We start from the raw sequence: 273,323 nt of genomic DNA, 5'->3' as shown, positions 1-273,323 counted from the left end.
TTTTCTAACCCCCTTTAAAGAAGCGAGTTTGGATTTGGAAACTGCAAAGATAACAACGCTGTGACGTGTGCTGCCGTGGTACAAGAGTCTGTTACATCATTGTGAACCAATAGACAGTGACAACGAGGTGAGAACACTTTCTATAGGTTACGGTCCTTTATACAACTGTTGAATTATCAGAGTGCAGTTATGTATATTGGGTTTCCTTTTCAGCTCATGGCGAAAATAAAAAGGAGAGCAGCATACTTCATCACAGAGAAGTGCAAAATTGAGTCTATCCATTATGTTGCCACGGTTCTGTGGCCATCACGGTGTCATTTGATGAAACTCACAGCAGACGAAAAGCAAACCGCGTATGCTGAAGTTCGACGATTGTACTTGGAACTGCCCGTAAATGGTAAGGTTCATTCACTGAAACCAATTAGTAAACGAATGTTTGTTTGTCTAATCTGCCATCTTTCGTTAGATCAACATTTATTACGTCTACAATGTGATATTTGGGAAAGGTTTCGCCGCTTAAACATTCCACAATGCGTTTTAATATAATTTGTGCGATATATATATATAAAATGTCACCGTAAATATAGTCGTTTAGTAACAAGTAATTCTAACTATGGTGTATACATATTTGAAGGTGACAGGAATATCTTATGGATGTTTTCATTCATGTTTAGAGTCCATTCAAGCAAACAGTGACCAAGTTCTTCCAATGATAAAGTCCAGGATGGACTGGAGTTCGGATGAGGACGACGAAGATGGACACACAGTTACTACCAATGAACTCGACAGGTACTTTCGCTCTCCAAATCCGACTGTAGCTGTGCCGAAGGACAAATTTTGCAGTGGTGGAAAACGCACGCAGGGTTATTTCCAAGGCTGTCGGTAGTAGCCAGAAGAGTTCTCTGCATTCCTGCCACCAGTGCTACCAGCGAGAGAAATTTTAGCCAGGCCGGTCACCTGCTGTCCAGTAAAAGATCGTGCCTGGTATCAGACAAGGTGTATGATCTCTTATTGATCCATCCCAATTACGTAAGTATTCACAACATGCCACGTAATCACAAGGAAGGAAACATTCCTCAAACACTATAAATCTATGGTTCCACTTTCGTTGACTTCACAGGAAGAAGTTCAAACCGCCAGCTGTAGTAATAGCTCCAGGAACACAAATGACGCCTGTGTATCAGGGAGCACCACCAATGACGAAAAACGAATTGTATAGTCATTATTCACTTGTAACGTTTTTACAGGTCATAATTTGTTCAGAAATTAACGTTTGTGCAACAAAATTTCGTGAGTATTACTTTTAACTCCGTCATTCCCTCCCGATCCTGCATTCAATATTAGTACAACGTATACGTGGCCGAGTTTGGAGATAGGCTACACATAGTCGATGATTAGACTACTGTGTTTCCGTTTGTGTACCGAACGGAACAAAATACTAAATACAGACATTACTGTTTTTAACGTTACAATTACTGGAATACATGATAACCTCAAAGGCGAAACTCCAGTAGTCTGCAACATATTAACAAACATCTAAATAATACACTTGTATATGTTACATTTGGTCATAGAACTGGTAGTAAACAACGAAAGACATTTGTAAAAGAAATAAGTGAGTGGTTAATGTGAAGCGGTGGCCTCTGATCTCCAGGAGTGTGACGAAGCGCCGCTCGCTGGCAATGAGTCCACCGGTTACTGGCGACCGGCCGAGCGTTTGCCGCACTCGGCCGAGCGCTGGCGATCGGCTGCCCACAGCCGGAGGAAGAGGACGCTCGGCCGCATACTCCCGAGAGCCAGAGGGGCGAGCGGGACTCGCCGGTAAAAATCGGAGATAATGCAGACCTCTAGTGTCCAGTTCTTGTGTGTGTAAGCTGAGTGTTGTGAGAACGCTTGCTGTTGCAAAGAGAGCGTTTTTAGTGGAAGACATTTTTCGTGCAGGAGGAAATTTTACGAAGCATATGAGGCGGCAATTTAGACTACATTTTCCTGCTTTGAGGAGTCCACATCGTAATACTCTACGTAAACTCGCAAATTCTAAACAGTTGAGCTCCTGATGCAAAAAAAAAAAAAAAAAAAAAAAGGATCAAATGGCTCTGAGCACTATGGGACTTAACAGCTGTGGTCATCATTCCCCTAGAACTTAGAACTACTTAAACCTAACTAACCTAAGGACATCACACACATCCATGCCCGAGGCAGGATTCGAACCTGCGACTGTAGCGATCGCGCGGTTCCAGACTAGTCCCCTAGAAGTTAGAGCTACTTAAACCTAACTAACATAAGGACATAACACACATCCATGCTCGAGGCAGGATTCGAACCTGCGACCGTAGCGATCGCGCGGTTCCAGACGGAAGCGCCTAGAACCGCTCGGCCACCAGCGGTCGGCAACAGAATGTTGATTGACTTTCGGACTTCATGTTGTGGAGTGCAAAAAATCAGTACGGTGATTATAGTAAGAGGCTGAAGTCTCTCGTGCGACAGCTCACAAGGCTGTAATGAAAGTAGTGGGGATGTGTCAGTATAAAATTACTGCTGTGCAATAATTACACTGTATGGATCAGGTGAAACGAATGGGGTATTGTGAATGGGTTCAGCGATTCATCAACCGACACTAAGTTGGTGTTTAAGATCGATCCTTTTTCACTATAAGGCTTGCTTTTACCCATCTGGCTACATTAATTCTCAAAATTCAGGAATTGGTCATCAGAAAATCCACATATCATAAGAGAATGGCATTGCACGCAGAGAAAATCGGAGTGTGGCTTGCCATAATGCGAGCGTGAATATAGGGCCCGTTTTCTTTATGCCACCGTCGCTTCCGATGGCAGTTGTCCCCAGGTAATTTATCCGTTTATTGCCCTTCTGAATGAAAATTAGATCAATCATTCATGTCTCCAACAACACAACGATACCGCTCATACGGCACACCTGTCTCTGCGACGTTTAGATGAAATCTCTGGAGACATAGTAATAACGGAGGGCCTCTGGCCGCCGCGCTCACCCACCCTATCCGTCTCCGTCCGACTATTTGCTTTTAGAGTGCGGCTGACACATTTGTGTTTCAAAACAACCCAAAGACAATAGATGAACCTTTTTTTGAGTAATCAGACTGATTTGACGAGGCCTGCCACGAATTCCTCTCCTGTGCCAACCTCTTCATCTCAGAGTAGTACTTTCAACCTACGTCCTCTAATTATTTGCTGGATGTATTCCCATCTCTCTCTTTCTTCCTCTACAGTTTTTGCCCTAGCCCCATCTAGTACCATGTGAATCGTTCCCTGATCTCTTAACAGATGTCCTATCAGCCTCCCCTTCTCCTTGTCGTGTTTTCCACATGTTCCTTTCCTCTCATATTCTGCGCAAAACCTCCTCATTTCTCACCTCATCATTCCACCTAATTTTCAACATTCCTCTATAGCACCACATCTCAAATGCTTCGATTCTCTTCTATTCTGGTTTTCCCACAGTCCACTTTTCACTAAGATACAATGCTGTGCTCCAAATGCACATTCCCAGAAATTTCTTCTTCGAATTTAGGCTTATGTTCGAAACTAGTGGAATTCTCTTCAGCCAGCCCTCGTCTGCCTTTGATGTCCTCCTTGCTCCCCCCGTCATTGGTTATTTTCCTACCTAGGTAGCAGAATTCCTTAACTTCATCTCCTTCGTGACCATCAATCGTAATATTATATTTCTCGCTGTTCTCCTCATTTCTGCTACTTCTCATTACTTTCGTCTTTCTTCGATTCACTCCTAGTCCATATTCTGTACTCATTCGAGTGTTCATTCCATTTAGTAGATCATAATTATTCTTCACTTTCACACAGGATAGCAATATCATCAGCGGATCGTATCATTGATATCCTTTCATCTTGAATTTTAGTTCCACTCCTGAACTTGAAACACCGATAATTGATTATCTATATTCGAATATATCTAAAACATTGGTACAGCCGTTCGCAAATAAATGTAAACATGAAACTTCCTGGCAGATTAAAACTGTGTGCCGGACCGAGACTCGAACTCGGGACCTTTGCCTTTCGCGGGCAAGTGCTCTACCAACTGAGCTACCCAAGCAGGAGTCACGCCCTGTCCTCACAGCTCTACTTCTGCCAGTACCTCGCCTCCTACCTTCCAAACTTAACAGAAGCGCTCCTGCGAATTGTACCTTCATGTAAACATGCTGAACTGTACCTTCAAGAAAGAGGAAATCATTTCCAGGAGGTACTGTGTACTGGTGGGTACAGGGTATTTAATTGTAATTAATATAATTAATTAATTTCATTGTTTCAATTGTAATAATGTTGAATCCCATCTCCCAACGTAACTGCAGCCACTAGCAGTGAATCCCGGTCCCTTCCTTATACAGCGACATGAATGCGCTGCCAGCTGTGCACACGATGCCGTGCGGGACAAGCGTAGCTCGCCGCTGCGGAGACACTTTGCGGACGCACGGTATTTCTACTGCCTTTGTCGATCTATCCACATAATAAATTCATCTGCATTTCTCACGCAGAAAAACAGTTTTTAATGTTCTACTCCATTACAGTCCTTTAAACTGACTTCTTTTATAGTTTTTAGTTCAGATAAATTCCTTCTTTTTCATTTTTGTAACAGTAAAGTCGACATGCTACATTGTAACAGGTTGTGTATTGATTTTGTTCTTCAGTAACAAGTCTCCATGTTATTTTTGTATTTCCATTGTTGTAATCTTTAACTAAATCGAAGAACATTTGTAGTCTTTTAGGTATTCGTACTTCGTATATGTTTCAACTTGATGTCTATGACGATCACGTAGTACCGGTACCTTTGAGAGTTATAACGTGTCAGTTATTAAGTGTGAGGTGCATTACCTTAATTCTGTCAAGGCAGACCCCGTTTTCATGGCTGTGATAGTCAGACTATTATGGCAGTTATACGAGGGTGAGTCAAATGAAAACATTAAATATATTTTTAAATATTATTTAGTGTGCAGAAGTGGCTCAAAGCTGTACCACTTTTCAACACAATCTCTCCTACGCTCAATGCAAGTCCTCCAGCGCTTACAAAATGCATAAATTCCTTTAGAAAATTTCTTTTGGTAGTCCGCGCAACCACTCACGTACAGCGTGGCGTACCTCTTCATCAGAACGGAACTTCTTTCTTCCCATTGCGTCTTTGAGTGGTCCAGACATATGGAAATCACTTGGGGCAAGGTCTGGTGAGTATGGTGGATGAGGAAGACACTCAAAATGAGGTCTGTGACTGTTGCAACTGTTGTACGGGCAGTAAGGGGCTTTGCATTATCATGTTGCATAAGGACACCTGCTGACAGCAATCCACGTCGCTTTGATTTGATTGCAGGCCGCAGATGATTTTTTAGAAGGTCTGTGTATGATGCACTGGTTACAGTGGTCCTCTGGGCATATAATGCTCCAAAATGACGCCTCTTTCGTCCCAAAAGAGAGTCAGCTTAACCTTCCCTGCTGATGGTTCTGTTCGAAACTACTTTGGTTTTGGTGATGAGGAATGGCGTCATTCCTTGCTCGCTCTCTTCGTTTCCGGTTGGTGGAAGTGAACCCAGGTTTCGTCCCCAGTAACGATTCTTGCAAGGAAGCCATCACCTTCTCGTTCAAAGCGCCGAAGAAGTTCTTCACAAGCATCGACACGTCGTTCTCTCATTTCAGGAGTCAGCTGCCGTGGCGCCCAACTTGCAGACACCTGGTGAAACTGGAGCACATCATGCAAAATGTGGTGTGGTGACCCATGACTAATCTGTAAACATGCTGCAATGTCATTCAGTGTCACTCGGTGGTTTTCCTTCACGATGACTTCAACTGCTGCAATGTTCTGTGGTGTCACAACTCGTTGTGCCTGACCTGGACGAGGAGCATATTCCACTGAAGTCGCACAATTTGCGAACTTCCTACTCCATTCGTAGGCTTGCTACTGTTTCAGACATGCGTCACCGTACTGAACCTTCAATCGTCGATGAATTTCAATAGGTTTCACACCTTCACTGCGCAAAAACGGAATAACCGAACGCTGTTCTTCCATTGTGGAAGTCGCAAGCGGGGCGGCAATCTTTATACTGATACTGCGACGGTATGTGTGCATGTGCACTATGCTGCCACCTACAGGTTATTCTGCACGCTGTTTGTAGCACGCTTACCAACTTAACGGCGTGAAATTTCGATTTGTTGTTAGAAATTTAACTTTTTCATTTGACTCACCCTCGTATATACACTCCTGGAAATTGAAATAAGAACACCGTGAATTCATTGTCCCAGGAAGGGGAAACTTTATTGACACATTCCTGGGGTCAGATACATCACATGATCACACTGACAGAACCACAGGCACATAGACACAGGCAACAGAGCATGCACAATGTCGGCACTAGTACAGTGTATATCCACCTTTCGCAGCAATGCAGGCTGCTATTCTCCCATGGAGACGATCGTAGAGATGCTGGATGTAGTCCTGTGGAACGGCTTGCCATGCCATTTCCACCTGGCGCCTCAGTTGGACCAGCGTTCATGCTGGACGTGCAGACCGCGTGAGACGACGCTTCATCCAGTCCCAAACATGCTCAATGGGGGACAGATCCGGAGATCTTGCTGGCCAGGGTAGTTGACTTACACCTTCTAGAGCATGCGGACGTGCATTGTCCTGTTGGAACAGCACGTTCCCTTGCCGGTCTAGGAATGGTAGAACGATGGGTTCGATGACGGTTTGGATGTACCGTGCACTATTCAGAGTCCCGTCGACGACCACCAGTGGTGTACGGCCAGTGTAGGAGATCGCTCCCCACACCATGATGCCGGGTGTTGGCCCTGTGTGCCTCGGTTGTATGCAGTCCTGATTGTGGCGCTCACCTGCACGGCGCCAAACACGCATACGACCATCATTGGCACCAAGGCAGAAGCGACTCTCATCGCTGAAGACGACACGTCTCCATTCGTCCCTCCATTCACGCCTGTCGCGACACCACTGGAGGCGGGCTGCACGATGTTGGGGCGTGAGAGGAAGACGGCCTAACGGTGTGCGGGCCCGTAGCCCAGCTTCATGGAGACGGTTGCGAATGGTCCTCGCCGATACCCCAGGAGCAACAGTGTCCCTAAATTGCTGGGAAGTGGCGGTGCGGTCCCCTACGGCACTGCGTAGGATCCTACGGTCTTGGCGTGCATCCGTGCGTCGCTGCGGTCCGATCCCAGGTCGACGGGCACGTGCACCTTCCGCCGACCACTGGCGACAACATCGATGTACTGTGGAGACCTCACGCCCCACGTGTTGAGCAATTCGGCGGTACGTCCACCCGGCCTCCCGCATGCCCACTATACGCCCTCGCTCCAAGTCCGTCAACTGCACATACGGTTCACGTCCACGCTGTCGCGGCATGCTACCAGTGTTAAAGACTGCGATGGAGCTCCGTATGCCACGGCAAACTGGCTGACACTGACGGCGGCGGTGCACAAATGCTGCGCAGCTAGCGCCATTCGACGGCCAACACCGCGGTTCCTGGTGTGTCCGCTGTGCCGTGCGTGTGATCATTGCTTGTACAGCCCTCTCGCAGTGTCCGGAGCAAGTATGGTGGGTCTGACACACCGGTGTCAATGTGTTCTTTTTTCCATTTCCAGGAGTGTATTATAAATTTGGTTGGGTTCTTTTTGACGAAAATATATATTATATTTGTTCCATTGGTGAACACTGTGCAGAAGAATTTTCCCAACAGTGCCCAAACATGACACAGAAGGAAAACACTACTAAAAGAAGAAAAAAAGAAAAAAAAACACGTAAAAGACTGCGTCCGACACGCTTGAAGATGCTGACACTTCTTCATAGCAGCCTCGTGAAACAAGGCAGAAATTTATTTTCGATTCCCCACTGATGCAGTCTAGTGTTGCGTCTCAACGAAAAAGGGGCTGAAATAATGGTGAACACCTGAAGCAACGTTCAGCTGCAGATTCCTCCACGAGCACTGCCAATGAAGCGACTGTGGTAACTGGAACTAAAACCCGTGTCATAACATCTGCTCCAAACAATTGTCCTGCTTAATTGCGCAAGACACTGCTGTGGTTAATAGCGTAGCAAAGCTGACAGAGCTCCTTCAGCAGCAAATTAATGCTGCAGTGATATCAGCTATGCAAGCAGCCACCGGACCCCGGCCACAACACTAATGGGCAGAGAGTAGCAGCAGGGGACGCCGATAACGGTCACACTCAAGCTGGCGAAGTACGCCAGTTTCTTCTTCAAGACAACGTTATCGATTTTAAATGCGAACATGTTAGGTTAGGCTTTACCGTGACTGTTACTGACATTAAATGAAACAATAAGTTTACTGTTACCGGTCACCGTTTTATTTATTTCCACGACGCGTTTTAAAGGTTTAAACCTCCATCATAGGGTGGATTTACGTTAGTTAGTATGACATTTGTGTGTGTGTTGTTTTACGATTTTTCGAGGAACTTGTGGCAGTGCCTACTGTAGAAACAAGACACTATTTCAGAACATGGTTTTGGATTTCTTCTGACAAAAAATTAAACTGATATCTAATGGCAAACATAAAATAAGTAAAGTAGAGTACCTCCAGTGGTCACAGGCTCCTTTCGCTGTCGTAAAACATCACATGTACACTGTCACATTTGTAAACAAATATGGGGTCTGGAATCTGCTGGTATAGCAGAAGAGAAGACATAATCGAAAAGTACAAAGAATATACATCGTAACAACATTATTACAGAATAATTAATTATTTAAAGTGTTTGTGTTACTCTGTACTAATGTTGTTACGATGTATATTCTTTGTACTTTGCGATTATGTCTTCTCTTCTGCTATACGAACCTTGCACCCAGCAGATTCCAGACGCTAAATGTGACAGTATACATGTGAAGTGTTACGACAGCGAAAGGAACCTGTGACCACTGGAGGTACTCTACTTTATTTATTTTATGTTTACCCTTAGATATCAGTTTAATTTTTTGTCAGAAGAAATCCAGAACCATGTTCTGAAATAGTGTCTTGTTTCTCCACTAGGCAGTGCCACAAGTTCCTCCAAAAATCGTAACACAACACACACACAAATGTCATACTAACTAATGTAAATCCACCCGATGATGGAGGTTTAAACCTTTGAAACGCGTCGTGGAAATAAATAAAACGGTGTCTGGTAACAGTAAACTTGTTGTTTCATTTAACGCTATCGATATTTGTCTGATGTGTGAAACTGAAAGGGTCAGAGTACATGTCAGCAAGACATCTACCTTGGTCTTGGGCCACAATTCAAGTTGCTGGCGCTAGCTAAGTTGTGCTTTTTACCCTCTCCTTGTTCCCTCAAATATTCCCTTCTGCTGTCAGTTTCAGGGTAATATTGAAATGAAATGGCCACTTACAATGTAGCTTTGAAATTATGTAAGATTCATTGAAAATGCGTAAAAATTGTGCCACGGTCAAAGAGATGCAGTATTTCCGAAACAATTACGTAGGCTTCACTTAAATTGGGATCATGTTGAAAGATATTTGCGAAAATTTCGTCATGTTCAAAGATATTTGACTCTGAACAGCGAAAATCGGAGCAATCACACACCACACACACACACACACACACACACACACACACACACACACACACACACACACACGCACACGTACATGCACACACACACACACACACACACACACACACACACACACACACACACAGCTGAGACACGTACATTTCTCTCTCAGCACATAATGCTGTTGTCGCAGTTCTGCTCCTGCAGAGACAGAAGCTAGGGCAAATATAAACGCTCTCTTTTACAAAGTAATCGAAGAATATCATGTTTTATCAAAACCCTGATATCTCATGAAGGCTTCATTTCCTTTTGTCTGTATGGTTATGTGTAACTATATATGTGGATGTATACCTCATTTCTTGGAGTTCTGTGCTGCACAAACCTCCGGCTTCAGTCTTGGAGCTGAGAAGATAGTTAGTTGGTTTTCTGAACTGCTCGAATTTTGAATGCTTCGAAAGGTCAGTTGGAGGAGCAGACATTCCCCAACATTGTCTCGGGTTTCCTAATTATAACTAAAGCACCGGCTTTGACTTGAAGTCTTCGTGAATCAATAATCTTGATCTTATTATACACAGTGGACAATAGATTGTTATCTTTTATACCAACTAGTCTCATATTACGAACTTCAGCATGCTGCAATAGCTGTGGATCAGCAACTTCTGTTAATCAGTACAGCAAAAAACAACCCCAAGGTTGCAAATTTGACTTCTTTTATACATTTGATGACTAGTTTCGGACTGAGACCCAGTTTCAAGTCCTCGTAACATAGTCAAAAATAGTATTTAAGAAGATGTAAAAACCATGACACTCTCTTTTACAAAGTAATGGAAGAATAGTATGTTCTATCAACATGCTGCTATTTCATGAAAGACTTACTTTCTTTTTTCTGTATGATTTTTCGACTATGTGTGTGGATGGATACATGGCTTTTTCAAAAAATGGTTCAAATGGCTCTGAGCACTATGGGACTCAACTGCTGTGGTCATCAGTCCCCTAGAACTTAGAACTACTTAAACCTAAGTAACCTAAGGACAGCACACAACACCCAGCCATCACGAGGCAGAGAAAATCCCTCACCCCGCCGGGAATCGAACCCGGGAACCCGGGCGTGGGAAGCGAGAACGCTACCGCACGACCACGAGATGCGGGCATGGGTTTTTGGAGCCGTGTGATGTATAAACGTGGTTTTCACATCTTCGGAAATGTCATTCTCGACTATGTTAGGATTATTTGAACGTGAGTCTCGGCCGGAACTAACTCATCGAGTGAATAAAAAAAGTAAAAATTGCAACTTTGGACTGGTTTTACGTTGTACTGAAGCCTCATGTCACCTGTTCTACGTTCCGTGCATTGTACCAACTTGCTAGATCTTGTACCATATCATTCCATGGAAAGAATCTTTTGCAGTGAAACGTTCAAACAATTTCCATTTAAGGGTCCCAATGTCTCGTTAGACAACTGAAGCTTTCAACATTGAAACTGATGAGTAGTCACTAATCTTAATGAATATTGTAATATTTCTTATCTAAATCTGATTGTAAATGATTTGGAATCCAGTTATTTCTTCCGCAGATTTTTCTAAGGACATGTTCAATATCAGTACCAATTCTCGTCTTTAGAATAGTGACCCAATGCATGTATGGAGTCACATCAATTACAATTTAAATATGTTTATAAACTGAATTGTATTTGGAAATTCAATTAGTTCAAATAAATCAGCTTTATAAGGTCATCAGTCCCTGTCATAACAACCACTCTCCTCGGTAAAACTTTCCATGTTAATTAATTTAGCTTTTATACTGCTTACAGTGAAATCATTAATAAAAGCAAGATTTCATCAGAATGATGCATCAGCAATAAAATAGTACTATATACATGTTAAGGAGGTAGATGGGAAAAATGTGTTATAAAAAAACGTTACATTTCTTTCATTGTTTCGCTTGTTGCCATCAAAAAACAATACATTTCTGTTATTGATCGACGACAACATCCAATGTGTTCGTTGGTAACAAATCAGAAATCTTCCATGTGACAGTCCCGCCACCAAACTTCGCATTTAATTCAGGAGTAACTAGTTAATATTTGTCAACACATATTTTCGATCGAAGTGCAGGAACTGAGGGACATACTTTGCTCTCAATATTTAGCATGTCATGTTCTGGCAACAAGTCTTAAATCCATTCAGTGTCATCAAATCCTACAGTGTCTTACTCAACTCAAATGCTTCAAATGGCTCTGAGCACTATGGGACTCAACTGCTGTGGTCATAAGTCCCCTAGAACTTAGAACTACTTAAACCTAACTAACCTAAGGACAGCACACAACACCCAGCCATCACGAGGCAGAGAAAATCCCTCACCCCGCCGGGAATCGAACCCGGGAACCCGGGCGTGGGAAGCGAGAACGCTACCGCACGACCACGAGATGCGGGCTACTCAACTCATCCGGCATAGTTACACATATATCATTTTGCGACGTCTCCGGTGACACACCACCTTATCCATCACCTCCTTGGTGGTTATTTTCCATTAACCACTTTGATGAAGTAGTATCCAGCTGATCGTGGTGTGTTCTCCACTGTAGAACAAAGCCAGCCAAAGCAACTACACTACTGCATGCACCATCCAACTTATAACATGCAAGCTCCTTCATAACAAAGTGAATTTCTTTGGTGCTGAATCCTTGACAAACACAGAGGACAGCGTACGTGGTTCTGAAAAAAAAAAAAAAAAAAAAAAAAAACCACATAGAAATGCGCACTCTCACGATAGCAGAAAATAAAAATTTATCCTAAGCAAGCGAGAAAGTTCCTTATACCTTGAGTAAGACATCTGCCTCCTGCAATGTGCACACAACCAGAATCACGAACTCACTCACGAATTACATAGGATGTTACGAGTGTAAGTGAAGCTACTGTGATCATCGGTGTCTTCAGCGTGTTAAGGCGCGTGTCCACTGGCAAGCAAACTTCCGCAAGTTGCTCGCAGAAGCTACTTCTGCAAGTTATTTGCGTGTGGGAACACCAGCAGCATGTTGACTTCGGTAAGTTTCGTCAACTTGGAGAAGTAGCTTGCGCAAACTAGTGTAAATGGTTCTCCGTATCTTGCTGCAATTACTTGCTGGACTTCCCAGTTGCGGGAAGTTTTTTCTGAAATTGCAGGAGTGTTTATAGTACGAAATATCAGTCTTGAAGTTCGTGTGGGCGAGTGGAAAAACACAATGCTTATTCAGCGAGTGGAGTGTTTTCCCGTGTTGTGGGACACAGAACACATGGACTTTAAAAATCGGTTTAAAAAGCAAGACGCATTGGAAATTATTGCGTCACAATTCGACACTACAGAGCCAGAAATTCGGGAAAAAATCCACAGTTTGCGTACGCAGTATAATTAATAACTAAACAAATCGAAAAATGAAAAAGTGGACAAAGTTCAGACAACTTATATAAAAATGAATGGGAATTCATTTAGTCCATGAAGTGTATGTTTCGTTCCTACACACCAAAAGAAACCGAAGATAATATGGTAAGTGAAACAAATTTAATATTCAGCATATAGTATTTATTACTCTTATTACAGATGTATTTATTTATACACTCTCATAAGAAATCAATTGGAATTTAAAGGCGTCTGTATTGCAAGGGTACTTCCCCTTCTGGTGAAACAACGTTGTTTGTGACTTCTGTTCTGACTTCCTTGGCCATCTATGGGCAATATATATGTTTATTGATTCCAGCGGTATATTCGTTTCTGTCCACATGTCTCTGCACCATTCTCCTTGCGTCTGTAAATCTTGAGAATCAAATGTGCCAGGTGGGGCATAAACGGAATTTCTACTCTCTTCTGTCAGTAAAAAGCTGTGAAGAGCACAAATCGCATTGACAATTTGCCTCGATTTCTCTGGGTTTAGAAGAATTTGCGTTCGTAATAATCGAAAACGTATGCACATAAGCCCAAAAAAGTTTTCAGACACATTTCTTGCTCTTGAGAGCAAATAGTTAATACACGATTTTGCACTGGTTGGGCTCTGAAATGGTAGGGGTTCATAATATAATTTTTTTTAGAGCAAATGTATCATCAGCAACAATGGCATAAAGTATCCGCACAGTCCTACCACGTAAATTTCGAGGAACTGGTACCTTCGAAGAATTAGACTCAAGACTTTCGGACAGTCTACAATCGTCAAAAATGTCACCATCAGATATTCTACCATTACTGCCCACATCTAAGTATACAGGGTGTTACAAAAAGGTACGGCCAAACTTTCAGGAAACATTCCTCACACACAAAGAAAGAAAATATGTTATGTGCACATGTGACCGGAAACGCTTACTTTCCATGTTAGAGCTCATTTTGTTACTTCTCTTCAAATCACATTTATCATGGAATGAATCCCTCCGCTAGCGAGGATACATGCATCAACCCTCTGTCGCATAGAATCCCTGATGCGCTGATGTAGCCCTGGAGAATGGCGTATTGTATCACAGCCGTCCACAATACGAGAACGAAGAGTGTCTACATTTGGTACCGCGGTTGCGTAGACAAGAGCTTTCAAATGCCCCCATAAATGAAAGTCAAGAGGGTTGAGGTCAGGAGAGCGTGGAGTCCATGGAATTGGTCCGCCTCTACCAATCCATCGGTCACCGAATCTGTTGTTGAGAAGCGAACGAACACTTCGACTGAAATGTGCAGGAGCTCCATCGTGCATGAACCACATGTTGTGTCGTACTTGTAAAGGCACATGTCCTAAGAGTATCCCGTATCATGATAACGTGCTCCATTGAGCGTAGGTGGAAGAAACTAAAATGAGCTCTAACATGGAAATTAAGCGTTTCCGGACACATGTCCACATAACATCTTTTCTTTATTTGTGTGTGAGGAATGTTTCCTGAATGTTTGGCCGTACCTTTTTGTAACACCCTGTATAACTCTGTAGTCAGGTTTAATCAGTGCCAATAGCACAATACTGTGGTTCCTTTTATAATTAAAGTACAAACTGTCTTCTTTCTTGGGAGCCTGTGTGACAATATGGTTTCCATCCATAGCGCCAATACAGTTTGGAAAATCCCATCTATTCTCAAAACCAGTAGCGATTTGTAACCATTCTTCTTCTGTTGAAGGTACCTAAAATTATAGAAAACAGAATTGTATCTGAAACTTTCTCTTTGAAGATAAATATTTCATTACAATGTTTATTTTAGGTATCACAAAGCGCCAGGGAAGATAATGAGTGTGGGACAGATATAGTCCAGGAAAAAGCACAGGAAAGAAGAATTTTGAAAAGAAAAAAAAACGAGGAAAATTCAGACACTATTCTAAACAAGGCAATAGAGGCGGTGCACAAACCTCTTGATGAACATCAGGTGTTTGGAGACCATGTTGCACCAGAATTAAGGTTATTAACAGAAATGTCAAGTCGAAAAAAATTGAGGAGGATAATACAAAAGGCAATACTCGAAGTATCTGAGGAAGATGAAACTATAACTAATTCTTGGATGACATGAGAAAGCAGTATCATCTGCACACCATCAGAGAAAGTAATTATTATTTCTGATGCTGCCCAAGTTAATCATCCACATGGTAACTGTCTCGTAAATTTTCTTATTAAGCGTATTATATGTGTGAGTTATGAAATATCTAAACACTGACCTTCAAATATTCTCTTTTCAGACATTCATATAGCGCCACACAGCAGTCCGTAATAACTCGGGAGATTGTGCAAATGGGTATTCGGAAAGGGTACATCAAAGAGTTAAAACTATCGCCTAAAAATTAAAAAGAAGTAATTCAGTGAAATAAATATAAATGTACGACTATTGACAACAAATATTTATTTGAGTTTACGTGTTTTATTCTCTTACCTGTGGCTAAAAATCGAAGAGTAATTAAAAGACCATCTCTTGGTGATACAGCTTGTCGCATATTTGTATCCTATTTCCGAGTATTTAATTCTACAATTGACAAGAGGTGTTAAAAACTTGCAAAAGACATTCTCAGAAAGTTTGTAATCTGAGCAAAGTCCTCTGATTTCAGTTCATTCAGTAGTATTTCTTGGAAACTTAAGCATGAACGCCTCTGTATCCATTTCTTTACTCAAACACTTCTCTTTTTCTTAACTTTTCGTTTTTCGTCACGCTTTTTCTTTAACAATAACAATACAGCAACATTGGCGGCTGCTCTGGTTTGTACACACGATATTGTAATTTACAACTTGCCTGTCTCACAACGCGAACTGTAGTGGATACACTTCCGCAAATACTTGCAGAAAGTTCGTGAAATTAACTTACCGAAGCGACTTGCAGAAGTCAGCTTGCCCAAGTTTTCGTACTAACTGTCTTCCAGCAAGCGTGTCACGTGCCTCATGTTTTCTTCTCGATCGTAGCTGCACCATTAACTGGACTACACCTGTCAGTATATACGAACTAACCGTCTGAGAAAAGTATCTGTATCGTGTGAAATTTGGCAGTTGACCCTAAATAAAGAAAAGTGTGAGGTCATCCGTTAAACTTCGGTTTTACGGTAAATCAGTCACATCTGAAGGCCGTAATGCCGGCCGGGGTGGCCGAGCGGTTCTAGGCGCTGCAGTCTGGAACCGCGCGACCGCTACGGTCGCAGGTTCGCATCCTGCCTCGGGCATGGATGTGTGTGATGTCCTTAGGTTAGTTAGGTTTAAGTAGCTCTAAGTTCTAGGGGACTGATGACCACAGCAGTTAAGTCCCATAGTGCTCAGAGCCATTTGAACCATTTTTTAAGGCCGTAAACCGGGGTGTACTGCCACCGAAATATCGGTGGTCGCTGTACAGATTACCTGGCTGAATTCCCTTAAGTTTTTTGAACGTTTTCTATGTGTTCCTATCAATTTAAGTTGATCGTAATTGTAATTATAAGATATTTAGTTAAATTTTTGCCTTGAAAATGGCGGGGTGTACTCCTTCCGAAATATTGGCGGTCGCTGTAAATATAACCTGGCTTAATTCCCGTAAGTTGTTTGAAAATTGTATACGCCAGAAGAAACTCAGGTCTCATAGAAAATGTTCTGGGGAAGGCTAACCAAAGACTGCGTTTTATTGGCAGGACACTCAGAAAATGTAACAGATCTACTAAGGAGACTGCCTACACTAAGCTTGTTCGTTCTCTTTTAGAATACTGCTGCGCGGTGTGGGATCCTTACCAAAAAAAATGACTCTAAGCACTATGGGACTTAACATCTGAGGTCATCAGTCCCCTAGACTTAGAACTACTTAAACCTAACTAACCTAAGGATATCACACACATCCAGGCCCAAGGCAGGATTCGAACCTGCAACCGTAGCAGCCGCATGGTTCCGGACTGAAGCGCCTAGAACCGCTCGACCACAGCGGCCAGCAGGATCCTTACCAGATAGGATTGACGGAGTACGTCTAAAAAGCTCAAAGAAAGGCAGCACGTTTTGTACTATCGCAAAATAGGAGAGAGAGTGTCACTGAAATGATACAGGATTTGTGGTGGACATCATTAACACAAGAGCGTTTTTCGTTGCGTCGGAAGCTTCTAACGAAATTCCAATCACCAACTTTCTCCTCCGAATGCGAAAATATTTTTTTGACACCGACCTACTTAGGGAGAAACGATCACTATGATAAAATAACGGAAATCAGAGCTCGTACGGAAAGATGTAGGTGTTCGTTCTTCCCGCGCTATATGAGACTGGAATAAGAGAGAATTGTGTAGGTGGTTTGATGAACCCTCTGCCAGGCACTTAAATGTGATTTACAGAGTATGCATGTAGATGTAAATGTAGAGCGTTTTGCGTCCTCAATACTCAACCTACTTCCCAGGGGAAAATAAGTAGTAATAGCTTGCTCTTACCACATGTTGTTGAGCTACCAACTATTCCAAAAACATACTACTCTCAATATCTATGATCATTACTTGACAAATCAAGTAAAGACTGAAGTAGTGTTGTTCAGTACACTGTCCTCATTCACCAATAAAATATTTGCACATACCCTCTTGACACCGTGTGTAGAGCTTCCAGAAGCGTCTACGATCGAGAAACACGTTATCTGCGTACTTGTCTGAAGACAGAAAGGTTTACTAGAAGGAAGATAACACAGCAGTGAGACATGTCATGCAAAATCAAACGCCATTCGTAACCGTTAGGGATGTGGCTTTTATCCCATGTCCGACAGATTGCTGGTCAGTTGTGACTACCAAAGCTTGCTATACACCCGAAAGATCGAAGATGGCCGCATTTCTGATCACATGATCATGACGCCACTCAAAGTTGAGAAATCAGGACCTTTGTCTCATACGTACAGTATTAAATCTCCGTTATACGAGTACGCTTGATATTCAGTTTGCTGAAGGAGTCGCATCTACTACAGAAATCGCCAACAACCAGGCAGTGCGCCATAATATTTTTTGAGAGCCGTTTTTATGCTTGCATTTCAATTCTCACATCAATGACATACGATTTCATAATTTCTTCATCTTGACGTGAAAAATCGATGAAATGCATGAGACACTTCCGGAATTCTGTACGACACATAACAACATAGCAGATGTTTCTTTAGTCCTCGCTCTCTGCGTAACACAGCGTCTGAAAATTTCTGTTCATTTCAAATACCTGCACAGTATGCTTTCTGGTATCAATTCAACAATTCTCTTCAGGAGATACACCTTCAACTCTGTTATGTATCTTACTTCGAATAAGTTGCAGTCACTAACAAATTCCTGTTCGAAAACTAAAATATTACATCAAGGTGTTTGGAGCGATCTATCGAATTCAACCTTCCATGTCCATGTGCTAATTTCTGATACAACACATTACATTAAATTCAAGTGACAGATTCCTAGAGTCGGGCTCCTAAGATGTACGTAATGATATTCTTTCTTCCTTGGACACTCGTGTTTTTGGCAATTCCAGTTAATTTTACGACCACAATTTTCGACCTGAAGTCTGCATTATATGAGACAATACATTGGGTGCCTTCTCTGAAGCGATTCAGTAGATGTACAAGGCGAGTGTTTAAAATAATATTGCCCGGGTTCCCGGGTTCGATTCCCGGCGAGGTCAGGGATTTTCTCTGCCTCGTGATGACTGGGTGTTGTGTGATGTCCTTAGGTTAGTTAGGTTTAAGTAGTTCTAAGTTCTAGGGGACTGATGACCATACATGTTAAGTCCCATAGTGCTCACAAGGGAACCTCCCCATCGCACCCCCCTCAGATTTAGTTATAAGTTGGCACAGTGGATAGGCCTTGATAAACTGAACACAGATCAATTGAGAAAACAGGAAGAAGTTGCGTGGAACTGTGAAAAAATAAGCAAAATATACAAACTGAGTAGTCCATGGGCCACATAGGCAACATCATGGACAATGTGAGTTCAGGAGCGCCGTGGTCTCGTGGTAGCGTGAGCACCTGCAGAACAAAAGGTTCTTGGTTCAATTCTTCCCTCCAGTGAGAATTTTACTTTCTTTATTTTTACATCGTTATTATCTGTCCGTTCATTCATTGACGTCTCTGTTCACTGTAATAAGTTTAGTGTCTGTGTCTTGCGACCGCATCGCAAAACCGTGCGATTAGTAGACGAAAGGACGTGCCTCTCCAATGGGAACCGAAAACATTTGATCGCAAGGTCATAGGTCAACCGATTCCTCCACAGGAAAACACATCTGATATATTCTATACGACACTGGTAACGGAATGTGCGTCACATGACAGGAATATGTTGTCAACCCACCTAACTTGTACACTTGGCGAATGGGTAAAAAGATTCTTCTACCTTGCCCGATTTAGGTTTTCTTGTGGATGTGATAATCACTCCCAAAAAGTGATGAAAACACAATAGTTTGTCACATAAACTGAAAATAAAAAAATTAAACTTTTCACTCGATGGAGGATTTGAACCAACGACCTCTCGTTCCGCAGCTGCTCACGTTACCACGAGACCATTTTTTTTTTCAAAGCCAAACTCAAATTTCTTTTTCCTTTAAGAACAAATTGTGAGGAATAAATAAGGAAATGTTTTTTTTTTCAAAAGAAAACAAAGACTCCAATTATACTGGTTTCTCCTTCCAGTAAACAAAAATGTGTCTCCTTCGTCTTGTTGGCGAAGAAGCAATCTTTTGGAACAAAAAAAAGTTTCTCAAAGCTAAAATCAAATTTCTTTTTCCTTTAAGAACGAATTATGAGGAATAAATAAGGAAAAGCTTTTTACGTCGTCGTGCGACTTGTAGTTAAAGTCCAGTTCTTACAGGAGCTCTTGAAGTGTATCCGCCTACAGCATGCCAGCTCGTCCAAACGTGTCTTCTCCTGGCGTAGGCGTGGGTTCTGGGTAGCAGATCTATTCAGTTCGGTTCGGTTTATACAGTTTTCAGCTTCTCAGGGCTTGGACGTTCCAGCTACTAGGTGGGTCATCGAAAGTGCTCCGTAAGAAATTGGAAAAATATTGTTTATAGCGTGGGTTGCGTATCAGGACGCAGTGTCGTTCGTTGAGATAAGTCCAATATCCTAGCGTAGACTTGTCGCCAGAAGTAAAAAGATAGCGGATCGTGTGGCCACAGATCCAATTCACAGAGTTAGTTTTGGCGGAGGGGTAGAAAGTCTTATCGGGGTACAAAAGCATGTGGACGTCGATCTGAGCCGGTGTCTGGCGAGTAAGAAACGCCAAAATTCGCCGCGCAAGTGTCCAGACGTCTAGCGCTGTGCCACAATGGAACCGGTGGACATTCGTGTCATCCACCCCACAGTGGGTGCAGAGGGAGGAATCGGCGAGATGGATGCGGTGCAGACGATCTCGGTTAACTTGTTTGTCATTCACGGTGATGTACCACGCTTATTGAACGTCTGATTCAAGAAAACGCGCATGGATCGCCTTCCATATGTGTCGCCACACGGACTGTGGATACTTACGTTCGATGGGGTTGGACGGGCGGCACTGTTGTAACAATTCGGAGACTGTTTTCGTGAGGCACAAACGGGTAAGTGGTAAGGATCGGTAGATATAACTGAACTCCAGGAAAAATCGTTGGATGTAATAAAAGGGTGTTGGAATGGTCGATACCAGTACCGGGGCGGACAAGGAGGCCGGTGCAAAATTTTTTTCAAAATGGTTCAAATGGCTCTGGGCACTATGGGACTCAACTGCTGAGGTCATTAGTCCCCTAGAACTTAGAACTAGTTAAACCTAACTAACCTAAGGACATCACAAACATCCATGCCCGAGGCAGGATTCGAACCTGCGACCGTAGCGGTCTTGCGGTTCCAGACTGCAGCGCCTTTAACCGCACGGCCACTTCGGCCGGCAAAATTTTTTTTTTTTTTTCAGTAGAAGGAAGACTTGAACCAAGGACCTCTCGCTCCGCAGCTGCTCACGCTAACCACGGGACCACGGCGCTCCTAATATTTTTTTTTTATTTTTACATCGTTATTATCTGTCCGTTCATTCATTGACGTCTCTGTTCACTGTAATAAGTTTAGTGTCTGTGTCTTGCGACCGCATCGCAAAACCGTGCGATTAGTAGACGAAAGGACGTGCCTCTCCAATGGGAACCGAAAACATTTGATCGCAAGGTCATAGGTCAACCGATTCCTCCACAGGAAAACACATCTGATATATTCTATACGACACTGGTAACGGAATGTGCGTCACATGACAGGAATATGTTGTCAACCCACCTAACTTGTACACTTGGCGAATGGGTAAAAAGATTCTTCTACCTTGCCCGATTTAGGTTTTCTTGTGGATGTGATAATCACTCCCAAAAAGTGATGAAAACACAATAGTTTGTCACATAAACTGAAAATAAAAAAATTAAACTTTTCACTTGATGGAGGATTTGAACCAACGACCTCTCGTTCCGCAGTTGCTCACGTTACCACGAGACCACGGCGCTCCTGTGTTCTTACAGTCCTTGATGTCGCCTATCTTCCCATGAACTACTCAGTTTGTATATTTTGCTTATTTTTTCACAGTTCCATACAACTTCTTCCTGTTTTCTCAATTGATCTGTGTTCAGTTTTTCGAGGCCTATCCACTGTGCCTACTTATAACTAAATCTGAGGGGGGTGCGATGGGGAGGTTTCCTTGTCAGAGCCATTTGAACCATTTTGAAAATAATATTCCTGCAATACTCTGCGAACCAAGTTACTATGCTTAGTGTGATACAGAAACCGAATCGTCTATCACCAGCAAATAATTCCTTTAGTTCGTTTCTGGTTCCCCACTCAGGACTCTGAAATGTGATTACATCAGTTGGCTTAAAAGATGTATTCCTTTTCATCAGCATTGCAACTTCAACATGGTACATATGATAAATAATTTCGCTATTCGAACGATACTGAATTTACGGAACCAAATTAACTGAGCAATTTAAGTCAGTGTCACCAGTTTCCTGCTACCTGATTGGTATGCAAGTCTGCCTTCACTATACAGACGACTCTTGGATCGAAATAGTTAAGGGTCTCCATTTTGTTTCACAGTCGGTATGGATTCGCGAGCGGACACTGTTTGACCAAATGGTTTACGCTTATGATACTGGAAGCGAGTAACAGTCTCGTCAACGAAAAATTTTTCTGTCTCATTCAGTCAGGAATTCATCATCATCGTCGTCATAATCATCTTTTTCTTCACTCATTGCAATGTTGAAAGAGGGGTCGCAGAGAATGATGTTGGTATTTAAAGCACAGCGCAACTCCTCACATGCCACCGACAGAAAAGGGGCGTTAAACTGTGGCAATCTGGCAACACTGTAACCACATGTATAGTAACTAGCTCTGTCTACACATTATGCTTGTTCGGTACAGTTGGTGTAGTGGAAAGAGGGTAGCATGCAGGAGGTCGAGGGTTCGATCCTTGGTTCAAGCCGTAATTTTCTGCCGGATATACTCGCCAGACGAGATTTCGTGAGATACATTTTTTTATTGCTGGCATGTGACGAGTCGCGCTGCGAAACCCGAGTGCGCGAATTTCGCTTAACCCTGTATAACGCCATGGTCATTGCAATTTTTTTCTAGTTGTGAGGGGCAATGTATATTAGTTTTCGTTTTTAACAGTTTCCTTTTAACGTCTGTAGAGATCAGTTGTTCACCAAGTCCTCTTGTTCACTGAGAAAGTGGTGTGGTGAGTTGCATTTGTGGATGTGAATTTCAAGCTCTGCAAGAAGCTCTCTGTGTAGTATCTACAAGTTACCTTTCATGGCTGTGGCTGAGTGTGTTCTTTCAGATGTGTTGCAAAAGGGGAGTAATTCAAGTTGTTTAGTCACAAGACATCCATGTGTTTTGGATACCTTACAGTGAAACTCTTTCCTTTCTGACCTATTTAGAGCTGTGAGCAATTGTCACATGAAAGATTTTAAATACCTTATTTGCTGTGACATTGGCTCTTTGTCTTGCTGGAGTGAATAATGTGTTGTTGTAGCTTATTGTTAGTGCTGAAGGATATTTGAATACCACTGTTACGAAAAAAGTTAGCAACTCGGCGTGAGATTTTTCCTATAAAAGGAATGAAACTGTTCTGTTGAATCCATCTTAGTCGATGTCCATTGACATAGAAACTCGGCAAATTACACTTAAGTACCTGGCAGCGGGTTCCTCGAACCACCTTCACAACAAATCTCTTTTATTCCTATCTCCAACAGCCTGTGGAAACTACCAACATCTGTCTCTTTCTGTGCGAACTCTGATTACCCTTATTTTATTATGATGATAGTTTCTCCGTGTGTATGTCGTTGCTAACGAAATATTTTCACATTCGGAGGAGAAAGTTGCTGAATCGTGAGAAGATTCCGCCGCAACGAGAAACGCCTTTGTTTTAATGACTGCGCGCCAAATCCCGTATCATGTCAGTGTAACTCTCTCTCCTATTTCTCGATAAAACAAAACGTGCTGCTCTTCATTGAATTTTCTCGATGCACTCCGTTAACCGTATATGGTAAGGTTCCCATACCACGCAGAAGTACTCCAAAAGAGGACGGACATGCTGTAATGGGAAATGGGATTCTATTTAATGTTGTTTTGGTGGTGTATATGTGTTATTGTAAAACGTATGAAAATGTAGCAGCTAGAATAACAGTATTATCTGAAAGAAATAATCTGGGATAATTCTTATTTATGTGCTGCTGAGCCCGACTATAACAAGTTTCAATAATTCTTTAATTGACATTAAAATGTATGCACCAAAAAATTAATATATCACACCACGACCTCCACCAATAACAAAAGTGGTGTCGTAAATATTTTTATTTAAAGACAATGATAAATTATTCTGAGAAAAATTAATCTTACGCAGCAGCCATACAATTATTTCATTTACGTAAAGTCTAAGATTGTTCTATTGAATGTTTTTTTCACTGTTAGAATAGAAAAATAATAAATTCATGTGGGTGGTTGTCCTCGGAGTTCAAATTTTGTAATAAAGATCGAAAGAATTAGTGTCTGATTATTTCTGCAGTTTTAAATTGCCACTCCATACGCTCATGTAACAAAGCACAGTCTGGACTGCTGCGGACAAAAAATTTAAAACAATCATAGTTAGTTGTACAGAAACCAGATGGCAGTTATAAGAGTCGAGGGGCGTGAAAGGGAAGCAGTGGTCGGGAAGGGAGTGAGACAGTGTTGTAGCCTATCCCCGATGTTATTCAATCTGTATATTGAGCAAGCACTAAAGGAAACAAAAGAAAAATTCGGAGTAGGAATTAAAATCCATGGAGAAGAAATAAAAACTTTGACGTTCGCCGATGACATTGTAATTCTATCAGGGACAGCAAAGGACCTGGAAGAGCAGCTGAACGGAATGGACAGTGTCTTGAAAGGAGGATATAAGATGAACATCAACAAAAGCAAAACGAGGATAATGGAAAGCAGTCGAATTAAATCGGGTGATGCTGCGGGAATTAGATTGGGAAATGAGACACTTAAAGTAGTAAATGAGTTTTGCTATTTGGGGAGCAATATAACTCACGATGGTCGAAGTAGAGAGGATATAAAATGTAGACTGACAATGGCAAGGAAAGCGTTTGTGAAGAAGAGAAATTTGTTAACATCGAGTATAAATTTAAGTGTCAGGAAATCCTTTCTGAAATTATTTGTGTGGAGGGTAGACATGTATGGAAGTGAAACGTGGACGATAATTAGTTTAGACAAGGAGAGAATAGAAGCTTTCGAAATGTGGTGCTACAGAAGAATGCAGAAGATTAGATGGATAGATCACTTAACTATGGAGGAGGTACTGAACAGAATTGGGGAGAAGAGAAATTTGTGGCACAACTTGACTAGGGATCGGTTGGTAGGACATATTCTGAGGCATCAAGGGGTCACCAACTTAGTATTGGAGGGCAGCGTGGAGGGTAAAAATCGTAGAGGGAGACCAAGAGATGAACACAATAAACAGATTCAGAAGGATGTAGGTTGCAGTAGGTACTGGGAGATGTAGAAGCTCGCACAGGATAGAGTAGCATGGAGAGCTGCATCGAACCAGTCTCTGGACTGAAGACCACAACAACAACTACATAGTTGGTTATGTAGTTACAAATAAAAGTCCGTAAACTAGAATTACATTTAGTAAATTGTTCGTTGTATTTTTCTTTTGATCTCGTATGTCTACCTTTTACTATATTTAAAAGAACAGACCTTAGCTTATCTTCGATCTCATCCGCTTCGTACATCACAGAGAAGAAGAACAGAAGAAGGAAGATTTCATAGACAATACAATGCCAATACATTCTTTTAGTGGTATTATCTTTCGTTATATGATTATTCCTTGCACAAAACTGGTAACAAAAGTAATAAAACATTCTTCTGTTGTACATTTCACGATATAATAATAAGTCACAACATAATTACAAGTATTTTCTGAGTTATCACCTATAGGCTTGAAAGTAATTTCTGGAAATCTCGAGCACTCTCTCATAGAGTGGTAACACAAAATACTGGCGTTGAGATTACAAAGCGCAGTGTAGGCTGTCTCTTCAGTAGGTCCGTTGCATCGTCTAAATGTTCTGCCAATAAATCGCAGTCTTTGGTTCGCCTTCCCCACGATATTTTCTGTGTGTTCTTTACAATTTAAGTAGTAGAATTTACGGCCTTTAGATTTTACTGAGTTATCATGTAACCGTAGTTCAACGAATTCCTTTTAGCACTCATATGGATGACGTCACATTTTCCATTAAATATTGGGTCAATTGTCAATTTTCGAACCATACAGATAACTTTCCTAAATCTTTTTGCAATTTGTGTTGATCTTCTCATGAATTTACTAGACGACAAACAACAGCATCATCTGCAAACCACGTATGACGTCTCCTTTCGTTTGTATAGATAAGGATCACCAGAGGGCCTAAACACTACCTTAGGGAACTCTAGAAATTACTTCCGTTTTACTCGATGACTTACAGTCAGTTACTATGATTTGTAACCTCTGTGACAGCAAATCACGAATCCAGTCACACAGCTGAGACGATATTTCATAAGCACGCAATCTGACTGCAAGCCGCATGTGAGGGGCAGTGTCAAAAGCTTTACGGAAATCTAGAAATACGGAATCTATTTGAAATCACTTGTCAATAGCACTCAAAACTTTGTGTGAGTAAAGAGTTAGCTGTGTTTCAAGAAACAATGTTTTCTAAATCTATGTTGACTGTGGGTCTATAGACCGCTCTCTTCGAGGCAATTCATGATTTTCGAACACAAGATGTGTTCCAAAAACCTGCCCCATTTTGACGTTAATGATATGGGTCTGTAATTTAGTGGATTACTTCTATTGCCTTTCTTGAATATTGGTGTGACCTGTGCAAATTTCCAGGCTTTGGGTACGGATTTTTCGTCGAGTGAGCAGTCGTATATGACTGCTAAGTATGGAGCTATTGCATCGGCATACACAGAAAGGAACGTAATTGGTACACAGTCTGCTTTTATTAAGTGATTTAAGTTGTTTCACTACTCTGAGGATACCTACTTCTATGTTACTAGTGTTGGCAGCTGTTATTGATTAGAATTCTGGAATACTTACTTCGTTTCCTTTGGTGAAGGAATTTCGTAAGGCTGTGTTTAGTAAATCTGCTTTGGCAGCACTGTCATCGATAGTATCTCCATTGCTATCGCGCAGAGAAGGCATTATGTCTTGTCGCTAGCGTACTTTACATTCGACCAGAATCTCTTTGGATTTTCTGCTAGCTTTTGAGACAAAGTTTCGTTCTGGAAACTACTATAAGCATCTCGCATTGAGGTCCACGCTAAATTTAGCGCTTCTGTGAAAGACTGCTGATCTTGGAGATTTTACGTTGATTTAAATTTGGCATGCATTTTTTCAATGTTTCTGAAGCAGTGTTCCGACCCGTTTTGTGCACCAATGGAGATCAGCTCTGTCATTTGTTAATTTATTTGATATACATCTCTCAGTTGCTGTCGATAATATTTCTTTGAATTCAGTCCACCTCTGGCCTACACTTACCGGTACGTACATTGTTAATGTGGAAGGAGTGGAGATTGTCTCCCAGGAAGGCGTCAAGTGGTTTTTTATCTGATTTTTGGATAGGCATATTTTTCGTTTCTGTTTGGAGAATTTGGGATTCACAGTTTTCAGTCTCGTCACGACAGTACTTTGTTGTACCCATTCCTGTGTGCAGTTCTTTTGATAATATTAATTTCTTTTGGTTCATCAGTGGTACTGAGTGGGACTATGTGTATACGATAAAGCATAGAGGGCAAGAATGCCATTTTGTGTTGTGTTTGGAGACAGGAAAAGTTGTTTACGTCAACATCACTGGTGCTGAGTTTTCGGTCAACTTTTAAGTCTTGTTTGTCATTTAAATTACATTGTAACATAACGAAAATTCATTCCTTTATCTATTTGAGGTTCAACAGCGAAGTTAATGTTGTTATGTATTCCCCTGACAATATCTGCAAATTTTTCAGTCTCCTCTGTTGTACCATTTAGGGAATAATGATATCATCAACACACAATCCGATGTTCTTGCTTGTAAATTTTGTTGTTAAAAGAGAAATAATTGTGTGACAGGATTAGTTCTAGCGCTTCAATGATTTAACATGTCTTAGATTTGGATAACTTCTCTGTGTTTTAATAGATCCTTTTTAATTATTTGGATTGTGTCCTGAAAAGGTATGTTGGTGTGAAGGTTTTCTATGTTAATTGAAGCAAATTCGGCACCTGCTATTATTGGTATATCTTTGCTACCTTCTATAAGATCACAGCTATTCTTCATTTAGAAATTCTTCTCATAAGTGTAAGACAGCCTGGAGATACTATACACTGTCAGCAAAGCCAAGAAAACTAACCTTCTTGAAGAGCTTGGCATTTACATTCGCAACTCCAACTCACCACACCTGCGTAACGTTGTAATCATCGCAATTTTTTCTAGCCGCGCGGGGGGGGGGCAATGAGTAACAGTTTTCCATTTTTCCCAAAACAGCTGTATTTCATGGTTTGTTGTTCGTCTGTGTCACCCTTGTTGGACAAATAATATTTTCTTTAAAACAGTCCGTGAAAACTTCTACAGACATGACGACATGAGCATCTGTACGTCTATAAACTAATAATACTTTATGAGTTTGTAACTGTATCTACTTCCCAATTGTACTCCATTAAATGGATGTGGATGTACTTGGTAACGCTGATACTGCGCGTTTATTCATACTACCGTAAATGCAATAAGTGCATTAAAATTATTTTAATGTCCAGTCTATCCTGCTCACTACCTACTCTTACATCAAATGTTCGATCAAATATAGCTATATTCTTATTTGTTATAGGAATGATTTATTGTAGCTCCTCTGGAAAGTCTCTTCAGCGCTTGATGAGGATTTAATAACGTTGAACTAAGTTGCCCATGAATAGCGTGTTGTATTACTTCATGCAAAGTTTCGACCTCGATTCTTGCGTCGTCGGATGTATCTGCTAAAGATCGTAATGATGTAGCTATTAACACTTTTTCATTTAGGCTGCTTTAGCGGGTATGTATTTTTGCTAGATCACTATTCAAGACATTCCTGGTGTTACGCATCTATTGTTCTAATTCTGTTGTTAAGTTTCCTATTATTTTAGTAAAACTGAGTATTCCTTGCTCCATGTTCCCTATAAGTGTGTGTACCAATTTACGTTTGCTTTTATATCTGCTGTAAACTCTTATACCTTTCCAATTGTGCTGTTTAAATTCTTGATATCCTCGTTATCAGCTGCTCCAAACACAATTTTTAACTGTTTCTCTCCTGCATCTAACCAACCATGTTAATCACGTATTAATGGTTCTCTCACAATTTCTGTATCTGCTCATAATGCAGCAAATACTACAATCTATTTCTGGGGTGGGTGTTATCTGCTATCTGCACAGCTATTTTTCTATTGGAGCCATTTGTGAAGCAATTTCACGAGATATTCTCACAGCTGCTAAAAAGTTGCTGGTTGCCTTCACACACTTTATACTTCAAACGGTTTTAATTATTCTGTTGATTACATTCTTTGTATCATTCTTCTTCTTCTTCGTCATATCTTTGTTAATTTTACTTTCGCTGTCATTGCATCATACACTGCTTAAATAACTACTTTTTCGGTGATTTTAATGTCTCTTGCTTTCCGTCTACCTAAGGACATCACACACATCCATGCCCGAGGCGGGATTCGAACCTACGACAGTAGCGGTTGCGCGGTTCCAGACTGTAGCGCCTAGAACTGCTCCGTCACAGCGGCCGGCTATGCTACGTGCTTTCATCCAGAATACAGTCTGCTCGGTATCTGTCTGGAAAGTCATCTGGGTGCACTGCATTAGCGATACCATGTTCCTTACACACTACATCTAATTGACATCGCATCACCTCTGTTTAGGTGTTCCATCAAATGTTTTTTTTTTGTTCCTGGTGCACAATATCTGTATCCGGGTATAAGAAGTTCTAAAGGTAAGTTGTTAATAAGATGATTAAGAAGGGATCCTACTTGCTTCTTACTCTTCTCCTTCTTGTTGTTGGTCATTACTTATATTGCAGTTCACGAGTGGCATACAAGAATCAAGACGATGCACTTATAAGTACATATTGATTGCTAAAGACAGAAGAATGTTTCATGTATTTGAAGATGGGAATCAAGCCGCAAGTATTTCGATTTCTCATCAGTTGTTTTACGGATGAAAGTCTGTTACAACAATATCATCGCAAATGATGGTAATCTATGGATATAATTAGATCCATTACATCTTTTCAACTGTAGTGAAACGGATGTCATCATTAACCTTCTCCTCATGAAAATCATATCAAATTTGAAAAGAATATACCGGATGGCCCTCCTAAAAGCTGTCAGACGCATTTTCTCTCATGTTTCGGCAGATATCTGCCATTTCGTTCTTGCAATGTGTAGCAGGAGTCTGTCCAAAACGTCTGCTCATAACACCTTTTATGCCATGCCTATTGTCCACATAAAGTGTCGGTTTATTTTCTATTACAAACAATGTGATTTTTAAAGCTAAATTTTATATGCCCACTTGATAGAGCTGTCCCAAAATTAGTCTAGTGCGACATTTGTTCTATCGATATGGTTTGACAACGACAGGAAAACACGAAAAACATCCATCAATCCAGCAGTGACTCAGGAGCACTGCTGCACAGCTTTAACAGTCAGAGTGCAGTAGGGCAGTACTGTCACTTGTGGAGTACTGGTTCGTGTTCCACTGTCTTTGTTAATACATATCGATAAAACGAATATCGCACTACACTAATATGGGACTGTTCTACCGAGTGAACACGTAAAATCTAGCTTTGTTTGTAAGGGGGAAGAAAGACCATTCTTTCGCGTTGAAATGTCGCATGAAGGATGTTATGAGCAGCACTTTTTATTGACTGACGCCATTATGGTGTAGATACCATTTATCTATGTCAAACATACAGTAAAATTCCGAAACAATATATTGGAGCAAATATTATGTATTTATCCTACTGTTTTAAACAAGACAAATGCGTGTGAATCACGTATTCAACGATTTTGTTAACCCAGATATGACTTTTAATGAATCCCTCGAAATTTATAAATAATCAATGACTGAGAATGTATACAATTTTATGGGTATAAGCAAAGGCGATGATTTTACACTCCTGGAAATGGAAAAAAGAACACATTGACACCGGTGTGTCACACCCACCATACATGCTCCGGACACTGCGAGAGGGCTGTACAAGCAATGATCACACGCACGGCACAGCGGACACACCAGGAACCGCGGTGTTGGCCGTCAAATGGCGCTAGCTGCGCAGCATTTGTGCACCGCCGCCGTCAGTGTCAGCCGGTTTGCCGTGGCATACGGAGCTCCATCGCAGTCTTTAACACTGGTAGCATGCCGCGACAGCGTGGACGTGAACCGTATGTGCAGTTGACGGAGGGCGTATAGTGGGCATGCGGGAGGCCGAGTGGACGTACCGCCGAATTGCTCAACACGTGGGGCGTGAGGTCTCCACAGTACATCGATGTTGTCGCCAGTGGTCGACGGAAGGTGCACGTGCCCGTCGACCTGGGACCGGACCGCAGCGACGCACGGATGCACGCCAAGACCGTAGGATCCTACGCAGTGCCGTAGGGGACCGCACCGCCACTTCCCAGCAAATTAGGGACACTGTTGCTCCTGGGGTATCGGCGAGGACCATTCGCAACCGTCTCCATGAAGCTGGGCTACGGTCCCGCACACCGTTAGGCCGTCTTCCGCTCACGCCCCAACATGGTGCAGCCCGCCTCCAGTGGTGTCGCGACAGGCGTGAATGGAGGGACGAATGGAGACGTGTCGTCTTCAGCGATGAGAGTCGCTTCTGCCTTGGTGCCAATGATGGTCGTATGCGTGTTTGGCGCCGTGCAGGTGAGCGCCACAATCAGGACTGCATACGACCGAGGCACACAGGGCCAACACCCGGCATCATGGTGTGGGGAGCGATCTCCTACACTGGCCGTACACCACTGGTGATCGTCGAGGGGACACTGAATAGTGCACGGTACATCCAAACCGTCATCGAACCCATCGTTCTACCATTCCTAGACCGGCAAGGGAACTTGCTGTTCCAACAGGACAATGCACGTCCGCATGTATCCCGTGCCACCCAACGTGCTCTAGAAGGTGTAAGTCAACTACCCTGGCCAGCAAGATCTCCGGATCTGTCCCCCATTGAGCATGTTTGGGACTGGATGAAGCGTCGTCTCACGCGGTCTGCACGTCCAGCACGAACGCTGGTCCAACTGAGGCGCCAGGTGGAAATGGCATGGCAAGCCGTTCCACAGGACTACATCCAGCATCTCTACGATCGTCTCCATGGGAGAATAGCAGCCTGCATTGCTGCGAAAGGTGGATATACACTGTACTAGTGCCGACATTGTGCATGCTCTGTTGCCTGTGTCTATGTGCCTGTGGTTCTGTCAGTGTGATCATGTGATGTATCTGACCCCAGGAATGTGTCAATAAAGTTTCCCCTTCCTGGGACAATGAATTCACGGTGTTCTTATTTCAATTTCCAGGAGTGTAGTAACAGGAGTTATCGAATTAATTTCGATTACTATTTCTTCATTTGATATCATCTGCTTCATATGAGCGGTGGTAAGAAGGGAAACGTTTGATTATCGTGAGTTCAGATAGTGAGGTAACGGGTGAGTTGTGGCGCCCTGGAAATATTCTAAGTTCGGAGTTGGCGTGGCCGCACAGGTGCCTCTCGGCGGGCCGCGGCCCGGCAGCAACCACGTGGTGTCGAACGTTAGCTGAGCATGAGGGGTAGCCCCAGCACGTGGTCCAGCCGCGTGGCTGGGAATTCCGTGGTGACGTTGTGTCGATGAAGCAGACACGCCGGGAGTGCCGAAGATGGCGGACTTTGTGAAACCTTAATGGCAGACATTTCACAGTTCGTATAGAAATCAACAGTAGCCTGATGAATCATGATACCTCAAAAAGTAACATGTACATTACCGTTATTTGCACGACGATTCTCATGGTGAAATCAGATTTTCAGTATCTTTACTAGTTTAAAGTTTAGTATCTGACTGTAAATTATACAAGTAACACCCAACAACGAATTTCCAAAGTCTAAACGGTTCATCTGATTGCGTCGGTCGACGTGTATTTACAAATCAATTAGTGTAAACCTAAATTGGTATAAATTACAGGCATGTAACGTGAATAGTACATGAGTTATTGGAGGTCAAAGTGGCCGATTACTACCGATCGCGTCAGAACATAAGTACTCCACAGTTACACGAAAAACCGGTAGCAGCATGCTTATAAATATATTTGTTCATCTATGTCTTTGTTTATATCCGATATATACTATTCATGAAGAAATTGGTCAAATATTTACTATGTTTTGGAAAGCACAGAGACATTAGGTTACAGGCCTACTTTTGCTTGCTGTTCCTTTTCTATATGTTTATTTAATTTGTTTATGTACTTATTAATGTATGTTAGAGCGTGTTTATGGTCCAGCCATAGGAATATTTATTTAACTTCAAGTTATTTAAATGTAAATCCAATATTTCGAATGTGTTTCATTATGTTTGTGAATGGGCGTTGGCTTCAAGATATGGTAGGAGCACTCTAGCCAATCACAGCGCTCGTGAATGGGGAGACTGGATGGAAATGAGAGAATACTACGGGAGAGGACAGAGGGGAGTCTGGGACAGTACGGCACAAGGGACGCACGGTCGCAAGAGAGACTTGGAATGTGGAGCGGTTTGCGCGTGGTCGCAAGAGATAGAAATACTTCGGAGTGCGGGCTAGTGAACTTGTGAGATTTCCGAGGTTTCTACAGTGATGACGTAGTATGCATTTAGAAGTGAATATTTCGCGAGCTATGTTGTCGTTCATAACTAATTACTTGCTGTTGGAATCAATTGTTTCCCTGTTATTCAACCTATATTTTGTTTAATTACTGGACCATCGACACCAATAAGTGTTTTGCAGAAATATACCACATTGTCAAAAGTACTTCTATTATAGTACTCATCATTTAAAATCATTAAGATGGTACCTGCAGATATTATTTATTTTATTTATAAATTTTTTATTTTATTTTTTATTTTTTAATTTTTTTATTTTTATTTTATTTATAAATTTCTACTTTACATTCGCTATTGCCAAGTGATAGGAACCTTCGACCATTCGATTCATGTGTATATTCATATTGTATACTGTGGGCTCAGCTGTATTTGGCTTGTAATGCGGCAACTACGTACCCCAGTCCCTAGACAACGAAACCAGCCAGAACTTTTAATATTTCATCTCTGAGTCGGAGGGTATGTAGGGCCACATTGTTTATTTGAAAGCCCGCAAGAGTATTGCGGTTGTCAGCATACAGGGTGATAATTATTAATGAACTATATGAAATAAAATCGTCATTAGTTCTTAACGGTTTACGTTACGACGTTCAAACTGCACGCTTGGCCGCAGAACATGATAGGAATTGGTACGCAAGTGCGCACGTGCCTTGTTGTTGTCGGCCATTTGCACGTGAGAATGTCATGCTATAGCGTGCCTTACCGTATAGCGCTTGTGAACGTCCACTATGCGGCCAATAACAGCCCAACTGCGGTTCAAAGGAAGTTTGCGACCGAGCTGAAGCTGAAGACAAACGGTCGAAGTGTGCTAACAATCAAGAAGTTGGTTCAGATGGCTCTGAGCACTACGGGACTTAACATCGGAGGTCATCAGTCCCCTAGAACTTAGAACTACTTAAGCCTAACTAACCTAAGGACATCACACACATCCATGCCTGAGGCAGGATTCGAACCTGCGACCGTAGCAGTCGAGCGGTTCCGGACTGAAGCGCCTAGAATCAAGGACTTGATTCGCAAGTTTGAGAGAAGGGGTAGTGATCGTGATGACAGTGTTGACAATGTTGGTGGTCCAAAAATGGTGAAGCCACCTGCAAAAATTGCTCTCTTCGAGTGCCAGAACAGACTGGTCCATAAGGGACTTTGTGGAAGCCTTAGACCCGCTTAGTGGTTTTACATACGACCAGAATTTTCTCTAGTTCTCTGCCAGATCTTTTGCTAAGGTGTGACGATGGTAATTGTATACTGCACACAGATCTCTTCACAGACGCACTAGTCTCTACTAACCTTCACTTGTCATCGTTTGAGCGTCCCCTTCCGAACCTAGAGTGCAGTAGGCTCTGCTTCCTCAGCATCTGCCGCATTTCATTATTAAACCATGGTGGGTCTTTTCCATCCTTTTCCACTCACCAGGCACGTAACTGTGCAGACCACAATTTACAATCTGCTTAAACTTTGTCCATAATTCCTCTACATCGGTCTTACTGGCACTAAGTGACGCCAATTCAAAATCTAAGTAAGATGATAAAAGCTGATTATCTGCTGTATCTAGCAGAAACACTCTCCTAGCCTTCTTTACTGATTTATTAACTTTCGGAATCATAGTTGCTATAATGATATCCTGATCGATTATCCCCCCCCCCCGTAATGTAATGAATCCATAGGCATCCCAGGCAGGTTAAAGTCGCCTCCAACTAGTATTGCATGATGTGAGAATGTACGTGCTATTGACCATAGATTTTCTTTGAATGACTTTAGAACTGCCACAGTGGAATCGATGGCCAGTAACAATATCTAACAATTAACTTAATTTCACCTACACCTGTTGTACGCGACCAGACGACTTAACTGTCACACTCAACTTCGACGTCAATAAAGATAATATTTTTTTGAACTGCAATGGAATCTCCTCCTCCTATGGCCTATAATCTGTCTTTCCGATTTACGTTCCACGACTCGCTCAATATCTCAGAGCTTTCCACTTTGGGTTTCAGCCAGCTCTCAGTCCCAGGAATAACTTGAGCACGAGAGCTTTACTGGAAGGCAGTAAATTCGGGAACTTTATTACGAATACTTCGACACTTTACTGATACAATAATTGTTACAGTCGAATTGTCTATATTCTTAACTCCGGATTTCCCTTGCTGTGAATCGACTGGTGAGTGTTCATCAGAACACCTCAAACTACTGCCTGCCTGAACACGCCCTACATCGATGACCCACGTATGACCGACCACGTACAGATCGCGCTATACGCCGATTTTACAGTTTTCTATAGTAGCAGCATGAATATCAACAGCCCCAGCATCGTCTGCAGTTCGCTTCTGACAACCAGCAAGCCTGAGCCGTTAAGTGGCGCTACACAGTGCTTGGTAGCTACTCGAGGCGCCATTTCTTCAGCGCTGCCACCTATAAACATCACAGGCAGACCTTTTCCACGAAGTGATACGGATCATCGCGTCACGCTAGACGGTTGTGTTATGTGGCTCCAGCACGTCCGTGATTCAGGAACAAAGCCATCGGCAGGCTCAGCAATGTGTACCCATTGCTGATCCATCTTTCACCTTACCTCCGTAACTAGGTTTCACATTGTAATGGTGCTGCACCGCTCCGAAGAGGAATACGCTGCCGTAGTGTGAGATCAAGCCGCGTAATCCCACCTACAGACGCTAAAAAGACTGCAGAACCCCTTCAAATCCCAAGGACCCCTCTGACGGCTCAGCAGCACAAAATGGCTGAGATTCCATTTCTAAGGAACCGATCTGAGGCTGGTGGCCGCATTTTCTACGAATACATACCGTGGCAACACAACACGGTAATGCATGCGCCAGGCCAAAAACCGCACATCAAGGCGGCCGCAACATCTAGCGGCACCGACAGCTGCTACTGACTCGAAACAGGCTAGATTAATAAGAAGACAATCGTAGACGGCTTACATTAAAAACTGGTACGGTTCCTGCGACATATTGATTGCTCAAGAGTTGGAGGAGTTGCACCCAAATGAAGATTAATCGTCAATCGTAAGGCGTATAACACAATATATTTGAAACTACGTAACAAGATTGAAATGTTGTTGTTGTTGTTGTTGTGGTCTTCAGTCCAGAGACTGGTTTGATGCAGCTGTCCATGCTACTCTATCCTGTGCAAGCTTCTCCGTCTCCCAGTACCTAATGCAACCTACATCCTTCTGAATCAATTTAGTATATTCATCTCTTGGTCTCCCTCTACGATTTTTACTCTCCGCTCTGTCCTCCAATACTAAATTGGTGATCCCTTGATGCCTCAGAATATGCCCCACCAACCGATCCCTTCTCCTAGTCAAGTTGTGCCACAAACTTCTCTTCTCTCCAATTCTATTCAATACCTCCTCATTAGTTAGGTGATGTACCCATCTAACCTTCAGCATTCTTCTGTAGCACCACATTTTGAGAGCTTCTATTCTCTTCTTGTCTAAACTATTTATCGTCCACGTTTCACTTCCATTCATCGCTACAGTCCATACAAATACTTTCAGAGACGACTTCCTGACACTTAAATCTATACTCGATGTTAACAAATTTCTCTCCTTCAGAAACGCTTTCCTTGTCATTGCCAGTCTACATTTTATATGTTCTCTAATTCGAACATCATCAGTTATTTTGCTACCGAAATAGCAAAACTCCTCTACTACTTTAAGTGTCTCATTTCCTAATCTAATTCCCTCAGCATCACCCGACTTAATTCTACTACATTCGATTATCCTCGTTGAAATGTTATCTTCACAGAATATTTAAAGCAGTTTTAGTAGTGATAATAATGTTTCCATTAATACAGAACAAGAGTCTCTAGGTTTCGTTAGAGCTTTGAAATAATAATTGAACAAATATTCTGAAGTGCTAATGGCAGACCAACGGTCAAAATGACTGCAATTCAACTAGAATTTAAAGCAGTGTTTAGACATACAGGAATGATAATTAACTTTACTAATTGGAAAACCAAAAAGGGGAAAAGTCAAGTGCTCCAAGCGCTGTACCAAAGTTAAAATAAAATTTTACCAACAAGAACAGTAAAAGAATAACAGCGGTATATTAATACAGCAACAGCAGACTCCCACGCGGGAGTGTACTACAACGTCCGGCCCCGACTGGCCAATCGACCCGCCGCACTGACCTTTAGGTTAAGCACAGCAGCAGAAAATAACACACCAAAATACTCCCTTGGAAATACACATAACAATTTAAAGCTATTCAAGGCTCCGAGTGCAATAGCAGGTGTGAGTTTAGCTTAGAACAGCTAGATGAAACAAAATCTTCAGGTGAGGACCTAAGAAGCAGTGAATAATTAGTGTTAAGGTGTTATCTGCCTCTCCTTTCCCCACAGTTGTAAACGACTCGGGAAGAGTTCCAGAAACAGGTCGGGTTAGACTAATGACCAAAAGAGGGCAGGAGGAACCAGAAAATTTAAGTAGGCTCGCTTACATTTCTTTTACAACTGAACAAGCACATACCAGGACAAATGTGGCTGGTTTACACTTTAATCTTCCCGCGAAAAGTAAGCAAGTTACGGAACAGAGACGCCGCAAGCAAGCAGGCCCGCTAGGTTTCACAATTTAATGTACAGAAATACAGCAGTAAAATCAGTATCCACAGAAAGTAATCATCAGCGTTAACACGACGGGGACCCGCAGGTTAACGGCCATATTGGCACTGGCATTATCTGTCATACATAGAATACCTGAGAGTGGGTACAAGTATCGCTAATCCGGGAACACTTACAATGCAGGGAGACTGAACAGAACCACTGTATAGAACTTGGTCAGATATGGGCAACCGACAGTACGACTAGCGGTCGTTATGATACTGGCGGGAACCGTTACGGCGGTGCCATGAACTAGCCGTCAATTTAACCTCCATCGACCACCACCGAAGTGCAGCACAGGAACTGAATCGTAATTCGAATAATTCCACAGCAAGTATGTTCTCACCGGCGCTGAAGACAGTTTATTTGGGTGGCGGCGATAGGAAAGTCAGCGGACGTAATTCCAGCAAGTCACACTTCAACAGCCGATCCTACTGCCGACAGACCAGACCCTTTTGACAGCTGTATTCCGTTCCAACCAGCCGCCTCAACCAGGGTAACACTCCGCACGCACTCAGCTCCCTCCAGCTCGCCTCGCCGTACTGCAAAATCTCACTTTTCCAGCGCATGCCTACCCTATCGCTGACCCGTTTCTCACACGACAATGTTTGCCTCAAAGAAGTGCTACGATTCATCGATAGGTCGTGGCCTGGTTGAAAAGCCAACAAAGAATACGAGAAAAACATATACATGGTGGCAACCATTCAAGGAATATTTTAGGGAATTGGTTTAAAAAATTTATTTCAAAGGCCCAGTCGAATTTTTACAAGTTTACTCCTAGAGCAACTTACGCTGTGCCTACATTAAACAAGCTGCCTGTCTTTCAAAACCGAGGCAGTTGTGTCCAGTTAAAGTTGCTGACAAGAGACCCCTTGAGCCCTCTGCTGAAACTGCTAGCGAATTCAAGCCATCGGTTTTATCCAATAGCGTGCGTGGTTACATTTTAAATAATCTTGTCTCCTAATCCGAGCACCGTAGAACGAATAATTTGGCTCAGGTGAACAACCTCGTTTTTTTCTGTATCTTTTTCTTGCGTTCATCCTGTATCATCTACACGGGGTCGGCATGTCAATCTGGATTTGGCACTGTTAGTGGGATAGGGTGCCATTTCTTGTCGAAGTTAACGTCCAAGGTGGGAAAAGTTCTAGTGGTCTTGCTGGCTAGTAGAATACCTCAACATCACGCAGATAGTTCATAGAAGCACGTTCCATGTGAGAACAAATATTGTCCCGTAAAAAATTGCACCATCATAGAGCTGTACGATAACACATGAGGATACCTGACGAATATGACGTTCCCTTGTGCCTTGAGACTTGCCTCAGTCACTACCAACCATGACCTGAAGACGTAACTGACGTAATGGAAGTATAAAGGCCCAGGTAAAAGAGAAAACTTGTTTGTCAAATTCGTCCTTCCGTAGATACGGATTTATCAAACAAGGCCTTACACGTACAAAACAAAGTTTGTCAGTTTAACCTCGCTTCGAAGCAGACGCTATTCGTGTTCGTGAGTATCCTGACAGTAGTGAGAGCGGCCACAAATGCAGGAAAAGCATTTCTAACATTGACTGTGGCGCTGTGTTTAAAGGAAAATAAGAAAACAAGACGCAGGTCCTGGAGATGGTTTAAAATATGAGAGAAATACATACAAAAAAAAAAAAACGCACCACGAAGGAATTATCCCAGTGGGACGGAAATCGGTAGATACCATTTTCATGTACAGCAAACCAACGGTTAGAGTTTCAAGGAAGTTTGGATGATTTATTCAAGAGAAAGAATTTCACAAACGGAGAAGGTCAATTACCCGTTGGTCGATGTCTGGCCTTTGTGCAAGCAGTTATTCGGCTGCGCATTGACTGATGATGTTGTTGGATGCCCTCCTGAGTGTCATAGTGAATTCTGTCCAATTGGAGCATCAGATAGTCAAAATCCCGATGTGGTTGGAGGAATTCACCCATAATGGTCCAAACGTTCTTAACTGGGAAGAAATCCGGCGACCTGGCTGGCAAAGTTAAGGTGTGACAAGCATAAAGACAAGCAGTAGAAACTCTCAGCGTCTGAGAGTGAGAATTACCTTGTTGATATGCAAGGGCAACAAAACGTGATGTAGAATATCGTAGACATACCGCTGTGCTGTGAGGGTTCAGTGGATGACAACCAAAGGTGTCCCGCTATGAAAAGTAGTGGCACCCAGACCATCACGCTTGGTTGTCAGGCCGTCTTCGCTGGTCAGAATTCTTCGCTGGTCATAATTTGGCATGATATCAGTCAGGAGGACATCCAGCAATCAGTCTCAAGCCTGTTAACTGTTGTGCAAATATGTTGAACATACATTGCTTGTTTAAGACACGTATGTTTTGTGTACACAATGTAAATTCATATTTGTTATTGTATTTTCATCAGATCATCTGAAGATGCGTTGAGACCGAAACGCGTGAAGCGGAATAAAATAAACGGGTCTAAATCATCTAGTACAGGTTTTTCCGCGATCATCCAGAGTTTTTGAACTACGTATAACTTTTGTGAATAACTGCTTACAAAAGGGCCAGAAGTGGACCAACAGGTTATAGACTTGCTCAATTTTTGAAACTATTTCTCTCGATAAATCATCCAATTTTACTGAATCTGTAATCATTTGTTCGTCTGTTCGTCTATATAACATCCAGTTATTTGCGTCCCATTCTAATAGTTCCTTCGTGGTGTGTCGTTTTTTGTCTTTGAGTATAAGTAACTGAAGACCTATTAAAGGAAATGTTATACTCGGAACCTTAAGTTTACTTCAACTTTTTGCGGATTGATATTGAAACGGTTACTTAATTGTTTAGATTTACTTATACCGCACGCTCAAAAAGAAGACACAAATATGTGAAAATTTATTCTCTTCTACCTGGTCCTTTAACGCCAGTTCCTTAAAATATCACAACTAGGGAACATATAGCCTACACCGTCCATGGAAGAACCAGAGAACTTCGATTTTTTAAAATTTTATTTCATTGCACTCCCGCTTTTATGTTACTTGTGGAATATTGAGTTACTTCTTAACCTCGTCCAGCATTATATAAGGAGTGATTCTTATATACAGGGTGATTCTTATTAACTATATATACATATATATATATATATATATATATATATATATATATATATATATATATATAGAGAGAGAGAGAGAGAGAGAGAGAGAGAGAGAGAAGATGAAATGGGTGATATGAAGAGTTTGACAGAGCACTGAAGGACCTGAGTCGAAACAAAGCCCCGGGAGTAGACAACATTCCATTAGAAATACTGACAGCCTTGGGAGAGCCAGTCCTGAGAAAACTCTACCATCTGGTGAGCAAGGTGTATGAGACAGGCGAAATACCCTCAGACTTCAAGAAGAATATAATAATTCCATCCCAAAGAAAGCAGGTGTTGACAGATGTGAAAATTACCGAACAATCAGTTAAATAAGTCACAGCTGCAAAATACTAACGCGAATTCTTTACAAACGAATGGAAAAACTAGGAGAAGCCGACCTCGTGGAAGACCAAACTGGTTTCCGTAGAAATAGAACACGTGAGGCAATACTGACCCTACGACTTATCTTACAAGCTAGATTAAGGAAAGGCAAACCTACGTTTTTAGCATTTGTAGACTTAGAGAAAGCTTTTAACAATGTTGACTGGAATACTCTCTTTCAGATTCTGAAGGTGGCAGGGGTAAAATACAGGGAGCGAAAGGCTATTTACAACAAAACCAGATGGCAGTTATAAGAGTTGAAGGACACGAAAGGGAAGCAGTGGTTGGGAAGGGAGTGAGACAGGGTTGTAGCCTTTCCCCGATGTTGTTCAATCTGTATATTGAGCAAGCAGTGAAGGAAACAAAAGAAAAATTCGGAGTAGGTATTAAAATCCATGGAGATGAAATAAAAACTTTGAGGTTTGCTGATGACATTGTAATTCTGTCAGAGACAGCAAAAGACTTGGAAGAGCAGTTGAACGGAATGGATGATGTCTTGAAAGGAGGATATAAGATTAACATCAACAGAAGCAAAACGAGGATAATGGAATCTAGTCGAATTAAGTCGGCTGATGCTGAGGGAATTAGATTAGGAAATGAGACACTTAAAGTAGTAAAGGAATTTTGCTATTTGGGGAGCAAAATAACTGATGATGGTCGAAGTAGAGAGGATATAAAATGTAGACTGGCAATGGCAAGGTAAGCCTTGCTGAAGAAGAGAAATTTTTTAACATCGAATATAGATTTAGGTGTCAGGAAGTCATTTCTGAAAGTATTTGTATGGAATGTAGCCATGTATGGAAGTGAATCATGGACAATAAATAGTTTGGACAAGAAGAGAATAGAAGCTTTAGAAATGTGGTGCTACAGGAGAATGCTGAAGATTAAATGGGTATATCACATAACTAATGAGGAGGTATTGAATAGAACTGGGGGAAGAGAAGTTTGTGGCACAACTTGACTAGAAGAAGGGATCAGTTGGTAGGACATGTTCTGAGGCATCAAGGGATCACGAATTTAGTATTGGAGGGCAGCGTGGAAGAGAGACCAAGATATGAATACACTAAGCAGATTCAGAAGGATGTAGGTTGCAGTAGGTACTGGGAGATGAAGAAGCTTGCACAGGATAGAGTAGCATGGAGAGCTGCATCAAACCAGTCCCAGGACTGAAGACCACAACAACAAAAACAACAATATATATAAGTCCTCGATGGCTCAGATGGATAGAGTGTCTGCCATATAAGCAGGAGATCCCGGCTTCGAGTCCCGGTCGGGGCACACACTTTCAACTGTCCCCGTTGACTTATTTCAACACCTGTATGCAGCTAGGAATATTCATTTCGTTGTAATTCTTATTAACGTTTGAAACCCCACAAAGCGGCGTAGACGGGGCTGAGAGAGTAATTTAATATGGCTAAAGGGTCGCAAATGTCAGGAGATACCCTAAAAGTGGATGACAAATGATGAATGTGTGGCATCACCAGATGATGAACACTCGACAGCACAAAAAGCGTGACTTACCTGAATTCCAGTATGTAGGACGTATTTGACTGTATGCAACCAACACAGCACAGCTGTGTCGCAGGTCCTCTAACCCTCTGCAGTACAGTAGTTTAACTATTCAAATTGAGTACCACGAGAGACTACGAGAGACCACTGTTCTTCGTGGCAGTCACTCCAAATATAACACATTCTGCGATACAACAAATATTAGAAAACGTCCTACATGACGACTGGTTCGTGAACTAAAGTAACATTGTGGTGGAAGAAAGCTTACTAGAGACACGAGTTCTGCAAACAGCGACCTCCGCCTCTGACAGCCAAAACTAATCTAACTCTGGTCCAATAAGAATCGAATGGACATTTTTAATGTTGATTTGAAACCACTTCACAGTCCTACGTTACTGCAGGTGAGAAGGGTATGTTTGTGGCTGTTAGAAACAAGTACCCTTTGCGGGATTCGAACCCACACCTTAGAAAGTACAAACTCACCTCAGTTCAACCAACCACCGAATTTGACATGTGTTAGCATCGTATTTTTGTCATAATGGTGTGCGGAGCGCCCTGTGAGAGAAGTGTTGACTTCCACTTGAGCTGGTGTTGTGAATAACCTATTCGTGGTCTAGTAGTCAATGTCACACAGCACAGACTCATCTATTTCCCTTCTTTTTCAAGCCGTAATCTCACCTGTCTACTTGTAGAAGGTCTGAGAAAAGTTCAGAGACAGTTCATTTTGTAACCGGTTGGTAATAGAAAAACCTTGTGGAAACATCTTTGTGAATGGGCTCGTTGGAGTCTGTCATTGTAAGACCAGTTTCTGCACCATCAGCCTGCGACCACTTGATACAGACCGGGGTCCACTCAAGAGATCGCCAAGAATCGGGAATATAGCCTATGATCTCCAGCGGACTTTCCTGAACTCTGATTAGTAACGATAACATTATATAATGTTGAGTGTGATATGATACTACGTTTCAGCATGTTCCATGCCGATTTTGTAAGACATGTTGCAGTAAGCAACTGTGCTCGTATTTTGTTCAAGTTTATAGAGTAGTTCGTGCCATGACTACTTGAATATTAATCCTGTTTGACGTTATGAGGAGCGTCATATATACACTCCTGGAAATGGAAAAAAGAACACATTGACACCGGTGTGTCAGACCCACCATACTTGCTCCGGACACTGCGAGAGGGCTGTACAAGCAATGATCACACGCACGGCACAGCGGACACACCAGGAACCGCGGTGTTGGCCGTCGAATGGCGCTAGCTGCGCAGCATTTGTGCACCGCCGCCGTCAGTGTCAGCCAGTTTGCCGTGGCATACGGAGCTCCATCGCAGTCTTTAACACTGGTAGCATGCCGCGACAGCGTGGACGTGAACCGTATGTGCAGTTGACGGACTTTGAGCGAGGGCGTATAGTGGGCATGCGGGAGGCCGGGTGGACGTACCGCCGAATTGCTCAACACGTGGGGCGTGAGGTCTCCACAGTACATCGATGTTGTCGCCAGTGGTCGGCGGAAGGTGCACGTGCCCGTCGACCTGGGACCGGACCGCAGCGACGCACGGATGCACGCCAAGACCGTAGGATCCTACGCAGTGCCGTAGGGGACCGCATCGCCACTTCCCAGCAAATTAGGGACACTGTTGCTCCTGGGGTATCGGCGAGGACCATTCGCAACCGTCTCCATGAAGCTGGGCTACGGTCCCGCACACCGTTAGGCCGTCTTCCGCTCACGCCCCAACATCGTGCAGCCCGCCTCCAGTGGTGTCGCGACAGGCGTGAATGGAGGGACGAATGGAGACGTGTCGTCTTCAGCGATGAGAGTCGCTTCTGCCTTGGTGCCAATGATGGTCGTATGCGTGTTTGGCGCCGTGCAGGTGAGCGCCATAATCAGGACTGCATACGACCGAGGCACACAGGGCCAACACCCGGCATCGTGGTGTGGGGAGCGATCTCCTACACTGGCCGTACACCACTGGTGATCGTCGAGGGGACACTGAATAGTGCACGGTACATCCAAACCGTCATCGAACCCATCGTTCTACCATTCCTAGACCGGCAAGGGAACTTGCTGTTCCAACAGGACAATGCACGTCCGCATGTATCCCGTGCCACCCAACGTGCTCTAGAAGGTGTAAGTCAACTACCCTGGCCAGCAAGATCTCCGGATCTGTCCCCCATTGAGCATGTTTGGGACTGGATGAAGCGTCGTCCCACGCGGTCTGCACGTCCAGCACGAACGCTGGTCCAACTGAGGCGCCAGGTGGAAATGGCATGGCAAGCCGTTCCATAGGACTACATCCAGCAACTCTACGATCGTCTCCATGGGAGAATAGCAGCCTGCATTGCTGCGAAAGGTGGATATACACTGTACTAGTGCCGACATTGTGCATGCTCTGTTGCCTGTGTCTATGTGCCTGTGGTTCTGTCAGTGTGATCATGTGATGTATCTGACCCCAGGAATGTGTCAATAAAGTTTCCCCTTCCTGGGACAATGAATTCACGGTGTTCTTATTTCAATTTCCAGGAGTGTAGATTAGAAAACGGAGTCTAAAACGAAGTAAAATCTAAAATTTATGACATTGTTTTCTGTTTGTGTTTAATAAAATAGGTGAAACCAGTGCATGCAATGGAGTGAGTGCTATCGAGGAAGTCAAGTTGTATCATTTCATGTACGATTGTTTGGAGATAAACCAATTACCACCTTCAGGAAGGTAAAGAAGCGTTGATAAATGACGTTTCTGGTCAATGACAGTGTATCTGATAAATGGCAAGTGTGACGACCAGTTAACCTTTGTACGAGACTTGTCTTCAGTATTCGTATTTAGGTTAAAGGAAAGGAAGGATGATTACGGTACAACGGCTCGTCAAAGTCGAGATTCGATGTGAAGGAGAATCTCGAACAGGGAAGGGTGGGGAAGGAAGTCGCCTGTACTCATTCGAACGGTTGATCTTGTCATTTGCCTTAATAGATTTATGGAGGTCACCGTAAAACTAAATCACTGCTGCCAGATGGCAAATGTGAATTACCGTATGATAATTCCGTAACGAGGAAGTACTGAGTATGCCATAACAAACATTATTTCATCTGATGGCCTTTATACGTCCACAAAATTTATTGTTATACATCTGGTGGCAAAAAGAAGGTGTTTTGTGTTACAAATTGCTTCACAGGGATGCGTTCTTCCCAGTTGATATTTGTTGCCAAGAAATGAGGTAACTTGCGGTCACAGAGTAACAAATGTGACCTGAATGATAGCATGAAGGAGCTTGGTTGGCAAACACGCATATGGCTTCTAAACTTTCACCCGCATGTGTTTACCTTTCTTGTCCCTTATCGTTCGACCACCATTTACAATTCTCTTTATTCTTCTGAGGGGTTCACTAGACGGCAGAATTGCCTGCCAAAAATCTAAGAGAAATGTTCTTATTGTCTACGAAATAGTTGTTTCTGTGCATTGGAAATAACAAAAGGTCTACATCACTTTACTTGCAGGATCACACTCATCATTCCATTTCATTAGTTAACGTTCCATAAGTTACCGCGAACTGTGTGATCTTTGAGAGAGGAAATAACGAATCTAGTCGCACAACTGAGACGATAGTCCATAGGAAGGAAACATGTTTGCAAGCCGCTTATGAAGAATGATATCAAATGCCTTTTTGTAACTCTATGAAAACGGAACCTATTGGGGAGTCCCTCTATGCAGAACATCTTGCGCATTGTGCATAAAGTGCCAGCTGTGTCTCCCAAGAGTGATGCTTTCCAAATTCATTCTGGTCTGATGTCAATAAGTAATAAATTTTGGAGCTTCTCGTAACGGTGGAACGAAGTATTTGTTCACACATCCTGCTACATGTCGATGTCAGTTAGATTGATCAGTGGCCAAGGTTTTTTTTTCGTTCGTCTGTATTGCGAAGATCTGTGCAACTTGCCATTCTTCTCCCTCACCATAAATACTAGGATGCTTCTCATGACATCGTAGGAAAAGTAATTAAGCTGCTGCACCTACGAAGCACAGGATGCACTCCTAATTTGTTAGCCTGTTCAAAAAGTACGTTGCCTGTATAAACATAATCGACCCACTACGACTATGCAGGGGCCATGACAACATATTGTAACATGTCTGGTAATGCTGTGATAGTTTTGTTATTTCGTGGAATGACAGAGAACTATCTAGCTAGATTCATTTGATATTTTCGTGGTATGCCAATCAAATATTCTGAACGAATTCCACTTTGGTGAGTGATCGACTTATCAACTATGTATTTGCAGACAGGTAAGATTACTTTCACGCAGATACTCAACTAATCTCTTTGTCTACTTGCGAATTATTTGTATCAGCCATCACAAGGGCACTGAGGAAACATGAACGCTGTAGTTGGGCGTTTGCTCCATGAAAATGTCGGTGCGCTCTAAAGAGTAAGATATTTTTAAAAATTTTGTCATCATAAGACTTCTCGCTCCGCTCAGTAATAAGTAGATCTAGAAGTAAGAAATATAAAATACTTCCGAACCGTTACTGAAAATAAACAAATCTGTTACTGAGACTGTATCACAGAATACTGTGTTAACTGTGTTTCATTCAGCAACTACTCTCACGGTCACATTGTCTTATTTACGTTATAGCCTGGTAAAGCTACTTGAGTATCATAAAAGGCTTCTCGTTTAACTAAGATAGCCATTCGTTGTACGGTATTGTGGTGAGACAACAGTTATATTAGTTTAGTGCATGTTAATAGCGTTTCCAGTTAGGTTATTGAACAAAATAATTGTGGACACACAAAGTAAGTTCCGTTTGGTTATATAAAACAAAGGTGTACAGATACAGAAAAAATATTTATTGTACAAAAATCTTCAACTGTTAAACTACTTTTCTACATAACTTCCGAAATTTTGTAGGCACTTGTCATAGCGTGGCACAAGTTTTTGTATGCCTTCTTCGTAGAAGGCTGCCGCCTGTGTACTCAACCATGTGGTAACATGTCCTTTCAGCGTGTCATCATCGTTGAATTGTTGACCACCAAGGACAGATTTTAGGTGTAAGAGATGAAAGTTTCTAGTAGCGCGGTCCGGGCTTAAGGTTGTGCTTAATCTCCTCTTCAACTGTGTGAACCATTTCATCAGTAACCACAGACGGTCGTCCACTTCGTTCTTCATCATGCACTTGATCACGTCCTTCATTGAACAGTCTGACCCATCTTCTAACCATTGAGGCATTTTGTCCGTAAACCTCGCACATTTTACGACGAATTTCCTTTGGTTTAACTTTCTTTGTATTTAGAAAGCGAAGTACAGATCTGATGCCACACGCGGCAACATTTTCAATTACGGCTGACATTATAAAGAAGCACTAAAAAGCACAGGTCGGCTGCAGCGATCTAAAATGGCGTACATGTCTTCTCCTTGAGTCAGATTGACTGCGATCGTAGCGCTGCCGCGGATAAAAATAGAAACGGAACTTACTTTGTGGACGACCCTCGTAGGCGCAAATATCAGAGAAATAGTCAACAATATATACCACCTCGTTATCGAATACTGTCTGAAGATGTGCATGCAGTTTTTCGATCACACGCGTGTTGCGACTTGGTGATTCTGAGTTAAGCCACGTTTAAATCGCAATCGCCAAAACAAAACAACCAATGGCAAACAAAAGAAATCAAAAATTGTCTTTCTTGGTGGTTGGTCGCTAAGGGGCAAGAAAGGTAAGGCGATGCGAGTGCCAGATTAGATGTGCAGTATGTGTGTTTGCCAACCAAGATTCTGGGCGCTGTCGCCCAGGTAGCATCTGTTACTCTGCGACAGCAAGGCATCTCATTTGTTGGCAACAAATGTCAACTGCGAAGGACACATCCCTATAAAGGACACACCCCTGTGGACGTGTATTGGCCATCACTTGAGATAATGTTTGTTATGGCTTACCCACTACTTCCTCCTTATGAAGTTACCATACAGTACTTAAAATCGCCATCAGACCGAGTTTACGGCAAACGACAGTATCAACCCTTTGAATGAGTACAGACGACTCTCTTCCCCATCCCTCCCACCTCCAGATTCTACTTTACATCGAATCTCGACTTCGACGAGACGCTGTACCATAATCCTCCTTCCTTTCTTGTAAGTTCTACATTACTATTGAACGCAAGTCGCACAAAGATTTATTAGTCGTCACACTTGCCAATTGTCAGATACACTGTCATTGACCAGAAACGCCCTTCATCAACGCCTGTTTGTCTTCCTGGACGTGGTGATTATTTATCTCAAAATAATCGTATTTTAAATGATACAACTTGACTTTCTCGGTAGCACTCACTCCATTGTCTCCACTGCATTCATCCTTTTATTTATCAGAAACAGAACACAATGCCATAAATTTTAGATTTTACTCCGTTTTAGACTCCATTTTGTAATGAGTAGATAACGCTCCTCATAACGTCAACGTGAGAAATATTCAAGTTGTCATTGCGCGAGCTATTCTATAAAATGAACAAAATAAGACCGTAGGTAAATTCGCTTGCGGAACTTGCCGTACAAAATCGCCATGGAGCGTTCTGTAACGTAGTGTTATATCGTACTCAACGCTCCATAATGTTATCATTACTAATTAGAGCTGGGAAATGGCCGATCGAGATCATAGGCTATATTCCATATGCGTAGCATCACTTATCAGTTGGCCGGACGGCGGTCTGTATCAAGTAGCCGCTGGGTGATGATGCTGAAATTGGTCTTACCATGACAGACACCCACTAGCACTCTCACAAACATGTTTCCGCAAGATTTTTTGATTACTGGCTGGTTACAAAATGAACTATCTCTGACCTTCTCTTCGACTGATGCTCTTAGCAGACAGAAGGATTAGGGCTTAAAAAAGAAAGGAAAAAGATAGGTCTGATATTATATCTTTCCGTTCGCAATGCGTGACATTAATCATTAGACAACGAATAGGTTATTCGCAACAACAGTTCAAGTGGAAGTTAAAACTTCTCGAACTATGTGATCCGTACCCACTTATTCAATTATTACAAAAACACGATGCTAACACACGTCAAATTCGCTCATTCTTTGGACTGAGGTTAACTTGTAATAGCTGAGGTGTTGGTTCGAACTCCGCTAGGGGAACCAGTTTCTAATAGCCACAAACATATCCTCCTACAGTAACGTCAAGTAAAGCACGTAGGACTGTGCAGTGGTTCCAGATCAACATTAAAGACGTCCATTCGCTATTGATTGGACAAGGTAGGATTAGTTTTTATTGTCAGAGGGGGAAGTCACTGTTTGTAGAACTCTGCCTCTAGTAAGCTTCCTTCCACTAGTAATTTACAGTCGTCATTGAACTCAGATTCCAATCTTTCACTGAATTTGAAACCTTCGAGATTATAATGTCGCATTATTTCGTTGCTTCCTTACGATGCCAAACTCCTCCAGGTTTCTAGGAGCGGCGCTATTCTAACTACTAGTGAAAGGGAATTTGATAGTTGCCACCTCTTCGTATGGGATCAACAACGATGATATGCGTGATGTTGGAGTCACAGCCTGCAGAGAACTATCCGTTGTGTTAACTCTAGCCGAATATGTGTACATCTCGTTACTGGTGAAGAAACAATAAGTACTTCGTGTCTCTTTATAAGTCGAAGACAATAGCGAAAGGTGCTGAGTTCAAATCCCTGCCAGGAAAAACCATTTATATCGTCGTTTCAGGCTCCAAAACCACGCTATTGGTGAATATACGAGTACATAAAATCTGAAATGCGCAGTTAACAATTAATATAGGTACTGGGTTTTACTCCCCATCCATCACCACATCTTTACTTCATGGCATTTCACACTTGCGCATTACGCGTTATTACGTATCATTTGTGATTACTTCTCAGGTATAATATAAGTTTCGGGGGCCTCCCAGTGCAGCGCTAGCCGGCCGCGGTGGTCTAGCGGTTCAGGCGCTCAGTCCGGAACCGCGCGACTGCTATGGTCGCAGGTTCGAATCCTGCCTCGGGCATGGATGTGTGTGATGTCCTTAGGTTAGTTAGGTTTAAGTAGTTGTAGGTTCTAGGGGACTGATGACCACAGATGTTAAGTCCCATAGTGCTCAGAACCATTTGAACCATTTTTTGAGTGCAGCGCTAAATGTATCGTTGTTTATGTCCATGTTCATACATTGGGTCTTGTAAACTGATACTGGTGAACACTTCGATATTTTTCATCTCTTTATGCCTAGGTGAGTCTCGATAAGACACACGATTTTTGTTTGGTTAACAGTGTGTTCAGATTTGGATCACGTACAACAACTCGTCGATTCATTTGATCAGTGTGATAAGACCCCTGAAGTGTCACTTATTGTACTGAAGTTACATTTACAAGCGTTAGAGACTGTCTCATCTCTAATAACCTGTTTTCTAATACTTAGCGTATCGCAGTATTTATTTACATCTACACTGACTGACATAATGAGGAGTGTCCTCTAGTGATCTCTTGTGGGAACCACTGTGTTTAGTGAAACGACTCTTAACCCACAAGACTTCAGCGCTTAGAGGACGTTCGACACAGTTACGTTATGTTGGTTGGATGCAACAGTGGCCTACTTTTTTTTTGCTGTCAAGTGTACCTCGCCACACTTGCAGCGGGGGAAGGGGGGGGGGGGGGCAGGTCGATCCTATCCTCGCCAGCAGGTGGGCGGTACTACAAAAAAAAAATGGTTCAAATGGCTCTGAGCACTATGGGACTTAACATCTGTGTTCATCAGTCGCCTAGAACTTAGAACTACTTAAACCTAACTAGCCTAAGGACATCACACACATCCATGGCCGAGGCAGGATTCGAACCTGCGACCGTAGCGGTCACGCAGTTCCAGACTGAAGCGCCTAGAACTGCACGGCCACACCGGCCGGCCCGGTGCTACACATTGCTCCGCTAGGCTACTCTGTTTTCGTAAATGTAAACCGGCTCAGCGTACTATTTGATTACCACTACCACGAGCACTATCATATTGCATCGGGTAGGATCGACAGGCTCAGCCGCTGTGAGTGCGGTGAGGTACATCATCTAGTGACTTTAATATTTGTTATCCACTTTCGGGGTATTTCCGTACATTTGCGACTCCATGTGTCTGATATCAAACTACTTGTCTCAGTGTCACCTACGTCACTTCGAGGTTTTTAAAATTTAGTAAGAATCACTCTGTATAGTTGTGAATGATGTAACACAGCTACCATCTTGTTAATTGCCAGTGCTACCTTACTTTTATTCTTGATTGTAATGTCTATAGATGTGGGAACTGACGATACAGTGACGTAAATTGTAATAAAGCTATTTTCAATAAACATTTGCGGCGAAACATCTATACAAATAACGTCCAACATCTTGCCAGATTTTCCACAAATCTAGATTTCCAGCACACTCGTTGAATACGCTGTTTGACAAACATGCCAAACAGCGCTTTACACAGTCAAATATTTAGCACCAGAGGCCTAAACACCGATATGCCTCTTCAAAACATTGGAAGAATGGGCTGCCTTTCCAGGTCGCCACCATAGTTACAAACGAGCGGCATCCAGGGTAGTACAGAGCCACAGTTTATCACTTAACACAGTGCGATGCCAACCGTCAGCAGTCCTTGCTGCGACATTATGGCACCATTGTCCGCCCCTGGTAGCTGAGTGGTCAGCGCGACGGAGTGTCGTACCTAACGGCCCGGGTTCGATTCCCGGCTGGGTCGGAGATTTTCTCCACTCAGGGACTGGGTATTGTGTTGTCCTTATCATCATCATTTCATCCCCATCGACACTCAAGTCGCCGAAGTGGTGTCAATTCGAAAGACTTGCACAAGGCGAACGGTCTACCCGGCGGGTGGCCCTGGCCACACGGCATTTCCATGGCACCATTCTAAGCATAGTCATTTGTGTTGCGGTGTTACTGGCAGGTCGGGCATGGGGTGGCAATATCTTGTCTGGTTGCTACTAGTCTCTGAGCAACGGCACGGGATGACACATGCTGCAGAGAACGCGTTACTTTTTCTGTTATGGCAGGCACAGATGTGCTTGGTTTTAGAGGAGGCTTTTGTACGTCGTCTCATTGACCCCGCTCATTTGAAAGCTCCTATGGTATGGGACTATAATAGGGAAGTAAGATTTTAAATCGATTACAAACATAAGCTATGTGAATATTTTATTTTAAGAAAGAGTGGTGCAAACCGCATCATGATCTGGGCTTTTGATCACAAGATACAGTAGTGAACAACAGTATAAAGGTATGATTCCTACGACAATAACAGTACATTGTCTGTAGCATAATGTCTCAAATTTGTTGTGAAAGTATTAGATACACTTAAGACATAAAGAATGATAAGGGAATTGCAGAGTTTCTTTCATAACACGAGTAACAAAACAAGCCGTTTTCATTTCCTGGGCGGAAATCGGTATAAGGACACTGACTGCCCTGTTGAGTCATTGCATTGTTAGTACTTTGCGCAACCACTATTATTCCTAATTACATAAAAAATTCTCCAAGGTATTGATTTTGTTAGGGTTTGTAGTTCTTGCAATGAAATTGCCGCCCATTCTTCTCATATCGGACGTTTCAGCTCACATGCGGCATCGAATTGCCTTCCATAATGATAAACACACCTTACAAGTTTTCCCCAAAGTTTTTCTCACAGGTTCCAATCCTGGCTATCTGTAGTCCAGGGCAAGTCATCGATATCTTTATCTCCAAACCAATTTTTGGTTGCAGCAGAAATATGTACAGATGCATGATCTTGTCGGAACAGTAGACTTTGTTTCCCTAGATCTTCTTACATTCTAACCAATTCAGTCTCTAGCATCTCAGTACATATGTTAGAGTTGATTGTAGTTTTCAGCCAAGCAATGCGTGATTTATCTATAGCGCAGAAGCCTGTCCAAATCACCACCAAACTTTTTTCTCCATCTTACCTGCTGCTCTGATCTCAGATAATGGTCATCTAAACTAAACCTCTTCTCATCACTGAAGGTCACTTTGTCCCATTCTGAAATTTTCAAACCTGTTTATTTTTGGGTGTTAGAGCAGGTTTCTGCAGTCGTTTCTTGAATGAAAGATTTTCATCACTTGATAAAAATTTGTCGTATACGTCTGACAGCTACTGACAACTGTGAATCAGCATCAAGTTGAGAAGAATAACGATTTGTGCCCATTGCTTTGCTCAAAATGAAACGTTTCGATGCCTAGGACAATTTTCTACTTTGCTCAAATTTTACGTTCTGTCCATATTGTACGACAAATTTAACGAAATTATCGATCTCCGTACATGAACAGTTCAACTTCTTGGCGATTTGAAGATTAGAGAGGTTCATTCGCATGCACGCAGCGATTTTTGCTTTTTCATCTGACGCTAACAATTTTTCGCTTGGTACTGCACAATAGCGGTTTGTATACCCAACATGCACTAATCGTGTCTGTTTACGATCTGCTGCAGATGCACATACGCACAAACAAACACCACAAAGAGCCGACTGCCGATGTAGTGAGCTCCACCCTCTACCACATTAATCGTTGATGTCTTATTATGTACTGTAGTACTGACATCAAATATGATACAATGTGACTGCATTTGTCAGTTTAGCGGCTCTCGTACTACTGCATATACACTGTCCAAAACTATTCCAGCCGACAATGTTTCCGTCTCTAATGACCTCGATGTTGACGGGACGTTAAACCCAATATTCCTTCTTTCCTTTCGACAGTATTAATTTTCCTGCAAATACCCACGCGTTTACGCAGATTTCCAGTGCTGTATTTTAATTTTGATTCGTAGTATCGGGCGACGGCGGCAAGCAGCCATTGTAGCGTGGTGGGGCGACGTAGTGCCCGAAAATGGGAAGTCATCGTGGCGGGGGTTAGGTTCGCAACATCCGAAAGACTGGAGCACTGGCGTAAGAATAGAAAGGGAGCAAAACCTAAAAGTTCGATGTAGTTTGCAGGGACAGATACTTGTTGGCGACGAAAAGAATCTGTGCGGCTCAGTGCCGAACAAGTTACAATCTTATATGTTTGTTCTTCTGATCAATTGTGATACTTGAGGTCATGTGAAAAATCTTTTAGAGAACTTCGTTGAGCCGTGCTGCGGTTCGCGTTGGTGCTGTTTGTAGGTTTCCGTACTCTGTTGCAGGCCAGACGGTATCGTTCAGTTGGCATGGTTGCAGTTGTTTGTCTTCTTCTCGTGTTGACTGATGCCACCCCGGTTTCGCAAGCATGGTTCAAATGGTTCAAATGGCTCTGAGCACTATGGCACTTAACATCTATGGTCATCAGTCCCCTAGAACTTAGAACTACTTACACCTAACTAACCTAAGGACGTCACACAACACCCAGCCATCACGAGGCAGAGAAAATCCCTGACCCCGCCGGGAATCGAACCCGCAAGCATGGCCTGTGCACTAGTGGCAGCAGCGGCGGTTATCCATATCTAGTATCTGATCTGGGCAGAAGGCCTTACACGCGAGGAATGACAATAAATTAAGAACTGTTTAAAACTCGCTGCAACTTACAAAATACAGGTATTGAAATATTAATGGCAATTGGCCACAAGCACAGCAGACGGCATCAGACGCCAGGAATGGCAGTAAATAAGGTTTTAAAGGCTTACTGCGTAAATACAAATACCAAATTAGAATTTTAAGACAAGCGACCACAATCACTTCTGAAGGCCTTACACGCCAAGAATGGCAATAAATTAAGAATTGTTTATGAACTCGCTGCAATTTATAACTTACACATATTGAAATATTAAGGTAAGTTGTGACAAACACAGCAGAAGGCATCGGACGCCAGGAATGGCAGTATAAGGTTTAAAGGGTTACTGCTAAAATACAAATACCAAATTAGAATTTTAAGGCAAATGACCACAATCACGGCTGAAGGCCTTACACGCCAGGAACGGCAGTAATATAAAAAATTTTGAAACCTGCTATAAAACAGCATATACAACAGCAAATGTTAATTAAGGAACAAGCAACTGATCCAGACGGTGCTCCAGGAATCGACCTCTGAGTTGGTCCGGCAACAAACACTTTCGAGAGCGATGAGACAGGCAGCCAAGAGTTACATTCACTTCACAAGATGGTAACCCAGACTAGTGGTGGTCTAACGAATGACTAATGATAAGCTTGCTGAAGCTACCTGACGTCCGATAAACCAAATGCAACGATGGAACAATACGCGAAAGCCGGAACCGGCGGTCTGCACTACGTCTCCAGAATACTTTTAGAGCGCCCGGAACGAGAAAGGAACCACTACCACCAGAGTAGAAGAACCACCAACCGGCCTACAACCAAGAAAGCTGTCAAAACTACACGCCTTATTGGACAGCAGCGACAAGTCGAGGAAACGCACACTGCCGTTACATACACTAACCCCCAGGGCAGGTAACTGGGGCGTTAGCGGCCACCAGGCAAGAACAATTACTGCTGCTTGAACTTAAAAAATTGTAAAAAGTTGAACGCAGTAAATAAACTCCTGGAAATGGAAAAAAGAACACATTGACACCGGTGTGTCAGACCCACCATACTTGCTCCGGACACTGCGAGAGGGCTGTACAAGCAATGATCACACGCACGGCACAGCGGACACACCAGGAACCGCGGTGTTGGCCGTCGAATGGCGCTAGCTGCGCGGCATTTGTGCACCGCCGCCGTCAGTGTCAGCCAGTTTGCCGTGGCATACGGAGCTCCATCGCAGTCTTTAACACTGGTAGCATGCCGCGACAGCGTGGACGTGAACCGTATGTGCAGTTGACGGACTTTGAGCGAGGGCGTATAGTGGGCATGCGGGAGGCCGGGTGGACGTACCGCCGAATTGCTCAACACGTGGGGCGTGAGGTCTCCACAGTACATCGATGTTGTCGCCAGTGGTCGGGGGAAGGTGCACGTGCCCGTCGACCTGGGACCGGACCGCAGCGACGCACGGATGCACGCCAAGACCGTAGGATCCTACGCAGTGCCGTAGGGGACCGCACCGCCACTTCCCAGCAAATTAGGGACACTGTTGCTCCTGGGGTATCGGCGAGGACCATTCGCAACCGTCTCCATGAAGCTGGGCTACGGTCCCGCACACCGTTAGGCCGTCTTCCGCTCACGCCCCAACATCGTGCAGCCCGCCTCCAGTGGTGTCGCGACAGGCGTGAATGGAGGGACGAATGGAGACGTGTCGTCTTCAGCGATGAGAGTCGCTTCTGCCTTGGTGCCAATGATGGTCGTATGCGTGTTTGGCGCCGTGCAGGTGAGCGCCACAATCAGGACTGCATACGACCGAGGCGCACAGGGCCAACACCCGGCATCATGGTGTGGGGAGCGATCTCCTACACTGGCCGTACACCACTGGTGATCGTCGAGGGGACACTGAATAGTGCACGGTACATCCAAACCGTCATCGAACCCATCGTTCTACCATTCCTAGACCGGCAAGGGAACTTGCTGTTCCAACAGGACAATGCACGTCCGCATGTATCCCGTGCCACCCAACGTGCTCTAGAAGGTGTAAGTCAACTACCCTGGCCAGCAAGATCTCCGGATCTGTCCCCCATTGAGCATGTTTGGGACTGGATGAAGCGTCGTCTCACGCGGTCTGCACGTCCAGCACGAACGCTGGTCCAACTGAGGCGCCAGGTGGAAATGGCATGGCAAGCCGTTCCACAGGACTACATCCAGCATCTCTACGATCGTCTCCATGGGAGAATAGCAGCCTACATTGCTGCGAAAGGTGGATATACACTGTACTAGTGCCGACATTGTGCATGCTCTGTTGCCTGTGTCTATGTGTCTGTGGTTCTGTCAGTGTGATCATGTGATGTATCTGACCCCAGGAATGTGTCAATAAAGTTTCCCCTTCCTGGGACAATGAATTCACGGTGTTCTTATTTCAATTTCCAGGAGTGTATTTTCAAGGAACGTGGTCATCGTAATCAAGTGCATTTAAAATTTATTTATGTCATGAATGGTGCCCAAGCGCTTTGTTACAGTAACACATCGACGAAGTACTGATTTCTATTTCATTTGGCAACTCCTGACATGTCCCAGACTGTATGAGCAGAGACGACAGTTCTTGTGACGAGGTCCACTTTTCACTCGGAGACAAACGAGCTTCTTAATATGTCTGCAGAGGAAGAAGTCCAGAATTATGAGACTAGGAAACCCAGATGACAGAATGACAGACTATCACCTTATTTGGGCCAAACCATCAGTTTCCGAACACTGCAGTCAGCTTATACCTAAAAGAAGTGCTGAAGTGAGATTGCGTCCCATCGTAATGGAGAAACATTTTATCCGAATGTGCACCATCCAGCAACCTCTCGTGAAACAGCCCGCTTTTTTCAGCTTTTGCATCTGCAATCATACGTTCCCCTTCCAAATGTTACAGTCTTAGTGGCCTTTGTTGCATGTATGAAAGTATGAATAGTTTTACAAAATCTTATGTATCGTGAAGTGAAATAGCGCTATAATAGCTTTAATTACATTTGCTCCAGAGAAGGAAGGGATCATTTCCTCTGCATGTATGAGTTATTATTCGCAACTGAGAGAATAAGTTTACTCTTATTTACCAGGATGTGCAAACTATAGAGTCTAGTAACACCGATCGTAGAGAAAGGGCCAAACAGTACCCACAGAAATTCGGTGTTGATATGGCCGGTTTGCTGACTGTCCGGGGCCCTTAGTCTGTAGTTACCATTTACAGATACCATTTTTCATTATTCGCTCTGTCGATATCTTCCCGATAGTTCGATATCTTCCCGATAGTTGATTCAAATGTGTTAGGGGGAATAAATAGATATAACAGGATGGGATTGCACTAACTTCAACTTCTGTAAAAAAAAAAAAATATTGATGTAGTGGGTATCTGCAGGTCCAGTGCGACAGCGCATTGACAAGCTGTTCAACTACTACTAAATAAAATTCAAATGTGTCACTTGTTTACGGACTGGAGATGCGATAAATGGTACCTACAGAAATAGCTTCTCTCGTTTAGTCTTAATTTATTCCATCATTCTGGCAGAACTTACAGTTTACAACAATTAGTAGTGACAATTACTATTTACGGATAGCAGATTTCCTTCCTTGTAGCGTCATATATGCTACATGATTTCATTATTGTCAAACTGACGCTACTGGTTGAGGTAATTTGTTGCTGTAAAACAATGCACTGGAAGCATAGCTGTCCACATGCTCCGTCTTTTGTCAACTTGGCAAATTTTTCTGGATGTTCTATAAATGTTCTAATTCCCGTAAGTGTCAGTCTGATTCAAAGATTTCTTTTTCAGACATTAGGCGAAAACTTGCATGTTAACAGGAATGTTGAACTGCACGATATAAAGTATCTTCGGTGTTAGTGGGCGTCTACGGCAACAAAAGAAGTTTTCCAGATTGACAGCTGCGTTCACATGTAGGTCAGTTGCGTGGAGAGTAGGCTGAAGTTTGAGATTGGTGAGAAAAATCAGTACGGAAACTAAGGAATGAAGAGTTACGCTTTATAGGCAGTTCAATCAAAGAAGGACGGCTATCTATAAGAAGGGCAATCACAGAAGTTCGAGAGAAAACATAGGTACAAAGAAGGTAATTACGAGGAAACCATGGGTAACAGAAGAAATTCTACAGTTGATCACGAAAGAAGCAACAACAAAAATTCAAGGAAATTCTGGTGTATAGAAATACAGGTCCCTTAGGAATGCAATAAACAGGAACTAGTGAAGCTAAGGCGAAATGGCTGCATGAAAAATCTGAAGAACTCGCAACAGAAATTATTGTCAGAAGGACTGACTCAGCGTATAGGAAATTCGAAACAACCTTTGTTGAAAATAAAAGCAAAAATGGTAACATGAAGACTGTAGTGTGAATTCCACAATTAAATGCCGAGAAGAGAGTGGATAGGTAGAAAGAGCATAGTGAAGGCCTCTGTGAATGGTAGTGCATGCCTAATGACAAGGGGTCGACAAGAAAGACATAGGCGATCTAATATTCGAAACAGTATTTAAAAGAGCTTTGAAAGACTTCAGATCAAATAAAGCAGAAGGAATAGGTATTATTCCACGAAAATTTCTAAAATCATTGAGGGAAGATGTAACAAACTGACTATTTTCTTTGGTAAAGTGAGAGAACTATCGCACCATCAGCTTAACATCGCGTGCATCAAAGTTTCTGACAATAATAATATAAAGAAAAATGGAAAGGAAATTGAGGATTTCTTAGATGACGATCCGCACATCCTTTGGGGATAAAGGCACCAGAAAGGCAATTCTGACGCTGCAGTTGATAATGGAAGCAAGACTGAAGCAAAATTATGACACGTGCATAGGATCTGTCGATCTGGAAAATCCGTTTATGTACAAGGATAAAGATAGAACAGTAAGACTGGAAGACAAAGAACGATGTTTTCGGATTACAATGGGTGTAAGATAGCAACGTAGTCTTACACCACTACTGTTCAATCTAAACATCGAAGAAAGAATGCCGTAAATAAACGAAAGGTTTATGATTGGGATTAAAATTCAAGGTGAAAGGTTATCAATGAGAAGATTCACTGATGAAATTCGTATCCTCAGAGAAAGTTAAGGATTTGTTGAATGGAATGGTCTGATGCGATCAGAATATGTATTAATAGTAAATCTAAGAAAGACGAAAATAATGAGAATTAGCAGAAGTGAGAAACAACGAGAAACTCAGTATCAGAACAGGGGATGACGAAGCATATGAATTCGAGGAATTTTGCTATTTTGGAAGAAAAAACCCACACGGACCACGCAAGGAGGACATAAAAAGCGTACTAGGACCGGCAAAGAGGGCATTTCTGGCCAAGAGAAGTCTACTGGTACCAAACATAGGCCTTAACTTGAGGAAGAGGTTTCTGAGAGTGTACGTCTGGAGCACAGCACTGGTAATGAAAAATGGACTGTGGAAAAACAAGAAAAGGAGAATATAAACAGTTGAGATGTAAAGTTACAGAAGAATTTTGAAAATAAGGTGGATTGATAAGATAAGGAATAGGAAGTTCTCTGCAGAATCGGCGAAGAAGGGAACGTAACGAAACTACTGGCGAGAAGATGTTATATCAAAGAATAACCTGTATGGTTCTAAGAGTCAACGAGGAAAGTCCGCAGCTCGTGGTCGTGCGGTAGCGTTCTCGCTTCCATCGCCCGGGTTCGCGGGTTCGATTCCCGGCGGGGTCAGGGATTTTCTCTGCCTCGTGATCACTGGGTGTTGTGTGATGTGCTTAGGTTAGGGGACTGATGACCATATGATGTGTCGGCAGCTGGGCCAACACCTTGTAGATCGAAGTGGCTGAAAGTGCACGCTAAACTAACGCAGACGGGCGTGAAGTACTGGAACATGAGACTTATTAATGAATAAGAAGAAAAGTACGTAGCTGGAATAATATACTTAACTTTATTCTCTTGTTGGAATACATCTCTTGAATAGTAGTAAGCTATAAGCACTGATACAAATGGCGCCTTGCTAGGTAGTAGCTATGGAATAAGCTGAAGGCTATTCTATCAGTCTCTCGGCAAATGAGAGGAAGACTTGGTAGGTCTGGTCGCAAGCTATGTCGTCCGTACAACTGGGGCGAGGTCTAGTCCGTGTCTTGTGACCTGCCATGTGGTGGCGCTAGGTTTGCGATTACACAGTGGCGACACGCGGGTCCGACATGTACTACAGGACCGCGGCCGATTTAAGTTACCACCTAGCAAGTGTGGTGTCTAGCGGTGACACCACACCATAGATGTTAAGTTCCATAGTGCTCAGAGCCATTTTTTCAACGAGCAAAGGAATATAAGGTAAACACTGACACACGAAGGGGCACGATCATATGACATCTGTTAACATAAACTGCATGGTGCTAGTGGGAGCTGCAGAGGATTAAAACTGTAGAGAAAGACAGAGGTTGGAATACATCAAAATTCTTCTGTAGGACCATATGTTCAATTCTCTTCTTTTGTGGTTTTCCATAGTCCATGTTCCACTACCATACAGTGCTGTATTCGAGGCTATATAGTTGGCTGTCACTGTTGGACGTAACACTGTCTGTTGCGACTGCGATTAACATGAGCAAGTTTCGGGTTGCGTGATTGTAAACCCGTTCAAAATACGGGAATCATAACAAATGGCCATTTCCGATGTATTTAATAAATGCTCTGTATAAAAATGCGTAAATATCTGTCCCATTCATTCTCATCTTCGATCTATATTACTTGCATCTATGGCATGTTTTAAAAACTTGAATCTTTACAGTCAGGTAAACACTAGATTATCACATCGGTGAAGAAGCGTAAATTTGCGTACAGTCCAGACGTAGGCTGTTAAAAAATGTTCAAATTTGTGTGAAATCTTATGGTCCTTAACTGCGAAGGTCATCAGTCCCTCAGCTTACACACTACGTAACCTAAATTACCGTAAGGACAAACACACACACCCATGCCCAAGGGAGGACTCGAACCTCCACCGGGACCAGCCACACAGTCCATGACTGCAGTGCCTGAGACCGGTCGACTAATCCCGCGCGGCGTAGGCTGTTAACTATGTTATATTTCATTTAGAAAATTCAGTAATAGTTTGCATGATGTTGCGGTTACCAGATGCACTGAATTTCAGCTCACTATATTTCGCTGTAACACTCCAGTACACAAGAATTATGATTAAGGATTCTGTTGCAGTGATTAGATTCTTATCTTTGACTAATCTAATGTAGGCTTCCGATTGGATCAAGTAAGGAGGACTTGTTAAAGGGTTAAAGAACTCAATAACAATATTAGAAGATTAAAACTGCATTGATGAATTATTCTAGGTGGTGACGTGACAAGTTGAATGGGTGAGACATCTGGATATTGTGAGTAATCAATACATCAAATAGTACTTGTCAGACAGGAAACTACGATTTTGTGAGAGACCAATAACCTCTTTCACACAAGTAAAGTGACATGGATGTCAAATGGGATGCATTCATGCATATATTCTGGTTTATGCAATCTGAAGTCCCTCTCGCAAAACTCAGACATGCGATGTGGCTAGTATTTGAATGGCGATACCAGAAGAAGTACATTGGTTCAGCCACCGTTCAGTTACGTCCTGCTGCTGTTCAGTTAATATTTAGCCTCCGATCAGTTTCAGTTCAGCCATTATCCACATACCGTACAGCCGCTTCCAAACACTGTTCAGCCACTTTCCAGTTACTGTTCAACCACTCTTAGTGTCCAGCCATTGTTCAGTTAGCGTTCAGCCACTGTTCAGTTGCTGATCAGTACTGTTCAGCGAATGTCTGGCCGCTGTTTAGAAACTGTGTAGCCGTGTAACCGCGGCAATAGCAGCCCCGAGAACCACGAGTAAAGGACTGGCCAGGCGCAGTGCTGCAGCGTTCAGTCCCTCCCTGAGGGTCACGGTGAACTCTTTCTCGAACTGCTCCTCAGCCCGGAACGGCCAGTCAATGCGCAGGAACTCCTGTCTCTCCGGCGTGTATGACTTCCACATGGGGACGTTGTCTACTTTGCTCTTGTTGGATGATGGGTCCCTGCGGAAAGAAACGAAATTTATATAGGTGAAAACATGTCATATTATTTGTGTATTTATGTTATATACTACAGAACCCAGCAATGCTTCACAATTGCTGAATAACTTGGGACTTGCGTATCCTAATCTCCTCCCCCCTATCTTGACTCATCTCCCCCTCTTCCCCTTCTCTTTGTCCATCTCTCCCTCTTCCCCTTCTCTTTGTCCATCTTCTCCTCCTTCCCCTCTCATTGGCCACCTACCCCTCTCCCACCCAAATCCCTCACCATCCCCTCCTCACTCCTCTCTCTGTCTGTCTCCGCCTTGAACATTTCTCTGTCAATTTTCTACGTCTTTCCCATCTCAGTCCGTCTCCTCTTCCCATCTTTCTCTGAGCTTTGTTTATTGTTACTGCCAACGAAACCTTGATTAGAAACTAATATCGCTTAAAATGCGTGGGTAAATCAAAGGAGGTCGTTAATACAAGGGGTACAGGAGAGACCTCTCCACCTGCTAGATTTGTGAGGATAGTAGCTCCAATGACAATATTTCTTATAGTTTTAACGTGTGAAGGGGTAGGACTGAAAAGTGTCGGGTGATTCAGATTCCATAGTAGCATTCTAATCATAAGTTTATAAGCCATAAATAAATCTTTCATCTTCCCTCTGAAAACCGACTCGAGAGATAACAAAACAGCACGCTGTTGCGTATACAATTTGCGTATAAGGAGAAAGAATATGAGTGGAAGAAACAATTTGCCTAATGATGTAAAGACCCAGATATCTAAGTTAAAACTGACTGCAGAAAAGAAAACGAAACCACACATTCTACCACCACAGCGTTGTTTTTTCTCACATTCGGTTTAAAAAGACAACTTTTACATTCTTTTGTAAAAATATATAGCCTATGCTCGTCTGAATATTAGTAATCACACAAAATTTGAAGCAAAACGGTCAATAATTTGTAGAGATTTTGTCCCACTTATATACTGAACATATATAATTATTTATTCCACATATTTACGAAATATACAGCCAGTGTCTGTATGAATGTTTATTAGTGCCTTGTGCAAAATTTTGAAATAAATTGTTCTAGAATTCTTTGATATTTTTACTATGCTCCACTGGACAATTTGAGGCAGAGAAACTACGCTCGGAGAAACCAGCTCAGGGACATAACAGGAAAAAATCACAATATTGTGTAGTCTTTTAGTTACATTACTTAACTGCGAATACGAGGGCGGTTCAGAAAGTAACCTCCGATTGGTCACAGTGCGGGGTGTGGGGGGAGTAGCGACGCCATCTGTGCGTTCACGCACTCAACAGGTCAGTCGGCATCAAGCCGTGGTCGAGTGAACGTCGTACCTGCGCTAGTTTAGTTTTTGTGGCAGTTTGAAACGTGTGCTGCAATAGAAAACCCCGCCAAATGTGAAGTGTGTGCTGTCATAAAGTTTTTTACAGCCAAAGGATATTCTGCAGCAGCTATTCATCGTGAGCTTTGTGCCGTGTACGGACCAAGAGTTATGAGTGAAGGAGTTGTCCGTGAATGGGTACGTTTATTTAAAAGTGGACGAGAAAACGTTCATGATGAAGAGAGGAGTGGTAGACCATCATTGGTGACTGACGAACTCGTTCAGACAGTTGATGCAAAAGTTCGTGAAAATCGACGTTTCTCAATGTCGGAGTTGTCTACTGGTTTTCCACAGATTTCTAAGACTCTCTTGTACGAGATAGTGACAGCAAGATTGGGTTACCGTAAGTTCTGTGCACGATGGGTGCCCAAAATTCTTACCGACCACCACAAAACTCAAAGAATGGCCTCTGCATTAGACTTTCTGTCACGTTATGAGGACGAAGGAGAACCATTGTTAAACAGAATCGTGACCGGTGACGAAACCTGGATTAAGTACGTGAACCCTGAGACAAAAGAACAATCAAAGATGTGGGCACATTCAAATTCGCCTACCAAACCAAGAAAAGCCTTGCAAGATTTTTCTGCCAGAAAACTGATGGCAACGGTGTTTTGGGATGCCAAAGGGGTGTTGTTGGTTGAATTCATGGAACGTGGTATGACCATTAATCAAGACGTGTACTGTGAAACAATAAAAAAGTTACGACGGGCTATACAGAACAAACGCCGTGGTATGCTGACTTCCGGTATCGCTTTTTTGCACGATAACGCCCGTCCTCACTCTGCTCGCAGAACAACGGCCCTTCTTGAGTCCTTCAAGTGGAACGTTATCAACCATCCACCTTACAGCCCAGACCTGGCGCCAAGTGATTATCACCTCTTCATGCATTTGAAGAAATGGCTCGGGTCACAGCGGTATGATGACGACGAAGAGCTCAAAGATGCGGTCACAGGCTGGCTCCAGGCACAAGCGGGTGATTTTTATGCAGAAGGAATTTCAAAGCTTGTGAAGAGATACGATAAGTGCCTCAATCGCGATGGAGACTATGTAGAAAAATAGTGCAAAGATGTAGTTGTAAGATGTATATATTAAAATATTTTTATTTAACTTGGTGTATTTTTTAAAATCAACCGGAGGTTACTTTCTGAACGGCCCTCGTACTGTCATTGACACAATGAACGGGTCATTTGTACTGTATCTTACAAAATCTGCTGAAGCTTACGGCCATCAACATCAATGCTAGCAAGACATCGGCGTACAAGATCCTGACGCTCCATGAGAAACATGCCTTTTGTGTTTGGAATCACATCACAGGCAGCTACAATTATGGCAGCTAATTCCATCCCCGTAACCCCTGAGGTCTCATACAAAAGAGACTTAGATATCCCCATAGCTAACAGTCAAACGGATTCAGGTCTGGAGACCCCGCAGAACATGGAATAGGACCTCCCCTTCCAATATAGCGACCAGGAAACGCTGTACCGCTACTACTCCATCGTATTGTAGTGTATATCTCTGAGTAGCACTGAGTAATGAATGGCCCCGTCGCTGATTCATAGCACGTTCTGTCACTGGACAACGTAAATACGATACAACAGAGCCACCTTATGGACAAGTAAAATAAACAAAACATGCATCATGACTTCCTGGTAATCAGGCTCGAATTCCTTGTTTCCTTACAGGAAATAAAGAATGTATATGCAAATAAACAGCATAGTAAGTGTAAACTCGTATGGACGTTAGTTGTAAATAAGATGGAAAACAATAAAGCTAGACGTAGCGATCCCAGGTTCCCCGTCTCAGATTGTTCAGTGGAGCATTCTCTATGTCATGTTACATTTTTGTTGCACGCTCTTACGGTAACACCTTCAGTATACACAGGGTGTATCGAAAAGAATCATCCTATTTTTAAAAAATCTTAGCTGTTACGTTATTTCAGATATGTGCGTGAACAACGTGCAGTTGAAGAAAGGTTTGCATGGTTCCCGCTAGGTAGCAGCAGTGTGCCCCCACTTCAGTTCTAGTAAAAATGGTGTCGGGACAACGGAAAGCGTTTAGTTTCTACGTTTCGCGCAGTGCTGGTCAGTACTAACTGTTCAGCGTGACTTTAATACTAGATACGGTGTGGATCCTCCTGCAGCACGGAGCATAAGGCGGTGACATGAACAATCCCGAGAAACAGGCTGTCTGTGTAAAAGCAAATCACCGGCCCGTCCCCGAATGTCTAGCACAGATGTCGAACGCATCCGCCATGGTTTCACAAGGAGTCCGCAGAAATCCGTTCGCCGTGCAGCTCGACAGCTCAACATGCCCACGATGTCCGTCTGGCGTGTGTTGCGTCGACGTTTACAAACGAAACCATACAAAATTCAGCTACTACAAGCTCTTCGTGAATGTGACAAACAACAACGTGTGCTGTTTTGTAATTTCGTTCTTGGCAAGATGGAGGATGAAGTTATCTTCTTCGTTTAGTGTTCAGTGTCGAGGCAACACTCCATTTTGGCCGCACGGGGTAGCCGTGCGGTCTCAGGCGTCTTGTCATGGTTCGCGCGGCTTCCCCCGTCGGAGGTTCGAGTCCTCCCTCGGGCATGGGTGTGTGTGTTGTCCTTAGCGTAAGTTAGTTCAAGTTAGATTAAGTAGTGCGTAAGCCTAGGGACCGATGACCTCAGCAGTTTGGTCCCATAGTCCTTACCACAAATTTCCATTTACACTCCATTTAAATGAAAAGGTGAATCGTCATAATGTGAGAATATGGGGCACGGAAAAACTACATGAAGTTGTTCAACATGAGAGGGACTCTCCAAAATTTAATGTGTTTTGTGCAGTTTCACAGGAAACGCTGACTGGTACAGTTTTCTTTGCTGAGAATACTGTTACAGGAAGCACATAGCTCGATGTGCTTTTCGAAGTTTTATTTTCCCACAATTGGAGACTGATTAGAACGACTTCATTCACAGAAAGGATGGCGTACCGCCACACTGGCATCTGGAAGTGCGGGAATTTTTAAGTAAAAGGATAACTGAACGTTGGATCGGTCGCAATGGACTAAATGATTCAGCCTTACATTACTGGTCTCCAAGGTCACCCGACCTGACTGTATGTGATTATTTCTTGTGGGTGTTTATAAAATACTCTGTTTATGTGCCCTCGTTACCGACAACAATGAATGAACTGAGACATCGCATAACAGCAGCTGTGGAAGCTGTAATTCAAGACATGCTCGCTGCAGTGCGGGAACAATTTGAAATTCGTCAAAAAATTTAATTCATTGGATATGTTTATTAGTTTCAGAAATATATACGCGGCAAACCGGATGGTTCTTTTTGATACACCCTCCATAAATATACTAGAAAAACAGTGATCCTATGCCCATCCGAAAGTTTATTAGAGTATCATGTAAAAATATCAAGTAAACTGGTGAAGAACATTATCATATTTTTGGTAACAGTATCAAACCATAAATCGTCTTTATGTAGTAGTATAGATTACATAACATATATTATATACACTTTATATACAACATAATGCCTGTCAATCTCACACCCTCCATGAAAGCAGCCTGCTAAATACATTGGAAACAATTGGATTTTTCACATAGTTGACGAAACATAATGAGAATATTTTCAAAGAAGAGACCGATCTAAAACAAACAATAAAAAAAGTTCATCGAACATTTTAGCGATATTCACATAAACCTTTAGTGCTAAAATAATTGTTTTGTTTAACAATTCCAGTAACACAGGTAACGCAGTTTGGACATGAAATTATAAAATTAGCGGAATAGTCAACTCAGTTTGAGTGTTAAGCACTTCGCCATTGAAAAATATATTATAACTAAAATTAATATGCTGATTAAAACTGCCGTATAACTACCAAACTATATTGCAAGACCATTATTGGCAGACATATGTGGCATGTGCTAAGTAGCAGTGAGACGCTATGTATCTTTTAAAAGTGTATTTATGTACATATGTTCAACTTCTCTTCGTAAACTACTGCATCGATTTCAACAAAATTTGGAACAGTTATCTCATGATATCTGGAAAGAAGCACTGTGGGGTAAAGAACAATCTAAACTTCATTGGGATGGGAAAGAGAAGAGGGAAACATTGAAGCATAACGCAGGAACTCCTACAGAAATTTCAACCAAATTTGTTAGCCACATGAATTATTATTTGCACATAAATACTATGGCAGTAAGGTTAACACTACCGCTAAGGGTGGGGTATGGATGAGCAGGTGTGACGCAAAAATGTTCAAAAACGACCTGTTACTTTTTTATTTACTGTATGTAGATGATTTGGAATACTTTTAAAAGGACGAATTGTAATTTGTCTATTGTTTTCAGTATTCATTGTGACAATCAGGTCGCGAGAGTGAACACTGCAGCCAACCAATAATTTTGTCAACGTGTTTTGGGACCCAAGATCAAGCCACATAGATGAATACCATAGATAAATTTAATATCCCCACATGGGCCGACTAGTGAAACAGCACTGAGTCACATTTGCAACGTAGCTTACATGCACATATGTTGACCATCTCTTAAAGCCCCTGGCTCGATAGCAACCAGTCTTGATACATATATTGCTTATCACCTGGAAAGAAATACTGTGGGGATAAAAACCACCAACCTACCATTGGGGTGGAATGATCATGGGGTGGACAAAGAGAGGTGGGAAGAAGACATGGACAGATAGGAGAGAAGGCGGACAGAGAAAGATGGAAAAGTAAATGGAAAGATGGGGAAGAGGTGTTGCACAGGGAGAGAAGCGAGGTGGGAGTGGACAGTGAGGGCTGGAGGAGGGGAGGGGGAGAGAGAGGGATCCGAGATGGACAGGAATGGGGAAATTGATAGAGAGAAGGGGGAAAGAGGAGACAAACAGCGAAACACGATGTGGCATGGACACTGAAGTAGTGCTGGGGGGAACTGACACCATGAATCCTGCAGGGCTGTCCATAAATCCGTAAGAGTATGAGGGAGTGGAGATCTCTTCTGAACAGCACGTTCTAACGCATCCGAGATATGCTCAATAATGTTCATGTCTGTGGAGTTTCGGGGACAACGGAAGTGTTTAATCACAGATGGGTGTTCCTGGAGCCACTATGTAGCAATTCCGGACGTGTGGGGTGTAGCATTGCCCTGCTGGAATCTCCCAAGTCCGTCAGAATGCGCAATGGGCATGAATGGCTGCAGGTGATTAGAAAGGATGCTTACGTACGTGTCACATGTCAGAGTCGTTTTCAGACGTATCAGGAGTCCCATATCCCTCCAAATGCACATGCCCCACATCATTACAGAACCTCCACCAGCTTGAACAGTGCCCTACCGACATGCGGGGTCCAGGTATTCATGATGATGTCTCTATACCGGTACAGATCCTTCCGCTCGATACAATTTGAAACGAGACCCGTCCAATCAAGCAACATGTTTCCAGTCATCAACAGTCCAATGTCAGTGTCGACGGGCCCAGGCCAGGCGTAAAGCTTTGTGTCGTGTTGTCACCAAGGGCAGACGAGTGGGCCTTCGGGTCGGAAAGCAGACATCGATGACGTTTGATTCAATGGTCGACAGGCTGACACTTGTAGATAACCTAGCACTGAAATCTGCAGCAGTTTGCGGCAGGGTTACACTTCTGTCACTGTGAACGATTCTCTTCAGTCGTTGTTGGTCCCGTTCTTCTAGGATATCTTTCCGCTCGCAGCGATGTCGGAGATTTGATGTTTTAGCGGATTCCTGATATTCACAGTACACTCATGAATTGGTCGTACGGGAAAATCCCCACTTCATCGCTACCTCGTAGATGCTGTGTCCCATCGCTTGTGCGCCAACTATAACACCACGTTCAAACTCAGTTAAATCTTGATAACCCGCCATTGTAGCAGCAGTAACCGATATAACAACTGCGACAGACCCTTGATGTGTTATATTGGCATTGCCGACAGCAGCGCCGTATTCTGCCTGTTTACATATCTCTGCATTTTAATACACATGCCTATACCAGTTTCATTGGCGCTTCAGTATATGTACATTGTGGTCAGAAACAGCCTGAAAAGCTTGACAGGGTGTTTCAAGATAGGTTTTGTGGCGAAATAATTCTTAAGAAAGAAATTCCATACGCTGCGTGTTTTCCGAATTAATTATCAGTTTTGTTAGGTAATCAGGCCGTTGCGCACGCAGATTCAAGCGGTCCGTCAGAATTGGTGTCGCCAGGCATGCGCTTCGATTTGTTTCTTAAAACCAAACAAGAGAGCGATACAAAACTGGACATGGAACGGCAGCAAGGGTAGGACCCGAGCCAAAGGCTAAACAGCATCGTATACTATTATCTACGCTATGATAACAACTGGCATTAATTGTATCTGGCGGGCAGCTTCAATTAGTGCGGCCTTATTGGGTAACTTCAGTGCTAACCATCCCGGAAACGGCGTAACCATAGAGAATTTCTTATGAACAATTATTGCTCAACATAATCTACTCTACAACATACTTACACATTTAGAAGCTTTTGAGACTGTTTCTGACCACCGTACATCGTGACCACTGCAGCTGAAGTCAGGATCAGGTTAGGACGTGGAGTTAAACTTGCTCATTATATCCTCTTTGGATACTGAAACAAGAAACTTCCAACAACTGTCATTCTGAATGTCCGAATGGGTCTGAAAGCATGCCTTTTTTATCACTTGAAAGATGCGAAAACAAACTACAACCCTCATTACAGAGGGATAAATGGCCCACTAACGCCAGTCACAGAAAACTGTTACGTGCAAAGGAAGTGTTGTAAACGCCATGTACAAACTAATACCGAGATCCTCGGTAAGTTTACAACGATTATAACTCATTTCAAACAACAGATTAACCAGCCTCATTTAATATTGTATACATTAGCCTTTTGTAGGGTTATAATTGCGTTATCAATTGGATGTATGCCAATTACTGAACCACGGGCGGTTTCTCTTATATCTGTGTCAGATACAAAAAAAAAAAAAAATGTTTAGTACAAAGCTTGATTTGATTGCATAGGTGAACAGTAATATCAATGTAGATACTCGTACTTTTCGGTGTTCACAAACTGATTTCCGAGTTGTACTCATATAACATATATATTTTTGTATACTGAAGCAAAGTTGGCATATTTGAAGATAAGAAGTTAAAAATTGTGTAATGCAATGTAACGTACACTAGAAAATTTTATTTCAGATTTTAAATAATAATAATAATAATATTCTTTATTATTATTATTATTATTATTATTGTGTGCGATTAGACCCTGTTGGATCACACAAAGCTTCTTCATTCTTTTTCGTTTTTTTCCACCCTGCTTTCATTTTTTCAGCATGGACTCTCTTCCTTTCCTCTGTCCTTTTTGTTCCTGCTTTCTTCGCAGCTGCGTTCTGTGGCTTAACTTCCCATGTATCAACTTTCTGCTTAAATACCTTTCTGTCCAAAATATCTGGATAATTTATCTGAACTTTTTGTAGGTCCTTTTTGACCTCTTGTATCCAGAATATAGTTTTAAGTCCTTTTATGTATTTAGGAATTTTCTGCGTAAGTCTTATTTTGGGTAGCCTAGAGACGTGCCCATAAAATTTTAATCACCTTTTTCTCGTATCTGCTGCAAGGTTGAACAATTTCTCAGTTGTTTGACGAGATTGTAGTCTTTAGTTATCTTCCGTTTTTTTTTATTTTCATTTTTTTTTTTGCCCTTGTATCTTTCTGATGAATTTACGTTCTTCCTTTAATAAGTTTTCTAGGTCACCTTTTATGTGGAATGTCAGGGTTTGACGGGCATACAGGACTTCAGGTTTTAATACTGTATTATAGTGCCTAATTTTAGTGTTTGTGGACAAGCATTTTTTATTGTACACCTAGTAGGTTTTTCCTGAGGCTCTCTTTAGTTTTTGGAGGCGAATGTTTTATGCTATTTTCTCTCGTCCCTTAGGTTCAAGGACTTCGCTTAAGTATTTAAAATATGGTACTCTATTGATATGACCGTATTTTCTAGTCAGGCTTTGGGTGTCAGCTTTTGTGGTGATGAACTCAGGAGGCTTTAGGAAAGATATTTGCAGACCAACTTTCTCTCAACAGTGCTTAAGAGTTTCAACGTGTTTGATTGCTGTTATCTCATCATCCGCTAGTAATTTTATTATTGTTATTATTGGTTGTAGTATATTAAGCTGAAACTCTCTGTGTGAGTGACCAAAGTGTGACTGCAGTAGGGAGCTTCAAGTGGACGTAGTTAGAAGCAGTTACACAGAGATGAATAGTCTGAGTATAGATTAACATATAGATTTGCATTAACGCTAGTCTTTGGGATGGGGAGAAGAAAGACTGCATAAAAGATCTTCATATGAAACATGAATTACGGCGATAGTGCTTACTAAAAGGCGTCGTCACACTATCACCCAAGACGTCGGTAAGGGTGCTGAGTCCTCTCGCCATAATACAGGACGAACGTCGTCTCTTAAGTTGCAGAGCGCGAGGTCTAGCATGCCTTCTGCTAATGCGTCTCATTATACTTCAGGTACCATCTGGAGATTAGTAATCGTTACAGTGGTTGTGTTAAGTATGTGGTCCTTCGGTCTAGAGCATCCCAAGTCTGACAGATTGAAGACTGGGCAGCGACCTTGTTACTCAGTATTCGCGTCGTGCATTATCGTCTAGCAGATGCAAGATGAAATTATATGACTTTTTCCAATTTTTTCGTCTCTTTCTGAAGATTTTTTAGCTTTTACAAAATATGTTAATTTTCTTCGCCATTTCATTCAGTATACTTAGAATGGCGGAAGGGGTCAATTTGACCCCACTGTAATTTCTCTCCTGAACATAAATAAATTATCCAACAATATAGTGACAACAGTGAGCAGTAACGCAGAGCAGTTGCTCCTCATTGTTGCAACTTGGAAAGTGTACATTCTAGTCCTCCACAGCTTATGTTGTGTCACTCAGGCAGTCTTTGTCTGTGGAACGCGCTTAGAACATGTATCGTCAGCGTGGACTTCCTGATGAAGAAGTGTTACATCTCTTAGAGAATTCCGAAACGGAAATTGACTTCACTGATGAACATGAAGACAGTGGAAGAGGATTCAGATGTTGATATACATCAATCATCTCCTCTTTCATCACAGCAGGTACAGTTGGAAGCGTCTACAAAGACGTCTGTAAGGGATGGAACCGTCTTGGAGACTGGAAATTATTCATCTTCTGGAAGGCGGTCCGCTGTGAGTGTTCTGAAGGAGAGAGGAGGTCCCACTGGTTATGCTTGCCAACGAGTAGACAGCTCAGACATCAGTGCCTTCCATCTTAGTTTTGATGAAGCAATGGTACTTCTCATGAAGGAAGACACAGAATCAAATGCTCGAAAAGTACTAAAAAACAATGACTGGACTGTGTCACTTGAGGAACTGGAGAATCTGATAGCCATCATGTATGTTTGGGATGTATTGTGCACAAAAGGTAAGTCTGGGGATGATCTCTGGTCACACTCTTGGAGGCCTGCTTTCATCCAGGACCTTATGCCAAGGGACAGATTCCAGGAGCTTCTCGGATTTCTCTGTTCTGATGAAAAATCAACCCGGGCTGAACCTCTGGCAGCCAGGATATTCGCTCTTGTTTCTGAAATTCGGGGAATGTTCGTTGAAAACAATATTCGCGCTTGCTGCCCTGGAGAAAATATAACCATTGACGAGAAACTGTTACCAAGCAAAGCAAGATGCAGGTTTACTCAATTCATGTCCAACAAACCAGACAAATATGGTCTCAAATTCCGGTTGGCTATTGATGTAACGAGAAAGTATATATGTAATGATTTCCCCTACCTCAAAAAAGAGGACACGCATAGAGAGAAACAGCCACTTCGAGAGCACGTCGTTCTGAGTGTGGCAACACAGACTGCACCTTGATTGTATACCAAGGAAAGAAGAATAAAAATGTCATGCTTCTGAGTACGCTGCATGCTGAAGTAGCAATTAGCAAGGAAGGAATGCAACAAAGTATGGAGTGAACATGGTTGATCAAATGACCCGTAAATATACTGCAAAGGTTGCATGTAGGAGACGACCAATGCATTTCTTCTATAAAATATTTGACATGGCGCCAATAAATGAATGGGTCATGTATAACATAGCAACGAACAAGTAAATGGAAAGGAAGAAGTTCACACTTCAGCTGGCAAATGGAATCAAGGGAACGAAAGAGCAAGAACATCAGGCAAAGGAAGAGGATATTGGTCTGAAATCACTAAGAAAGTAGAGGATGTGCCAAATCAGCCACTGCAAAGGTAAAAAGATCAGCGAAAACTGTGTAAAGTGCCACATATGCATGTGCGGATAAAATAGAAGTCACCTATGCTATGTGAGTCTAGCAGCTTCGAATGACTTGAATGAAAAGTAATAGAGAGCTATTTGTAAAACACATGTGAGATAAAATGGACCAAATATACTAAATGTGTCTAGAAGGTTGTATGAATAGTTAATAAATTAAAAACTATAGCAAAGAAACTTGTTAGCAGTAGCAAAAATTTGTATGGTCCATTGTTTAAATAAATTAGTAATTACTACACTACTGGCCATTAAAATTGCTACACCAAGAAGAAATGCAGCTGATAAACGGATATTCATTGGACAAATATATTATCCTAGAACTGACATGTGATTACATTTTCACGCAGTTTAGGTGCATAGATCCTGAGAATACAGTACCCAGAACAACCACCTCTGGCCGTAATAACGGCCTTGAAACGCCTGGGCATTGAGTCAAACAGAGCTTGGATGGCGTGTACAAATACAGCTGCCCATGCAGCTTCAACACGATACCACAGTTCATCAAGAGTACTGACTGGCGTATTGTGACGAGCCAGTTGCTCGGCCACCATTGACCAGACGATTTCAATTGGTGAGAGATCTGGAGAATGTGCTGGCCAGGGCAGCAGTCTAACAATTTCTGTATCCAGAAATGCCCGTACATGACCTGCAAAATGCGGTCATGCATTATCCTGCTGAAATATAGGGTTTCGCAGGGATCGAATGAAGGGTAGAGCCACGGGTCATAACACATCTGAAATGTAACGTCCACTGTCCAAAGTGCCGTCAATGCGAACAAGAGGTGACCGAGACGTGTAACCGATGGCACCCCATACCATCACGCCGGGTGATACGCCAGTATGGCGATGTAGAATGCACGCTTCCAATGTGCGTTCACCGCGATGTCGCCAAACACGGATGCGACCATCATGATGCTGTAAACAGAACCTGGATTCATCCGAAAAAATGACGTTTTGCCATTCGTGCACCGAGGTTCGTCGTTGAGTACACCATCGCAGGCGCTCCAGTCTGTGATGCAGCATCAAGGGTAACGGCAGCCATTATCTCCGAGCTGATAGTCCATGCTGCTGCTAACGTCGCCGAACTGTTCGTGCAGATGGTTGTTGTCTTGCAAACTTCCCCATCTGTTGACTCAGGGATCGAGACGTGGCTTCATGATCCGTTACAACCATGCGGATAAGATGCCTGTCAACTCGACTGCTGGTGATATAAAGCCGTTGGGATCCAGCACGGCATTCCGTATTACCCTCCTGAACCCACCGATTCCATATTCTGCTAACAGTCACTGGATCTCGACCAACGCGAGCAGCAATGTCGCAATACGATAAACCACAATGACGATGGGCTACAATCCGACCTATATCAAAGTCGGAAACATGATGGTACGCATTTCTCCTCCTTACACGAGGCATCACAACAACGTTTCACCAGGCAACGCCGGTCAACTGCTGTTTGTGTATGAGAAATCGGTTGGAAACTTTCCTCATGTCAACACGTTGTAGGTGTCGCCACCGGCGCCATCCTTGTGTGAATGCCCTGAAAAGCTAATCATTTGCATATCAGAGCATCTTCTTCCTGTCCGTTAAATTTCGCGTCTGTAGCACGTCATCTTCGTGGTGTAGCAATTTTAATGGCCAGTTGTGTATTTATAACTGTAAATAATTGTTGTGATTACTAGAAATAAACTATTGATTAACAAACACTAGAAAAGTACTGGTCTAAGTCAAATATGAAAATATTTTATGTGGGGTCAAAGTGACCCCTTTCCACCGTTTTACTCAAGTGTAACGGTTCTTGATAGTGAAATGAGGCATAATAAATAAAGCATGAAATTAAACTTGTTTGAGCAGAGTTTATTGTAATATGCAACTGCTTACAACTAATGACAGGCAACAATACACACACACAAACTAAACAGAAATATCACAAGAATGTCAGACACTCCGCCGTTGTAACGATTTTACGGTTTTCATACTGTGCGGTTTGTCTCAGAGGCTGTCCAGATAAACATACATCATGACTCACCCTCCATATGAAGCTGCGACAGCTCCATGAACAGAGCAATAGGCACTGTTTTAGGTCTTTCCACGGTGGGTTATTCAGCAACTGTGCTGAGTCACATAGTGCTATTATTTCAGGGGTGTTCGTACAGAGGGTCACTGAACCGTTGTAAGCCACTAAAACACAGTATTTTAATGAGCCAGTAAGAAGGTACAAGTAGCTGGCGGGAACATATAAAGTTGCCATAGAAAATGCTATTTTGGTGCCTAAAAGGTAGGGCATGGACCATGCCTCAGTTGTGGGTTCGCTACGTGTACGATGATATTTGCACTATGGAGGCCCTGGTTAAAGAGAAATAACAAACAACTAGACATGACACGGTTTTGTACAGATTGGACTAACTAAATGTAATTCAAGGTAACACACACACACACAAAACTTTCTTGGTTGTGTGTGTGTGTGTGTGTGTGTGTGTGTGTGTGTGTCTGTGTGTCTGTGTCTTTTTGGGTGAGGAAAGTTGGTGTTATAGAATAGCAAAGTCAGGTAAGGATTATAGCTGGCCAGTCAGGTGAAAGGCCATGGACAACTGGAATTTCGCAGAACGCGACTGGAGAGGTCCTCGTTGTAGGGGACACATCACTGCCAGGCTTCAGGCACCTTGCTGGACTCCCTGGTGTAAGACACTTTAATTTCCGCGCTGAATTTTCTGAAGACGTTGCATCCGCACTCAGTCACTGTCGATGGGTGCCATTGTGACGGCAGTAATCAACACAGAACTGCAGCCACAGCCTCCATACTTGCCCAAGTACTACAAACGTGTACATCCCTCACCCCCTCACCCACACAGAGAAAAAGAGGAGTGCTGCCCTCCCGAGTACATAGCGTCAGTGGTCTATCGCTGCCAACCGACCACACATCATCTGGGAAATGAAATTAACTACAGCACACGAACAACTGACCACCTGCCATTGTTGTAGAAGAAGCGGTCCTGAGGAATGTCGTTAATATGATTTATTTTTCTGCCCTTTTCAAAATATATCCATGATAGAGAGATATTAACTGTTTTTTAATGGTTTATTGTATAGTGCAACAACTAACAATGGTGAAATGCTGCTGTTTGTAAAAAAATCAGTGTTGTTATGTAACCTACGAGAGTACTTTCATAAGTCCAATAAATTCCCATGAAAGAATGGAATATTTTCGTTGGCCCTTCATGGTTGGTGAACCTGATTATTCCAATTATAATTTCAACAATCCACGGCGTCGAGCTCATTGTTGAAATGGTCAGTGTGTTGTTCACGATTGAAAATACCGTAAACCGAGCTTGGTGCTGTTGATGGTTGGACTGGTGTACAAATCAAAACGGGACTGAGTGAAGCTCACGCCGACTCTGCACCGTCATTAAAGACCATTTACTTCTGGGTTAATCAAATTAAACGTGGTCGGACAGCATCTAAGACGAAGTGCGCTCCTGGCGTCCAGTTAAGACATCACAAAGGAAACCTTGGACAAAATCCATGATGTTGTAATGCAGGACCGTCGAATAAAAATGCGTACTTTGCTGGGACTGTAGACTTGTCAAATGTAGGAGGGCGTAATATTCTGCGCGGAGATTTGGCTATGAAGAGGCAGTGAGCGAGGTGGGTGCCGCGACTGTTCACAGTCGACCAAAAACGCACAGCATTTCAACACATTGTTTAGCGACGCTTAATCGGAATTTGCAAGACGTTTTGCGCCAATTTGTGACACCTTTTCGCCAATTTGTGACCGTTTATGAAACTTGGACCCATCATTAGACACCAGAATTACAACGGCAGTCAAAACCACGGACAAAAGCTGATCAAGGTACACCGAAGAAGGTAAAGACCGTTTTCTCATATGGTAAGGTGATGACCACTGTTTTTGGATTCCCAAGGAATAACACTCACAGATTACTTGAAGAAAGGCAGATTCATAACTGTACCCTATTATGCTTCAATGGTAGACCGTTTCAAAATTGCGTTGACTGAGAAAAACCAAGGTTGACGCTCAAAAATTTGCTCTTCACCAGGACAATCCGCAGCCCCACACGTTAGCGATAACAATGGCGAAATGCATGAATTAGGCTTTGAATAAACTATTGAAATGTAATCAGTTTATATTCCTGCGTCTGATGATCCTAATCAGTTCATTTATTATTAAATTCTAATGGTACACGTAAGTATAATTATCTTGTAATTATTAAATACAATCATCATCTGCTCACCTCAAACGCGAGGTGTTAATGACATCGATTACTACACAAAAGGGAGCTAACCAGGACATTTACTGTGATGGTCAGTTCTTCTCAAGATCGTAAAGCAAGATAAGGGTGCAGGTACTTGATTGTGGGTAGACAAGCTTAGACATATACCAGCTAAATATTTCCTGTCTCCTGGAAAATTCTGCACTGCAATGAAATGAAGCATGGGCGACATGCAGCTCTGCACCACCGATCAGTTGACTGAGGCAGAATGTTCTGTCTCAATGACGCAGCAACCTGTTCTCATCAAAATGCTTTAGTTGTGCCATGGTGTTTCATTCTTAGTCACAAGACACGTGTTGACGATTTTGCCGAGAGGCGCTTGGAATCATTAATGTGCTGAAACGTCTTGGCGAATTATAATTACGTGTCTGACTGGGACTCGAGTCCAGAACATTTTACACTCCCACGACAAGTGCTGTACCGACTGAGGTATCCACACCCTTACAGTATGACGTGTTGTCACTACTGGAGAAAAAAAAAAGAATCCCATAATGCTCGCGTCTGATGACTGAAACTAGTAATAAAATAAATGATATACGATTTGCAGCCTGCCGGAGATGACTACGTTTCCCGTACGACAGACAATGTGTACCACTATACCCAAGATCTCTGCCATCACAGACTGTTGCAAGCGATCTGTTTAACATACGCCTTATACATCCCATGCTTCCATGTTGATTTCGTGTTTCTCTGTTCTAGATCCCAGAGTTCAGGGGTACGAGTGTACGAACACTGTACAGAAGTCTTTCTACCAATAAAACCATACATCTGGTTGTAGCCTAGTATTTCAAGATACACTGCGTAACACGAAGCATCACCTATTCGAAACCTCTTAACTGTTTCCCATTCCGATGCGCAAGTTTGAACTTTGAAAGTTAGCTACAACTGTTGTCTGTAATGGTGCGAAAGCGTGGCATCGTGCGACGTCACCCTCTGGGTTGGCGACGCTTCAAACGGCAAAGTGACATCACATTCGAAAATAAGGCTACGGCTCAGAAGTTCATGTGAGCTGTCAGGTGGGTTAATGAAATCACACTGACACTAAATTACACCACAATTCTACCGAACACCACCGTGGATGTGTCATATGATGGGACAGCCGTAATCCACATCTCGCCTTACGTTTTTAACGCATCTGCCGATCTATGTCAGAACTGTCCAAATCACGCCTTTTTCTAATGGGTAGCCGACAAAAACATTTTAGACACACCGATGCTCATTATCGACACGATAATGCCTCAGGGGGTGGCATAAAGGGCGTCATGAAACCATCCCTACACTTGGGGCGTTGATTCCAACACGTTTCATAGTGGAAAACGACAGTTCGCATTGCCATGAGTAACAGGACGATGTGCTTAGTAACTTTTACACTGCTGTCACCTCTGGGCAATTCAAATCTAATCTGAGGAAACTGTGGGACTGCAACCACACTGAACACGATCTGACCCCCTTAGGAACGTAGTGCGGCCGCAATTTTTGCTCTGGTGTTCAGAGTGATACAACTATGGATCGTTCAAGAACATTCAACGAAATTTGAATGTGAGCCGAAGTAGCAGAGGGCGATTATGCTTCTTCAGCCCTACCGCTTCGAACTCTTCTCTGGCATGATCATGAGCGGCTTCAACATTAACATGTGTGTGAATAAAACGTCAAAGGGTCCCTCTGATGCTCCCAGTTCGACAACATCCTCGGTGCCACCCAAGCACTTTTGATGAGCACTTTGGAAATATACATTTCAGAAATTTCGACGCCAAATCAGTCTGGCAGCTGCTCAAGCACCTGAAGGTAGGCAAACCCCACCTATGTGTTGTTGAAGGGGTTGCCTAACCATTAGTTGCTAGGGTCGTCAAAAGAAGGGGTGATATGTGGTTAAGAAAGGCTGTGACGTCTTTCGCAACGTGTGATACATCCACAGAGGCATTGGGCAGAATTGTGGTGAAATTTGATGCCAATATATCATTAACCCACATAACATCTCACATGAACTTCTGAGTTATGGCCCTTTTTCACAAGAGTCGATATCTTGCAATTTGAAGCTTCTCCGATCCCGAGGGTGACGAGGCAGGATGCCAAGCTTTTGCACTATTAGAGAAAATGATTTGAGCCAAATTTGAAACGTACGCGTCGCAGTAGGAGACAGTTACAGAATTCTGAGAAAGTGACCCTGTAATTTTGTTGCGCATTGTAGCATCGAGGCGTGGACGACAGTTCAGATTAGATTGTACTTACCCATACATAATGAAATTAGCAAACAGGTGCACCATCCTCTGGGAAACTTTGTCCTCTTCTTTCGTAAGATTGTAATCCAATCTCGGAAAGAGGTACACCAAATCCATCGCATGTTCAATTGCTGTGAACAATACAAACCGAAACTTAATGCTCTCTTGTAATGTTGCATGTGACGATGATAAACATCTTGCACTTCCTATATTAGTATTAACGGAAATGCAGTAGCTTTTAAGTGGAGACTCTTTATAATAGTAATAGTAATAATAATAATTATTATTATAATCACTGCCCGTGTGGAGTTGATAGTCTCCCATCGGGCGCCTCCCCAGGTGGCGGATAGGGGAATGCTCTCCAGATATGGAGGGTACCGGGGAAATAAAATACCCGGGGTGGACCAAAACTATCAAACGAAATCCACTAACGTCTGCCTGGTATCCAGCGGTTACGGGTCAGCGTCTGTTCGCCTAGATGATGCGGCTGCAGCAACCTTCTTGACCTCAACAATCAAGTCGTATTCCTCGTGATCCTTCCCCGGAAGGACCACCACCAAGTTAAACTTGAACACCGAACATGATGATAACACAAGGAATGACTCCACTATCCCGGGCACCAGTCGCAAGGCTGTCTTTACCTGGTCATCGGATTCCGGGGGACCAGGAGCTTCATGTTACGCCTAAGGTTGAAAACCAGACGTCCAAATTATTACACACAAAACAAAGACACTTCATCTGTACACTTAATACTAATACTCTCTTCAAACTGGGCAAGATAAAAAAACTTACAGACGTGCTGCAAAAATTCCAGATTAAAATCCTTGCAATCCAGGAAACATGATTTACGGACGAAAACCATTTTGACACAGACACCTACAGGATCTACAAAGGAAAACCAGCAGTTAAAACTAATGAAAAAGGACTCAAACAGTTTGGTACAGCATTTGTAGTCCACAAATCCATCAGCGACTCTGTCATTGACTTCCAGTCTGCCTCAGAACGTATAGCAACGCTCTCCCTTCAAATCGGCCAACAAAGCATGTACCTTGATCAACGCACACGCACCCACAAATAACTGGAAAAACTTCAATAGTCACAAAACATCAGAAAAATGTCAACAATTTCTAGTAATCCGAAAACAAACATCGAAAACTATTCGGAGGGAAAAAAGAAATTATGACAAACGGCGACTAGATGAGATACAACAAGACTTTAAGAAGAACAACACCAGGAATTATTATAAGACGTTTAAAGAACATATTGCAGGGTAACAGCCAACCATTTTTTGCTTCAAGAAACCGGATGGTTCACTTGAAGCTAAGACGAAGAATAACTGCCAAATCCTCGCACCAACTTCTCAACTGCCAAGACCTACAGAGGATATTCACTACCAGACGTCTACACCAAATCTGGACGCTAAACCACCAACCATCACCGAAATAGTAGAAATTATCGAGATACCGAAAAACAATAGAGCCCCAGGAGAAGATAGAATTATTGCAGAACTATGGAAACTAAATGATGAAAGATTAACAGCAAAATTTCCACAAAATCATATTAAACATTTGGGAAACTGAACAGATCCTTTCTGAATGGAAATGCGCACTCATCCACCCACTCCACAATAAAGGGGACAAAACTCAACCAAATAATTACAGGGGTATCTCACTCATGCCGGTCACATATAAAATCCTATCAAAAGTTCTCATGAACAGATTAGAAGAACAAGCTGACACGTAAATAGGAGAATACCAGGCTAGTTTTCGCAAGGGACGATCATGCAATCTGAAAATGATTCTCCAGATGAGAAACACCCGAAACACAGTGGTCACTTTTGTAGATTTTAAAGAGGCCTACGACTCAATAGACAAAGTAGCGCTCTGCAACACGCTGGAACAATTCAGCATTGACAGAAAGACAAGAACAATCATTCGGAAAACATTAACTGACACAGTCTCCAAGGTTAAATTTATGGGGGATATCTCTGAACCATTTGAAATCCAAGCTGGAGTGCGACAGGGTGACGGACTTTCACCATTACTCTTTAATATCATTCTTGAAAAAATTATCAGGACATGGGAAAAAGAAGTCAAAGGAATCCAAATTGGCATTAGAAAAGATAATAGATTCAATGTGAAGTGTTTAGCTTTGTCGGATGACCTTACAATCCTCACGAATAATAGAAAAGAAGCCACTAACGCCATAGAGAAGTTACACGAAACTGCACAAAGAACTGGCCTGCAAATTTCGTATGAGAAAACCCAGTACATAGAAAGAGTGCCACAAGGCAAATTGCCTATTGTGACAACCCATGGGAAAATCGTACAAGTACCACATTTTAAATACCTGGGAGAAATCATCCAACCATCAGGGATCAACCTAAAGGCCAATGAGCAAAGAATAAAAAAAGCTACAGAAAGCGAATAAACTCACGTGGGACTATTATAACAAAAAGTCCGTATCCATTAACGCAAAATTGAGGCACTAAAACACTGTCGTACTTTCGGAGGCACTGTATGCATCTGAAACAACAGAAATAGGTGGGAAAACTAAAATCAAGGAAATAGAGAAACAAGAGAGGAAAATTCTCAGGAAAATTTTTGGCCCGATACAAGAGCAAGGAATCTGGAAGAAGAGACCAACATCAGAATTATATGTATATACAGACAAGATTACGGATACAATAAAGAAAAGAAGAATGCAGTTCTACGGACATATCCACAGGATGAATGAAAACAGAATTTCAAAGTGAAGCCGCCCTGGGTGACCGAGCGGTTCTAGGCGCTTCAGTCTGGAACCGCGCGACCGCAACAGTCGCAGGTTCGAATCCTGCCTCGGGTATGGATGTGTGTGATGTCCTTAGGTTGGGTAGGTTTAAGTAGTTCTAAGTTCTAGGGAACTCATGACCTCAGAAGTTAAGTCCCATAGTGCTCAGAGCCATTTGAACCATTTTTTCAAAGCGAATTCTTAAAGTCATCAACTCAGGCACGGGAAAAACAAAATCGATAAAAGAAGTTGAAGAGGACCTCAGACAAGCACACATAACAGTAAACCATGCAGAAAATAGAACTGAATTCAGGTACATCATCAAAAAACATAATTTTGACACCACAACACAGAAGAGACCAGGTTGGAAATGGACAGCGGAGCGAAAAGAACAACACAGTGAACACATGAGGAAAATTTGGGCTCAGAAAAACATAAACAATCATCATAAAGGAATTCAAGTTCAAACGCTCTCTTTAAATGTGAATAATCGAAAATAATAATAATAATAATAATAATAATTGCTTGTGGGTCAATGGACTGGTGCAGTCTTTCAGTTCGACGACGCTTAGGTGACACGTACATCTTTAACCTAGCCTAATAATCGTACTATGGAAAAGGGAACTACGGTTTAACGTGGAATTCATACCACATGCCATTAAGGAATGCTTGCCTCTGTTGTTAAGAAGTACGATGCAATGTTCCCTCGGAACTTATTAACAACAGAAGAACTGCAATATCCTTTTTATCTGCCAATACCGAGCAACGACTTCCAATTAAATTGTCCTTTCCAGTACGGGAATTACATGAAGTGTAGAACGAGTAAAGTTTGTGACGCTGGAAAGACTGCGTATGGAACTTTGGGTCTCTCCGTGAGACGCTAGCGTAATGAGGGAAACCCAGTTTCGAGTCCCGGTCCAGCACAAATTTTCATTGTCATCATTATATTACACAGCTGATGGTTGTCAGTATTCGCAGCTTCGAATACATTTGATGTATTAAAAGCAATAGTGTTTTATGGTCATGTCGGCATCGATTATCATTATCTTCTTCTCTGCTGCACCAAATTTTGCAGCTTTTTCCAATGTAGAGAAGCATATGGTAAACGTGACCAGGTAATACACAGACTTTAACTAGCATCTGGTGAAGAGGAGTGTTTAACATCCCGTCGACGATGAGCTCATTGCCCGCATCTCGTGGTCGTGCGGTAGCGTTCTCGCTTCCCACGCACGGGTTCCCGGGTTCGATTCCCGGCGGGGTCAGGGATTTTCTCTGCCTCGTGATGGCTGGTTGTTGTGTGCTGTCCTTAGGTCAGTTAGGTTTAAGTAGTTCTAAGTTCTAGGGGACTGATGACCATAGATGTTAAGTCCCATAGTGCTCAGAGCCATTTGAACCATTTGATGAGCTCATTAGAGCACACACTCGGATTACGAAAGGATGTGGAAGGATATCGGCCGTGCCCTTTGTCAAAAGTAGCATCCCTGGATATACCTGAAGCGATGTAGGGAAATCACGAAAAACCTCAATCAGGATGGCCGGACCCGGGTTAGAACTGTCGTCCTCCTGAATGTGAGTCCAGTGAGCTAAATACTGCGCTACCCCGCTCAGCCATCTGGTGAAGAACACAATATTAGGGCGTATGATGACAATACTTCCAGCTAATATAAATTAGTCAAATAAGAAGTTGCTCGACAGAGTAAGTTATGATTTCCTTTAATTACATTCAGAGGAAGTGTGTTGCCGACAGGAAATTGTTGCTACCGTTAAATAAGCTGTTGTGTAGGTGCTCGCTCTTTCGAAAGAATTGCAGAAATCAAAAGCCGATAACAACAGCCTTTCACGAAAAGTTATGATTTCTTTTAATATCGTAGAATAAGGACACGGCTACCTAGGGCATAAAATAATAACGTCAGGAAAAATTATGGAAAGGGCGTTATTAGCAGTGTTGGTGGTAGTGGTACTGTATAATTTATCTGTTTATTTCTTCCTTTGCAATTACAATGAAGATCAAAATATTTCAAAAATGGTTCAAATGGCTCTGAGCACTATGGGACTTAACTGCTGTGGTTATCAGTCCCCTAGAACTTAGAACTACTTAAACCTAACTAACCTAAGGACATCACACACATCCATGCCCGAAGCAAGATTCGAAACTGCGACCGTAGACTGGAGCGCCTACAACCGCTCGGCCACTCCAACCGGCCCAAAATATTTGCGAACAATCAATAGTATTAAAAAGGAATATAACTCTTGGCTAATAAACATTGTCATAAGACCACAAAAAAGAAGTGAAAGAAAAAATGAAATAGTTGAAGGAATTAGATTCACCAAAGAATTCGGAATATTCTTCATTAAAATGTTGCTGTGCCACTGAATATGATAAGATGTTCTTTCGGTGTTATAACCCGAAAGAAGTGATGGTCGTCAGTCGACACGCGCTTATAGTTCTACAGACCGTATGTGAGGCGAGAAAATAAAAACATGTGGAGGAGATTCACACGCAGCCGAACAACCGGTCATTCGCTACGCCGGTCTCAGTCATTATGGTTTTTAGGGAATCCTCTACTTCTGTTTAAGCTAGTTATTATTTTGTTGCTCATTTCGTCTCAACAATACGGTTGTCCAATTATGTCTCGATGGGTGGGTATCGCTTGGGTCTCAGGGCCTTATGAATCAATTAGTTCTCCGTTGAGTAAGGTTCCATCAGTTCTAATTGTTTTATCAGGAAGAACGATATGAAAGATGATCAAAGAAACTCAAAAATGTTTGAGATACAAAGGATTTCGTAGCCAAAATATATTGATGGGCGTGATGAAGCCATTAGTTCTCCGCTGCGTAAGGTGCCATCAGTCCTAATTGTTTCATCAGGAAGAACGATATCGAAGATTAACAAAGAAACTCAAAAATTTTTGAGATGCAAAGGAATTCGTAGCCAAAATATCTTGATGAGAACAGTCTTTTCCACCGGCTGCCCATTGGCGGATTAAAATACAGTTTTGACTGTGCAGCTATTTTCAGAATAGTATAGCATAACCCGTCAAGAAGACATAGGCTAATTGTGTTGCCGTTTGGATGTTCTTCTAATTATACATTTTTAAATGTAGCACAGTCACTTCCGCTTGACGGGACTACACACTCTTCATCATGCCTCCATAACCGAAAGCACTCACTAGTGAAGATCACGAGGTGACAGCGTTTTTAATACAACCAATTACAGACAATGTAGCAGAATTTATGACATGAGAACCAAGCTGTAAAGAGATAGGGATAACACAAGGAAGGAGACAACCTTCTATTAAAAAGTAGTTTGTTTGGTACTCACCCGGCACGCTGAAACTGGAGCGGTGGCTGTAGGTGTACAGGTAGCTCTTGCCGCCATGCAGCGTGTTGCAATCCGCTGACGTCATCAGGGGTCCCTTGAATTGCGTAGCACCAATGAACTGCAAGTGTGAGAAGAAGTACGGCTACAGTCTGAGTGTCGATAGAGGCATAAACACGCATCTCCAATAGTTCAGTATACTCTAAACTGCGTTTTATTTTTCAGAGTGTTGCAGAGCTGGCAGCTAATTTTTGAAATTAATATTTAAAAGCGTTTTGAAAATTATCTGTTTGAGTTTAACCCTTTGTTTCCTGACATAAGAAAAAATTTACTTTTTAACATTTTCTTTGCAGAATTTATGCTATTGTGGCCTCAAATGACGGTAGGATTTTTTGTAAAATTTTATTTTATTTTTCACAACTTTTTTCTCTCCTGGTACTCAGAAGTACCGTCAGATTCCATGGACAGAATCACAACATGCGCAGAAAAATGCTCCAATTTTTATAACTTGTGCTTTATTCCACATAAATATTAAATTTTTTTACATTAGAAAATTAATTAACAGAAATATGATATTTCTAAATATTTTTTTTAAATTTCGCATAAATTTATCCTAGAGCAACTTCACAATACATAGTAACTTAGCTATACATTTTTGACAGTATATACATATCACATATTTAGTGATACCTCATGAAATTGTCGGAAACAGCTCTTTTTCTCATTGAAGCACAAATACACTTTACATGTACTACATTGTGAATGAGGTCTCGACTGAATTTTATTTTTCGCACACATTTGCATCGTCCTCTTTTACAACTGAACACTACAAAATGGTTTCCTCGGATGCCAAGACGTACATCCTTCGGAACAGAAAAGTTATCCTTCCTTCTCTTTGGGAGAGTTATTTCATCTTTACCAGAGTTTCTCTTTTTGAGATTTGGCACTTGCTGTTCATTCATTAGTGCCACAGCACGCCTGAATTCCAGCAGTGGCAGTGCCCCATGTATATCACTGAAAATGACGTAAGCATTGACAAAAGCAGTTTGTATTGCTCCCCAGAAGAGACGGTGCTACCATTTCTTTGATCGCTTGTCAAGACCATAAGTTGAACGTAATCTGTCTGCATGATCCACACCACCCTTGTTTTTATTGTAATCACATACAATAACTGGACATGGTATAGTCATACTAGTTCCATCTTTCTGTTTTCTTGTCACTACGCTCTGTTCAGTGGCATGGAAGTTTGACGCAAAATACACTACTTTATTTTCCTTCCATTGAAATACTGTTAGGTCTAAAGATGACGCTCTGTGATTTGATTTAGACATTTTTCTTTAGGTATATTCCCTGGCAAACCTTTCCTGTTTATTCTAATTGTTCCACGGGCAAATGTATTTACCGATTTCTGTTTGAGAAAAAGTGGACAGAACAACTAGTGACAGGTAACGCATTGTTACTACAATAAAGTGTTCGCACAACCTGACGGTACTAATAGGTCCGCCTTATAATTTCCACTTTATCTCATTCACTTGCAACGTAATGCTTCAAACTATTATAAAAAAAACAAAGAAAGTAAGTACGTACAATGGAAAACTCAACGGAAGTTTCAATAAATTGCGCACAAATTCAGGCAACACCATGGAAAAAAGCACATACAATCTTTTGTTTTCACAGCAGTGCGCGAAAAACAATTTCAAGCTCTGACCGCCAGAGAGGTCTATGTGTTGCACAGTAACATCTATGAAACAGTAGAGAAGAGTTACTGTTACGTACCGACAGGCTCTCAGATCACGAAACTGCACCACGAGAAAATAATGAGAGTCAAAACTTACTGGTACTTTTAAGTACCGTCAGGCAACAAAGGGTTAAATCTCAAAGACAACAGTGGCCGTTGTCTCTAACGCACGCTAATGTGGCAGCACTTGTGATTGAACACTTGCATAAACCATATTTTTTTCTATTACTTAACAAGTGTGCGTAGTTTCACAATATTCACCAGATGGGGCTAGATTGTGTGATGATAAGTCATATGGACAAAGTATGTAAACTGATTACACTTGCATCTATATTACGTAGTAATTATTTATTCATGAGTAGATATGCGACTTGCTGTCAAAGTGAGTAGGTGTCACACTGCATACGAAAATGTCCGGAGTTCTGTTCACAATCGGGCTTAGAATATTTCATTACTTATTACTTATTCCGCTTGCGAGGATCCTATATCCTCACACGTATATACATTCATGTGCCCAAATGTAGAAGTTGCTTCCATAAGAGCGAGCAAAAATGTAACAGGACATAGAGAATGCTCCACTGAACAATTTGAGGCACGGAACCTGGGATGGGAGAAGCCAGCTTAAGGAGACACGGAAGTAAACTTGTCTTTCGCTTTGTCTAGAATTATTGTTTTCCAGCTTATTTACAACTAACATTCGTAGAAGTTTGCATGTTCTGTGCTGTTTATTCCCATGTACACTCTTTATTTCCTGCAAGGGAACAAGGAGGACGAGCCCGATTACTAGGAAGTCATGATGTTGTATTTATTGGTCGCGGGATTCGAAATGGAGGTCCTATTTCATGGTCTGCAAGATCGCCTAACCTAAAACCCCTTTATTATTTTCAATGGGTATATCTAAAGTCACTTGTGTGTAAGTCCCCAGTGGAGACGGGGATGGAGTAAGTTGCCAGAATTATAGCTGATAGTGTTGTGATTCGAAACATACCATGGCTATTTGTGAGAGTGCCTCAAAATCTTGTTTGCCGATGTCATGCTTGCATTGAGGTTGATGGTCGCGTTTCAACACATTATGTAAGATACAATACAAATGATACGCTCATTGTGTCAATGATGGTATTTGAAGTTAACTGTAATGATTGTAAATAAAAAAAAAGGTCTCAGCAATGCGATTTTATTCCTATTATATCCTTAAGCTGCCTTCTCCGACACCAGATTCCCTAACTGAAATTGTTCACTGGAGCATAGTTCATGTCGTGTTAAATTTTTGCACGCTCTTATGGAAACAACCTGTATTAAAGCAAGATTCAATGCCCCTGGTGCCGTTGCGACACATGACAATGTAAAGAATGATATAAGCGCAGCAGAGCTGATTGGGAAATCATTCAAGCGACGATAAGGATTGCTAATCTACTTCTACATCTACATCTATAAAAATCAAGCTAGCCTGCGTGTGTGGTGGACGATATTTCGTGAACCACATTCACTCTCCCTCCTTCACGTCGCGAATGTTTCGCGGCGAGAACGATTGCCGGTAAGGACCGGATGGTCTGAAATTTCTCTACTTTTATCTTTACGATCTTTTCAGGATGTATACACACATCAAAAAAAGTTTTGCATCACCTCGGTTCCGAGAGTTCCGACACCTGTACAGAAAATTGGAATAGAGTTCAACATAAACATCATTTCCTACTTTTTTTAGTGCTCATGAAAACCACACACTGCATGTTCTAGCACCATACAGCGAGACCTTTAGAGGTGGTGGCCCAGACTGCTGTACTCAGTAGCATGTCCTCTTGCATTGATGCATGCCTGTATTCGTCGTGGCATACTATCCGCAAGTTCATCAAGGCACTGTTGGTCCAGATTGTCCCACTCCTCAAGAGCGATTCGGCATAGATCCCTCAGAGTGGTTGGTGGGTCACGTCGTCCATAAACAGCCCTTTTCATTTTTTTTTTTTTTTTTGTCGTCAGTCTACTGACTGGTTTGATGCGTCCCGCCACAAATTCCTTTCCTGTGCTAACCTCTTCATCTCAGAGTAGCACTTGCAACCTACGTCCTCAATTATTTGCTTGACGTATTCCAATCTCTGTCTTCCTCTACAGTTTTTTCCCTCTACAGCTCCCTCTAGTACCATCGAAGTCATGTCTTAGCAGAAGTCCTATCAGCCTGTCCCTTCTCCTTATCAGTGTTTTCCACATATTCCTTTCCTCTCCGATTCTGCGTAGAACCTCCTCATTCCTTACCTTATCAGTCCACCTAATTTTCAACATTCGTCTATAGCACCACATCTCAAATGATTCGATTCTCTTCTGTTCCGGTTTTCCCACAGTCCATGTTTCACTACCATACAATGCTGTCATCCAGACGTACATCCTCAGAAATTTCTTCCTCAAATTAAGGCCGGTATTTGATATTAGTAGACTTCTCTTGTCGAGAAATGCCATTTTTGTCATAGCGAGTCTGCTTTTGATGTTCTCCTTGCTCCGCCCGTCATTGGTTATTTTACTGCCTAGCTGGCAGAATTCCTTAACTTCATTTACTTCGTGACGATCAATCCTGATGTTAAGTTTCTCGCTGTTCTCATTTCTACTACTTCTCATTACTTTCGTCATTCTCCGATTTACTCTCAAACCATACTGTGTACTCATTAGACTGTTCATTCCGTTCAGCAGATCATTTAATTCTTCTTCACTTTCACTCAGAATAGCATATCTTTTTCGATGTCTTCACATTTTTCCTGCATTAATTTCGTCTTAGCTTCCCTGCACTTCCTATTTATTTCATTCCTCAGTGACTTGTATTTCTGTATTCCTGATTCTCCCGGAACATGTTTGTACTTCCTCCTTTCATCAATCAACTGAAGTATTTCTTCGGTTTGGCGCAGTGGTTAGACACTGGACTCGCATTCGGGAGGACGACGGTTCAACCCCGCGTCCGGCCATCCTGATTTAGGTTTTCCGTGATTTCCCTAAATCGATCCAGGCCAATGCCGGGATGGTTCCTCTGAAAGGGCACGGCCGACTTCCTTCCCCATCCTTCTCTAATCCGATGAGACCGATGACCACGCTGTCTGGTCTCCTTCCCCAAACCAACCAACCAACCAACTATTTCTTCTGTTACCCATGGTTTGTTCGCAGCTACCTTCTTTGTACCTATGTTTTCCTTCCCAACTTCTGTGATGGCCCTTTTTAGAGATGTCCATTCCTCTTCAACTGTACTGCCTACTGCGCTATTCCTTATTGCTGTATCTATAGCGTTAGAGAACTTCAAACGTATCTCGTCATTCCTTAGCACTTCCGTATCCCACTTCTTTGCGTATTGATTCTTCCTGACTAATTTCTTGAACTTCAGCCTACTCTTCATCACTACTATATTGTGATCTCAGACTATATCTGCTCCTGGGTACGCCTTACAATCCAGTATCTGATTTCGGAATCTCTGTCTGATCATGATGTAATCTAATTGAAATCTTCCCGTATCTCCCGGCCTTTTCCAAGTATACCTCCTCCTCTTGTGATTTTTGAACAGGGTATTCGCTATTACTAACTGAAACTTGTTACAGAACTCAATTAGTCTTTCTCCTCTTTCATTCCTTGTCCCAAGCCCATATTCTCCTGTAACCTTTTCTTCTACTCCTTCCCCTACAATTGCATTCCAGTCGCCCATGACTATTAGATTTTCGTCCCCCTTTACATACTGCATTACCCTTTCAATATCCTCATACACTTTCTCTATCTGTTCATCTTCAGCTTGCGACGTCGGCATGTATACCTGAACTATCGTTGTCGGTGTTGGTCTGCTGTCGATTCTGATTAGAACAACTCGGTCACTGAACTGTTCACAGTAACACCCCTCTGCCCTACCTTCCTATTCATAACGAATCCTACACCTGTTATACCATTTTCTGCTGCTGTTGATAATACCCGATACTCATCTGACGAGAAATCCTTGTCTTCCTTCCACTTCACTTCACTGACCCCTACTATATCTTGATTGAGCCTTTGCATTTCCCTTTTCAGATTTTCTAGTTTCCCTACCACGTTGAAGCTTCTGACATTCCACGCCCCGACTCGTAGAACGTTATCCTTTCGTTGATTATTCAGTCTTTTTCTCATGGTAACCTCCCCCTTGGCAGTCCCCTCCCGGAGATTCGAATGGGGGACTATTCCGGAATCTTTTGCCAATGGAGAGATCATCATGACACTTCTTCAATTACAGGCCACATGTCCTGTGGATACACGTTACGTGTCTTTAATGCAGTGGTTTCCATTGCCTTCTGCATCCTCATGTCGTTGATCATGGCTGATTCTTCCGCCTTTAGGGGCAGTTTCCCACCCCTAGGCCAAGAGAGTGCCCTGAACCTCTATCCGCTCCTCCGCCCTCTTTGACAAGGCCGTTGGCAGAATGAGGCTGACTTCTTATGCCGGAAGTCTTCGGCCGCCAATGCTGATTATTTATCAAAATTTAGGCAGTTGTGGGGATCGAACCCGGGACCGAAGACGTTTTGATTATGAATCAAAGACGCTACTCCTAGACCAGCATTTAGTGCAAATTAAATCCGAAGCAATTGCTAGACCCACTGGCACTGTACAAATTTAGAAATTACGTCTGATAATATTCTTAAATTTATAATAATGTTGGTTCAACCCTTGTCATGTACAGTAAATTCGTTTTAACTCTCTTGAAATGGTGAGAGCTTCTTTGATGATGCACTTGTTGAAGAATTACAATTAGAAACATCGTTGCCAGGCGACATAACATCTTGTACAGGAAGCTTTCTAAACTTGTTTCCTCTAAATTTTCGTTTCTTGAAAATGCCTTTACGTTTCGTCATCTTCAATAAACACAACAAAACGCACGTAAACAAGCACTGCAAACGTAAGTATAACAACTACTCGTCATCACACTTGAACAAAAAAAAAAATGGTTCAAATAGCTCTGAGCACTATGGGACTCAACTGCTGTGGTCATAAGTCCCCTAGAACTTAGAACTACTTAAACCTAACTAACCTAAGGACAGCACACAACACCCAGCCATCACGAGGCAGAGAAAATCCATGACCCCGCCGGGAATCGAACCCGGGAACACGGGCGTGGGAAGCGAGAACGCTACCGCACGACCACGAGATGCGGGCTACACTTGAACAAAACTAACCGCGTGTTTGAAAGGGTGTTTTTTACAAACAGCAGAAACAAAAGAATACCGATCGTTGCATTCCAAGGATAGCCGACACACTAGGGAGTAAAAAAAAATCCCTAACGTGCAATATAGGGGATATAATGATCTAAAATATATGCAGAAAAGTTGGTGAGAGAAAAGTGGGCGTGGCACATAAACACACGTGGAAGGAAAATGCTCTTTAAATGCTCGAAAAAAAAATTTCTCATCAAAATCCTTTTCAGAGTACTTAAATAAAACAGTAATCTATCTAAATATGATGAAAACCGAAAATCGATTTTTTTCCACCTGTACCACGGTGTGGTCCCCTTAAGCCGGTAGCCTTCAGCCGTCATTGCTGATAATTTTCATTCGGAATTTAATGGCTTGGTTGATTAGTCGAAGACCGTGGACTATGGGTCCTCCACGCCTAGTGAATCATATGGGCGTTCAAATCCGTTTGAAGAAAGATTTACATTGCACGTAAACACAGGAATATTGAAAGTTTTATTAATTGAAGGGCAAAGCTAAAATATTAGTGATTTGGGAAACTGGCGAGGACCGAGAACGAAGGTTGGGCGGAGCAGATCGCTTCCGACTTCTGTGCTAGGCGGACGTGTGTGACTAAGCGGAATTGAACGCAATGATGAGCCTGCCAGGTCCGCTGATTGCTTTGTATATGACGTCAAAACCAATGCCCGTTAAGTGCACGATTGCTTGTTTAGGCGAAATGAAGGCGCCGACCACAACATCTGCATCGCATCCACGGCGATACAACGTTGACGTTGCTACGGTCCCATCAGGAAGCGTAAGTCCATTCCAGTCAATAAATTCAGATACGACGTGACAGCTCAGAGTTACGATCCTATTCATCTCTTGTTGAGTAGAGTGCATCTCCTGTGAAAACTCCTGTATTCCAGTATTAATTTATTTTGCAGCGATATCCCATTCCAGAAACTAATTCATTTAAACATATTTTCTAAGGTGCACTGCACCAGAGCACCACCCTTAAACCGTTTTTGAATAAAAGGAAAATCGCTGTATCCTGTTATAGTTAGTGAGTAATAATGTCTAACGCTGTTTCAATGGCGTCACATGCGTGCTTATGAATTTAGTACTTGAGTGTAGGAATGTGTCTCTTTTCCGCACGCTGTTGCCGAGATGATGATATCTGGATTGTTAAATCTAGTTGAACTTGATTCAAACCCACAATTACGTGGCTGTCTTCTTTCACTGCGCTCTAGCGCTTTTGTAGTGTTTTTGCAGTCTTTTATGAAACTTTCGAAGGATATCTATTTTACGTTTCACTGCGTTCATTTAGGTATTCTCCGTCTGCTTATCAGGGTGGTAACGTGCTTGCCTCCCATGCACTCGGGCCGGGTTAGATTCGCGGCCGGGTTGGAGATATTCTCCGCTCGTGGACTGGGTGTTGTGTTGTCCTCATCATCATTTCATCCTAATTATAGGCCGTAATTCGCCCAATGTGGCACCGACTGAATAAGACTTGCACTTGGCGGCCAAACCCGAATGGGACATCCCGGCCAACAATGCCGTACGATCATTTCATTTCACTATTTAGGTATTGCCCGTATGCACAATCAGTTGGTTTGTCACGAACGCGTTAGGTCTGACAGCTGTTATTACGAGGGTCATTCCAAAAGAAATGCACACTACTCCTGTAAAAATACAGTTTTAATTCTGCTTGTGTGAAAGTCTTACAGTGTGTAGATACATCCTTCCCGTTTGTTTTCAAACTTAGTTCAACCTGTTCCCGTGAGGGGCGCCGTCACGGCATGTCTTCAAGATGGCATATACACTTGATGTTCGTCAGAAGCAACTTGCTGTCATAGAATTCCTGTATTGTGAAAACGAGACAGTGGGAAACATTCACAAGAGGTTGATAAAGGTGTACGGAGATGCTGCTGTCGATCGCAGTACAGTTAGTCGGTGGGCAAGCAGGTTATGTGATAAAAGCGGGCACGGCAATATTGAGGATTGTCCTCGCAGCAGCAGACCTCGTACTGCACACACTCCAGACAATGTGCAGAGAGTTGACGAATTGGTGACTGCTGACAGACGCAACACTGTGAACGAATTGTCACGCTACTTTGGGATAGGGGAGGAAGTCTTTGCAGAATACTGAAAGTGTTGGCGTTAAAAAAGGTTTGTGCCAGGTGGGTTCCCAGGATGTTGACAGTGGCTCACAAAGAAACAAGAAAAACGGTATGCAGCAAACTTTTGAAACAGTACGAGAATGGTGGAGATGAATTTCTCGGAAGAATCGTGACAGGTGATGAAACATGGCTCCATCATTTTTTACCAGAGACGAAGAGGCAATCAATGGAGTGGCATCATGCAAATTCACCCAAGGAAAAAAAATCAAAACCACACCTTCTGATAGAAAATTTATGGCTACGGTGTTTTTCGATTCCGAAGGACTCCTGCTTGTGGACATCATGCCAAGTGGAACCACGACAAGTTCTGATGCATATGTGACGACACTAAAAAAACTTCAAGCTCGACTGCGTCGTGTTCGACCACATCGGTAAAAGCAGGATGTTTTGCTGTTGCACGACAATGCACGGCCACATGTCAGTCAAAAAACCATGGAAGCGATCACAGAACTCAGATTGGCAACACTGAGACACCAGACTTACAGTCCTGACCTGGCTCCATGTGACTATCATCTCTTTGGGAAGCTGAAAGGCTCTCTTCGTGGAACAAGGTTTGAAGATGATGACTCCCTTGTGCACGCTGCCAAACAGTGGCTCCAACAGGTTGGTCCAGAATTTTAACGTGCGGGTATACAGCCGCTGGTTCCACGATGGCGTAAGGCAGTTGAGAGGGATGAAAATTATGTGGAGAAATGAAAATATTGTTCCTAACGGATGTATCTACACACTGTAAAACTTTCAAACATGTAGAATAAAAGATGGATTTTAAAAAAAATAGCGTGCATTTCTTTTGGAGTGATCCTCGTAGTTATAAGCGGTGGCGTTAACTGTTGAGTATGTTCCTGCAGCGCACAACAAGCTGACTCTGACATGCCGGTAGCGAGGGCGGCTCATTAAAGCCGAAGTTCTCAGTGCTGAAAAATAAAAAAAACAGTGTGATGTCTGCTACAGGCACACAATCAACCTTTAGTCATTGAGATCATAAGAGATGTCGCATTAAAGTTTATCACATGTAGATACACAAAATCCAGAGGCGAAAGGTACAGGGTGGGCTAATAAAACTGCATCTCAGTATAGGTAACCCAGCTTTCAACATCCGATCCTCGAATGGACGATGTAAGACGAGTTGTTTGTCTTAGGGTGCATGAAATATAACAGTGTAACAAAAGGGTGTGGTAAAACTTTCAGGAAAAACTCCTCGCAGTAAAGGAATAAAATATGTTATGTGCACATGGGTCCGGAAGTACTATATTTCCAAGTTAGAGCTTAGAGTCTATCATCCTTCAACACATTAATGGTGGAAAATACACAGGAGAGGAACGTACCAGCACATTATAAAACACTTACCCAAGTGAAATTACTAAAGTAAGTTGTAGTTAAATGTGGCTCTACGTCATCAGTGTTACCATATTCAAATGTAACAACTCTTGGTGGCGAATCTCTGTCGCACGCCACGTTTAAGACGGTCATTGGCAGTAGAAATAAATTCTTTAAGGCGTTACTATTATTTTCACACCCATTTGAAGTCTATCTACAAAACAGTTGCGCCGTTTAGTTGTTCTGATCTCCGCTCTCGCGTCCGAGCTTGGCAAAATATGCAGCATCGGCGGAAAAGTCGACGCGATTCGTCCTCGTTGAGGGAGGCTTGCAAAGCGTTTGGCAGCGTCCTGAGTTTGCATTTCATTTCACTTCATTTCCCCTGTACTCGTGTGTTATTGGGTCCGTGTGTGAGTGTGTGAACAGGATGCAAAGCCTAGCAGCATAGTGGCTTTTCGAGCGCAGTAGATTAAAGGAAGTACTTTTGTTTACTGGGCCACGGACGCATATTCTTAAATATTATACATGGTTCTGTCGTCCGGTAGCGCTGTATCATTAGTCACGTGACCGAGCTTTATAAAACGGAGCTTTCTCTTGCGGTACCTCAACTGTATTCAGAGCGTGGACACCATTCGGGTATGTGCAACAACAATCTGTCTGCAGAGTCCAAATCACAAATATCAAATTCTCTTAAAAGGACGCCACGAAACAATTTCTTAAGTACTAATTCTTGAGACGCCTAGGTCGAAAGGTGAGGAGCGATGATTATGAGGTAGAAAGGAGACTGAAGAAAATAAATATTCGAATGGACAGATATTTTGCTTAGGTTTGCGGATGACATAGCTGTGATAGCTCCAGATAAAAGAAATGTGTAAAGAATTTTAGAACTTATGGATATAGTATAGGGATAAGTACAAAACGGAAATTAACTCAAAAAGACATAAATAATCGTGCGCCACAAGGAACCAGAAGAAATAAACGTCAAAATTTGAGAAGAGAACATAAAATGAACAATATCATACAAACAATTAGGAATCTTGATAGCATAACTGAATACGAAGAAACAAAGAAGAAATACAGCTAACAATTAGAGAAGCAAAAGAAACGTTCATCGATGAATGGAAAATGTTTGTTCAAAGAACATAAATACTGAAGTGAGGGAAAAGATGGTTAAGTTCAAAAAACGGTTCAAATGGCTCTGAGCACTATGGGACTCAACATCTTAGGTCATAAGTCCCCTAGAACCTAAGGACATCACACACACCCATGCCCGAGGCAGGATTCGAACCTGCGACCGTAGCAGTCCCGCGGTTCCGGACTGCAGCGCCAGAACCGCACGGCCACCGCGGCCGGCGATGGTTAAGTGCTGCATTTGGAACGCAGTACTGTGTGCTATGAGATACGGACAATAGACAAAAATGAAACCCTTGAAACATTGGAAATACGGTGCTGCAGGTGCGTGTTAAGGATATAGTGGATAGATAAAAGCCCAAACCAGGGAATCGTGCAAAGAAATTGTGAGGAAAAGTCAGCTGGGAGAACAATGGAGAGAACGAAAAACTAATGCATTGCTCATAAAATACGACCACAGCCAGTTTCTTGTAAATAACAGGGAAGGAGTATTACAAGGAGAAGTAGCCCGAGGGAGACGACGACCGACATTTTTAAAAGGAGACATACTTAATGCTGTCTCTAATTATGTAGAAATGAAGAAATAGATCCAATTAGAGAGATAACGACAATCGCAATATGGAATTCTACTGACTGAAAGATTGAGGATGACCAGGAAGAAGAAAAATTATGGAAATAGTTTTCTGACAAGTAAGTAAAATAAAAGGGACGTAATCTACTGGTTAGATGTGAGAGGAAGGACCAAGTGAACATCGGTGACTTGCAGCATCGCAAACACTCAGTTGTTTCATAAGATTATGACTATAGCGTGACATTCGAAAATTTCGGAGAGTTCCGCATTCTATTATTAGATTATTTTATTTAGTATGAAAGCAAAAAAAAAGTTCCTGTATCTCTTTCCTTACACTACTTACTGAGATCAGAAAATTGCAGTCAGACACCCTGGAGAAAGAATTACTCACCACAAGCAGAAAACTAGCTAATACTTTGTGAAGCTGCCGCTAGTCTTTATAACAGCCGAATTTAGCGAGGAAGAGATGAGATAACGTTCGTCAATTATGGTGTATCCAGTTGAAGCCACTCATTAGCGGTTAGATCCCGCAGATCTACCAAACTCCCGTTTATGTTGACTACTAAGTTTTGCCGACAGTTCCAAATAGTTCCAATGACTTTTAGTTGGTTAAGAACTGGTGATTTGACTGGTAAGTTGAGATGCGATAAGGTGCCTCAGTGTCTGTCCCAACGAACTTACGCGTGCAGTCCTGTGAACGCTTCTCATCTAGCCGTGGAGTCCGCCCCTGGTAGCTGAGTGGTCAGCGTGACGGACTGTCAATCCGAAGGGCCCGGTTTCGATTCCCGGCTGGGTCGGAGATTTTCTCCGATCAGGGACTGGGTGTTGTGTTGTCCTAATCATCATAATTTCATCCCCATCGACTCGCAAGTCGCCGAAGTGGCGTCAAATCAAAAGACTTGCACCAGGCGAGCAGACTACCCGACGGGAGGCCCTCGTCACACGACATTTCATTTCATTTCATTTCATCTAGCCGTGGAAGGCGGGATTATTGACAGTGCGCTGTCAAGAAGATGTAAAGGTAAGGGCAACATTCGATCACTGAGAATGCTACACTAAACATTCTGCTCAATGTTCACGGTAACCTGAATGATTTGGTCCAAGTGATGATACAAAAAGTCCTAAAGGAAAAAAATGAGAGAACACTTACACAGAGCTATCTCCGTCTTGAATTACACCCTTCACACAATGGGTAATAAACGTCCGATTTGGCCGTAAGTACAGCTGATACCTTGTATTATTAGAACAGAGTCAAAATTCTGACCCGTCGTGCCACGTTGTTCGCTTCCAGAGGGTTACTGTCAAGTTTCTGTTTGTATGGCCAATTGAAAACATGCAGCTTAGTGTCACACGGTTGAGCGGTGCCGTTTCGCGATGTGCCCGACACCAAATGTCCACTGCAGCCCCCGTGGCAACATTCGCTTGGAAATCTGTTGCGATGGATCTATATTCACTGAAAAGCCATTCCTGTTGGTTTGAGACCGTCTGCCTTTGACGAGAGGTGACGTTTGTCTACGATCCCTTGCTGGTTGCAATGTTCTGAAGACCACCGTTTTTACGTTTGTTACATAGCTTTGAGTCGAACATTATTTTCTGAATACGCACAAAAAAAAAAGGTTCAAATGGCTCTAAGCACTATGGGACCTAACATCTGAGGTCATCAGTCCTCTAGACTTAGAACTACCTAAACCTAACTAACCTAAGGACATCACACACATCCATGCCCGAGGCAGGATTCGAATCTGCGACAGTAGCAGCAGCGCGGTTCCGGGCTGAAGCGCCTAGAACCGCTCGGCTTCGACAGCCGGCTCGCACAGACACATAAACAAATCGTCCGCTATGGTGCAAGAAAGGGACCACACGACTTTAACGGTGGTGACTATAGTTTTGTACAGGCAACTTGTAAAGTGGTGACTACAGTTTTGTACAGGCAACTAGTATCGCTGGATGTAAAGAATATTGAGTCGTTACCCTACAAAACAAAATAAAACAATAAATTATTCACGATAATGATGTAGGCCGAAACAATTAAAATTTGTACCCGTACCTGGATTCGAACCCAGATTTCCTTCTTACTCGGCCGATGCGCTAGTCGCTATGTCAAACTGGCACAGTGGTTATGAGACCTGCATGACTTATCCTAGTATGTCTCCCTCCTCCATACAAAATCCAACTCACATCTCAACCCATGCTATTCCCCTTCTCGAGTTACATCAGTATTACATTAAGTGTATTCACAATTGCGAATATGGGTTACCATCAGCTGTGTAATGGAATGACGACAATGGAAATTCTTGCCGGACCGGAATTCGAATCCGGATTGCCAGCTTACCGGTGATTTCATATGTCAACATTTAATTCTTGGTTCATTTTATTAAAGAATGGTAAGTTTCTTTATTAAACTTGGGTCATGCGTAGTGATCTCACCTTGTTTGTTGCTTACAACTGTGTAAGGACACAGAAGTATGATTTGCACTGTCAGTTCAAATTTTAATCAGTCTGTGATATAGACTCCCAACAGCATTTTGTTCTCAGCATGGACTAGATCGCTCATAGCCACGGCTTGTCAATTGCTATATATGACTTATATATACTTGGAACGCGGTAGTCGGAACTGCGCGACCGCTACGGTTGCAGGTTCGAATCCTGCCCCGGGTATGGATGTGTGTGATGTCATTAGGTTAGTTAGGTTTAAGTAGTTCTAAGTTCTAGGGGACTGATGACCTCAGATGTTAAGTCCCATAGTGCTCATAGCCATTTGAAAGCCATTTGAACCTGGCAGTCAAGGGAAGGCAGGATTCGGTTACGTTGTCCCAAGCATATTGCAACAAACGGTGTATTTCTATCGCTGCTCGTTTAGTTTTTATTGCCGTTTCAAATATACCGGTCATTTTTGAAACACCCTGTACTAACCCTCAGGGCAGGTAACTGGGGCGTTAGCAGCCACGAGGCAGGAAAACTGCCGCTGGCTGAATTTAACAAACAGTAACAAATTGAACGCAATAAATAGTAATTAGAAGTCCCAGAAAGCTAATCAGATCCGCCTTCCCCAAGCACTCCACTCACTGCTCTTATCTTAGCAACACTACGAGCAGCAACACGTACCCAAGTCACTGGAGAATCGCAAGATCTCACAATGGTGGAGGTTTCTCTACTTGGGTCCAAAGGAACTCAACTTAAAACTTGCAGGATCCGGTTTACGACGAGGTCGTGCACCCTCGTGACCACAGGCCTCCGATCCAGCAGTCCATGGGCGCCGCCAGTGTGTTCACGCACTGTGCAGACCTGGCTCCTCCTGAGTTCCCAACTGAACTGTACACTTGACACGATGCGGAAGAACCACGACGTCGCTCCAAAGATAGGGGCACAGTTACTGCATATCGAAGACCGCCGCTGCTGCCACTAGCGGACAAGCAACGCTTGCAAAACCAAGTAGCGCCAGCCAACACGAGAAGACGACAAACAACCGCAACAATGTCAACCAAACGATACAGTCTGGCCTCCAACAGAGGACAGAGACCTACAAACAGCACCAACGCGAGCCGCAGCACAGATATGAGGCCGTCAAATGAAAATTACGCATAGGTGAGAGACGGTAAGTAAAGTGTTTATTATTTGGAAAGTAATTGTTAATGCATTTAACCCACTGTGAAACGACGGTCAGTACCTTCATTGAAAAAAGTTTGCGACTGCAAATATGCAACCATGATTGTACCCAGGTGTGGAGTTCTATGTTCGAAGATAATCGACAGCCACGAATGTATTTCCTCGGGGCTCCAAAAATATTGAAGTTGCATGGGGAGAGATCGCGACTGTGTGGTGGATGTGCTACAGTTTACCTGTAAAACTTCTGCAGCTGAGTCGGACAACAGGCACGCCAGCTTCGGGAAAGTCATGATGGCCTTTTTCTTTGACAGCAAGGGCCCGTTGAATACTTTTTCCCGGAACACGGCGCCACACTATAAGTACAGCGGTACGAGTGCATTTCGCAAAAATTGAAGGCGCCATCAAGTCCAAACTCACAGGAATGCTGACGGACAGCACCATTCTCTTACAGGGTAATGATCGCCCACATGCTGCCCACTTTGTTTCGACCACTCTGTAAGAGTTTCACTGGGAAGCCCTGCCACATCTCGCATACAGTCTAGATATCTCTCCATACGGTTTCCGTATCTTTGGAGCCCTGAAAGAAGATATTCGTGGCCGTTGCTTCACTTCGGAGGAAGAGATGCACGCCTGGGTACAATCACGGTTCCACAGGCCACTACTAACATTTTTCCTTTAAGGCAGTGACGGTCTTATCTCACGGTGAGATAAATGTGTTAATATTTACGGCGATTAATTTTGCAATAATAAACAGTTTACTTACTTTTTCTCATGTGTCTCATTTCCATTTGATTGCTCCTTATGTTAATGTATAGTCTATTAATTAAACTCACGATCGGAAGATATCAATAACTTGTAAATTGAAGGGGATCATTGCTGTCAGCAGCAACGGGAAATTACGCGGAATCAGCGGCGACGAGCGACAATATGTATCGGAGCGAGATTCGAACACGGGATCTCCTGCTTACTAACAGGTGCGTTAACCTCTGTGCCTAGTAAGCCGGAGATCCCGGGTTCGAATCCCACTCCCGTACACATTTTCAGTTGTCACCGCTGATTCCGCGTAATGTCTCGCTGCAGTTGACAACTGTGATCCCTTTCAATTTACACATAATTGAGCCGTGTGCGGCTCGCGTTGGTGCCGTTGGTACGTTGGCATCGTGTAATAGGGATAGTGGCGTCTCGTATTCGTCTTCTGTTTACTGGCGCCACTACATTTGCTAGAATTGTCTGTCCACAAGTGGCAAAAGCAGCGTTTATAGATATCTAGTACCCGTACTATCTTTGGAAGGATGTGAAGTGTTTTCCGGGTCGGGTGTGTCGGTAGTTCGGTTGGGACGGAGCAGCAGAGAGGTCCGGCAGCGCGTGGACGTGCCGGGACTGCTGGCAGCATGCAGGCATTGACGGATCGAGGGGCTGTAGTTGCGAGGGCTACAGCCTCATTGACCACTGGACCCAGCACGTTCAGTTCAGTGAACATTAATCCAGTAGTGAAACCCCCATTTTGATGATCACGACATTTGTTCCTGCATTGCTGCTCGAGGGTCGCTGTGAGACGAACAGCAGCAAGTGGAGCGTGTCGAGATGGCGGAATCTATTAGCTGTCTCCTACTGCCTCTTATTAGTTTTTGAATTTTGTGTTTGGTGAAGTGCAACCAGCGGTATTTTACTGCTTAGTGGCCGCTAACGCCCCAGTTACCTGCCCTGGAGATCAGCGTATGTCTGCGACAGTGTACTTTTCCTCGTCTTGCCGATGGTGTCCACCATGACATGTAGTTCAACAGCCTCCTTGATTGCGGTGTGGATTGTGGTTTCTTTTGTCTGCCTTGGTTATAATGGTTCCATCTGCCTTTCGATGTTTTAAACACCGGATTGTGAAGACATTGCGCTGCCTGTCACTCCGCCCTCGCTTGAATTTTTCCATCGTTGTACTGGTTATCACACGTTAGATGGATTTGGAAAGAGGATTGATCGGCGTTTAAACTGTCCCTAGTTTGAGTTTCCATCCTGTTAGGTGAACATAACTCTTGGCTATCTGTCTCACCACTTACGCAACTGTAGGGACTTTTCTCAGGTCGGTCCTTGGAGAACTGTCTGTGGATCACTCCCCTTTTTTTATTTGGACTGATTGTGTCAATTGTTTAAAAATAATATTTTGTTTAAATTATTCCTATTGCTTGTGGCCTTCAGCCGACAAATAATTTGAATTCTTCTTAATAAGGCCTGCAGCCGTCAGTGTAGCTTGTGTTTCAGTCAATTTTTTTTTAAGTGATGGATTTCAAAAAATTATTTCCTTAAATAAAGTGTATGTGTTTACCAACGGTAACTGATTATGCCCCATCCACACCTTTTCCTGCTTTCCCCAAGTCCCACGTCTCAATAATGTTTCATAGCTGCAGATTCTGTTAGGTGTCTGCTCCTACAGACATGTCCGAAAGAACAGACTCCATGCATTCACATACTAGATGTCAATAAATTTGTTAGCATTTACTCAACATGTAATGGAAGAACCCTCTTTAGCGGCGCCTGATGCATATGCATTACAGTTTGTTGTATCTTACTCAAGTACCCACTCAAACCCAGAATTTTCTGTTTGTTGGGAAATCTTCTCTGTCAGCTTCTCTCCTTTCCCGATTACGCTTGGCGTCTGTATGCTAACGTACTTTTGTCCCCGTAATTTGGCTGTATGAATTATAATGAACATGAAATAAATCTTTGATATTAGTCACGTACCAGCGTAGCAAGTAATAATAAAAAAAGTTGCGAATTACTTAAATAAGGAGCAAGAAAATGTGACTTTGAGTACCTTTCGTATCCTTGGCAAATCGCCAATGAACCCCTTTCCTCGGAATTACTATTAGTCTTATCGTTACTTACGTCTGTGAGACTAATGGTCAAGTTGACAGTCTTGTTTTGTCCCTGAGGCTTGAAGAAGAGCTCGCGCATTGCGCTGGAGATGACGGGGTTGTAGTCCATATCTGAAAAGTATGCCGACACCTTGTACCATCATGACAGCATAATTTAACTCTTCGTTGCTTAAAAGTGGTAACTATGCTACTTACTGAATGCTTTGCGGAAATAATACTCCAGGTAGAGACGGAGGCCGCCTGGTGTTGACGTATCTGCTCCCATCTTTTCCACATCTGGAAAAAAAACATAACAAAACAAAAAAAGTAAACTTCTGCACCTTCTGTTCCTTCATATTTGACTAGTGTCGTTGAATTTTAGATTTATTGACGAGAGCGACGTTGTGAGATGACTTGGCCTTTGCTCATGGTGTTGCATAGCTCCAGAGACATCCATGAGTTGTCAATTTACCTCATTGTAAGTTTGGTTTGCATAAATCTCGCTATAATTTTGTAGCGAGTGTTGAAGGAGCCGTGAGGAATTAAAATAGAAAGTCTGATGAAATACTGCGTTTTGACAATTTACATTCTACATCTACATCTACATCCATACTCCGCAAGCCACCCGACGGTGTGTGGTGGAGGGTACCTTGAGTACCTCTATCGGTTCTCCCTTCTATTCCGGTCTCGTATTCTTCGTGCAAAGAAGGATTGTCGGTATGCTTCTGTGTGGGCTCTAATCTCTCTGATTTTATCCTCATGGTCTCTTCGCGAGATATACGTAGGAGGGAGCAATATACTGCTTGACTCTTCGGTGAAGGTATGTTCTCGAAACTTTAACAAAAGCCCGTACCAAGCTACTGAGCGTCTCTCCTGCAGAGTCTTCCACTGGAGTTTATTTATCATCTCCGTAACGCTTTCGCGATTACTAAATGTTCCTATAACGAAGCGCGCTGCTCTCCGTTGGATCTTCTCTATCTCATCTATCAACCCTATCTGGTACGGATCCCACACTGATGAGCAGTATTCAAGCAGTGGGCGAACTAGTGTACTGTAACCTACTTCCTTTGTTTTCGGATTGCATTTCCTTAGGTCTCTTCCAATGAATCTCAGTCTGGAATCTGCTTTACCAACGATCAACTTTGTATGATCATTCCATTTTAAATCACTCCTAATGCGTATTCACAGATAATTTATGGAATTAACTGCTTCCAGTTGCTGAACTGCTATTTTGTAGCTAAATGATAAGGGATCTATCTTTCTATGTATTCACAGCACATCACGCTTGGTTACATTGAAATTCAATTGCCATTCCCTGCACCATGCGTCAATTCGCTGCAGATCCTCATGCATTTCAGTACTATTTTCCATTGTTACAACCTCTCGATACACCACAGCATCATCTGTAAAACGCCTCAGTGAACTTCCGATGTCATCCACAAGGTCATCAATCACACAAATAGTCTTATAGTCCATATGCTCTTACTTTGTTCATTAAACTACTGTGGGGAACTATATCAAACGCCTTGCGGAAGTCAAGAAACACGGCATCTACCTGGGAACCCGTGTCTATGGCCCTCTGAGCCTCGTGGACGAATAGCGCGATCTGGGTTTCACACGATCGTCTTTTTCGAAACCCATTATGATTCCTACGGAGTAGATTTCTAGTCTCCAGAAAAGTCATTATACTCGAAAATAGTACGTGTTCCACACTTCTACAACCGATCGACGTTAGAGATATAGGTATATAGTTCTGCACATCTGTTCGACGTCCCTTCTTGAAAACGGGGATGACCTGTGCCCTTTTCAATCTTTTGGGACGTTACGCTCTTCTAGAGACCTACGGTACACCGCTGCAAGAAGGGGGGCAAGTTCCTTCGCGTACTCTGTGTAAAATCGAACTGGTATCCCATCAGGTCCAGCGGTCTTTCCTCTTTTGAGCAATTTTAATTGTTTTTCTATCCCTCTGTCGTCTATTTAGATATATACCACTTTGTCATCTGTGCAACAATCTAGAGGATGAACTACAGTGCAGTCTTCCTCTGTGAAACAGCTTTGGAAAAAGACATTTAGTATTTCGGCCTTTAGTCTGTCATCCTCTGTTTCAGTACCATTTTGGTCACAGAGTGTCTGGACCACCTACCGCTTTGACATAAGACCAAAATTTCTTATGATTTTCTGCGAAGTCAGTACATAGAACTTTACTTTCGAATTCATTGAACGCCTCTCGCATAGCCCTCCTCACACTACATTTCGCTTCGCGTAATTTTTGTTTGTCCGCAAGGCTTTGGCTATGTTTATGTTTGCTGTGACGTTCCCTTTGCTTCCGCAGCAGTTTTCTAACTCGGTTGTTGTACCACGTTGGCTCTTTTCCATCTCTTACGATCTTGCTTGGCACATACTCATCTAATCATATTCTACGGTGGTTTTGAACTTTATCCACTGATCCTCAACACTATCTGTACTTGAGACAAAACTTTTGTGTTGAGCAGTCAGGTACTCTGTAATCTGCTTTTTGTCACTTTTTCTAAACAGAATAATCTTCCTACTTTTTTTAATATTTCTATTTACGACTGAAATCATCGATGCAGTAACCGCTTTATGATCGCTGATTCCCTGTTCTGCGTTAACTGTTTCAAATAGTTCGGGTCTGTTTGTCACCAGAAGGTCTAATATGTTATTGCCACGAGTCGGTTCTCTGTTTAACTGATCAAGGTAGTTTTCAGATAACGCACTTACAAAAATGTCACTGGATTCTTTGTCCTTGCCACCCGTTATCAACGTTTGATCCTCCCAGTCTGTATCCGGCAAATTAAAATCTCCACCCAGAACTATAACTTGGTGGGGAAATCTACTCGAAATATTTTCCAAATTATCCTTCAGGTGCTCAGCCACAACAGCTGCTGAGCCAGGGGGCCTATAGAGACATCCAATTACCTTGTCTGAGCCTGCTTTAACCGTTACATTCACCCAAATTATTTCACATTTCGTATCTCCGTCAATTTCCTTCGATACTATTGCACTTCTTATCGCTATAAACACGCCTCCCCCTTCACTATCCAGCCTGTCCCTGCGGTACACATTCCAATCCGAGTTTAGGATTTCATTACTGTTTACGTCTGGTTTCAGCCAACTTTCTGTCCCTAGTACTATATGGGCATTGTGACCGTTTATTAATGAGAGCAGTTCTGGGACCTTTCTATAGACGCTCCTGCAGTTTACTATTAGCACATTAATATTGTTATTCCCTGTTGCATTTTGCCTACTCCTACCTTGCCGCGTCTCAGGAAGCATCTTGTCGGGCCTAGGGAGGGAATTCTCTAGCCTAAAAAACCCACATGTGCACTCCACACGTACTACGCTGCCCTTGTAGCCGATTCCGGCGGGTAGTGCACGCCTGACCTATTCAGGGGGACCCTACATTTCTCCACCCGATAGTGGAGGTCGAGAAACTTGCACCCCAGATCTCCGCAGAATCGTCTGAGCCTCTGGTTTAAGCCTTCCACTCGGCTCCAAACCAGAGGACCGCGATCGGTTCTGGGAACGATACTACAAATAGTTAACTCAGATTCCACTCCGCGAGCGAGGCTTTCCGCCTTCACTAATTCCACCAACCGCCTGTACGAACTGAGGATGACCTCTGAACCCAGAAGGCAGGAGTCATTGGTGATGACATGAGCAACAATTTGCAGTTGGGTGCACCCAGTGCTCTCTATCGCCGCCGGCAGGGCCTCCTCCACATCTCGGATGAGAACCGCCGGCAAGCAGACAGAGTGAACACTGGCCTTCTTTCCCGACCTTTCCGCTATTTCCCTAAGGGGCTCCATCACCCGCCTAACGTTGGAGCTCCCAATAACTAATAAACCCCTCCCCCCGTGTGCCTGCTCGGACCTTGCTGAAGGAGCGGCCACATGTCCACTCACAGGCAGAGCGGGCGATGCCACACGGCCAGCGTCCACATTGACCCTCCGCGTCGTGCGCCGCGAACGCCGCTGAACCCGCCACTCCCCTTGGGGAGAGGGTGGCCCAACCGCGTCCGGTACCCGCAAAGATGTCTTGACAGCAGGGACAGTGGGTGAAGCACGTATCACCTGGGGTGTACCATGCGACGCACCAGACTCCCCACTGCCGCTACACTCCGAGGCAGCAGCCTGTAGACGGCTGACCGCGGCCATCAACACGTTCAGCTGTTCGCGAACAGTGGCCAGCTCCTCCTACGTCCGTACACAGCAGTCACACATCCTATCCATCCTAAGGAATCAATTTACTGTAGAGAGTTAATCAACTTTTAACTAGACTGCTAATTCACTAAAGGCGGCTGATAGTTGACTAAACTGTGGTTACTAGACACTTCTTGTAAAAAGCAATGAAAATAGCACTACCTGTCTCTGGACTGTATTGAAAACAAACACTAGCACTACTGGCACTATAGTTGACTAAAGGGACTCTCTGACTGTATTAAAAAAAAAAAACGAAATATATGGAACACTATTACTAGCACTCGACAATTAAAGCTTCCTAAAAGCAAAAACACACGGAAGAAGAAGTGACAAGTAATAAAAATACAGTTAATACTTAAATTAACGTAGCTCGCTGCACAGCAGACGTGAAGCAGACTATTTATGAAGAAACTTAATTGAAAGGGTTCTGCTTGTTAGCGACATTAGTCGTCGTTTAGTGGTGTTACCAAGTGCAGACAGAAATGTTGTTATTGTCGACATTCGGACATGGGGTAATAACAAGTAACAGCAATCGTTGAAAGATGCTACGACTTTTCCCACCGCACTGAAGATTTTATTCCTAGGTCAGTATGGGAACAAAATACGTACGTACAATGAGAGTTCAGGTGCATGAGCGACTTGTCGAGGAAAATTTCGAAAAATGCACGTGTCAACAATTTGAGCCATAGGTTATATTTCTCCATCAACAGAAGTCGTTCACCAAGAAGCGAAAATTTAAAAAAATGCGTGTTTAATCTTTGATTTGCTGTTTTGACCTTAGTTAAAACCAGACTACGCATTACACCGTAGACATTGCTGGTATTAACACTACTGTTATTATCATTAGTGTAATAAAGAGAAATTGCCGTAATGAGGTGTGACGAGAAATACCACATTTTTAACGCTTAACTGAAATTATGTGCACTAGAGCATCATTTGTGTTCATGTTCTGTTAGGTGTCATCACAAATAAGGCGACCAGATGTTATTTTGTTTTCAGTGGGCATCAATTGGCACATCCGAACATCCGCTACCATGTCGGCTATCTGGTATCATACATTCGTTGCAATCCCTAAAAAAGCGTAGAGCCGAATTTTATGAAATTTTATTTACATAGGTACCCCCAGAATTTTTTTTACAAATCACACACTGGCATCTACTTTTCAGTTCGTGTGAATGCTAACCAACACAGGTACAGTGACACTGGCAGAGAAGCAGTGGCACAGGGTTTCGGTCTGGAGCGAGTTGTGAGTCGTCTAACGTCAGTGACTGTTTCATTACGCACTCAGAGAACGAAGTATAATCTTTCGCTGTAGAGACATAGAGTTATGTGTGACGAACGTCGTTGTTTCCTGGTATCACTAGCTTTACCTTCGCAGCTCCTAAACTGTTAAAATAGCTAATAAAAAAACTCTTCGATGGTGTCTTTCCTCTCATTGATTCCATCATCACGTCAGTAGTTTCAGATTTTACGTTGCGTTCGAACCGAACCACGTCAAAAGGAGGTACCCAGTTACTGTATTCCTACAAGGATCAGTACCAGGTCTGTTACACGTCTTATTGTATTAACGTTTTACTGCACTGTTCCGTTGCAACGTCTTTTAGTTTAAGACCAGCTATGGTTAGAATAAACGCGGAAATAATATCTAGTTTCTTTTTCGCAAATAATGTTGTGAGAAACGTCTTCAGAATTCAAAGTACCAAGTTCCCTACCGATACTGTGATGATCAGGAGGGAAGAACAGTAACAATATCTTAATCCTTTTATTCAGAGCAGCAAGAATATTATTTTTACAATGTATTTTAAGTAACTCGCAGTGAAAATTGTTGGTGCAGTATTTTAGCAAACATCAATTATGCCTAGTTAACAACATTGAAATCTTTGATTGATCATTAATATTAAAGTAGATTAAATAAATAGAAAGGGACAGATTTCTTTATTTAAATAACAATGATATAGCTTTGATCGTCATTATAATACTTGAGAAGCTGAACAATTTTGGAACAGTGCTAATTTTTTGAAAGTGTTTATTTCATTTCTAATTGAATTCCTAAGTGTGCAAGCACACTTGAATGTTCTGAAAGTGTTCCTGAGACGGGTCACACAAAGCACAACGTACTGATTTGTTACACACTGTTAAAACTATGAACTGTCTGTATGCCCTTAGAAACCACATCTCTTGTTATAACGCCTATAACCCGATAAGTACATTAATGCTATCCCTTTCGCACCATGGATTGTCTAAATGCTTCAGTTCACTGCTTATTTTCTGACATTATTTTTCATGCTTTCTCCAGTTGTCTTGTTATATTATGGGATTGTTCTGAAAGCTTCTACTACTTCACTCTTTTTATTCTTAGAGCAATACAATCCAAGATTCCTATGGCGAATTCCTTGCTATCTGGAGCATCACCCTACCAATTTAAAATTTCCCCTTTCAAGCAGGCACTAGCGTTTCTCGATTTATCTCTTTCTGACCATTACATGAATTGCCACAGATAACCCCGAGAAACTCTTACCTTTGACGGTATTTCACAAACTATAATTCCTCTTCCCAATCTCGGAAGTGGCCTCCCTCGTTTCTGTAAATTCTTTCTCGTTTTTTCTAGTGTGCTGTTTGGAATCCGGGTCACATTAACCTTTCATTTCATCGTTATGTCATTCACACTAAATAGGTTTCAATATTTCTGTTGAAGCAGGCTGTTTTCTCACTTGCAACACTTTCAAAATCTACCCCCTTTTTTTAATATATCAAAATTAACGTGTCTGACTGCGTCTGAAACTTCATTTGTGAATTTCTCCAAATCTCTGTCTTACACTTAACCACGAAAATTTTCTTTTCCACTCCAAATCCCAATCCCTGTTTAAATTCTTCTACCCTCCCTTGGAATTTCCTCTCTGACCTTTCTATCTTTACATCGACTTCACCCATTTCTTACGGTGAGTCCTCCACTTTTCTCAATATTAGGTGCATCATTGTTTCTCTTCCATTTTGTGCACTTTCTTTCTTTCCAGTAACTGATTCTGGTTTAAGAAGTGATCGTGAGAGCTACTGAGAAAGGCATAGCAATTGTTGTTAGAAATCACGTGGAGTATCACGAATTTAGAAAGAAAACCAACAGAGTGAATCAAATCATATCTGGGAGGTAGAGGCGGAAGAGGCTGAACGAACATCCGACATAACAGCAGATGCCATTCCAGACGGGAAGCATTACGAGAGGGCAATGACCAATTGCTAAAATATGGGGCCATTCGGACCAGGTCACGATGTAGGGCCCACCTATATATTGAGTTTCCTTGGTGAAAAAGAGAACCTTACAGTCTCTGATGATATCAGTAACAGCTTAAATGAAAACTGCTTGAGAGACAGGGGATTAGAAACACTAGGTCGAACTTTAGACGTAGAACAGGGAGACATTAGGGACATATACAGGAATGTTCTAGAATATGTATGAAGGTATGAGAGACTATTAGATACAAGAAATAGAGTTAGGGAGAAGGATAAATTACAGAGAGAAGTTTGAGAGCAAATATGAAGACAGCTTCACTGAGGCTTTCGCTTCTATCTAGGTGGCTTGTTTCTACATCTACATAGATACTCTGCAAATCACACTTAAGTGCCTGGAAGAGGGCTCATCCAATCACCTTCACAATAATTCTCTATTAGTCCACTATCGAACAGCTCCCGGAAAAACTAACACCTATATCTTTCCATGAGAGCCCTAATTTCCATTATTTTATTCTGGTGATAATTTCTCCCTATGTAGGTCGGCGTCAACAAAATATTTTCGCATTCAGACGAGGACGGTTGTGAATGGAACTTCGTGAGAAGATCCCGCGGCAACCGGAGACGCCTTGTTTTAATGATGTTCATCCCAAATCCTGTATCATGTCAGTGACAATTTCTCCCCTATTTCTCGACAGTACAAAAAGTGCTGTCCTTCTTTGAACTGTCTCGATGTATTCTGTTAATTCTATCTGGTAAGGATCCCACACCACGCAGCAGTACTCCAAAAGAGAACGGACAAGCGTAGTGTAGGCAGTGTCTTTAATATATGTGTTGCGTCTTTAAGTGTTCTACCACTAATACGCAGTATTTAATTCGTCTTCCCCACAACATTTACTGTCTGTTCTTTCCAGTTTCAATTGTTTGTAACTGTAATTCCCATGTACGTAGTTGAATTTAGGGCCTTTATCTTCGACTGTTTTATTTATAACCGAAATTTAACGGATTCCTTTTAGCACTCATATGGAAGATCTCACACTTTACATTATTAAGGGTCAGCTGTCAACTTTCGCACCATACAGATATCTAAATAGTTTTACAAAATGGTTCAAATGGCTCTGAGCACTATGGGACTCAACTGCTGAGGTCATTAGTCCCCTAGAACTTAGAACTAGTTAACCCTAACTAACCTAAGGACATCACAAACCTCCATGCCCGAGGCAGGATTCGAACCTGCGACCGTAGCGGTCTTGCGGTTCGAGACTGCAGCGCCTTTAACCGCACGGCCACTTCGGCCGGCAATAGTTTTACAAATGGTTTTGATCTTCAGATAACGTTACTAGACCATAAACGACAGTTTCATCTGCAGACAATCTAAGACGCCGCTCAGACTGCCTCCTAAATCTTTTATATGGATAAGGAACAGCAGAGGGCCTAGAACAATACATCGGAGAACGCCAAAACCACTTCTGTTTTACTCGATGACTTTCCGTCAGTTACTACGAACTGCGACTTCTCTGACAAGAAATCTTGAATCCAGTCGCATAACTGAGATGATATTCCACAATTAAGCAATTTCATTACAAGCCGCTTGTGAGGTATAATGTCAAAAGGCCTCTGGAAATTTATAAATACGGAATCAGTTTGAAATCCCTTGTCGATGGCTCCCAACAGTTCATGTGAGTAAACAACTAGCTGCGTTCCACAAGAGCGATGTTTTCTAAATCCCCGTTGTCTGTGTACCAATAGACCGTTCTCTTCGAGGTACCCGATAATGTGCGAACACAATATATGTTCCAAAACCATGCTGTATCTCGACGTTAATGATATAGGCCTGAAATTTAGTGTATTGCTCCTACTGCCTTTCTTGAAGACTGGTGTGGTCTCTGCAACTTTGCAGTCTTATGGGTACGAATCTTTCTTCGAGTAAGTGGCTGTATGTGATTAAGTATGGAGAGATTAATTCAGCATACTCTGAAAGATAGCTAATTTGCACACAATCTGGACCGAAAGACTTGCTTTTATTATGTGATTTCATTTCTTCAGTACTCGTAGGTTATCTACATCTAAGCCATTCACGTTGGCAGCTGTTCTTGATTCGAATTCTGGAATAGGTACTTAGTCTTGTTAGGTGAAGGAATTACGGAAGGCTGTGTTTAGGAACTTTGCTTTAGCAGCGCAGTTGGGATTGGGTTGTTTGGGGAGGGAGACCAGACAGTGAGATCATCGGATTTGGGAAGAACGGGGAAGGAAGTCGGCCGTGCCCTTTGAAAGGATCCATCCCGGCATTTGCCTCGAGTGATTTAGGGAAATCATGGGAAAACCTAAATCAGGATGGCCGGACGCGGGATTGAACCGTCGTCCTCCCGAATGCGAAGCAGCGCAGTCATCGGTAGTATTTCCATTGAAATCGTTCAGAGAGGACATTGACTGTGCCTCGCCGCTAGCATACTTTACATACGACGAGAATTTCTTTGGATTTTCTGCCAGGTTTGGTGACATAGTTTTGTAGTGGAAAATATTATAAACAACTCGCACTGATGTCCGCGCTAAATTTCGAGCTTCTGTAAAAGTCCGACAGTCCTGCGTATTTTGCGTCCGTTTAAATCTGGCATGCTTTTCTCGTTGTTTCCGCAACAGTGCTCTGCCGCGTTTTGCGTACCATAGGGGATCAGCTCCGTCGTTTGTTAATTTATCTGGAATAAGTCTCTCAACTGCTGTCGATGCTATTTCTTTGAATTCTAGCCACATCTGGTCAGAACATACATTTATAATTCTAAAGGAGTGGAGACTGTCTCTCAGGAAGGCGTCAAGCAAATTTTTATGTTCTTTTTTGAATAGATGTGGTTTTAGTTTATTTTTGGTAGATTTGGGATTACAGTATTCAGTCTCTCTACGACAACCATGTGTTCAGGAATCCCTTTATCCATTTAGATAGTCGTTATTAGATCAGATTTATTTGTTGCTTAGACGTCAAGTTTGTGTTCACAGACGTTTGTTATTCGAGTACACGCATGAACTAATTACTTGAAATAATTTGCAGAGAATGCGTTTAGCACAATTTCGGATGATGTTTTGCGCGTACCTCCGGATTTAAAAATGCATATTCGCCAACATATCGAGGATAAATCGAACTATAATTGTGTGATTATATTAAATTTCAGCCTACAGTTGTATATGCAAGGAAACCTTACCTAGGTTTCGGCTATAATAATGTAGCCATCTTCAGAGATGTCACAATAAAAGCTCTCCGTCTGCAGGCCTGAGTGGCCTACCGGGACCATCCGACCGTCGTGTCATCCTCAGTGAAGAATGCTGATAGGAGGGGCATGGGGTAAGCACACCGCTCTCCCGGTCGTTATGTAGGTATTCTTGATCGAAGCCGCTACTATTCGGTCGAGTAGCTTCTCAATTGTCATCACGAGGCTGGGTGCACCCCGAAAAATGGCAACAGTGCATGGCGGCCTGGATGGTCTCCCATCCAAGCGCCGACCACGCCCGACAGCGCTTAACTTCGGCGATCTCAAGGGAACCGATGTATCCACTGCGGTAAGGCCGTTGCTTCAGAAATGTCACAATATAAAATTAAATTAAAATATGCCAGATATTGGCCTTGTCCAACTTGAAATGTTAGTACTAAAGTACACAGTCATAAGACTGCGTCACTTCTGCTAATGTTTTGCCGACAGGACCCATCAACGGGCCACACAGGTGGGCCGCGGGCGCTGAGTCGTAGCTGAGCGCCGAGGGCAGCGACGCAGGGAGCTCAGCTGGTGGTCGCGCGCATGCGCGTGCCGAGTAATACTGACTTAAACCCAGTAAGTGTTATCTGAGATTACTATGGAAAACAGCTTATTACAATAGGACTATTAATGGCATTAAAACCATAAGTCACTGAAGTTAACGTTCCATAAAAGGAGAAAGACATATAAAAGTATACTGTACATAAGCATGAATAAACATTATGTGATAACATTATTTTTTACAACAGCTAGAAATGTTACTGGCAAATAAACCATAATAACTGAAGTTACATTTATATGAGAGGCAAATGACATTATATAGCGCAAAGGAACCTTTTAATAAGAAAAGGCCATAAATTAAGGTTAACAGTGCCTAAAATGTGGGGAACGTAGCTAAGAATTAACGCCTGTGAATGATAGTAAGGACAATTGTCTCATACAGGTTAGCGAGTAAATATACAGTATGTGATCAGCAATTAAGACATAGGAAAACCGGTAGGCTGTTCGTCATAGTCAGCTACTGACGTAGGTAGAAAACCTTGTAAAGTAAAGGATTTGTCGGATAATAGGCGCATGCAACGCCACAAAACATTAGGGAGACAGTATAACCAGTGGAGTTATATGCAAATTTTATGAAGCTCTTAAATATAAATACACCATTTGATGTGTAACAAACTCTGAAATAGCATTGAACATAGGTTACTGTATTAAATATGCAATGTATAATCGAGAAATACCAAAAGCTACTAATAAGAACTAAAAGTCTGTATGTCGTAGCCAGGTATTGGTGTGGGTAATAAGAAAAATACAGTATCAGATTTAACGGGTTAATAAGTAGTACATAGGGGCGTACCACGCCAAGAGTCATTAAAAGGCAGTTATAAGAGTCATGTTGTGTGCAATCTTTACTAAGCTCATAATTAGAGATACACCATTTAACGTGTATCAAATTGTGAAACAGCCTTAAGCTTATAGAAAATAACAACGATTACGTGAAATTCGTATATAAACGTAAGTATAAGAGGACAATGGTATCGGGCGACATAGAAAGTCCCGCGTCATCATGGTCGACGAAGCAAGGGCTGAAATCCTTCGAAGAAGTTCTTATTTTTCAAGTGCAATTGGTGATTAAGCAAGTTGTCTTTATCGTAAAGAAGATTGCACACAACATGACTTCTTTTAACTGCCTTTATAATGACTTGTGACGTGGTACACCCCTACTTATTAACCTGTTAAATCTAATACTGTATTTTGCTTATTACCCACGCCTACGTTCTTCATGGCTATAACATACAGCCATACAGTCTTATGACTACGTACTGTAGTACTAACATTTTAAGTTTGACAAGGCCAATATCTGGCATGTTTTAATTTAATTTTATATTGCGACATTATTACAGCCGAAAACTAGGTAAAGTGTCTTTGCTTACGCAACTGGAGGCTGAAATTTAATATAATTACATTTTACAGTAGCTGACTCTGCTGCACCATGTTAAAAATATTCATATAATTGTATGAGCTCGGTATGTGTTTGAAATTAGACTTCAGTTTTCTTTGAAACATTCAACAGTTGTATCATCTGAGTTGGGATGTCGGTAAAGGGATCCAAGTATTATTTTATGCCGGCTGCCAAAGGTGAGGTCTACCCATATTAACTCACAGGAACTATCTACTTTAGTGCAAGATAAACTACTTGTAACAGAGACAAACACGCCACCGCCAACTGTATTTAACCTCTTTCTGAACATCGTTAGGTCTTTCCCAACATTTCCGCTTCTCTCCTACTTCAGCCAGCTTTCAGTGCCTGTTACGATTTGAACGTCAGTGCTTTCCATTTGCGCTTGGAGCTCTGGTACTTTCCCAACATAGCCACAACAATGTAAAACTGCTATACCGCTAGATCTGCGTTCTTCCTGTGTACGACCAGCACCCTCTGAGACTGAACTTTGTGTTTCCACGAAACCCCCTAACATAAAATACCGCCTAGTCCACGCTAGACAGACCCTGCTATCCGTGTAACTGCCTCCTGCGTGTAGTGGACTCGTGACCCATTTAGTGGATCCCGATACTCCACCACTGTACGGCTCAATCTGGAGCCTACTCGGTCGAACGTCTGAGCCGCTGATTCAGACCCTCCACTCGGCCCTGTACCAGAGGTCCACAATCAGTCCTGTCGATTGTGCTGCAAATGCTTTCATCTCCCAAGCAAGACTGGTAGCCTTTATCCCTTCTGATAGCCACTCGAAACCAGAGAGAGTCTCTTCCGATCCAAAGTGTTATGGGTACCAACATGGTGGCTGCTCTTCATGGCATCCGGAAAAAACCAGTTTCACGTATGGAACGACTTCTCTCGGTATGCAAACGGAGTGCATTCTGGCCTTCCTCCCCTCCTTAGCAGCCATAACGCGCCTATCATTGGAGTTCCCATATACCGATAACCTCACCCTCAGTGACTGCCCAGGTCTTGCAGGCTGAGAGGTTACCTCTGAAACAGGACAAGCGGCTGCACGTGGCTGATGGACAGCGTCAGCCACAGACAGCACCTGGAGCTCGTTTGTTGGACTAGCCTGGGAAGCCTTACTTTCAGCCCATGGGGAAGTCTTAAATAACTTACCATACCCAGGGGCGACATCCCACTCGACCTCGAATGAGGGGTCAACCTTAGTGGGAGAAGTAACTGGTCTGGCCAGCGGTGCGGTCTGATTGTGGACTTCTTGGTCATGCTGGACGCCAATTGGGTACTCCCAGCCGGTCCACAACAGTGACGCTCATCCACTGCAGCCTCAAGCTGTGTAACCGAAGCCAAGACAGCCTGGAGCTGAGAGCAAACAGCCTGGAGCTGAGAGCGAAGTGCCACCAACTTGGCTCGCATCTGCACACAACCGTCACAGTCCCTGTCCATAATGAAGACAGTGGAAAACTACGCTACCCAGACAAACAAACTACTATCGACATGCACCGTGAAACTCAATGTAGAAACTGATGAAAACGCAAGAATTGTGTCTACTGAATTATATTAACAAGTAGAGACTCAAAAACTAAAAGTACCGAAGCTCACAGGTGGGACCAAATTATTCGCTCCCTATTAGGAACTTCTAATATGTCGCAAAATCGGTTTACTTTCTGAAACAAACGGAAAGGAGCGAACTGTGCCTATTAAATATTGAATTAACACCTAGAAACTCAAGAAACTAAACAACTATAGCACACAGATGAATCTATATGATTCGCTCCTTGTTAGTAACTCCTAAAAAGTCACAAAGTCGGTTACTTACCTGTTACTGATCTGTCTTGGCCGACGTTCCAAGCTTAGCATTAGGATTGTCGAGAAGATGCACAAGCAAGTACGTTAAAATCGTAGATTCACTCTGAAAACAACGGTACTGCTTTCAACTTCATCCCAAAGACTAAATAAGAAACTTCGTCGCTGGAAAGAATGCAATAAATGAAAGCAATCATTAAATTCTGTCGACTTAATGGTATCTCTTCTTTTCTTCCTCAAAATTTACTCATTCTTAGATATGGACTTCATCGAACTTTATTTTATTTAATTTTGCGACCCTTCCTCTCACCTCAATCGTCGGTTACCTTACGGAACGAAATCGTCTTCTCCACCTGTCTGTGTACTGTGTAAACTATACAGGGTGAGTCACCTAACATTACCGCTGGATATATTTCGTAAACCACATCAAATACTGACGAATCGATTCCACAGACCGAACGTGAGGAGAGGGGCTAGTGTAATTGGTTAATACAAACCATAAGAAAATGCACGGAAGTATGTTTTTTAACACAAACCTACGTTTTTTTAAACGGAACCCCGTTAGTTTTGTTAGCACATCTGAACATATAAACAAATACGTAATCAGTGCCGTTTGTTCCATTGTAAAATGTTAATTACATCCGGAGATATTGTAACCTAAAGTTGACGCTTGAGTACCACTCCTCCGCTGTTCGATCGTGTGTATCGGCGAGCACCGAATTACGTAGGGATCCAAAGGGAACGGTGATGGACCATAGGTACGGAAGAGTCTGGCACAGCATATTACGTCCACATGCTAACACCTTTTTATTGGTCTTTTTCACTGACACACATGTACATTACCATGAGGGGTGAGGTACACATTCGACGGGCGTTTCATAGGACGTGGATGACGCATAAATTGGCCAGCCCGTTCTCCTGATCTTACACCTCTGGACTTCTTTCTGTGGGGTACGTTAAAGGAGAATGTGCACCGTGATGTGCCTACAACCCCAGAGGATATGAAACAACGTATTGTGGCAGCCTGCGGCGACATTACACCAGATGTACTGCGGCGTGTACGACATTCATTACGCCAGAGATTGCAACTGTGTGCAGCAAATGATGGCCACCACATTGAACATCTATTGGCCTGACATGTCGGGACACACTCTATTCCACTCCGTAATTGAAAACGGAAACCATGTGTGTACGTGTACCTCACCCCTCATGGTAATGTACATGTGCGTCAGTGTATAAGACCAATAAAAAGGTGTTAGCATGTGGACGTAATGTGCTGTTCCAGTCTCTTCTGTACCTATGGTCCATCACCGTTCCCTTTGGATCCCTACGTAATTCGGTGCTCTCCGATACACACGATCGAACAGCGGAGGAGTGGTACTCAAGCGTCAACTTTAGGTTACAATATCTCCGGATGTAATTAACATTTTACGATGGAACAAACGGCACTGATTACGTATTTGTTTATATGTTCAGATGTGCTAACAAAACTAACGGGGTTCCATTTAAAAAAACGTAGGTTTGTGTTAAAAAACATACTTCCGTGCATTTTTTTATGGTTTGTATAAACCAATTACACTAGCCCCCCTCCTCACGTTCGGTCAGTGGAATCGATTCGTCATTATTTGACGTGGTTTACGAAATATATCCAGCGGTAACGTTAGGTGACTCACCCTGTATACTGCGTGTGACAGTATTTCAACTGTTTGTGCAAGGCGTTATCTGAAGCGGAATAAGGGACCAGCCCAGCATTTGCATAAACGAGCGTATGAAACCGCGTACAAACCACATTCATCCTGGACAATGCCCCTGCCCTCAGAGTTAGTTCACCGCGCGGATTGGATCCTGATCGGCTCGCCATTCTGTTGCACTGACAAGCGGGCTGCGCATTACGCCGTCTGGCTAGGTCCCGATGTAAATAATATTGTTTATCATGATATAAAGGCCTGTGTTGAACTTCTGGACGTGCAGTCACGGTGTGTCGTAACTGTGTTGATCTTCTACCTGAAAATACGTAGAGGAATACCAACGGCAAATAACTAATAGGTACAGGCGGAACATGGCTGGTGGAGAGTTTACGTGACAAATTTCAGACTTCTGCGTTTGTTGTATCTCATGAATATGGCTAGACAATTAATCTCGTAATTTAGGTTGGCAGCCGGCCGCGGTGGTCTCGTGGTTCTAGGCGCTCAGTCCGGAACCGCGTGACTGCTACGGTCGCAGGTTCGAATCCTGTCTCGGGCATGGATGTGTGTGATGTCTTAGGTTAGTTAGGTTTAAGTAGTTCTAAGTTCTAGGGGACTGATGACCTCAGAAGTTAAGTCCAATAATGCTCACAGCCATTTGAACCATTTTTAGGTTGGTAGTTATTTAGATTGTTAGTTAGTTAGTTTCCATAGATCATTTGCACGGTAAACTGTAATGTGGTGGAATGAATTATCTTACATACGCATCACAACTTAATTTTTAAATATGGCTACGTGCTGAACATTTATCTAGTAACGCAAAGTTTTAAACATGGCTGCTTGGTTCAGTGGCCGCTTCTAAATTAAAATTGACACAAATGAGCCCTCGGTCGCTATTATTTTTAGTCTTATTGACCAGTTGTCAACACTTCTAAGAGTGCCTCCGTCAGAATTAAAACAATTAAAGTGGTCTGTAACATAGTTACAAATTTATGGGAAAAGACATTTTTTATATAAAATGTGTAATTACTGACTAACAACAAAAGACAGAGGCAGTACGTACATGTCACATATAAAATAATTAACAGGCCAGAAGGGCTTTAGGCACAAAATATATAAAAAGGAATGCGTGAAGGCGAGCCACTGTGGGCTGCCCACACCTGTACAGCGGCAGGTTACACCGGACTGAGACGCCCGCGTTAACAAGTGCGGGCAGGTGAACATGACAGTGCATCGAGATTGCCATCTAGTAGTCGCAGGTATAACTTGGATACTTAACATTCAAGTGTAGACAGGCGAAAATTATAATGGATATTGTTCAGAGCATAATGTAAAAAGCAATATTTTGTTTAACAGCGACAGATAAAGTAACATTTTGTCTGCATCAGAGCTTAGAAGTACATTATGAAGCATAAAAATTGGTTTTGATTGTAAAAAAATAGGTAACGCATGTCAAAGTAGAACTGTTTATGATGTAGCTAACATTCTCAGCAAAAATACAGCCTCTCTTCATAATGTTACGGATAACGATAGAAAATTGGTCCATTCCATTCACAATAAACTTAAAGAAACAGATGCTCTAATAACTAAATCTGACAAAGGCTGCTCTTTAGTTATCGCCTACAATTATGAATATATTTCGAAAACCTAAGATTTTTTTAGTGAAAATAATATTTCGGAACTGCATGAGGATCCGACTCCAGAATTACAGAAAGATGTCAGGTCAGCCATCAATAACGCAGATTATCTAATCAAATCTTTTCAGAAGAAAATGCTCATTAACATGAACCCTCAGGCCCCAAAAGTTTGATCTCAATATAAAATCCACAAACCTAACCATGCGATACGCTCGATATGTAATAACTTGAATTGCGCGTACCATGGTTTGGGCAAATTTCTACATGAAATTCTGAAAAAATCATTCGTTTTCGAGAACAATTATTCCGTCCCCAATAGTCACGCCAAAAAATAAAAGATTTAGAATGCAGTTCAGACACCAAGTTGTTTCATTAGACATCAAAAATCTTTGTACTAATGTCCCTATACAGGAAACGCTTACAATAGTGGAAAATAATTTACGTCATTTTAAAAAAGATTTTTCAGATGAACAAATCACTGACTTCATGAACCTCATCACAGTCGTAGTCAAGTAAAACTATTTAGAATTTAATGAACAATTGTAGCAGCAATCCGACGGTCTCTCTAAGGGAAATCCTTTAGCTGGTATCCTTGCCGATATTTTCATCAACTCATTAGAAGAAAAGTATTTTAAGTGTTTTTCAGCTACATCGCTAGGCATTCTCTCCTATTTCAACTGTGTTGATGATATTTTAATCATCTACAAGGGACCTGCTGATGGCACTGACCGTATTTTTAATCTCTTCAATGATCTTCATGAGAAAATATCTTTCACCATCGAACTTGAAAACTAGGCCCACCAGTTAAACTTTCTTCACTTGACGCTTACAATAGAATACAATAAAATCTCATTCAATATTTTTCATAAAGAAACATATACTGATCAGATCGTACCTACGTCTTCCATTCATCCACAGTCCCATAAAAACGTCTTCTTTCATTGTGCTATTCACTGAGCTACTTCCATTCCACTTTCGAAAGAAAAGTTCAACGACGAAATCAATTTACTCAAAACGATAGCAGTTAATGAGTATAAACCTAGCATAGTAGATGAAATCCTTAAAAAGAAAACTATTAAAAGAGTTACTTCGCTCGGTACCTCTATCACTGAATCCAACCCAAGAAAATATTCCTCTGTTCCTTTCGTAGGGCCCATCTCCTATCAGATCCAACGCCTTCTTCGTAATAAATACAACAGCAACGTTGCATTTTCTATCAATAATAATTTGAAAAAAAAAAGCTGTCTTCATAATTTAAAATCGATTCGTTCCGCTTTAGAAAGTTCTGGCGTGTATAAGAATGTCTGCGATAACTGCTCTTCTTACCACATAGGACAAACAGGACGTGCCTTTACAACCGGATATAAAGAACACCTTTTAAGAAAAAATGGCACTAGCCTCCAAAATTCGTCTTTTGTCGACCATCTTCTGATCACAGGTCACGCGCCTAAAGCTATATGCGATATCATCATTTTGCACACCGAGAAGAAAATTAGATATTCTGGAAGAATTAAATATTTTTAAGCATCTTTCTCGAAATGATAGTTCTCAATGAACAGCTGCAGTTGCGCAATGAAAATTTCTTCAGCGTTATAAAGCCGTTACTTGACATTTAATTTCGGATCTCGTTGTGCATTTTACAGAAATGTTTTTTTTTCATCTAAGAAAACTCATAACTTTTTATTTATTAAATGGTCTATTGTCGGTGTTTCATGTTATATCGCTTTCTACAAGCTGTGTCATTCAACCCTTTCTGTATTTTCTATAATGACATTTTTATGCTTCAAAATGTACTTCTAAGCTCTGATGCAGACAAAATGTTACTTTATCTGTCGCTGTTAAACAAAATATTGCTTTTTACATTATGCTCTGAATAATATCCATTATAATTTTCGCCTGTCTACACTTGAATGTTAAGTATCCAAGTTATACCTGCGCCTAATAGATGGCACTCTCGATGCGCTGTCATGTTCACCTGCCCGCACTTGTTAACGCGGGCGCCTCAGTCCGGTGCAACCTGTCGCTGTACAGGTGTGGGCAGCCCACAGTGGCTCGCCTTCACGCATTCCTTTTTATATATTTTGTGACTTAAGCCCTTCTGGCCTGTTAATTATTTTATATGTGACATGTACTTACTGCCTCTGTCTTTTATTGTTAGTCAGAACTTACACATTTTATATAAAGAATGCCTGTTCCTATAAATTTGTAACTATGTTACAGGCCATTTTAGTTGTTTTAATTCCGACGGAGGCACTCTTAGAAGTGTTGACAACTGGTCAATAAGACTAAAAATAATAGTGACCGAGGGCTCATTTGTGTCAATTCTAATTTAGAAGCGGCCACTGAACCAAGCAGCCATGTTTAAAACTTTGCGTTACTAGATAAATGTTCAGCACGTAGCCGTATTTAAAAATTAAGTTGTGATGCGTATGTAAAATAATTAGTTCCACCACATTACAGTTTACCGTGCAAAATATCTATGGAAACTAACTAACTAACAAACTAAACAACTACCAACCTAAATTACGAGGTTAATTGTCTAGCCATATTCATGAAATGCAACAAACGCAGAAGACTGAAATTTGTCACGTAAACTCTCCACCAGCCATGTTCCGCCTGTACCTGATAGTTATTTGCCGTTGGTATTCCTCTACGTATTTTCAGGTAGAAGATCAATACAGTTACGACACACCGTGACTAGACGTCCAGAAGTTCAACACAGGCCTTTATATCATGATAAACAATATTATTTACGTTCGGTGGCGATGCGACAGCTCACAGGGCCACAATTGCTACAGACTGTCTGCAGGAACACTCTTGTGAGTCTAAACACTTCCGCCGGCCACCAAACTCCCCAGACATGAACATTATTAATCATATCTGGGATGCCTTGCAAGGTGCTGTTGAGAAGAGATAGCCACCTCCTCGTAGGTTTACGGATTTCCCTGCAGGATTCAGGGTGTCAATTGCCTCCAGCACTACTTCAGAGAATCGAGTGCAACCCACTTCGTGTTGTGGCACTTATGCGTGCTCGCGGGGGCTCTACACGATATCAGGCACGTGAACCAGTTTCTTTGGCTCTTCAGTGTGTAAGTTCCACAGTAAGATGAGGATATATATAAACAAAACACTTGCGCGTGCCGGGCACTGACCGCGAGCAAAGTAGTAGCCGTCGTGCTTGGTGACGCCGCCCAGCGCGGGCCGCGGCTTGTACCCGGCGCCGGACTCGCAGGCGTCGACAGGTCGCCTCTCGAGCAGCGGCGCCGACAGCCACGAACCCTGCACCACCGCGGCCGCCGCCGCAGAGCACTCGGAGGAGTCCGCTGCCTGTGGAGGAAGAAGCCACGCGCTCGTCTTATCCCATGCTGTGCGGCTCGTCTCATTAACGTGCCGACTAAAAGTACTGTTGTTGTTAGAGGACACAATAAAAAGTTGTAAGAGACCCGTTTGGTCTCTCGTACTGTATTACTGTTACTTCTGTGGCCTTACACCGAAGGTCCGAAGTCGATAATGTCTTCTTTTAAGAAAATGCAAGGAAACACCCTAAGACTTACCTTAAAATATAAGATCGGGAGAAATCAAATCTACGTTTATAGTTTATGTAAATTTAGAGAAAGCTTTTGTGAATGTTGTCTAGAACACAGTCTTATAAATTCTGAAGGTGAAAGTCATAAAATACGCATAGGGGAATATCATCTACAACTTTTATAGAAATCAGACTGCAGTTCTAAAAGTTGAAGAATATTAAAAAACAACAGTAGTTAAGTTAAGAGACTCTTCCAGCCCATCCTCGATTACATTAAATCTATACAGGGTGCTCCATTGATCGTGACTGGGCCCAATATCTCACTAAATAAGCGTCAAACGAAAAAACTACAAACAACGAAACTTGTCTAGCTTGAAGGGGGAAACCAGATGGCGCTATAGTTGGCCTGCTAGATGGCGCTACCATAGGTCAAACGGGTATCAACTGTTTTTTTTTTTTAAATGGGAACCCCCATTATTTATTACATATTCGTGTAGTACGAAGAGAAATATTGCATTAATGTGGTATTTACAGGTAATCACGCTGTAACAGCATGCGTTCTCAGAAATGATAAGTTCACAAAGGTACATGTATCACGTTGGAACAACCGAAATACAATGTTCAAACGTACCTACTTTCTGTATTTTAATTTAAAAAACCTACCTGTTACCAACTGTTCGTCTAAAATTGTGAGCTATATGTTTGTGACTATTACAGCGCCGTCTATCACAAAGCGAAAAAAGTGGTCCAAGTAAAACATTCATATTTCTTTACGTACTGCACGAATATGTAATAAAAAATGGGGGTTCCTATTTAAAAAAACGCGGTTAATATCCGTTTGAGCTATGGCAGCACCATCTAGCGTACCAACCATAGCGCCATCTGGTTTCCCCCTTCAAGCTAGACGAGTTTCGTTCTTTGTAGTTTTTTCGTTTGATGCTTATTTCGTGAGATATTTGGCCCGGTCACTATCAATGGACCACCCTGTATAGCTTAGTGTTCTGCGCAGCAAGGTGAAGATATGAAGGAGTAACTGTACCTGTGCATACTCTTGTGTTATTTAGTTCAATAACCTTTATCTACCTATAATAATATCTTCATCTATGACTTCTTATGCATATAATCTTGTATTTAAATTTTTGAGATAAGTGCTTGTCGAAACCAACCATTTGTTTCTTGCATTACATGTGTACTTATTTTGACAGCTTACATTAGCTTTACTCTGCAAGTGCTACCACTTTCGTTTTATCCATTTCGTTGAAGCCCACTTTTTAATTCCAAACAAGTTAAGCTGACGATGTAGACTTTCAGATACATCTTTCTAAATGTTCTCATTGTACAGAATTTTTTAGAGCTCTTATTAGGAAGAACATCTTGTTTAATCGGCTTTTGTGCTTCCGCTGCTTCAAACATCTCCTAAATTCTTACTTTTCAAACATTTTAAATTATTTTAGTTGTTCTATTGCTACATCAGTTTTCAAGTTTTCATGTGTCTCTTTTGGATCGTTGTCACACCTTAACGTAAATATTGTGAATCACGGCTAGCCATTCAACGTAAGATCCTTCTACATCTTCCTTACTATTCACTACCATGAAGTGTGAACTACAAACCTCATGTATGTTACAAGGATTACAATGTTTCCATTTTCCTGCAAAAGATCCATAGTATAAACGCTAATACAAAAAATGTAAATAAAAATATACTGCAAATTTAGTGAGTGAGTTGAGAAGCCACTTCGAAGCAACTCATATAAATGTTTGTGCATAATATTCCCGATTAGTTTGAAATGTCCATGTTGCTTTCCAGGTTATAACGTTCCCCATTGTCTCCTGCTCTGCTTCATTAACGATAGGTACCTTCTTTTGTACTAATCTGCCTGTTTGCTTGCCATAAAGCAGTCTAAGTAGGTTCGTTGTTGTACAATTGTCCATTAATGTAATGATTGGAGATGACAAGTGATTTGTGCCGCGCTGGATTAGCCGAGCGGTCATTGGCGCTACAGTCATGGACTGTGCTGCTGGTCCCGGCGGAGGTTCGAGTCTTCCCTCGGGCATGGGTGTGTGTGTTTGTCCTTAGGATAATTTAGGTTAAGTACTGTGTAATCTTAGGGACTAACGACCTTAGCAGTTAAGTCCCATAAGATTTCACACACATTTTAACATTTGACAAGTGATTTGTTCCACTGAAAAGTCACATCTTCACAAAACGATAAATCTATTTGCTCTACAAAAGAACTCTATTACTTCCGTAGACATGCATCTTCAGCTGGTGTATTACATCGCTGAAAAATCAGGTTCACATGGCTGCGAAGCAGTCGTTACATATGTTTAACGAAGTATGCAGCATGTAAGAATTTTCCTCCCTAAGCTAAGGGCTTTCGAGGAATGATTAAACTGCAGTCGGTAAGTGGGACTTTCCGCGAAGCCAGACATTGACTGCTAAATTGAATTGTTTGACCTGCTTAGGAAGGTAGTCCCGAGTAAAGACTGGTCGACAGCAGTCAAAAGCATGTGAGGATACTTGAGAAATGCACAGGCACTCCCGTTAGAAAGAAGTGGCTGCTTTCGTGACAACTTAGAAACGTAGACAAAAATGTGAGACAATTTCTACCAGTTTGCTATTAGGTGGAAACTGCCAAAATAAGGAATAACCTGAAATGAGGTTGAGGTTCCTGGGTCACAGACTGGCCTCCGGAAGATCAGAAATTTTATGCTGCGCGAAGATTGTGAGGTGTATTTACACAACATCGATCAACTAGTTGTTGGGATTGCTGACTGAACCCACCAATGGCAAAGAAAAAAAGGACGGAAAATTCAGCGCCCTAGATGACAGAGTTTGGGAGACCATGAACAAAACTGCCAAATGGGAGTAGTCAATGGATAATCAGTAAGTGAAGTGACAGAGGCAGGCCGCTCACAGTCAACCGGTCAGTCAGTGAGCAAACAGTAAGACAGTCGATTAGTAAAGACATAGTCAGCGGACAGTGGAGAGCTGGTGAGCAGTCAGTCAGAGGCATCAGAAGAAACAGTGAGTATTGTCTTCGTAGGCATCCAAATTATTGTTGATTCACACTTGGGAAGTTTGACTCCGATGTTTATTGGCATTTTGTGATACAATCAATGTCGCTCCGTATTGAAGTTATGAATCCTTGCGATCTGATAGATAAATCTTTGAACATCGCTACATGCTTAAGACCGTCTCTTAGAGACGCGACCAAGACACCGCGTTGGCCGCCAAGCACACTGTATCTGAGGGATTAATTCAGCTAGCGTGGCGTGGAAAGAAGGAACGAGTTAAGATGGTCAGGACATTGGTGCACAGCTGTAGAACAGGGAAAATTAAACTGCCGACTGCCTCAAACTGAGCCGGCCTTGTGGCCGAGCGGTTCTAGGCGCTACAGTCTGGAACCGCGCGACCGCTACGGTCGCAGGTTCGAATCCTGCCTCGGACATGGATGTGTGTGATGTCCTTAGGTTAGTTAGGTTTAAGTAGTTCTACGTTCTTGGGGACTGATGACCTCAGAAGTTATGTTCCATACTGTTCAGAGCCATTTGAACCATTTTTTGCCTCAAACTGCCACACAAACGACGAGGAGAAATCAACACGTCGCCCTGCTCTTGCATCTACGGTTCGTGGTTTTGCCCGTAACTAATGTAGTCGAATGGTGACATGAGGCATTTAATTCCTACCTTACTTTCCCAGTTACTGTCATGTCTACACCCAGTCAAATCATACCCAGGATTTACATTTCTATTGATGACATTACAACAAACGTGAAAGTTTCCTTATATTAATAGTTTAATGTTTATTTCTTACTGTAACTTTATTTGCATATTAACCGCGATAATTAAATTTTCGAACTCATTACAAGCATGTGGGAGCCAATTGACTCATAAAAGACGATTTTGTGAAACAGATAATACTCAAAGGTGACAAGCAATGGAATAGCGATATACACAATACAGTTGGCTGCAGTATCACCTACACAAGGTACAAACGGGCAGTGGATCGGTGACTCTGTCATTTGTGCTCAGCTGCTTCCTGGGTAAAGGTGTTCGACATGATTACGGCAGCACGACGGGAATAAACAGAACTTGAACAGAGAGTGGTAGTTGGGGGGACATCCCATTTTGGAAATAGGTATGGATTTCAATATCCTGTTGTCCACAGTGTCAGAAGTGTGACGAGAATACCAGATTTCAGGCGCTACCTCTCAGCGTGGCCAACAAAGAGGCTGACAGCCTTTACTTAAAGATCGAGAGCAACTGGGTTTGCGTAGAGTTTCCAGTACTAACAGCCATGGTATCCTGCGCGAAATAAAAGCCGAAATCAATGTGGGACGTACTACGAACGTATCCGTTAGGACAGTGCGGCGAGATCTGGCGTTTATGGGCTATGGCAGTAGACGACCGACGCTGGTGCCTTTGCTAACTGCACAACGTCGCCTGCAGCGCCTTTCTCCGGCTCGTGGCTATACAGGTTGAACCATAGACGACTGGAAAACCCTGGCCTGGTCAAATGAGTCCAGATTTCAGTTACTAAGAGGTAATGGTAGGGTTCGAGAGTGATGCAGACCGCACGAATCCATAGACCCAAGTTGTCAACAAAGGCACTGTGCAAGCTGGTGGTGGCTCCAAAACGATGTTGGCTGTTTTTACATGAAATGGACTCGGTCTTCTGGCCCAATTGGAGCGATCATTGAACGGAAATATATTCGGCTACGTGGAGACCATTTGCAGCCATTCATGGACTGCATGTCCCCAAGCAATGATATCATGTCACCGGGCCAGAATTGTCTGCGATTGCTTTGAAAAACATTCTGAACACTTTGAGTGAATGATTTGGCCACCCAGGTCGGGCTACATGAATCAAATCGACTATTTATGAGACATACGCGAGAGGTCAGTTCGTGTACAACGTCCTGCAATGGCAACACTTTCACGATTATGAACAGCTATAGAGGCGGCATGGTTCAATATTTCTGCATGGGATTTCCATCGAATTCTTGAGTCCATTCCGTGTCGAGCTGCTCCACTACGCCGGACAAAAGGATGATGATGATAAAAATTCTTCTGGGTATTATGCCGCGTCATCGCTAAAAACTAACAAAATACGCGCATAATACCCAGAAGAATTTTAATCACTATGACACCGGCCGCGGAAGCCTACGTTCTTGTACCAGTGACCTGTATGGGCATGATTATGATGCTTGGTTTGTGGGGCTCTCAACTGCGCGGTTATCAGCGCCCGTACAAATTCCCAACCTTTGCTCAGTCTAATCTCGCCACTTTCATGAATGATGATGAAATGATTAGGACAACACAAACACCCAGTCATCTCGAGGCAGGAGGAAATCTCTGACGCCGCCGGGAATCGAACCTGGGAACCCGTGCTCCGGAAGCGAGATCGCGACCGCGAAACCACGAGCAGGGGACCCCGGACACAAAGATGTCTGACACGGCCTTAGGAGATGTCCCATGACTTTTGTCACCTCAGCGTATTGCTCTTTTTTGCGGTGATGAGGCAACGATATCCCCCACTTCCGTTAGTATATGTGAGATATCAGCACTGGTTTGCTTCATAGCTAACAATCGTTTCATGATCAATAGCCATATTTATTCCTTCAGAATGTTTCAAAACACTTGCAGTACCGTTGAGAGGGTTCTATGTGTCTTACTAGATATGAAATTGGCAATAGAATCACTGTGACCGATTTCCATAAAATGGAGCTCCAATCGTAACTGGCGGGACATTCCTTCCACCGTATTTGACTTGCGGCTGTGTTCAGTCGAGCCCAAAGTTACTTCAGTGACAATGTTACACCACAGTTTAGATTCCGAAAGTCATTTGATGTTTAACTATAACATCTCAGCCGTGGTAGCCGTTATCCTACCGATCGCTTACTGCACTCGTAAAAGATAGGCTGCTAACACTGCAGGTCTTTAATGGCAGTTTATCGTAATATATCATAATGACCATTCAAAGGTGACAGAGTTTGAAGTGTAGCTAATGAGCCGTATGCGGTTCGCGTTCTTGCCGTTCATAACTTGTTGTCTTGTAATAGCGGTAGTGGCGTCTCGTTTCTCTCTTGTGTTAATGGCGCCACTGAATTTGCTAGTATTGTTTGTCAGCGAGTGGCAGCAGCAGCGGTTATCGGTAGCCAGTACTGTGGTACTATCTTTGCTGTCACGGCTAGTATTTCCGGGTCGTCCTGTGTGTGAGGCAGTGGGGGCTTCGGACGGAGCAGCGAGGAGGTCCGCAGGGTGAGGGCAGGCCGGGATCACTGGCGGCGTGCAGGCACTGTCGGATTGAGGGGCTGTAGCCGACGACCGAACCCAGGACGTTTGAAGTTGAGTGAACCTTATCCAGTAGTGAAACCTCCACTGTTTGAGATCTCACTGTTGTCTGCGTGTTGCTGCTCCCAGGATCTGTGAGACCAACCGCAACAAGTGGAGTCTGTCAGGTTGGCGGAAGCTGTAATCCGCCTTCTGCTGCTTGATGTTAATTTGGATTTAGTGTTATTATTGCTGAAGTGCAACCAGCGGTATCTTACTACCTAGTGGCTGCTAACGCCCCAGTTAACTGCCCTGGAGATTAGGGTATTTTGCGGCAGTGTACTTTTCCTCGTCTTGCCGATGCTGTCCAGCATGGCGTGTGATTTGACAGCTTCCTTCATTGGGGTATGGATAATTGTTTTCCTTGTCTACCGGGGTTATAGTGGTTCCTTCTGTCTTTTGATGTTTTAAACACCGGATTCTGGAGATGCAGTGCTGTCTGTCAATTCGCTCTCGCCTGAATTATTCCAGCGTTGTACTGGTTATCTGGCGGTAGGTGAAATTTGCTAAGAAGGTTGGTCGGCGTTTAAACCGCCTCCAGTTTGAGTTGCCCTCCTTAGGTGAACATTACTCTTGGCTGCCTGTCTCACCACTTACACAGCTGTAGTCACCCTCAGGTCGATCCATGGAGCACTGTCTGTCGATCACCCCGTCTTACTCGGTCAAGTTGTCATAATTGTTTAAAATTTACTCTAATGCTATTATGTGTGTGTTATTGCCTTTCGTGCTTGTAATTCAGGCCTTCAGCCTTTGAGTATTCTGAAACTGCTTGTGCCCTTCAGCCGACGAATAATTTTGAAATTTTTTCTTAATCAGGCCTTCAGCCGTTGATTGTGTGTAGCATTGCCTGTGGCCTTCAGCCGACAAATAATTCGCAATTCTTTCTTAATAAGGCCTTCAGCAGTTACTATAGCTTGTTAGAGTTTTCATTGTTTAAAAAGAAAATGTCTTAGTATTTGTTAATGTGTAACTGCCTTCCTCACTAGTACTTCAGGCCTTTAGCTGTTGAGTATTCTGAAGTTGCTTGTGGCCGTTAGCCACAAAAAAGAAGTTTTGAATTCTTTCTTAGCAAGGCCTTCAGCCGTCAGTGCAGTAAAATCTTTTAATATAATTGTTAAAAGTTATTTCTTCAAATAAAGTGTATGTCTTTACTGTAACCAGCGGTAGCTCATTACGGCCCCATCCACAATCTTTGCCTTATTCTGCCCCTTCCTGACTACCAGATTACAACTAATTTGTTTGTCTTAGTATTGCGATGACTGTACAGATCTCCAACAGTATCGCATCTAAGGAATATCTGGCTACTTGTAAGGCAGTTCAGTGACTGACAGGAATTATCAGCAGATACGGCACACTTATCAGCATACAGATATTTCTACAGCTTATCCAAATATAAATACTCGACGTAATGACAATGTAGAAGTGCTGTAAACAGAGCTTCAGAGCATCCGATAATGTTATCACCGATCATTAGCGATGTAGTGCTGCTGATACATCGCAATCATTTGTTGAGATGTTCTGCTACTTTCTTGCACCAAAATGTCAGCTTTGAAACACTTAGCGACGTCACGAATAGTCAGAATTTTCCCACATAAGCAGATGTGTGAAAAACACACACACACACACACACACACACACACACACACACACACACACCACGTTCCCGGCATATTATGATAAAATAAATCTTCAACAACTTCTCTTCCTATCGAACATAATATGTACGTAGTAATAGTAACGCATCACTAGGAACAAAGCAGACATTACAACATTAAAGAGAAAAATTCCAGCAACATTAAAACTACACAGAGTGATGTAATTTTGAAGTAAGTGCTTTTTCTTCCATGAGTCTTCTGACTTGCTTGATGTGGCCCAACACGAATTGCTCTCCTGTGCCTACTTCTTCATCTCGGAGTAGCGCTTGCAACCTACGCCCTCAATTACTTGCTGGCTGTATTCAAAATTCTGTCTTCCTCTACTTTTCTTAATTCTCTACAGCTCCCTCTAGCATCAAGTAAGTTATTCCTTGGCCTCTTAACACATGTCCTATCATCCTGTACCTTCTTCTTCTTGTTAGTGTTTTCCATATATTCCTTTCCTCACCGATTCTGCGAAGAACCTTCTCATACCTTACCTTATCAGTCTACCTAATTTTCAACATTCTTCTGTAGCACCACATCTCCAGTGCCTCGACTTTCTTCTTCTCCGGTTTTCCGACAGTCCACGTTTCACTACCATAGGCATGCTGTGCTCCAAACGTATATTTTCAGAAATTTCTTCCTCAAAGTAAGGTCTATGTTTAATAGTAGTTGACTTATCATGGCCAGGAATGCCCATTTTGTCAGTGCTAGCCTGCTTTTTCTGTCCTCCTTGCTCCATCCGTCATGCATTTTACTGCTTAGGTAGTAGAATTCCTTAACTTCATCTATTTCGTGCTCACCAGTCATTATGTTCAGTTTCTCACTGTTCTCATTTCCGCTCTCATTACTTTCGTCTTTCTTCTATTAACTCTCAATCCATATTTTGTACTCATTAGATTGTTCATTCCATTCAGAAGATCCTATTTGTCTTCCTATATTCACTAAGTATAGCAATGTCATTACTGAATTTTGTCATTGATATCATTTCACCTAGAATTTTAATTGCATCCATGAACTTTTACTTTATTTTAGTCATTGGTTCTTCGGGGTATAGACTGAACAGTAGAAGCGAAAGACTACACCCCTGTCTTAAACCCTTTTTAATTCGAGCAAGCACTTCGTACTTGGTCTTCCACTCGCATTATTCCCTCTTGGCTCTTGTACATATTGTATATTACCCTCTTTTCCTATAGCTTTCCCCCATTTTTCTCAGAATTTCAAACATCTTGCACCGTTTTACACTGTCCACTGCCATTTTTCCAGGTCAATAAATTCTATGAACGTGTCTTGATTTTTCTTTGGTCCTTGTTCCACTATCTACTGCAATGTCAGAATTGTGTCTCTGCTGCTTTTATCTTTCGTAAAGCTAAACTGATCGTCATCTAACACGTCTTCACTTCTCTTTTCCATTCTTTTGTATACTATTCTGGTAAACAGCTTGGATGCATGTGCTACCAAACTGATTGTGGGATAATTCTCGCACTTGTCGGCTCTTTCAATCTTCGGAATTGTGTGGATGATGTTTTTGCGGAAGTCTGATGCTATATCGCCATTCTCATACATTCCACACACCAACGTGTATAGTCGTTTTGTTGGAATAAATATCGGAATTAAAAACTGATCTACATTGTCATCACTAAATTATTATTCACAATTAAGTTTCTGGCAGAGGGTTCATCGAACCATCTTCAAACTATTCCACTACCTTTGCACTCTCGAAAAGCGCGATGGAAAAATGAACTCTTAAATCTTTCCGTGAGAGCAGCGGTTTCTCTCCCTATGTATGTCGACACCAACAGAATACTGTCGCAATCGGAGCAGAAGATTGATGCTAGAAATTTCGTGAAAAGACCTCTCCGAAATGAAAACCACCTGTGTTTTAATGATTGCCACTTCAACTTGCTTTTCTATCTGTGTCAATCTCTCCAATATTTTTGGTGTATCCTAAAAATAAACATGATTCAAACTGTAAATTATATAAATTTCTTTATTTGGTGCTCCACACAAAAAAAGTGCGAAAAATTAGAAAGGAATGCAAAGAACAACGCCGCGCGGAGTGGCCGCGCAGTTTGAGGCGGCATGTGACGGACTACGCGGCCACTCCCGCCGTAGGTTCGAGTCCTCCTTCGGGCATTGGTGTGTGCGTTGTTCTTAGCATAAGTTAGTTTAAGTAGTTTATAAGTCTAGGGACCGATGAACTCAGCAGTTTGGTCCCTTAGGTATTCGCACACATTTGAACATTTGAACCAAGAACTAAATTCCAGAAAATGTACTCTCCCTATTTTAAAGTCATTGAAACGACACGATTTCACAGACTTTACTGGTCTTATAGAGGTATAATTGTATGTGTATAGACTGAAGCGGTGAGTGAAAATTTGTACCAAGGCGGGGAATCGAACCCGCGTCTCCACCTTTTTTAGGCAGTGCGTTAGCCATTAAGTCACCTTTGAACAGCGGTTCAGAAAACTGCACAGATTACCAAGGCACGACTCCCTCCTCGATCCAAATTCTTACTTCTGCCAAGGTGTACTTTAAACCTCCCTTTATAGAGGAACAGAATTTCGAAGGCTCTTTGTGTTCTGGAATAGCACCTAAGCATCGAACGTAAAGGGGGATCCGATCTGAAACCCAGGTGCAGGTGCTTACAGAAAGGAGACGACAGAAGTTCAGAGACTTTTTGGTCTCATATTGATATGATTTTTAACTATACAGACTGAAGCGTCTGGTGAAAATTTGTACCAGTGCCGCGGATTGAACCAGGGTTTCATGCTTACTATGCAGGAGTGTCAGCCACTAAGACAGCTCGACACAGCGGTTCACACAACTGCATGGATTACCCTGACGTACCCCCCTCCTCGATCCAAATTCTCACTACAGACCCTTGCTACTTTAAATTCCTCCTTGCACAGTATAAGATCAGTAAAGTCTATGAAATTGTGTCATTTCATTTGTATAAGTACCTGTACCTGGGTTTCAGGCTGGATCCCCCATTTACGTTCGATGCTGATGTGCTATTTCAGAACATGGAGTGCCTCGGCTATACTGTGAGGGGGAATTTAAAGTAGACTGGGGCGGCAGTGAGAATTTGGATTGAGGACGGAGGCGTGCCATGGTAACCCGTGCTGTTGCTAATGTGGAGTAGTGGCTAACGCACCATCCTAGTAAACAGGAGATCCAGGTTCGATACCCGACCTTGACACAAACTTTCATTCGCCGCTTCGGTGTATATACATAAAATCATGTTGTAATGTATGGAAGAATGTAGCTGCAAGCCAAGGTAATGCGCTTTGTGAGATGTGAAAAAGACTGCAGTCTATCCACTATATGGAAAGTACAAACGTAAAAATGGTTCAAGTGGTTCTAAGCACTATGGGACTTAACATCTGAGGTCATCAGCCCCCTGGACTTAGAACTACATAAACCTAACTAACCTAAGGACATCACACACATCGATGCACGAGGCAAGATTTGAACCTGCGACCGTAGCAGCAGCTCCGTTCCAGAATGAAGCGCCTAGAACCGTTCGGCCACCGCGGCCGGCCTATAAATGTAACGTATTGGTTAATACAAGCCGGTCGCGGTGGGCGAGCATTTCTAGGTGCTCCAGGCCGGAACCGCGCGACTGCTACGGTCGCAGGTTCGAATCCTACCTCGGGCATGGATGTGTGTGATGTCCTTAGGTTAGTTAGGTTTAACTAGCTCTAAGTTCTAGGGGACTGATGGCCTCAGATGTTAAGTCCCATAGTGCTGAGAGCCATTTGAACCATTTTTGGTTAATACAAGGAAAAAAGAACAGAGTATACCAACGAAAAACATCTCGGCTGTACACGGCTGAACATCAGCCAGAGCTTGGAAATTCAAAACAGAAGAAGAAACACGCGAAGGCCGCCAACAAATGGAACGCACTTCTGGCGTCGGTAGTAATGATTTTATCAGTCCAATAGTTTGACGATCTCCTTCAAATGGTTCAAATGGCTCTGAGCACTATGGGACTTAACATCTATGGTCATCAGTCCCCTAGAACTTAGAACTACTTAAACCTAACTAACCTAAGGACGTCACACAACACCCAGTCATCACGAGGCAGAGAAAATCCCTGACCCCGCCGGGAATCGAACCCGGGAACCCGGGCGTGGGAAGCGAGAACGCTACCGCACGACCACGAGTTGCGGACGACGATCCCCTTCACATCGATATCGGCGGCCGAAATTCATATAAGAAGTGTTAATGGACAATAGTGTACAAACTACTAACTTCTTGTCCTTTCACGTGTTAATTACTTTGAGTGCTTACACACACACACACACACACACACACTATACATACGTACTCACGCACACACTCATATTTGACAGCGTGTACGTACGCAGAGCTGGCGGTAGGCTATTGTGATGTTGTTGAGCGTCCTGTTGCGCAGACAGGCGACGACGACGGGGGTGGCGTCGGAGGAGTTGCAGCCGGCGAACGCCGCGACGCGCCGCGCCGCCGCCGACGCCTTGTGCCCCGCCACCAGCGACCACGGCGCATGCGCCGTGCCGCTCACCGTTATCACCTGTTGGAACAGTCCTGGGAAAGACGTCAGAGTTTAGTTCATCTCTGATTCGGGCTACGTTTTCCGCAGTTGACAGTATATCCAGCATTCTCAAACTAAATATAGTGTTTCGTAGGATATGGAAATGCCGTGTGGCTAGGGCCTCCAGTCGGGTAGACCGTTCGCCTGGTGCAAGTCTTTCGAGTTGACTCGACTTCGGCGACTTGCGTCTCGATGGGGATGAAATGATGATGATACGGACAACACAACACCCAGTCCCTGAGCGGAGAAAATCTCCGACCCAGCCCGGAATCGAACCCGGGCCGTTAGGTATGACATGCCGTCGCCCTGACCAGTCAGCTACCAAAAGCTGACTTTAGTAGAATGTCTCAAACAGTGTAAAATGTCGGTTTCTTCTGGGTGGCTACCATACGGCGACGCTTACATGAGTACCTCGCATGTCACGATAAAAGGTGCAGGTACTTCTCATGGCACTATCTCCGGATCGCTCCCCCCCCCCCCAACCCCCTCCCTTTTATTCTTCTGTTTCACTGACGAATAATGTGTGAAGAATGACTCGGTGAAGCAACGAATGAAATGTAATTACTCTAATTTTCTGTTTGTTATGAATATGGGAGGAAACAATATGTTGCCCGACCCTTCTAGGAACGTACACAATGGAAACTTCGATTTAAAACCTCTCAATGATGAAAAAGGCTCTCTTGTAGCATGAGAATTCTTGTAATGCTGTCACACCGAGTAACCGCCGCGTTGACGGAACCCGCCGTTCTTCCTTGGATCTTCTCTAACTGTTAAATAACTGCTATTTGGTATGACTCCCAGGCCGATGATTAATACTAGAGAATCTCTCGAACACGGGTCTTGTAAACCTCACGTTTCGTGTATGAATTACGCTGAGGTGACAAAAGTCTTGAGATAACTATATGCAAAGACACAGATGGCGGTAAGATCGCGTAAACGAGTTGTAAGAGGGAAGTGCATGGCGGAGTTGTCATTTGCACTCGGGTGACTCATGTGAAAAGGTTTCCGACGTAACTATGGCAGCATGCCGGTAATTAACGGTCTTTGAACCAAAAGTGGTAGATGGAACTAGAAGCATGGAACATTCCGTTTCGGAAATCGTTAGGGAATGCATTATTCTGAGATCCATAGTGTAAAGAGTGTGCCGAAAGTACCAAATTTCAGACATTATCTCTCATCATGGATAACGCAGCGGCCAACGGCCTTCATATAACGACAGAGAGCGCCGGCCGGTGTGGCCGTGCGGTTCTAGGCACTTCAGTCTGGAACCGCGTGACCGCTACGGTCGCAGGTTCGAATCCTGCCTCGGGCATGGATGTGTGTGATGTCCTTAGGTTAGTTAGATTTAAGTAGTTCTAAGTTCTAGGGGACTGATGACCTCAGATGTTAAGTCCCATAGTGCTGAGAGCCATTTGAACCATTTGAACGACAGAGAGCAGCGGCGTTTGCGTAGAGTTGTCAATGTTAACAGACGAGGAAATCTGCGTGAAATAACCGCACAAATAAATGTGGGACGTACGGTGAACGTACCCACACGTCAGGTTAGCCGAGAGCCCTACTGCGCTGCTTCCTGGACTCGGGTAGGCGCGCCGGCCCCGGGTCGAATCCGCCCGACGGGTTACCGACGGCGGCCGGTGTGTCGGCCAGCCTGGATGTGGTTTTTAGGCGGTTTTCCATATCCCACTAGGTGAATACCGGGCTGGTCCTCACGTTCCTCCTCAGTTACAAGACTCGCAGACATTTGAACACGTTTTCACTATTCCATGGATTACACTAGACACAGACAACTGGGGTACACTACTTCCGTCCTGCGGGTACGGGGCGGTGGCTGGAAGGGCATCTGACCACCTGTTAAATCTAACCTTGCCAAATCTTTTCTTCACTGTGCCGACCCTCCGAAACCGCGGGACAAGGCACCAGCAAAAGAACTAAAAAGAAAGTACGACGAACGTACCCCTTAGGACAGTGGGTCGAAATTTATTATTAGTGGACTATGGCAGCAGATGCCCGATGCGAGTGCCTTTGTTAACAACACGATATCGCATGCAGAGCCTCTCCTGGGCTTGTGCTGTAATGGTTGGACCATAGAAGAATGGGAAGCCAAGAACTGGTTAGGTGAGTCCCGATTTCAGTTGGTAAGAACTGATGGTAGGTTCCGAGTATGGCGCAGATCCCAGGAAGCCATGAACCCAAGCTGTCAGCAAGGCACTGTGCAAGCTTATGGATACTCCATAATGGTGTGGGTTGTGTTTACATGGAATGGAATGGGTCCTCTGGTCCAAATGAACCGATCATTGACGGAGAATGATTATCTTCGGATACTTGGAAACTATTTTCAAGTATTCAAGGAAAGCGTGTTCCGAAAAAAATGTCATGGCACTGGGCCACAATTGTTCGCGACTGGTTTGCAGTACGTTATGGACAATTCAAGTAAATGATTGCCCATCAGAATTGCCTGACATGAATCCCATCTAACATTTATGGGACATAATCAAAGAGGTCAGTTCGTGCCCAAAATCCTGCTCCGGCAACACTCTCACAATTATAGACTACTTCAGAGCCAGCATAGGCTCAACGCCTTTTTGAGTCCGTGCTAAGACGAGATGTAGCACTATGCCACCGAAAAGGAGGCCCGATACGAAGTTAGGAGGTATATGGTGGTAATAGTATTTGATAATTGTCAGTGCAAGCCACCTTATGGTGTGTAGCAGATAGTACTTTTTACATCACTTATATCCTTCCCTCACACCTCTCCCCTTTCTTTCCGAGTGCATGCGTGGTGCGGATGAGAACGACTGCCGGTAAAGCTCCGTATGAGATGTAATGTCCCTAATTTTCTTATCGTTATCATCTTCCGAGACGTATGATAGATTTTGCCTTATTGTTTTCGAAATTTCAATAGCATATCTATCTGTGATACACAACGCTTCTCCTGTAGCGTCTGTCATTGGGGTTTGTTGAGCATCTCCGTAACAATGTGGCGCGAACTAGAAGTTTGGGTGACGAAACCGCCCGGTCTTCGTTGGATGTCCCCCTTGCCCCGTATTAAAACTACTTGCCGAGGGTCCCAAAATGATGGACAGTACTCAAGAGTCGGTCGAAAGCTTTGTAAGCCATTTCTTTCGTGGATGAACTACATTTCCTTAAGATTCTCTCACTGAATTCCAACCTGGCTACTAATTTTCCTACCACTTGTTTCATCTGGTCACTTGACTTTAGGTCGCCCAGGATAGTTCTTCCTAGGCATTTTGCGATTCTTACTGTCTGCAGTGATTTGTCTGTGACAGTGTAATCGAGCAGTATGGGGTCACACAGTCTACTTACGCGCATTACTGCCAGTCCGTGCACCTACATTCATTCCTGCACTTTTCCACAGTCTTCTCGCGTGGCAACGTCTTTATAAACAATAGTGTCGTCCACGAGTAGTCTCACGGGGCTTCCAATTTTATCGTCTACATGATTAATATAAATTGTAAATGGTAGTAGACCGTAGCACTGTCTTGGAGTACTCCCAAAATTACCTTCACTCCTTTCCGCTCGATTTTTTTCACTCTGTACTGCCTCTGCACTGAAGATAACCACCATTAGATATAATAAAATCATGCCACGACCACAAATTACACACACATTTTAGCACTGGGCAGGTCATATTTTTTCTTTCATTTCGTGTATTTCGTCAGTTAGGCCCCACATTCCTTCAAGGTGTGGTAGTTTCTGAAGCATTCACCCGGTTGGAGTCATGGTTTTCTGTAATATGTATTTCGGTAGTAATAAGTTTCCCTTTACATTCCTGTTACAGCACAGTTCTTTCTGTTACTCTTTTCATTGGACTTAATGAAGTGTGGTAGAAGCCGACCTCGGGGAAGATCAGTTTGGATTCCGTAGAAATGTTGGAACACGTGAGGCAATACTGACCATACGACTTACTTTAGAAGAAAGATTAAGGAAAGGCAAACCTACGTTTCCAGCATTTGTAGACTTAGAGAAAGCTTTTGACAATGTTGACTGGAATAGTCTCTTTCAAATTCTAAAGGTGGCAGGGGTAAAATACAGGGAGCGAAAGGCTATTTACAATTTGAACAGAAACCAGATGGCAGTTAAAAGAGTCGAGGGGCATGAAAGGGAAGCAGCGGTTGGGAAGGGAGTGAGACAGGGTTGTAGCCTGTCCCAGATGTTATTCAATTTGTATATTGAGCAAGCAATAAAGGAAACAAATGAAATGTTCGGAGTAGGTATTAAAATCCAGGGACAAGAAATAAAAACTTTGAGGTTCGCCGATGACACTGTAATTCAGTCAGAGACAGCAAAGGACTTGGAAGAGCAGTTGAACGGAATGGACAGTGCCTTGAAACGAGGATATAAGATGAACATCAACAAAAGCAAAACGAGGACAATGGAAAGTAGTCGAATTAAGTCGGGTGATGCTGAGGGAATTAGATTAGGAAATGAGACACTTAAAGTAGTAAAGGAGTTTTGCTATTTGGGGAGCAAAATAACTGATGATGGTCGAAGTAGAGAGGATATAAAATGTAGACTAGCAATGGCAAGGAAAGCGTTTCTGAAGAAGAGGAATTTGTTAACATCGAGTATAGATTTAAGTGTCAGGAAGCCTTTTCTGAAAGTATTTGAATGGAGTGTAGCCATGTATGGAAGTGAAACATAGACAATAAATAGTTTGGACAAGAAGAGAATAGAAGATTTCGAAATGTGGTGCTACAGAAGAATGTTGAAGATTGGATGGGTAGATCACATAACTAATGAGGAGGTATTGAATAGGATTGGGGAGAAGAGAAGTTTGTGGCACAACTTGACTACAAGAAGGGATCGGTTGGTAGGACATGTTTTGAGGCATCAAGGGATCACAAATTTAGCATTGGAGGGCAGCGTGGAGGGTAAAAATCGTAGAGGGAGACCAAGAGATCAATACACTAAGCAGATTCAGAAGGATGTAGGTTGCAGTAGGTACTGGGAGATGAAGGAGCTTGCACAGGATAGATTAGCATGGAGAGCTGCGTCAAACCAGTCTCAGAACTGAAGACCACAACAACAACAACAATGAAGTGTGGCTACTATGACAGTTTTCTCTGCGTCATCGAAAGTAGGTGATCTACCCTTCTTTTTTCCATTTGTATTACGTACATCTTCAGCTTTGAGTCTTTAGAGGTGCCACTCTCTATCTCTTGTGTCTCAACTTCGCTTTCTGGTTGGAAGCAACATCCAGATCGTACGGAATGCAGCCACTTTCAACGGCCAGAAAAACGCATCTTACGCCACTACTTTTTGATGATAATTATACCACGCCATCTTTCGGCTGATGGTACAGTAACATCTTGAGACGTTCTAGAAAGAATAGGCAGTCTCGTTTGCAAATTTGTGGTTTATTACTGATGTAATTTGTGAAGCGTTTCACCCTCTCAGGAGCGTCATCAGACAAGTGGAGGGAAAAACAAGTTTCTTCAGTACAAATTTGTGAGCCAAGAATGAGCTGCAAAACTACATTGTCAGTTACATAAAGCAACTGGGAAACCTCGACCTGAGTTGTGAAAAGAGCGTAACAAAAGAAAAACTCACGGGGTAAAAACACTCGAGTACCTCTGATAAGTGTACAGAAAATCCCGCAATCACCAGATGGGAGATTAGGTGAAAAACGCGAGGCGCCCAGCTTTTACGAGGTGCATTCAAGTTCTAAGGTCTCCGGTTTTTTTTCTCCGGACTGGAAAGAGATAGAAACATGCGCATTGTTTTAAAATGAAGCCGCGTTCATTGTCAATACGTCCCAGAGATGGCAGCACCGTACGGCAGATGGAATTTTACCGCCAGTGGCGTGAATGAGAACTGTTTTAAATACTTAAAATGGCGACGTTTTCCTTACTTGAACAGCATGCAATCATTCGTTTTCTGAATTTGCGTGGTGTGAAACCAATTGAAATTCATCGACAGTTGGAGGAGACATGTGGTGATGGAGTTATGGATTTGTCAAAAGTGCGTTCGTGGGTGCGACAGTTTAATGAAGGCAGAACATCGTGTGACAACAAACCGAAACAACCTCGGGCTCGCACAAGCCGGTCTGACGACATGATCAAGAAAGTGGAGAGAATTGTTTTGGGGGATCGCCGAATGACTGTTGAACAGATCGCCTCCAGAGTTGGCATTTCTGTGGATTCTGTGCACACAATCCTGCATGACGACCTGAAAATGCGAAAAGTGTCATCCAGGTGGGTGCCACGAATGCTGACGGACGACCATACGGCTGCCCGTGTGGCATGTTGCCAAGCAATGTTGACGTGCAATGACAGCATGAATGGGACTTTCTTTTCGTCGGTTGTGACAATGGATGAGATGTGGATGCCATTTTTCAATCCAGAAACAAAGCGCCAGTCAGCCCAGTGGAAGCACACAGATTCACCGCCACCAAAAAAATTTCGGGTAACCGCCAGTGCTGAAAAAATGATGGTGTCCATGTTCTGGGACAGCGAGGGCGTAATCCTTACCCATTGCGTTCCAAAGGGCACTACGGTAACAGGTGCATCCTACAAAAATGTTTTGAAGGACCAATTCCTTCCTGCACTGCAACAAAAACGTCCGGGAAGGGCTACGCGTGTGCTGTTTCGCCAAGACAACGCACCCGCACATCGAGCTAACGTTACGCAACAGTTTCTTCGTGATAACAACTTTGAAGTGATTCCTCATGCTCCCTACTCACCTGACCTGGCTCCTAGTGACTTTTGGCTTTTTCCAACAATGAAAGACACTCTCCGTGGCCGCACATTCCCCAGCCGTGCTGCTATTGCCTCAGCGATTTTCCAGTGGTCAAAACAGACTCCTAAAGAAGCCTTCGCCGCTGCCATGGAATCATGGCGTCAGCGTTGTGAAAAAAGTGTACGTCTGCAGGGCGATTACGTCGAGAAGTAACGCCAGTTTCATCGATTTCGGGTGAGTAGTTAATTAGAAAAAAAATCGGAGGCTTTAGAACTTGAATGCACCTCGTATTTTGCCGAACCGTTTCTGAACCTCACTGACATTAAGTCTGACAGTCATAAAACTAGGCTGCTGCACAAGGGCCCGAAATATCAATGAATGATAAAACAGTGACCTCCTTCTCGGCTGATTTGATGTTGCTGTTGATAAAGCCCTCACCGAAAACACAAGTGAAACTTCAACTTAGTGCCAAAGCTAGCAGTATTATACGTAATGCAATTAATAAATCTGTCCTCTCATCTGAACAGAAAGTCCTTAGAACGATCGTCATAAAGGGAGAAACTACTATGGTACTGGCAGACAAAGGGAACATTGAAGTGTTGCTCTACAGCAAGGATTATACTGAAAATGTATTAAACCTTTTTGCGGAAAATGACATCCAAGCAGTAGGATTCGATCCCATATTGGCGTACGATAAAGTCCTTAAGGCGCAGCTTGACGAGTGTCAATATACACTCCTGGAAATTGAAATAAGAACACCGTGAATTCATTGTCCCAGGAAGGGGAAACTTTAATGACACATTCCTGGGGTCAGATACATCACATGATCACACTGACAGAACCACAGGCACATAGACACAGGCAACAGAGCATGCACAATGTCGGCACTAGTACAGTGTATATCCACCTTTCGCAGCAGTGCAGGCTGCTATTCTCCCATGGAGACGATCGTAGAGATGCTGGATGTAGTCCTGTGGAACGGCTTGCCATGCCATTTCCACCTGGCGCCTCAGTTGGACCAGCGTTCGTGCTGGACGTGCAGACCGCGTGAGACGACGCTTCATCCAGTCCCAAACATGCTCAATGGGGCACAGATCCGGAGATCTTGCTGGCCAGGGTAGTTGACTTACACCTTCTAGAGCACGTTGGGTGGCACGGGATACATGCGGACGTGCATTGTCCTGTTGGAACAGCAAGTTCCCTTGCCGGTCTAGGAATGGTAGAACGATGGGTTCGATGACGGTTTGGATGTACCGTGCACTATTCAGTGTCCCCTCGACGATCACCAGTGGTGTACGGCCAGTGTAGGAGATCGCTCCCCACACCATGATGCCGGGTATTGGCCCTGTGTGCCTCGGTCGTATGCAGTCCTGATTGTGGCGCTCACCTGCACGGCGCCAAACACGCATACGACCATCATTGGCACCAAGGCAGAAGCGACTCTCATCGCTGAAGACGACACGTCTCCATTCGTCCCTCCATTCACGCCTGTCGCGACACCACTGGAGGCGGGCTGCACGATGTTGGGGCGTGAGCGGAAGACGGCCTAACGGTGTGCGGGACCGTAGCCCAGCTTCATGGAGACGGTTGCGAATGGTCCTCGCCGATACCTCAGGAGCAACAGTGTCCCTAATTTGCTGGGAAGTGGCGGTGCGGTCCCCTACGGCACTGCGTAAGATCCTACGGTCTTGGCGTGCATCCGTGCGTCGCTGCGGTCCGGTCCCAGGTCGACGGGCACGTGCACCTTCCCCCGACCACTGGTGACAACATCGATGTACTGTGGAGACCTCACGCCCCACGTGTTGAGCAATTCGGCGGTACGTCCACCCGGCCTCCCGCATGCCCACTATACGCCCTCGCTCAAAGTCCGTCAACTGCACATACGGTTCACGTCCACGCTGTCGCGGCATGCTACCAGTGTTAAAGACTGCGATGGAGCTCCGTATGCCACGGCAAACTGGCTGACACTGACGGCGGCGGTGCACAAATGCTGCGCAGCTAGCGCCATTCGACGGCCAACACCGCGGTTCCTGGTGTGTCCGCTGTGCCGTGCGTGTGATGATTGCTTGTACAGCCCTCTCGCAGTGTCCGGAGCAAGTATGGTGGGTCTGACACACCGGTGTCAATGTGTTCTTTTTTCCATTTCCAGGAGTGTATAATCCTTCCGTATGACCTATATAAATTGAAAGTGATGAACCCTAGAACTCCTGTTCTTCGTGCACAAGTTAAAACTCACAAACCTGCCTCCTTGTCCACGTCATACTAAACGGAATTGGAAACCCGGGAATCATGCCTAAAAGTTTTTATTCGATGCGTAGAAAGATTAAGTTTACTGACTCACTTTCGTTATGCAATAGGAGCTGCTCCAAAATTTTACGTTTCCTGACGTTTGTATTCTTCTTTCACTTGATATAAGAAATCTCTATGGTAATGTTCCCCTTATAGAAGCGATCGGCATCGTGCGGAAGTCTCTGCTCAATAATCCGTCGGTCATCAGTGAGCAACTGGCTGAGATAATTTCCCTTCTGGAGTTACTTATTTCACTTAACTATTTTTCATTTGATAATAAAATTTATAAGCAATCCGATGGGATAGCTATGAGGATATCTCTCTCAGGCTTTCTTGCCCATCTATTCACAAGAAATTCGGGAGGACGACGGTTCAATCCCGCGTCCGGCCATCCTGATTTAAGTTTTCCGTGATTTCCCTAAATCGCTCCAGGCAAATGCCGGGATGGTTCCTTTCAAAGGGCACGGCCGACTTCCTTCCCCGTCCTTCCCTAATCCGATGAGACCGATGACCTCGCTGTCTGGTCTCCTTCCCCGAAACAACCAACCAACTATTCACAAGAAATATAAAAAACGGGTACCTCCCCCGTGTAACAGCTTCGAACTATCTTAACATATTCTTTTTTTTGTAGAAGCTATGTCGATCACATACTCTTTATTTTTAAAGGTCAAGAAGAGGATGCCGATACACTGTTACTCGAATTTAACAGTCTTCAACCTAAATTGCTCTTTACCCATGAAGTCACCAATCAGCAAGGTGTGCTAAGATATTTATATTTATCCCTCCAACTGGTTAATAAGGTATGTTTCGATATTTACAGGAAACCTACCACTAGCTCTTCAGTGATTAACGCTACATCAGTCGACCCAGAGCATTATAAGTTAAGCTTTTTGGGTCGGCGATTGTTCGAATGTTCTCCTCACTTGGAATCTATTGAAAAATAAATCAGCAACTCAAAGCAGTGCACTTAGAACAATATGAGGTAAAACAACGTAAAATTAGTATCAAAGCGCTTTAAACAAATTGTCACTGCCTCCAAGCAGTAATCAAATCACCCTGAAACACCGAGTATTTTAAGCAAGCAGTTCAAAGCACACTAGGATAAGACTTCGTCAAGGAAAGGCATAAAATGATAAATTAGCCTTACAATAATTACACGTCCTTGATGGACCCAAACATTCACGTCTCCGCAAAACGATATGGCGGAACCAACATACATTAGTGCATCGGTGTGCTCACTGATACACAGTGTTTCTGAAACAGACTAAACGTTAAGATTAAGAAATAATACACAGTAAGCCCCATGGTTTAAATGGTAAACCACAATACTGACACAATCAGACGTCAACACGAGTTACTACAGTCAGAATGGCACAAGTTTCGTAGCGGCGAAGCACAAGATAAACTGTGCACTGAGTTTCGTGACTGAGAAAGAACCAGTCAGTTGTCTCAGGTTCATCACACTTGCAACACGGAGGGCAGAAAATGTGTCTCCAACGAATGACGTAATTACAATGATATAACCTTATTACGTCAGTTGAATTCCGTGTCTAACAGCATCGGAAAGGTGTGTCACGAATCAGGATCCCCAACGATATATCATCGGCTAACGACTACCAAACTTCTTCACTACGCAGTACATCCCAAAACGCGCCCAATGCAGCCGGTGCCGACCCGAACGGACCTGTTCATAGCGACAGTATTGGCCACCAAGGTTACCTCTTGTATCCACTACCAACCACAGGCTGTTACTAACTGTCCCTCACTCCGTACGTTCTCTCGGTTCATCACCTCTCTCGTGCGCGCCACCTCGCGACCGCATCACGAGCGCCGAAAAGGAACGATCTTTGGAGGAAACCGATATGAACGAAGCCGGAACGGCTCATTCTTTTACAGGAAGATTATCAGTAACTAGAAATCCAAGACTGAAGTTAGGAAATACATCCATAGTTCCATAGCTAGGAAGACTACCTTGAAATTGCTAGGGATAAATATTGATGTAAATCTTACTCGCAGAGGTCACGCAGCGGCAGTATGTAAAGCTTCGAAAAATGCATGAAGTAACTAGTACAGGAACTGCCAGTTTACCAAGGTCCGCCATGCAAGCATACCACAGTCCCTTATTCGCGGCAGTAGTCAGTTTCAGGGTCAGCGCTTGGGTGTATCGACTCGAGATATGGCGAGAACCATACAGTAGCTGCGCGTCGAGGACTGAGCGATGTGGTACTTGGAGCGCTCTGAGTCAATCCAGATGAGTTATTATATGTGGTTTTCGAAATATACTCGATGGGCAGCAGTATTAGGAACAAAGATGCTTCATACTGGGTTAAAAGAAGGAACTGTCGAAAATGCCCAGAAGAGAACTTGTGTTAGGTCACCGACAAATTCCATAAAAAAAGTAGGTGGAGAACTGGTAGCGTCCATAGGACATTACTGATAAAAGTCGAAGAGATTACTCTTGCCGACTTGACATACGGGAAAGCTTGGAAACCCATCATGCCCACCGCAGTCGGGGCCAGGAGCATCTTTTGACCGGTCACGTTCCTTGTCGCACTCATCTTGCACGATTCAGGCTCAGGCAGAGAGGCATTTGCGACTGTGAAGACGAAATTACTCCAGAACACATTTATTTTCACTGCACATCATTCAACACCGTTAGATAGAACATTCGGTCAGTAGAAGGTCTGCATACGACTATAAAGGGACCCGAATAATGGCACATGATTTACGATCTTTCAAATGTAGTCACAAACAGATTGTTAGTACATCTACATCTACATCTACATCTACATGGTTACTCTTCAATTCACACTTAACTGCCTGGCAGAAGGTTCATCGAACCATTTTGATACTACTTCTCTACCATTCCACTCTCGAATGGCGCGTGTGAAAAAGGAACACCTATATCTTTCCGGTCGAACTCTGATTTCTCTTATTTTATTATGATGATCATTTTTACCTACGTAGATGGGTGTCAACGAAATTTTTTTTCATTCGGAACAGAAAGTTCGTGATTGACATTACGTAAATAGATCTCGCCGCAAAGAAAACCGCCTTTGTTTCAGTGACTACCACTCAACTCGCGTATCATATCAGTGACATTCCCACCGCTATTGCGCGATAACACGAAACGGGCTGCCCTTCTTTGCACTTTTTCGATGTCCTCCGTCAATCCTGCTCGTAATTGTAATACTAGGTATTTAGTCGAATTGACAGTCCTTAGATTTGTGTGATTTATAGTATACCCAAAATATCGGATTTCTTTTAGTACCCATGTGGATGACCACACAGTTTTCTTTGTTTAGTGCCAATTGCCACTTTTCGTACCATACAGATATTCTCTCTAGAGCGTTTTGTAATTGGGATTGATCGTCTGATGATTTTACTAGACGGTAAATTACAGCATCATCTGCAAACAATCTGAGGGGGCTGCTCAGATTATCACCTAGATCATTTATGTAAATCAGGAACAGCAGAGGGCCTACGAAACTACCTTGCGGAACACCAGATATCACTTCTGTTTTACTCGATTATTTACCGTCTGTCACTAGGAACTGTGACCTCTTTCAGAGGAAATCACGAATCCAGTCACACAACTGAGACGATACTCCATATGCACGCAATTTGATTAATAGCCGCTTGTGAGGAACGGTATCAAAAGCCTTCTGGAAATCTAGGAATATGGAATCGATGTGAGATCCCTTGTCGACAGCACTCATTACTTCATGGGAATAACGAGCTAGCTGTGTTGTACAAGAACGATATTTTCTGAATCCGTGTTGGATATGTATCAATAAGTCATTTTCTTCAAGGTGATTCATAATGTTCGAGTACAGTATATGCTCCAAAATCCCACGGCAAATTGAGCTCAGTTATATGGGTCTGTAATTCAATGGATTACTCCTGTTTCTTTTCTTGAATATTGGTGTGATCTGTGTTACTTTCCAGTCTTTAGGAACAGACCTCTTGTCAAGTGAGCGGTTGTATATGATTGCTAAGAAAGGCGCTATTGTATCTGCATACTCTGAAAGGAACCTGATTGGTGTGCCATCTGGACCGGAAGAATAGAAGGAAATGTGTCTTCCCAGGGAGTCAAGTCTGCAAAGCATGGATAAACACCCTACAATGAATGCAAGCGACGGGGGAGTGCACGTTAGTGAAATATTACGATTGTGAAACTTATTCCGCATCGTCAGCAACACTTACACTTGAAGCTATTCAAACGACCAAGGAAGACGTGATGTTCCCACATCTGGAGAATGTCAGATTCTGGGAACTGATCATTTGTGTCATACGTTAATAACAAACAGTAAGATCCACAGAGCCGTATACGACGGCCGCGTTCTTTGACTTCAGGAAGGAACTTGACACCGTCCCTCAGCGCCGTTTAGTGTAAAAAATTCGAGATTATCGAATATCGTTGCACATTTTCGACAGGATTCAAGACTACTTTGCAGACAGAACGCAATACGCCGCTCTTAACGGAACAAAATACACACATGTAAAAGTAATTTCCGAAGTACCCCGCGGAAGTGTGATAGGACCGTTACTGTTTACAGTATATAAAAATGATCTAGTAGAAAGTGTCGGCTGTTCGCAGATGATGCATGCGGTTGTCTGTCACAATGTAGTAACGCCAGTAGGTAGTAACTATTTACAGAATGACCTCCAGAGAATTGAATGGTGCAGGCACTGGCAATTGACCCTGAACGTAAATAAATGTAACATACTGTGCATACATAGGAAAAGAAATCCATTGCTTTACAGCTACACTGTTGATGACAAACCGCTGGAAACAGTATGTACCGTAAAATATCTAGGAGTAACTATCCAGAGCGACCTTAAGTGGAATGACCACATAAAACAAATAGTGGGAAAAGCAGATGACAGAGTCAGAATAATAGGAAGAATCTTGAGGAAATTTAAATCATCCAATAAATAATTGGCTTACAAATGGCTTGTTTGATCGATTCTTGAGTATTGTTCATCTAACTGGAGTCCGTACTAGGTAAGATTGATAGCAGAGTTAGAGAAGATCCAACGAAGAGCGGCGCATTTCGTCACGCGCTCGTTTAGCCTGCGCGCGAGCGTTAGAAAGATGTTCAACAAACACCATTGGCAGGCGTTACAAGAGAGGCGTTATCCATCACCGAGAAATTTCGGGAGAATACTTTCCGGGAAGGGTCGCACAACACACTACTTCCCCCCTCATAAGTATCGCGTAATGACCACGAGGAGAAAATTCGAGAAATTAGAGCCTATACTGGGACTAACTGACAATCATTCCTCTCACGCACTCTTCGCGAGTGGAACAGGGTTGGAGGGCTCAATTAATTAGTTGTACAAGTACTCTCCGCTACACAGCGTTAGGTGCCTTGCGCAGTGTGATGAAGATGTAGATGTATGAAAGTATCGGCGAAAATTAGTCCTAACCTACAAGACCATATTATGATACACTGCATGTTACATGTTTGGTCAAGTTCTACTCGCCCCTATAGCCGCACCCGTTAGCACACTGCTTCCGAGATTCGGGGAGGCGTGCCGTTCCCGGCTCGAATCCGCCTACAGATTAACGAGCTTGGCCTGTGCAGCAGCTCGACATCCTCGTGGGTGAAGCCTGGTACCCATATCCCGTTTCAGTTACACTATACGCAAACATTTAGATAAATCTTCCACACATATTCGCCTAAGATAACACTAGAGACAGACGGATTGGTACAAAAATTTCATGACGGAGAGTGGAGGTGGTGCTGGTGGCGGTGGCGGTGGCTGTGGCGGTGGTGGGAGGGGGTGGGGGAAGGTTGTTGGGGTTCAGGGGTGCGAGAATGGCGACAGAAAGGGTATCCGGCGATCCTCTACCACAAACATTGCCATATACGGTGAACATGACGACACCGCTCATACATGGCGTAAAGGCAGTAGAGAGAAGAAAGATATGTTTGCCGAAGTTCAGTGACAATAACGTAAATACAACACGGCGAAGAAGTTGATATAAGAGAAAGCTTTTTCTATGGGGCTTACGGAACTAATTGCTCTTAGCATCGTTTGCATTCGAAAACATAACCAACAATACAGTGTAATCCTTATTACATTGTGCGCTAACACTTTGGTCCGCCGAACACTTTTGTATTCTATACAAAATTCTAATGTAACGTTAAAATTGAGCCTACTTTTGCATAGTGAGTACTAACAACAGACCTCTAAGTCGAACACAGGCCGTATAACTTCAGAGACTCAGCCACACCTGGAAGACTCCACAGGCGTGGAAACTGTAATAGAATGTAAGAGAGAGGCTGCGGGTGTAGAATCGACGAAAATTCCAAGGCCACAACCCGTTGCTGTTGCACTGGAGATTGAACCGTAGCCGGCCGGAGTGGCCGTGCGGTTCTAGGCGCTACAGTCTGGAGCCGAGCGACCGTTACGTTCGCAGGTTTGAATCCTGCCTCGGGCATGGATGTGTGTGATGTCCTTAGGTTAGTTAGGTTTAATTAGTTCTAAGTTCTAAGCGACTGATGACCTCAGAAGTTAAGTCGCATAGTGCTGAGAGCCATTTGAACTTAACCGTATCTCTTTCAATTTTTTTATTTTTCCTTTCATCACACTGTCTTTCAGAAAGATATCTTCAGTTTACTGCATAATTTATATCTTTTAGATTAAGTAGTAAGAGCTATCACGCTTGGATCTGTGAATGGCATGTCTCAGCACTCTAAGAGTGGCTACCTGGTAGCCATACAACCGAACATCTATTCTCGACCATGATTCGCCTCAGTGCAACTTCGTAGACATCATGTGAGTTCTACCATTCGCATGAGGCTGGGGCACAAGTGCTACCCCGCGCACCAACATTCGTTGATAATCATCACGTGTGGACGCTGCAATAAAGACACACTGGCAGTAGCGGATCGTAACCACTTCTTATTGGCGTGTTCCAAGAACACGACTGCACAATCTGACTTGTACAGGAAACTGGTTGCGAGAGATTACTCCCTTCCCGCCAGGGTTCCTGTTTCACTCCACTGTCTTGATAAATATAGCTTGCTCACAGACTATTTGATAACTACCGGCATCCAAATTTCAAACATGACTCAAATGTCTCTGAGCACTGTGGGACTCAAAGTCTGAGGCCATCAGCCCCCTAGAACTTGGAACTACTTAAACCTAACTACACACACATCCTTACCCGAGGCAGGATTCGTACCTGCGACCGCAGTAGTCGGGCGGTTCCAAACTGAAGCGCCTGGAACCGCTCTGCCACAACGGCCGGCCCAAATTTAATTCATGAGTAGACGAGGTCTTCATTTTCAAATGGCATAAACCCGCTTCGTCATCGGGTGCGTAATTTTGAGTTTTAATTCTCGTGCTGACCCCTATTTGTATATTACGTTTTCACTGTTGCCCTCTTGTGCAATTTAAGTCACTGTTATACTGGCACTATTGTGGTTGGTTGTATTATATTTGTCATTTTGGGTTTTTCTTTTATTTTAGGCACGTTAATACGTGTGCTATAATTCTCACATTGTTATATGATGTTATCTGCAGTTCTATTCTTCAGCTATTGTTGTACTTATTGTATAATGCACTATGTTTGCCCTTAATGTTTTGTCTTTTTTACAACAGCATATTTATGTATGTCATCCTGTTGCTGTATAGTGCTATTTGTAATTCTGGTCCAATGTTATTGTCATCACTGCCGTCTGCTGTCTGGCGTTAGTCTAATTGCGCATTTATTTTAGTTTAAGATTGTGTTTGTATGCTAACTTCATCATTTTGTACTGTTCTGCTTTTTTTGCAGTTATGTTTCTTTGGTACTTTTAACTCAGAACTAAAATAAAGAAATAAAAGAAGACACAGTTGCAAAAAAACAGTAAGAGAACTTCCATTCATTCAGTTATTATTTGGTTGTCGAACGACAACGTAAACACAAATTTTAAATAAATGTAACTACCGTATATTTCATTACCGTAATTACGAATGTTAGTTGTCTAATTAAAGGAATATAGGCGCCATCATAGTATCTAGACGTTGGCCATAAAATTTTTCTATTCTTTTTGTAATTTACTGGATTTCAGATGGTTATATGGATTACGCAGCAAATAAAAATAAGTAGGCAAATAAATAGTGTACAGACCGTCTGCCACAGGGCTGATGGCCAGCAGCTCAGAGAGTCCGCCGCCGGCGCTGTTGCCGCCCAGCGTCACCCTGGAGGGGTCTCCCCCGAACACGGCCACGTTCTTCCGCGTCCAGCGGAGGGCCTCTACCACGTCCCACAGCGCCAGGTTGCCAGGAGCATCCTCTGTCTCCAGGAACAGGAACCCTGGAACAACAAGAATTTCGGTGTAACACATCGGTGAAGAGCCAATCAAACATTTATGTCTCGATTATTTTCAAACATAAACCAATTGTACAACATGTGGCACAGCTGTCATGTATACAGGGTGGTCCATTGATAGTGACTGGGCCAAATATCTCACGAAATAACCATCAAACGAAAAAACTACAAAGAACGAAACTGTCTAGCTTGAAAGGGGAAGCCAGTTGGCGATATGGTTGGCCCGCTAGATGGCGCTGCCATAGGTCAAACGGATATCAACAGCGTTTTTTTAAATAGGAATCCCCATTTTTATTACATATTGGTGTAATACGTAAAGAAACATGGCTGTTTTAGTTGGACCACTTTTTTCGCTTTGTGATCGATGGTGCTGTAATAGTCACAAACGTATAAGTACGTGGTATCACGTAACATTCCGCCAGTGCGGACGGTATTTGCTTCGTGATACATTACCAGTGTTAAAATGGACCGTTTACCAATTGCTGAAAACGTCGATATCGTGTTTATGTATGGCTATTGTGATCAAAATGTCCAACGGGCGTGCGCTATGTATGCAGCTCGGTATCCTGGATGACATCATCCAAGTGTCCGGACAGATCGACGGATAGTTACGTTATTTAAGGAAACGGGAAGTGTTCAGCCACATGTGAAAAGTCAACCAAGACCAGCAACAAATGATGATGCCCAAGTAGGTGTTTTAGCTGCTGTCGCGGCTTATCCGCACGTCAGGAGAAGACAAATTGCTCGAGAATCGGGAATCTCAAAAACGTCGGTGTTGAGAATGCTACATCGACATCCATTGCACCCGTAACACATTTCGGTGCACCAGGAATTGCATTGCGACGACTCTGAACGTCGTGTGCAGTTCTGCCACTGAGCATTACGGGACGATGACAGATTTTTTGCACGCGTCCTATTTAGCGACGAAGCGTCATTCACCAACAGCGGTAACGTAAACCGGCATAATATGCACTATTGGGGAACGGAAAATCCACGATGGCTGCGACAAGTGGAACATCAGCGACCTTGGCAAGTTAATGTACGGAACGGCATTGTGGAAGGAAGGATAATTGGCCCCCATTTTACCGATGGCAATCTAATTGGTGCAATGATGCTGATTTCCTACGTAATGCTCTACAAGATGTTTCACTGCATGACAGAATGGCGATGTACTTCCAACATGATGGATGTCCGGCACATAGCTCGCGTGCGCTTGAAATGGCACTGAAGTGCATATTTCATGACAGGTGGATTGGTCGTCAAAACACCACACCATGGCCCGCACGTTCACCGGATCTGACGTCCCTGGATTTATTTCTGTGGGGAAAGTTGAAGGATATTTGCTATCGTGATCCACCGACAACGCCTGACAACATGCGTCAGGGCATTGTTAATGCATGTGCGAACATTACGGAAGGCGAACTACTCGCTGTTGAGAGGAATGTCGTTACACGTGTAGCCAAATGCATTGAGGTTGACGGACGTCATTTTGAGCATATATTGCATTAACGTGGTATTTACAGGTAATCACACTGTAACAGCGTGTGCCGGCCTCGGTGGTCTAGCGGTTCTAGGCGCTCAGTCCGGAACCGCGCGACTGCTACGGTCGCAGGTTCGAATCCTGCCTCGGGCATGGATGTGTGTGATGTCCTTAGGTTACTTAGGTTTAAGTAGTTCTAAGTTCTAGGGGACTGATGACCACAGATGTTAAGTCCCATAGTGCTCAGAGCCATTTGAACCATTCGTAACAGCGTGCGTTCTCAGAAATGATAAATTCACAAAGGTATATGTATCACACTGGAGCAACGGAAATAAAATGTTCGAACGTACCTACGTTCTGTATTTTAATTTAAAAAACCTACCTGTTACCAACTGTTCATCTAAAATTGTGAGCCATATGTTTCTGACTATTACAGCGCCATCTATCTTAGATACAAAGGTATGGGAGCTAGTGTGGTAGTCAGCTGCTGCATGATTTAGAAACACGCACAGACTCTACACCACGAGTCGACAGCGCGTTCAAACGAGGGTAATAGATTAATCAGTAGTGCATACTATCAGTGTACGAAAGAGAACCGAAAGGAGATGTACTTTCGTCGGGATGGATACTGGAACTCCCTCGTGTAATTTGGCAGTAAATTTTCATATCAACACCGATGGCAAAATAATCACACGTCTGTAACCGAAACATGGTAGAATAAAATTGTGGTATTTGCTCCACTAATCCTCAGTTGCTACTGAATGTTTATTTCGTTTTTAATCAAACATATTTATCTAATCATATCACGCATTATCAGTGGTCTATAAATTAAATGGTAAATAAGTAATTATACACATGGCAGGCAAAATAATGCTGACCCTCATAATATTGCATGCACAGTCCATCATCAGTCCTGTGTGTGTGTGGAAGGTGTAAGTTGGGCTGTCTATCTTAAGGTGCATTAAATATTTTAATATGTTTATTCTAGTAATAGGAGGCATATAGTGTTTGCAGACAGCAAATTTAAATTATATTACTGTCTGGAATGAAACGGACATGTCCAGTTTGAGTGTCACTGCAGTAGCACTCGGTTTGACGGCTGTGGATCACACACCAAGCCTTAAGTACAGCCTGTGACATGATTTGTTTCTGAGTAATATGGAGTAATGGGGAAGTAGCCTTCGTTACGTATAGATATCGAACACATCTCAGATCTCGTGGTTACTGCTCCCTAGAAGCAGCTCTTGTTGTCATCTTCAGTCCTGAGACTGGTTTCATGCAGCTGTCCATGCTACTCTATCCTGTGCAAGCTTCTTCATTTCCCAGTACCTACTGCAGTCTACGTCCTTCTGAATCTGCTTAGTGTATTCATCTCTTGGTCTCCCTATACGATTTTTACCCTCCACGCTGCCCACCAGTACTAAATTGGTGATCCCTTGATGCCTCAGAACATGTCCTACCAACCGATCCCATCTTCTAGTCAAGTTGTGCCACAAACTCTTCTTCTCCCCAATTCTGTTCAATGCCTCCTCATTAGTTATGTGATCTACACATCTAATCTTCAGTATTCTTCTGTAGCACCACATTTCGAAAGCTTCTATTCTTCTCTTGTCTAAACTATTTATCGTCCACGTTTCACTTCCATACATGGCTACACTCCATACAAATACTTTCAGACACGACTTCCTAACACTTAAATTAATACTCGATGTTAACAAATTTCTCTTCTTCACAAACGCTTTCCTTGCCATTCCCAGTCTACATTTTATATCTCCTCTACTTCGACCATCATCAGTTATTTTGCTCCCCAAATAGCAAAACTCATCTACTACTTTAAGTGTCACATTTCCTAATCTAATTCCCTCAGCATCACCCAAATTAATTCGACTACATTCCATTATCCTCATTTTGCTTTTATTGATGTTCATCTTATATCCTCGTTTCAAGACACTGTCCATTCCGTTCAACTGCTCTTCCAAGTCCTTTGCTGTCTCTGACAGAATTACAATGTCATCGGCGAACGTCAAAGTTTTTATTTCTTCTCCATGGATTTTAAAGCCTACTCCGAACATTTCTTTTGTTTCCTTCACTGCTTGCTCAATATACAGATTGAATAGCATTGGGGAGAGGCTACAACCCTGCCTCACTCCTTTCCCAACCACTGCTTCCTTTTCATACCCCTCGACTCTTAAACTGCCATCTGGTTTCTGTAGAAATTGTAAATATCCTTTCGCTCCCTGTATTTTACCCCTGCCACCTTCAGAATTTGAAAGAGAGTATTCCAGTCAACATTGTCAAAAGGTTTCTCTAAGTCTACAAATGCCAGAAACATAGGTTTGCATTTTCTTAATCTAGCTTCTAAAATAAGTCGTAGAGACAGTATTGCATCACGTGTTCCCATATTTCTACCGAATCCAAACTAATCTTCCCAGAGGTCGGCTAATACCAGTTTTTCCATTAGTCTGCAAAGAATTCGCGTTGGTATTTTGCAGCTGTAACTTATTAAACTGATAGTTCGGTAATTTTCACATCTGTCAACAACTGCTTTCTTTGGGATTGGAATTATTATATTCTTCTTGAAGTCTGAGGGAATTTCGCCTGTCTCATACATCTTGCTCACCAGATGGTAGAGTTTTGTCATGACTGGCTCTCCTAAGGCTGTCAGTAGTTCTAATGGAATGTTGTCTACTCCCGGGGCCTTGCTTCGACTCAGATCTTTCAGTGCTCTGTCAAACTCTTCACGCAGTATCATATCTCCCATTTCATCTTCATCTACATCCTCTTCCATTTCCATAATATTGTCCTCAAGAACATCGCCCCTGTATAGACCCACTATATACTTCTTCCACCTTTCTGCTTTCCCTCCTTTGCTTAGAACTGGGTTTCCATCTGCGTCTTGATATTCACACATGCGGATCCCTTTTCTCCAAAGGTCACTTTAATTTTCCTGTAGGCAGAATCTATTTTAGCCCTCGTGAGATAAGCCTCTACATCCTTACATTTGTCCTCTCACATCCCTGCTTAGCCATTTTGCACTTCCTGTCGATCTCATTTTTGAGACGTATGTATTCCTTTTTGTCTGCTTTTTATAAATTCTCCTTTCATCAATTAAATTCAGTATCTCTTCTGTTACCCAAGGATTTCTACTAGCTCTCGTATTTTTACCTACTTGATCCTCTGCTGCCTTCACTATTTCATTCCTCAAAGCTACCCATTCTTCTTCTACTGTATTTCTTTCCCCCATTCCTGTCAATTGTTCCCTTATGCTCTCCCTGAAACTCTCTACAACCTCTGGTTCTTTCAGTTTATCCAGTTCACTTCTCCTTAAATTCCCACGTTTTTGCAGTTACTTCAGTTTTAATCTACAGTTCATAACCAATAGATTGTGGTCAGAGTCCACATCTGCCCCTGGAAATGTCTTACAATTTAAAACCTGGTTCCTAAATCTCTGTCTTACCACTATATAATCTGTCTGAAACCTTCTAGTATCTCCAGGGTTCTTCCATGTATACAACCTTCTTTCATGATTCTTGAACCAAGCGTTAGCTATGATTAAGTTATGCTCTGTGCAAAATTCTACCAGGCGGCTTCCTCTTTCATTTCTTAGCCCTAATCCATATTCACCTACTACGTTTCCTTCTCTTCCTTTTCCTACTGTTGAATTCCAGTCACACATTATTAAATTTTCGTCTCCCTTCACTACCTGAATAATTTCATTTATCTCATCATACATTTCATCAAGTTCTTCGTCATCTGCAGAGCCAGTTGACATATAAACTTGTACTACTGTAGTAGGCGTGGGCTTCGTGTCTATCTTGGCTACAATAATGTGTCACTATGCTGTTTGCAGTAGCTTACCCGCACTCCTATTTTTTTATTCATTATTAAACCTACTCCTGCATTACGCCTATTTCATTTTGTATTTATAACCCTGTATTCACCTGACCAAAAGTCTCGTTTCTCCTGCCACCGAACTTCACCAATTCCCACTATATCTAACTTTAATCTATCCATTTCACTTTTTAATTTTTCTAACCTACCTGCCCGATTAAGGGATCTGACATTCCACGCTCCGATCCGTAGAACGCCAGTTTTCTTTCTCCTGATAACCACGTCCTCTTGAGTAGTCCCCGTCCGGAGATCCGAATGGGGGACTATTTTACCTCCGGAATATTTTACCCAAGAGGATGCCATCATCATTTAATCATACAGTATATCTGTATGCCCTCGGGAAAAATTACGGCTGTAGTTTCCCATTGCTTTCAGCCGTTCGCAGTACCACAATAGCAAGGCCGTTGTGGTTAGTGTTACAAGGCCAGATCAGTCGACCATCCAGACTGTTGCCCCTGCAAGTACTGAAAAGGCTGCAGCCCCTCTTCAGGAACCACACATTTGTCTGGCCTTTCAACAGACACCCCTCAGTTGGGGTTGCACCTACGGTACGGCTATCTGTATCATACACAATAAAATTAATTCGTTATTTACAGTGGAGACAATAATTCTCATGACAGCTACTCGAAGCTACTGTTATTGCTAACTATCCTAGTCCAAGAAGATGGTTGGAGACTTCCGTCTTACCCAGGGCACCGAGTCGATATTCAGGCACGACCATGACCATGTCGTGGTCGAGCAGGAAGCCAGGCCGCGCCACGAGCGACGACCCCACCGTGAAGGAGCCGCCGTGCACGAACACAAACACCGGCAGGCGGGCGGAGCTGTCCACCTGCAACACAAAACGCGCCTCCCAGTCACCAGTTGCCAAAGAACAGTAGGGGCGGCCATGTGGGGGGAGGGTAAGCCAAATCACGTAGAGTGCTGCGGGCATCCGTTTCCCTAAGGCAACACTTTCGGAATGTGATAAACAGTGCAGGGTACTTCAAAGAGATTCAGTAGATTTCACAGATCTACATAAATATGCTCGTTATGTGCGACAGTGTGAAGTCCCGCCTCCTTTTGGTACGCGCTGCTGTTAAGCTTGTAGCGAGCCATGGCGGCGGTGTTCTTGGAGCAACAGACCGGCTTTGCCGACTGGGCCAGTTCCTAGTGTCGAAGCGGCGGTCATCCGATATCAGCTACTACGCTGGGTAGAAAATGTTGAAATATGTGTGAACTCTTAAGGGACCAAACTGCTGAGGTCATCGGTCCCTAGACTTACAAGCTACTTAAACTAACTTATGCTAATAACAATACAGACACCATTCCCGAGGGAGGTCTCTGCAGTCCGTGGCCGGCCGGAGTGGCCGAGCGGTTCTAGGCGCTACAGCCTGGAACCGCGCGACCGCTAGGGTCGCGGGTTCGAATCCTGCCTCGGGCATGGATGTGTGTGATGTCCTTAGGTTAGTTAGGTTTAAGTGGTTCTAAGTTCTAGGGGACTGATGACCTCAGCTGTTAAGACCCGTAGTGCTCAGAGCCATTTGAACCATTTTTTTTGCAGTCCTTGACATGGCGCCTCTAACCGCGCGGCCAATCCGCGCGGCACGCTCAGTAGTGCGCTTATTTTGTAAATAAAACTGCCTTTTCCTGCTGCTAGTTACTATACTTATCCCATACGCGTTTCGCCTTCTCCTGTTCTAAGGCATCATCAGTGGGATCTGTAACGATACAGTTTTGTCAGTTATAGATTATTAAACAGTTCACTTCGTGATGTTTTGTAAAAAAAGTAATAACTTACTGCCATATAATCACATCTTCGTGTTCTCGGCTTCCACACACTCTTCACCATGTTTCTCACTCTTTTTTGTGGTGGACTGTTGTTCTTTTGTCAGTCGATACAACTATTGCGTCGTACACTTCTTTTCACAGCTCAAATATTGCGACTCCATTACGTGTTTCATCTTGTGTTTCATCTTCTTTGATATGTTTACCTATTTGTTGCCAACCTAAGGAAGCATATGTTCGTTACTAACTTCTATTTATGATGTTTATACCGTCCGTGTGTGTGTGTGTGTGTGCAAAACAGCCTTCTAATTTAGAGTTTGCCTGTATGTTACGGGCTGACTAGTTGGCCTCCATGCAAAACCGGTTAATGTGTGCGTGAGTACATTTTGCCGGAGCACGATGTCGTCTTACTAGGGAAAAAGTGTTTGTTTGATGATGTGATTTCCACTATTACGTGAGTTTGGTGTTTCGGGTATGTACACTCATGTTCAGATAAGACATAATAATACCCTGAACGACTAGAGATACGAAATTCATGTTCACAGAACATGTACAAGTGGACAACGCCCACGGAACCCATACCGTAATAAAAGGGGACGGACGAGGACGCTGATCTGTCCAGCAACGGCATGCAAATGAAATGTCGGACTTCTCGGGGGGCGGTCTGGGTGGTGCGACCTGACTCATCTCGTCGTGTTCCATGGACTTTCGTGGACCATTCTGCACATATTCATTGCACTGCCGAAACACTTAGTCCCATACGAGCAGAAGTTTCCCGGATGGATACCTCACATTCTGTCGTGCCAAAAATACACCCTCCTACAAACTCACTGATTTGACGGTACGGTTTGCTCACGCGTCTGCGGGGCATCCAGCACGTCTGCTCAAGTGACACTGATACATGCCCTTCGGTTTATAGCGGCTACGAGAGTCGCTGGCACATTTTACCGGTGGGCTGTGCTGCGCCGTGTTATCGATGTTGATCCTGAATCTGCCGGCCGACATGGTTCAGCTGCTAATCATTTCTGCATATCATACTAATGTACACGTCTTGTGAATATGAACTCCTGTCTCTAGTCGCTCAAGTTGTCTTTATGATCTGTGTGCGTCAGTGTGTAGCCCGGAGCACTAACATCACGTTTTGGGAAATCCATTTCTTTTACGCTGTCTTTTTTACAACTACGAGAGTTGTGCTTCTAATGTCGGATGCAGACCACCTGGACGTTCAGTTTTTAACATTTTTAAATGTTCGGATAATAAGTTGCCGTCTCTTTATCTAAGAATAGATGATGAATGCAGCTAGCCGCTATCTCTGTGTAATGTCTTGTCTGTATAGAGGTGTATCTGTTGCCTTTAAGATCACTTCCCTTTCACACATAAAACCATATAGTAAAGTAAGGCCCTCCCTGTTTTTGGCTGATCCGTGATAAGACAGGCGAAAAATTAGACTAATGGAGGATTATTAGTATTATCTCTATTTTCATTCGCTCTCTCTCTTTCTCTCCTTTATCTATGTACAGTTTTTAATATAATATTTCATTACGTGAAATCAGCCAAATAGGATCTTTGGTGGAGTCCTTCGTCTTGGTAATCAGCGGCTGGCTTACTGTAAGAGATCTTTACATTTATTATTACTGTTAAACACTGCAGTCAGTCGGGAGAATCAATCGTTTGGACAATTTGTTCCTTTTACGAAAGATTGCGAATTCCAGATGTGTACGAAGCCTTTTTGGACGATTTAACAGACTCAGTGATTGCAGGCTCTCTTCGACACAGCTGAAACCTCCCCACTAATTACAGGGCCAACGTGATCATCAAATGATTCAGAAAAAACTGATTCGTTCATTCACTCCAGAACAAAAAAGTCACAAACCTTATTTATGGAGGAAATTGTGTATTAAATCTATCTCCATTACATATCCAGATCTCCGGTGATTCCACGCCTTAATTATTTTCCTTTTACAGTCTCTTTCTCCTCAAACAAACCGCTAGCGACACAAATGTTAATTGGCTCGCTTTAGCGAGAAGAAAAGCAGAATATGTATCTCTTAGAAACACGTCAATCCCTCAACAGATACTCCAGAAGCTGTCCTCGTTACCACTCTAACAACCATGGAGAATGCATATATGCATCTCTGTTACTTCAAAGAATAAACGCACTAGAAAATACTTTGGCGACGTCGAGCTGTCGCCGCATATATTACGAGAAAATCAGATCAGATAACTTTTCCAAAGTGAATGAATGTGGATGGTTTGATTGAAAATGATTAGTTGGTGCGTGGTAGAGGGTATTTTCTGTGGGGACATTACAAGTTGTTAGTTGTATCTGGCTGTTCGTTGCATATGTCACTTAGTCTGCACCCTCCACTGTTGCTGATGCTGAATCATGGACGTTGGCATCAGGACCCGCTTGTAGTCCTGCACCGCGGTCGCTATGGGGTTTACCCTGGCTGTTGATCGATCGATAGCTGTCCTGTATGTTATACAAGGGGAACGTCGTTATCATGTTAGCTGTATTTATTTCGGAAATTAGCAACGTAGCGAGTGTTGATAAGTCATAGTGCCACGTGCGGTAGCCGCGCGGTCCAGGGCGCCTTGCCACTGTTCGCGCGGCTCCTACCCCCCACCCCCCCACCAACCCCCCCCCCCACCCCGACCGCCCTCCCCACATCGGAGGTTCGAGTCCTCCCTCGGGCATGACTGTGTATTGTTCTTAGCGTGAGTTTAATTATTTTAGATTAGGTAGTGTGTAAGCCTAGGGGCTCATGACGTCAGCAGTTTGGTCCCACAGGAACCTACTACCATCAAATTTACGTCATCGTTGGCTAAACAGCTGTTACGTCGTCCGGATGAAGTCCACTGCGAATACTACGTCTGAGGGACGTGAGGTTGTCCGTATTCTGTTTTATGTACCTTAGGTTGTCGACTCTATTTGTTGCATTTTTATTTTGTTTTAGTCGTCAGTCTTCTGATTGGTTTGATGCTGCCCGCTACGAATTCCTCTCCTGTGCTAACCTCTTCATCTCAGAGTAGCACTTGCAGCCTACGCCCTCAATTATTTGCTGGATGTACTCCAATCTCTTTCTCCCTTTACAATTTTTGCCCTCTACAGCTCCCTCAGGTACCATGGAAGTCATTCCCTGATGTCTTAACAGATGTCGTACGATCCTGCCCCTTTCTTGTCGGTGTTTTCCAAATATTCCTTTCCTCTCCGATTCTGCACAGAACCTCTTCATTCCCCGCCTTATCAGTCCACCTAATTTTCAGAATTCGTAAGTAGAACAACATATCAAATGCTTCGATTCTCTTCTGTTCTGGTTTTCCCACAGTCCATGTTTCACTACCACACAGACGTAGCGGCGCGGTCTTAGGTGTCTTGTCACAGTTCGCCCGCTTCCCCCGTCGTAGGTTAGAGTCCTCACTCGGGCATGGGTGTGTGTGTTGTCCTTATCGTAAGTTACTTTAAGTTAGACTAAGTAGTGAGTAAACCTAGGGACCGATGACCTCAGCAGTTTGGTCCCATAAGACCTTACCGCAAATTTTCATTTCAAAATGTACATTCTCAGAAATTTTTTCCTGAAATTATGGCCGTTATTTGATATTAGGAGATCTCTCTTGGCCAGTAATTCCTCTTGTTGCATATAATCTCGTTTGTGGTCGGAAATTTTAAGAGCGATGGCGTGCCTGTGTGTGGAAATCTTTGTTGTTGGAGTTTTCGGGGTGCGACTGCTACTTTTATTGCAGACATTGGTGGAGACCTTGTCTGTCTGTGTGGGTTGGTTATTAAGCACGGCATAAATCTGTCAGAGCGGAGAGCAATGAATATGCCGTGTTTAGTTGTTGCTGGATCTTAAGGAATGGCTGCCCTAGGCCAAAAGGTTATCTGTGACGAACAGCGTTAGTACGCTGACCACTTTGTTCCAACTGTAGTTATATTTTAAGAATTATTTGACCCACACTTATATTTGTGAGGGAAGAGAACGGCTAATTCCACACAGTTAACAAAAGTCGCAATGGTATCGCTGGGCCGGCCGGTGTGGCCGTGCGGTTCTAGGCGCTTCAGTCTGGAACCGTGTGACCGCTACGGCCACAGGTTCGAATCCTGCCTCGGGCATGGATGTGTCTGCTGTCCTTAGGTTAGTTAGGTTTAAGTAGTTCTAAGATCTAGGGGACTGGTGACCACAGATGTTAAGTCCCATAGGCTCAGAGCCATTTTTTGTATCGCTGGCTAGTGCCACCTTAGAATAAACGGATTAGTAAACTATAGTGTAAGCGAAACTTAGTATTGATGATTAGTACATGGCCAGTACCGTCTGATTAGTGGTACTTAGTTTTTTACACTATCTCAAGCGTGCTACAGATTAAGCACTAGTTGCGTCGCAGGGTAGCAAAAGGTTGTTGGTGTTGGTGTGATACTAACAGACCTTTAATAACTGGAGATGTGTGAACTAACCAAACTTCTCGTTAATGTTGACCAATAGTCACTTGCACTTGTCCAGTGTTGACATGTATGGATTGCCTGTTTGTTTTGCTGTGTGTTGGGTTTCTTTCTGTGTGCAGTGGTGCCTGCCGATCTTCAGAATTATGAAAGATTACAATTTAAGCAGGCTGTCAATTAAAGTTTGAATTACGTTAATGAAGTCATTTATTTTCAAGGTTTTAAAGAACTAGCTCTGTTTTAAAGGATATCGCAAAGTCTTTAATAATTGTTTCAGTTAATCGAAACCTCTGCTTTGTAGGGCTATTCAATATTTACATTTTGGGCTCTGCCAAGACTCTGCTGCTCTGATACTACCGTAGCTCGATGCGTGTGAGCAGCACATAGTGACTTACCTTTCATTGATTCTATTTTAAAAATTTTGTGACTAAAGCTTTATCGCTTGATATTAAGTTTTATACGTGAATGCCAATTTGGGAGTTTTACTTCTGATGAAGGCACTCATAGTAGTGCCAAAACCTCGGTTAAAAGACTCCTTTTTTGCGACTGAGGGCTGCTATTGCTTTAATTTTACTTTGTAAACGGTCGCTGGCCACGCAGCCATGTTCAAAACTTTAAAAAATCTTTAAATAAGAAAAAAATTCAGCTCGAGCATCTACTAGCCAATAAAACCTAGCCCTCCACTCCCCAGCCACGTTGTATGGTACACGTGAAGACATAAAGTTGTTGTAAATTCTCAGTTACACTGAAATTTTTGTGAAACGTAAATGAAAACTTCGGTCCCAAATCTAATTGTAGAGTTTGTACTCGCGTCCAACTAAAAGGTATACCGTTGTGCTATCATATGGTTCTTTTGAAAATAAAAGCTTTGTTGGTCCATGTATAAGTTAAAATTTTGTCCAAGTTCTATCTTTATTCGTGCAGAAGTTATAGTCTTGTGAGATCCGATAATCTGTTTTAAAACATCCTGCGTTGTTGTATTCTTGTAGATGAAAAAAAAAGTTGGATCGCCCATCTATAAGTGTAAGGCGAATGGAATATATTTTCAAGATGCGGTGCATTACAGCTCGTATGTATGTGAAAAATGCCGTGATTACCTACCTAGAATGTTGATAAAATCTTTATTTAAACAACCAGTTTTGGTCTAGTGACCATCACCAAGTTCGTAAAAAGCATTAATAGCATCATACTAGGCGAATATAAAATGACTATCATTAGATAATAAATCCATAAATTAGTCAATATTGTTACATAGTAATTATGCGTCGTTCACAGCGTTAACACTGATTTCTGATAGAACACGAAAAAGTGCTCTGCCTATATCTAAGAAGGTGTAAGAAGTTCCCTGACAGTTCGTAGCGCTGTTGCCAGCTTTCATTTGCGAAGCGCTAACGGCAGTAGTCGCGTACAGAGATGTGACAACACGGAGGCGTTGCCATAGAGATGTTTAGAAAATCGCATTACGTTATCGGTAGAGGTAGGCCCTTGCAGCTCTCGCGTCCCTCTCATTGCAACTGTCAGGGATCAACTTACGCCGACTCAACTGTAGCACAGTTTATGTATTGAGGATGCAATTTATATTACGATGTAGTAGCAGTGATTAAGTCACGGTTGTATTATCTAAAGTTAGTGATTTTGTATTTGCCTAATATGATGCTGTAAATGCCTTTAAACTTCAGTATTAGTTTCCCAGTACGACGATCATGCCCTCAGAAACTGTCAGAGAAACGTCGACAGTGCTTCAGTTGAAGCAGATACCATGCCAACGCAGGGATAAAAAGAGAAACGGTTCAGCCTTGTACGTAGAATAGTGAGTGTCACGTAAAAAAAGAATAAGTTCAGAAATATTGCTCCGAGAAATATCCGTGACTGGCTTCATCATTCGCAAATCCGTGTCACATTGTCTAAATCTTGTGAACTATGTCCCTCTCAGAAATGAAAAATTGGTATCATACAACTGTTACCAGTATCACAACAAAATGTTCTAAGATATATTTGCAGAAAACTTTGTTAAAACTCAATCTCTAAATTATATTCGCCATCTCCATCGTCAGAAATAAAGTGTAGACTTCCGGAGATACAAATTCAGGAGATGTTCTGAAACTGAAATGAGCACTAACGCACCATCACGAGGCACGGAAAAACGTGAATTCCAACATTCCGCGACGTCACAATAGCATAACTCGATCAAAATATTGCTGGTGGACATAAATAGAAAATCTAAAGTGTTTTTGAGTACCAGATTCTTGAGACTGACATGGAGGATTTAAAGAATCATTGGAAGTTTGAGAGTTCGTCAAAGTTCACGTGGAAAGGCACTCTGAGAATTCCTTTCCTATTATACATGCGCGCTAGGGACTTACATCTCGCAGAGAACACAACGTGCATTTATTTATTCCTGAATCTGCCCTCCAAAACGATGAACGAGACTGGAAATAATATCGTATAAATCACTAGAGGGAAAGAGTTGTCCTCAGCAGTATCAACGGTCTTGATACAATGAAATAAGTAAAAATGTTGAATTTATAATAACTGAATGAGTGAACTGTTATGATTTCCAGCCACAAAATATTACTCCTGAGCCTCTGACAAATGGGTTCCCTTTATTAAAAGTTTTTTCCTCTAACTTAATATTAGGCACTGAGCGCTGGTGTCTATCAGAATGGTACAAAATTTCTCTGAGAATAATAATGACTCCAGAGGTATTTATTTTGTTCTTGGGGGGAGCACATGTCTCTTTGTTCACGTACGTCAGAACTGCAAGCCGGTGTACAATTGTCCGGCGGACGCTTGGAAGTTAGAGGGACTGACTGCGCCACTCAATCACTTCACAGCTCCCTGGATTATTCTTGCGGGGCTGCGGAACTTTTATTCATGAGAGAAAAGATTCGCTGAGAAGTCCTACTGCATACTCCGTCAAACATTTTTATGATGATGATCCTCCGCACCGTACGGGAACAGATGGCTTTCGCAAGCCGTGCTCTCTGATAGGTGATAATCACACAAGTTAGTGGATGCCGCCCCAAGCGGTGTGAAAACTATAGAGAAACGGATCGGTGAGTCAGATGTCTTCTTTTCTACTCACAGATTTATCTTCTCACAAATGATCATGAGTATGTTACATCCATTCTGAGATGGACACTATTTGCTTGAAGTGCTAAAGTAGGCCCCAAATCTGTGACCGATATCCCAAGAATGGTTCCGTTGTTTTCATTCTGCTAGCTGTTCGTTTTTTCGCTTTGGTGTTGCGAGGGTCGAGGATGGCGGAGAAAAGGATAAAATATATAAATCGTTTTGAAATCGCTTCATTACCAAATAAATTGTTTTTCTTGTTTTGTTTCAACCACTATCTCATAAATGACAGATATATCAAGAGAAATTATGACGCAATAGAAAAGATTAATTAAACTCACACGAGAAAGAAATGCTACAACATCTGATGCCACGAGAATATGATCTTTCTGGAGAGAGGAAAGCTTAACTGTAAGAATCAATACATATGCTGCAAAAATTAATTTTGAGGGAACTCAGCTCCATCTGCTTATCCATGAAATCTAAACACTAGTATATAACGGTTCTCCATTTCTTGATTTCCGAGAAACTTTATCACTTAAAGAACGAAGTACAAGCTTGTGGAATGTCGGAATATGTATTGATGCTTAACTTTCCAGCAGAGAGAAGAAGTCGTTCTTAGTGGCCCTAAAAGCAATTACGGGTATACCTCAAGGAAATGTTATAGCACCGTTACTATTAACGATGTAAAATTTTCAGGAGAAGTTTTCACCGCTTTTACAAATTGCACTCCTTTAATGGAAAAACTCTTTCTCAGTATTGATTTACGGCTGTAATGGAGGTAAATCAAAACCCGTATTGTCAGTGGAGTTAACTAGAACCACACGTATACACTATCAAGGATGTCAACATGCTGGCATGGGTCAGATCAAGTTTAGGCGGTGCTCACGTTGTCACTTTAGGGCAAGAAGTGTTGTCAGCACTGGAAGACGTCAGATTAGTATGCACCACAAATACGCCATTCAAACTTTACCACTACAGACGAACTGACTCGTAGTGGTCGTTCTCGATAAATAACAACGCTGTATTCGTTACGTACAAAGGATGACTTGTGAAATGGAAACACACACTGTCTATTTGGAAGCTATGAGGAGAACCGTGTCTTACAGTTCGCAGGCGTCTCCATACGATCAGTTAGGGATCTGGGCCTCTGTTGTTGTTGTTGTTGTGGTCTTCAGTCCTGAGACTGGTTTGATGCAGCTCTCCATGCTACTCTATCCTGTGCAAGCTTCTTCATCTCCCAGTACCTACTGCAACCTACATCCTTCTGAATCTGCTTAGTGTATTGATCTCTTGGTCTCCCTCTACGATTTTTACCCTCCACGCTGCCCTCCAATGCTAAATTTGTGATCCCTTGATGCCTCAAAACATGTCCTACCAACCGATCCCTTCTTCTAGTCAAGTTGTGCCACAAACTTCTCTTCTCTCCAATCCTATTCAATACCTCCTCATTAGTTACGTGATCTACCCACTTTATCTTCAGTATTCTTCTGTAGCACCACATTTCGAAAGCTTCTATTCTCTTCTTGTCCAAACTGGTTATCGTCCATGTTTCACTTCCATACATGGCTACACTCCATACAAATACTTTCAGAAACGACTTCCTGACACTTAAATCTATACTCGATGTTAACAAATTTCTCTTCTTCAGAAACGATTTCCTTGCCATTGCCAGTCTACATTTTATATCCTCTCTACTTCGACCATCATCAATTATTTTGCTCCCCAAATAGCAAAACTCCTTTACTACTTTAAGTGTCTCAGTTCCTAATCTAATTCCCTCAGCATCACCAGACTTAATTTGACTACATTCCACTATCCTCGTTTTGCTTTTGTTGATGTTGATCTTATATCCTCCTTTCAAGACACTGTCCATTCCGTTCAACTGCTCTTCCAAGTTCTTTGCCGTCTCTGACAGAATTACAATGTCATCGGCGAACCTCAAAGTTTTTATTTCTTCTCCATGGATTTTAATACCTACTCCGAATTTTTCTTTTGTTTCCTTTACTGCTTGCTCAATATACAGATTGAATAACATCGGGGAGAGGCTACAACCCTGTCTCACTCCTTTCCCAACCACTGCTTCCCTTTCATGCCCCTCGGCTCTTATAACTGCCATCTGGTTTCTGTACAAATTGTAAATAGCCTTTCGCTCCTTGTATTTTACCCCTGCCACCTTCAGAATTTGAAAGAGAGTATTCCAGTTAACGTTGTCAAAAGCTTTCTCTAAGTCTACAAATGCTAGAAACGTAGGTTTGCCTTTTCTTAATCTTTCTTCTAAGATAAGTCGTAAGGTTAGTATTGCCTCACGTGTTCCAACATTTCTACGGAATCCAAACTGATCTTCCCCGAGGTCCGCTTCTACCAGTTTTTCCATTCGTCTGTAAAGAATTCGCGTTAGTATTTTGCAGCTGTGACTTATTAAACTGATAGTTCGGTAATTTTCACATCTGTCAACACCTGCTTTCTTTGGGATTGGAATTATTATATTCTTCTTGAAGTCTGTGGGTATTTCGCCTGTCTCATACATCTTGCTCACCAGATGGTAGAGTTTTGTCATGACTGGCTCTCCCAAGGCCATCAGTAGTTCTAATGGAATGTTGTCTACTCCCGGGGCCTTTTTTCGACTCAGGTCTTTCAGTGCTCTGTCAAACTCTTCACGCAGTATCTTATCTCCCATTTCATCTTCATCTACATCCTCTTCCATTTCCATACTATTGTCCTCAAGTACATCGCCCTTGTATAAACCCTCTATGTACTCCTTCCACCTTTCTGCCTTCCCTTCTTTGCTTAGAACTGGGTTGCCATCTGAGCTCTTAATATTCATACAAGTGGTTCTCTTCTCTCCAAAGGTCTCTCTGTTATGAACAACAAAAAATTTTTAAATGTTTGTGAATGCCTAAGTGACCAAACTGATGAAGTCATCGGTCCCTAGACTTACACACTACTTAAACTAAGACTAATTTATGCTAAGAACAACACACACACCCATGTCCGAGGGAGGACTCGAACCTCCGGCGGAAGAGGCCGTGCAATCCGTGACATGGCGCCTCAAACCTCACGGCCACTCCACGCGCCTATGAACAACAGTACCAACCCTCCAGCATCCTGGTTCACATAGAAAGTGGACAAGGGAACATCTGAATATGGAACATTATCGTGGTACCATCTTCACCGACGAGTGCAGGGTTCGTCTGGCACTTCATGATTGTAATAGAAGGGCACGCAGGTGGCCTTCTCCCAAAGCCTGGGATCAACCATGTTTGGGTTGACGGACATCTCTCATAGTTATCGAGGGTAACTTCTGTGCAATATTGGGACTGACCCCTCCAGCGTCTTGTCCAGCCCTACAGCCAACATTTAGACGATGAATTCCTCTTCCAAGACTATGTAATCCAAACTAAACCGCGCTTAATACGTTAACATCTTCCTCAAAGTGATCAGAATGGAATGGCAAGCGACATCTGGTGACCTGGCCTCGCTGAAGTAAGCTTGAAATCAGTTGAAACAAAGTGCTTCATTACAGAATCCGTTCTAACGCACTGGGTGGCTTCCGGAGGACCACCGCAGCAGAGTGGCGACGTGTAGACTGTCTTGTAGACAGCATGCCAAAGAGGACTCAAGCTTCTTGCAACGCAGAGGGCGTAACAACACGTTATTGCATGTTACCCAACAACATAACTCGTTTTTACAGATAATCGCGTTTGAACTGACTACCATTACTTTGGTTTTATTTCCCAGTAAATTAGTTAATTAGTTTCATTCCTCTCGCCTCCTGAATTTAAGTCTACTCATTTTCGCTGTGTAGATGGTGCAAAACTTCTTTTGAGCTGTCGGAGGGAGTCATGCCAGTCTGCTTGGATATAAAGCTGCAACGACAAAAAGTTTAATTTAATCCAGGAAGACATGCAGAGAATCGACAGCTTGTGCAAAGACTTGCATTTATAAACAGAATTTCTCGATTATGCGATTAGCTAATTTATCACTTGAAGCAGTAACATATGTGATATATGTAGTAGCGTATATGTGTATTGTGTTACGTGGTACTGAGAAATAAATGTAGTAGTAGCAAAATCAGACGGCAGCCTGGAAAATGGTGTAAGATTGGTTTGAAGTTTAAGTCACCCATGAAACAGATAGCTTAACAAACAGTCGACTGATTGGTTCTTGAATGTTGCTCGTGACTACGTAGCTTTTTCACGTAAGATTAATAGAGGAGACAGAGATATTACACAGCAGAGGGGCGCGTTTTGTCACTTATTTGTTTAGTAAACGCAAGAGCACGACGGGGGTGCACATCAAACTCCAGTGGCAGACGCAACAAAGAAAGCGTTGGAACTTCCTGGCAGATTAAAACTGTATGCCGGACAGAGACTCGAACTCGGGACCTTTGCCTTTCGCGGGCAAGTGCTCTACCATCTGAGCTCCCCAAGCATGACTCATGCCCCATCCTCATAGCTTCACTTCTGCCAGTACCTCGTCTCCTACCTTCCAAACCTTACAGTAGCTCATATCAGGGCACACTCCGCTGCAGAGTGAAACTCTCATTCTGGAAACGTCCCCCAGGCTGTGACTAAGCCATGTCTCCGCAATATCCTTTCTTTCAGGAATGCTAGTTCTGCAAGGTTCGCATACCGTTGTGACCGAGCGGTTCTAGGCGCTTCAGTCTGGAACCGCGCTGCTGCTACGATCGCAGATTCGAATCCTGCCTCGGGCATGGATGTGTGCGACGTCCTTAGGTTAGTTGGGTTTAAGTAGTTATAAGTCTAGGGGACTGATGACCTCAGATATTAAGTCCCATAGTGCTCAGAGCCCTTTGAACCATTTTTTCTGCAAGGTTCGCAGGAGATCTTCTGTAAGGTTTGGAGGGTAAGAGACGAGGTACTGGCAGAAATTAATGACCTGGGTGACAATCTGAGCAGTTCTCTTACGTTGTTCGCAGATGATGCTGTAATTTACCGTCTAGTAAGGTCATCTGAAGAACAGTATCAGTTGCAAAGCGATTTAGAAAAGATTGCTGTATGTTGTGGCAGGTGGCAGTTGACGCTAAATAACGAAAAGTGTGAGGTGATCCACATGAGTTCCAAAAGAAATCCGTTGGAATTCGATTACTCGATAAATAGTACAATTCTCAAGGCTGTCAATTCAACTAAGTACCTGGGTGTTAAAATTACGAACAACTTTAGTTGGAAAGACCACATAGATAATATTGTGGAGAAGGCGAGCCAAAGGTTGCGTTTCATTGGCAGGACACTTAGAAGATGCAACAAGTCCACTAAAGAGACAGCTTACACTACTCGTTCGTCCTCTGTTGAAATATTGCTGCGCAATGTGGGATCCTTACCAGGTGGGATTGACGGAGGACATCGAAAGGATACAAAAAAGGGCAGCTCGTTTTGTATTATCACGTAGTAGGGGAGAGAGTGTGGCAGATATGATACGCGAGTTGGGATGGAAGTCATTAAAGCAAAGACGTTTTTCGTCGCGGCGAGATCTATTTACGAAATTTCAGTCACCAACTTTCTCTTCCGAATGCGAAAATACACTCCTGGAAATGGAAAAAAGAACACATTGACACCGGTATGTCAGACCCACCATACTTGCTCCGGACACTGCAAGAGGGCTGTACAAGCAATGATCACACGCACGGCACAGCGGACACACCAGGAACCGCGGTGTTGGCCGTCGAATGGCGCTAGCTGCGCAGCATTTGTGCACCGCCGCCGTCAGTGTCAGCCAGTTTGCCGTGGCATACGGAGCTCCATCGCAGTCTTTAACACTGGTAGCATGCCGCGACAGCGTGGACGTGAACCGTATGTGCAGTTGACGGACTTTGAGCGAGGGCGTATAGTGGGCATGCGGGAGGCCGGGTGGACGTACCGCCGAATTGCTCAACACGTGGGGCGTGAGGTCTCCACAGTACATCGATGTTGTCGCCAGTGGTCGGCGGAAGGTGCACGTGCCCGTCGACCTGGGACCGGACCGCAGCGACGCACGGATGCACGCCAAGACCGTAGGATCCTACGCAGTGCCGTAGGGGACCGCACCGCCACTTCCCAGCAAATTAGGGACACTGTTGCTCCTGGGGTATCGGCGAGGACCATTCGCAACCGTCTCCATGAAGCTGGGCTACGGTCCCGCACACCGTTAGGCCGTCTTCCGCTCACGCCCCAACATCGTGCAGCCCGCCTCCAGTGGTGTCGCGACAGGCGTGAATGGAGGGACGAATGGAGACGTGTCGTCTTCAGCGATGAGAGTCGCTTCTGCCTTGGTGCCAATGATGGTCGTATGCGTGTTTGGCGCCGTGCAGGTGAGCGCCACAATCAGGACTGCATACGACCGAGGCACACAGGGCCAACACCCGGCATCATGGTGTGGGGAGCGATCTCCTACACTGGCCGTACACCACTGGTGATCGTCGAGGGGACAATGAATAGTGCACGGTACATCCAAACCTTCATCGAACCCATAGTTCTACCATTCCTAGACCGGCAAGGGAACTTGCTGTTCCAACAGGACAATGCACGTCCGCATGTATCCCGTGCCACCCAACGTGCTCTAGAAGGTGTAAGTCAACTACCCTGGCCAGCAAGATCTCCGGATCTGTCCCCCATTGAGCATGTTTGGGACTGGATGAAGCGTCGTCTCACGCGGTCTGCACGTCCAGCACGAACGCTGGTCCAACTGAGGCGCCAGGTGGAAATGGCATGGCAAGCCGTTCCACAGGACTACATCCAGCACCTCTACGATCGTCTCCATGGGAGATAGCAGCCTGCATTGCTACGAAAGGTGGATATACACTGTACTAGTGCCGACATTGTGCATGCTCTGTTGCCTGTGTCTATGTGCCTGTGGTTCTGTCAGTGTGATCATGTGATGTATCTGACCCCAGGAATGTGTCAATAAAGTTTCCCCTTCCTGGGACAATGAATTCACGGTGTTCTTATTTCAATTTCCAGGAGTGTATTTAGTTGAGCCCAACCTACATAGGTAGGAATGATCATCAAAATAAAATAAGAGAAATCAGAGGTCGTACAGAAAGGTTTAGGTGTTCGTTTTTCCCGCGCGCTGTTCGGGAGTGGAATGGTAGAGAGATAGTATGATTGTGGTTCGATGAACCCTCTGCCAAGCACTTAAATGTGAATTGCAGAGTAATCATGTAGATGTAGATGTAGAAGCTGTGACGACAAGGCGTGAGTCGCGCTTGGGTAGCTCATGTGGTAGAGTGGTAGAGCACTTGCCCGCGAAAGGCAAAGTTCCCGAGTTCGAGTCTCAGTCCGGCACACAGTTTTAATCTGCCAGGAAGTTTCATATCAGCCCACACTCCGCTGCAGAGTGAAAATCTCGTTCAGGAAAGCATTGTGCGTGGTGGATAAGCTTAAAGATTGGAACACCGTTAGGGTATATTCCTTGTACATACTCGTCTCTAAATCTCTAAATAAACACGAGTGGAAGATCAGTGAATTTGTCAAACTCCAGTAGCAAACGCAACGAGAAAAGCATTTTGCCTGGCTGAAAAGCTCAAAGATTGAAATGTCTTGAGCTTATGTTCCTTGTACATATGCATCTCGAAATGAACGTAAATGGAAAATCAGTGAATTAGGAGATCCTACGGTGTTCTGCCGATAGTCATCATTCCTGTATGCACTGTTTGCAAATGGGCCAAGAAATAAATGAAACGACGGTACTGCAAGATGTAGACTCACTAACTTTTTGAGACGCTCGTTTCTCATAATATCTGACCTAGCGTATGTTCGACAAATTTTACTCAAGTTTCATTAGGTTGTGAATTGTGTGTCTTTGGTAACCATAAAGAAGTGTATCATGTAACGACTGACCAACGTGAGATAACGTAATGCCTCAGAAGATCAAGCCGCGCCCAGGTCCTTGACACCAGCTGCGAAGCGTCGGGTATTGTCCCCATAATACCTGCTCAGTGATTACTACGAAAACTTAAGCGATATAATTTGTAGTCATTGATATGATGTTGTAGAATTACGATATGAGTGAATGTTGACCGCAGGTTGGCGCCGCTTATATCTGTGAACTTAAACAGTGTAATATCCACGACACTATGTTCTAGCCACAAGTTGTTAAAATGAACTAAGTGTTCAAACTTCAACAAATATTATCGATGCTACGTATGAAAGGACTGTATCGTATAAGAATGATGATAGTTATTTCATTATTTTTGTAATAATTTAATTTCTGTGTGAATTAAAGCTATTATCAGAGAACTAAATTCATAAACAACGACAATTAAAATCTGTTTTGTTATCTGTATTAATTGTGGTTAATTTGTTCTTCCTGTGCTAACCGATCAACTGTTCGGACGTGAGAGTGTGAGGTCTGTAAAGGGAAAACCTGTAACTATATTGTTAATTATTATTTGAAAAATAAAGTCGCTGTTGTCTAGACTTGGATTTTTATTTATTTCAATTGTAATCCAATGTAATTAATGATTTTAAGTGTTAATTTTCATCTCCGTAATTAGCAGCGCAACCATTAGCGCTAATAATTTACAGCGGAGTTTACTAGTATCTGGTATAAAAAATATGACGCTATTTATCATTGAAAATGATTTTAAATGCTAAAGAATAGAGATAAAAGGCTTAAAGAGTTTTATCTAAATATATTACCTTGATATAAAATAAATCGACAACAATAGAAATATTGACTATCGTCTATCTGCCGCCATCTTAGCAAAAGTATCTCCGCGGCAGTTCTGAATCGAGAATTTTAACGAACATAAATGTTGTTAGATATAAATGAATGGAAGTAAATGTACCCTGGTGGTCCCGAATCTATTTTAATAGACAGAATTCAACTCAGATTGAATCTTTAAAAATGCTCACATCACGTTACTTAATATCAATTTCTTATTTGCTGATGTATGAAGCCTAATTTTTCGGACGGTTTACATGAAATATTTTAATAGGAGACATACGTCAGTGTTGTGCGCAGGTAGTATTTTGTGAGCAAATGTTCCTTTTGCTAGAGAAAAGTTGTGTAAAATCTGATAAATGATATGCAAATTAGTGCCACTCACACGATTTTATAGACAACATTTTTACACAATGTCAAGTGGAGATTTCTTTATCAGAGTGACAAATATTAGCCGGGATAATCATTTTTGAGATCAAATGAATTGTTACGCTGACAATAGGTAACTAGTTTTATATTTTTTTGATCTACCTGAAATATCATTTATACGTAATGAAAGTCACGAAATGCTGTAAACCGGTTCCGCCACAACAGTAGCTGAGAGCAGTGTAGAGATGAACTGCTGTAGCCAGGAATATTTTCAACGATTGATTTTGTCGTGCTGTTAAGTTAGAGGAGGAATTTACAGAATGTTTCAACTGGACGTGGTGATTGATTTTGTAAAGAAATTGACCGTATTACATCCGAGGAGAAAATTTTATTATTGTGAATTTTTTGAAGTTTGTATGCAAGGTAATTGTTATTAAAGTTTAAAAACCCACGAAGAGGCGTAGAGGGTGCTGAAACGAATTATTTGATATGAGACACACGAGCTCGCAAATGTCGGGAAATACCATAAAAGTGGATGTCAATATTATCTGTTAATATGCTAATCCTGCTTTTCTCCTACAATCTTTTGTCATTCGTACTGTTAACAAAATAAACTGCAACAATAATATTTTCTTGAATCAATTTTGATTCATTGACTTCATACTGACGAAAAACAAGCTTGGGTAGGAACAGATAGTACATAAAACAGAGTTGATGAACTTCTTTGGCCAAGGAGATGGTTTTATGTGGTTAGACACTATGAATCTAAAACCCGAATTGAAATTCTGTAACTAAGTAAACGTAACACTGCTCTCCACCGTACACTGCAAGTTGGCTTCCGGAGCACCGACGGAGATGATTCAAAAATACCTTACAATTTCGTAAGCGTCTTGGTGTCATTATCTACCTTAAGACGTGACAGAAAGATCTGTCCATCTCCTCTTATCTCCTTACGGCACTAATCTCCGAAAGTTGGAGTTTTAACTGCGATTTAACGCGGTTTTGGACACAGAGACGATTTTACACGGGAGGATATGTTAGTTAACAATGGCCTGATCGGACATGTGACTGAAAAGCAAGAGAGTCAGTTGCGAGAGGCACCTTTGGAGTGTAGACGTTGAGGTGTAGGCAGTCCTCGGGGTCTTCGGCGGCAGAGAGGTTGCGCACGGCCGCGAGCGTGCCTGCATCCGGCCACGTGAACCACGGGATCTCCATCTCCCGCGACGATAGCGCCTGCGGACACAGCGGGCCGAACCAGTTGGCGTTGAACTCTCCCAGTGGTTCCACTGGACGTGGCAGCTGCAACAGAAGCGGACGGCACGCACTGTCAACGATGGAGAGTCCAGAAGGGAAAGTATGATTCCACCATCATTCATTATGAATCATATAAGTAAGGCTGTCTAGATCGCATAACGATTTTTTATTTCAAAATCTTGTACATAGCTGTGGGATGAAATCTTCGTGAAGTAATAGTAAACAGCGAATCATTTGCACAGTGGAAACTTTATTTGAACTCCTTTGGCCGTGTTTTCAAGTCTTCTTCAGAAGGATAGTAGTGTCAGCACGTTTCCCAGAATTTCCTAGGAAATATCCGTATAATTAGAAGCAGCCTTTGAGACCTGGGCAGCTTATTGTTTCTTCACGAAAATTTCATCCTACCGTTGCTGCTCCAGCTATGCACAAAATTTTAAAATTTTTACCTTCCCACGTCACAAAGCCTGGACATTACATTGAAAATTGTCAAAACAAGTTGTCATTACTGTACTTCTGAAGAAGACTTGAACCCATGGTTAACGGGTTAAAATGAAGCTTCCATCTTGCAACTTATTGGCTGAGTATCATTTCATCATGGGGATTTTTTGTTTATTGCATTATTTCCTTTAACATGTTTCGGCTAGCATCATCATCAGAAGCGGGTAAGTGATAGAGCATTCCAAGCACGTAACTGGTCCTTTAGCTGTTCACTTGGCTGTGATATGTGAGAGAGTGGGTGAAGAACTTTTCACAGCTGCCAAAGATGACAGATGCTACCTCCCCTCATAATACAGCCTTTTGCATGGTGTTCGTGGTGTGGCACAGGAACCTAATTGGAATGACAAATGGTTGGGAAGTTGTGTTGGCGTTAAGCAAATGTAATTCACTTTATTAACACATACAAACAATCCAGAGGGTCTACAGGATAAGCAACTACCGAACAATTCAGCGCTCAGAATAACAAAATATGTCTCAAACTAATATAGATGAATCATATTTTATCACAATTTTTAAATACCGCAACAGTCTCTGACTGGAAATATTTGTTCATTCAATTACCAGTTTCAGTCATTATGAGAATCTTCACATTGGTCTAAAAAGAGAAAATGTGCATATTTATGGAAAAATCTACGTAATAGTAGGCTACCAACTACTGCGAGCTGTCGTCATGAAGTTAACAGAATAAGCTAATTCAATGTATAACCATGAAATGAATGGCATCATCACATAGAATAGAATAAGTCATGATAAAATGCTAAACACTCATTATCCGTAATGTCGTGTCATCACTGACACCTACGGTGCAAACAGGTGTCGGGGCGTGGACGGAAGATGTCGCTGGCCGAAAATAGTTTGTAAAACAGTCAGGATAATAAGCATAGACATTCTGCGTTAAAATGAATCGGATACATTTAAAGACAGTTAAAAAATGAGCTAGAGTTTTAACATTTGTCCAAAGACAACTATTAGTCCAAATTACAAAAGGTTGCTGCAAATATGTTTTTGGGAAATATGCAGCAAAATAAACTGACAGCAACATGTTGAAAGATAAAAAAATCAGAGGCACAGCGTACACACCGAAATGGATCCAAGAAGCCACGGACACAAACAAAATTATTCACTCTAAATCTTGCCAATGGGTATGGTAAAAGCGATCCTTCTTTACTTCCATGGTTTCTGACCTATCCATGGAATTAGATAATCAAGAAACAAGTAAGGAACTGAATTTATTAATACAAATAGCATAGGTAAGCGGGTACCATAGAAAGGTTAATCACACGTATGTACAACAAAATTAAGGAAAAACGAGAATTACAAACACTCAGGACCACAGAAAACAGGAAACATAAAAAAGAAATTCCTTTGGGTGACACATTATCGACAAATTTGTTGTATCACATATCGATAACCCCCCCCCCCCCCCCCTCCAATAGTGTCATGGCAGTAAAACTCCTAGTTTGTATGAGACGCCGATAATGGTTGCTCGGGATCCAGCAGACCCAATGGAGCGCACCTGCTGAGCCACGAGTCTAGCAGCTCTGTACCACGAGCGCCCTCTGCAACCCCGATATAGTATGACCGGCGGCAGCGACTCACCCACTTGTGCCAGGAGACACATAGATGCATGAGGCTACACAAAAGCCACATACAGGGTGTTTCAAAAATGACCGGTATATTTGAAACGGCAATAAAAACTAAACGAGCAGCGATAGAAATACACCGTTTGTTGCAATATGCTTGGGACAACAGTACATTTTCAGGCAGACAAACTTTCGAAATTACAGTAGTTACAATTTTCGACAACAGATGGCGCTGCGGTCTGGGAAACTCTATAGTACGATATTTTCCACATATCCACCATGCGTAGCAATAATATGGCGTAGTCTCTGAATGAAATTACCCCAAACCTTTGACAACGTGTCTGGCGGAATGGCTTCACATGCAGATGAGATGTACTGCTTCAGCTGTTCAATTGTTTCTGGATTCTGGCGGTACACCTGGTCTTTCACGTGTCCCCACAGAAAGAAGTCACAGGGGTTCATGTCTGGCGAATAGGTAGGCCAATCCACGCCGCCTCCTGTATGTTTCGGATAGCCCAAAGCAATCACACGATCATCGAAATATTCATTCAGGAAATTAAAGACGTCGGCCGTGCGATGTGGCCGGGCACCATCTTGCATAAACCACGAGGTGTTCGCAGTGTCGTCTAAGGCAGTTTGTACCGCCACAAATTCACGAAAAATGTCCAGATAGCGTGATGCAGTAATCGTTTCGGATCTGAAAAATGGGCCAATGATTCCTTTGGAAGAAATGGCGGCCCAGACCAGTACTTTTATAGGATGCAGGGACGATGGGACTGCAACATGAGGCTTTTCGGTTCCCCACATGCGCCAGTTCTGTTTATTGACGAAGCCGTCCAGGTAAAAATAAGCTTCGTCAGTAAACCAAATGCTGCCCACATGCATATCGCCGTCATCAATCCTGTGCACTATATCGTTAGCGAATGTCTTTCGTGCAGCAATGGTAGCGGCGCTGAGGGGTTGCCGCGTTTGAATTTTGTATGGATAGAGGTGTAAACTCTGCCGCATGAGACGATACGTGGACGTTGGCGTCATTTGGACCGCAGCTGCAACACGGCGAACGGAAACCCGAGGCCGCTGTTGGATCACCTGCTGCACTAGCTGCGCGTTGCCCTCTGTGGTTGCCGTACGCGGTCGCCCTACCTTTCCAGCACGTTCATCTGTCATGTTCCCAGTCCGTTGAAATTTTTCAAACAGATCTTTTATTGTATCGCTTTTCGGTCCTTTGGTTACATTAAACCTCCGTTGAAAACTTCGTCTTGTTGCAACAACACTGTGTTCTAGGCGGTGGAATTCCAACACCAGAAAAATCCTCTGTTCTAAGGAATAAACCATGTTGTCTACAGCACACTTGCACGCTGTGAACAGCACACGCTTACAGCAGAAAGACGACGTACAGAATGGCGCACCCACAGACTGCGTTGTCTTCTATACCTTTCACATCACTTGCAGCGCCATCTGTTGTTGAAAATTGTAACTACTGTAATTTCGAAAGTTTGTCTGCCTGAAAATGTACTGTTGTCCGAAGCATATTGCAACAAACGGTGTATGTCTATCGCTGCTCGTTTAGTTTTTATTGCCGTATCAAATATACCGGTCATTTTTGAAACACCCTGTAGTTTGGGTCCATCATCATCGTTGTTACTGTTGCATCAGTTGCACTCTGTTCCTTGTTGCATCATTTGCGCTGAGTGTTTGTACATTTGGAGAAATACAAGGTAAGTAAATCTTTTGTTTGCTTTGCTACTTTTTCATAAATCGCTTCTGCTCCTGTCCAGCTTTCCTAGGACGACATTGATAGCAATGGAGATAATATCAAAGACAGAGCTGCCAAAGCAGAGTTACTAAACACAACCTTCCGAAATGCCTTCACAAAAGAAGACGGAGTAAATATTTCAGAATTCGAATCGAGAACAGCTCCCAAAATGAGTAACGTAGAGGTAAATATCCTGGCAGTAGTGAAGCAACTTAAATCACTTAATAGAAGCAAGTCTTCTGGTCCAGACTGTATACCAGTCAGGTTCCTTTCGGAGTATGCTGATGCTTTAGCTCCATACTTAACAATCGTATATAACCGTTCGCTCGACGAAAGATCCGTACCCAAAGACTGGAAAGTTGCACGGGCCATACTAATATTCAAGTCAGGCAATAGGGGCAATACACTAAATCTCAGGCGTACATCATTAACGTCGAGATACAGCAGGGTTTTGGAACATATATTGTGTTCGAACATTATGAATTACCTCGGAGAGAAAGGTCTATTGGTACTCGGACATCAGGGATTTAGAAAACATCGTCCTTGTGAAACGCAGCTAGCTCTTTATTCACATGAAGTGCTGAGTGCCACTGACCAGAGATTTAAGATCGATTCCGTATTTCTGGATTTCCGGAAGGCTTTTGACACTGTACCACACAAACGGCTTGTAGTGAAATTGCGTGCTTATGGAATATCGTCTCAATTATGTGGCAGGATTTGTGATTTCCTGTCAGACAGGTCACAGTTCGTAGTAATTGATGGAAAGTCATACAGTAAAACAGAAGTGATTTCTGGCTTCCTCAAGGTAGTGTTACTGGCCCTTTGCTGTTCCTTATCTATATAAACGATTTGGGAGACAATCTGAGCCGCTGTCTTTGGTTGTTCGCAGATGACGCAGTTATTCCAGCGTCGAAGGTCGGCGCAACTTGCTCCACGGAGTCCATCCACCGTTCTGGACTCTGATGATGGTTCTTAAATAGAATCGAAACCGGTCACTCCAATAAAAATAAAAAGTTGCGAGCAAGACTGTTTTAAATCTATAAATTTTAATTTTAAAGATTGCTGATAATGTTTTCAAAAATTAATTGTAACAAATCTACTAAGGAGACTGCCTACACTACGCTTGTCCGTCCTCTTTTAGAGTACTGCTGTGCGGTGTGAGATCGTTACCAGATAGGACTGACGGAGTACATCGAAAAAGTTCAAAGAAGGGTAACACGTTTTGTATCATCACGAAATATGGGAGAGAATGCCACAGAAATGATACAGGATTTGGGCTGGACATCATTAAAACAAAAGCGTTTTTCGTTGGACGGAATCTTCTCACGAAATTCCAATCATCAACTTTCTCCTCCGAATGCGAAAATATTTTGTTGACACCGGCCTACATAGGGAGAAACGATCACCACGGTAAAATAAGGGAAATCAGAGTTCGCACGGAAAAATATAGGTGTTCGTTCTTCCCGCGCGCTATACGAGATTGGAATAATAGAGGTTTGTGAAGGTGGTTCCATGAAACCCCTGCCAGGCACTTACATGTGATTTGCAGAGTATCCATGTACACTCCTGGAAATGGAAAAAAGAACACATTGACACCGGTGTGTCAGACCCACCATACTTGCTCCGGACACTGCGAGAGGGCTGTACAAGCAATGATCACACGCACGGCACAGCGGACACACCAGGAACCGCGGTGTTGGCCGTCGAATGGCGCTAGCTGCGCAGCATTTGTGCACCGCCGCCTTCAGTGTCAGCCAGTTTGCCGTGGCATACGGAGCTCCATCGCAGTCTTTAACACTGGTAGCATGCCGCGACAGCGTGGACGTGAACCGTATGTGCTGTTGACGGACTTTGAGCGAGGGCGTATAGTGGGCATGCGGGAGGCCGGGTGGACGTACCGCAGAATTGCTCAACACGTGGGGCGTGAGGTCTCCACAGTACATCGATGTTGTCGCCAGTGGTCGGCAAGTGGCCAGCAAGATCTCCGGATCTGTCCCCCATTGAGCATGTTTGGGACTGGATGAAGCGTCGTCTCACGCGGTCTGCACGTCCAGCACGAACGCTGGTCCAACTGAGGCGCCAGGTGGAAATGGCATGGCAAGCCGTTCCACAGGACTACATCCAGCATCTCTACGATCGTCTCCATGGGAGAATAGCAGCCTGCATTGCTGCGAAAGGTGGATATACACTGTACTAGTGCCGACATTGTGCGTGCTCTGTTGCCTGTGTCTATGTGCCTGTGGTTCTGTCAGTGTGATCATGTGATGTATCTGACCCCAGGAATGTGTCAATAAAGTTTCCCCTTCCTGGGACAATGAATTCACGGAGTTCTTATTTCAATTTCCAGGAGTGTATTATGCAGGTAATACACACTGCGCGTAAGCGATGCCTATTAAACCTTTTGGAAGAGAGAGAGATTTATGAGAAAAGGAAACAACAACCATCTAAACTTCTTAATGAACAGAATAAATTTACATGCAAAGCATGCTTTTCTTTATATGACCGGTCTTATTTGCTGGTGTACCTTTGTTCGTTCAGCCACGTGCTGCCCGGGTTTCCTTGTCCCGGATTTGGAGAACTTGCTGAGGCTGCAGCCTCTTTGTCGTGTTTTGATATGTTCGCCGAAGGGCGCACTGTAAACTTCACAGACATCAACTAGGAAAGAGCTTTTATCATTTTTAATTACATGTCATTATGATACTTTGCTTAAGCTTCTTGAGCTTTTATTATTTGTATTTATATCTTACTCCACGCCACCCACGATGTCTTGATTAGTTGTCGGTATGCCCGCTGTGCCTGTAACTTTTTTACTTTTGCCATGATGCTGCCCATCAATTTTACTGGACTTAATATTTCACAGACACTTACTTGCAACTGCTTTCTAAAACTTGAACTATCATTTCTCTTTGAACCCATGTTAAAATTCTAGTGCTTTCTTTAATTGTACTATAATGTATCCGATATAGTTGTATGTAGAATGTGTAAGATCGTATTTAAGATTTTGTATCACGCCGTTGCAAATAGCCTCCCGCCAGCGATACGTATCAGCGGCCACGACCACCCCTTCCCCGCTTTCACATCTCTGTTTGCACTGTAGTAAGTACAGTACGCCATCGACAGTTCAACATCACACGTCATGAGTGTTTGCCATTTTATCATAATTTTACTCTACGTAACGTTCCCATATATGGTTGTATATTTCATTACATCCTCCCTTAACTCTACGAAGACAGATACGCCGTTAACCTTCCTAACTATGTATCGCACGATACCACTTGTAATAGCTGATAGCCTTCTATTACAAACAATTTTTCGTAAATATGCAATCAAGAAGACGTCGTTATCAGGAGAAATAATACTGGAGTTCTACCGATAGGAGCGTGGAATGTCAGGTCCCTTAATCCGGCAGGTAGGTTTGAAAATTTAAAAAGAAAAAATGGATAGGTTAAAGTTAGATATAGTGGGAATTAGTGAAGTTCGGTGGCAGGAGGAACAAGACTTTTGGTCAGGTGAATACAGGGTTATAAATACAAAATCAAATAGGGGTAATGCAGGAGTAGGTTTAATAATGAATAAAAAATAGGAGTGCGGGTAAGCTACTACACACAACATAGTGAACGCATTATTGTGGCCAAGGTAGACACGAAGCCCATGCCTACTACAGTAGTAAAAGTTTATACGCCAACTAGCTCTGCAGATGACGAAGAAACCGATGAAATGTATGGTGAGATAAAAGAAATTATTCAGGTAGTGAAGGGAGACGAAAATTTAATACTCATGGGTGACTGGAATTCAAATACTAGGAAAAGGGAGAGAAGGAAACATAGTAGGTCAATATGGATTGGGGATAAGAAATGAAAGAGGAAGCTGCCTTGTAGGATTTTGCACAGACTATAACTTAATCATAGCTAACACTTGGTTCAAGAATCAGAAAAGAAGGTTGTATACATGGAAGCAGCCTGGAGATAGTAGAAGGTATCAGGTAGATTATATAATGGTAAGACAGATACTTAGGAACCACGTTTTAAATTGTAAGACATTTACAGGGGCAAATATGGACTCTGACCACAATCTATTGGTTACGAACTGTAGATTAAAACTGAAGAAACTGCAAAAAGGTAGGAATTTAAGGAGATGGGACCTGGATAAACTGAAAGAACCAGAAGTTTTACAGAGTTTCAGGGAGAGCATAAGGGAACAATTGACAGGAATGGGGGAAAGAAATACAGTAGAAGAAGAATGCGTAGCTATGAGGGATGAAGTAGCGAAGGCAGCAAAGGATCAAGTAGGTAAAAAGACGAGGGCTAGTAGAAATCCTTGGGTAACAGCAGAAAAATTGAATTTAATTGATGAAAGGAGAATTTATAAAAATTCAGTAAATGAAGGAGACAAAAAGGAATACAAACGTCTCAAAAATGAGATCGACAGGAAGTGCAAAATGGCTAAGCAGGGATGGCTAGAGGACAAATGTAAGGATGTAGAGGGTAATCTCACTAGGGGTAAGATAGATACAGCCTACAGGAAAATTAAAGAGACCTTTGGAGAAGAGAGAGCCACCTGTGTGAATATCAAGACGCAGATGGAAACCCAGTTCTAAGCAAAGAAGGGAAAGCAGAAAGGTGGAAGGAGTATATAGAGCGTGTATACAAGGGCGATGTACTTGAGGACAATATTATGGAAATGGAAGAGGATGTAGATGAAGATGAAATGGGAGATACGATACTGCGTAGAGAGTTTGACAGAGCACTGAAAGAAATGAGTCGAAACAAGGCCCCCGGAGTAGACAAAATTCCATTAGAACTACTGACATCCTTGGGAGAGCCAGTCCTGACAAAACTCTACCATCTGGTGAGCGAGATGTATGAGACAGGCGAAATACCCACAGACTTCAAGAAGAATATAATAATTCCAATCCCAAAGAAAGCAGGTGTTGACAGATGTGAAAATTACCGAACTATCAGTTTAATAAGTCACAGCTGCAAAATACTAACGCGAATTCTTTAAAGACGTATGGAAAAACTGGTATTAGCCGACCTCGGGGAAGATCAGTTTGGATCCCGTAGGAATGTTGGAACACGTGAGGCAATACTGTTCTTACGAGTTATCTTAGAAGAAAGATTAAGGAAAGGCAAACCTACGTTCCTAGCATTTGTAGGCTTAGAGAAAGCTTTTAACAGTGTTGACTGGAATGCTCTCTTTCAAATTCTGAAGATGGTAGGGGTAAAACACAGGGAGCGAAATGCTATTTACAATTTGTACAGAAACCAGATCAGTTACAAGAACCGAGGGGCATGAAAGGGAAGCAGTGGTTGGGAAGGCAGTGAGGCAGGGTTGAAGCTTTTCCCCGATGTTATTCTGTCTGTTTATTGAGCAAGCAGTAAAGGAATCAAAAGAAAAGTTCCGGGTAGCTATTAAAATCCATGTAGAAGGAATAAAAACTTTGAGGTTCGCCGATGACTTTGTAATTTCGTGAGAGAGAGCAAAGGACTCGGAAGAGCATTTGAACGGAATGGACAGTGTCTTGAAAGGAGGATATAAGATGAACATCAACAAAAGCAAAACGAGGATAATGCAATGCAGTCGAGTTAAGTCGGGTGATGCTGCGGGAATTAGATTAGGAAATGAGACACTTAAAGTAGTAAAGGAATTTTGCTATTTGGGGAGTAAAATAACTGATGATGGTCGAAGTAGAGAGGATATAATATGTAGACTGGCAATGGCAAGGAAAGCGTTTCTGGAGAAGAGAAATTTGTTAACATCGAGTATAGATTTAAGTGTCAGGAAGTCGTTTCTGAAAGTATTTTTATGGAGTGTAGCCATGTATGGAAGTGAAACGTGTACGATAAATAGTTTGGACAAGAAGAGAATAGAAGCTTTCGAAATGTGGTGCTACAGAAGAATGCTGAAAATTAGATGGGTAGATCACATAACTAATGAGGAGGTATTGAATAGAATAGGGGAGAAGGGGAGTTTGTGACTTGACAAGAAGAAGCGATCGGTTGGTAGGACATGTTCTGAGACATCAAGGGATCACAAATTTAGTATTGGAGGGCAGCGTGGAGGGTTAAAATCGTAGAGGGAGACCAAGATATGAATACACTAAGCAGATTTAGAAGGATGTTGGTTGCAGTAGGCAATGGAAGATGAATAAGCTTGCACAGGATAAAGTACAATCGAGAGCTGCGTCAAACCAGTCTCAGGACTGAAGACCACAACAACAACATGCACAATTTCTCTTTTTAGATCAATTAGAAGATGTGAAAGTGAGTGAAACCGATAGTTGAACAAACAAAGATCTGCGGTTGCTGGAAGGGAAAGGTTGAACGCGGTGTCCACTAAGAGTCCATTCCTGGTGCCGTCCAACAAAAGATGCACGATTCACTATTCACTGCCATCGTGTCATGTGTGATATGTCGTAATGTAATATTGGCCCTACCGGGTCAGTCACTACCTCGGAAGGCATGGAGACTTACCTGGAAGCGGTGTGAGCCCCCTGGCGCCCTGGCAAAGGGCACGCCGCGGAACTCGTGGATAGGCCGTCGGGTCCTGGAGGAGAAGCTGGTGACGCCCAGGAGGCGGCTGCCGTCTGCCAGCTGCACCTCCACCCCCAGTGTGGGAGCGGCGGCCACCAGCACCTGCCACAACAAGTGCATGGTCAGTCAGATATACAGGTTCGGGTAACATTAATTGTGCAACCCATACTGTAGTGCATAATTAATGGCGTCAGACACTTCGTGAGTAGTGATGAAGCGTGTGCAGGGTGTACCAGAAGGAACGGTCACTGTTCAGGTACATCAAGACTCAAAGGAATTAAAGACATTAGTTGTCTGTGGACACTGATTTATATCACTGGTACAAGCTGAAAAATTTGTGCCTGACCGGGATTAGAAACCGGGTTTCCTTATTACTAGACAGATGAGCTGACCAATATGCCAGCACACCTTCTTTTGAGATCTCTCTTGACGTCACTAAAATCGCTGTGCTTTGGGGTAATTGGAATGCTACTGGGCGTCTGGTTCTCAGCTGCCGTTGAGGTAATCGAATGGGTATTTTCTTGGTATCATAGTAGTATGGTTTTCCATTATTCCCCATTCGGTGAGTTGAATGGACGAAACGAGTGCCATGCCGATGGGAGCGCACGTGGAGTGGCTGTGCATCTTGGTGCGCATGTCTGCTTCCCCCCCCCCCCCCCCCCCCCCCCCCCGTTCCCGTGCCTCCTCGGTTTGTTTCTGACCTGGCATTCCTTAATTTCATGTACCTATGCAGGGTTTCATAGTCGGTCGGTATTATGTTCATAATGAGTGTGTGGACGGTGAGAGCCTTTTATAGCAAGTTAGTATTTTTTAGCGCTTACAATACCTTAGTGCCCAGACAGGTAAAGCCCATCATACAGGTTTTAATCACTCGTCACATTGTATCTAAGTCGTGTTATGAACAGCTTACTATGTATTCCTGACTTCCATATATGAATAAGGGTAAATTATAATATATAGTTTTGCATGACCCTAATATGGATAATGCCCTTGCTTCAGATGTTTTTACTATGTAATTGACGTACTTTATAGTAAGTATAGTATGTACATTATGTATAGTATGCATAGTATGTATAGCATGTACAGTAAGTGATGCCAAAGCGTCCTTTGCATGGCTATTTGATTAGCAGTAATAGTAAAGTTGTTTTGTAGTAGTAATGAATGGTTATACCGTGTGACTGTGTGTGCACTGCTTGGACGGCACTGTCTAGTGGCTGGCAGCGAACCACTAGAATCGCAGCAGGTAAACCTGCGTGGAATAGGGCACTGTGATGCCGACCGCTGTTAGTCGAGCAGTGGTAATGTACCATATACGAGGCCTGTTCAGAAAGTAAGCTCCGATTGATTGCCAAATTGAAACCACAGTGAACATCAGAAATGTTTTACTTGTAACAATTAGCTACACCTTTCAGCTACTTCTCTACGTAGTCGCCGTTCTGACTTAGACTTTTGTCATAGCGTTGTACCAACTTTTCCATAGCCTCATCATAGAAGGCAGCCGCCAGTGCTTTCCGCCAATTCTCCACGCTGGCCTACACCTCGTTGTCTGTGTCAAAATGTTGTCTTCAAAGACAGCGGCTCATGTGACCAGAGATGAAACTCAGGGGGAGACAATTGCGGACTGTATTGTGGGTAATCTCACATTTCCATTTGAAAACGATGCAGGAGCATCTTCAGTGCCCCTGCAGAAAGCGGCTGAGAATTGTCTTGAAGAAGAAACAGCACGACAGTTATGTAATGTTAGCTGCATAGCTTCAGGCGAAATTTCTCACCAGGCCCTCGTACTTGGCGGCAGACACTATTTTCTAGACATCTTTACGCACTCACTGCGAGCTCAGAAATGAGAAGAGCGACGTGATGCTAACTGGGGTTATACTAGAGACACTACCCAACACATCTGTGCAAAGCTTTATCGGATTTTCATAGTCGTTTCCATTTCGCGACCGATCGGAGCTTACTTTCTGAACGCCCCTCGTAGTTTTATCTTGTGACTTCGGTTTTACATATCTTATGGAAAAGAATGACCATGAGAGCAGTTGTTTTTTTATTTTTTGTGACAATGATTTTATATCAGCGGGTCTGCTCATGTATTGTTATATCCTAATGGTTTATAAATGTTAATCTACATTCAAGTATATGGTACTGTACTAATAGTAATGTACATAGTGTAACTCACGTAAGCCCTCCCTCAAACCTGTCATATCTTCACAGGTCCGATGATGGCACCTTCAGTGTGTTGAAATCATTTATCCAGTAAACAGTATTTAAGCGATCTTGGCTTCTGAATTATTTCTATAATCGATTTGTACCTGTTCGTTTTGTCATTGCGGTGCCAACTGCTCCTGAAATTGCTGCTGCAGATGCAGTACGATGAGCCAGACTCATACACCGAACACGATGGTCATCCCTTTCGGTAGTGCCACGTAGCGGTCCATAGCTCAGTTTACTTGCGACCGTACATTCTCGTGAGCACCACTGCCTGCAATAATGACAGTGGCTACATTCCTCCCAAGTCTTTCTGCTGCATCACAGCAGTAAAATCCAGCCTCTCGTAACCCTATTATACAACCTCGTTCAAACTCAGTGAGGTGCTGATAATGGCGTCTTTGTAGCGTTAAGGGCGTTCTTGAATAACATTTAACTCATCACGTTCAGTTTCAAAGGTAACTGACATTCATGACCGTTAAAGCGGGTATTTAAAGCATAACTGATTTTCACCCTCATATTGGCGCTACTAGCGACAATCTTATGCGTCTGTCGCGAAACTGGAAGAGACATCATCTTTCAGATGTAGAAACAAACCTATCAACTTCCATTTATGTCGCACAACTCCGTCTTGGTGGTGTGACGTTTTTCTCTGCAATTATAAGTTTACTGACACACATTACGTAACTGAGTTACGAAATTATGTTTGTTTATGCTTTTGCGAAAATGTGACCTGGAAGACTGGTTTTGAAAACAAATATCTATAATGTATTACATATGATTTACAAGACGCTGACATTTGTTGCTGGTCGCTTTGTAACTGCCACACTTTTTACAGCCAATCATCTGCAAAGAGCAAAAGGTTGTGCTGCTTAGAGCATTTCTGAGGTATTAACTGCTTCAGTTGACCACAGGCCACGCCTCAGATAATGTTGTGAAAACTGTACAGTATTTCAATGAGACAGCATCTAGTCATCTCTAGGCGCTTATTGTCATGTTGCAGTGGCTCAACACCATATATGCTGGCTTTCTAGGAAACAGTAGGATCCAAAGGACGGAACGAAAACGTCGTCGTAGACGGTTCATAGCTTGCTGGCCAGGGCGCATGTGGACAGCTTGTTAGTGCCCAATTTAAATCTCCCGGTTTCGATTTCCATTTTTTTTATTCGTTGGATTCTCTCGTCTGCGGCCGATGATGCCTTACAAGGGAACCTCCCCATCGCACCCCCCTCAGATTTAGTTATAAGTTGGCACAGTGGACAGGCCTTGAAAACTGAACACAGATCAATTGAGAAAACAGGAAGAAGCTGTGTGGAACTATGAAAAAAAATAAGCAAAATGTACGAACTGAGTAGTTCATGTGCAAGATATGCAACAACAAGGATGGCATGAGCTCAGGAGCCCCGTGGTCTCGTGGTTAGCGTAAGCAGCTGCAGAACGAGAGGTCCGTGGTTCAAGTCTTCACTCGAGTGAAAAATTTAATTTTTTGGGAGTGATTATCACATCCACAAGAAAACCTAAATCGGGAAAGGTAGAAGAATCTTTTTACCCATTCGCCAAGTGTACAGGTTAGATGGGTCGACAACATATTCCTGTCATGTAACGCACATGCCGTCACCAGTGTCGTATAGAATATATCAGAAGTGTTTTCCTGTGGAGGAATCGGTTGACCTATGACCTTGCAATCAAATGTTTTCGGTCCCGATAGGAGAGGCACGTCCTTTCGTCAACTAATCGCACGGTTTTGCGGTGCGGTCACAAAACACAGGCACCAAACTTATTACAGTGAACAGAAACGTCAATGAACGAACGGACAGATCATAACTTTGAGAAAATAAATAAACTAAACTTTTCACTCCAGGGAAGACTTGAACCAAGGACCTCTCGTTCCGCAGCTGCTCACACAAACCTTTTTTTTCCCATTTTGTTCGTTGTTGATCGTTGTGTTTGTTCGTTGCGGACGTCACATTACATCCGCTTAAGATGGTTTGTTGATCGTTTCACTCAGTTTTTTTATTACAGAAGCCAACCGGCTCTCTGACCGAACACGCTGAGGTACCGTGCCAGCTAACCATGGGACCACGGCGCTCCTTGATGTTGGCTATCTTGCGCATGGACTACTCAGTTTGTATATTTTGCTTATTTTTTTCATAGTTCCACACAACTTCTTCCTGTTTTCTCGATTGATCTGTGTCCAGTTTTTTAAGGCCTATCCACTGTGCCAACTTATAACTAAATCTGAGGGGGATGCGATGGGGAGGTTCCCTTGTTAGTACCGCCAGGTCTATTCCCATACCTTTCTAAGTTGAAATCCCCCGTCTCTAGTCATGAGGCCGCCTCTTATATGTACTTCGACTGCTTCTTTAACCATGGAGTCCCAGGACGTGGAGGTGGATGAAATGAACTTTGTCTCCCGTACGTCATAGTACGTCCCGTGTCAAGACATTCAGCAACAGCAGACATTTCTGGCTGCACCAATTGGGTGTGACGTCTATGTTAATTGCGTCTGTCTTCAACAGTGCGAACGTTGGGACGGGATTTTATAGGATATTCCTGGTCTTCTTAAGATCCATGCTGTCTTTATCAGAGTACGTCATTGTTTGCAGTCGCGCTGAAGGGGATGAAGTTACACTTTATTTGATGTTTCTTGAATAACTTTCCTTCCTGATTACAATGCTCGATACCTTATCTCTTCCCTATCGACTGCTGTTTCTTCTGCTGTCGTCTCAGACAAGTCTTTCCCCTCATAGAGGCACTCAGTGTTCTCGTTCCACCTATATGCTCTCGCCTCTGCATTTAACAGTAGAATTCCCATTACAGTGTAAAAAGTCCAGTGCTTGAGACGTATTCGGAAAACGCGTAGAGTATGGTCAACTGTTGTCACTTAAGCGCTATACAAGTTCACACTTACTGCAACTAACCAAATTGCAGTCAGTGGCTAACTATTGTTATCAAAGTGGCCGGTCAGACCCCATAATAGTTTTGCATCGATGAGCGTCTAAAACACTGCGCAGTCAATCTTTCAGTGGTCTAACGGTCTGCCCTCTATAAGCATCGTCTCTAGCTCAGTTCAGACCAGGGTCCCCAAAGAACATTGCAACTCTTGCACCAGCGTATGGTCTTGTGGCAGTAAATCACATCATTTCAGTTGCTGCTAAATGAGCAGAACTTGTAGGAATTACTGGATTTCGGATCTAAGCACAATGTAGGTCGTTGTCGGTAATCCAGTGAACTTAAAAACTTTCATCTATATATTAATGGACGAGATGCTATCAGATATCATGTCTTAAATTACGAAATGGCCGTTGCCAGTTGCTCCGCACATCGGGTGTACAGCCGAGCGGGATTAGCCGAGCGGTCTTAGGCGCTGCAGTCATGGACTGTGCGGCTGGTCCCGGCGGAGCTTCAAATCCTCCCTCGGGCATGGGGGTATGCGTTTGTCCTTGGGATAATTTAGGTTAAGTAGTGTGTAAGCTTAGGGACTGATGACCTTAGCAGTTAAGTCCCATAAGATTTCACACACATTTGAACATTTTCGGGTGTATACTGAAAGTTTTGTACTGTTCTTGGCTATACCTTACAATCCAAAGCGCACCCCATGGCAGACACATACTCAACTCACAAGTGAGTAATGATCAAGAGTATACTGAAATTTAAGAAAATCTTTGGAAGAATCAGTGTGGAACGAAATGGGATACTAAAGTACCGAAAAATGTTGAGATGCATTTGAAGCTAGCTAAAGATGTGGATACTGCCATGAGAAATACCACAAGAATCAGTTCAGTTGCAGAAGAAAGGATATTTCTAAAAAGAGCTCTCGCAGATGCTGAAAAGACAAACACGGGTGCTTCGAAGATAACTAATCGACGAAAGGAGGAACTACAAAAATTTTCAATGAGAGAAAGACATAAATAACATAGGAATGAAGTAAATTGGAGGTGCAGGATAGCAAGACCAATGGTTACAGGAAAGATATGAAGAAATAAAAAAAAGAGACGATCGTCAGAATAGAAATTAAGAATACAATGGGGATTCTACTGATAAACAAAGAGGAGAGAGAGGATAGGTGGAAATAGTACACAGTGGGTTAATGAGGGGTACGAATCATCCAATGACGTGATAGAAGAGAAATGGAAGACGAGAGAATCAATATTATAGTCAGAATGTAAAAGAGCTATGTATGCCTTGGGATTAAACAAGGAAGATGGGATAGGTAACATTCCATCAGACTTTTTAGAATCATTGGGGGAAGTGGCAACCTAATAGGTGTTCAGGTTAATGCGGAGAATGTATCAGAATGGCGACATACGACCAGACATTTGGAAAAATATCAACAACAATTCTGAAAATAACAAGAGCAGGTAAGTGTGAGAACTATCGAACAATCAACAACTCACGCATCCAAGATTCTGACAAGAATAATGTGCAGATGAGTGGAAAAGGAAACTCAGGAACTGTTCGATAATGATGTTTAATTTTAGGTAAGGTAAAGGCACCAGGGGGGAGCCCTTCACGTTCCGCTTGATAATGGATGAGGACTGAAGAAAAATCGAGACACCTTCACAGAATTGTCGAATTAGAAAAAGCGTTCGACAGTGTTAAATGATGCAAGAAGTTCAAAATTCTGAGAAAAAAAAGAGTTAGGTATAGGGGAAAGAAATTACATACAATGTACAAGAACGAAGAGCAAACGCCGGACGGAGTGGCCGTGCTGTTCTGGGCGCTACTGTCAGGAACCGAACGTCCGCTACGGTCGCAGGTTCGAATCCTGCCTCGGGCATGGATGTGTGTGATTTCCTTAGGTTAGTTAGGTTTAATTAGTTCTAAGTTCTAGGCGACTGATGACCTCAGAAGTTAAGTCGCATAGTGCTCAGAGCCATTTGATTTTTTTTTTTTTTGGAGAGCAAACAATAAGACTTGGAGGCCAAGAACGAAAGGCAGTGAGACAGGTATGCAGTCTTTCATCACCGCTCTTCAGACTACGCAGCAAAGAAGTAAGAATGGATACAAAAGAAAGATTCAAAAGCATGATTAAAATTCAGGGAGAACGATATCAGTGATAAGATTCGTCGGTGACACTGGTATTCTCAGTGAAGATGAGGAAGAATTGCTGAGTGGAATGAACATTAAAATGACTACAGAATATGGATTGAGAGTAAACTGAAGAAAGACGAAAGTAATTATAAGTAGCGTACATAAGAACAGTGGGAAAGTTAACATCAGAATTGATGGCCACTAATTAGATGCAATTAACGAATCTACACTCCTGGAAATGGAAAAAAGAACACATTGACACCGGTGTGTCAGACCCACCATACTTGCTCCGGACACTGCGAGAGGGCTGTACAAGCAATGATCACACGCACGGCACAGCGGACACACCAGGAACCGCGGTGTTGGCCGTCGAATGGCGCTAGCTGCGCAGCATTTGTGCACCGCCGCCGTCAGTGTCAGCCAGTTTGCCGTGGCATACGGAGCTCCATCGCAGTCTTTAACACTGGTAGCATGCCGCGACAGCGTGGACGTGAACCGTATGTGCAGTTGACGGACTTTGAGCGAGGGCGTATAGTGGGCATGCGGGAGGCCGGATGGACGTACCGCCGAATTGCTCAACACGTGGGGCGTGAGGTCTCCACAGTACATCGATGTTGTCGCCAGTGGTCGGCGGAAGGTGCACGTGCCCGTCGACCTGGGATCGGACCGCAGCGACGCACGGATGCACGCCAAGACCGTAGGATCCTACGCAGTGCCGTAGGGGACCGCACCGCCACTTCCCAGCAAATTAGGGACACTGTTGCTCCTGGGGTATCGGCGAGGACCATTCGCAACCGTCTCCATGAAGCTGGGCTACGGTCCCGCACACCGTTAGGCCGTCTTCCGCTCACGCCCCAACATCGTGCAGCCCGCCTCCAGTGGTGTCGCGACAGGCGTGAATGGAGGGACGAATGGAGACGTGTCGTCTTCAGCGATGAGAGTCGCTTCTGCCTTGGTGCCAATGATGGTCGTATGCGTGTTTGGCGCCGTGCAGGTGAGCGCCACAATCAGGACTGCATACGACCGAGGCACACAGGGCCAACACCCGGCATCATGGTGTGGGGAGCGATCTCCTACACTGGCCGTACACCACTGGTGATCGTCGAGGGGACACTGAATAGTGCACGGTACATCCAAACCGTCATCGAACCCATCGTTCTACCATTCCTAGACCGGCAAGGGAACTTGCTGTTCCAACAGGACAATGCACGTCCGCATGTATCCCGTGCCACCCAACGTGCTCTAGAAGGTGTAAGTCAACTACCCTGGCCAGCAAGATCTCCGGATCTGTCCCCCATTGAGCATGTTTGGGACTGGATGAAGCGTCGTCTCACGCGGTCTGCACGTCCAGCACGAACGCTGGTCCAACTGAGGCGCCAGGTGGAAATGGCATGGCAAGCCGTTCCACAGGACTACATCCAGCATCTCTACGATCGTCTCCATGGGAGAATAGCAGCCTGCATTGCTGCGAAAGGTGGATATACACTGTACTAGTGCCGACATTGTGCATGCTCTGTTGCCTGTGTCTATGTGCCTGTGGTTCTGTCAGTGTGATCATGTGATGTATCTGACCCCAGGAATGTGTCAATAAAGTTTCCCCTTCCTGGGACAATGAATTCACGGTGTTCTAATTTCAATTTCCAGGAGTGTATCTTAGAAGCAAACTAACGCATGGCGGACCAAGCTGGAGGACATGGAAAACAGATTAGCACTGAGAATGAAGACATTCGTGGCCAAAAGATACACACAAGTATCAATGATAACCACCAATTTAAGGAAGAAATTTCTGAGAATGTGGATTTAGCATTGTGTGATAGTGAATCTTGGCTTGTAGGAAAGCCAGACTAGGAGAGAATCCAAGCGCCAGAGATGTGGTGTTACAGACGAATGTTGAGAATCAGGTGGACTGAGAAGATAAAGGTTCTCCGCGAAGAAAGGAACAGATGAAAAAAATTGACAAGAAGGAAAAGGATGGCATGACATGCGGTAATACATAAGGGTAAAACTTCCATGATACTAGAGGTAGTTGTAGAATGTATAAACTGCAGAGGAAAACAGAGATTGGAAATAATTGAGGATACGGCAAATAATTGAAGATGCAGACTGTAAGTGCTGCTCTGAATAGTCTGTCAAATTAGTTTGTAATGCAGATAAGGAGATTCTATAGTGTACAGTTGAACTTGTCAGTTATAATTAAAAAAAAAAAAACATGTAAGATCATGCAGCTCTCAAGGACCTTCCACTACACGACCAACATATTCCGAGCAAAGTTTCAAACATCCGCACGCGCGTGACTTTCCTTAGCACTTTCCGCTCAACTCACGTCAGCCGTATGAGTCAGGACGTGGTGATCTATATGGCCCAGTCGAGCACGGCATTGTTCTTTGGCTGAAATATTCATCTGACACAGAGCAAGGTTTCGGCTGTTTTGCCAATCTAGGTGAATATACCCTACTGAAAAAATCCGAAACGCAACGACAACTGTAGCACAGCGACGTCGAAGATGTCCTGGTACCACATTTGCTTCCGTCGAGGATACGTCTTCATCAATGGGTGTGATCTGATGGATATTGCGTTTCGAGTTAGGGACCATATCCTTCACCACATTCTGCAGCAGAACAGTGGCTCTTTAACTCAAAGAAATTTGGAATCTGCTATGGTGCCTCATCATTCTCATTACACGTTGTCGGTTACGTGCAGTCTGTTCCCAGGCACCGAACATTTTAACCACCATACCGAACGAATCTGGGGAAGTGTGTGTGTGTGTGTGGGGGGGGGGGGGGGGAGTTAGTCTCCTTACCTCTATGGAATGGAAGAAATCTATTGGCACAGGAATGAACACCAAATTCTGGGCCATACGGTTTCCGTCAATTCGCCCAGTTCTAGTAAGGCGAATGGTAAAGTTGTTCCTAAGTAAATTATTATTACGATTATTTTCTTTAGTCTGAGGTTATGATCCACGACGTCAAGTTAACATTTCAGATACAACATTTATTCCCTTGGAATTAGGTTGCTTCGAGCTTTTGCGGAGAACGGTGTCCTTGCTACCTAAATACACTGCGTAATCGGCAGTCTTGCTCTTTTATATATTTTTTAGTTTGATTATGCATATTGAAACCAAATAAAACAACTTGTATATTTGACATCCCTGCAGAGCTACTACAAAACAGTAGTGACAACATCAACTGTAAACTGATTACTGTTGTATCTAAATATTATGAAGAGGCTATTGCACTACCAGACTTCACAAAAAGTGAAACTGTTGCATTACCCAAGGTTGGTTACAAATCAGTATTAGAAACAATGCGCAAAGTAGAACTTGGCGGGGAGGACAGGCAATTACTTTTGAGAATACAGCAAAGTCAAAGTACTGAACTGGATATTAATAGTAGCAAGAAAGACCCAAAAATCTGAATAGGGGTGAGATAGGAGTACCAGCTATAACCTTACTAAACTAATACGATCATGGAAAGGAGAGGAAGAGGGGATTCGTGTTTAACGCCCCGTCGACAACGAGATCATTAGAGACAGTGTAAAAGCTCGGAATAGGGAAGGATTGGCAAGCAAATCAGCCGTGTGCTATCAGAGAAACCATCCATGTGTTCGTCTGTGGCGATTTACGGGAATTACGGAAAACCTAAATCAAAATGGCCGGACGCATTGTGCTAACCACTTCGGCACCTCGCTCGGTACGATCATGGAGAAGACAATATCAACAATGAAGTAAAAGAGGATTTGAATTAAATTTAGTGGTACACATATTCGCTGCATTATATTTGCCGAAGACTAAATAGCTTAGGGTCTTACATTAAGAGACAACAGCTAAGACTATAAAAACCAATGAAATAATTATTGTGGTAGTAAACAATAAAGGAGGTGAAGGTAAGTCTTATACCAGAATAAGCAGTGAGCATTTCGAGAAAGTAACAGAATTTCGTGGCCTGGGCAGCAGCATGGAGGAAAACAACTGAAGTCTCAATGAAATGAAGAGGACACTAGCACTGGTCATGAGCGCCGTACAAAATAAGAACGTTCCACTGAAGAAGCACATCAGATTCCACGCCTAGAAACGGTTTATAAAGAAATCCATATTGGGTGTCCTGCTATACGGACATGAAGCCTGGACGTTAGCAAAGCAGCCGAGAGCTCGCCTAGAAGTTGCGGGAAAGTAATTTTGAAAGAGTATTGGAAGAAACAGCTGGATGGATAGAAAAACGCATGGCATGGATCTGCAAAAAATAGGAAAGAAGAAAGAACTGCTGAAAGTTATAGATCAAAGCAAAGCAAAATTCATTGGACATATAATTACACATGATATTCCTTTACAAAACATTTTCTAAGCCAAGAGCCGGCCGGAGTGACCGAGCGGTTCCAGGCGCTTCAGTCTGGAACCGCGCGACCGCTACGGTCGCAGGTTCGTATCCTGTCTCGGGCATGGATGTGTGTGATGTCCTTAGGTTAGTTAGGTTTAAGTAGTTCTAAGTTCTAGGGGACTGATGACCTCAGATGGTAAGTCCCAAAGTGCTCAGAGCCATTTCAACCATTTGAAGCCAAGATCTACGGAACAAACCGAAGACACGACCGAGATATTCCCATATATATGTAATGAGAGAGATGAGATGTTCTTCATATAAGAAGATGAAGACTATTGAAGAAAGGAAGCTGCGGCTGCAGTTGGAAGACTCAGTTTTTGTACGAAGAAGATGAAGAGAAAGAAGCAGATGAGGAAGAAGAAGATGTATATAGAAATGAAAGAAGTTATCTGTGGCAACAAACTGAGTGACGGAGACTGTGAACTCGACAGTTTAAATGTACCTTTATTAATGCTGAACAGACCTCGAAAACTCGAGGAAAAAGGTTTAAGATTTGTGTGCCGTGTCACTGTCATATTACGTGCCTCACTGTTTCATTTCAGTTTATATTTAATTTAGTACGACTCCTGAACGCCATGAGTTGTTGAAATACAGAGTGCGACAAAAAAGTGAAGAAACCATAAACAAACCAAGAAACGAAACTTCAGGGGTTTAGAGGTTATGTGATCTTATTGTAGTGCTTACAAAATCGAGTAAAATGAACGAAGAAATTCGTATTATGAACCTTCTGAGCACTAAGACGTTTGTACCCTCGTGTGTGTAGGATGCATGCTTGGATTTAGTCGCGAAGGGTATCATAAAGCTGTTACATCCTCTTCTGATTCAAGTTGGCCCATAAGTGCTGTAATAGGTCCTTGATATTCAACATACGGGCACTGAGATGCAGTTGACGTCACACACATGTTGTGTTGGGGAGAGATCCGGGGATCTTACTGGCAGGGGGAGTTATTCAACATCACGCAGTCAGTTCATAGACACGGGTGCAATTTCTGAATGGGCATTATCGTCTTGGAAAATGCCACCACGATCCTGTCACACGAGAGATAACACATGAGGACGTGACGTGACGTACCAGTGTGCCATCAGAGTTCTCTCGGTCACTAAAAGCCGTGGTCTTGTCATACGAATTCCTCCACACACCATGGCACCAGGAGTAACACCGCTGTGTCTCTCCTAATCAACTATGGTATCTCATTCTAGGTCGCCGCGATATTCGCCGACGAAGGTCACCTGGGTTAGTACATAACCGTGATCCATCTCTGAACACGATGGAATGCCATGCATCGGCAGACGTATTTCCCGGTCACTACACCTCTTCAGACGCAGCTGTTTGTGTTGTGGCGTTAACGACAGCTGACGCACTGGTGTGGTAATTCCCTAGTCCGGTGGCTGCTAGTCTCTGGCTAATGGAGAGGGATGGCACAAATTTTTGGGTGGAGTCCGTTACTTGCCTTCCAGGAAAGCTCTCGCACTCAAATTATTCTTGGGACCGAGAGCTGACTGAAATCTAAGGTGAAAAGCTCTAAGACATTTAACGAGTAGTGGAACATGAATCGGAAAGACAGATTAAAGGCTATAGGAGGGTGATTGTTCCTTGAAGTCGACAGTATTATTGTCGCTATAGAGGTCTGGGTGGAGAGCGCCAGCGAAGTTATCTTGTCGCGTATAACATGTCTCTGTGAAGCCAAATTACTTGCTGGATGTTTTTACAAGCCACCCGGTTCCACTGTGACAGTTCTAGTGTTGCTGGAAGTAAGTCTATGGCAGGGTCAGTAGCACGTAAACAGCCAGATACTAGTTAACCTACCAAGTATAGACTGGTATGTCTATGGATTCATTGCGGGGGATACAGATAGACAGTCATGCGAGTTGCTTTTGAACACATTTTCTGAAAACTGTCTTGAGCAGCTAGCTCGGCAACCCACACGCAGTGGAAATAACTTAGACCCTGTAGATACAAATAGGCCGGATATTATCGACAACGGTGGTTAGCCTTCATTATGTCATTATAGCAACTATGGCTACGAAAGTTAATAAATCAGTCAAGAAGGCTAGGACAGTGTTCCTGATAGATAGAGCATAAAAACAGTTATTACCGTCTCACTTAGACAGTGAGCAAAAGTCACTTAGTTCCAGTACCATGGACGTAGAAGGATTATGGGCAAAGTTCAAGCACATTGTAAATCTTGGTCTGAAGAGTTATCTGCCTAGCAAGGGGACTAAGGATGGGAAAGATCCATCATGGTTTAATAACGAAATTTGGAAGATGCTGAGGAAGCAGGAGCTGTTCCACTTTGGTTAATTCAGAATACAACCCACAAATGACGACAAGCAAAGGTTAATAGAGATCGTTGCGTCTGTGGAAACGTGTATGCGCCAAGCATACCACTTCCACCGTCATATCCTAGCAAAAGATCTGACAGAGAACTTGAGAAAATTCTGGTCCTATGTAAAGTCGCTAAGCGGGTCTAAAGATTCCATTCAGTCCCCTGTTACCAGACTGGTTTGGCAGTTGAAGATAGCAAAACGAAAGCCGAAGTTTTAAATTTCGCGTTTAAGAAATCGTTCACGCTGGAGAACTGTAGAAACATACCGTCGTTTGACCACCAGACAGACTCCCGTATGGACGACCTAGGGATAAGAATCCCTGACGTATTGAAACAACCGAAGTATTTGAAAGCAAATAAGTCACCAGGTCCGGATTGAATCCCTATTCGGTTTTGCAAAGAGTACTTTACGGCACTTACCCCTTACCTAGCTTGTGTTTATCGCAAAATTACAGATCACTATGCCTAACCTCGGTTTGATGCAGGATCCTTGATCATATTCATAGTTTGAATATAATAAACTTTGCTTGAGACTGAGAATATTGTCATGACAAATAAAAGCACCTACAGCCGTCCTTATGATTTTATTTTGTCGCTACCAGTTTCAACGCACTGAAGGACGGCTTTAGGTATTATTTGTCACGATAGTAAACGGCCGTCGTCCGCGACGCCTCCTGTTAAAAGGATGGACATACAAAAGCTTGAGAATATTATGTCAACAAATAGGATGATTTAGGATCTTTGGATGAAGGGGAATTTCTTGATTTCCGGAAAGCATTTGACAGGACCATTGCAGGCTGTTAAAAAGGTACGAGCATATGGAATAAGTAATAGAAGACTCCTTAAGTAATAGAATCCAGCATGTTGTCCACGACGGTGAGTGTTCATCAGAGACAGGAGAATCGTCAGGAGTTCCTCAGGCAAGTACAGGGTGTTTAAAAAATGACCGGTATATTTGAAACGGCAATAAAAACTAAACGATCAGCGATAGAAATACACCATTTGTTGCAATATGCTTGGGACAACAGTACATTTTCAGGCGGACAAACTTTCGAAATTACAGTAGTTACAATTTTCAACAACAGATGGCGCTGCAAGTGATGTGAAAGATATAGACGACAACGCAGTCTGTGGGTGCGCCATTCTGTACGTCGTCTTTCTGCTGTAAGCGTGTGCTGTTCACAACGTGCAAGTGTGCTGTGGACAACATGGTTTATTACTTAGAACAGAGGATTTTTCTGGTGTTGGAATTCCACCGCCTAGAACACAGTGTTGTTGCAACAAGACGAAGTTTTCACCGGAGGTTTAATGTAACCAAAGAACCGAAAAGCGATACAATAAAGGATCTGTTTGAAAAATTTCAACGGACTGGGAACGTGACGGATGAACGTGCTGGAAAGGTAGGGCGACCGCGTACGGCAACCACAGAGGGCAACGCGCAGCTAGTGCAGCAAGTGATCCAACAGCGGCCTCGGGTTTCCGTTCGCCGTGTTGCAGCTGCGGTCCAAATGACGCCAACGTCCACGTATCGTCTCATGCGGCAGAGTTTACACCTCTATCCATACAAAATTCAAACGCGGCAACCCCTCAGCGCCGCTACCATTGCTGCACGAGAGACATTCGCTAACGATATAGTGCACAGGATTGATGACGGCGATATGCATGTGGGCAGCATTTGGTTTACTGACGAAGCTTATTTTTACCTGGACGGCTTCGTCAATAAACAGAACTGGCGCATATGGGGAACCGAAAAGCCCCATGTTGCAGTCCCATCGTCCCTGCATCCTCAAAAAGTACTGGTCTTGGCCGCCATTTCTTCCAAAGGAATCATTGGCCCATTTTTCAGATCCGAAATGATTACTGCATCACGCTATCTGGACATTCTTCGTGAATTTGTGGCGGTACAAACTGCCTTAGACGACACTGCGAACACCTCGTGGTTTATGCAAGATGGTGCCCGGCCACATCGCACGGCCGACGTCTTTAATTTCCTGAATGAATATTTCGATGATCGTGTGATTGCTTTGGGTTATCCGAAACATACAGGAGGCGGCGTGGATTGGCCTCCCTATTCGCCAAACCTGAACCCCTGTGACTTATTTCTGTGGGGACACTTCAAAGACCAGGTGTACCGCCAGAATCCAGAAACAATTGAACAGCTGAAGCAGTACATCTCATCTGCATGTGAAGCCATTCCGCCAGACACGTTGTCAAAGGTTTCGGGTAATTTCATTCAGAGACTACGCCATATTGTTGCTACGCATGGTGGATATGTGGAAAATATCGTACTATAGAGTTTCCCAGACCGCAGCGCCATCTGTTGTTGACAATTGTAACTACTGTAATTTCGAAAGTTTGTCTGCCTGAAAATGTACTGTTGTCCAAAGCATATTGCAACAAACGGTGTATTTCTATCGCTGCTCCTTTAGTTTTTATTGCCGTTTCAAATATACCGGTCATTTTCGAAACACCCTGTATGATAGGACTGCTGTTTTTGTCTACGTACACAAATGATGTGGCGGACGGGATGGGCAGAAATCTGTGATTGTTTGCTGATGATGCTGTGGTGCTTGGTGAGGATTAACAGTCGAGTAATTATAGGAAGATACAAGATGACAGACTATATTTCTAGTTGGTGTGATGAATGGCAGCCATCTATAAAATTGGAAAAATATGAGTTAACTCGGATGAGTAGGACAAACAAACTCGTAATGTTTCGATACAGCATTAGTGGTGCCCTGCTTCACACAATGACGTCATTTAAATATCTGGGCGTAACAAGTGTAAAGTGGTAGGAAATGAACGACTATGTGAGGGCTGTGATAGGGAAGGCTAATGGTCGACTTCGGTTTACTGGGACAAGTTTAGGAAAGAGTGGTTCATTGGTATACGAGACTGCATATAGGATAAAAACGGATTCAAGGACGACATGGAAGCAATCCAGAGGCGGGCTGCTACATTTGTTACCAATAGGTTCGAACAGCACGTAAGTGTTACGGAGATGTTTCGGGAACTCAAATGGGAGTCCCTGGAGGGAAGGCGACGTTCTTTCCGAGAAGAATTATTTAGGAAGTTAAGAGAACCGGCATTTGAAGCTGACTGCCGGATGAGTCTACTGCCGCCAGCATACATTCCGCACAAGGACCACGAAGATAAGATACAGGAAATTAGGGCTAGTACGGAGGCATACAGACAGTCGTTTCACCATCGCTCTGTTTGTAAGTGGATCAGGAAAGGAAATGACTAGTAGTGGTACAGGGTCTCATCCGCAACGCATGGTGCGGGATTTGCGGAGTATCTATCTGGATGTACACTGAAGAGCCAAAGAAACTGGTACACATGCCTAATATGGTATAGTGCCCACGTGAGCACGCAGAACTGGCGCAACACGACGTAGCATGGACTCGACTAATGTCGAAGGAACTGGAGGGAACTGACATGGTGAATCCTGCAGGGCTGTCCATAAATCTGTAAGAGTACAAGGAGGTGGTGATCTCTTCTGAACAGCACGTTAAAAGTCATCCCAGATATACTCAATAAAGTTCATATCTGGGGAGTATAGCGGCCATCGGAAGTGTTTAGGCTCAGATGAGTACCTCTGGCTCCACTCTGTATAATACTAGACGTGAGGGTGGTCGCATTGTCCTGCTGGAATTGCCCAAGTCTGTCGGAATGCACGATGGACATGAATGGATGCAGGTGACCAGGCAGGGTGTTTAAGTACGTGTCACGCGTCTGAGTAGTATCTAGACGTATCAGGGATCCCATATCACTCCAACTACACACCATTACAGAGCCGCCACCAGCTTGAACAGTCCCCTGCTGACATACAGGTTTAATGGATTCATGAGGTTGTCTCCATACTCATCACGTCCACCAGCTCGATACAGTTTGAAACGAGATTCGTTGAACCAATCAACATGTTTCCAGTCATCAACAGTCCATTGTCGGAGTTGACGGTCCCAGGCGAGGAGTAAACCTTTGTGTAGTGCAGTCATCAAGGGTACATGAGTGGGCCTTCGGCTCCAATAGCCCATATCGATGATGTTTCGTTAGATGGTTGATGGCACAGCGTTGAAACCTGCTACAGTATGTGGAAGTATTGAAATATGCAGCAATTTGCAGAAGGGTTGTACTTCTGTCACGTTGAACGATTCTCTTCAGTCGTCGATGGTCCCGCTCTTGCAGGATCTTTTTTCGGACACAGTGATGTAGGAGATTCGATGTTTTACCGGATTCCTCATATTGGCAGTCCACTAGTGAAATGGTCACACTGGAAAATCAGCACTTCATCGCTACTTAGGAAATGCTGTGTCCCATCGCTATTGCGCCGACTATAACACCACGTTCAGACTTACTTAAATCTTGATAACCTGCCATTGTAGCAGCAGTAAACGATCTAACAACTTCGGCAGACAGTAGTATTATGTAGGCGTTGCCGACCGCAGGGCCGTATTCTGCCTGTTTACATATCCATTGATATGAATACGCATGCCTATACCAGATGTATATGTAGCATGGCAGGTGCAGATATGAAGGTGTTACGATACTACGGTTGCACAATGCAGCCATCGTGTCATTTATTAGTCCTCACTTTGCACCACAGTCCAACACCAGGACTCTGTAACATCCAAAACACACCACAGATCTAGATTATGCACGATCCGACCAGCCGGCCAAATGGACACCCACGAGACTTTTTCCGAACACACTGACGCTGTCTTAACACGAGTAAGCGTTATCTCTGTGTCCTTCACTATGACCACTCAGCATAAGACCCTGTTCACTCCTCGTACAGATCCTACCAGGCATGGAAACAATAAACAGGAACAACACTAATTTACTCTAGTGGTCGTTATACCTGTCAGAAGGAATTGTAACTCCAACAATTTAAGGACCCTCCAATGTTGTGTACATATACGAAGTTACATTTCTTCTACGTGCGTCACTTTTTTTGGGGGGCAGTGTATTAACGGAACTTGCGCTCTATGCTGCTGTTCGAGGTGCCTAATCATCAGACTAATCGGAAAAGACGTTGATCCCGGTACAATGTGCAAGAATTTTCCACAAGTACATCAACGCAGCGCGAGCCATTCTTCCTATCTCTAGCGACGCATTACTAAAAGAATCCAAATTTTGTCTTGTACAAATTCCTTTACAAAGTTTGCAGTCTGTGTTGGGTTCAGAGTTCACAGTACAGAGGCTACAATATGAAACCTGAAGCTCAACACGCCGTCAAATCAGTCGGATGTCGTACATGTTTCCAGAAATCATAGTCGTATCCTATAACAGAAGTTTGAACCAATACTTACCTCGTACACACTTGTATTTGCAACCTGAGGTATCGAACGTCGAGCTTTATTTTCCAGTGTCCTATTCTGTTGCATTCTGTACAAGACGAAATGCAAAATAAGCCGTGCCTGGAATCACAGTCGATCGCCAACAGTGCTACGAAATACAGCCGCCGTAAAGACCTCCGCTATTTCATGGGTGTAGTGTATGGAAAAGTTGTACACTTCCTTTATGTATCCCTACAGTATTTGCCTAACAACACTGCGATCTACTACAGTGAACAAATCTTCTAAACACATGCTGTTTCTATACTTCTTTTCTTTACCAGTTACATTACCATTCCTATTTTCGCTCTGAATACGCGGCATATAAGTTCACACTTGTTTTGACAAGGGAGACTGAACCGAGAGAAACGCAAACGTAACTGGAATGTTCAAAACAGTGTGACAAATATGCCTTGAACCGATAGATTAAGTTCAAGTCTCTGGCATGGAGCAGTGAAGATTCTACTTGAAGTAGTATCAGATTCTTTATTGCGCTTTCTGACTTTGTTTTGTTATTCACCTACTACTACTATTGTTCACGTGTGGCCCTCTGATGCGATCTCGCAAAGCTCCCTTTCTTCTGTCGCAGTTATTATATATTTTCATTGTGTTTTGGAGATAAAAGATGTTGTGAAAGTAGCTAGAGTTTTTAATTGATGTAGAATAAATTTTTGCTTCTTGAAGTAGAACAGGTTTGAAGCAAATACGCACCATTATAAATTTCACCAGGTTTTTCTTCATTCCAGTAGCTGGTAAGGAGCCGTAGACTTGACGGAACGACGAATTATAATAATTTGAGATTGAAAAAGCTTATTCCACCCTGTAACATTAGAAGAAACAATGGAATAATATTAGAAATGTCAAGAGAGAAAAAAGTTTTCTTTAAGTGTAAAATAAATGAAAATTACAGTAACTCATCCAATATTACTTGTTATAAAAATGGTTCAAATGGCTCTGAGCACTATGGGACTTAACATCTGAGGTCATCAGGCCCCTAGAACGTAGAACTACTTAAACCTAACTAACCTGACAACACACACATCCATGCCCGAGGCAGGGTTCGAACCTGCGACAGTAGCAGTCGCGCGGTTCCGGACTGAAGCGCCTAGAACCGCTCGGCCACCGTGGGAGGCTATTACTTGTTATACAACAACATAAAGACAACTTGTCGCCTAACGTTGTTACCAAAAATCTTGAATAGTTCTGGATCAATTTACTTCAAGTTTTTACACGACCCTGTAACAAACATTTTGACTGACATCATATATATATATATATATATATATATATATATATATATATATATATATATATATATATATACCCAGTGAAGCGACAAAGAAACTGGTATAGGCATACGTATTCAAGTATGGAGGTATGTAAACAGGCAGAATGTAGCGCTGCAGTCGGCAATTCCTATATAAGATAAGAAATGTCTCTCGCAGTTGTTAGATCGGTTAATGTGCTACAGTGCAGGTTATCAAGATTTAAGTGAGTTTGAGCGTGGTGTTATAGTCGGCGCACGAGCGATGCGACACATCTCCGAGATAGCGATGAAGGGGGGGATATTCCAGTACAACCATTTCACTGATGTACCACGAATATCACGAAGCCTGTAAAACATCAAGTCTCCGACGTCACTGCGGCCGGGAAAAAATCCTGCAGGAATGGCACAGACGATGACTGAGGAGAATCGTTCAACGTGACAGAAGTGCTACCCTTCCGCAAACTGATGCAGATTTCAATGCTGGGCCATCAACAAGTGTCAGCGTGCGAACCATTCGACGGAACATCATCGATATGGGCTTTCGGAGCCGAAGGCCCACTCGTGTACCCTTGATGACTGCACGACACAAAGGTTTACTCCTCGCCTGGGACCGTCAACTCTGACATTGGACTGTTGATGACTGGAAACATGTTGACTGGTCCGACGAGTCTCGTTTCAAATTGCATCGAGCTGGTGGACGTGATGAGTATGGAGACAACCTCATGAATCCATGAACCTTGCATGTCAGCAGGGGACTGTTCAAGCTGGTGGAGGCTCTGTAATGGTGTGTAGTTAGAGTGATATGGGATCCCTGATACGTCTAGACACTATTCTGACGAGTGACACGTACGTAAGCACCCTGTCTGATCACCTGCATCCATTCATGTCCATCGTGCATTCCGACAGACTTGGGCAATTCCAGCAGGACAATGCGACCCCCCACACGTCCAGTATTGCTACAGAGTGGAGCCAGAGACACTCTTCTGAGTCTAAACACTTCCCCTGTCCACCACACTCCCCAGACATGAACATTATTGAAACTATCCGGAATGCCTTGCAATGTGCTGTTTAGAAGAGATCTCCACAGTCTCGTACTCTTACGGATTTGTGGACAGTCCTGCAGGATTCACGGTGTCACTTCCCTCCAGCACTACTTCAGACATTAATCGAGTCCATGCCACGTTGTGTTGCAGCACTTCTGCGTGCTTGCGGGAGCCCTACACGATATTAGGCAGGTGTACCAGTTACTTTGGCTCTTCAGTGTATAATACGTAAAGGAAAACATCTCTCGAAAACGTGTTAACCGAATTACGTCAAATATTTAAACGATGCCCTTTTAAAACTTTGGACGCATATAAGCTGTACTATTTGATTACGTATGATATGTGAACACATATTAATATAAAGGGGAAACATTTTTAGCAAAAATCTCGAAATGCTGTTGACCAGTTTACTTCAGATTTTTGTACGATGCTCTAATAAACATTTGAAACGACACGAGATCCATATTTATAATGTATATAAAGTAGAATTATACATTCAAAATATAATAGGGAAAAGTTGTCAGGAAAAACCTCGAAATTACTTGACAAGCTTACTTCGAATTTTTACACGATAGTCTAATACAAATTAAGGTGAATATGGACTATATATATTTTTTAAACAATGCACAGTGTATATGTTAAAAATATCTGTGAGAAAGAAAATGCTGTGCTGTGAAAATGTGTGGTTTCTTTTTCATTCTTGCAATCACTTCTAGCTATAATACATTTAAATAAGATAGTTGTGTTACTGGTTTTTCGATATTGCAAACAAATACATTGAAACTGCCATCTCCTCAGATCCAGTAGCAGGAGAAACACCTATATCACGTACGATAATGTTCCCCACTGATTTACAAACTGCTCTCTCCTCAGATCCAGTAGCAGGAGAGACGTCTATATCTCGTATGATAATGTTCTCATAATTACTATGAACAACTTCAGTGCACAACCAAGGATTCGGTGGCGATAACGAAAATCAAGGCTGAAGTTCAGGGAGAGGGGGGATGAGGAGATTAACAAAGAGGGCGCGGTAAAGACATGTAATGAGGAGATGGGCAGAGAGCGGAAGAAGAAGAGCTGCCGGGTTTGCTAGTTGTTTTCAACTTCGCCGTTAAATCAGTGCTTTTATTATTAATAAAATACTTATGTGGCCTGTAACTGAAAAAAGTGACATGATGATTTCTCCATTGGCAAAAGATTCCGGACTGGTCCCTCATTCGAATATGGGGGGAGGAGGGGGGGGACTGCGAAGGGGAAGGTGACCATGAGTAAGGATTGAATAACCAGCTGCAAATCACGGCGTGGAGTGTTAGAAGTTTGAACGTGGCAGGCCAACTAGAAAATCTGAAAATGGAAATGTTAAAGCTCATTCTAGATATAATGGGAGTAAGTCAAAAATGGAAGGAAGACACGGATTTCTGGTCAAATTGTAGGGTAATAACAAAAGCAGCAGACCTTTTGTGTAACAGAGTAGTATTTCTTATGATTGGGAAAGTAGAGCAGAGGGTAAGTTACTATGGACAGGTCAGTAATAGGGTTCTATCCAGAAGAAGACATAGACTCATATCAGAATTTAGTAGTGATCAGGAGTAGACAGAACGTTAAAGACACCAGTCAGAATCGACAGTAAACCAACACCTACAACAATAGTTCAGGTATCTATGCCGACACGTCACAAGCAGAAGATGAAGAGATAGGGAAAGTCAATTTGGATTTGAACGGGTTATTCAGTATGTAACGGGAGATGAGAGTCTAATAGTCGTGGGTGACTGGAATGTCGTTGTAAGGGGAGCAGAGGAAAAGATTACAGGAGAATATGGACTTGATAGTAGGAATGAGAGAGCATGAACACTAATTGAGTTTTGCGGTAAATTTGAGATGGTAATGACGAATACTCTGTTCAAGTATCACAAGAGATGGAGGTATACTTGGAAAAGGACGGAAGATACTAGAAGATTTCAGTTAGATTACATCGTGGCCAGGCAGAGATCCGAAAATAAAATTTTGGATTGCAAGGCGTACCCAGGAGCATATATAGACTCAGATCACAATTTAGAAATGATCGAGAGTAGGTTGAACTTTAAAGAGACTAGTCAGAAACAATTAGTGTGCAAAGAAATGGGTTACGAAAGCACTAAGGAATGTTCTCTGAGGTGAAGGAATCAAAAAGAGCAGTTACGGAAGTTAGAAAGAAAAACCTAGGTACAGGAAAGGTAACTGCGAAGAAACCATGGCTAACAGAAGAAACACTTCAGCTGATGGACGAAAAGAGGATGTATGGAAATGTTCCTGGGAATTTAGGAATACAGAAAGACAAGTCACTTGAAAATGAAATAAGTAGGAGGTGCAGAAAAGCTAAGGCGATATCGGTAAATGAAAAATGTGAAGAAATCGAAAAAGAAATGATAGCCGGAAGAAGTGAGTAAGCAGATAGAAAAGTAAGGGAGGTAGCATTAAGACTGACATGGGAATTCCACTATTAAACACAGAAGAGTGAGCCTGAGAGTGCACTGACGGCCTCTATCGTGGGGAGGACATGTCTTGTGAGATGATTGAATGGGAGAAGAGAGGATTCAGTACTAGAATCAGATTTAAAAAGAACTTTGGAAGACAAAATCAAATAAGGCAAAAAAAATATATAAAATTCCATCAGGATTTCTAAAATAATTGGGGGAAGTGCCAACAAAACGATTAGTCACGTTGGTGAGTAAAATACATGATAATGATGTCTTCAGACTTTCCGAAAAACATCATCCACTCAGTTCAGAAGAGCCGACAAGTGCGAGAGTTATCGCACAATCCCGCTGAACAGCTCGTGTGTCCAAATTACTGGCAGGAATAATATACAAAAGAATGGAAAGGATATAAATGATAAGATTTGCTGATAATATTGCTGTTATCAGTGAAAGTGAAGAAGCAGTACAGGATCTGTTGAATGGAATCAACAGTCCAGTGAGTACAGATTACGGATTGAGAGTGAATGAAAGAAAGACGAAAGTAATGAGAAGTGGCAGAAATGAAAACAGGGCGAGGCTTAACATTTGAATAGCTCATCGCGAACTAGGCTAGGTAGAGGAATTCCGCTACCTAGGCAGCAAAATAATCTATGACGGACGGAGCAAGGACGACACAACTAGCAGAATAACACAGCCAGAACGGGCATTCCGGCCAAGGGAAGTTTGCTAATGTCAAATGTAGGTCTTGATTCAAGGAAGAACTTTCTGAGAATGTACGTCTTCTGTAAAGCACTCTATAAGAGTGAGACGTGGACTGTGGCAAAACTGGAACAGAAGAAAATCGAAGCATTTGAGATGTGCTGCTACAGAAGAATGTTTAAAATATTGTGGACTGATAAAATAAGGAATAAGGAGGAATGTATCAAAAACACTGACAAGAAGAAGGGACAGGATGATAGGATCCCTGTTAAGACATCAGGGAGTAACTTCCATGGTACTAGAGGGAGCTATAGTGGCTGAAAGCTATAGAAGAAGACAGAGATTGGAATACACTGAGTGAATAATCAAGGACGTATGTTACAAATCCCACTGCGTGATGGAAAGGCTAGCATACGAGAGGAATTCGTGACAGGTCGCATCAAATCCGTCAGAAGACTGATAACTGAAAAAAAGAGATCCTCCTTCTACACTTGCCTATTGTGGTACTCATCTTCCCACACTGTTCCTTGCTGTCTTTTTCATTAAGGTTCGCACTGTGCGATTTTGAGAGATGACAATTCACTACGCACTTGCCGGCCGTTGTGACCGAGCGGTTCTAGGCGCTTCAGTTCGGAATCGTGCTGTTGCTACGGCCTCAGGTTCGAATCCTGCCTCGGGCATGGATGTGTGTGATGTCCTTAGGTTAGTTAGGTTTAAGTAGTTCTAAGTCTAGGGGACTGATGACCTCAGATGTTAAGTCCCATAATGCTTAGAGCCATTTGAACCATTTTTTGACTACGCACTTTGTTAATAGCATCAAATTCAACAAATGCACATAATTACTTCATTCGTAGATGTCTATACTTTACTACTTCCTTTGCTGCTATTAGAAATGTCATTTGTCGTGGCTTAGTTTTATTACTTTCTTCTTTATTTCCGTCAATTTTCAGGAAATTCTATGATCTTATGAAATATCTGTAGAACATGAATAGAAGATCTGGTAAGAGTGTCGGCACCATAATCATTACACTCGATAAACACAGAGGGGAGTTAGCTAATAACAGCACACATTACGGTGTTCTTTCAAGTGGAACGTTGTCACACACTGCCACACCTATACGGCAATGACGTGCACTGCAGATTACTGACTGAGAGATTCTTTTGACAAAACGTCTCGCACATTAACACTGTGACATCCATTCGCAGTGTAATGTTTCAGTATAAATCACAGACCGCTTTAATTGCGGTGACTTTTTCTCGTGAAAACCAGTTGTGAGACTAATATATCTCGTCCGCAGCGACTTAGTTGCTTACTCTGGCTTACTCAGGTAGCTTTCCTCAGTATGTCCTTGTGAGCCTTCAACTCCAGGTTTTAGTGGTAAAAGCAGTGAAGTCGATCACACCCAGCCATTCGCAGCTACAAAGAAGACGGCACTTTTGAACGTCTCGCCAGCGCGCCACCGTGCGAGGTCGCTCTTGCTTCCCTCTCTGTCTGCAATGGGTGGCGCCACACATGCACACCACCAGAGGACGCGGAACTGATATGGGTAAGTGGAATTGACACGATTGCAATGCACGCTACTCTGGCTGTCTGGTGCATCTTTTTAAGCATCCGCACTCAGTCTTTTTCCCCAGATCGAGTGCATCGACGGATTTATCAACAGCAGTACAGAAGACTGTAGTGAGACAATAAATAAACGTAGCATGATGCTACTGAACGTTAAGCCGTCGGTACACGGAGCGAGTCAGCTGACAATGACGGGCGCTCTACGAGTTTTGTGACGTCACTTCCTGTTATTTCATATTGAGAAACCATGTCGTCACGCGTTTGTTACGTTATTTTGAGCTTGTTATGTTAAGGTGTGCGATATTTCGCCGTCCTGTCACGTAAAGTAGAACCAACAGGAGAAAAGAACGCTAACTGTGTTACAAGCAGAAAGCTAGACGCCATCTTGTATTTGTCGTTTCAGCAGAAACCGATGTTCGATGGGTTTATGCCATACCCTACACCCCAGGAATATATGCTGTTTCTAAGCACCAGCACACTGAATGTCACGGGAACAAATCATTATTAGCAGGATTTATTGCAATAAAACAGCGTAAAGAATTTTCATATTTAGTTATTATCGCGTTATAGCTCGAGTGTTTGAGAGGTAGCCATTATAAGGCAACGGTACATCGAAGATTCATGAAAAAATGTGCCTTAGGATTTCTTATAATTAAACGTAAATTAGTAACTCTTCGGCGATTAAAGCCTATAGAATACTGTAACATGAAATACGCTGTCGCTCATTATGAAGTGATGAACATCTTGTATACAAAATGTGTATGGAAACTTTAAAAAAGACACGTAAATATCCGGACCGCAGTAAGAAATATGGTAATAGGCTCCGAATTGTCTTAAACACAATGCGCAAACGTTAGGGATATGTGGCCTCCTCGTGGAGGAGAATGGGTTGCATCACGAGGCACTAGCAATGACGCGCTGACGCCCCAATACTTCTGTGGCGCGTTCCTGACCCTACCTCCCCCAACAAGTCACATACGAAAAGTAAATAAGTAATGCAGTAGATAAAAGAATATGACGGCAAACATCTGGTGCCTGCTACAAAGGAAAGTCTTGAACTCCCTAAGAATGACGTTAGAAGGCTGAAACCGACAAGAGCGACTAGGCAGTGAAGGACTTTGCGGTACTGCTGTTGGAGAATGCTGTTCCTATAATTTCCTCTGGAGTAGACTAAGGAGCACACACCAAGGACTTATTGACTGATTAGTATGGGTCTGGGCGTTGCAGAAGGAGAAAATGTGGATGCTGAACAACCATCAGGTGAATGTGGCAGTGAAGATGTCTGGCGAACAGAGGACGTAGTTAAATTTGTGTCCATGTGTCACTTTTAAAGATTGAATATCATACCTCATTCTATGAATGCTGTAATTGAAGACTATAGTAATCTGTCACCTTATTTATATCATTTCACAGCAAACTTGTCGTTTTTGTTACTGTTTTCCTGGAATTGAAAATGTAGTCAGTAGAGGCATCACATTAGAAAATAGCACATAGCACTGTAGAGGGTTCGAGTCCTGTCTTATCTGCATGTTTTTTCGTCTTCAGTTTTCTAAAAGGTTTTGAGACTTTTCCTACGAAATTAACAGAAATTCTGTAATACTTTATGTTATGTAAGTATAAGCGCGTTCTCTGGCAGGAATGAGTTCCTTCGATTTGGTGAACTTTTCTAAGCTGATATCCTTACTGACTGGACGTGTATTTTTCGTTTTTATCTTATTACATATTACAATGAACTGAATGCCCCTAGCTGCATACAGGCGTTGATACAAGTCAACGGGGACAGTTGAAAATGTGTGCCCTGAACGGTATTTGAACCCGGGATCGCCTACTTACATGGCAGCCACCGAGGACTGCAGGGGCCTATCTCTGGCACGCCTCATATTCGCAACTTATTGTCCAGCAATATATTCATAGTGCCTCTGCCCATCGCAGTCATTACTCGCGGCTTTACCGACGATTCCCGTAAGAGTTCGGGCACTGTGCATCCGCACATAAGAAGATGCTCAAATGGCTGCTGAGCCTTAACATATTCACGGAAACTGAAGTTTTTATTTATGAATACCACAAAAAACGTACTAACGTATCGACATGGAAGGACATCTGCGTTTTAATAGAGCTAAAGTAGCAGTTTCATGCATGTCAGTTTTCGTGAACAGACTTTGTCGTTTACGAGCCAAATAAAGCCTACAATTGCCGCCGGAGATCTCTGTGAGGGCAAAATCATGTTAACCAGATCGTCCTGTGTACCTACGGCGATGTCTCCCTTGACGTTGTACAGCCCATCTACATGCACGTCAACTTTAACTGTCTCGTCCCGTGTGCCGACACTTTACAAACATTCAGTTATAAGTGTATCAGCATTCAAGACTGTTTGTTGCAATCAAGATAACTGTTCTCATTGTATATAAATAGGCACCACCAAAGAACTTACAGCATTCAAAGTTATGTATAACTCAATTATTAAGTGTACATAGGGTATATGAACTTATCAATGTGTTACGTTTTTATAGATGTCTGATTACGTTATTGGCCACTTTCACTACCAACGCAAGACTCCTTTCTCCTTCTCATTGCCAATTAAATTAATGACGTTAACGGCAAACTGTCATGGGAGCCTGCTAAGCCATCTCCAATGGACACTTTCCATGCTTACACTGCAAAGTACTATGCACACTATGTTCAAAAATGTTCAAATGTGTTGCTTGAGGATTTCCCGACAGACATGTTGTATATATGGTTCTCGGGCGAGACGTTGGATGTCATAGTGAAAACACCACAATATTTCATCAGCGCTACTGGCAGACATCTTCAGGTGCGACGAACACACTGCTAAGGCATGTTTTTTTCCTTTATTGTCATTTTGCACCTCATACAAGTTGGGCTGGCGGCGGTTAATTTTACTCCGCTCTTCAGCCACAAGCAGTACAATAAGTGAAAAAACCAATGAAGACATAAAAGTAACATAATGGTGGGTAAAAAACAGTAGATACAGTAATTAAAAAACGTGAAGCCGTTCACACTCGACGAAAAACAAGAAAACTGTCGGCACTGTGCACAAACACTGACGATTTAGACGATAAACGTGAACGAAGGAGCGTGGGCGGCGAAAAACACGGAATCAGAAACACGACGGCACACACACGAAAAACTGATGGCGATGATCTCCGGCGCGCAAATGTTCACTGAAATGTGTGCGAGTCCGTGGACCTGCCAAGAGGGGAAGAAGTGGTGGGGGAGGGAGAGGGGAGAGCAGAGATGCCAATGGCAGAGGAGATGGTGGGAGGAATGAAGGTATGTGGGGTAGGGGAAGCCTGGGGGAGGAGGGGGGAGGAAGGGAGGAGGGAGGAAAGGGAGAGAGAAGGGAGAGAGGGTGCCCTAAGGAAAAAACACAGGAAGTGGGAGGGGAGGATCAAAGTTGATAGGAGCGGTAGATGGAGGGGAGGAGGGCATCATCAGGGAGGGGGAGCTGGCGGAAGCCACCTTGGGAGAGGGTAAGGAGAGTGGAGAGATGTAGAGCAGGTGGGACGTGGAAATACAGGCGCGGCAGCGGACGGGGGTGAGAAAGGAAGTGAGAGACCAGAGGGTGAGGGGGATCTAGTTTACGGGAGGTGTAGAGGATCCGTATCTGTTCGAGGAAAAGGAGGAGGAGGGGGAACGGGATAAGGTCAAACAGGATCTGCGTGGGGGAGGGGAGACGGATGCGATAGGCGAGGCGAAGAGCATGGCGTTCGAGGATTTGAAGGGATTTGTAAAAGGTAGAGGGAGCGGACATCCAGGCTGGGTGGGCGTAGCAGAGGATAGGGCGGATGAGGGATTTATAGGTGTGGAGGATGGTGGAGGGGTCCAGACCGCATGTACGGTCAGAGAGGAGCTTGAGGAGATGGAGTCGGGAGCGTGCCTTGGCTTGGATTGTCTGTAGATGGGGGGTGCTAAGGCATGACTATAGCCTCCTATTTATGCCAGTCTTAGGCAGAAAGTGCGCATGCGTGGAGGCGTCAAAATTCAGTTGCCAATAGCGACGATATCAACCGATAGCTGGAAGGGCAGCAACGCCACCTACAGGATGAAGAACCAAAGACTTCGGCGCGCGCGCGGAGGCTGCCGCTGCTGCTCTGCGCTGCCATCGGCCGCCCCAGCGGCCTCTGTCGTAGGCCGCAAGCAAAAATGCGCGTCCGCGTGGGCGCGTGACCATCCTCCCGTTGTCAGCAGAATATTTATGTTGCTGGCGAATCGTCATCTGCCGTATGACCAATAGTACTCCTCTCTGCTCGATGCGACTTCAATATGGCCAGTGCTGGATCCCAAGCTGTACTGAGCTGAAAGCCCGTGTCTCTGTTTACAAGATTCGTCGAGCTACGTATTTCCACTGCTTCCAGCACGAACTCGTCGACGCGAGAATTTTGGTATGTTGATAATTCATAGAATGACCTGTACTGAGACAATGCTCGGCCACGGTAGACTTCTCTGGTTGCTCCAGACGAGTGTATCGTCGGTGTTCAGTACATCTCTCTTCTAAAGTGCTACAATGTGTGTGGAATCTCATGGAACATAACTGCTAAGATCATCAGTTCCTAAGCTTACACACTACTTAACCTAAATTATCCTAAGGACAAACACACCCATGCCCGAGGGAGGACTCGAACCTCCGCCGGAACCAGCCGCACAGTCCATGACTGCAGCACCTTAGAGCGCTCTGCTAATCCCGCGCGTATGCACACTATTGTGAACTGCAACGTGGGCATACTTAGATGACCAACCTATTTCCCCTTATGGCTGGGTCTATGGTTTACTTTGTTGAGGTACAATTTACAATTTACATTTACAATTAATAGTCTGCTTTTGGGAGTTCTTTCCATTTTATGTACAACATTTCGACGGCCGACACGCCCGTGTTCTTTAGGTGCTGCGACCTTTGCTGTTATGTGTACTAACTGCCTGGACAAGCTAGTTGGAGTCCAAGCAGCCAATACTAATGAATCACGCCGAGAAAATCTGAGAGACCACCTACACAATCTAATGTCTAAGCCATCGGTTTGTGTGTCTCAATGGTCTGAAGAAATTTCTTTAAAGTCAGTACCGCCATTAGACTATTGTTTATTTACAGTGTTACATTTACATTTACACAATCATGATTTTGGCTTCAAAGTGCCGTTATAAATTCCCCTCACTCGCTTCACAGAGTACAGCCGGAAGGATGTAAAGGAAATCGACTGAAATATGTCAAAAGGACTAGATCTGAGTCGGTAATAAAATATATTGCAAAACTCTATACCTCCAATGTGAGGCCGGCCGCTGTGGTCTCGCGGTTCTAGGCGCGCAGTCCGGAACCGTGCGACTGCTACGGTCGCAGGTTCGAATCCTGCCTCGGGCATGGATGTGTCTGATGTCCTTAGGTTAGTTACGTTTAAGTAGTTCTAAGTTCTAGGGGACTAATGACCACAGCAGTTGAGTCCCATAGTGCTCAGAGCCACTTGAACCATGTTTTTTTTTTTTTTTTTTTTTTTTTTTTTTTTTTTTTTTTTTTTTGCAATGTGAGGGTTACAAACACGAAAGAGCGAGTGTTAGAAGAAGGAATAACGACCAAAGATATAAATATTGCTAGCGTAACTGAAATTAAGTAGAAATTTAGAGGAACAGTAGATTTGAACCAGTACACAATGACATGAAGAAGAGTACAGCAGAAAGAAAGAGCTCGGTGTGAAATTTCCATATTGACTGATCAAATTTGCAACAAGAAATGAGATTTCAAGTACAGCGAGGGCATATTGCAGCGTTGACGGTGTGCGCTCTAGTAGAAAGGAAAAGATATGAAACAAAACTGTTTTATAAACTGCTACAATATGCAATATGTAAATATATTGAGAGTGAGAAACTCACTATCAGTGGAGATTTAAATGCTGTATTAGGCAAGATACCGACTGTAAATGTTCTGGTAGCAATAAAAATAAATGCACACGATTTGCAATCTACAGGCAAGTAAAATTTCTCAGGAAAGTTATTCACAAGTTTACATCGAGTAGTGAAGGTTATATACTGAAGGGCGACAGAAACTGGTATTGGCATGCATATTCAAACACAGAGGTATCTAAACAGGCAGAATACTGCGCTGCTGTCGGCAACGCCTATGTAAGACAAGTGTTTGGCGCAGTTGTTATGTAGGTTACTGCTGCTACAATGCAAGGTTATCAACATGATGTTATAGACGGCGCACGAGCAATGGGACACAACATCTCCGTGGTAGCGATGAAGTGGGGGTTTTCCCGTACGATCATTTCACCACTGTAACGCGAATATCAGGAATTTGGTGAAACTTTAAACCTCCAACACAGCAGGGACGGGTAAAAGATCCTGCAAGAACAGGACCAACGACTGAAGAGAATCGTTCAACGTGACAGAAGTGCAACCCTTCCGCAAATTGCTGCAGATTTCAATGATGGGCCATCAGCAAGTGTCAGCGTACGAACCATTCAACGAAACATCATCGGTATGGGCTTTCGGAACCGAAAACCCACTCGTATTGACTGGGCGACACAAAGCTTAACTCCTCGCCTGGGCCCGTCAACACCGACAATGGACTGTTGATGGCTGGAAACATGTTGCCTGGGGACATGTCTCGTTTCAAATTGTATCCAGCGGATGGACGTGTACGGGTATGGAAACAACCTCATGAATCCATCGACCGCACATGTCAACAGCGGACTGTTCAAGCTTGTGCAGGTTGTCTAGTGGTGTGAGGCGTGTGCAGTTGGAGTGTTATGTGACTGTGATAGGTGACACGTACGTATGCATCCTGTCTGATCACCTGCATCCATCGATGTCCATTGTACATTCTCACGGACGTAGGCAATTCCAGCAGGACAATGCGACACTCCACACGCCGGAATTGCTACAGAGTGGCTGCAGGAACATTCTTCTGAGTTTAAACACTTCTACTGGCCACCAAACTCTTCAAATATGAATATTATTGAGTATATCTTGTATGCCTTGCAACGTGCTCTTACGGATTTATTGACAGCCCTGCCAGATTCATGGTGTCAGTTCCCTCCAGCACTACTTCAGACATTAGTTGGATCCATGCCACGTCGTGTTGCGGGAGCCGTACGCGATATTAGACAGGTGTATCAGTTTCTTTGGCTCTTCAGTGTAGATGATCAAAAATGTTCAATTGTGTCTGAAATGTTATGGGACTTAACTGCTAAGGTCATCAGTCCCTAAGCTTACACACTACTTAACCTAAATTGTCCTAAGGACAAACACACAGCTATGCCCGAGGGAGGACTCGAACCTTCGCTGGGACCATAACTGCAGCGCCCTACACCGCTTGGCTATTCGCGCGCGGCTTAGTGTAGATGCTAAGGGCAACTGCAACCAGGTCATAACCAGAGGATCGGTAGCTCTAATGACAGAGTGATCACCGGGTAGCCTGGGCAAGCCACTGGGCAACCACTCTTCAGAGAACCGGTTCTCCTAGCGATGTATCTAAAATGGCCTTCTTCGAAAAGTGAGATGTCGTGATCACAGCACAGACATCGGAAGCATGAAAAAAAAAAAGACTCGTCCGAACAGGCCCTGTATGCCCAACTGTAGCGACCGGCCGCCGTGTCATTCTGAGCCCTTGGGCGTCACCGGATGCGGATACGGAAGGACATGCGGTCAGCACACCGCTCTCCCTGCCTTCGTCAGTTTTCGTGATCGGTGCCGCTATTTCTCAGTCATGGGACCCCTCAAGTGGCCTCCCAAGGGCTGAGTGCAACCCGCTTACCAACAGAACTCACTCAGAAAATCCGGACGGCGCTAGCCAAGCCGGACAGCGCATAACTTCGGTGATCTGACGGGATACGATGTTGTCACTGCGCGAAGGTCATTGGTAAAGGCATACCACTACAACTCAGAAGACGTGCGGCAATTTACGAGTGCGTCTCAGTTATTCAACTCTGAGCTGCACAGAGAAACCTACAAGTATATCACGGGCATGCTCGTGAAGTGCAAGACTACGTATCCTGAGAACAGTCAACAGAGATGAGACGACGTACCCTATCCGTGAAGTCGCGTAGGGCACAAATGTAATGTTCTCCAGGGAGATGTTTGTCTCTGGGACACTTGACGTCGCCTACCGTTCGTGAGAGATCTGTACAGTGGTCATGGGTCAGCACAAATGCTCATCAGGCCGCTTATACACACTGGTCACATCTATAAAGTTGTACTAAATTCTGTTAAATGCAGCAGCTATGACCCTTGGTAGGTCACCATACGTTACTTAGTGTTTCTGCGAGGTCATTGTTTTTCGTGTGACAAGTTTTCTGTATCGCACTAGGACCTTGCACATTTTGAGAAGATGCAAAAAATTTGCGGTGTACCATTTGAATTTCGAACATTGTTAATACAAATGCGAAATATGTGGTGTCACCGCCAGACACCACACTTGCTAGGTGGTAGCCTTCAAATCGGCCGCGGTCCGGTAGTATACGTAGGACCCGCGTGTCGCCACTGTCAGTGATAGCAGACCGAGCGCCACCACACGGCAGGTCTAGAGAGACGTACTAGCACTCGCCCCAGTTGTACAGCCGACTTTGCCTGAGATGGATTACTGACAAATACGCTCTCATTTGCCGAGACGATAGCATAGCCTTCAGCTACATTTGCTACGACCTAGCAAGGCGCCGTATTCAATTGATATTGAGATTCTATGAATGTATCATCAAGAGCAATGTTCTACAAATGTGGATTAAAGTTAAGTATTCCAGAAGCTACGTACTTTTCTTTATAGCATTCATTACGTATCCTGTTTCAGACCTCACGCCAGCCTGCGTGAGTTTAAGCGCGTGCCTTTCGGCTTCCTCTCATTGTGTCTAGGCTGTCTTGTCTAGACACAACAAAATATGTTAAATACCTTGGTGTTTCTAGGATCTAAAGTTGATACGTTAAAGACAAAACTTCCGAGTCCATACGTGGTATATGCATGCGCTTAGTAATCTTGTGTCAGCACATGTCGCACAATTCACTATTGTAATTTTGAATCACGATTTGCTTGTGTCCCTTGCGAGATAATTATGGAGTTTTCTTGCATTTTATTGGCTAAGTAGTGTGTGAAGCTATGCACATGTAATGTCACGCAGCTAAAACTCGTATTGCACATGCACAGTATTTCTGTACACAATGAACATACGTTAACTTACGACAGGATGTACTACAACTGAGAAGTGTCGTATAAAGATGTCATTCTCAGTGTTTTCCAAGTTAAAGCTATTTGAAACTGTCAGAAACGTAGATTGTCATAGTTAATACCATATTCCGAGCCGTTATGCCGTGGTCGAATATACACTCCTGCTGGATATGGAAAAAAGAACACATTGACACCGGTGTGTCAGACCCACCATACTTGCTCCGGACACTGCGAGAGGGCTGTACAAGCAATGCACACACGCACGGCACAGCGGACACACCAGCAACCGCGGTGTTGGCCGTCGAATGGCGCTAGCTGCGCAGCATTTGTGCACCGCCGCCGTCAGTGTCAGCCAGTTTGCCGTGGCATATGGAGCTCCATCGCAGTCTTTAACACTGGTAGCATGCCGCGACAGCGTGGACGTGAACCGTATGTGCAGTTGACGGACTTTGAGCGAGGGCGTATAGTGGGCATGCGGGAGGCCGGGTGGACGTACCGCCGAATTGCTCAACACGTGGGGCGTGAGGTCTCCACAGTACATCGATATTGTCGCCAGTGGTCGGCGGAAGGTGCACGTGCCCGTCGACCTGGGACCGGACCGCAGCGACGCACGGATGCACGCCAAGACCGTAGGATCCTACGCAGTGCCATAGGGGACCGCACCGCCACTTCCCAGCAAATTAGGGACACTGTTGCTCCTGGGGTATCGGCGAGGACCATTCGCAACCGCCTCCATGAAGCTGGGCTACGGTCCCGCACACCGTTAGGCCGTCTTCCGCTCACGCCCCAACATCGTGCAGCCCGCCTCCAGTGGTGTCGCGACAGGCGTGAATGGAGGGACGAATGGAGACGTGTCGTCTTCAGCGATGAGAGTCGTTTCTGCCTTGGTGCCAATGATGGTCGTATGCGTGTTTGGCGCCGTGCAGGTGAGCGCCACAATCAGGACTGCATACGACCGAGGCACACAGGGCCAACACCCGGCATCATGGTGTGGGGAGCGATCTCCTACACTGGCCATACACCACTGGTGATCGTCGAGGGGACACTGAATAGTGCACGGGACATCCAAACCGTCATCGAACCCATCGTTCTACCATTCCTAGACCGGCAAGGGAACTTGCTGTTCCAACAGGACAATGCACGTCCGCATGTATCCCGTGCCACCCAACGTGCTCTAGAAGGTGTAAGTCAACTACCCTGTCCAGCAAGATCTCCGGATCTGTCCCCCATTGAGCATGTTTGGGACTGGATGAAGCGTCGTCTCACGCGGTCTGCACGTCCAGCACGAACGCTGGTCCAACTGAGGCGCCAGGTGGAAATGGCATGGCAAGCCGTTCCACAGGACTACATCCAGCATCTCTACGATCGTCTCCATGGGAGAGTAGCAGCCTGCATTGCTGCGAAAGGTGGATATACACTGTACTAGTGCCGACATTGTGCATGCTCTGTTGCCTGTGTCTATGTGCCTGTGGTTCTGTTAGTGTGATCATGTGATGTATCTGACCCCAGGAATGTGTCAATAAAGTTTCCCCTTCCTGGGGCAACGAATTCACGGTGTTCTTATTTCAATTTCCAGGAGTGTATTTCAAATTAAAACCCAATATTTCGTCCCCAACTGCGGAGGACTCTTTCATGGGGGATTGTAGCTTCTGTAAGTTCCCGATTCACAGCTTGACTCGCTTCTGACTGCAGCAACCTTCCGCTTACGAATGCTCCTGCACAGTGGCTTGACGTCACATGCTTTGAATACACGAACGCAATTAGCCGTTGCCGGTCGTCGTCGTCTGCTGATGCTATCAACCACATGGTGCAAAACCAGCAAACATTTTGAGCACTGGGATCCAGGTGTCATTCGGTTTCACGCCCTCCTCCTTCCTATTGAAATTCCTGGGGCGTTTAGGAGGAGACAGGCTCGAGCCATCTTCCCTTCGCCAGCAATGCAAATTTCAGAGGTATTCAGAAACCGTTTCTGAACAAACTATTAAACATAGAACCTAGAAACTTGGTATGCATATTTTCCGCAATAATTGCTTTAATCTAGTGCAAATTCAGGCACATCGAATTTGTAGAGACCGTTTGACTTTTTTCAAACATTTGGTTTCTTTTTTTATAAAATTTATAATTGTTTTTGGTCTACCTCAAAAGAAATACACTCCTGGAAATTGAAATAAGAACACCGTGAATTCATTATCCCAGGAAGGGGAAACTTTATTGACACATTACTGGGGTCAGATACATCACATGATCACACTGACAGAACCACAGGCACATAGACACAGGCAACAGAGCATGCACAATGTCGGCACTAGTACAGTGTATATCCACCTTTCGCAGCAATACAGGGTGCTATTCTCCCATGGAGACGATCGTAGAGATGCTGGATGTAGTCCTGTGGAACGGCTTGCCGTGCCATTTCCACCTGGCGCCTCAGTTGGACCAGCGTTCGTGCTGGACGTGCAGACCGCGTGAGACGACGCTTCATCCAGTCCCAAACATGCTCAATGGGGGACAGATCCGGAGATCTTGCTGGCCAGGGTAGTTGACTTACACCTTCTAGAGCACGTTGGGTGGCACGGGATACATGCGGACGTGCATTGTCCTGTTGGAACAGCAAGTTCCCTTGCCGGTCTAGGAATGGTAGAACGATGGGTTCGATGACGGTTTGGATGTACCGTGCACTATTCAGTGTCCCCTCGACGATCACCAGTGGTGTACGGCTAGTGTAGGAGATCGCTCCCCACACCATGATGCCGGGTGTTGGCCCTGTGTGCCTCGGTCGTATGCAGTCCTGATTGTGGCGCTCACCTGCACGGCGCCAAACACGCATACGACCATCATTGGCACCAAGGCAGAAGCGACTCTCATCGCTGAAGACGACACGTCTCCATTCGTCCCTCCATTCACGCCTGTCGCGACACCACTGGAGGCGGGCTGCACGATGTTGGGGCGTGAGCGGAAGACGGCCTAACGGTGTGCGGGATCGTAGCCCAGCTTGATGGAGACGGTTGCGAATGGTCCTCGCCGATACCCCAGGAGCAACAGTGTCCCTAATTTGCTGGGAAGTGGCGGTGCGGTCCCCTACGGCACTGCGTAGGATCCTACGGTCTTGGCGTGCATCCGTGCGTCGCTGCGGTCCGGTCCCAGGTCGACGGGCACGTGCACCTTCCACCGACCACTGGCGACAACATCGATGTACTGTGGAGACCTCACGCCCCACGTGTTGAGCAATTCGGCGGTACGTCCACCCGGCCTCCCGCATGCCCACTATACGCCCTCGCTCAAAGTCCGTCAACTGCACATACGGTTCACGTCCACGCTGTCGCGGCATGCTACCAGTGTTAAAGACTGCGATGGAGCTCCGTATGCCACGGCAAACTGGCTGACACTGACGGCGGCGGTGCACAAATGCTGCGCAGCTAGCGCCATTCGACGGCCAACACCGCGGTTCCTGGTGTGTCCGCTGTGCCGTGCGTGTGATCATTGCTTGTACAGCCCTCTCGCAGTGTCCGGAGCAAGTATGGTGGGTCTGACACACCGGTGTCAATGTGTTCTTTTTTCCATTTCCAGGAGTGTACAAGCACAATGCCGAATGTGCATGTGTTTGTTCATTTGTTGCCTTGGAACAACTGCACAAAATTTCAACGTCTGTTGCAAACCATTCAGGAAATAATGATATCTATAGGATAAAAAATTTGGTTTTGAGAATACTTGGTTTAAAGTTTTATTTGTATATTATTTACAAATTTTTGTTACAGTACATACAACTAAGATTTTTCTGCGCCATGTTCGGCATCATCTGAATTGTAGGCATCCTCCCTTCTTTTATTCCTGGCTCTTTTTCTTTTCCTCTCTTCTTTTGTGAAATTGAGAGCAGCTATGACCGCTTTACGAATTCTTGAAAAGTCAAAATTACGCAACGCTAGTCTAGTGTTTGCATCTGCATTTACTCCAGGTCTCTCAAGTACGTCAATTTTTCTTTATGTTCCATCATTAAAACAAAAAAAAAAGCGTCTAATACCCCAAATTTTAAATTTCCTTTGTGTACAAAGACCGTTTTCTGTAGGCGATTCCAAATTACAGACTTCAAACTGTCATTCAGATTTTGAGTTTTTCCATGTAAGCATTCTTGAGTAGATCGGTACTAGCCGAGTCCCTAAATATAGGTTTTATTGCACTCGTAACTGCTAGAAGTAAAGAGTGTTTGTGTTTATAATTTTCACCAGAACATAATGCCCGATTATATTTGCACCAAGTTTCAGGACCTGTTGGACAAAGCATGTGTGGTGGTTCCTCATCACTTCATACTTTATGGAAAAATATTGCCCATACAGCTCTTCTCATATTTTCCAAATCATACAGTTCCTTCTTATGGCTAACCCATAGTAAACTTGCAGCTTGTCTATTTTACAGTTTGGAAGACGTTCTTTTCCTCCAAGTTTTTCTCCATCTTCTAATTTATTTCCTGCCTTTTCCTATAGAAGCTTTCTCAGCCTTGAGCCAACTCTTTTCTGAACATGTCCTATGCGTTCTAGTTTTTTTAATCTGAATATCAGGGCCATATTCATTCTCTTCACAGATTTTTGCGAAGGCTTCAGTGTCGCCATCACCGAGGTATTTCGTGTACATGACACCTCTTGCACTGACAGAGCGCTGAAATATTTTTCGTACTCCAGCCACCTCCACACCCTCACTTGGTCCACTATAAATTTTTTCACAGATGTATTTTGCTCCTGGGTCATTTCGACATACAAAGCAAAATTTACACGTCACTTCTACATCTAAAACATTTCCAGTGACAAAAGATGTGACAGAAACGATGCCATTGAGAGACGTGCGCCCTCGTTTCTGCCACGAACCATCAAAACAAACTGTTATGTGTTTGGAATTACGGTGTTTTCATTTATTGCTTGCTGAACTGCTTCTTTCATTGACAAGTTACACACCTCACTGACAGCTGAACCAATAACGTCATTATAAACTGAAAATCGCGTATCTTCAAGTCAATTATAATATTTCCACAGTTTTCTCTGTTTTGAAAGCTTATGTGACAGTCAAACACAGAATCAAGTTACTTTCAATTTCATTCTTGATGCGCTTATGGGCTGCTTGTTTGGAATACGTGAAAGCAGACATTCTTCTTCTTTGTTGCTTTTATTACTTGTGTATTGATTTCCTCTGAATCTTGTGTTTGGTGAAAACTTCTTTATTCGCAGTGTAAATAAAAACAGTGATCACCGTCTGTTGTCAAATGACGTTCAATTGTCACCCTGATTACAGTCTGGAAAACCAATGAAATGTGAAAGATACTAACATCACAAGGACATACCACGCGTACCTATACCGAAAGTATTACAGTAACACGAAAATGGGTGTGGCACCTGACGGACAATGTATTGTAAAACTGACGATATCTCGGAAAATTATCCTCAGATTTGTATGAAACTAAGCTCATTTTACAAAGAATTTGAAATGACCATAAAAGAAATTTCGATTTTTTGAGCCGATTTCGCACATGTCTACCCTTAACATTCTCTATGGCCTCTGTGTTTAGCCTTTAATGGTATCTGCTTGTGCCGGCCGCGGTGGTCTCTCGGTTCTAGGCGCGCATTCTGGAACCGTGCGACTGCTACGGTCGCAGGTTCGAATCCTGCCTCGGGCATGGATGTGTGTGATGTCCTTAGGTTAGTTAGGTTTAAGTAGTTCTAAGTTCTAGGGGAATAATGACCACAGCAGTTGAGTCCCATAGTGCTCAGAGCCATTTGAACCATTTTTTTATCTGCTTGTGACTGTCAGTGCTTGAGTCCTATAAAAATGAATATGGCTGCAAAGCATGTTTCACAGAAGCTGATTTGTCAAATTCTACGGTTCTACAGTTGTCCTTGAGCTCTTCTGGTCTTTTTCTTTGACCATTGCTTTTTCCAGCGGTCTGTGAGCATCCTTTACCAATTTTACGTGATTCTGTATCTTCTAAGTCGATTTGTAGATTATCGTGATGTTCCATTTTGTCAAGATACACTCCTGGAAGTTGAAATAAGAACACCGTGAATTCATTGTCCCAGGAAGGGGAAACTTTATTGACACATTCCTGGGGTCAGATACATCACATGATCACACTGACAGAACCACAGGCACATAGACACAGGCAACAGAGCATGCACAATGTCGGCACTAGTACAGTGTATATCCACCTTTCGCAGCAATGCAGGCTGCTATTCTCCCATGGAGACGATCGTAGAGATGCTGGATGTAGTCCTGTGGAACGGCTTGCCATGCCATTTCCACCTGGCGCCTCAGTTGGACCAGCGTTCGTGCTGGACGTGCAGACCGCGTGAGACGACGCTTCATCCAGTCCCAAACATGCTCAATGGGGAACAGATCCGGAGATCTTGCTGGCCAGGGTAGTTGACTTACACCTTCTAGAGCACGTTGGGTGGCACGGGATACATGCGGACGTGCATTGTCCTGTTGGAACAGCAAGTTCCCTTGCCGGTCTAGGAATGGTAGAACGATGGGTTCGATGACGGTTTGGATGTACCGTGCACTATTCAGTGTCCCCTCGACGATCACCAGTGGTGTACGGCCAGTGTAGGAGATCGCTCCCCACACCATGATGCCGGGTGTTGGCCCTGTGTGCCTCGGTCGTATGCAGTCCTGATTGTGGCGCTCACCCGCACGGCGCCAAACACGCATACGACCATCATTGGCACCAAGGCAGAAGCGACTCTCATCGCTGAAGACGACACGTCTCCATTCGTCCCTCCATTCACGCCTGTCGCGACACCACTGGAGGCGGGCTGCACGATGTTGGGGCGTGAGCGGAAGACAGCCTAACGGTGTGCGGGACCGTAGCCCAGCTTCATGGAGACGGTTGCGAATGATCCTCGCCGATACCCCAGGAGCAACAGTGTCCCTAATTTGCTGGGAAGTGGCGGTGCAGTCCCCTACGGCACTGCGTAGGATCCTACGGTCTTGGCGTGCATCCGTGCGTCGCTGCGGTCCGGTCCCAGGTCGACGGGCACGTGCACCTTCCGCCGACCACTGGCGACAACATCGATGTACTGTGGAGACCTCACGCCCCACGTGTTGAGCAATTCGGCGGTACGTCCACCCGGCCTCCCGCATGCCCACTATACGCCCTCGCTCAAAGTCCGTCAACTGCACATACGGTTCACGTCCACGCTGTCGCGGCATGCTACCAGTGTTAAAGACTGCGATGGAGCTCCGTATGCCACGGCAAACTGGCTGACACTGACGGCGGCGGTGCACAAATGCTGCGCAGCTAGCGCCATTCGACGGCCAACACCGCGGTTCCTGGTGTGTCCGCTGTGCCGTGCGTGTGATCATTGCTTGTACAGCCCTCTCGCAGTGTCCGGAGCATGTATGGTGGGTCTGACACACCGGCGTCAATGTGTTCTTTTTTCCATTTCCAGGAGTGTATTTCCTATGCGTGCTTAGCGAAAGGCAGGAAATCATTCAATTTCACAGGCGCTTCTACATAGCTATGACTTCTGCGCGGCGGTGTAACGCTGTTTCTACTGCAGCAGACTAATAACTATTCTCTAGCAATGCATTGGTAAGGTATGTAAATTCCGCGTCGAGCAGCTCTGGTTCAGAGACGTTCCTTGTCCTTCCAAAGTTTTTGTCAAGTATCACGGCATGGTTTGTGTTGGTTCGAATCCCGGTGTAGCTAACGTTCTGTGTACGTGTTTTTTCGATACACTTTATGGCCTAAGATACCATCTTCTTTCTTGAAAACTAGCACAAGGAAGTTTAATATTCCTCCTCAATCCTCCTCCACGATAAATTGAACCTTTTCTTATTAATGCCGTTGAGGTTGTACAGGAAGGCCATAGAAATTGTTAAACACCACAGGAATTTCAGTCGGAAGCAGGAGAGCGTGAAATTGAATGATATCTGCAGCAGAGGGTGCTAGCCTTTCTAACAATACCACCATTTGCAAAGTAGGTTAGAAATCAGATTAATAATGTTGCTCACGCAGCATATGTTCGCATTATCGGGCAACAACAAAGTTATTGACTGTGAATGGTATCGTCAGAATGGAAATAATGAAGTCACTGTAAAAAAGTCATTAATTTTGGCACTTATATTGAATGGATTCCCACGTATAGTTCGTCGAAGTTGTTATGGCTCATCTTGTTGATTCTAGGATGATTCAACTACGACTGCTAGAAGGTCCAGATCTGTGTTTTAGCAATATGTGAAGACCTAACAAGTGCGTTTTCAAGGAAATTCTTAATGATCAAACAATCCCAGATCAGAACAATGGCATGGTAGAAATAATTTTTGACCAGGTGTTCACTATCTATATTTTTATTGAACTTCTTGTAAATTCACATATACTTCTTCTTAATTGTCACATCATCAAGAAAACAGTTTTGTATCAATCTTCATATATTTAATTTCCACTTTAACCAAACACAAGACTTGACTGTTCTTTTACAAAGCGAAATAACAACTTACCTTCTGCAAAGCGAAACAAAGACTGCTCTGTGCGCATTCGCGCCAAAACGGTTACAAGTAAGTCAAAGATTATGACATTCTCGCAGAAATGAATACACACAAGAACCATATCACCGTAATATATCGATACATCGGAGTACCTGTACATTAATAAAACCAAATGTGAATATTGTCACAAAAATATGTCTGTTACTTCGCAAAAAAGTAGTACGATATTACAGTTATCGAGAACTGGGGTTGGAGTGCCGTAATGGTCACGTAAATAAAGAACCATTACACCTTGCGCCATGGCGTAAGAGCAGAAGAGGACGATGGCAGTCGACAACGAACAAACTCGCTCAGGATTGCGAAGCATGTGACGTCACGACACTGTGCGAGAGCACGCGTAAACGGAACTTTGCTGCAGTCAGTAGCGATCCAGTATGTGAAGCGAACACTCAAAGAGGCTGTGGTCCCCATTGAAAATGTTTTCCGCAAATAAGGACGAAACGTTGGGCTTTAATGGGAAATGCACTCGACCATGGCATAAAAGCCGGAATTTTTTATTAACTGTGACATTTCCAGCCATGAAAGGTCAGAATTTACAGTGTAGATGGTACATTCTACAGAAAATTAACAAGCTGGTCCTTTTATTGCTTTACCCCAATTTTCTTTTGATTTTTATGGTAACACACACTACAGCTGATTGCGTTTGTAACCTCCTTAGACTGATGCTCCTCTAGTATTCATGGTTGTAGCCAAGTTCTTATTTAGTGCATACCTAATCATTTTAAATGAGAGAACTGCTTTCATGTATGTCTCTGCTCTAACGCTACAAAACACAATACGGTTGAGAAAAGTTAGATTCCCGCCGCCTAGCGTGTACGAAATAATGCTTACACTAATTACTCAGTGCTTAGGATAGTTCCATTGGGACGACGTACCACTGGTGACGGGGTATGTGTAAGGATCATATGTTATTGCTAGTGGACTCCAGACAGTGGCACTAAAGATAAAATACAGTAAAATACTGCACACGGCTCTGGCTATATGTGTCCTTCGTTAAGAAAAGCATCATCTTTATTCTATAGCAGAAGCTCTTGCCTCTAGATTGAGGTTAACAGGCATACTCTGCTTTTGTAGATGTACGTGACATTACAAACAAGAAGGAGAACTGTGTCCTTCGTTAAGAAAAGCATCATCATCATTCTATAGCAGAAGCTATTGCCTCTAGATTGAGGTTACCAGGCATAATCTGCTTTTGTAGATGTACGTGACATTACAGACAAGAAGGAGAAATATGCTAGCTATTTGCTCGAATATTTGTAAACCTGACCAGCGATAATGGAATGATTCATTTCAAAAGGAATGTGCGCTTATCTCCCTAACGCTAGTAACGAGTAACTGCATCTTGGAAACCACTGGCTGTGTTTATATTTCACAATTTCTCACACTATTATCTTTTTAAAGTCACGGCGGCTCTCTTCTGAAACTTCCTGCGCACTGTTAGAAACTAAGTTCTTTCATTTAAATAACGATTTATATCTCTTTCCGAATCGCAACAGGACTCTACGATGCCACATGTAATTTTTCACAGGAAGTACAGAGCCTACTCTGGGGCATCAATCGGTGACAGACACTCGACGCTTCTACAGGGTGTTTCAAAAATGACCGGTATATTTGAAACGGCAATAAAAACTAAACGAGCGGCGATAGAAATACACCGTTTGTTGCAATATGCTTGGGACAACAGTACATTTTCAGGCAGACAAACTTTCGAAATTACAGTAGTTACAATTTTCAACAACAGATGGCGCTGCAGTCTGGGAAACTCTATAGTACGATATTTTCCACATATCCACCATGCGTAGCAATAATATGGCGTAGTCTCTGAATCAAATTACCCGAAACCTTTGACAACGTGTCTGGCGGAATGGCTTCACATGCAGATGAGATGTACTGCTTCAGCTGTTCAATTGTTTCTGGATTCTGGCGGTACACCTGGTCTTTCAAGTGTCCCCACAGAAAGAAGTCACAGGGGTTCATGTCTGGCGAATAGGGAGGCCAATCCACGCCGCCTCCTGTATGTTTCGGATAGCCCAAAGCAATCACACTATCATCGAAATATTCATTCAGGAAATTAAAGACGTCGGCCGTGCGATGTGGCCGGGCACCATCTTGCATAAACCACGAGGTGTTCGCAGTGTCGTCTAAGGCAGTTTGTACCGCCACAAATTCACGAAGAATGTCCAGATAGCGTGATGCAGTAATCGTTTCGGATCTGAAAAATGGGCCAATGATTCCCTTGGAAGAAATGGCGGCCCAGACCAGTACTTTTTGAGGATGCAGGGACGATGGGACTGCAACATGGGGCTTTTCGGTTCCCCATATGCGCCAGTTCTGTTTATTGACGAAGCCGTCCAGGTAAAAATAAGCTTCGTCAGTAAACCAAATGCTGCCCACATGCATATCGCCGTCATCAATCCCGTGCACTATATCGTTAGCGAATGTCTCTCGTGCAGCAATGGTAGCGGCGCTGAGGGGTTGCCGCGTTTGAATTTTGTATGGATAGAGGTGTAAAGTCTGGCGCATGAGACGATACGTGGACGTTGGCGTCATTTGGACCGCAGCTGCAACACGGCGAACGGAAACCCGAGGCCGCTGTTGGATCACCTGCTGCACTAGCTGCGCGTTGCCCTCTGTGGTTGCCGTACGCAGTCGCCCTACCTTTCCAGCACGTTCATCCGTCACGTTCCCAGTCCGTTGAAATTTTTCAAACAGATCCTTTATTCTATCACTTTTCGGTCCTTTGGTTACATTAAACCTCCGTTGAAAACTTCGTCTTGTTGCAACAACACTGTGTTCTAGGCGGTGGAATTCCAACACCAGAAAAATCCTCTGTTCTAAGGAATAAACCATGTTGTCTACAGCACACTTGCACGTTGTGAACAGCACACGCTTACAGCAGAAAGACGACGTACAGAATGGCGCACCCACAGACTGCGTTGTCTTCTATATCTTTCACATCACTTGCAGCGCCATCTGTTGTTGAAAATTGTAACTACTGTAATTTCGAAAGTTTGTCCGCCTGAAAATGTACTGTTGTCCCAAGCATATTGCAACAAACGGTGTATTTCTATCGCTGCTCGTTTAGTTTTTATTGCCGTTTCAAATATACCGGTCATTTTTGAAACACCCTGTATGATACAGGCAGCAAAAACGAATACGTCTCAGAAATGAACTGCTCGGTTCTGAGCCTATACAGCTTGGTTTCTCTGTGCAAACTCAGTGACACTTATCTGTAGTATGCAGCTAATAACGCCGCTTTCGGTAGGACTTTAAACTTAAAGCTACAGCTATCAGCTTTGAGCAGAAAGATAAAAGAGGAACTAGATACGGGTAGCGGAATTGTTACTCCGGGTTGAGTTTGAAGAAGTGTGCAAAGTTCGAAGTACCAAGTACCAAGTTTCAAACCAGTATCATAATGACTGTAACAGATGACAGTGGTAAACTTTCGAGCTGCCTCATGAATATTACGTTTTAGTGAATTTGCTGCTGGGAAAAGTCACACTAGATATGGTACACGGACTAAGGTACATAATTGTTATTAGTGTGCTTATGATTTTTCGTTAACGTCATGGAAATTTCAAATGACACAAAGCGAATTCCATCTTCAGCTGCATCGTTAACGTTTTTCTTGAACTATGTTGTGTCATCTGTCAAGCGTTTTATCCGTTTTGTAAGGGTTGGCATTCTGTTACAATTTCCTTTTAGCAATTAAACTGGATTTCAATCAATTATGGTTTGTTAACTACATCTTTAGTAATATGCTGTACAAAAGATTTTCCGAGAGCTAGCTAATTGTTCGGTAACTGATTTAAAGTTCTTACAAAACTTACGTCCGGACCTTGTCTAGAGATTCGTATTTCGGGCAACGTGTCATTTGTTCCTTTTACGGAGTTTTTTGGAATGACACCATGTGATGCTGTTGATGGAAATTGTTCGTCATATAGGGATGTCAGTTTTGGCGATTTTGCTTCTGCAGAGGATTATATTGTCTTACCATATCTGTAACATTAATTACCTGATCAGTGGTGTAGATACATACGATGTCTATAGATGATAGGACCAATTTTAAGCTCTTTGATTGTCTGGGCATTTATTCGTATACAGATCTTTGCAGTGCGTGGATAAAAAACAAACAAATACTCACACTTTGGATTCAAATGAGCAGTCATATGCAACATTGAGGGTGTGCTACATAATAAGGAGCACCGAAGTGGGTTATTTAGAGGCAATTGGAACTCTCATTAACAGCTTTATTTCGTAAAAGAGAAGGTTTAGAGCCACATAATGGATTTAGCAAGAAGCAAATGGGTAAGAAAATGAGCAAAAACGGACTGTAGACATGAATCAGGAAAATGGAGTGAATGAGGCCCACAATTTGGCCAGGCACATAGTATCTTCTACACTTCTTTCTGTGATAGAATCGTTGTAGACACTTAGATTGGTCACATACTTGTGTGAACAGCCATGTCAGATTTTATTTTCAAGTGCCATTGTGCTAACCCGACACCTGGTGAAGAAGCTCCTCTGTACGTCCCGTTGACTCACTCCCTCACTGACAACCTCCTGTTTTCACTTGGGTAATACGTTCTGAAAAATTAACGAGATATATAATGCGATCCTATGCATACACAGAAATTTGAAAAATTGGGTTAGTTACTATTTGAAACGAATGTAGTTTGAAAATAGAATGTAGCACAAAAATTCCAAGAAAAAAATTAGTATTAAGTAATACTCAACGTTCTTCGCGCTCAGATGAACATTTAGTCGAAAATTAACTGAAGTGAATTCAACTTTTTTGTAAATACGCTTTTCTTAACCAGCGAATGATTTACAGCAACGAAGCTGATTGACGTACTAGTAAAGCGACAAAGAAAAACAAATGGTAATGGAAAAATGGATTATCAAGTAACTTTTATAAGGCTGTGGTATAACAACGCGACAATATATGACCATCAATAATCTAGAATCAGAATTATGAAGATAGTTGCATCTTCTGCCTATAAATATTTATAGATGAGATACAAGGCAAATTTGTCATACCTGAATTAAAGGTTAAAAAGAAAAATGAAGAGTTTAAAGAATATAGAACGGAATGACAAGTCAGAAGACTAAAACTCGAGAACGTTAGAACATTGCAAGAATGTCATCTTAAAAGGAGATCTCAAGATGCCTGTAGATAGATAGATGGTTAGAAGAAAATTCTACGTAAATTAGAAGAGAGAAAAAAAAGTTAATACTATTTAAAATAGTCTCTATGAAGAGCATCCTAAGACAATCAAATTCCATTAATCAACTTTAGGGCACTATTGACATGACGGTAGGTTGCATCAAATTTGGATATACAATTTTATAGCTAGTGAGCAACAAGTTTACTGGATACATATTTAACATTAAATGGCATTATCTCCTGCCTGTCACCATTTTTACTAATCTCATTTATTTAGTGCATGCTGCATATTCTCAGGTGTGCACCTGATCTATTTTCATCCTCAAGGTTTAGTGCGAAAGGTAAATTAAATTACAGCAGTAGCTGACAGTGGTAGCTATCATTAAATGTTGCTTATTTTGTACGAATTTGTAATGTACTAACTACCAATGTTAGTAACTGAAGTTTATGATAATTCCGCAGAATGATCCAATGATACGTGTAGTAATTTCTATAAGCCAACTGGCGATTTAGAGTTCCTTTCCTCAACCGGTAAAAACGAAAACTTTATAGGATCAAATTTGTTGTCCGTCTATCTGTCCGTTCTCTTAAGACCCTCACCCGGAAACTTTATAGGATCAAGTTTGTTGTCTGTCTATTTGTCCGTTCTCTTAAGACCCTTATACGAGCAAATACTGCGGTCCCTTGGAGCTGTAAAAATTTAAGCTTCTAAGTCAATGAAGCCATGCATGTCACATATTTTCACCTCGCAAACTCATTCATCAAAAACTATAGGCTAAATATCTACATTCATAATTAAATCTGTTGATAACTTTAAGAGGACACGTCCTACTCGCAGATATCCGGTTTCTGTTATGATGTTGAAAAATAACCTTATAATTCTTTTATAAAACGATTATAGTTGCACAGAAGACAAGAGCAAGTAATTAGTTTTCTAGTGGAGACAGTATCTCTGATATCATTTATAACGTTACTTGACAGCAGACGAGATGCATGACCAGGAACCTATCCACACCCACAATATAACAATATCTGGTGAAATATTGTACAGACCCTGTCACAGTTGCATGTTGGTTCTACAACAGAAAGGAACTGACTTCAGGAAGGTTTTCCGCTATCACATTAGAAAGTATGCCAAAGCAAGGACGTAGTCACGTGTGGGTTTTATGAAATAAGAAAACGCTGATACGTCGTAATGGACGGATTTGTCTAATATAAAACTTCAGACTCATTCCCTTCCTCAGTAGCGAAATAATTTCACACAAGATTTTTTCCGCTTTGCTTGTGTGTCTCCATATTGCAGTTTCTTGTATTTTGTGGCAACACCTCATTTTTTTTATACTTTCTGCATATATTTATTTATTTTGCCTGTGTTGACTGCTCCTATGTTCTTAAACATGTAGTCCATCAACAGATCATCTGAATTCTTATAAGTACGTTTAAAATTAGTTGCGACTTTGGCTCAGTGGAGGCGATGTGACGCCTCTGCCCAGGTAAAACCACTGACGAGCCAGTTTTCCTTCCATGCAGCCAGCGGTTCGGTTGGTAAGGCGCCCCTCTTCCTAGGTCGTGGATAAACAATACCACAAGGAGTCACGCATCAGATGCATCTATGTTCGTCAGCTATCGTTGTAAAGTGTTTATTTTCTGGCCTTGAAGTGTTCTGCATTCGTCAGGTATTGTGAACAACTCTCTTGTGATTGTGTTGCATTTATAATAATAGCGCATCACTTCTGAACACGAGATTCGCTATAAAAGCGATCGTTCAAGGACACATTCACTGGGTATGAAGAAATGTTTCTGCTGCAAAATATTTCTCTCAATTCTACAATAATAATGGACACTGTGCGAAACCAATCTGTTGTGATAGATAAAGCTACAACAATGCAGCGGGGGAAGGTGTATATTTTGCTCTGTATACAAAGCGTTCCACTCATAAAGTTGATTCTACCATGTATAATGCAAAGTTAATGGAACCTGTCGTACTATACAAGCCAACCTAGCAGGTCAAAAAACTGGCTGACAGTAAAGGACATAGTTTAATCAGGCTCCCTGCATATCACTCTCATTTCAATCCAACTGAGACTGTATGGGCCTCAGCGAAAATTATTGTGAGACAAAACCACAAGAAGTCTACGCCCGGTGAGGTTGAAATGCTGATAAAAGAAGCCATTGCAAATGTTACTCCATGGTCTCGAGTTGTCAGCCATACCAAGAAGTTAGTGGAGGAGACATGGATTCATGAAGGACTATGAGAAGTTTTGAGTAATACGTAACTTCTCTTGTTCCCACGTTAAAATCTGCTTGTTTTGCCGAACGACAGCAGAGATTACAAATGCTCATCTCATTAATATTCCAACGCAATGGAACTTGCTACGGAATCCTGAAACAGCGTAAATTATTATTAAACTACCAACTGAAGGGAAGACAAGTCAGTAGTTTAGAAAAATCCCATCTCAGAATTAAAAATAAACGTTAACATCTTCACTTATAATGTTACAAAACCCACAGCATTTCTCATTCCACCAGCTCCCTATTGTTCTCAAATATTACATTATTTCATGGAAAAATATCTGTAGTTTCTTTAGTATCACGTTTGATGTGGAAGTTCTGCATGTTAATCATAAAGTTAAATATCCTCCACTTTATGTGCTATCATATGCCAAAATCTTGTTTCAGTACTTCTGACCGTTTGCGAAATGCGAGGAATTTAAGAATATGCCATTCCTGCTTGTCCGCTGGCGCACGCTTTCGTGACGTAGTGGTTCACATACATTCAATTTCTCTGAATTGTAGACAAATAACGACAGCCTTCCAAGTTCAAAGGATAATTCAGTATGTTGTGTGCTTTTCATACGCATCAACATATGACCTATCACACACCAAACGAAAATTCATAGCGACCCCTATTTTTCATTGCAAACTTCAAGAATTTCTTGCAGTATCTTACCTAATACTGAATATCACAATAATCATGACCATAAACGGAATGATAGGCAGTTCATCACGAAGCTGACGATTTAAGCTGTAAGATGTGCGAGAATCAGAGTGTATTACTGAATAGTTTCTTCAAAATCTTTTGAGAAAATTTGCAGGCTTGAGCGCTTGTGCGGCTTGATGTTCATGCAGGCATGCGAACCTGCGAGGTTCCGCAGCGAGTAGGTCCGGGCTTACTGTCACCTGGTGACGTGTTGAGCACAAGCTGGCAACTACGCGTCCTTGCCCTCGCTCTGTACACAACTGTCAAAAGTCGCAACTTATCTTAAACGCACTGTAGATGCAACAGCTCTGAAGCTCCTTACGTCGGTAAAAATTGTGTTGTACGACTCAGACATAGCTTACTATACCGCTATTAACGCACGTGCAAGTGTCTGTGACATAGATTTCCTCTTTTAGAGGTCACGTGTGTTGTTCAATGTAAAATTAACAGCTGAAATGACAGCGGATTACTTCCAGTTACTTTTTTCGTGCCACCTTAGATCATTACAATTCATTGGGCCCTGCTTACGGGGACTAACACGTAAGATACTCATTGGTCTTCTGGCGATTCAGAAAACTTTAAGTAAGAGATGTCTTATAAATCTGATGGATTGATCTAGTGGGAAATGACTGTATGACTCGATAAACGCCGTAATTAATATTATCTTACACTGCTTGTATTTACTATTCAATGAATGCAGCAGAAATTTGCGCTGTCTTTTTCAATTTTATCCTCTAAATGCATCCAACGAGGTTCTGAGAGAACCACCTTCGTCTTCCTTTCACAGATCCAATTTTATATTCCCTCAGAACTTCCGCTGTACTTCCATATTAGCTTTGCCACATTCTTTCATTCCTAGTGACATGTCTTTGAATTCGCTCGATGTCTGCTGCTCTGTCTACTTGGCAAGGTCTCTACACGTTGGAGCAGGATTTTACAATTGGTCGCCCAAATACAGGGTGTTTATAAATGAATATCGGGGTTTTAGCGCTTTATAATGTTTATTACATTAAATTTACCGTTATAAATGATACGTCAAATGAAAGAGCAACTCAAACAGTTTCACCAAGAACCTTATGAATGCTCAACGTGAGCACCATTTGTTACACGGCGCACATCAAATCTATAGCCGAGTTCTTCAAAAACGTTGACAAGTGTGTCTTCAGTGATTGTAGCAACAGCTGCTTCAATCCGATTTCTTAATTCAGGGGGGTCTGCTGGTAGCGGAGGCAAGTACTCACGATCCTTGATGAAGCCCAAAGAAAAAAATCGCATGACGTTAGGTCGGGTGAACGTGGAGGCCATGCAAAGCAAGCCCTGTCATTGGGACCCTTGCAGCCTTTCCAGCGCCTGGGTACAGTGAAGTTCAACCAATCGCGTACTTCGCTATGCCAGTGAGGTGGCGCACAATCTTGCTGGAAAATGATATTCTCTGGCTCATCTACTTCCAACTGAGGGCAGAGCCGTTGCTCTGGTGTATCAAGGTAAGAACTGCCAGTTACAGTAGGTTCACCAAAAAAGAAAGGCCCATAAACTTTCCACCGGGATACGGAGCAAAAAACAGTCACTTTAGGGGAATCTCGTTGCATGTGTACCACCTCGTGACGATTTTCTGAGCCCCAGATGCGCACATTGTGAGTGTTAACACGTCCACTAAATTGAAAGGTCGATTCATAACTGAAGACAATATGATCCAGAAAATCTTCATCGTCATGAAACAACATTTCGTTTGCGAAGTTGCCACGTAATCCATGGTGTGCCGACGTTAGAGCCTGTAATAACTGTAAACGGTAAGGACGTAGCTGTAAGCGTTTTCTTAAAACTTTCAAAACAGTTGACACGGGACCTTGAAATTCACGACTAGCGTTCTGGGCTGATTTCTTTGGGCTACGAGTGAACGACTCACTCACTCGCTCAACAGTCTCTTAACTACGTCTTGGTTGTCCTGTGCTCTTACCTTTACAAAGGCAGCCAGTATCTTCAAATTCAAAATGGTTCAAATGGCTCTGAGCACTATGAGACTTAACTTCTAAGGTCACCAGTCCCCTAGAACTTAGAACTACTTAAACCTAACTAACCTAATGGCGAAACTTCCTGGCAGATTAAAACTGTGTGCCCGACCGAGACTCGAACTCGGGACCTTTGCCTTTAGGGGGCAAGTGCTGGTAGAGAAAAAGGCAAAGGTCCCGAGTTCGAGTCTCGGTCGGACACACAGTTTTAATCTGCCAGGAAGTTTCATATCAGCGCACACTCCGCTGCAGAGTGAAAATCTCATTCTGGTAACCTAAGGGCGTCACACACATCCATGCCCGATGCAGGATTCGAACCTGCGACCGTTGCGGTCGCGCGTTTCCAGACTGAAGCCCCTACAACCGCTCGGCCACATCGGTCGGCTATCTTCAAATTGATGAATGTTATTATCACTTGGAACGGATTGCGGATTGCGGCGGAAACATTGCACGCTGCGAATGCGCACTGGTGCCAAACACAACTGTTTGAGTTGCTCTTTCATTTGACATAGCATTTAAAACTGTAAGTTTAATGTAATAAATATTATAAAACGTTAAAACCCCGATATTCATTAATAAACACCCTGTATATAGTTCTCCATGCCGATGCACTGTACAGTTCCACAAGTCTGCCAACAAATGTAGTTCATTTTTATCGTTCGTCACTGCCTGTATCCGGTACAAGCCCAAATTTATGGTGCTTCATAGTAACATCCCTAGAAATTTTAAAGGAGTGTTACAGCTAATATTGTAATGGGATAGCCGGCCGAAGTGGCCGTGCGGTTAAAGGCGCTGCAGTCTGGAACCGCAAGACCGCTACGGTCGCAGGTTCGAATCCTGCCTCGGGCATGGATGTTTGTGATGTCCTTAGGTTTAACTAGTTCTAAGTTCTAGGGGACTAATGACCTCAGCAGTTGAGTCCCATAGTGCTCAGAGCCATTTGAACCATTTTGTAATGGGATAGGGTCAGGTTCTTCTTCAGATGCGAAACAAAGTGCTTTGTAGAATTCTGAATAAAGTACTACTGAACTAATATCAGAACCTTTGTGAAAAGTTTCATTCATTGATGGTGTATACGTTTTGATTAACTGTACAATGTGGCAAATATGACATTTATTTCACGAAGGAAAGTAATTACCATCCTGCGCGGGAATCAAATGCGCATGACACTACAAATACTACTAACAACGTCACATCAGTACGTCCTCTAATGAAATGTGTTACGTATAATTCGTGGCAATTCAAGAATGAAATTTAAATTAACGTTTAGATTAAGTTTTTCCCTCTTGAGGTATATTTGTTTTGTATAGAAGAGTTCTGAAGCAAAACCAGGCACTCATGTAACTAGAGGCTGTGTCGCATATAAGACGAAGAGCGAAATGTTTGCAACTGTTGAAATGACGAGCTCCACACTATTACAGTTATGATTACTAGCATTAATCATAATCCGTTGAATTACCCAATATTTCATGAACGATTCAGGATATCGTGGCTTTTAGACTTAGTGACAGTACTGAGTGGTGGGAGTATTTAGTTTCCTGACCGATGAATGCATCTTTTTGTCTATATATTAAGTAACTACATTTTCTTTTTCAAGAGATACAATATATTTTCACCCCATTTCTCTGTAAACATTGCATAACTGGTTAAGGCCCTGGAGACAGATTTTCGTCACACACTCATCACATCTTATGGCTATTTTTGCAACCGTTGACATTGTAAACTATACCATTATAACGTTTTCGTAGGTTATCGTATACTACAGACAAAAAGTACATGGTACATTTGTGTAAAAATGTTGCCGTAAGAGACGCAAATATTATCCACAATATTCTCCCTATGAATACCAGCAACGGCCGGAAAGTACGGCCAGATATTTGCTTAATTTGTGAAACATGGAAGGGGTCCACGTTACTGGTATTAAGCACTTAAAAGCAAATGAACGTCGTTGTGCAACTGGTAAACAAAGTAAACAAACTAATACAGAATGTAACACTACCTTTACACAACATTGTTTGAGGTTGAAGTGTTGTATCTGTGTGTTTGGCACGTTGTAAGTTCCGTGTGTGAACCAGTACATGAGAAATAGAGACGCCATGGGTCCGGGCGTGCAGCAGTTTCAGATTCCGAGAATCATAAGGGACGAGAGAGAGAGAGAGGGAGGGAGGGAGGGGGGGGGGAGAACATTAGATTTGTAATAGATTATCGAACTATATGAAACGTTTGATGTCATAAATGTCAGAGGCATAAGGATCAAAAATGATTCCTGAAAGCCCTGTGACTGAATAAATTGAAAGCCTGATACCGAAAAAACCACGTTTATCGTATACTGCAGCAGTTTCAGATTCCGAGAATCATAAGGGACGAGAGAGAGGGAGGGGGGGGGGGAGAACATTAGATTTGTAACAAATTATCGAACTATATGCAACGTTTGATGTCATAAATGTCAGAGGCATAAGGATCAAAAATGATTCCTGGAAGCCCTGCTGACTGAATAAAATGAAAGCCTGATACCGAAAAAACCAGATCACAAAACGAAAAAAAACTAATAAAGTAGGAATAAAAGGAAGTTTCTCTGTAAATGGCAATTCTATCGCTACCATTTCTATGTGTAATTTTATTTATTTTTTATGTCTTCACTTTCAACGAGAAAAATAGTTTGCCAGCTACGGCCCTACTAGAAAATCTCCTCCTAAAACGATGGAGAATGTGATGGAAAATTAACTTCTGCTCACCTGCGAAGAGTGTGGCGACGTCCGGCGTGTGAGAGACGCGGACTGTGGTTTAACGAGAGCGCGGCGACTACCGCTGATAGCGGAGACCCCGTCACACAGTCATGAGCCTGTTTGCTGTCTCTGCTCAAACAACTCCGTAATCGCCCTCCGTAAGTTACGCAACGCAGCTCCGCTAAGCGGGGTGTGGAACACAAGCAGGCGCGCCGTACCGCTACGGGTTTGCCGCTATTAAGCTGAGGACTGATTTGAAGTACCTCTCCCACCATACTACGTCCAACCGTCGTTAGCTGATCCGATGGAACTAGACTGTCTGCTCTTCCACATGAGGAATCGCAATTCGAACCGAAACTTGCTAGAAGTACATTTTACACTACTGGCCATTAAAATTGCTACACCACGAATATGACGTGCTACAGACGCGAAATTTAACCGACAGGAAGAAGATGCTGTGATATGCAAATGATTAGCTTTTCAGAGCACTTACACAAGGTTGGCGCCGGTGGCGACACCTACAACGTGCTGACATGAGGAAAGTTTCCAACCGATTTCTCATACACAAACAGCAAATGACCGGCGTTGTCGGGTGAAATGTTGTTGTGATGCCTTGTGTAAGGAGGAGAAATGAGTACCATCACGTTTCCGACTTTGATAAAGGTCGGATTGTAGCCAATAGCGATTGCGGTTAATCGTATGGTGACATTACTGCTCGCGTTGGTCGAGATCCAATGACTGTTAGCAGAATATGGAATCGGTGGGTACAGGGGGGTAATACCGAACGCCGTGCTGGATCCCAACGGCCTCGTATCACAAGCAGTCGAGAAGCCAGGCATCTTATCCGCATGGCTGTAACGGATCGTGCAGCCACGTCTCGATCCCTGAGTCAACCGATGGGGACGTTTGCAAGACAACAACCATCTGCACGAACAGTTCGACGACGTTTGCAGCAGCATGGACTATCTCAACTCGGAGACCATGGCTGCGGTTACCGTTGACGCTGCATCACAGACAGGAGCGCCTGCGATGGTGTACTCAACGACGAACCTGGGTGCACGAATGGCAAAACGTCATTTTTGTTGTGTCGATTCCCTAAGGTCTCGACACAATGAGTGGCTAGGTGCACGCGAAACTAACGCAGACGGGCGTAAATTCTGAAACAGGAGACTGGATGAAAACTATAAAGAAAAGAAGAGAGATTTTAATATACTTAACTTTAATGTAGTCTTGTTCTTGTTGAAATACATCTCTTGCATAGTAGTAAGCAATTAGCAATGATACACATGGCGCCTTGCTAGGTAGTAGCGATGGACTAGCTGAAGGCTATTTAATCTGTCTCTCGGCAAATGAGAGGAATACTTGGTAGGTCTAGTCGCAAGCTATGTCGTCCGTACAACTGGGGCGAGGTCAAGTCCGTGTCTTGTGACCTGCCATGTGGTGGCGCTAGGATTGCGAGTACACAGTGGCGACACGCGGGTCCGACATGTACTACAGGACCGCGGCCGATTTAAGTTACCACCTAGCAAGTGTGGTGTCTAGCGGTGACACCACATGCCTCCCCCGCAAATCGGCGAACGGTCGTGAGATAAGGCTTCCGCCCGCCGTGGGGAGGACCCCATGGTGACGTATGCGATGAGGTGGGGAGCCTAACAACAGGCGAGGCTGTGCCACCCGCACCCGGCCATTCGGTCCGAGGGGAGCTAGGAAACGCCTGCAAACCTAGTCCAGGGTGCACGTCAACATGAGGTGTTTGCGCACGGAATGATATAAGAGGAGCCGCGGGGTCGACCTCCATGTGGTCGGAGCACCCGACGGGCGAAGACGACATCTGGTCCGGAGCGGGCAAGAGGTCCATGGCTGAGGACGGCTGGTCACGGGAAGCAAGCGGCGGCGCGTGACCCAGGGAGGCGCGAGGCGGCTGCAGCGAAGCGTCCGCTGCTGGCGGCGCCGGCGGCGGCTGCGGCGGCGCGACGCCATGAGGCAAAATGGAAGGCATCGTCGGTAACACCTGGGGATGAGGCGAGCCAGTAGATGGGTCCCCAGGGCGCTGACCTGACGGCTCCGTCGCTGAAAGCAGACGGGGAGCGGCAGAACCCAGGCGACGACAGAGGCGCAGCTGATTGAGATGCCGACGCACCTCACCAGAGGCCCCCAAAACCAAATACATCGCGCGGCCGAGGCAGCGAAGAATGCGCCCTGCGAGCCAACGCTGTGAACCGCGATAGTTGCGATAATAGACAACGTCGCCAGGAGCAAAAGCAGGAGTCTGCCGCTGCACAGGAACCTGATGTGGCGGATGCAGCAAAGACATCAGAGTTCGATGAGGACGACCGTGGAGCAACTCAGCCGGCGAGCGACCATCGCGAGGCTGAGAGCGATATGAAGACAAAAAGAGCAACAAAGCGTCCTCCCGAGAATGCGACTCTTTCAACTTCAACATCTGCGACTTGAAAGTCCGGACCAATCGTTCCGCGGCACCGTTTGACTGAGGCGAAAACGGCGCGGATGTCAGATGTTGAATACCATTGGCCTGGCAGAATGACTGAAATTCTGCGGACATGAATTGTGGGCCATTGTCGGAAACAATAGTCTGCGGAAGACCTTCAATGCAAAAGATAGCAGACAAGGCTTGGATTGTGGCAGAAGACGTCGTGGAAGACATCCGGACAACAAAAGGAAAATTACTGAAAGCCTCGACCACAACCAACCATCGAGCATTCCAGAATGGACCAGCAAAATCGATGTGCAAGCGTTGCCAAGGGGAAGTGGCTTTCGGCCATGCAAAGAATTTCCGCGGCGGTGCGGATTGTTGTGCGGCACACGCCACGCAAGAGGAGCACATATTCGTAATCGCAGCATCGATTCCGAACCAAGTACAGTGCTGTCGAGCAAGTTGTGTCGTTCGCACTATACCCCAATGTCCTTGGTGAAGAAGCTTTAAGACAGAGGACTGTAACGAACGTGGGACCACGACTCGGGATTGATCATTATCGGAACGCAACAACAAAACACCACGTCGGACAAAAAGTCTCTCCTTGTGAGCAAAAAAACGGCGAACCAAAGGATCCTCGATCCGTGACTTGGACAAGGGCCATTGCGTAGCAACAAAACGCAAAACAGTAGCAAGGACAGGGTCAGCAGCTGTGGCTGTAGCTACACGACGAAAATCAATCGGAAACGATGCGACCACGTCATCGGCTTCCGAATCAATGAACATGCAAGCAAGTTCGGAAGAATCGAATGCTTTATCCTCAGCAACAGGCAAACGGGACAACGCATCAGCGTTTCCGTGCTTAGCAGTGGACCGATACAAGATATCGTAGCGGTACTGCGAGAGAAAAAGTGACCAGCGAATGAATTTCTGCGCTGTACGTGGAGGTACAGGCTTGTTCGGATGGAAAAGCGATGTCAACGGTTTGTGGTCCGTGATGATGGTAAAGTGACGACCATACAAGAAATCGTGAAACTTTGAAACACCAAACACAAGAGCCAAAGCTTCCTTCTCTATTTGTGAATAATTTCGTTGCGCAGATGAGAGCAATTTTGACGCAAAGGCAATAGGGCGATCATGCGAGCCATCCTTGTGCGCAAGCACAGCACCGATCCCGAAATCCGATGCATCTACCATCAACAAAAGGGGTTTTCGGGGATCGAAAGGCGTAAGGCAAGTATTGGAAAGTAACGCCGATTTCAACTGGCGAAAGGCGCGTTCGCATTCCGTCGTCCAGACGAACGGAACACCTTTACGGCGTAAGCGATGAAGCGGAGCTGAAATGGAAGAAGCATTGCGCACAAATCGGTGATAATAATTTACCTTACCCAGCACACTCTGTAGCTGTTTTAAGTTCTGCGGTGACGGCAAGTCCTGAATGGCACGAAGGTGCTCTGGACTCGGATGTATACCTTGGGCGTTAAGGACATGGCCCAGGTACGGTAAGTCACGAGCAAAAAACACACATTTGTCCTTCCTCAAGCGAAGACCATTCTGACGCAAGACCTGAAATAAGGTCCGGAGATTCTGCAAATGTTCGGCTTCTGTCTTTCCTGAGATCACAATATCGTCCAGATAGTTCGCAGCAGTAGGGACCGACGCACAAATAGTTTGTAAATATTGCTGAAATAAAGCAGGGGCGGATGCACACCCGAATGGCAGTCTTTTGAAGCGATACAAGCCAAGATGCGTGTTTACCACTAAGACGCGCTGGGATTCTTCGTCCACAGGTATTTGCAAGTACGCATCTGCTAGGTCCAATTTTGAAAAATATTTTCCCGGGCACAGTTTGTCAAAAAGATCTTCCGGGCGGGGCAAAGGAAAAGTAGCAGTCACAAGTTGTGGATTCACAGTTGCCTTGAAGTCCACGCAAAGTCTCAATTTTCCGGAAGGTTTTGGCAAAATTACTAAGGGTGAGGCCCAGAGAGAAGCCTGCACACGTTCAATTACACCTTGAGATTCTAATTCGGCTAATGTTCTTGCGACCTCATCACGCAATGCGTGGGGAACATTGCGCGCTCTGAAAAATTTCGGTTGCGCGTTGTCTTTCAGTTCCAAATGCGCTTCATAGTTCTTAGCGCAACCAAGGCCCGGTGCAAAAATGTCTGCAAATTCTTCACAAAGACTAGAAACACTGGCGGAAGGCACAGTCTGATTCACTGAGAGGACCTGATTTACTATAGACAAATTAAACAATTGAAACAAATCTAATCCAAACAAGTTCACTGCACTAGAGGAACGAAGAACATAAAATGACACAAGTTTTGTCTGTCCCTTGTATGTTGCAAGAAGGCTGCACTGTCCTAACACAGGTATATGCTGTCCTGAGTAACTAGTTAACGTAACATTTGCGGCACGCAATGGCGGGGCGCCCAGTTGTTTGTACGTGTCGTGATTGAGCAATGAAACAGCAGCTCCGGTATCGAGCTGGAATGGTATCACTTTGCCTTCAAAGTCTAAGTCCACAAAAAGTTTATTGTCTTGTTGACGACAAGAGCGACTGTCTCGTGCAATTTGAACTGATACAGGTCCAGAAGCACTTGCAACTTTACGGGATTTCCGGCGACGTCGACGCACTTTTTGGGTGGGACGAACACAGTCACTGTTAGCTAAAGTGTCACTGGACGGGTGGGAATGAACCACATGAATGTCCATGGGCGAAGGTCCACGAGCCTGATTGTCCTGGGTTCGATTCCGGCGCGAAGCAAAGGGCCTGGAATTTGTGTGATTGTCTGATCTTAACTTTTTCTGGCAAACACTTTGTACATGTCCTTTCTTTTGACAGTAAAAGCAAATAGCTTGGCGTGACGGGCAATTTTCACGCGAATGTCTAGTTGCACACCGCGGGCAAGATTTCACTGCATTTGCTTGCTTACGCGGCGCACGTGGTTGCAAGCTAGGCGGCCGCAGCGAAGTCGGGCGCGAGGGCCGCTTAGCGTCCCGTGCAGCGGGCCGGGCGGGCCGATTAATGTGACACACTGCTGGCGAAGTTTCAAATGATTCCTGAGCAAAGTCAAGTGTGTCTTGCCTGTCCAATATGTCTATCACTTGTTGCAGGGAGGGATTAACTAGCTTCAAAATCTGTTCCCTTATGCGAACATCAGAAACGTTCTGTGCAATTGCATCACGCACCATAGTATCTGAATATGGGAGGCCACATTCACAGGCAAACGCGCAGTCTCTAGTAAGTCCTTGCAAAGTTGCTACCCACTCCCTATTAGTCTGACCGGCCGTACGTTTTGTACGAAAAAACGTATACCGTTTTGCAACAACATTAACTGTTTCTTTGAAATAGGCATCTAAAGCCGACAAAATTTCCTCGTAGGTCAGAGTTGCTACGTCGCGTCGGGGAAACAATTTCACTATCACCCGGTAGGTAGACACACCGACACAAGAAAGCAAAAACGGCTGCCGCTCTTTACCTTGAATTCCATAAGCTGTGAGGTGGAACCGGAACTGATCGGCCCACTCAGTCCAGCTCTCGGTTGTGGCCTCAAAGGGCCGAAATGGCGGTGCGACAGCGTTGTGTGGCTGCGGTAGCGATGAAGCGGCTGCCGCCGCATCGGTTTGCAGCGCACGTTGACCCTGGACGAGCTGTCCAAGGGCTTCCAATAACGCCTGCGTCTGCTGATTCTGCAAGCGAAAAAAGTCGGACAGTACATCTGGAGAATGCGGCGAAGCCATGACACAAGCAAATTAGAGCAAATAGAACACAAAGACTGCAACGTGGGCGCGGCATCCCATCCTCGTCGCCAAAATATTGTTGTGTCGATTCCCTAAGGTCTCGACACAATGAGTGGCTAGGTGCACGCGAAACTAACGCAGACGGGCGTAAATTCTGAAACAGGAGACTGGATGAAAACTATAAAGAAAAGAAGAGAGATTTTAATATACTTAACTTTAATGTAGTCTTGTTCTTGTTGAAATACATCTCTTGCATAGTAGTAAGCAATTAGCAATGATACACATGGCGCCTTGCTAGGTAGTAGCGATGGACTAGCTGAAGGCTATTTAATCTGTCTCTCGGCAAATGAGAGGAATACTTGGTAGGTCTAGTCGCAAGCTATGTCGTCCGTACAACTGGGGCGAGGTCAAGTCCGTGTCTTGTGACCTGCCATGTGGTGGCGCTAGGATTGCGAGTACACAGTGGCGACACGCGGGTCCGACATGTACTACAGGACCGCGGCCGATTTAAGTTACCACCTAGCAAGTGTGGTGTCTAGCGGTGACACCACAATTTTTTTCAGCTGAATCTAGGTTCTGTTTACAGCATCATGATGGTAGCATCCGTGTTTCGCGACATCGCGGTGAACGTTCATTGGAAGCGTGTATTCGTCATCGCCATACAGGCGTATCACCCGGCGTGATGGTATGGGGTGCCATTGGTTACACGTCTCGGTCAGCTCTTGTTCGCACTGACGGCACTTTGAAGTGGACGTTACATTTCAGATGTGGCCCTACCCTTCATTCGATCCCTGCGAAACCCTACATTTCAGCAGGATAATGCACGACCGCATGTTGCAGGTCCTGTACGGGTCTTTCTGGATACAGAAAATGTTCGACTGCTGCCCTGGCCAGCACATTCTCCATATCTCTCACCAACTGAAAACGTCTGGTCAATGGTGGCCGAGCAACTGGCTCGTCACAATACGCCAGTCACCACTCTTGATGAACTGTGGTATCGTGTTGAAGCTGCATGGGTAGCTGTAACTGTACACGTCATCCAAGCTCTGTTTGACTCAATGCCGTGTCAAGGCCGTTATTACGGCCAGAAGTGGTTGTTCTTGGTACTCATTTCTCAGGATCTATGCACCCAAATTGCGTGAAAATGTAATCACATGTCAGTTCTAGTATAATGTATTTGTCCAATGTATACCCGTTTATCATCTGCAGTTCTTCTTGGTGTAGAAATTATAATGTCCAATAGTGTATTTTCGGTTTTTATTTTGTGGGTTTACGACGCAGCTACAAAAGCTCAAGAGAAAAAAAATTACCCACCATTATAAAAGAGAACACGTGTTACTTTGGAGCGTCGCAGGTGGTGTAGAAATGGCAACTCCAACGCAGACATATGATATTGCAATGAAGTGGTATGTCCTGGGGTTGGACAAAGTTTTCGAAACACGGCGATGAATTAATGATTAAAAATAAGTGCAGACGCTAATATGCCTCAAGGTTCCGCTATTGTACTTCACAAAAAACGGCACCGGTACAACGTCCTCAGTAAGTTGCATGTGTCAGTCGTGGTCATAACAGTGTACTGTGTAGGTGCGAGTGCATTATGTCAGAGTTAGGTCAGTTCGAAGGAGGACAAATTGTTCATGGTCGTATGATGAGTACTTCTGTAACAAAGGTAGACCAAGTGTTTTGTGTTTCAAGAGGCACTGTATCGAAGATCTATACCACATACAGGGAAAGAGGAGAAAACATCATCCGCTAAGTGACAAAGCGATCTGAAGTATGTTGGGAGTGATCGTCACAGGCGGTCGTTGAAAAGGATTGTGACGAAAAATAAGAGGAAGACTGCCACAAAAGTCACAGCAGGCTTCAATGTCGCACTCGTGAACACTGTCAACACCGAAACTACACTAAGAGTTAAACAGTCACATAGATAATGTCTTGGGTAGGGCAAACCAAAGAGTGCGGTTCATCGGCAGAATACTTAGAAGGTGCAACAGGGCTACAGAGACTGCTTATACCACGCTTGTCCCCCCTATTCTGGAGTGTTGCTGTGCAGTGTGGGATTCGCAACAGATGAGACTGACGGATGTCATCGAAAAAGTTCAAAGAAGGGAAGCTCGTTTTGTATTATCACGAAATAGGGGAGTTAGTGCCACAGGTATGATACGTGAATTGGAGTGGCAATCATTAAAACAAAGGCGTTTTTCGTTACGACGGGATCTTCTCGTGTAATTTCAATCACCATTTTTCTCATCCGATTGCGAAAACATCCTGTTGGCACCCACCTACACGGGGAGAAATGATCATCACGATAAAATAACAGAAATCAGGACTCGCACAGAAAAATTTAAGTACTCGTTTTTCCCGCGCGCCGTTCGAACGGTAGAGAGACAGCACGAAGGTGCTTTATTAAACCCTCACCCAGGTACTTAATTGTGAATAGCAGAGTAATCACGTAGATGTAGATGTAGATGAAGAGCGCTCCATAATCTTGGAATTGCAGGGTGAGCTGGAATTCCAGAACCACTCACTAGTGATCGAAATGCCCGTAACAGGTATACCTGGTGCCGAGAACATAAAGTATGGACTGTGCTGGAATGGAAGGAAGTTATTCGGTCCTCGGTTAAGACCTGTTTCACACTGCTTCCAACGTCTGGCCGTCCCATGCGCGAAACATGGCTGGGTTTCCAGCAAGATCGCATTACTGTCTAGGGTTACGTGACCATTTTTGCCGATCAAGTCCATTCCATGGTGCAGTGTTTGTTCCTCAGTGAAGATGCTGTGTTCTAAGACAAGAGGACCCAGTTCACACAGCACACATCGTCACGACTCGTTTTGTCACCACGAGGATGAATTGTCGCATTTCCCCCCAGCCATCAGATTCACCATATCTCAGCGTTGTAAAGACTTTGCGTGATCGCTATCCATTTCAGTCATAGTAACATGATCTTACCAGGATTTTGCATGAAGAATTATATACGATTCCTTTGAAAACCATAGCGGACGATTCAGAGACCAATGGAATCTGTTGTGAATGTTTCTAAACTTTTTGTCAACCTCCTTCAAGTGCCAGTCGGTTGCACGAAATCGGCACAGTAAAATGAGTGGACGCGGACACGTGACAGCAAAGTAGGAAGGAACTATTGTGTCTGGACATGCGCACGACAATACCGTGAACGGAGCTGCCCGATTGGTTTCTTTGTCCAGAAGTGCTGTATCATTGGCAGCCATGCAATACGCGTAAAATCCGAAGTAGTAAAAAAAATCCTAACCGACAGGAGACGATTTCACTTCTTGTTAACCACCATGGGTCTCAGAAGCAACAGGAATTGCAGATGTCAGTGAAAGCAGTCCACCTGGAACAGTTTCCGAGCGAATATTTCAAGGAACTGCATGGAGTTGTATACTTTGTATAATGCCACTGCTCACAGCGGCATATAAGGCTGCACTAGTTCAGTGGTTCATACAGCACAGCAAATGGACAATTTATAATTGGAGGAGGGTAGCGTGGTCCAAATAGCATGCGGAAGGTGATTCTTTGACGTTTTGTGGCTGTTTCTCGTATTGTGACTTGGGACTGCTCGTACTGTCGGAGTCAACACCGACACAAACAAGGAAGGTGAGAAATTGCGATGGCCGATGGCAGGAATCCAAAATGATCTGTACGTATCGTTTGCTGATTAGTATAACACTTTATTTCTAAAAAGGGAGGAAACAATACTTAACTTTTTGTGCTTACTGTTGAAACACGTATGTATTCATTACCAGCGATGGCGAGGCATGACAGAATCTCTGACCAGAGAGTTATTTATCGTTGCTAGTCTGCGCTTGACCGCGCGAGTCGTCAGTAGTTGCGTGTAGTCAGTCGGATACAGAAGTAGCGTGTAGTGAGTCGGCAGGAACAGTAGCACGTAGCGAGTCGGAAGGAACAGTTGTTGTGTGTAGCGAGTCGGGAGAAGTAGTAGTCAGTTGACAATAGTAGCGAGTGGACAGTTGTACCGAGCAGACGTCGGCATGCGTCGGCGGCGTGATCTTCTCGCGACTCTGGTCACGATTCGGGACGATATGTATTGTTGTAGAAGGTAAAGACGCAGCATTGCGCACATCTAGTAATGCATGTTAATTGTAATTAATTTGTTCAAAAAACGCCCCAATAATAATTTTTTATAAAGTAACTTTTTTAAAGAAAAACATTCATTTCAATTTAAAGAATATTTCGTATGCATTTCCTCCAAGAATCAAAATTTAATATACGCCAGCATTGCACGAAGCTGTGTCGATAGATAAGAGCAGATATAGATGCAGTTTATTGAGGTAAGAATTTTGCTTTTGTTATTCAGAATACAGGGCCGAAGGTCAGCGCTGCTTTATCAGGTTTAATTATTTCACAGAGCTGAAGGTCAGCGCTGCTGCCCTTATAAAATTTACCAGATTTTACTATTTTATGCTGGGAGGTTACACTGTGCCTCATACATAAAAATACCACCTTCTGGAGCTGTGGCGCTGCGCGCTGTTTCCATTGGCGCTAGGATGGGCGTCTTTTTGTTGACGTTTCGCGGTACTGTGTTGGTTGGTGAGCAGTCGATGTTTTAGGATTGCACATTCTTTCCCCGCTACCCCCCCCCCCCCCCCTAGGGACCCGTCTTACGACAACGGGGGCTGGGGAGGCAGGAAGCCGGGTGGTGTGAGGCGAGCCCCCGGCCGCCTCGCGACATCCATCCGTCAAGAGCTCCGAGGGGAACGTCGATAGGAAAACCCCTGGAAGGCTGGCCACCATCTTCCTGAGATGGTTTCACGAAAACCGAAGAGGGCGGCGACGACGGCTACGGCTATGCATACGACGACAGCGGCGACGGCGGTGGCGGCTGCGCTGGGTCCACGGCAGGCGCAGGGATAAGGGCCAGGAAGTTAGAGCTGCTCCGGCGGCGAAGACGATGGGTCCAAATCCATCGGTTCCGTAGGCGGTGCCCTAGAGGCCCCTACGATGAGCAGCGCCGGCCGCAATATACGGGTAGGATGGGAATCTGGAGGGCGCCGTGCACTGCGGTGGGTGCATCAGAAATGGTTCAAATGGATCTGAGCACTATGGGACTTTACATCTGAGGTCATCAGTCCCCTAGAACTTAGAACTACTTAAACCTAACTAACCTAAGGACATCACACACATCCATGCCCGAGGCAGGATTCGAACCTGCGACCGTAGCGGTCTCGCGGTTCCAGACTGTAGCGCCTAGAACCGCACGGCCACTCCGGCCGGCGTTTGAACGTGGACGCAGCTTTTCCGTTCTACTGAGGAAGAAACGGGGCACTGCTAAGGTCAGTTATTGAGCCGTGTGCGGCTCGTGTTCGTGACATTATTGCTTGACGTCTTGGCGGTACTCCAAAAATGGTTCAAATGGCTCTGAGCACTGTGGGACTTAACTGCTGTGGTCATCAGTCCCCTAGAACTTAGAACTACTTAAACCCAACTAACCTAAGGACATCACACACATCCATGCCCGAGGCAGGATTCGAACCTGCGACCGTAGCGGTCGCGCGGTTCCAGACTGTAGCGCCTAGAACCGCTCGGCCACCTCGGCCGGCTGCGGTACTCTCACCTCGTTTCTTAATCGATTTACTGGCGTCACTAAGTTGCTGGCTTGCCTGCCAGTGATTGGCAGCAGCAGCGCTTATCGATAAGAGCACTGTCGTACGATCTTTGGAGCGACCGCTAGTATTTCTGGGACGTCGTGAGTCGGGAGTTCAGTGCGGACGGAGCAGCAGTGAGGTCCGGACAGCCATGACTCGCCCGACCGTTGCCGGCTCACGTGCCTTGAGTGGGGACGACCTTGGTTGGTCGTTCGGTCGGTCGTCTCATCGGACGACGTGTATTTGGTCGCCGACCACTTCTGGGTTCTCTGTGTGTGTCGACTTGTGATTCCTCCTAGTTGTTCCACAGTGATTGGTTTTAGTGTTGTTCGAGTTGTTTGTGGAAGTGTTTCGCAAAACCATGTGTAGCTTCTGTAATTATTTTAATGTTGTCTGCGTGCTGGATTAGGTCGGTTGCGACAGAGCAGCGAGGAAGTCTCTGCAGGGCAGGGTCAGGCCGAGACTGCTGGCGGCGTGCACGCTCGGTCGGATTGTGAGGCGCTAGCTGCGAGAGCTACATAGTTTGTTGCCCACTGAACCTGGACACTGAAGTTGCGTGATCAGTTAACCTGTTATGAAACCTCAACTGCAGTGACATCTCTTCATTCATTGTGAGTTGTTGTTTCCTGGACCATTCCAGCTAGCAGCAATGTATGATATGTTGCAGCCGTCGCCGGCCGAAGTGGCCGTGCGGTTAAAGGCGCTGCAGTCTGGAACCGCTACGGTCGCAGGTTCGAATCCTGCCTCGGGCATGGTTGTTTGTGATGTCCTTAGGTTAGTTAGGTTTAAGTAGTTCTAAGTTCTAGGGGACTAATGACCTCAGCAGTTGAGTCCCATAGTGCTGAGAGCCATTTGAACCACTTTTTTTGCAGCCGTCTTCCTGTGTAATGTTTAACTATTAAATTGGTTGTTACTTGCCACTGAAGTGCACCAGAGGTATTTTCTGCCTTTTTGCCGTTAATGCCCCAGTTACCTGCCCTGGTCGTTATCGTAGTTTTCCGGCAGTGTGTTTGTCCTCGCCGTGTTGATGCTGTCCGGCACGGCGTGTAGTTCAACAGCCTTTTAGTTGTTTGTTGACTTTTGTTTCTTAAGAGTGGTTATTGTGCCTTGGCTGTTTTTAGACGCCAGTTTTGAAGACGTAATGCGGCTGGTATCTACGTCCTTGGCTGATATTTTCTGTTGTCGTACCGTTGGTTGGGTGGGAGCTGATTAGGTTGTTGGTCGGTCCTTCAGCTGTCCCTCGGTCGGGTCCCCATCCAATTATTTAACCTTACTGTTGGCTGCCTATCTCACCTCATCTTTAGAGCTACTTCCTCAGGCCGACCCTTGGAACATTTCTGAGCACCACTGTTCTGTTGCTTTAAATTGTCATTTTCATTTTAATCTGATGTACTGTGCGAGGCCTTCCGCCGGCTATTAATTTAGTTTGTTTTAACTTTAAGATAAGGCCTTCAGCCGACTTTAATTAAAGTTTTATGATTGATTTGTTCAATAACTAAAATTTTAAAAGTTTGTTCTATGTGAAATTCTTGTTATCCAGGCCCTAAGTCCTGAGTTGTTCAATGTCCGGAGTATGGCCTTCAGCCGAGCGTTTACGTCAGATATTTTTTAAAGTAAGGCTTTCATCCATGTGTATTCTTTAAAGCACTTTTTATAACTTGTGTTCGGGCCTTCAGCCGTTTTTGTTTTTGGTGTCGTTTTGACCCTTCAGTCGCAAGTTTTCTTAACTAGGCCTTCAGCCATATTGTTTTAATTTGATCCTTTTAATGCACTGTGTAATTAAGTGGTTCTTAGGAAAATAAAAGTTTGTGTGTTTTGTGCAACTAACAGTAACTGATTAAAGCCCTCTCCACTACCATAACCTGATCCGCTCTGTCCTGCGAAACCAGATTCCAGTCATACCATTGGCTATACAAAACTGTTCAAAGTCCTGAGCTGTAAACTGTTGTCCGTTGTCTGTAACCAACCTTTCAGGCAAGCCTTCCAAGCAAAAATTAGATGGCAAAAAGTAAATAGTATTGTGTGACGTAGCCGAGGTCATGGGCACTGCTAACGGATTTTTGCTAAAACAGTCCACAACAATAAGCCAATGGGTGTTCCAGAACGGAGTAGCAAAGTCAATATGCAGTTGTTGCCACGGAAATTGAGACTTTGGCCAAGCCGAAAACGTTTGCGGCCGATAGATTTTCAGCACAAGCGCGATACTGTGACGTCATCTGTTCAATGCGGGCGTCCGTGCTCGGCCAAGTACTATGCCGACGCACTAAATGCTTTGTGCGTACGATTCCCCATTGTCCTTGGTGGGGCACTCGCAGCACATATTTTTCGAACACTTCAGGAATAATCATACGCGAATCTGCAGAGTTATTTTATAATAAAAACCACACCGTGCTGGACGGAGAGGCTATGGAGACGAACAAAATATCGGCGCACAAATTAATTCTGGAAGTTGTTCAGTTAACGAGGCCAAGAAATACGGGCTTAGTGCAAGAAAAGCTTAAAGTTTGGGTCTGCTTCTGTGGCATGAGCAATATTCCGATAGTGCAGTGGAAAATTCTGTGCCGGCCAGTGTGGCCGAGCGGTTCTAGGCGCTTCAGTCTGGAACCGCGCGACCGCTACGACGGCAGGTTCGAATCCTGCCTCGGGCATGGATGTTTGTGATGTCCTTAGGTTAGTTAGGTTTAAGTAGTTCTAAGTTCTAGGGGACTGATGACCTCAGCTGTTAAGTCCCATAGTGCTCAGAGCCATTTGAACCACTTGAAAATTCTGTAATGTTCAGTGTGCTGCACATCGATCTAACAGCAAGAACCGGCAGTAGCATTGAATTCAGAATCAGAGCCAATGGGGATGCGAGAAAGGGCGTCAGCATTTGCATGCTTCGACGTGGGCTGGTGCAATATTGCGTTCTGATACTGTGACAATAACTAAGGGCATTATTACAGTTTTTCATTCTTGCGCGGCAGAACAGGTTTGGACTCTTATGGTCCCTCGCTCGGTAAAACTCCCGACCATATAGATAATGGTGAAACTTTGTCACGCCATAGACAATAGCGACCGCTTTCTTCTCGATTTCAGGATAGCTGAGTCTTGGTCAATAACTAGGAAGCGAAAGCAATCGGCCTGTGCTCTGAACCAAATCTGTGCGAGAGCACAGGTCGGATTCCGTGTGAAGAAGCGTCCACTGCCAGAACCACAGGCTTAGCGCGATTGAAATGAACCAGGCATCTGTCACTCAACAAGGCATTTTGAAGTTTCTCCAATGCATCCTGAGACTCTCTGGTCCAAACAAAAGGCACACTCTTCCGGCGAAATGACACAACGGAGCCGCGAGCCGGGTGTAATACATTACGTGATCAAAGGTATCCGGACGTCGGGCTGAAAAGATTTACAAGTTCGTGGCGCCGTCCATCGGTAATGCTGCAATTCAGTATGGTGTTGGCAGGCCTTTAGCTTTGATGACAGCTTCCACTCTAGCAGGCATACGTTCAGTCAGGTGCTGGAAGGTTTATTGCGAAATGGCAGCCAATTCTTCACGGAGTGCTGCAATGAGGAGAGGTATCGATGTCACTCGGTGAGGTCTGGCGCGAAGTCAGCGTTTCAGAACATCCCAAAGGTGTTCTATATAATTCAGGTCAGGACGCTGTGCAGGCAAGTCCCTCACAGTAATAGTCATGTAACCACTCCGCCACAGGCCTTGCATTACAAACAGGTGCTCGAACGTGTTGAAAGTTGCAGTCACCATCCCCGAATTGCTTTTCAACAGTGGGAAGCAAGAAGGTGCTTAAAACATCAATGTAGGCGGTGCAAGCTCCCTCCATGAAAAACACGACCACATCGTAACATCATTACCTCCGATTTTTACTGTTGGCACTACACACTCTGGCAGATGACACTCACCGGGCTATACCCACACCCTGCCATCGGATCGCCACATTCGTCACTCCACGAAACGTTTTTCCACTGCTCAGTCGTCCAATGTTTACGCTCCTCACATCAAGCGAGGCGTCGTTTGGCATTTACCGGCGTGATGTGTGGCTTATGGGCAGCAGACCGACCATGAGATCCGAGTTTTCTCACCTCCCGCCCAACTATCATAGTACTTGCAGTGGATCCTGATGCAGTTTGGAATTCCTGTGTGATGGTCTGGATAGATGTCTCCCTATTGCAAATTACGACCCTCTTCAACTGTCGGCGGTCTCAGTCAGTCAACAGAAGAGGTCGGCCTGTACGCTTTTGTGCTGTACGTGTCCCTTCACGTTTCCACTTCGCTATCACATCGGAAACAGAGGACCTAGGGATGTTTAGGAGTGCGGAAGTCTGGCGTACAGACGTATGACAAGTGACACCCAGTCACCTGACCACGTTCGTGAGTTCCCCGGAGCGCCCCATACCGCTCTCTCACGATGTCTAATGACTACTTAGGTGGCTGATATGGAGTACCTGGAAGCAGGTGGCAGCATATTGCACCTAATATGAAAAACGTATGTTTATGGGGGTGTCCGGATACTTTTAATCACATAGTGTATATCAACTCCCCGAGAACTGACTGCTATTCCGTCACGTTCCGCTGAGCGAGGAGGTCTCGGATGGTCAGTAAATGTGAATGAATGAGATGAATACCTTGGCTATTAAGAACATGGTCTAAGCACTGAATTTCGGTTTCAAGGAAGGTACATTTGTCGAGGCAACATTTCAAACCTTCAGCAGAAAGTACTTGAAAAAGCGTACGAAAGGTATTGATAAGTTCATCAGGTTTACGCCCTGACACCACAATACGGTCCAAGTAATTTAAACAGAATGGAACTTTTGCAGGAAGCTATTCTGTGTTAGAATATGGCAGGCGCGGAAGCGCTGCTAAAGGGTTAGCGCAAAAATTTGAACAACCCTAAATGTGTGTTGACCACAAACACTTACTGAGGCTCCACATCTAGTGGAATTAGAAAATAACAATCGCGTAAGTCAGTTTTTGAAAAATAGCGATTTGCACCAAGCCTGTCCATTAATTCCTCAAGGTAAGGATGCGGATAAGTATCGATTATTATCCGTGGATTCACAGTGAATTTACAGTAAACGCAAAGACGAAGTATTCCAGAAGGCTTTGGTAAGGTGAGTAAGGGAGAAGCCCGTTGACCAGCCAGGATAGGAGCAATAACACCACTGTCTTGCCATTCCTTAAGTTCACTTGCAACTTTGTCTCTAAGAGCATGAAAGACGGGACGCGCCCGAAAACACTTAGGTTGCACATTGTCCTTCTCTGTAAAGTGCGCCACAAAATTATTTGCCAAGTCCTTCAGAAAATGAACCAGGAAACTCCTCAATGAAATGCGTAACACTGTCATTTGAATTTAAAGGAGAAACTGAAAGTACGTGAAGACCAAACAAATGAAAACCAGGTGGGATTGACGGAGGACATCGAAAGGGTGCAAAAAATGGCAGCTCGTTTTGTATTATACGTAATAGGGGAGAGAGTGTGGCAGATATGATACGCGAATTGGGATGGAAGTCATTACAGCAAAGACGTTTTTCGTCGCGGCGAAATCTATTTACGAAATTTCAGTCACCAACTATCTCTTCCGAATGCGAAAATATTTTGTTGAGCCCAACCTACATAGGTAGGAATGATCATCAAAATAAAATAAGAGAAATCAGAGCTCGAACAGAAAGGTTTAGGTGTTCGATTTTCCCGCGCGCTGTTCGGGAGTGGAATGGTAGACAGATAGTATGATTGTGGTTCGATGAACCCTCTGCCAAGCACTTAAATGTGAATTGCAGAGTAGTCATGTAGATGTAGATGTAGATGTAGAAAAGAATGTAACCCAAAAATATTTTCACACTATTGCGTACGCAAAATTGTAAACGGCACTATTCTGATATGAGACTGGAATGTGGCAGACGAACTAGTTGTACCAAGCACTGACCGCTATACGTAGGAAATTGCTTGGAAGATTTTTTCGGATACGGCGCGCCTAACTGTACATAAGTGGCACGATTAAGCAGCGTAACGGAGGCACCACTGTATGACTGAAGTGACACACAGCGTTCGGAAATTACTAACTTCACAGTTTGATTGACTGTTGTTGCACAGTACCTGGGCGGGGTGAAGGACATCCTGAATTTGGTCATTACTATTACCGGTAGCTGGTTTAGGAGAAACTACATTCACTGAGTGACAGGGTGTTCCGCGCTTACAAGAACGATCGTGGTCGGAGTTCTTCTTCTGTTGCAAAAATGGTTCAAATGGCTCTGAGCACTATGGGACTTAACATCTGTGGTCATCAGTCCCCTAGAACTTAGAACTATTTAAACCTAACTAACCTAAGGACATCACACACATCCACGCCCAAGGCAGGGTTCGAACCTGCGACCGTAGCGGTCACGCGCTTCCAGACTGAAGCGCCTAGAACCGCACGGTCACACCGGCCGGCTCTTCTGTTGCAAACACACAGACTGTACACAAGCAAAGCAAAGTAAGTCGCGTTCGGCGAAGGGTATTTTCCTCTTTTATGCGTGGAAAAGCAGCGGGGACATGATTTCACACCAGACACAAGCGTTGACACGACGCGGTGGCCCGTTTGCGGGCGTTCGTCTGTCGCAGGACAGACCTGTTTGTCACTTTGCATTACACTGCAGACGGCAGCTACCCCAAGATTTTCCACGGCATTATCCGGGTGTTCAATACTTTGTAACACTTGTCTTAAAGTGGGATCAGAAGGTTTGAGAATTAGTTCTCGAATGCTATTGTCTGGCATGTTGGACGTAATTGCATCACGAATCATTGCGTCACTACAGTACAGTCCACAGCTACACTGAAAACGAAAGTGTTGTGTCAGATCCTGAAGTTCAATTACCCACTGACGGTATGTCTGTTTTCGCTTCTTCGGCAATCGACAGAACTTGTAACGAGCTGCAACAATCTGTTCCTGACCCTTATAATAGTAAGGGCAGAAACTAACTGCTCGAAAGCTAGCAAGTCCAGCCTTATAGTCGGGAATAACTTCTGAACGAGGCGATAAACTCCTGTGCCGGCTTTGACAAGAAATAGGAAAGTTTCACAGTACCTTGCACTTGATATGTAGCACAGTGAACGTCGTACTGAGCGTAGTATTCGTACCACTGCTCTTGCTGGTCACAGAAAGCTCGGAGCGGTGGATTGCATGGAGACTGTGCCTTGGATGTGGTTGGCTGTTGTGGCGGAGTTGATGCAGCAGCTACTTGTCGATTAATGAGCTTCTGGACTGCCGTCATGAGTTGCGACATTTGGTGGTTCTGAAACTGAAGAAACTGCGTTAAATCAAAGCCAGCAGCAACCGGAGGCAGAGGTGCAGGTGGTACAGAGGCCATTTTAATGAGAGGAACGCCGCGACAAAACTATTTTAAGCAACTCAAATAAACAGTGGAAACGTTGCGGCTAGTCTGCAAGCAATGCTCCTCTGAAAGGAAAGACAGAAATGTTAGTGACGTGCTGTGACGGAGCGACGTAGACAGGAGGCAGCGTTCGTTCTGGAATCCTCGTCGTCAGATGTTTTGTCGTCTACCGTGGGAGTCACCACCGACACAAACATGGAAGGAGAGAAGTTGCCATGGCCGGTGGCCGGAATCCATATAATATGCCGATTAATGTAACACTTTATTTCTAAGAAGGGAAGAAACAATAGTTAACTTTCTGTGCTTCTGTGCCTCCTACATGCAAGTACTTTAATCCCTATTACTACTAACAGAACGCAGGCTCAGTACCGTCTTCCTATTTCTCAGTACTGACGCTCTCGAAATCTGTGACCGAACTGCGACCGATCAGCGATGGGCGGCTGGTTAAGTCAGCGTTGACAGGGGCCGCTGTGCCCTGTCTTCCTGCACGTGTGGCGCTGCCCATTTTACCCGCTGGCGGGAGTGTCAGCACTTTCTTGATGCCTTTTCGCGGCGCTGCGCTGTTCCATGCTTAGGATTGCATACAGATCACTGTGATTATGAACCAGGGTGTTAATTTCAAAGTTGTGAGAGACGACATATTCCATTCCTTTTACATCTTCTTGATGAGTGTACTGCGGGATCATCCTCCTAGGCTGAACGCATGTATTCACAGGCACGCATACGTACGTTTCTGCTTTGACTGACACTGAAATGTCATACGACACACAGACTGCTCCGCTAAATCTTCTGATCTTAATCCTGTAGAAAGTGTATGGGTCTGTCAGCGCTAGTGGGGGAAGCGTAGCAGTTGACATCCACAAAATTTTGATAGATCTGCGGGATTTAATCATCAACATGTACCTTCGTCAGGTACTGTCACGGTTAGGGTAGGCGGGACTCACAGTGAAAACGTTTCATGGTTAATCTGGCACGTCAAGAAATTTCCTTTCAGGGGCATTTTTTATCAGTCAATGGGATGAGAACTGATCATTCAAGAACTCGGGCTATACATGATTTCCGACAACCCGCGACTAAGAAAGGAATAACCCGGTTCGTGGGCATCATAATATTTTTTCGTAAGTTCAGACATAGGTTTGCGGAACTTGTGGCTCTTTTGACTGTTATGTCGGAAGGCACATCCTTTTAGATAATCTGAGAGCCAGCAAATAGCAACAGGTGGTCTGAAGACCGCGTTAAGTAACGCCCCCATGCTGACTGTTCCAGATTTTGACAAATCTTTTATTGTCCAGACTGTTGCGTCTAGGTCTGGATTTGCAGGTATATTGTTATAAGAGATGAATGGGGAGCTCCTATCTGTCGCCTATGCCTCATGATCGTTAACTCCTATTAAGAGTAGATATTGTGCCAATCAGACTGAGGCTCTTGTTGTGTTGTTTGCCATGGCAAAAATATAAGTTCTACCTCGATCACTGTGAATTTACCCCCCAATGGACAATCAAATGGTTCAAATGGCTCTGAGCACTATGGGACTTAACTTATGAGGTCATCAGTCCCCTAGAACTTAGAACTACTTAAACCTAACTAACCTAAGAACATCACACATATCCATGCCCGACGCAGGATTCGAACCTGCGACCGTACCGGTCGCGCGGTTCCAGACTGTAGCGACTTCGGCCGGCAATGGACAATGAAGCCCTCACATGGGTGCTGGCACTTCCTTGGAAAATTCGGCGTATCGCCCGTGGGCAGTCCGAATGTCGGCATTGAAGTCCTCTGAGAAGCGTATCAGGCGATGCCGGATGCCCTTTGTTGGATGTTCGAAAAGAAAAAGTCCTCTTCCTTCGAGGACCCAGACTGGGGAGAAGTTGCTTGTGCAGGTACCATGCCTGTTTGCTGACTAAGGTGAACAGCAGGAACAGGATCCCGAGTTTGGGTTATTAAAGGTCGCCTAAAATTCGGTGAGGATGTATCAGGGTGTCAACTAACGAAGGGCATCCTTCGTTTGCGTACGAAAAGGGACAGACAATTAAAAATTTGCCTTCCAAGGGCGCTTGTCCCGGCTGTGTTCCGGTGCTATCATGAGACACTTTTAGGGGAGCACTGAAGTATTTATGAAACAAAACTTAAGATCAAGGAATCATTGATGCGGTCAGCTCTCTACAAGGGTGTGTGGAAAATGGCGGGTCAGTGCTGGAATTGTAACACTGCTAAACCTAATTCTTACAAAGGGGGTGATTCCAATCTATCCGAACCGAGCGGCCAATGGAGCATTTATTTATTGATAATGTATGACTACTGCCTCGCACTCAAGGAGGTCACAGATACGTCTTCGTGGCGGTCGATGCCTTTTCTCGATTTCTGTGGTTACTGCCGAGGTGAGGGGTGATGGCGGATGTCAGTATTAAGCATATGGGTAACAAACTTACACTGTTTGTGCCTCACAAGGTTCTGGTGAGCTATAATGCTCCAGCGTTTACTTCTTGGGGGTTCCTTGCCATGGCTAATTTGGCGTTCAGTACTGCAAAACTCGAAGCTCATCAAGCGACCGTCGTATCGCTCATGTTTGCTTATCCTTTGAATTCCCCTTTATCCAACCTGTAGTCACTTTCAGGCTTCTTGATGGTCCATAAAAGGGAAGTGGCGCCTTACAATTGTAGTCAGTTTCCTGGAAAGATCAAGGTGGGAAACACAGTTTTCATCAGGAATGCTGGGGCGCGACACTCTGGTAGCAAGGCTACAGGCAAACTGGAGCCTTGTTTTACAGACCCACGGCACGTCTTAGAGGTGTCAACCCGTGTCACTGTCAGAGTTTGGAATGTGGAGACCGGTCTTTGGCAAAGTAGTTTCGGTTCTGTGTATTTTGTAAACCCTACCTCAGGGGCTAATTTTCTGTATGGTTATGGGTGGGAAGGGGGGAGGGGGGTAGGCTGAGCCATATTGTGAATCCACCTTCGGGCCGGGCTTTTATGTGTGTGCTTATCATTGCCTAAAGGGGGTCCACGGGCGGATTCTAAGGGGTTTCTGGCGAGCTCGCTCTTTCATATACAGTCCGCTTGTAATGTCCCCACAGAAAATACCCTCTACCACGCACCAATTAATCATTTTCAATCAAACCATCCACATTCATTCACTTTGGAAAAGTTATCTGATCTGATTTTATAGTAATGTATGCGGCGACAGCACGACGACGCCAAAGTATTTTCCAGTGCGTTTATTCTTTGAAATAACAGAGATGCATATATGCGTTCCCCATGGTTGTTAGAGTGGTAACGAGGACAGCTTCTGGAGTATCTGTTGAGGGATTGACGTGTTTCTGAGAGATACATATTCTGCTTTTCTTCTCACTAAAGCGAGCCAATTAACATTTGTACCGCTAGCGGTTTGTTTGAGGAGAAAGAGACTGTAAAAGGAAAATAATTAAGGCGTAGAATCACCGGAGATCTGGATATGTAATGCAGATGGATTTAATACACAATTTCCTCCATAAATAAGGTTTGTGACTTTTTTGTTCTGGAGTGAATGAACGAATGAGTTTTTTCTGAATCATTTGATTATCACGTTGTAATTAGTGGGGAAGTTTTAGCTGTGTCGAAGAGAGCCTGCAATCACTGAGTCTGTGTTAAATCGTTCAAAAAGGCTTCGTACACATCTGGAATTCGCAATCTTTCGTAAAAGCAACAAATTGTCCAAACGATTGATTCTCCCGACTGACTGCAGTGTTTAACAGTAATAATAAATGTAAAGATTTGTTACAGCAAGCCAGCCGCTGATTACCAAGACGTAGGACTCCACCAAAGATCCTATTTGGCTGATTTCACGTAATGAAATATTATATTAAAAACTGTACCTAGTTAAAGGAGAGAGAGAGCGAATGAAAATAGAGATAATACTAATAATCCTCCAGTAGTCTAATTGTTCGCCTGTCTTATCACAGATCAGCCAAAAACGGGGAGGGCCTTACTTAACTGTATAGATTTATGTGTGAAGGGGAAGTGATCTTAAAGGCAACAGATACAGGTCTATACAGGCAAGACATTACACAGAGATAGCGGCTAGCTGCATTCATCATCTATTCTTAGATAAAGAGACGGCAACTTATTATCCGAACATTTAAAAAGGTTAAACGCTGAGGAGGCATATGGTGCCTTGCTGGAAAACTCGCGGGGCGTGCGAAGCACCTGGTGGTTTGTGATTGGTGGCTGTGCTCTCGATTACGCGTGTGTGGGCCGCATTCCACTATAATTCGTGGTATCGCTGGAAGAGGGCTCCTTTCCACTACGGCCAGTGGAGTGGTGCTGGAAACTGTTATCTGTGGCAGCGCTCTACGTGCTGCCGCAGGACCATAGATAGCATGTTTACGTATCTACGTTAGTAGCCAGTGAGGAGCTTGAAGTTGCTGCTTGCATTTAGCAGTGAAGAAGCGATATTGTTACTGCAATTACGACACGTTGTAGCTGTTGAGTGTCTTGCAAGGTGCACTAACTTGGGAAGTGCTCGTTAAC

The 273,323-nt window shown here is 43.5% G+C and overlaps 1 protein-coding gene across 1 annotated transcript; it reads right to left on the bottom strand.

Moving 5' to 3' along the window:
• Positions 1–62,662: 62,662 nt before the first annotated feature.
• Positions 62,663–249,713, bottom strand: LOC126194976 (acetylcholinesterase 1-like). The gene is made up of 13 exons (XM_049933382.1): positions 249,660–249,713; positions 212,756–212,864; positions 192,710–192,871; positions 182,247–182,444; positions 163,523–163,667; positions 157,264–157,449; positions 139,941–140,140; positions 127,225–127,399; positions 106,517–106,597; positions 106,332–106,432; positions 87,759–87,876; positions 81,678–81,798; positions 62,663–63,451 (listed from the first exon to the last, which is right to left on the bottom strand). The coding sequence occupies exons 2-13, from the start codon at positions 212,783–212,785 to the stop codon at positions 63,214–63,216; spliced, it is 1,755 nt and encodes a 584-aa protein (XP_049789339.1). The 5' UTR covers positions 212,786–212,864; positions 249,660–249,713; the 3' UTR covers positions 62,663–63,213.
• Between the last annotated feature and the right edge of the window lie 23,610 nt (positions 249,714–273,323).

This window comes from Schistocerca nitens, chromosome 7 (genome assembly GCF_023898315.1).
Source record: "Schistocerca nitens isolate TAMUIC-IGC-003100 chromosome 7, iqSchNite1.1, whole genome shotgun sequence".
In the NCBI taxonomy this organism is placed as follows: Eukaryota; Metazoa; Arthropoda; class Insecta; order Orthoptera; family Acrididae; genus Schistocerca; species Schistocerca nitens.
The sequence above is the reverse complement of the archived record's forward strand: the minus strand, read 5'-3'. Positions and strand labels throughout refer to the sequence as shown.

What these genes read in the sequence shown, in the direction of transcription:
- LOC126194976 (XM_049933382.1), bottom strand. Translation starts at nt 212,785, where the DNA reads ATGAAGAAAAACCTGGTGAAATTTATAATG. An exon ending in ACCTGGTGAAATTTATAATG is followed by an intron (nt 192,872 to 212,755) that starts GTGCGTATTTGC and finishes TTGTTGTGGCAG; the next exon opens with GTGCTGGTGGCCGCCGCTCC. An exon ending in CATCAGCCCTGTGGCAGACG is followed by an intron (nt 140,141 to 157,263) that starts GTCTGTACACTA and finishes CGTCTTTCCCAG; the next exon opens with GACTGTTCCAACAGGTGATA.